The sequence below is a fragment of the Solea senegalensis genome, linkage group LG17 (assembly GCF_019176455.1).
Source record: "Solea senegalensis isolate Sse05_10M linkage group LG17, IFAPA_SoseM_1, whole genome shotgun sequence".
In the NCBI taxonomy this organism is placed as follows: domain Eukaryota; kingdom Metazoa; phylum Chordata; class Actinopteri; order Pleuronectiformes; family Soleidae; genus Solea; species Solea senegalensis.
Genome location: NC_058037.1, coordinates 16616498 through 16904855, shown reverse-complemented (window position 1 = coordinate 16904855; position 288358 = coordinate 16616498). Strand labels below are relative to the sequence as shown.

At 40.9% G+C, this 288358-nt stretch overlaps 1 protein-coding gene across 1 annotated transcript; it reads left to right on the top strand.

Moving 5' to 3' along the window:
* The first annotated feature begins 159419 nt into the window (after positions 1–159419).
* Positions 159420–284130, top strand: man1a1 (mannosidase, alpha, class 1A, member 1). Its single transcript, XM_044049770.1, is given in 12 exon segments — positions 159420–160448; positions 160450–160513; positions 199131–199227; positions 225398–225513; positions 231761–231841; positions 260302–260396; positions 274295–274418; positions 275460–275553; positions 280212–280327; positions 282101–282320; positions 283334–283506; positions 284011–284130. Coding segments are annotated over 12 exon segments (1737 nt in total). The 5' UTR covers positions 159420–160011.
* The last annotated feature ends 4228 nt before the right edge of the window (positions 284131–288358 follow it).

Below are 288358 nucleotides of genomic sequence, written 5' to 3'. Positions count from 1 at the left end.
TGTGGCAAAAAAAAAAACAAGATGGAGGAAGACAAGATGGAGTCTCTCTGTGACAGTTGACTAAAGTCCCTCGTTAAAACTCAAACAATATATGAATAATTTCAAGCCGCTAACAAATAAAATTAAATATAAAAAAAATGGTGCTAAAAAGGATTGTAAGGATTGCTTAAACCAGGGGTGTCAAACATACGGCCCGGGGGCCAGAACCGGCCCGCCAGAGAGTCCAATCCGGCCCACTGAAAGAATTTGTCTAAATTTCACACTAATCTAAACGTAATGTCAAATGCTCCAGATACCCGTGACTAAATGTGTGTGCCTTTATAGATCCAGTGTGCTGTGTAAATAGTAAATTTAGGCATGATATTGTTGAAATTGCACTTATATTTCTCAAGACATTTCATGTTTTGTAAAATTATCCTTCATTAAATGTAAAACAAAGGAGTTCTTGTTGTTCATAGGTTATTATTCTATTATTTTTGCTATTTTTACTGGTCCGGCCCCCTTGAGATCAAATTGTGCTGTATGTGGCCCCTGAACAAAAAAGAGTTTGACACCCCTGGCTTAAACATTCATGCTAACGGCTACGCTAACGACCAGTCGGTGTGTTATACAGTTGCACCAAAAATGGACTTTGTTTTGCTGCCAAAGATGAAGCAGATGAGGAAGAAATAAACACCGAGTCATTTGACTTGGCAGTAAATCCAGATTAAACATGTTCCCACTGGTCATGTTGACCCCGCCCCCTTCATTCACTGCTGGAATATAAACTGTTGTTTTCTTTTATCTTTGTGTTCTGTAATCTCAGGTGCACTCTGACCTCTGTTTGTCGCAGTTTCACTCATGACTCTGGGCGACAGCATGAAGATCATGAATTAACTGGTGGTGGTGGAGGTTAATTTTGTGGGTTTTTTTTGGACGGACCTCTCTCTCTCAATGTCTAAAAATAACACTGTCCAAAAAATAAATCACTGCAGTGAGAGAAGAGCGTTAACCCCTACGAGCCAAAGTTAATCAAAAGGCAGGGGGAAAATGTCTCTCATGTCACGTTGTGCTCATTATATCCTCTTCTCTTCCTCCATCCATCATTTTGCCCTCCTTCCTCTGTCATTATCTCCGAGTTTATTCACTGCTGCAGTCAAGTCTGTGCTCGACTAATGATGCCTTCCCTCTCGCTGACCTTTGTCGCCTCAGACTGAACGACCCGGTGACATGTTGACATATCTATCGGCCTCTGCAGTGGTCATCTGTAAGTGCTTCTTATTCCCTCTGTCCACCATCCTTATCACACACGAACGTGTTTTTATCTCTTAGCGAGGACACATCGTTGACATAATGCATTTCCTAGCCCCTTAAAACCAGGTCTAAACCCTGTCACAAGCCTTTTAAAGTCATGGGGTCCAGACAAAATGTCCCCACAATGTCAAAATGTCCTAACAAAGATAGGTTTTTACCTCGTTATCTCCCATTAAAGGTGCAGTGTGTAACATTAAGGAGGTTTTAATGGCAGAAACTGACTACACTAACCATAATGGCTTTCATAATAATAATGATAATAAAAAATTGTTTATATAGTTTTTTTTTTATAGGACGTAAATTTAAAGAAAGGCTTCACCCACATAAATGTCAAAAAGAGTGGGAAAGTTGAAGGGTGTCTTTTTTAAACCCTTTTTCTTTTTTTTTTATGTAAAGGCCACCGTAGTTCCCTGATGCCCTAATTCTTACACACTAGATGAGAGGTCTCAAAACTCAAATGACCAAACGATATTGCAATGATAGATATATAAAAGTGTCTCATTCAAATGAACAATGTGATTATGATGCAAAACTAATCTATTACGAAAAAGAAATAACTGCATTATTTGAAAGCTCTGCACTAGACCTTTAATAACAACTATTCTAACCAAGTTTTATGTCGTATGTACAAGTACACATAAATACTTGGAGTTGGCTGGCTACCTACGTACCTATCCACTCATTGTAGCTTGCCAGTTTGCTAGCAACGTAGCTGTGAAAACAGAGAATAGTCAGTAAAACAGTGAAAGTCAGGCTTATAGGGGATCAATATAATCGGCTTTAAATCACCATTGCAATGTTCAGTTAGTTTTAACACCGCAATGTGCTGAAGTTTAAGCTAACAATGCTGTATCTTGTCACTTTAGCTAGCTAGCTAAACTGGTGAGTCAGCGTTTTCTGTTCTCCGTTCCTTCTTTTGTGTCTTTTCCTTTTAAATGATCAATTCTGTCCATTGTTTGTGTGTAACTGAATACGTGTGTTGGACAGTGTGTGTGTATTGAGAGACAAAGTCAAGGGGGGAGTTGATTGTGAAACTCTTTGTGCTCCATTTTCTTCTTGTATGGAAAGTGCTTTACAAACAAAGTTTGACGCGACACACCAACAACAGGGACAACGTTCTTGTCTCAAAGTCCAAAATACAGTTGTGAGACCTGTAAAGTGACCTCAGCACCAAACCTTTGGTCTTCACTCGTGGTTTGAACCCTAAACTGCATAAATCTTTACGAATTCACCATTGATCTGCTTAAATCCTGGTATTTTCCTGTCATGTATGTAACTGAAGTCTGTGACGAGCCCCGAAACAAAGACGCCCTCTTTCAAACCTCATTAATTATGAGCTATATTGTTGTGCATAATTATTTATGACATCATTATTTCTATTTCACTGTCTTTTTCAATTTATTCAACTTTACGAGCTGCTATAAGCCGAGGATTTCTGCCACACTGATTTTATTGGGTTTTTAATATATAATGACGATAAAGGATGTAATTAAAACATCAAATTAAAAGTTATGGATGCCTGTTGACGTTATGTTTTACGTGAGTAAACCTTGTGTTGCATCACTGCATCAACTCCTCAGCTGCAGTATTTTGTCCACACATATTCTGATATTGTTGCATTAAAATGGTAATTTAATGGTTTTTCATTATTATTTTTTAGATCATTTTAGATCAGTTCAGCTCAGAATCACATTCAAAACAAATAAACATGAATGATGATGATATTTATTCCTGGAATTGGACACAGTAACAATATTGTGATGACAGAAAATATGACAAAATATACTACACTGAAAAAGATAAATAGACTAAATAAAAAAAATACAAAATAAACAGTAAAAATATCAATTGTGATGTTATCACACATATTATAACCTTTAAAGCATTTTTTTTAAAACTTAAAAACCTGATAACTCATTATTTTGTTGCATTTTGTGTCCGTTTTTTTTAAAAAGTGTTTTATTTTATAATTTATTATTATTTTACTTGTTTTAGCCAACTTTTACTGTGTTCATTATTTTATTGAATTTTGTGTCCTAATTTTATCATTCATTAATGTCATTATTTTACTTGTTTTAGCCAAATTTGACTGTGTTTTTATAGAAACATCCATATTTCCTGTAGACTTTTTATATTAGGTTAATCTACTACATTGTTTACATTTAAAAAATATATATATTTTCATATTTGATTCATGGACATTGACTTAATATCTGTTTTTTTTCTCATTTACTCAACTTGAAAAGTGCTCTTTCAGTCGAAACATCCATATTTCCTGTAGACTTTTTATATTAGGTTAATCTACTACATTGTTTACATTTAAAAAAATATATTTTCATATTTGATTCATGGACATTGACTTAATATCTGTTCTTTTTCTCATTTACTCAACTTGAAAAGTGCTCTTTCAGTCAAATTATTACATTTATTATGTGTGGAAATGTTACGACTGGCTCGAGCTGTTGACAGGGAGGGGACAGGGACTCTTTCAGTCACCGCGACGCCTCCTGGTGGTCCAGATGGTCAGTGCGACTCCTGCAGCAGAAGCATCAGATGGTTTGATTTGTGTGTTTGTTTACACGAGTGCAGTTTGTCTGCTGTGCTGCACAGAAGGAGGATCAACACCAACTTCGATCGCTCGTGTTTGGCTAAATAAGAAAGACGAGCAGATGGAGTGTTTTTTTTTTTGTTTTTGTTTTTTTTTTACAGTGTTACAAAACGAGCGTGTGAAGAGAGACGGAGAGAGAGTCTTCATGGAGACTGGTCAGATAATGTGAGGCTGTTAAATCTGGGGGATGAGAGAATGATTGCCACGCAGCCAAAAAACAAATTACCAACATTAAAGCCGCGGGCTCACTTTTATATTAATGCAGCGATGATGAGTTTCTACATTAATAGAAGGGCGATCGTTAGCCACTCAAGCGTTTTCTCGGAGCTCAACAGAGAAAACTGAGCAGAAGACATTTGAAAGCTGTTACACACACACACAGTTTATTTAAAGTTCTCTTTAAACACACTTTCATTTTTAAACTCTCACTTCTGACACCAAGTGAAAATATGTTGATAAGAGGGAGAATATCTGCCAGTGTAACACATACTTAGCTATGACAGGGTAAATATTAGACACGTTAATTAGAAAATATGATCAAGATATTTACAAAATGTACAATATAAAACCCTTATTTATGGACAGATTAGTAGTATATTTGTGACGCTTTAACGCTGCTACAAAAATACACTAAAAATGTAGAAGAAGGCGTGGAAACATGAGCATGAAGCTTGCGCACAAACTCCAAAAACAAGAAAAGCAACGACAAAGATGTTTGGAGATGTTTTAATTCTGGAACCCGTCTTACAAATATAGTGTTTTTGGTTTAATGAAATAACACTCGATAAAAGCCGACACAATTACAAATTTTTTTTGCAGATTTTTCTAAACTTGGGCCCTCAGTGTAGCAGCGTTTAGATCGAAATCCTGCGCTGCACACAGGAAGTGATTTGTTTTATGTAAGGACAGTCTGAGGCGGAGTTTGACAGAAAACAACAAAGTTCCAGGAGTGAATTCTGTGATAAACGCTTCTTGTCTCCGCCCGCCCACAAACACTCCCTCAGTCAGGTGTGATAGTTTTGCCTGACGGAGGATGTTTTCAGATAAAAGAGACAGTATGTTACATGGATTATGTTCAGGAAAACTAAACAGAGGCAGATTAATAATAACATCAAACATCAGCAGAAGTTACGTACTACAGCTTTAGGTAACAGGAAGTGCCTGTTTCACACCTTCATCAGTGATTTCCCTCAGAGACCGTGACCATGATGTGATTTCACTTGGCAGAATGTTTTGTCCTCCTCGCGCTGCAGTGTCGTACGACAAAGAGACGAGAACAAGGCTCAGGAAATTAATCTGGAAACAAACACACAAAAACAAAAAGCCTGCAGCGTCACAGCTTCACATTATAGAGCTGAAGACGAGGAGAGGAGAGGAGAGGAGAGGATGAGGAGAGGAGAGGAGAGGATGAGGTCAGAAAACACAGCAGTCTGGGTTCTTTCTGCGTTTCCCTCTGTAGGGGGCGCCACAGCAGACGATCCTTATAGAGATCGTCTGCTGTGGGGGTCTGCACTGTCTCGTCTGACCAGTAGGGGGCGGTCAGATTTTTAGGTTTTCAAGTTTTTAGGTCCTTGTTCCTGGTTTTGTTCTCCCTCTCTAAGTTTACACTTTTATTTTGAAGGTCTTCCTCATCTTATTTAACACTTCCTGTCTGCAAATCAATCTAAAAACAAAGCGATAAATGAATGAATCCACGTTCTGGGTGGAGCACAGGAGCGAGCATCCGGGCCCCTATTGGACGACACCAGCTGTCAATCACACTGGTGTCCACTCGTATCATCTATTGTCCTCGAAATGGACAAAAGAATTAAGAAAATGTACGATTGAGACCATTTACTGCCACGCAAGTAGAGTTCATTTTTCATTTCTAAGTTTCTACTTCCTATTGTCTTTGTCTTTTCTAACCCAGGAACGCTGACAATGTCCATTTGTTTATTGATTTCACGTCTAAGACACAGAATTGTCCTGACTTTAAATACTGCGCTGTTTGAATATTCAACAGCGGCTTCAAAGCAGAAAGTGTCTCATTTGTCTCTCACAGATTCGTACAACCGGTAATTTGTCAGTCGGAAATGAAAGAAACAAAGAAAACTGCGTGTGTGTGTGTGTGTGTGTGTTTGTGTGTAACAGAGAGACACACAGAGAGCAGCTGCAGTTTAGTTTGAGACACAGATTAACGGGATTAATTCATGATCTGTCGGGTCCTGGAACTGTCAGACAAAAAAATGTGCCGCAGCATCAAAAAGATGCATAAAAATCAACCTTTTTTTTTTTTAAACAAAATACTGTCTCCATGTATTCTGTCAGTCACACTGAATAATTCATGCACAATATTTATTTCAAAGGGGCTGTCACTGCTGGATGCAGATGAGAAAAAATATTATTTATTTTAACCCTTTATAGGGCAAAATGTTATTGGACGAGATAACAACACATTTCTTGATATTTAAGTAGAAAACCAAGGTACAAAGGTACAAAAAGAGTATATATAGAAGAATATAGAAGAAAAACACACATAAAGTGAAAGGAATATTATTTTTAGATCATTTTGTGTTTCCCAGTTGTTCTAGATCAGGGGCCTCAGTAGTCTGGTCAGTAAGGGGGCCGGCCAATTGAAAATGGGAGGGGCTAATATTTCCATAGAGGAGGTGCGTGACATGATCTTAAAATTATATTGCAAAAATTTTATCCCAGTTATTGTAAAAAATTATATTCAGGATAAAATTTGACATAATATAGTTTCAAAATAAAAGTCTTTGTTTTGATACAGAAGCAGCAATAACTCATTATAACTTAATATTAAGCGGATGGGGCCACATGGGATTGATTTGGGGGGCCACAGTGGCCCCCGGGCTGCGAGTTTGAGACCTCGGTTCTAGATGCTCCAACACACCTGATTGATTTCATTAACTTTCCATCATTAGTGTTTTTTTTTAGATATGACGTGGATGAAGACTGAGACGTACTTTGATCCACTGACTGGTCAAAATTCACCAAACTGCTTCCTGTCACACAGCCGTGTCTCTGCTGACTGACTGTGTGAAATCCATGTGTTTTTGTAAGTGGTTTCTGCGGACGTTACCAAATATAAATATAGTTTAATAAATAATAATAATACTAATAATAATGACAAGTGTTTTCTGGCAGCGTGTGAAGGTGCAGAAACTCCTCTGAAATAGCTGCTGCGTAGGCTTCATCACACTCGGGTCTCCACTTTTAGTTAATAGAGAATCAAAGCATCTGAGTTTCATCCTCTCACATCAGCAGCAGCAGCAGCAGCATCAGCATCAGCATCAGCATCAGCAGCAGTAACAGACTCCTCTCCTCAAACCTCTTCTGCAAAGAGAGGAGACGGGTCACAGATGACTCACTCAGTATGTCAGGGATTACACACACACACACACACACACGTCAGCTCAATCTGATTACACATTCTTCAGTGTGTGTGTGTGTGTGTGATTGGCACGAAGCGCAGTGTCAGTAATTACTGCTGCAGAGCTGAAATAGATGGAGATATCAGCCACTCGGAGGCAGAGATTCTTCTCCAATAAATAGAAATCAGTTCGTTGGGAGGAAGAGGAGCAGGTGGAAGAAGACACACGACTAAGATCTCTGCAACGTTCTCAGACACTTTACTTTTCTTTGTTTATGACTCTTTTTGTTTTAGTTTTACTTTCACTACAAAATGAAACCCATTTCAGACCCTGTTCTGACGAGGTTCGGAGCGATCCGAGCCGACCCTAAAAATGTGACGCCGACAGATTTGCCGGCCACTGATTGGTCAGAGAGTGTCGTCACTGGAAGAGTCGCGAGCGCGACGTCCGACACAAGACTCGGAGCGAACGCTGCTGAACTGCAGATCAGTTAAAAACACTTAAAAGTTAATCTTGGAGTTAATCTCCAACATTTAGCAAAGGAAACGTCTAAAATCTGAACAGAGGAGTGAGCAGCAACAAATCCTTTTTTAAATCATGGGAGTTTTACAGGATTATTCAAAAACTACTGAAGGGCAAGAGCTTTCCTACACTGTGGTTCAAGTATTGGTATCAAAATCATTCTTTCCCTGTAACAATGTCACACATGAGTGTCTGTCTGTCTCTCTTGTTTACAGAGATTTTCCACACACACACACAGATCTCAGCAGAGTATCTGCATCACAAACGTTTCTCTAAGTGACAGTAATGGAGCAGGAAGCGAGCGCAGAGCGCCACATGACCACACACTTAGGACGTTCACTTCATTCCAGGAAACACTTTTCTGTTCACTAACATTTCCCAGAATGCTTCTGCTTCTGTCAGTGTCAGAGAGAGAGAGAGAGTTGTAAACTTCCACGATTAAGAGCGACACAGGTAACAGCTGCCTCGTTGAATTCAAACACGGCGGCTTCCGATCTGTCCGTCCAACGAGACCCGGAGAGCAAAACAAAACGGGTTTGATGGAACAAACGGTCAAAAATGTAGAATGTTGACTTCGGAGATGTGGACGATCTGAAACCTGCTGGGAGTTTCACTCACAAAGCTTCTCTTGTGTTTTGCAGAGAGTTGGAGATGATGGAAATCACATCGCAACCAAGGTGTGAAGAAGACCCACAACACAGTGCAGCAGCAGCAGCAGCAGCAGCAGCAGCAGCAGCAGCAGCAGCAGCAGCAGCAGCAGCAGCAGCCCTCACCGGACCTACAACAGGTGGTGAGCAACCCGTAAGGGTTTGTGGGTAGTTTTCATGTTGGCCCACTTTAAGATTCTGTCCACTTTTGGTGCTTTTCCATGATACAGTTCTAGCTCGACTCGACTCGGTTCTGGTGTCAGTCGCCTTTGTTTTCCATTACTGCGTCACCATAGCGCGGCTGCAGGAAACTGCTGTAACACGGTTTTATGTCTGCAACACAAAAGCTGTTGTCAGTCAGTCATCATCTAACCGCTTTATCCTCCACCAGAGGGTCGCGGGGGGTGCTGTGCCAATCTCAGCTACATCGGGCGATAGGCGGGGTACACCCTGGACAGTTCGCCAGTCTATCGCAGGGCCACACACACATAGAGACAAACCATTCACTCTCACACTCACTCCTACGGTCAATTTAGAGTGTCCAATTTACCTATCCCCACATTGCATGTTTTTGGACTGTGGGAGGAAGCCGGAGAACCCGGAGAGAACCCACGCACACACGGGGAGAACATGCAAACTCCATGCAGAAAGGCCCTTGTTCCAACCGGGGCTCGAACCCGGGTCTTCTCGCTGCAAGGCGAGAGTGCTAACCACTACTACCCCCAAAAGCTGTTGTTTTCGGTGTAAATGAATCGTTAGAATCAATTGATTAAAAATGAGTCGTTCACAGAATCAGTTCAGGACTTCCTGCATGACCGACTCCTGCGACTGAACGGGTCATGATCTGACTTTCAGACACCAGACTCCTCCTTAGATATTGAGATTTTAGACATTCCCTTCCCTTCGTCGGAGATTAACGGCATGTTTTCCGAGGATTTTACTGTCGTTTCAACTTTAATCTACAGTTCAGCATTGCGCGCTCGGATTCTTGTGTCGGACGCCGCGCTTCCAGTGACGACACTCTCGGACCAATCAGTGGACGGCAAATCTGTCGACGTCACATTTTTAGTATCGGCTCAGCTCCAGCTACCAGGTACTTTCACTGATGGAAAAGCAACCAAAAGAGCCGAGTCGTGCAAGAACTATATCATGAAAAAGTGCCTTAGTTCCCTTTCCAGGCGACAAGAAAACCAGGAGGAGGAAGTTGTGATGCATCCACAACCGTGTGTGTGTGTGTGTGTGTGTTGATCTTTCCAGTAACTCAAAACTCCCATCTTTTTAACTTTAAGCCTTTAAGCAGGCTAAATCAAATTATTTGGTGCGGAGTGAAATTGCACAGATTTAAAATGGATGGTTCTCTCAGCTGAAATGAGGTCGTCCTCCTCATCATCATCATCATCATCGTCGTCGTTGTTTGAGGAGAACTGTCTGTACTCCCAGGGTCTCCAAAAGCCAAATTGGAATTCCTCACCTATTGCACTGATTCCTTAATAAAGTCCCTAAAAAACTTTGAGTGTGAGGCGTTCGGCGGCGCGTTCGTGTTCGGCAGATAAAAAAAAAAAAAAGAGATCAGCGGGAGCAAATTCAAAAACTCATTGAGGAGCCACAGCCTGAACCGAGCGCCTCATTAACACAGGAGTGAAGCAACAGGCGGAGGAAGTGATGTAAAAATGTCACTTTAATCCAAGAAAAGACGAGTGGATTGAAAAATAGTCTCAACCCTCGTGGTTTTATCCCCAGAATGAATCGTTCCTGCGTTAACGTTTTAAATAAATGATATTTTCCCTACTTAAATATCAAAGAAGTATCAGCGAGGTTACCGAGTGTTACGTCAGTTTCTCCACAGCTCTGTGATACTTCTTCACCGTGTCCTTCATAATGTCGCACACTTTCACCACATTTTCACACTTTTAACTTCACAGCTGGAGTCTGTGTTGCAGCGGCTGCTTCTGCTGATTTTTTTTTTTGCCTCGCGTCGCGTTCACTCGTCGTCTTCAGAAGCGAGCGTGACAGCCGGAGCTCGGCGAGAGCACGTCAGTGACAACCATCCGTCATCCGAAAAACCACTTAGCAAAGGTTAAGAAGAGAGCGCATTTAAATATTACAAAGGTTAATGCGTCTGTGGTCGTGACAAAATCGCAACAAACGGGTCGGTTAACGGCGATTACCTGATGGTTTATGATGAACAGTTTGATGATCAGGTTTATTATTATTTTTGTACTTTTCTGTTGCATTTCTTTGTTTCTTTGTACCTTGTTATGTGTCCGTCTACGTTTGTTTTCTGAAGGAGGAAGAGAGGAGAGGAAAAAGACAGAGAAAGAGAGACAGAGACATGGAAATCAACTCAGAGAAAGGGAAGAAATAGAGACTTGAGAAGAGAGGAAAAACAGAAAGAATGCACAGAAAAGGAGAGGGGGAATCTGAAAGAGGAACAGAGAAAGAAAGAGGAAAAAAGACAGATAAAAACATGGAATAAGAAGAGAGAGAAGATAAATGAGAAAAAGGAGAGGAAAGATAGAAACAAGACAAAAAACAGGGAGGAGCTGGGAGAAAGACAGAGAGAGATAGTAGAAAACTAGAGGGAAGGGAAAAGACAGAAAAGAAGAAGCAAAGACGGACGAGAAGAGAGGGACAATCTGAAAGGGAAGAGAGAAAGAAGAAAAAGAGAGACAAGGAGAAACACATTTGGGAGACAGAGGGACACAAAAACAGAGAGAAAGAGATAGAAAGATAGATAGATAGATAGATTTGATCAAACAGGGTGAACCGTAATCTCAGGGATTGTGTTTCTTCCCGAGCAAATAAATGGTCGACAGATTAGAGCGAGTCTGTCTGAACGAACCCGATCATCAGAGTCTGGAGAAAATGACCATAATAATCCGTCCGTTTGTGGACGAGGAGTTAACGACATAAACAAGGAGCGTTTAAAGAAGAGAGGGACACTTTAGTTCCTCGTCAGGATCATGTTCATATTTATTTATTCTTTTAAAAGACGGAGCGGTTCAGCGCGAGACAGGCTTGACTTATTTGACGGAGAGTGTAGCGTCCATTAATCAAAAACGCGGAGCCTGTTTGACACCGGGGACACTTGAGTAATATGAATGAGGAGGACGTCTAGACGGAGGTGGAGAAAATGAACGTCCTTTTTGAGGCACGTTCGTTTTGGATAAAAAGTTCGGCCGTTACTGAAATAAAACAGCCCGTGTGACACTTAACTCGCGTTAATTCTTCACATGAATTGATCTTCAGCCGTTCGTCCACGCCAGAGTTTGTCAAACTCTTTACACCAAGCTCCACCTGAGAAGATACTGAGCTCTTGAAGTTCAGCAGATCTTCTCCATCCATCTTTACGGTCAATAAAACCTCAGATCAAGGTGAAAAAATATGATTTTTGAAAAGGTTCTTTGTTGTAAATGTGTGTATTTACACAAAAATAGCGTAAAATCTGTGGCGTAGTCTACCTCAGTGGTTCTCAAACATTTTTAACATTTTTATTTTTAGGGGACGAGCACCGAAAACCTGCAGGATCGCAATTTCTGACACACTAAATGAAATGGACACAAATTGGCAAAGAAATCAGAAGTGGTGAATTGTTTTTATGTAAATACATAAAAATAGTGCAAATAGTAAAACAAAGCCGAAACTAAGTTGCACCATATTCCACAAAACTTGGTGGAAACATGTCACAGCCCAAGACAAACAAAAAAGTCAATTGGGACCATGACCTCAACTGAACAGGAAGTCAGCCATTTTGAATAATTGGCGTCCATCTTGGTGGTTTTCGCATTTCATAAAGGAACAAAATTCATCCAAATTTAAAAACTGTTTAAAAACACAATTTCTGAAGCACTAAACGTTGGTGAAAATGGACAAAAATTGGCAAACAAATCAGAACTGGTGAACACATTTATAAATGCTCGACTGGTCTTCAACTTACCAGAATCCTCCCACACTACACCCCTCCGCCGCTCCCTTCACTGGCTTCCTGTAGCTTCTCGCATCCGCTTCAAGACTCTAGTGCTTGCGTTCCATGCTACAAACGGATCCGGTCCAGCCTACATCCAGGACATGATCAAAACCTACACCCCAGCCCGCCCACTCCGCTCTGCATCGACAAACCGGCTCGCTGCCCCCTCACTGAGAGGATCTCGAGACTGTTCACTGTCCTCGCTCCCAAATGGTGGAACGATCTCCCCATCGACATCCGGACAGCTGAAAGCCTCCACATCTTCCGCCGCCGACTAAAAACACATTTCTTCCGACTCTACCTCGACTAAGACGATAAAAAAAAAAAACTTGTACATCACACTTATGACTAGCACTTCATAGTTTGTTCTACTTGAAGCTCTTACTTACTTCTAGCTCTTATTTGTACCCAAATGTTTAAATGCACTTTTGTAAGTCGCTTTGGATAAAAGCGTCTGCTAAATGACATGTAATGTAATGTAATGTAAAATAATGTGAAGTGGTGCAGAATGGTAAAACCCGGTAGGACAAAACCCCATGGCCTCAACTCAACAGGAAGTCTGCAATTTGTAAAATTTGGCGTCCATCTTGGTGGTTTGCGCGTTTTCCGTAAAAGAACAACCTTCATCTGCGCCCATTAATCACAGCAACATTCAAAGTTGCGCCAATTTGTCCTCGACAAATCAAAGATAAAAGGTTACCGAAAGGTCTCGCAGATCCAAAAAGGGTGTGGCCACCGCAACCATCGGATTTTCTGAATCGAATTTCGACCAGTACGCCACGAAACAGGATGTGGCCTGGAACTTTGCTGTACATTGACCAAGCTGCTTGAAACTCCACATGTGAGACAAGAGGCCCGGCCGAAAAACATCCGCACATAAAACAACTGAGTCAAGGGCATAGTGCCACCTGCTGGATCTGCACAATGCTGCATGCAGCATTCATTTTCTACAGAATTCCTCAGCTTCCCTCCCTGCTGTTTACAGTAAGACAGTATTTTTTTGATTTTAGTATCACTAGAGGAAGCTTGCGAACCTCAGGTGGTACATGTACCACAGTTTGAGAACCACAGTTTGAATTAAATGTGATTGGAGAAGTAGAGATTTGCTTTGAAACGCAGTGGAAAGGGAAGGGTGTACCTAATAAAGTGAAAGGTGAGTGTGTAGAGTGAGGGACTAATGAGGAGATGACGTGCAGGTGAGAGTTGGAAAGCGGAACTTTCAGTAAAAGAGCATTAAAAAACAAAACCAGAGGAAAATAAAACAGAAACTTGATGTTTAAATTGTTCAACTGTGTAAAATGAAAAACCCATCTTTTGATTTTCAAGTTATTTTTAAGTATTATCCAACATCCACTTTGGGCTGCAGTCTAAACGAAGCCTAAATGTACTGTGTTGCTGTCACGTGACTGGAAAATTGGATATTTGCTTTAAGACGCAGTTGAAAGGGAAGGGTGTACCTAATAAAATGGCAGGTGAGCATGTAGAGTGAGGGAGGGACTAACGAGGAGATGACATGCAGGTGAGAGGAAGCACGAGGAACAGCAGGTGAGAGGAACGAGTGGAGAACATCAAAAACAAAACCAGAGGAAAATAAAAACTCAAATTGTTTAAGCAGATAGAACTTTTTAAGGGATAATGGAAAAAAAAAATCAAACTAAAATGAAGACTAAATGTTTAGTGGGATTAAAAGAGGACTGAACTTTATGTAAAGAGGTAATTTCTTCTTTTGTTTGTCACTAATTCAAACTAAGTACTGAACTGAAATCACAATTCTGCACTTAAAACACATTTTCCTGAACCATTTAAGGGTCTAATATGTAAAATACAAGAAATTAAAGATAAACTTAAATGTGTACATTTATGAATGAGCCTATTTTGGATGTTTTACAGGAGCCAAAAAAAATGGACAAACTAAGCTAATCTCTTGAGTTTTGATGCAAAGTGTAGACTTTGTATTGTGTACATTTACATTTTACATCCAGGCAGTTTTTTTTTTCTGTTTTGTTTGCAGACTCAACAGTTTTTACATCAACATGTTTCCATTAAAGCTCAAACTTAACAAGACAGTCGTACATGGAAGAAAGAGAGAACAGCCAGATATGGGATATAAAGTTAATCCCTGCAGTGGGAGAACATTGGCAGTAATATCGCCGCCAGCGTTGCTGCTGCTTTTGCTGCTGCTGCTGCTGTTGTTGTTGCTGTTGCAAGGTCAGACCGAGAATGTGTTTGTAGCAGAGAGTGAGAAACACAGAAAAGTAATGAGACCACGGAGAAATATGCTCGGAGCGGGAACAGCCCTGCTGAGACAAACAGTAAAAACACAAAGAACAGTAAAGCATCCGTTTTGTTGTCAAGTCTCTCAGAATTAAGATCTTGTTCCATCTGCTGATCTTAGATCAGACGTTCAACGCTCGTCCGTACGTCCGAGGATCGAGGCAGAAGCTGGAGTCAGTCCCAGCGGACGCTGGACGAGAGGCAGGACTTCACCCTGCACCGGTGAAGAGTGAACAAAAAGACATTTTTAGAGTTTGTCTCACGTCTGTTTTAAATGCCCTCCCTCTTTAAATTACTCCTCTTGGTCGTTTTTCTGCCTATTGACTCTATACTGCCCCCTCAATTTCTGGTGGTATTGCTCCGTTTCGTCCGCCATCGTCCAAGCGCAGTGGTGGACGAAAAGCCCCGTCCATCTGGGCCTCAAGACCCACAATGAACCAAATACCGATTTTTCCTTCGTCTATGATTGTTTTTCAAATGGTGAAAATGACTCTGAGACTTTGTCTGCAGACTGAGAAACGCCAAAGTGGAGTTGAACGAGACGTCAGCGTCAGTGATTTCGCATTTTGTCGGGGGGGAATGTTTTTGCAGCTTAACCTTACAGACCTTCACGTTCACTCACGGATGTCGTGGAAATCCACTGTCTTCAAATGTGATCTCTGCAGAGATGAGCAACGTCCTGAAGAGCACAAGGAACTGGTTTCTGATCAGTGAAGGCTGACATGCCGTCTGAGTGGCCACTTTGCAATATTTTTTTTCTTACTTTGAAAAGTCTCCCCCGTGGAGATAATGGCGTAATCAGCGCTCCGTCTCTTCACCGCACTCGCCTTCCTTCTCCTCCCCACTTTTCCCTTTCTCATAAAAAATGAAATGTGAGTCCGTGATGGACCGAGTGGTATGAATTCTTATTCCCCTAATGGCAGGTGAGTGCGCGAGGATTGTGCAACATTTAAATGCAAATACATGCAAAGAGCACATCTGTCACACACTCTCGCCAACCTCCAGATTGAGCAGTTGCTAGGAGCAACAGGTGCATTAATATTTCCCCTGGAAAGGTGTGATTATGAAGTATTTGTCACGGTCTCCCACCAAAGGGGGACAGTGTCGGCAGAGAAAGAGGCGGCTGATGAGGAGCTGCTTTATTAAAATGGAAAAAAATGGCTGCACACTCAACTGTTCATCTGTGCTGCTGTGCTTCCACTCGCACACTTTATGGTTGGACGGAGTGGAAAGCTGTCAGTGCAGCACATGGACTGAACGTGAGCCTGAGTGGGTAATAATAAAAACGTGTAACTGGCCGCTAACACATGCTGCTCTGCTCTGCTAGGTTGTGGTTTCAACCCCCTTGTTTTCCCCCCAGGAGGGATCCAATCCCATCATGCAACACTCAAGAACCAAAACAAAACATTTTGACAGGAAGAAGCGCCTCAAATCCAATGATCATCAGTTAAAGGCGACATAGACCAGAAGCTCCAATTAACGCTGCGTTTGTGTGTGTATCTGCGTCATTACCTCGTTTATGAAACCCTAAAGTTTCAGAACAAACAGTTCAGCCACTGCTGAGAAAATAGTGTTGTATTGTTTTCCTGGGCTCTGCGAAGCGGATCGGCACTTCCTTAATTTGATGTCGTCATCAGAAATCCTCACCACTCCTCTCACCACCGTAGCGCCTCCTGGTGCGGGCACTAGTCCGGGCACATCCGGTTGCGTACATTCAACCGCAGAAGAAGAAGAACTACTCTCGTTGTAGCTGCTGAGATGCAGAGCATCCACCGTGCCAGAGGGGGAGCTGTGTATCTGAGAGCTGGCCTATCTATTACGTCACTTCCAGGTACCTGGCCAATCACAGGACAGTGGGAAAGCTCTCGTTGGCTGGCCAATCACAACACAGTCCACGTTCTGGGGGTGTGGTTTTGGTCTGAAACAGCGCGGCTGACGAGAGCGTCAGTGAGGAGATATTTTGATCGGCTCGTTTGCAGCGACTAGGAGGTTTTTAACCATGAAAACAAGTTAATATATGTAAGTAGACCTCCATAACTAACATATATGTGTGATACAAGCATTCTATGTCGCCTTTAAAAGTCAGATTTTAGCCAGACTAAGACAATAATTCGAGCTAGTTTTAGTCGGACTAACATACCAAGATAATGTGATTCATAGTCCGATTACTTGTATAAGATTAGTCGGACATGAGTCGGGCACCAAGTGTCCTCCCCGGTCTTTGACCCAGAAGTAGATAGATGCGACATATGGACTGCGGCGGTGGCGTTCTTCGTCTGGACAACACGGCAACTCCGAGAGCCATGCGCGCTCTGATTTGTTGTTTATTTTTCTGTGACGTAAAGGTCAAAGGAAAACGGATTAAACATGTACTAGCTTATAGAGACATACAGGGGCGGAGTCAGAAGCACACGGCCGATAAATCAATGTTCTCAAGTTGTCCGATTGCCTTAGTCTTAGTCAGACTATGGCCTTAGCGCGACTGAACTGTGCATGTGATTAATGTGAGACATGTAATCATCAGCATATGTACGAGTGTCGCTGAGCTTTTTTCTATAAAGTTTTGAAGAACATCTCTGACCACACCACACTTTGAAGCAGCAGAAGACCACACTCAGAGCTTCTCCTGGTCTTTTATCAGGTGTCCACAGGTGTTTTGATTTTACCTTCCAGCGATTGATTGTCCTTCATCTCGAGAGGATCCTGGTCGTCTTTGTCCACAACAGCAGCTGAGGGGGAGTTACCAAGATGGCTGCCTGGTGTCTAGACTTTCCTAGAAGGACTTCTCTCCTGATGACATCACCGCTACAAGAAGGCTGCACTTCACTTATTTCCTGGATATATTTTTTTTGGGGGGGGGTTGGATTTTCTTTTTGACTTTGGTATTTTCACAGTGGGAGGTTGTTGTTTCATCCCGTCTTTGGTTTTGTCTCATTCTGAACCAATATGAAGCTCGGCAGGATTCAAAGACGGCGTCTCCCTCGCAAGCTGAGCCGTGTTTCCTAAGTGCACTTGTGTCTCCGTCGAACAGAGCAGGTAAAATCATTTCTCCTCCTCTGAAGAAGCGACGGCCCGGAGCGACACTCCAACTATCAACAACAGTGGGAGGAAGAAGAAGTTTCTTGATCTTTTAGTGAACAAAGTTCTCTTTCCTTTTTCCAAAACTTCAATCCAGATCTCACCCCCACAGTCGTCTGCAATCGCCCAGGGTGATGGTGGGTGGACGAGGGCTTGAAAAGAATCAGACGGCAGCTCTGTGGAATTAATCAACGTGAGAATGACAGAGAGAGAGAGAGAGAGGAGCCGAGATCAGAGGAGGAGGACAGATGAGAAGACAAGAGGACAAACTCGGCGTCTGCTTTTTGTGGAAGATTGTGTGTGTGTGTTGTTTTTAAAGGGAACTGCATCAGTTATTGTCCAGTCACATGTAATGTGAGTTTACCTGGAAACACACGTGCTGTGAGACTCATACATATCATCACAGCGTCTCCAGAGATGACACTGCTCTTTCATTTGTGCTCCATTTTTACTGCATTTCCTCAGCTGCACAGCTTCACCTGATTGACACAGGTGTTCTGCATTGACGTGAATCAGGGGCGGTTCTTTATAAACTCCTCACAAGTGCAGACTCTTGCTGCCTCTTTTCTGCCTTGAAGGCGAGCACGAGTGATTCGCTTGTCTGTGTCGATGTTTTTTGTGACATCATTTAACGTTGATTTATTTGAAACAAATACCACACCGAATGTCCAAGAATATGCACAAACAAAAGGCTTTTGTGTTCCACGGAACTGCCCAAAGAAAACAAATGAGGGGATTTGCAGGAAAGGACAAAAGTTTTGAGCACATACGGCTCATGCTTTGTGGCTGAAACACGAACGGTTCGGAAAATGTCAAACTGTTTTATTTGCGTATGCAAAATCGCCGCCCGTGTTGCTTCCGTCTCGGCTCGCTGGCGCCGCTGCCCTGCAGGTTCTTCTTGTTCCTCGCTCCACACCTGGTAGTCGATCAAGTGTGGCTCATTAACCAACACTGAGGGGAAAAATCACATCTGGTCCAACAGTAGAGAGAAAGAGAGGAAAAAAAACATGGAAAAGTTTGACTCACTATCACTGTACGTGAGGCAGAATCCAACAGTAATGACGGCAGGACATGTGTAATGTTGTATATGTACACAGGACTTCTCATTACTTTAACTCCTAATTTTAAAAACTATGGACCCCCCCGAACTTTCGTCCAAGTTTGTGACGTCAGCTTCTCAGTACTCTGATTCCTAAATGGTTGAATAACTGTCAGATATCGAAGGAAATGTTTGCAGAACCGTGAAATAACGGCTCACGATGAACCATCCAGACCCCTAAAGATCATCTGGGTCAGGTTTTGCTCTGTGTCCCCAGAAATCAGGACAAAACATGCCTGCTTGCAGCTTTTATGGACCTAAATATCTGGAACAAACTCCCAGAAGAACACAGCTCTGCTAAATGAATGAATTCCTTTTTAAATCGAGCCTGAAACCCTACTGTACCTGTTCACCACTGCATTAGAATAAAAATGTAATTATCATCACTGCTGCTCCTCAGCCGCAACTGCAACTTTTAGTCTCTTTTAATTTCCTTTTATATCTTTAATAATGCTGCGGCTGCTTTATTTATCTCTCTTTTTTTATTGTAAAGCACCTGAAATGTTGAAATGTGCTGTATAAGTAAATTTGCCTTGCGCATAGAGAGGAATTTCCTTATAATAAATGACCAAAAATCTAAATGCAAAAATGAATCGATGTTCAGCAGGACATCTCAATCATATTTTAGTCACGATTTTTGCTTATCGCTCTCATCCAATATTAGAAAAAACATGCGGTCAATGTTTCCTTAAATAGCTGCTGCTGTTTCCTTCACCACGCAGCTCCAAGTTTCCTATATTATATATACAACTATTCACACAACAGAAGATGGCATTGCTTTTCAATTGCCTCTCTTGCTGTGACTGTGTGTGTGTGTGTGTGTGAGATAGTGGGTTGGGACGTGGGAGAGAAAACTAGGTCAACACAGCGTTGTCATAAGGACCACACTGTTTTGGTAATTACACAGAAATCCACAGGGGGCCATAGAGGGTTCCACAGTGGAGCTGTGACTCCTGCTGTGACACGGTTGGGCAACATAATTAGTTTTTTTTTTTTTATCATGATTGTTATTATCATTATTCAGTAATTTCCCAAATTATGCCTTGTTGAACTCGTAAATAATGTGTTCTTCTCAACTATCAAACAAAAACGTCCACCGTCGTCGCCATCGTCAGAAAAGGGATGACTTCAAACGGGGGTTTTTCTTTTTTTTGGTCTGGTGATGCTGAAGGCTGACGCTCATCACCATGACGATGCATCGTGATGAGCGGCACCTCCTGTCTCATAAACCATCTCTGAAAAGTACCGAAAGTAGGGCTGTGATGTGACATCTGATGATAAAATGATGATAACGTAAGATAAAATAAGTCCTTTTTAAAGTGTTTCAGCAGTGAAGGTGGTCAAAAGTAAAGGTAATAAATAATAAACTTGCCGTTTTTGTCCAACAATATACAATATAGGAAGGCTATTAAGATAAAATTTAAGATAAAAATCTTTAATTTTGAGTCTGATTATTTGCGTTACAGCAGAAAATGTAAATATTGTATCCAGTAATGACTGTATTTGAAGTATTTTTCAGGTATTTGAGTGTTTGGACTGTGTATACAGTGTAGTTTCACTGTCCTGTCACACGCACAAACCTCTAAAAAAGAAAGAAAAATCCCTCCTACGCACAGGAAACAGCCGGTCTCATAACAAAACAGTTTAATGCAGGCAAATATCATCAAATTCATTTCTGTAACGTTCAGTGAAAAATGGGCCAACGTTTAAGAGCATCCAGCTGGAAGTTTTCAACACGATGTTACTTGTCGGGAATTTAAAGAGGCGGAGACAACAAATGTGCACTCGGAGGAAAGAGCTGTGGACGAGCCGCTGAAGTGGGGACGACTGTGGGCGAGGACGGACGGGAGGGAGCTTTATAGGACGTGAAGGCCGCAGCGGCTGGTGATTTTACTTCTGCATTTTTGAGAAATGGAACTGCACACAGAATAGATATAAAAAAAAAAAGATGAAAACACACACACACAGAAAGAAAAATCAGGGAAATGAGCCGAGGCCAGAATCTGCAACACACTGGAAGACCTTTACAGAGGACACACTCTTTACTACCAAATAAAATCAGAAGAACAAGAGATGGTATTATGGTCTGTATTTGTATAGAGCTTTTCTAGTCTTGATGAGGAAATGAACCCACAACCTTCCAGTTGAAAGACAACTCACGCAACCACTGAGCTACCGTTTAAGGCTGTAATACTTTTACTGTAGGTCACATGTGGTGCCAGGTTTAACGTACATGAATGAAACTTGGCACACACCTTTATTAGGTTTGGACGGTCGAAAAAGTCAACGACGACTTTGCCGTGAATCCCACAGGAAGGCCGCCGCTTTGGATTGAATGCTGACTCGCCGAGGGTTGCACCGATGGTATTTGAACGAACTCGCCCCATGTCGTTTAAAGTTGCGTCTTCTTACGCTTCAGTGGTGACAAAGACCTTTGCTCCACCTACTGTTTCTCTTCACTTTAGTTTGTTTCTGTAAGGTTTTATTTTGGTAGTCTGCTTTTAATTCCCCACATCCTGTCAAGATTCCCGCTTATGTGCTGGCTTTTCCCGCCTAAATGACTTGGACGTCATTGTCTCTTCCCCGTCTTTTCCAGATTGTCTTGAGCGTTGCAGCCGCTCGAGTGTGTGTGTGTGTGTGTTTTTTTCTTTCTGACCTGTGACCTGTCTCAGATTATGTCCCGACGAGACTTTGATTGTGTCCGCTTGTTCTGTTTGTTTGTCTAATTTACTTTTGGCCTGTCAGCACGCTGACAAAAAAAGAATTAGCGTGCTAATTAGCGACAGCTCATGTGAAGAAGAATTAATAAGCTTTTTATCCGGACGTTCATCTGAGAGTGCATTGATCTTTGTTAATGAGAGACGCAGATAACAGATGATAGATTTGTTACAGTTACAGCCTAATGTATTTCGCTAATATGGTTATCAGACAATGATCAATCATCATTATCTATTATACACACACACACACGGACACGTTGACTAGGATTTAATGGTTAATTTATTCCCGCGATGTCTCACATGCACATCATAGTAAAACTGACGCGTTCATGCTGAATAAAAATGTAATTAATCCATCATTTAAAACCTTGATTCCCAACCTTTCTTTCATGATCCATAGTTTTACCTTATTTATTTAAGAATCTTTAAATATCATACATTTTATAGACTTGTTCACCACAGTTGTAATATTTATTGCAGCATGAAACACTTAACTGTTCAGTGAACCATAGTGAACTCAAAAGGTATTTGTCTGAGTAAAATTAACCATTCTGAATACAATTCCAAACCAATTAATGGCGAGAAATATCAGACTCGAGGAACGCGTTTCTCTCTGGGTTATCATTTACTTTTAATTTCACGGTCATACACTCAGACCATACACTTTTTCCCCTCACTGCTAACGGTTGTGCCACCCTTGTTGGAACATATAGGCTAAAATATACACTTTTCACTTGTCCTTACGGTGTTGAAAGTGACAGCACAGTGTATTAGTAACAGATAAATGTCAACACTGATCCTCTATAAGCCTTGTTTTCGTCGTGTTATTCAATGGGATGAGATTTTCACCGAAGAAAAACTCATATCACACAGGGAAGATTATGACGCCGCAGTGAGGAAAAGTAACTCTGTCCTTCATGAAGTCGTCTCTTGCTCTTCATGAAGAATTCACCTTCAACTTCCTGTAAAAAAAAAAAGAAGTTTAAATAAATGTGAAGGAATTGGTGCAGCAAACCAAATAGATCAGGGAACTATGGTGGCCTTTACAGACCAGAAAGGATGTAAACACAACTCTTGATGTTGCTGTTTCTTCTTCACTTGTTTATACACTTGGTTTTTGTGGGTGGAGTTGTTCTTCATTTGCACATTAAACCTTTGCACAGACAAATCTTTACCTTCCCCCTAGGGTTAGTTTGTGGTTCCCAGAACATTACTTTGTCACAACCTTCATACAACGTTCCCAGAATGTTCCAAGAAACCTCCACAATCAAAATATAGTAATGGCCTTGAATTACTTTTGCACAGGGGAAGGTCCTTGGAGCATGTCGTTTAAAATGGAAGCAAGACAGCTGCCATGTTGGATGTACACAAAAGCTGCTAGATGTCACTTCTGTCATCTTCCTCTGGGTTGCCAGGGGGAAAAAAACCAAACCATTTGCCCTTTTTTTTAAGGAGATTCTGAAGTTGGCCATAATTAATCCAGGCTAGTAAAGCAAGGTTCTTGCCTTAAGTACTGTACGGCTTACCTAAGGCTTCAAAATCCAATTTTTTTTATATTTTAAATCAATAATGCACTTTAACAAACAAACTTGGGGTTAGTATATTCAGTGTCGCCAGTGAAGCCTCCTAAATGCTACACACTGGACCCGTTTACAGTGATCAGTACCAGCAGAATCACACGCCGTCCCTCGTCGCGTACGAGGCGAAGGACTGTCTGCTTGTCGCTGTAGCGGTTGTTTCAGTAAAGTTGATTTCTCACATGCTGTCGACCTGAGGCTCCGTGGACACTTCAGAGACGACAAACCAGGGAAAATTAGCTGATTATCCCACAGAGGAGGAGAAGCCCAGTAATTGGAAAAACGTGCAGATTATTATCTCAGAGAGAAAGAGGTGTGTGTGTGTGTGTGTGTGTGTGTGCGTGTGTGTGTGTGTGCGTGAGCAGGAACAGTGTTCAGTGTCGAACACACACACACGCTCTCTCTCCTCCATTTAAATGTGCTCTTTTACATTCTGCTGGGCAAAACCCAGTCCCACATCGCTGATTAATTACAGCAAACATGGGCCCACACTCGCTCACTCTCTCGCATGTGCATGTGCAGTGTGTATGTGGGCATTTTGACCATTTGACAAAATATAGTGCAAGTCTGCAGCATCTCTTAGTTAATTAGTGATGGGCGCTTCCGTCGGAAACGCTGACCGCAGCAGGCAAACACTTGTTTATGAGAAGGAACTGTGGATGCTGAGTGATACTATCTGTATCTCCACACAGTGTGAAGCTTTGATGCTGATGCTACACTGCCGCGGCCTGAATGTTCCACCATGGAAAAGACAAAATCTTACATGGTTTTATGTGTAGTTTTGGTGAAAACTGACCGCTATGGCCAGTGTGTGGCGCTAGAGAGAGAGAGAGAGAGAGAGGGTGCCAACATTTGTTGTGTCAGAGTAGAGCAGGGGTGTCAAACATACGGCCATGGGGCCAGAAACGGCCCGCCAGAGGGTCCAATCCGGCCCACAGGATGATACCCGTGACTAAATGTTTGTGCCTTTATAGATCCAGTGTGCTGTGTAAATAGTAAATTTAGGCATGATATTGTTGAAATTGCACTATTTCTCAAGAAATTTCATGTTTTGTAAAATTATCCTTCAGTAAATGTAAAACAAAGGAGAAAAAACAAAAGGAGTTCTTGTTGTTCATAGGTTATTATGCTATTATTTTGCTATTTTTACTGGTCCGGCCCCCTTGAGATCAAATTGTGCTGTATGTGGCCCCTGAACAAAAATGAGTTTGACACCCCTGGAGTAGAGTGAACGTAGAACACACCATGAAAGCACTTTTTGTTGCCAGTAGGTGGCGCAATGCCCCTGTCAGAGGAAAGTAGGAGCAGTGTCTAAACCCTAAAACCTGGTCAGGTCTTAGTGTTTAGAGTTCTTGATGTTCACCCCAAGTTTGGTGAGGTTTTGTGTATCGCAAGGTCCTCAAAAGTGCCAGAGAGGAAACAATGGCCTGGGTGAACTCCGCCGAGTCTGCTAATGATTTGGTCATAATTCCCAAATGATAATGATAGTAAATTGTATTTACTGCACTTAAGTAAAAAGTGAAAAAAACATAACTTTAAGCAGCAACCATTGATCTTCATTAAAAGCCATGTTTTCCTAAATGTTACTGGTTCTTTTTTAGCCACAATAGATCCCAAAATTGGCCGTATGTACCTTGAAACTTGCTCTAATGATCACATGTTACATATTTTATGTACTTAAGTAAAACATTTTTGTAAGATTTCACTTATTGTGAGTTATTTCCTCTTTCATTTTGGAATGTCATAACCCTAACCCTAACAAACATGAGAAGAAACCCTTACCCTAACCCCCTAAAATATGTATTTCTTCTTCAAGTCTAACAACTACAATAAAATACAGGAGATTTTGTTTCAAATCCACAAAACTGCCTTAAATGTTTTTTGACAGGAACTCCACACTGACACTGTAATCCTAAATTATGCAGGATTACACAAATAACTAATAATTTTCTGGGGCTTAGGGCTAAAAATCCATATTGATCCTCCATTATATCCTTTAAAGTGTTATGTGAGTGAATTTGTCAATCACTTGGATTATAAATGATATTGAATGGTCTTAAAATTGCTTAAATTTGATTTGGACCCTGATAAAAAACACAAGGTCAAAGATTGGTCAGTCCTGTTTCTTACTCCAGCTGTAAATCCCATGTTTGACCTGAACAGTGATGCAAATGTAATGTTATCACAATGTATTGCGATCAGAAGCAGCCATTATCACACAGATTATAATTTTTTTCTTCTCTTCTACTGGAGGTACTTGAAACCGATCAGCGGGAATGATTCCTCCTACACTGCACTACAACCTCCTCATCTGACAGAGTGGGGATAATCACATTGATCACACTCTTCATCGTGTATAAAGGATTAGAGCACCAACACACTCCATTCACCATCACCATGGCTACCAAGAGGAGGGAGAGAGACGTGGACTGAAAAAGTGCACCACACTGGTGATTGTGTGTGCTTGTATTTGTTACCTCTTGAGGACCTTTTTCTGGCATAAACACTGAACCTTTCAGGACCAGTAGTCCTTGTGGAGACCAAAACCTGGTCAGAATGAGGTAAAAGTTCCTCATTTCTGAGGAACTGGTTAAGTTTAGGACGACCATTTGAATTGTGGTCGGGTTAAAGTTAGCATTAGGTATGAACGGGTTAGGGATAAGGCTAGGTTTAAACTCCAAATGAATGGATATCAACACCACATCCTTGAAAGGACCAGTTCACACCTTGTCTCAGGTGAAACCAACAACCTCAAACTGGGAGGGGTGAAGAATCTGCATTGTTCAACTTCACACCTCTCTAGACCAGTATCAGCCTCAGAGGTATGTACTTGGTCCTTCCCACTAGTTAGTCCTAACTGAAGACGCCTCTTGGATGAGAGGGTGAAACGTCTTCAACTCAACTCAAGCAAGTCCAGTCGCCCACAGCTAAGTGAAGGAGGTTATGGTCTGGATGACTGAGAACCTTCACTGACATTCAAGACCATGTCAAGGTTCTCATCAAGGTTTAAGACTTAGTTTTAGGGTTATGGTTTGACATTTAGTTGAGTTAAGATTAGGGTAAGGGGTTCCAGTTACGAATAGTACAAAACAACCAGCCCCTACCATTCCATTTTTTGGCACCCTTCTTTTGGGGTACCAGAATAAGATTATCCGGTATGGTCAGGGTTGAGCTAGACCGGCTCCATCGACAAGAGTGGACTGATTGGATGTCTATCTCTTCAAAGCCTGTAGTCTTTTCTCATACAAAGCTTGGTGTCTTGAGACAAACAACCAAAGACCGAGCAGAAAAGAGCTGCAGAATGTCCCCGTTTGTCCTCCATTGCCGGTTGTGTCGTGTTTGACGCCGTTGTTTGTTGCACTGGGTCAACGTCAAGCTATGCGGCCAACGGGAACAGCCCACGCCGCGCCTACCAAGTATAGCTACTGTTCTTAGTCGCAACACAAGCGTGACCCAGGGCTATAAATGTACCATGATGGAAACATGGTTTAAGAGTGTCCTCACTAGGGATACTGTACAAGAATATAGAGCGGCTCTGTTTTCTAATTGAATTGTGAGTCAATCCTCAAACTCACTGAGCTGAAGTATAAAGCAATTAGCCGATAGATGGTGACCAGTCTGGATGGTGTGGAGAAAAAAGAAGTGTGTGTTTGTGTGTGTGTGTGTGTGTGTGTGTTGTCGCCACATCAATCACCATCAATCATCTAATTGCGCTCACAGAGAAACTTCAGAGCTGTCCCCTAATGTGTGTTAGTGTGAAACTCCCTTGGCAGCAAATAAGTCCAAGCACAAGCAGAGAGAGACAGAATCCCGACGGTGTGAGCTGGATTATTTCTACTCCAGTCTCTCACGGCTCCTCTGAGAGATGAGACGAGCAGAGCGTCTGTCAGTCAGTCTGCCGTGTTAACCACCGTGCGACTGTGAAACACACACGGCCACATAATTATTTACACACACACACACACAGGTTTGTGCGGCTGCTCTTCATAGGACACAGCACTGACTTCCATTCATTTGGAAGCCTAAACCTGCAGACACGTGAACTTCAGAATCTCCTGAAACCTCCTGGTGTGGTGGGGGGCGGGCTTAACGCTATGACAACAGAGAAGTAGCTTAGCTATACATATAGCCGGACTCTGCGAAAGTCGTTAAACACCATCACTCCTAGAATCTGGATCATTGGTCTGATTGGTTGTAGGTCCAGTTTCATACAGAGGAATTCTGATCTACGTCCATTGGTCACGCCTCTCAGAAGTGGGAGGTGGCTACGGCCTTTCCAGACTCTGGCTTTGGCTCTGGCAGCTCTTTAAAGTGTGAGCACTCACTTTAAAATCTTTAATTTGCCTTTCTTCTTCTTCTTCTTCTTCTTCTTCTTCCTCCCCCAGTTGTTTCTCTGCCCTCGTCACATGTACGATCAGTTCACAGTATCATGCCCTGCTGCAACAGTGATTATGGTTTGTGCATTTGTATGCTGTGTATTATTCAGTGATAAGGCCGGGGCTTTGAAAAGGATCTTAATTACTCAAGTCCCTGGCGTGTTTCGGCTGCAAGCGCTGTTTCCTGAAGGATTTCTGCAGCCAAAAATCAAAACTAATGAAAGCAAAGTTTAGCGCTTTGATAATGTGCATTTATCTTCTTGTATTTCGAGAGTTGTAAAGTGCCTGAAATCATGTCACTGTAGGACATAAATGTCCCATTTTTGGGATCAATAAAGGACGTGTTTGTATTTATCTGACTATTGATCACTTTTAAGATCGTCACTGCTCTTTATGAAGCTTTCTCCTGTTGTATTTTTGGTTTCTCCTCTTCCAAAGTTGAGAAATATTTGTGATGTCAAACATGAGTCAAGGTTTTAATCCTGTTTAAGTCCTCAGATCGCTACACTGGCTTCCCCTGAGTCAAAGCATAGATGTCACAATCTTACCCTTGGTCCTCAAAGCACTGAATGGTTGTTGGGACCAAAATTTATCCTAGACTTATTAGATCCCATGAAGCATCCAGAGACCCAAGATCATCAGGGACAGGTTCACTGTGTTTTTTCCCAGAAGCGAAACCAAACAAAGTGAAGCAGCATTCAGTTCTGACAAACTTCTGACAAACTTCCTAAAAACCTGAGGTCTGCTCATTTCAATCAGGCCTAAAAAACATTATTATTGTTTGCTGCAGCTTTTTCTTAAACCCTCAAATAATCACCATAGTTATCGATTCATTCTTATCATATAATGTTTATTTAACGTCATTTTAAGTTCTTACTTTTAATCTGTGATTTTCTTCACGTATTTCTGTGCCATTGTTAAGCACTTTTGAGTTACCCTGTATATGAATGGTGCTATACTGAGCCCTGACGCCTTTTAAATACACTGATGTTTGCAGCGAAACTGCATTTGCCTCGTGTATCTCAGAACATGTCACATCCAATACAAGCTCAATAACTTCCCTTGTCACGGCGGACGTTTCCCAGGTCGTACAAATGATCTGTTATCCTGCTATCCTGGAGAAAGGGCATGCACGAGCGGCTGAATCCTCAAACTGCAGCTCTTCTAGATCTTCTAATGAATTCTCCCGCGGAAGAGTCTCTGCTGCATATTATACAAAAGGTGAATGAATGAATAAATAAATAAAAGTTAGGTTCGGGTGGAAGCCAGACACCTTCTAACCACCCCAGAGACGACGAAAGGCACAGACGATAACAAAAACAAGCGGGTCCAGAACATGAGTGGTCCATTTCAAACTGTATATTAGAGCACTGCACAAAGATGAATTAATTATGACTGATATATATATATATATATATATATATATATATATATATATATATATATATATATATATATATATATATATATATATAAATGTCCACAATGATGCTAAACAGAGAAGAGCCGGATTGAGGGCCAAGGGCAGCAGGCAGTCATTAGGATTTCTCACTCATCTCAACACCCTTTTTTTCTTCGGCTTATTTCACTCGGCGCCACAGCAGAGAGACGCCGAGGCTCAAAGGCTGCCGACTTTCAGCTCGACGAAAAAGAATGATGGAAGAGGAGAGAAGAGACGGGGGCCAATGAGAGAGAGAGACAAGATGAGTGGAAAGTTAAAAAGACAGAAAATGACAAGGATGAGAGATGGAAGGCTATGTGTGTGTGTGTGTGTGTGTGTGTGTGTGTGTGCAGTGAGAAAGAAAAGAGAACAGCTTTTAAAATTACCATCCACGTCTTAGCCAGTTGTCCTCATTAATTTAGGTCAAGCTCTTTAATGATTGTGTGAAAGTGCTTTGCTCAAATCCCGCGTGTCCCTGGCTGCAAAATGAGGTGGAAACCCACCAACCCCCCTGGAGTTTTGCGCATGAGTGCTGCATTTTGATCCATGAGGTATCTGAAGAGCTGAAAGTGCATGTGAACAGAGTCAGAACCAGTTTCGACTGGAAGGAATGACACACTGGGGGCATTGGGGTTAGAGTTGGAGTAGAAAAAGGGTGGAAATTTGCAGTAACCACAATTTGACTTGTTACAGAACACGGTTAAACAGCTGCAGTTTATTGGTCAACGCAAAAGGTCAAGTGGTTTCCAGAATGAGAATGAAGTAGTTTGTCTTCATTTAGCCTTTCCAAAAAACAACAGATGGTTTTCCCCACAATGCTCGTTACGTTTCTTGAGAAACTGATGTAAAGTGTGCGATGTTACCCATCATGATAATGAGGCCGCCTGGATTTTATGGTTGTAGAATCGTCCAAAAAATGTTCAATGACTGAGTTTTTCTGTCCCTTTTTTCCAAGATAACGTTGACTTTTCGATAACCGCCAGTTATTCAACCGTTCAGGTTTTACGGTACTGAGAAATCTCGTCTGTGAACGTCGTGAGGTTCTACCGTAATGACAAGTATATGGAGCACAAAGCTCTGATTTCTCTGGTCTCAGCTGAAAGGCGGGGGTCACACCCTGGACAGATCACCAGTCCATAGTTTTTGAATTTTCCAGAGATCACGGTCTAGGAGTTCCGGTCATGAGAAGAATGCATGGTAACAGAAGAGTTAAAGAAAGTGAATCATGCACTCCATAAACAGATTAGCTCCTAAAGTTGTTTCTTCCCTGGTCTCACATCGCGTCCTTCCACCAAGGTTCAATAATTTAATTTTAGCCGTTTTTAACAAATTGAAACAATCACAAGGAGAAGAGTGAAACCATCTTTATGTCATGCTTTTCCTCGTCTTGTTTACCAGTCTAAGAGCTCTAAGTATCATTCATACTTTTGACTGCACAAATAAATGGACATCATTTTCAAGCCTCAAGGTTTCTGCGATTTGAACGGTGCCATGTCATGTTTTTCGAAATTGGACAAATCTCTGCTGTGCTTTTATCGGGCTGTTTTTCTCCAAATGGGAACATAATTTACTAAAGTGGCGTCGTGCTGTATTGAAGAAGATCTGAAACTAGCAACCAAGATCAAAAAGTCCTCAGGAAGATGTTTACTGCTGTCATTATTCACCTATAAGTAGGGCTCATTTTCCCATTGACTTCCATTTAAACTCTGTTTTCTTGCAACCGACCCATTCAAACATTAAAGGCTGAGCCAGTTTTTTTTTTTTTTGTTATACAATTTGTGATTCACACATTGCATTTATTTCTAGCAAACATCATTCACACACTGTTAGCTCAGTCAACAGGGATGAACATTTGGAGTTTTGCCCCTGGAAACATCCACACACAAGCTGGAGGAGTTGGAGGATTGAACTGCCAACCATCTGGTTGGAAGATGACCCATTTTCTACCCACTGACCACAGCTTTATATGCAAAAATAAACAGCAGTTTGATCCTGTTCTCACAGTATATATGGATAAAAACTGCCCTGTGCTTCCATAAATCAGGTCAGAGGTCACAGAGGTGTTGGTAATACATTTTAGTAAATGTAAAACTTAATAATAAATGCTTTATAAATGTAACCCTTTTTTTGCTTATTTCAACCATTAAAGGGCCAGAAAATGTCCTGTAACCAAGTGCTTTTGCCCATTTTTCCTGAATATCTGGCAGTTATTGACAGTTCACTGCATGTTGAAATAGTGTATCAACAATTTAAAATGGAAAAAAAACTGTAGTTGTACATGAATACCAGATTTTGTGTCTCAATGTCTAAAAACAGGCCAAACAAATGGAAACTTATGTACAGGAGTTTTTCCAACTCTCTCCTCTCTGGTGACAGTTGTTATTTTAGCAGAAAAATCTCTCTGTCAGTGGCTGATTTTTAATCATCGACATGTCACTGTTATAATCAGCTGCTTACAAACGGCTCTTGGAGAAAATTGTATTTAAATATTGGCACAAAAATATCCACAGAAAAACGTGCACTGGCAATATTTAAACCGCTGTCGGGGCAAAGCTCAGTGTGAGAGCTGCTAACATTTATAGCCCGTCCTTGCCTGTTAAGCGTGTAACATCAAGATAAACTGACGTGTTTTATTGGGTGGTCGCTGCCAACCTTGAGGTTATTTATCAGCTAATTTGTGTCGCAGCCAAACACCCTGGCTGCTTTATGCCATGTTTCCTCAAGCTCAATACTCGGTGCTAACCGCTGACTCAGCAGTGGAACTCTTGTCCAAATTTGGTGGCGAGGGAAGGAGGAGGATTTGGAGAAGAGACCAGAAGGGAGTGTGGAAGGAAACTAATTACTTGTTTGTTAATGTAAGCTGACGGGTGGATAAATTCAGGCATTCGCCGTTAACACACTAGGTGTAAATACGTAAAAATGTGCGAGGAAATGCATAAACACCACAGTTTTTTGTAAACAAAAGGTCAAGCGCCAGTTATTTTCATTAGAACATGAACTAAATTAGTAAGATTCATTATGTGCTGTCTGTTTTTACTTGCACTGGCGATTAAGTTTGGCAGCCAATGCCACTGAGTGTGTGTCTCTTTTTTTAATGTTTGAACTTTACCAGCACTGTTAACGCTAATGCATCACAGTTCTAAACAGAACCAAGGTGAAATGAAATGGAAGCCAGTGACACTTTTTTGAGTGAATCTAAAGAAGAAGGAAAACAAATAAATGCTAACATTACACCCACTGCTAACCAAAAGGTTCAGATAAGTCAGCAGATTTCGCTGTAACACCTCAGGCTAAGTGTATTGAATACGTCTATATATACATATTAACATCTATTGCCACAACAGGGGAGGTTTTCTGTGTTTTTTACTGTTGTCATAACCGCTAACTCATTGTAGCTTGCTAAGTAGTCAAGCTAGCAACCTAACAAGATCACTTTTTACTATGTTTGTGGTATTTAGGTATGTTAGTATAGTATTAGCTTGCTAAGTAGTCAAGCTAGCAACCTAACAAGATCACTTTTTACTATGTTTGTGGTATTTAGGTATGTGAGTATAGTATTAGCTTGCTAAGTAGTCAAGCTAGCAACCTAACAAGATCACTTTTTACTATGTTTGTGGTATTTATGTATGTTAGTATAGTATTAGCTTGCCAGCACCCTTCTCTTTTGAGTATGTTTACATGCACAGTAACCGACTAAGACAGGCCACCAGACAACTTGCCGAGTCTGAGTATACATGTAGAGGAGAGTAGGTGTGACTCTGCCTCCGTAGGTGGCGCTGTATCTCTCTATAAGCGAGTGTGTATTGAACCAGTTCCCTGTTGACCTTTACGTCACAGAAAAACAAACGGCTAACGGCAAATGGATCGTGCTGTGGTTCTGTATGTTTTCTTAACATTTGTATGAAGGAGTAATTGGACTATGAATCGCATCATCCAGGTGTGTGTTAGTCTGACTAAGGCTAGCTCGATTTTAGTATGACTAATGTTTTTACGTGACATTAAGAAAACCAGATTATTATCTTAGGCCGACTAAAATTGGACTTTTAACATGCACGTTAACACACTGACAGTCTCCCTTTTTGTTGATAATAAAAGTGTGTGTGTGTGTGTGGTCATACATTCATCTCCCTTTGTTTATCTTCTTTCCTGCAGCTGTTGATGCAAATGTTATTTTTAAAAGCCTGGTTTCTTTTAGCCTCAGTGTTTTATGGCTTGTTTAGTTGGATGGAAATAAACGGAAAAGTCCATCATTTATTCTCCCTTAGCTGCTTATCTACGCACGCATTCTAACCTGCATCTTGCACTCTCGTACGCTTTCTTGGTGGCGTATATCTTCAGCGCATGGAGACAAATCTCCCCTGCAATTGTAATGGAGTGTATCTCATATCTCTAAGTGCTTGGACCTGGAGGATTGCATGAGGAAACTCTTCCATCAGAGTCAGAGAATGAAGCTTTATCACAGTGAAGTTCACACATGGAAAGACAGGGTTTCTCCTGAGAGTGTGTACATACACACACACACACACACAGATAGCACTGAAATATGTGTGTGATACGTCAAATAAATCACGGCGCTATCCGAGCTGTCAGTATCTGTGCCCTTAGAAGAAAACATCTCTGGCTGTTGAAGCGTCGCAGAGAAACTTGAAGGATTCTCATACTGTTGCAGCCATTTTAGACTTTTAGTCTCATGTTTTGGCAGCATTAAATGCTAAAGTGAAAGTGTGCAGCCATTTAAAGCAGCTTAAGCAGATACAGTATACAATAATTGTTCTGTTTGTTGTTGGAACTTGGAATAAACTCAGATTTCCGATTTGGAGCAACCTCACGTTCCCCAAGTTAGGATTCCATGGTCAACTGGTATTGCTAACAATAGCTAACAAAGGCTAGCCTAAGATACGAAACTTCTCAACTGGAACTCCACCATTTTGGAGTTAGCGCAGCATTGACCAGAATAGCATTGTGAACAAAGTCATGTGTTGTTGCCACATAAGCAATAATAAAAATAACAATAAAAACATTAGACATTAACATTTAGCACATTTCTAAAGAAACATAAATAAAGAATTTAATGATTTTATTGACAGGTTCCTGATTTATAAGAAAAATCGCACTTATCGATATATTTAAAAAACAAACAAACCCTAAAACTTTTTATTTCTTCAGTTTGTTTCATATTTAACAGATTTCTATTTATGTGTTACAGTCATATCTACGTCTTATTGTGTAATTTGTGTTGTATTTAATTTCTTTGACCTAACTTCTTTGACCTTTTACTGCCTTTTTTAAATGTTATTTTATTTATTTATAGTCATATTTTGTCCCTTTACTTCTGATTTCTGCTCATTCATTAGTATAGTGTTCATCTTTTTCATCTGCTCGGTGAGGAGTTTGTTTTTATCTTGAGACACAAGATACAATTTATAGTTAATTTTAGTTATAAATAACACATATCATAGTGGACAGATGAGGGAACGTAACAGTTCATTCATTTCTGTTGTTAAAATTCCACTCAAAGAAACTTCCATGACATAAAAGTGACATTTATACTGTTTGTCGATAACAAAGATTCCAGCGCCTCATTTGACACATTTGTGTCATATTTGTAGTTGTTTACGTTTGTGGCCTTCTTGTGAAGTCAGAGATGAATGTGACTTCATCCTGTCACAACAACGAAGATGATGATGATGAGTTTGTGCAGCCACAGTGAGAATTGCTCTTATTTTCGGGGTTAAAATGATGTTTAGCAGCGGGGGAATCCCTTTGGTTTGTGCCTGTGATTCTCTCCCTCTCACCCCTGCAGGTCATAGTAAAAGTATCCAGGCGCACAGACTGTGGAACATGAAAGAGTTTCTCATGTTGAGAAATCGACTCAATCCTCTCGGATCTCGCGGCAACACTGCGATCGATGAAGAGGTATCACTTAGCATCGAGAGGAAGCCCACAGTTTGTGTGTGTGTGTGTGTGTGTGTGTGTTCAGCAGGATGTTCATTTCTTCATTGGACATCTATGTCTCTGTCCGTCCTCGTCCTTTATTCTGCTCGGGCCGCCCACACAGACGTGTTTATTTCCAAACATCTAAGCCAAAGGGGTCAATACTCGTCATGGGGTTGTGTTCAAGGCTGCAAAATAAAAACACAACACCTCCCCTTTTTTTTTTTCACATTATTGATTCATCTGAGCATTTGTTCTTGTTTGTTGTCGGAAAATGAGGGAAAAAGAGACGAGTGAGTCATCAAAAGTCTTCGATTTCTCTGTCCAAAACCTACATTTATTTTGTTTTCACATAAAATGTCCAAAAAAAGGAGCAACAGAGAAACTGGAACCTGAATATATATATAGAAAGAAAAATGGCAAATTATTAAAAAATAAAGTATTTAATGTTTTTAAATATGGTGTGGCAGCTTGTAAAATATCATTTTATCAATAATAAATGTTAAAATATAGAATAAATAATACAAGAGGCAGCCGTCAACAGACATTACATCAATAAAATTTAAAAAATGATCTTTTATATGGTGATAAAAACTGATTAGAAATGGATAAACGTGCTTCAGAAACAATCTCATGTGGATTAAAGACATGCATCACACGTCCGTCACGAGAATTAATGAGCTGGCTCATCGTATAAAGGACAAGTTACCAAATGAAATGAACGTCCAAATTGTGTGGCTTGCTGCAGGAGAGTTGCTACAATTTTTTTTGTTATTATTATTTTAATCTAAACAGTGATACACAAAAAGCCTCTGGGAGAAAATACAGTGAACACACACACAAACACATGATAAGTGGCCGGCGAGAGCTTTGATTGAAAACGCAATGAGATGCAAAATCTAATTAACTTAAATCCAATGTGTGCCCATGTGAACGGTGATCTGCACCATAACATACGTATTAAAGATGCAGTACGTATGTGACGTTTGAATATAAACAAGCATCAAAACAGGCAACGGCAACATTCAACAGGTGTTATTAAAAAAACACAGATTGTATATAAAAAGTGGACATATTCACATCCTCTGCAGAATCAGAAGACTGAGGACATAATGAATATGTATATATATATGTACGTATATATATATATATATATAAAAATTATATATATATATATATATTAAAATAATATATATATATATTAAAATTATATATATATATATATATATATATATATCATATATATGTATGTTAAAATAAATCAGCCACCAGGGGGGCAACACTGCTAGTTGCAAAAAGACAGTTTGAATGAAGGTCTATGGGAAAAAATCAGCTCCTACTTCTCACTTGATATATAATGTTGGCAATTGTTTTATTTTTTGAGAAGCGAATGCTCTAAATGACTAGTTTTGAGTCTTCTTTGAAAATGATGTCAATTTTATAAATTATCTTCACATTTCGAAGAAAATGAAATATTTCCTATGTCACACCTTGCTGAAAGCATGTCCACAAAAAGTTTCAGATGTGAATCTTACCACTCCAAAAAAAATGTTCTGCCGCTGTATACACACAAACGCTCCCACAGTCAGGGTCTGATAGTATTGCTTTTATTTCAGATCATGTTTTCAGAAAATTTTATAGAATTTTTGGACACAAAGAAAAAAACATAGGTAGAATAATAATAACAACAAACGATCCACAAAAATTACGTCAGCTTTAAGCCCCCACCCTCCAGGTTCCTTTTGCCAGAGGCCCTCAGAATCCTTGGAAACGCCCCTGACGGTGGACTGTTGTTCCTGGTGCAGATAAAGAATAATATGTTTAAATATGTGAATATTACATTGAATTTCAAGACGTTCCCCGACTATAAATCCATGCTTTTTGGACATTAACTATTTACAGTTTCCCACAATTAAGGTTGTCTCCGGAGCTTCACCGACACAGTCTATACTGTGTTGGGCCCAAAATGAGATTTTATATATGCTGTTACATGCTACACAAACACACGGAGGAAAGGAAAGTAGATTTCCCCTGGTAAATAAGGCAGAATCATTCCTCTTTGTGAGGCTGCCATTTTATCTCCTTTTCCTTTTCTCTCTCTCTCTCTGTGTCAAGTGAAGAAAAGAAAGAGGGAAAAATACATTTATTTATGTCTTTTCTTGCTTAAGACATGAGCTGTAATTGTCTCGTCCGTCTCCAGAGCGTTGGCTGGTTCATGAATATGCCCGTGTGTTGTTGATCCGTCTCCCGTGGCCTCGGGGGAGCCTCAGGCTTAGTTCTGGGTTCTGTTCGGATTCTGGATCCAGGGCGATTGATTAGTTTGAAGTTTGCTCGACTGATTTGTGAAAGAAAAATGAAAACCTGAGGAACTAAAACTGCTCCAGGGATTAAACCAAGATTTCTACGTGCAATTAAAAATGGATTCTTAAGCGTAAATAACAACTTATTTGTCACTAACAAATTCAAAAATGCAATAAATAAATGTTAGAAACACACACATCTCCTGAGAGGTGAGCGAAAATATTATAATATGTGATAAGTTGATACTGTTTTGATTCTTTAAAGTTGTATCAATACATCAAAATTATTCTGGACAGTTTTGTGTTGTATTTAAGCCTCCGACCACTAGTTGGCAGCAGGCTTTTGGCCATTTGACTCACTCCCCTACTTCCATTCTTCTCAGTAGAAAAAGAAAACTGTTTATTGCTGATAAACTTTCTTGAAATTGTCTATTTTGAGGGTGAAAAAAACACAATATATGGCTTCACTTATTGTTGTTTTAAATCTATTACACAGTAAAAAAAAAAAGACCTGAAGATTGAGTTTAAAAAGTTTAAGACGCCATCACAATAGTAATATAAGTCAGAAAAATCACAAATAAATATGCCGTCCAAATGGATCAGTTGTGACTCAAATGAAATTCTGGTGACAGTTCTGCTCTCTTTCCTGTCTCAAGGAAGTGATGACTCACAATTTATCTGAGGTAAAATAACAACACATTATCAGAAAAAAACAAAACAAATTTCCTCGACTCATCTTTTTGGCAACCATTTTATAGAGGTTCGTGTGGCCGTGCGATGACTACTCCGCCCACGATGAGGAGGAGTTAGAGCCGAGTAACTGTAGAATGGAATAGTCCAGACTGCTGATGCTAACAATGACTAGCCTAGGACACTTTTGTGTCCATATTTTTTGGAACGTGGAGTTGATGTCACACGCACTTCTGACATGACACTATTCTCTATTCTTTTAAGATGATGCTCAGTTTTTAACAATGTGTGCTATTTAGTTTGCATGTTCTTCACGTATGTGCGGGGATTTTCTCCAGGTTTTCTTCCTCCCACAGTTCAAAAACATGCAGATTAAGGGATTAGGGAAACTGGACACTCTAAATTGGACCATAGGTGTGAGTGTGAGAGTGGATGGCTGTTTGTCTCTATGTGTCCCTGTGATGGACTGTAGGGCTGGACGGATCGATCCAAAATATCGATAGTATCGATACTAACGTTGGTATTGGTTATTGATTGATTCTTGTGTGATGAGATGGATTCTTAAGTACAACTCCAGGCATTTACAGAGTGACCGTACAACACCGCTCTTCTCTCACTTCACTCACGCTCAATTAGCCCCTCCCCTTTACTCCGCTGCCACACTCACTCACTCACTCACTGCGAGGCGAGCAGCGCACTGTTGTGGCTGCGTGATGGCGTGATGTTGTTAATTGCAAATGCAGATTACCAGCCCAAAAGGGAAATGTAAGTTTTAAGTTTTCTACAAACATTTCTGAGTTACTTAATAAAAGTATTTTTATTTTTCTGACAGTAATTGCAACATAACTGAGAAAGGATTTTCTCCAAGGCAGGTCAGTTAGTAAGTGAGAGAAGAAGCTCAATAAAACAGAAAAATGTAAACAATATTTCTGAGTTACTTCATAATAGTATTTTTATTTGCCTGAAAACTTTGTTAATTAAAGGAAAACTTACAAAATAATTAAGTAATCGTGAAAATTCTAGTTTTCAGTCAAATTTGCATATTGATGATGCATTCACTTAATAAATGACGATACATTGCTCTCCCCTACACAAAAGTAGATGGTAGTAGTAAAAAGTATCGGTATTGGTATCGGTATCGGCAATACTAGCCCTGTATTTACTTGGTATTGGATCGATACCAAATTTTGCAGTATCGCACGGCCCTAATGGACTGGCGACCTGTCCAGCTGGGATAGACACCAGCGTCCCCACCTGCGCGAATGTGGTGGATAAAGCAGTAGAAGATGAATGGATGGTTTCTCTTCCTGGCATTTTTTAAGATGTTACATTATGAAGCTCTTTAACGATCCAATTTCACATTAAATGCCTGACGTTCCTCTCCTCCTCCTCCTCCTCTTCATCGATGCTTCACATGACGCCTCAGAACTGCACTGGCTAGAACTTCCCTTTGTTTCCACCTCCATGAATTTCCTTTTCATTCTTTTGTCTTCCTGTTTTGTCCTTTGATGCCGTGAACGGCGCAGACGGCAGCGCTCGGTAATTAGCAGAGATAAGATGCGGGGCCTCAGACGACGAAGCGGGACGACAGCGGCAGACAAAAGCTTCTGCAGCGGTCAGCAAAATGGACAAACAAAAAAAAGAAAGAAGAGAGAGATAGAGGTGTGTTGAGGATGAAAGGAAGGCCGGAAGAAGAGTAATGTGAATACAGGCTGATGAAGGAGAGAGGGACGGAGAACGGAGTCAAAAGATTTGATTCATCAAAGAGAAGTGGAGGGAGGAGGGGACGAGGACTGAGGACGTGAGGGCAGAGGACGACAAAGAGACACTGTTTGACTCTTGTGATGAAGAGGTGGAAGTCAGGAAGACTGCGGGGACAAAATGTAACCGTGTCTCATCAATCTCACATGAAAGTCCACAGATCCCTTTATTTACCTCTCTGTGTTCTGCACATTCTACAAATCTATTATCAAAGTCTTGAAATGTGTCCACGTCGTCAGTTCAGTTCAGTCCATGAAGAGCGACTCCTGTCTCATCCATAACATAACCTACAGACGTACCCAAATCAGGAGAGAGTCGTTCAGACTTGTTCTTCTTAAAAGAGTTCCCGGGCCGCTGGTTGAATAGTCCTGGTATTGGGAAACTTCTGTGTCCATAAATGTCTTTTTTGTGATCACAAAAACTCTGTCCCTATTTTTGTCATTTCCACGTTTCGTTCTCAAACTCTTGAAAAAGACGACCCTCTCGCGGCTGAACCACGATGGACGTACAAGTGCTGTCGATGGCGGATGATGAAGAGCCACAGCTGAGACGCCCTTTGGACATCGGGTCTATTTTCTGCACATTCTGCAAATCCATTACGAAATGTATTAGACATGATTTACAGTCAATGGTCAGCTGCTCCTCCTATAAAGGGCGCATGGAACAGGAGGTGGCGCTGTGACAAACAATTCAAGCACTTTGAAGAACACATATCGATTTAGGGTTGATTTTCAAACACTTCCAACGGCCTTGAATTGAACAAACCTTTCAGGATTCAGGAAGATCGCACAGGGAAACGTCTGTTTCCGTGTGAATGAGCAGCGAGGGGGGAAAAGTAAGCGTGGTGGAGAGAGACACATGCAGATATAGACTGATAAATAATGTTGCTGTGGCGGACCCCCACTCCCCTCCCCCCCCCGCGCCCTAACACGGGAGTCACCGAAGCCTCTCGTCTCTTCACTCAACCTGTTCACAGCCTCTTGAGCAGGAAAATGAAGGTGTTAAAGCATCACGGTGGAATGCCTGGACGCTAGATTGATTCTTCTTCTTCTACTTCTCGCAGAATCACCTGCTAACACAGACACACTCTCTATAAGGTCTGGTCCTCGCTGCCATACGCGTCCATTCCCATATAACTCCTGTAATCCTGTTATCCTGTCCGTATGTCTTTATCCTCCACTTTCATCACCTCAAGTGACACAAAAAAAAAAAAAACTGTATCACCTGCTGTCTGACATTTCCATAATGAGGGCTAACGATTCTCAGAGAGACAAACTTCCAGGGCCACGTCGTACATGAAAGGGAAGTCGGGGAAGGAGAAAGGAAAGGTGCTGCTAATTATTCAACCTTTTGTACCAAAGTGTACAAACCCCTGACGGCAACCCACTGAGAGTGTGAGGAGCGGGGACATCATGTGATCTGTCTGAGGATATTAGAGATCACTCTGAGGTTATCGCTGTAGTACAAGCAGAAAAAAAAAATAAAGCCTGTAAAATTGAATCTCCATCGATGTCTCCAAAAACGAACCTAAAACCTGGACTCATGCTCAAAGTGAGCTGTGACTGTGATCAAAGGCCCCCGCAAGATTTTCCTGCATCTGCATGTTGTTTTGCATAACCCATACATCAGCGGCGTTTTAATCTCCGAAGAAGGAATTTTAATGTTTATGATGAATCGTTACGCATTGATCACGGAGTTAAGTTCAGCAATTATCCACGTGGGAGTGGATAGTGAGCATGTGGCGGAATCACGATACAGGAGTTCTACAATTATGTCAATTACAACAAATTACAATTTGGAATCTATGTATTTCTTCTTCTTTTTTTAAATTGCCAGTGAATTTAAAGGACCGCTATGCAGGATACAGTGACACCTATAGGGCTAAAATGGCGGAAGATACTTCCGGTGAAATATAAAGGGCTCCTCTGCAGTAATAAAAACAAAAGAGTATCTACTTTTCAAGTGATAATACATTTATGAAAACATAAAATCCAACACAGTGAATAAAAGAATATGTAATAATTAAAGCCCTCAAAAATGATCCATGACAAATCCACTTCTACACACTTTCAAACGTGAACTTCCAGGAATCTGCTGTGGCAGCAGTTGAAATTTAGTTCCCCTCCTCCTCCCCGATTAGATTTAACGGCTAAAAACACTGGAGTCAAACTCGTGAAGTGAAGGCTGTGGTTATCACTGAGGGCCGTGGATCATCCTGCGTTTGAAAAACGTATCCGAGTCTGAGGAGAAACGTTCAGTTACGGTGTATTTTCTTCTGTCTTTATCAGACACGACTGATGGAAACAGTGAAATAAGAGGGAGGAGCAAACTTCTGTGACGCAAACTTCTGTGACGCAAACGTGACGACGCATTGACTGACCGGTGACTGACTCCACTTTCTTTACTGTGCCCATGACAACAAGGGTCATCCAAGCGACTTATTTATGTGGGAATGAAATCATTATATCAAGCTTTCCTCTCTGTATCCACAGCAACAAAAGAGCTAGTTTCAGAGCTGGTGCAACAGTTAAAGAAAGATATTGATTATTTTTCTTTCTTTTTATTCCTATAGTGGAATAAATAACTGGCCTTCATTTTTTTTTTTAATCCACTTCAACGCAAGCTCACGATCCCTCAAACAAAACTAAAAAGTATAAATGGATGCGCTGGCCCGAATATCCTCGAAGATCTGCCTTCTTTCTTTGTGGTTAAATGGCATTTAATGATTTTTAATCTGATACCCAGAGTCAATGAGTGCACGGCGGAGCGTTTATCAATGGTTTCTTTTCATTAAATACTGAGCTAATACGTATAGATTTCCCTCTAGAGTGCATTTATATTTCTTTATTTGTTATGACTCTGTTAGCTTTGCCCTCCAGTGCAGTTAGACTTTCTGGAGTCCAACTTAAAGCAGAACTATGCAGGATATGTCTGAGTCACTGTGATGGTTAAAGTTCAAAACATGTATTAGACCAGGGGTGTCAAACATACGGCCCGGGGGCCAGAACCGGCCTGCCAGAGGGTCCAATCCGGCCCACAGGATGAATTTGTTAAAATTTCACACTAATCTAAACGTAATGTCAAATGCTCCAGATACCCGTGACTAAATGTTTGTGCCTTTATAGATCCAGTGTGATGTGTAAATTGTAAATTTAGGCACGATATTGTTGAAATTTCACTTATATTTCTTGTAAAATTATCCTTCATTAAATGTAAAACAAAGGAGAAAAAACAAAGGAGTTCTTGTTGTTCATAGGTTATTATTCTATTATTTTGCTATTTTTATTGGTCCGGCCCCCTTGAGATCAAATTGTGCTGTATGTGGCCCCTGAACAAAAATGAGTTTGACACCCCTGTATTAGACACTAGGCTAATTTAAAACCACACATACATAAAAACAGTATGTCCCCATTTCCTCTTTCACCACAACCTGTCTAGGCAGATGGGCGCACGTTTTTGGGTCTGGTTCTGAGTTTTTTCTCTTCACTGATGCCTAGAGTTTGAGTGCTTGAGATAATGTATGTTGTGGTTTGCCGCTATACAAATAAAATGAATTGAATTGAAACAAACAAAAAGACACAAAAACAGAAGAAACCTCTATTGAGAACAGTTTGTACAAATACTTTATGACCCATGTTTTTACCAGCTCACCAGCACAGACATGACCTGTTGTATGTTTTTTCTTCTTTTTTTTACTACATTTTAGTATGTTTTTATGTTACTAATTGTGTTTCTCATAACTGTAAGATGTCGATGAAGGATGCCTTAGTCTTTAAACTACAAAGGAAAAATACCTACTGGTACAAATAAAGGGACTTCACTTGAAATTGTTGCCAGTACTCTCCTTTGTCCATATAAGTTGTGTACGTCTGTTTGTAAATAAACTAAAAAATAAAACAACTAAAAACTGGACTTGTGTTTCACATTTTGCCAACTTGTACATTTAGAAGATTTAAACATCAAGAACGCTGTCCATTTTATTTGGTGTCCTGTTATTATGCGGGACACAAACTTGGCACAAAGTCACAAAGCGAATATAACTATTGAATAAAAAATAACCTAATCAGAGCGGCGGTACGCAAACAAAAGTGTCCCTACGAAGAGAACAGAGAATACGGGTTTACGTGAGTTGTTTTACTGTAGGTGTGAATTAGCTTGTTATCCATATCCTCAGTCGACACATCTTTACATCTTTTTTGATGTTATCCTTTCAGACAAGGTGATCTACAACAACTCCACCGCTCCACTACCTGCTCGCCCGTCTGCGTCCTACTCTCTTAGAGACATAATAGGACCAAACGTGAAGCTACGAGCCTGGAAATTGCACTTGACATCAAGGCAAAAACCACTCCCATTAGACTATGACTTTAAAAAAGGAGCGGGGGGAAAGAAAATGTGGTTTTTGAGTGGTGAGGTGCCGCGAAGAACATCTCAGATCTCAGCATTATAGTAATGGACTTCCTGACAGAGACACTACACCGATGAGCCTTGCATTATGTATTATTTGGAGCCATCTGCACGGCTTTCAAGTCGGTGAGATGCTCCTTATTATGCCGTGGCAGAAGAGTCCCTGCTGGACACTTACAACTCTGTGTGTGCGATGATTGTTTGCCAGCGTGACGACTGATCTAATATTTGTGAAGCAGCACATTATTATTATCCCCTGTTGAAGTTTGTCCACATACTAAATGTGGCCTCGACGCGGAGTCGGACCACAGCTGCCAAATCGACTTTAGAGACGGTAACAAGCAAAAAGTGAAGCAAAGCTCTGGAGTCTACAGAGACATTTAGATGTAGAGTATATCCAAGATTTAACAAAGGCAGAAGGTTTCAGGATATTACCTTTTGTGGTGACATTCTTCCTAAACAACAACAACCAAAAAGTCAGTTGCCTTTTCTACGGTGTAAATTGCACTCGGTGTGTTGTCTGTACAGATTAGTCTTTAATATTTAACGAGGCTTGAGTAACAAGAGCTGTTTACAGAGAAAAGATCGGGTCACTTTTTTCATCACAGACTTGGGAATTCTGTTCAAGCTACCTGAGCCAAAAACAAAACAAGAAAAAAAACAAGAAGCAGGCAATTTTGTCCAGTCCCCAGATGTACATTATACTGTATATATTGTCTCTTTTATACCAGCATCCTGCTGAGTTAACGCCAGAATGCAAATGTAAAGAATCAGAGCCAAGTCTTGAGTCACTGTTGTTTTGAGCAAACAAAAAATAGACCAAATAACAAGACAGGTGACATAATATAGTATGTATGTACATATCAGTGGCATCCTGCCTGAATGAATCCACCTCTTACTAACATCGTTATGGCTATAGAAACCATCAGTATTATGCAGAAAACCAGTATAATGAGTCGTTCTGGCTACAGGTAACTCATGTAGCCAGAATAAATGCGAATATTAAAGCAACAAACCCACGTAGCGCAATTCAACAAGTCTCGCTGCAGCCACAACTGTGACACACACACACACAACAATCAATAACCTATAAAATAGAGAAAAAGACAACAAAATCCATCCTCCTTTTCTTTCCTCAAGAAGAGTTCAATCACACTGTTGTAAAGATTAGCTGTGCATTTCATTTCCGCCCGTTTTCTTGAATGAAAAGTCTGTCTTGAAAATAGCCTTTGTCAGTAATTCTGCAACCAGAAGATCAACTTCCTCCCCTCCTTTGGCCGTTGTGCGTTGAGATTAACACCTTTAAATCGCAACAAATATGCTTAGAAAGAAATATTTTCTATGGTCCAATTAGCCGCAGATTCAGTTTAGCTAGCTCTGACTAGTACACTCCTTTGACCATGACCTTCCGCATGTATATATATATATACATGTATATATATACATACATATGTATGCCACAAACAAGAAAAACATACACCAATAACTGTTTAGGGGCAGCTATGGCATAAACCTCATATTGGTATACTGGTGGTCTAATAAATTTGTGAAACACTGAATATATATATGTTATATATTAATAAGTACATATGTGGCCCTGATTATGTATTAACACATTGAATCACAGATATACAGCAAAGTAAAGCAGCATGGATATTTCAAAAGTTTCTCCCTGATTTTCTAGTTCGTACTCTTATGTACTTGGCAGGAGAAGTGGCTAACAAAAAAACAAAATGACAGAAAAGTGATTTATCATTATCAATATGGAGGTTTGCCATAACTCCCACCCTGATGTTGCCGGTGTCCCACAGAGAAATAAAGCTGCAGGAGACGCCGCAGTCTGTACGGGAAGTCCGGTCTGATCCGGTTAAAGCGATGAAAACGGAGGAAACAGAGCCAGACTGTCTCTGTGCAAATTACCACAGATGGAGAGCACAGGGAAATCTACTCTGTATGTGTGTGTGTGTACTGAACATACCCACCATATGTAATTCTATCATATCATTTTAGCTGCAGTGCATTGTTGTTTACGTCGCATTATTGAGTTATTTCACTTGTGACAGACTTTGCTTCATAGCTGGTATAGCTTCAAGTGTTGTTGTTGTTGTTGTTGTTGTTGTTGTTGTTATCGTTCCACATCCACCTGCACATCAACGTCCACCTGTGCAATCTGAGTCATATCACAACTATAACACCATGTAGACTTGAGATAATGTATGTACAATTTAAAAGAATTATATTAAATAATATTTATCATTTATTTCAATGTTTACCTGGTTTGTCAATTATTAACCAAGGTAACTGCTCCATTTGGGAAAGGCTCCGCCCATTTTAACAAAGGTTTTATCATATTTATTGTCTGACTCTCTTTTGTTTTCCATTGTTTTTATGTTGCTTTGCAGCTCAGACATTTGTTACCAACGCAGGAATCTATTATGGGTTTGTGTAGGACCACCAACAGGAGACGCCGTCTCTCTCTAAAGTATCTTGTAATAGAGTTTAGAGAAGGAGCTCCCTCTGTTTCTTTCTGAAATTACTTTACTTACGTAATTACAAAAGGTTATTACTGGATTATTGATTAAATAATCGGACACTTACGTTGCCTAGCCCAGCTTTAACCATTACCAGCAATCTAGTTAAAGAAAAAACATTTCCAGATTGTTGAAATCGCACAGTTTCCATATGTGACAGATTCAGCTCAGTGTCTTTTTAGAAAAAGCATTGATTTTTCCGACATGTTCTACGGACTCACAGACGGTGGGTCAGGGTGATTCACAGCACACGGTCAAATCCCCCCACCACCCCGACCTCCGCGGATACAAATGAGCAGAGTAATGAATTCCATTAGGGACCAAGCAAATGTCCTCTGTCGAGGAACAGAGAGCTTGGAGTCCATATGTGAGCTCACACATGTGCACATGGGAAACATTTAATTAAAGGCAGTGAGATTAGTTTAACCAAAAAAAAACAACACATTAAAACACAGATTTGGCAATATGAGCTTCCACTCGCCGCCATTTCTGGTTTTATTTTGAAACTTTGCCGGATCAATCCACTTCCTGTCACCTTGACGAGCTGCATTACTGTCACCTGTGTTTAATTAGACGCTCACCTGCAGTATTTAAACTCCAGGCTTTTGTCAGTTTGTCTGTGTCACTCACCTGAGAGGATGTTTCTTGTTGATCTCCTGTGTTTTTAACCCTTTAGCCTCGTGTTATATGTTCCTCTTTATGAACCAAACCATTTCCACAAGTAAATAACTATTCATTTTCTTCAAGTGTCCAGTTTTAAGTCCACCTACTGCTCCACTTAATGATACATTTTATTTGTAAGCACCTTTCAAGACGTGTCCTTTACACAGCACGCAACTACAATAAAGTAGCTTGGTTAGACATTTATTTAATATAATTTTACTATTTTACTGTTTTGCTTTTATGTTTTTTTTTAACTCTGTAAAGCACTTTGGTTGACCCTGGTTGTTTTAAAATGTGCTCTAGAAAGAAAGTTGACTTTACTTGAGTTATATTAAGTACAGTAAATAATATAGTGAGGTATAAGAGATGAATTGGGAAATATAACATTTTTGGTTAACAGAACGCTCTGGGAACATTTCCTTTTGGTTGCGGGAACGTTCCCTGAAGGTTCCCCAATAGGTTCTCCTGTGTTTGACACAGAAAGTTCCCGTAACGTTAGTTTTTGATTGCACAGAATGTTCCTTTGTTACAATCTTCACACATCCTTTAGAGAACGTTCTATTTTGGTTCCCAGAATGTTCCCAGAACATGACTTGGTCAAAACCTTCATACAACCTTTGGAGAAAGTTCTCTTTTGGTTCCCTGACTGTTCCCAGAACCTTACTTTGTCATAACCTTTATACAACCTTTAGAGAACTTTCTGTAGAGGTTCCCAGAACATTTGCTACAACCTTCATACAACATTTACAAAATGTTCTTTTTTGGTTCCCAGAACGTTTCTTTGTTACAACCTTCATACAACCTTAATAGAACATTCTCTTTTGGCTTCCAGAATCTTCCCTAACGTTATTATGTATACTCGAGTCAGGTGTAAAAATGTCTATTCACTGCATTTTCTCAGAGAATAATGAATAAAATATGTGCATGCAACTGAATAAACTAATCAACAATGTTGCATTATGTAGAGTTGAAAATAGAATAAAATATTAATGTCACTGACTGAAACAATCATCAACGATGAATATGCACGCAGTGTAATCAAGCCATGTGTTTTTTTTATAGACTTAATTAGTGTTTTATTTGACATTTTTGGTGCTTTATGTACTAATAAATAAAGTTCTAGCTATATGTTGATATAAGAAACAAGCGAATGCTAGAGGATAAAAGTTAAGAATATTAGAAAATGTGAACAAATATAAACATTTTAGGGTTAACACATCTAAGATGTTGGGTTTGGGTTGAAGTGGGGATTTTATGGCACAGATCCTTATTTATGAATTTGTCAATAATTTTAATTTATTTTATACGTTAAATGGGAGCTGGGGTATATTGTTACAGAGAAATAAGATGAACTAGTCCAGTGCTTTTCAAGATCTGCTTTAAATCCAGTCACGCTCGGCTGGCAAGAGAGCGACAGAGCTCGCACAACAGAGTCATGCATTTCAATTCAGTGCACTTCGGACAGTTTAAATTGCCTACTAGCTATTCTCTCCCTCAGTCGTTCAACCACTCCTGAAAAACTGTCAGACCTTAAGAGTATTGGAGAGGACAATGGGATGGATGGTGAGACAAAAACACGGCCTTTGTTTTTTGGGGGTTTTGTAAAACAGGTACATCCTTTTGTTTTGTCACATGGAGATATGATAAGACGGAAAACAAACAAAAGAGGAGGACAACTACAGCACATGTTTTAGAAACCAGAAGAAACCACAATAACATGTTACCTATAGTACAGTAAAAAAAAAGTAAGAAATTGCCATAGAGAAGTAATATTATGGTAATAATATCATTTTTTGATTGTAACCACGTAGTAATAGCTTGTTTAAAAACGGATATAATTGTGTTAGCCGGATATAATATGTATTACTGTAATATTATTTCCTTATTGCCACACAATTACCGTTGTTAGTGCAAAGCTGGAAATTACATGATGATATGACCACCATTTTATTACCACGTTGTATTGTAAAATGTCCACATTTGAAAGTGCGAGACTGAAATTCTGTCTCGCACTATTTTTACTCTATATGGGACAATCATTTCCAAAATGGACGCCATTCTTGATTGAAAAAGACAAGAAATTATTCATCAAGAAGTCGAATCATAATTTTTTTTTGCCAACCAATAGAGTCACCCCCTGATGGCCATTCAGGAGAACTACGTTTTCAGACATTTCCACATTGGCTTCACAGTCCACAGCCACAGATTATATTGAATTTTATTTAAAGTCTATGAAATAAACCAATATTTTTTAAGTGTCGTATTTGACCAGGGATTCAATTCCATTCAATCCATTTTTTTGTGGATACTTCAAGCTCCTCTAGTTGAAAAACTCTTTCTGAAAGGACAATGCTGTCATGAATCACTGTCGGGCTCTTTCAAGGAGTCAATCAGATGTGGTTGGAGTTGTCACTTGTTCTGGTTGAGTGGGTCGACACCAAAAAAGTGGATGCAATCTTCTACTTGTAAAAGAAACTCCTGTTTTAAAGGCGACATAGACCGGAAGCTCCAATTAACAGTGCGTTTGTGTGGGTATCTGTGACATTACCTCGTTTATGAAACCCTAAAGTTTCAGAACAAACAGTTCAGCCACTGCTGAGAAAATAGTGTTGAATTGTTTTCCTGGGCTCTGCGAAGCGGATCGGCACTTCCTTAATTTGATGTCGTCATCAGAAATCCTCACCACTCCTCTCACCACCGTAGCGCCTCCTGGTGCGGCACTAGTCCGGGCACATCCGGTTGCGTACATTCAACCGCAGAAGAAGAAGAACTACTCTTGTTGTAGCTGCTGAGATGCAGAGCATCCACCGTGCCAGAGGGGAGCTGTGTATCTGAGAACTGGCCTATCTATTACGTCACTTCCAGGTACCTGGCCAATCACAGGACAGTAGGAAAGCTCTCGTTGGCTGGCCAATCACAATACAGCCCACGTTCTGGGGGTGTGGTTTTGGTCTGAAACAGCGCGGCTGATGAGAGCGTCAGTGAGGAGATATTTTGATCGACTCGTTTGCTGCGACTAGCAGGTTTTTAACCATGAAAACAAGTTAATATATGTAAGTAGACCTCCATAACTAACATATATGTGTGATACAAGCATTCAATGACACCTTTAAAGCCTTGAAATCTGAAATTACACATTTTTGTGTCATATATTTTCCTCTAAATAAGAGCATTTACAAAATTGGCATCATGTTCTATTGAACAAGGCCAGAAAATTACCTCCTTTCAAACTGAGTTCTTTCTACAACCAGTAGAGTCGCCCCCTTGTGGCTAAAAGCTACTACCATCCTCCTTCAAATGCTTCACTGCTTTTCAAAACCATAAATCTTCGTACTTTTTCCATTGACTATCTATGATCTGAAGCTGTCACTGTGACACTTGTTGTTTTCCGTGTCGTCAACACAACACAGATCCTTCTTCTGCAGATGTCACATTTGAGCGGCAGGCGATGTTCTCTGACAGCTTCTCAATCTGGAGAAAATGACGTGATTAAAAAGGAAAGCTTTTCATGGAGTATAATAGAGGAAAAACTATCTTTTTATCCTGTTCAGTAAAGCTGAAATGGAATAAAGCTTTTTGGCTTAAACTTGTCAATATTGATTTAAAACTGACTCTGCGGTGTAGTGGTGATTATAAAGACACAGATCTGCATTATCTATCTATCTCACGTCAAGCTAGCAAGCAATTTAGCTTGCTATCTGACTCATCCATGTCATGTCATTTTTGAGGGGGTTAACGTTCTTAAAAACTCTTGAAACATTGCTTGGACGTTACACCAGGGTTCTATGGCGCCCCCTAAGGCAAAACGTGGATGGAGCATGGCAAGATTAAGTTGCACTGAATTTCACGAAACTTGGCGGGAACATGTCACAGCCCAAGACAAACAAACTAGTAAATTGGGACCAACGCCTCAGCTCAACAGGAAGTCGGCCATTTTGAATTGAATGTACATTTGTAAATGTACATGCTTTATTAGACCATCTGTCTAATAAAACACAATATCACAATATAATGTCTACATATGAATAATGCTTTCACTGTGTTGTTCTTCTTAAATATGAATATCTCTGCTTCTTCTTTGTTTTGCTGCTCTCTGGCAGTAAACTGAATTTCCAACTATTTTCCAACTTAATTCATCAAGAAAAAAAACCCACAGGTTAATTATTCATAAAAATTTTTTAGCTTTATGTGGCTCTGTCATTTGTAGCCTTCCTTAATCTCATGAAGAATGTTTATAAATATATATATTTACCTTAAATGTAGGAAAGCAGCACTCTTTCATGCCCCACAAAGCCTTTCATAGCATATAATAGAGTCACTGCAGTGCAGAGGAAAATTATCTTTTATCCTGCTCAGGAAAGCTTAAATAAATTCAGGCTTTTTTTGGCTTAATCTTCTGATTATTGTTTTCAAACTAACTGTGCATTGTAATGTTGATACTAAAGACACAAATCTGCATTCTCTTGGGGTCGCCCACAATATAATGTCTACACAATGAACATCGCTTTCTTTATGTTCTCTTTTCTACGAGGGAAATGTCGACTTGATTTTAGGGCTGCGGCAATGGAATGAATCAACTTAAGCTTCTTAAATGTGAATTAAAAATGTTTTTGCTCTTCTTTGGTTGGTATTTTCCAACATTTTTCAGACCAAACAAATAAATTAATCAAGAATTAATGAACAAATTAGTGACTAAAGTTATATGTGGCCCATTTGAATCATTCAGTAATTATAAGTCATATATTATTTACTTTTATTTTGTGGGAGTTGGACATATTTCGTACTTTACATGTGTATTATTTGTTTGTGTTTATTGTTGGTAATATGGTTATTAAGGGTTCTTTAATTGTCCTGCTGTTGTTAAGTGTAATTAATTGAGGTCAAATGGGTAAATACAGCTTTCTGACCTTAATCTTAACTTTGGGTGATGAGAGCTTGTTGTCAAAAGACATCATAGTTATTTGTTATTCGTCGAATTTCTAACTCCGAACCTTACAAACCCTGAAATAGGACTCCAAGATGGCTGCCACTCGCATCACTAGTTTTCATGATAATCAGGTCGTCCATCTGGATTTATTTTGATGTTATGGCTGTGGAAAAGATGTCCAACGAGTGAGTTCTTCTGCCCCTTTTCCAAAGATAACTTTCACTTTTGGTATCTGCAGAGTCCTAGAATAGTGCTGTGTGTGTGTGTGTGTGTGTGTGTGGTTGCATGTTCCTGCCATCTCAAATTTTATTTTTCTTCAACGTCTCAATCATCGCAGTGTAATTTAAACCGTGATGGCTTTCACAACAGCCACATGCTGCTGTTTTTGAGCAACATGTTGATCTGTGTGTGTACTTGTGTGTACAGTGCACGTGTGTGTGTGTGTGTGTGTGTGTGTGTGAAGGAGAGGATGGATGCATCTTTTCTTCCCGCTTGTTGTCATGCATAAATTGCCAGACTCTGGAGGCAGCGAGGCTGTTATTTACCGTGTGTGTGTGTGTTTCTCTCTCTCTCTCTCGCGTGTTTGTTCGTGTGCACGGGTGAGCGTCTTATCTTTGTTTTCACGTGTGCGGTCTGCCTGTAAAGTGGGAAACAACTTTGAAGCATCTTTGTGTGTGATTTCACGTGTTTGTGTGTGTGAATACATTGAAGGAAATCTGGGCCTTGTTTTGTGCCCCACTACCTGCGATAGAGTCAAGTCTCAATCTGCATACATGAATGTTAACCACCGCGTTTTCCACTGAGGCAGTCTCCGGGGAGATGTGATAAACATAAGCTCTTCCTTCAGACTGAAAGGAATGAATAAAAGAATGATTTGGGCAGATCTTGAAAATCACGACAAGTAATATGAATTTTTTTCCAACCCCGTTTTCCTATGATGCTCAGGTTTTTATTGGATCTGCTTTAGCTCCGTGCAGCAGGTCATACTGTGGGGAACTTCAAAGTGTTTTTGTAAGCTCACGCTTCCCCGTGTGGGAGGTTGAATGGTTGCTGTCACTGTGATGTTTTTCTTTTCTTTCTTTTTTGAAGGAAAATAGAGAAAGTGACAAATCAAACCGCTGCATCCGCACAACGAGGACTGACACAGGAACAAGAGGGAAGAGGCAGTGGCACACAAAGCTGCGACAGAAATAAAGAGGCAGTTTTACCGTCCAAAGTCGCGGGTGTTCGGTCACTGTTGTAAAGTATGAAGGTGTTCATTTTTGACTGACTGGCATTAGCATTAGCAGGCATTAGCACCTGTGTTGTGAACGGTAAAGCCCACAGTCAGGCTTGCGTCTCGACTGAGAACAGCACCTTCACTTGATAGACGGTGAACACTGTGCCCAGTGGTCGTTTCAGCGGCATACGTCGCGTGGTGTTGTACCATTGCACGGATAACGAACAAAGACAACGGACGACAACATCGAATGCGACACAACGGACAACCTGCTCGTTTTGTGGCTGTTTCACTCAACAAGACGTCAACAACTGCCGTGCGTCTAGCTTCACCCAAACTAAAAACTGGAAGAGTCGTAGCCGGTTATTTTGGGACTATTCCTAATGGAAACACATAAAATCGCGTATCGCACCGAAGTGTTTGACTCTGTGGAAACACGCCATAAGAATCCCTGCCAAAATGACTCCATTATAGTTGAGATGTTAGAAAAAAAACAACGTTGAAGCTAGCCCCTAACGATAGCTAACCCGTGGCTATTGCTAGCAATACCAGTCAGTAACAAAACCACGTTTTATTTGTTCACCCGAACAGCTTAGTAACATTTGACACTTATGGAATGTGTACACTACTATGTGTGCGACGAAGAGAGAAGTGCAATTCTGCTTTTTGTCATGCATACTTCTCATTACTGTAAGTCCTAGACCGTTTGTGACATCTACAAAATTCAAAAACTATGGACTGGTGATCTGTCCAACTCTCATGTGGTGGATAATCTGTAGAAAATGGCTAAATGGATACCGGAAAGCAGAGAAATAGCGCCCATGTACTTCATTACAGTAGAACCTTGGGACGTCCGCGGAACGACCGCCCAATCACAGACGAGATTCACCAGCGCGTCACACTGCTCTGCATTGGTCTCAAGCACGTGATAACTGGTGATAACCTCAGCGGCCTGTGAGAAGCTCCTCAGTGTCGCAGGACTCGTCTTCAGGCCAAAGAAGAGCGAGACTGAATTCGCGCAACTTTGAAAACCGACCTCTTCTGAAAGGGAACAGACACTTCAGCTAAGAAAATGGCTCTACCAAAGTTATTTTCTGGTCAGATACTTGTACTTTTACTCAAATATCCCTTTTAGATACTTTATGCAAGACTGAATAAATCACACAAAGCTTGTTGTAACTCGATCAATTCCTTATGTGTGGGCTTGGACGTCGGGTCATTGCTAAGCACACGCGGTCCATTAGCCAGAGAACATGGCCGGACTCGCACAGTGACACACGACCACCCGTCAATCCAGCCGCCAATAAACTTCTTTGAATGAATGAAGCTGATGAAAAATGCCCCTGTTTTTTTTTTTTTTGTTCCATCAGACACTGCTCCTATTAGCGCAGTATTGAACGCAGCTGAGCCCCGGTGTGTGGACTTGGTTGGAGGTTGATGAGTTTTACAGCAAGAGTAATTAAAGTGAGTGACAGCAAGACGGAAGCAGAGCACACACACACATCCACGTCTCATCGCAGACCGCTGGGATAATTATTGAATTCTGTTAAAAGCTTAGTGTGTGCTGTCTGCCAGCCAAGGTTCACAGGAATTACTCTGTGAAGGAAACAAAGACTGAACGACTCCGCTCTCAGTGAGCTGAACTTCCTCCGGAGAGATAAAAGACGGGTGCTTAGTGCTTCCTTTTTTTTTTTTTTTTGAAAATCGTGTTTATGAAAATGAAATCCTAATATGATGCCTCCTCAACAACACATTAAATTCTGCTCCTTCAATTTTCACCCCAGTAGTACATGTATTAGTATTGCAGCTGCTGATTTTCTGTATATGTTCTATTTAGGCACTTTATATCATGTGTTGTGTCCAAAGGAAATCCTCTGTCTGACTCTTTATGACATTATGAACACAGGAGAAATTGTATTTTAAGTTGAGGAGAATCTAAAAAAAATGAGTATTGTTTCAGCTTTTTATTCACATGGAACTGACGTTTTGGGAGAAACTATATATAAACTATATAACTATATTTTTTGCTTGTAGAATTCAAAATGCCACCCTTAGCCTTTCTCCTGTTCTTCTCCTTGTGTTTGGAGTTTGTACAGCGCCTCATACAGGCCTGTCATATATATACACTACAGCGTTTAGATCTGTGTTAACGCAAACGTTTTGAAGAAGAAACATGAAAAAGATTGGATATGGGAAGTTCTGGATCAGGCCTGAGTCGGCGTCGACACGTTTATAATTCCACGAGTCCTCCCGAGCAAATTCATTGACTCCATTAATTAATCAGATATACAAAATCCATGCCGTGACACTGCAGCCAAGTGTTATTCCCCGTTGGACGTTACCAAAGTTCACTGCTTTGCTCTTTCATCTCTCAATTTTGAGAAGACTTTTGCTTTGAAGTTGAACAAAGCGAAGCCACTCACACACTTCCAAACGTGACAAAACTTAACTGCAAATAAACGCCACATACTTAACTATCTTTTAATGAGTAACTGACTCTGTGGATGGAGCTGTCTGCTCTGAGTGTGCACATCTACTGACAGAGCAATTTGATAAAAAAATGGAGCAGTACCACTGGGAACCATAGGGGGGCAGTGTAGCGAAAAAACAAACTGGGTCAAACTACAAAAACGACAACAATTTGGTAAGGAAATGTGAGGAATGCTGGGTTAAATCAGTGAAAGCATGAGGGACAGGAAGTGGGTGTGGTCAGGTAAATGGAGGGAAAACTAAGACCAGGAACAGAAAGTGGAGAACATGTGAGAAACCAAAGCAAAGAACAACACATGATTAAAGCAGAGGCGTAGGTGTTGCCAGTGTTAGTAAGTAACAATTTCCTTTTATTCAAAACATGAAAACTGTCAAAACTCCATTGTTGCATGTATGTATCTCAGTTTCAGCTCCGTTTTATCCAACAAAAAACAAGTATCTGTGAAGTAGTCGGACAACAATAACAAAACGTCTCCATTGAAACGGCCATTTGTTTGCACTTCTCTGTTAAATTGCGTTAAATTCGAATTGCAGACGAGTGAAAGGAAACCTTGTAAGTGATACAAGCTGTCACGTCTTCAAGGATCGATCGCGTTCCCGTAAAAAACAAAGACTTGTGAAGCAGCTCTGTATCAAATCAATTACAGCGTCATCTGAGAACCAGAGAATCCCATAACAAATACTCTGCGTCTCTCACACACACACACACACAAAGGCATGAACATCGACATCAAAAGCCCGACATGACCCTCAGAGATGTTTGTGTGTGCTACAACAGGGGGAAATGCTACTGAAACAACACTATAAACTACACACACACACACATTGTCAGACTCAGTGAATTCAGCAAGAGGAATGTCTTCTTCTTCTTCTTCCACTAAATGCTGCTTAGCATAATACTGCTACTGTCTTAAGGGAAATGTGCAATGGAAACAGTGTAGTGTGCAATTTCAGGTCTTATAGATTTGCATTTGATTACCTCCACCAAGAAGGTTGTGTTGTCTTCGGCGTGGGTTTATCTCTGCCTTTGTCCTACTCTTAGCAACTGTCTGTCTACATTTCTTTGACGGATCAATCTGAATTTGTTTGTGATGGGAATAAGTGATCAACCAAGTACGCACTGAATCCTGATAGGGCCGTCCCTGACTCCCCCCAATAATGACATCGCAAAGACATATGAATGAAATTTGGTACATGTATACAGGACCAGACAGACTAGGTTTTATGGATTATGGCTTTAGTTACAGTTTAACATGGTTCAGTCCCATTTAACATGTTCAGATGTGTGTATATCAGTTATGTGTGACAGTAATAGATATAAGCAGGGAAAGTTCTATACACATCCAGAAAGTCTTCATAGCTAGCTTGTTGTTCCAAAACCGGTGGCGTTTCTAACCCTAATTAATTGGTAAATTAACCAGGCTGAGACCATGGAGCTTGTGTAGACACAGTTCGAGCTCCACATCGATACGAGTCTAGGCTTATAACCAAGCTGCTTCCCTGATCCAGAACATGTCTTCTCCTTCTGAGGTGTCTGGATGCAGCGGTAGTGCGTCGTCTTATCATCATCAGATACTGTATATGGCATCGTTTTCTCGGCGTAGCCCAGTTGCTCGCTCAAATTGGAAATGGACCATCCAGAGAAGGGCAAACGGCAAGTTTGGGGTCTCGACTGCAGTGTGAAAATGAATCAAACTAATGTTAAATGCGACACTGTAACAGATTTACCTCCTGAATCAACAAAGTATGAAAGCAGCCGAAGCCTCCGTGCTCTGTGAGGTTTATGCAGACATTTATCTTTGTATTCTTGTTATATGCAAATGTTTGCAGTGAATGTGCAATGATAATAATAAATACATTGCGATTCTGGCTCTCACTTTTCTTCTCCTTCTGCTTTGCACACAAACACACATGAGCAGGCGAAGGCAAATGTAATTTACAAGCTGCTTCCTAATGGGGTTTCATCTTTCAATATAAATGTTAATAATCTATGATTACGCTGAGCTGCAACACAGGGAGCTGAGATTTTCTTTCATGTATTTATGTCTCCGTGCATCTCTCTCTCTCAGCTCATCACTTGCTTTTGGGAAATGTTTTTGAATACAGACATCAAGTGAAGATTTTCATCTTGTAGCCTTTACCCGCACAGAGGGAGACGACTGCACCTCCGTGCATCGGCAAAACCTCACTCATTCTACATTAATCATCTGTTTAGTGTAGTTGCAGGGATTTCCTGTAGTTTTGATTTCAGGCAAAATAGTGGGAATAAATGCATTTTAAAAAAATGATCAAAAGTCAAAAGTATAAAAACAAGGAAGCACAGCCGCCACCATCTCTTGAGTTTCACCAAGCCTAAACTTTTCAGATTCTCATTCAAAGGAAGGATTAATCATGTCAGGGTGTTGAGGGACTAGAATGACCGGTGTACTCACACCTGTAGACCACACCACCACTAGTTTTTTCCTAAATGATAAGGCCCTGAAAGTGCATTTTAACAATAAATAATCAAAGCGTAAACAATAGGGTCTTTGCACCAGTCGGTCTTAGGACTGTAGAGTGTGCAGTATCAGGATTGGTCACACTAAAAACTAAACAGTTTAACCCGTCGATGCTGTTTATTTCTGAAAAAAGATTACATTTTGTTTTGTTATTTATGTGTTCCAATAAAGTGATAAAGACAAATATATATATACTGTATGGTCATTACGGCTTTGCTAAAAAAAACATATCTAATGGTTTGCCCAGTACCGTAGTATAACTCAGAACAGCATAGGTTATGAAACACATACACACACACGTTTATATATATACATATATATATGTGTGTGTGTGTGTGTGTGTGTAGCATGGCCCTGTCATATCTCATTTATTTTCCATTTGTGTGTGAGTGAGGTTATAATAGCTTAGTAAAGAGCCACATTAGCAGGATGGCGCGACAAAGCTATGGATTAATGCTCTCTGATCCCTCGCTGTCAAGCCTATTAAAATGTATGCAATTTGTTTTTTTATCTCTGGTGCCACGCTTGCCTGTCGACTGCACATGGCGAGGACCGAGTTAAATAATATTCCGAATCTGCCACTGCCTCATTTGCTGCTTATGACGACTCCTCCAGTTTTTTTTTTTCCGCTCCCCTCTCTTCCCTGTTACCCTCGGTTAAAAACTAAAGATAAGGCTTGTCTATCATTCCTCCAAGCCTGTCAATCATGATTCACTGCATTTTCCCCCACATCAGAATACATGGCTCTCTGGAGGGAAAGACAACGTCTGCCTTCATGTCTCTCTATAGATACTCTACAGCTACCATCAGCATGTTTTTCTTCTCCAAGAGGGAGCAGGCAGTGTCCACCTTCTCTTTGTAAAAACTTACTGCATATGTCAGGAGATTTCCCCTGGAATGAGGTGGAATCGCCTTCATGTGGTGTCGGTGGCCTCCAGCTGACTGCATGCGGCATTTCAAGTCATGTGTGTGATAAAAAATATGAGAGAATGTGCTCAGGCCTCTGAAAATCTGCTGTTTGGCTGATGTTTGATATACCACCTTGATGTTTCTACAGCATGTACTCATCACTTTACTCAACTTTAAACACGGCAAAAGTTACTAACTCTTCTGACTTTTTCACCTCCACAGGAAAAAGTTGCTGTTGAGTTGAGACACGGGGGTGGGACTTATATACCGTTAAAGCGTTCTGAGGAGGAGTTATGCTAACTGTGGCTCCGGTGCATCATCGAGACATATTCTTAGACACGCCCAAAAAATCCTGAACATTTGAAAAATAATCTCAATTGCACGGTTGCGATTTATTTTTAGTTTTCATTTTCTGACAGATATAATGTGTGAAGAGGAGACATTCTGCATTTGCTTTACAACACTCTTCTAAGACTTCTAACACTCTGTGTTAGAAGTCTCTCTGCCCCAACACACCAGATTCAGATAAATGGGTCGTTATCAGGCTTCTGCAGTCGTGCTTGCTGATGAGCTGGACCATTTGAATCAGGTGTGTTGGAGCAGGGAAATGTGTCCTCTGGGACCAGGATTGAGAAAACTTTGACATTTGCAGCTATTTGCAGTCACTGCTACCAAACTTGGGAAGGGTTTCCACTTTGTCTTTTTATTTTCTTGGCTTTTAAGACTGAAAGACAATTGGTGTCATTGCTCTTTATATTTTTTGTATATTTTAAGACAGTTTGAAAGACAGGAGGCAAAGAGAGAGAGAAGATGTTGATATTTTGTTTGGGAGTGACCAGGATGGACAGGATTAGGTATGAGCATATTCCAGGGACAGGTCAGGTTGAATGGTTTGGAGATAAAGTAGAAGAGAGTCAAGGTTGAGATGGTTTGGTCACCACAGAGAAGGCTCATGGATATTTTAAAGGAGGACATGAGGACAGTTGGTATAACAGAAGAGGACACAAGGGTTAGGACAAGATGGACGGTGATCCCTAAAGGGAGAATCTGAAAAATGAAGAAAGAAGTTGTTTTTTTCACGTTTTACTATCCGTACAATTGCAGTATTTTTTTGAAGTTGGATATTCTTACTCTGTGAACCCCAATAACAATACATTTCCATTGCAAATCAAAGTCTAGAAAGTGCAGCCTTTAAAATCCTGCCGTCGTGCAGTAGTTTAAAAGAAATCCATCAGAGACAGAGTTGACTGCAGAGTGATCACAGTGCTGAAAATAACCCAGCTGGATGGGCAGCAGTGCGACGCGGCACACGGGGAGAGGATGTGCTGATGAAGAGCTGCCAGTTGTCACATTCTCATTCGCAGTGACGCGCGTGCACGGCTCGTACGTTTAATGCTGTCAGCGTGGTCTCAGTCTACTGAAGAGGCTTCACACACATCTTATGTTCCTGCAGGTTTCAAAAAGAATAAATGAATTTCTGCCAAAAATCCAAAAACTTATTCAATTATTGTGAGGAAGTCTTCATTTATATTCCAAAAATAGGAATCAGTGTCATGGCAACATGTCTGTATTCTTGAGAAAAGATGTGTTTGTCCATGATAATGTTTAATCACCAGAATGCGTCCAGTATAGCATGCTACAAAAATCTACAAACATCTTCACACCTGAAATTGCACATACATTGGTCAGTGAAAGTGAAAAAAGGGAGGTTGTTCTTTTCTTGGATTTTATACCATCTACAGGATAACATGACATTTCATGGTCCAGAAAGTTAAGCCATTGCAGAAGCGCCCCAAACCTGTAATCTCTTAAATGGGCATGAGAAATTACCCCAACATACAACTCTTTGGACACAAAATGCATAAAGTATGGACACTGTAGTTTTTTTTAACGCTAAATAAATAAATTAGCATGTTCAGCTAAGTCTTGTGTTCCCACCAATGCCAATCGGAGCCAAAGCTAATAAAAACCTACATGAGTCTTTTGACCTGGGAGTTAATTCACATTAATTCCCTCTGGTAGAAATCCAATTTAAACGTGGTTTTAAATTGGTTTCTTGACCAAATGGGAATCTGGTATGAATGAGGTAGAGCGTAATCACCAGCATTGGAACCGGGGTCATAAGACTCCACAAGGACAAAGACGGACCTCTGTGTCGGGCCGTACCACTTGTGCTCCGTCATGACCGAATAAAAAGTGGCCGCAAGAAAACACAAAAAAAGGTCGAGCGAAAATAGCTCCTCGTTAACTGCATCCAACGGCGTCATTAATTACGATATAATCATCATTAAAAAACATGATGACGATACAATAGGATACATAATGTGCTGAGGTCAAGCGCTCTCGCTGGCGACAGTGTAATTAATATCCAAAACTCATGATGAATTATAATAAGTGTCGTTACGTGATTATAGTGTAATCACACTAAAATAGTGTATCAGGACACCTTCGGCCCACACTAAGCACTTTAACTACAGAGCTGTTTTCCCTTTTACTGTATCTGTACACAAGTTGTCAGGATCATCTTAGAGAGGATTACCGCCATCGCCGACGAGTGGGACATAAATTGTGTTAATAATCAGCTGTCCAAGTCTATTTAGAGATAATAAGAGGATGCAGTCGAGGATGTAATAGGCGTACCTCTAATTTCACGTCTTTGTCCTTGATGTTTGAGGAGCGGCGGCGCTCATTAAGCTAAAGCAAATCCCATTGTGTTGTTATTTCTGCGGTGACGGCAAAGTCACAATCTGCAGATATAATATAATGATATTTAGCCGTAATCGGCACTTTGCAGAGATTATTATCACATCCTTGTTAAGTAAGTCCCCTCTGCTACGGTAAGTGACACTCGGAGGCACCGAGCAGTACCTACAAATGACTTCTTAACATTTCAAGACAAAATAAGATGCTCTGATTAGAAGCAGGCTCCTCCAGCTTGTGTCTGACAGCAGACGTGAAGACAGCGACACTGAAAAAAAATGGGGTTATAAATAATAATAAACACCACACGTGGAGCACAACTCCAGCAAAATGCTGTCAAAAGGATTTTAAAGTTCCAGGCACACTGCATTGAAGTGCACTTCTCTCTGTCCTCTTGTGGAAAAATGGAGGTAACTGAGAGGTAACTGTCAAAGATTATCTAGAAAACTGACAGCATGGATTTTAAATGTCTTTTAAATATGTAAGTCTTCAAGGTTTGAACCAAGAGTTCTTTGAAGGGTGAGGTAACGGCACAGAGCAGGCTTTAGTGGCCTAAAAGAGATGCAGGCGCAGAACAGACCCAAAAACTGGCTCGATAAATAGGCGGTCACACCCGATAATCTGCTTTTTTGGTCTGCACCTAACGAAAATTTGATATATTGTTTAATTTTTCAGTTGGTTTGGTTCTTGGCAAGAGGTTGGTGTAGTGGTTAGCACTCTTGCCTTTGTAGCAAGAAGACCCAAGTTAGAGACCTGGTCAGAACAAGGGGCTTTCGGTGTGGTGTGTTCTCCCCGTGTTTGTGTGGGTTTTCTCCGGATTTCTTCCCACAGTCCAAAAACATACCATACCTGGATTAGGTCAATTGGGCACTCTAAATTGGCCACATGTGTGAGAGTGAATGGTTGTTTGTCTCCTATATGTGGCCTGCGATCTTGCCCTATGTCAGTTGAGGTTGGCACTGCACCCCCGCAACTTATGTGGAGGATACAGCGGTAGAAGATGGATGGATGGATGGTTCTTGCAAAGGGCCACACAGTTGGTGCAGCAGTTTTTCCATTTGCAGCAAGAACACCCAAAGGCCTTCTTTGCATGATCTCCCCTGGATATTCTAAATTGACCATTGGTGAGAGAGGATAAAGTACCCCCCTCTGCCTGTGTCAGCTGGGATTGGCACCAGCACCCTTGGTTCTTGGCAAGTCTCAAACGCACAATAAGTTAGAAACAATAGTCGTGTGCAGAAAAAACGATCAGTTATTGGTCTGACATGTAAGTTAGAGCATCGACAGGTTAATGTTCATAAGCCTAAAGGTTGGCAGATGGCAGGTGGCAGGTGGGTGGGCATGGTGAAGTGGCTACATCCTTGTTCTAATCCACAGCCACCAAAGCTGAAAGAGAACCCTGAGGACAGAGAGGATTTCACAAGAGGATTTATGCCATTAAACAACCTCCAGACTCCGTGTCTGGAAAAGCCCCAGCTCTTCCTCCTCCCTCACAAGTAAGATTGCACATTTTTGTCCAGCTTCCATTGTCACCCCGTGGCACTGAGAAACTGCCCACTCGCTGTTGTTTCTCAGGAATCAGCAGGAGGCTCCTGAGCCCTGAACCCTCCTGCCACTGACCAGCGCAGGGTCGGTCCCTTTTCGAGCCAGCAGTTGCAAAATTACCTTGTTGGGTCATTTTTAACCCAGCGGTTTCGTAGTAATTACTCAGAGGTCCAATAGAGGCAATAGAGGTTCCACAGTGGAACTTTAACTGAGTGGAAATGCTCAAGGTTTGTAGCAAACACACACAGTAAGTGTTTAAGATACGTTTTAACTGTTGCCTCTTTCATTATTCAACTTTCAACCACACAAACAATGCATTGAGCTCTTTGAAGTGGCTTATTTCTCTCGCTCTAATGCCCTTCCAGTTTATTCTGATGACTTGGTTGATCAGTCTTCAGAGGCCACAGTTTTCCTCTCCGAGTAAGTCAAGACTCCAGTGAAGTTCAATACCGACTTTGTGATGCTTTTTTCTTCCCTGGTGGTTTCCTTCAGTGATGTTGAGTGGCTCCCCTGAGACTTGCTGAGCTTATTAAAAGACCTTTTTTTTATCTTCTTTTTATAAAACGTATCCAATCATCATCATTGTTGCTGCCCTCCAGTGCAGATATGATAAAAAAAAAAAATCAATACTCATTCTAGCAGAATAGTGTAATTTAATTCCAAGACTACCGAAGCCATGTTTTTTCCCTGCTATTATGTTATTATTTAAAAACAAAAATGTTTCAATGAAGTTATTGTTGTAGCCTCATTTGTCAAGGAAACCTAACGCCTCCTGGACCTCCTCACATAGATGACATTATCACAACTTGGGCTCAATAATATCCTGAATTTCTCCCTCTTCCACAATCTAGTTAACCTCATTTTCACCTATTTTAACCTTGATGAAGACCTTGTGTCTTTTACAACCTCTTAGAGGTTGGGTTTTTTCTTGAAGTCCCCAATTGCCCAAACGATAATTACTTTCTTTTGCCTTTTTCGCCCTCAACACCCTCCCAGGTGTCATTTATAATTCATGTTTTTTTTTTTTACTTTAGTTCTTTTAAATCAGTGGATTCAAGGTAAAGATGTTCCCTCTGATGAATATTTCTTTTGCCAATGTTGGGTCCAGTTTACCTCATTAACCTAAAAAATTGCAACAGTTTCACAAACTCCAGGATTTAAACCTGTCACTGCCTTTTCCCCCCCTTTCTAGGTTTTACATCTTCTCGTGTTTATTGGCTAGATATTAACATTCCAGAAAAACTTCACGATACAATCATGTTTAATTGTAAAGGTGCAGTGAAGGTCTTTCATTCTCGAGCTTGAACCACATTGACAACGCTGCAGCGCTGGATCAATCCAAAGTTGATTACTGTCTATGAGTGAATTCTACTGCTAAAAATAATCGCAGACATTCAGTAGGACTTCACAATCGCATTTTTAACAAGACCACAGTGTTTACCTAGTTTGAGAGGGTGAAACTGCCAAGTTTGGATTGTGTAAATTTGGTTCCAAAAGGCGGATTTCAGTTTTGTCACTGTGGAGTTTAAGGAAGTTTGAAGTGAACCAGGATTTTATTTCAGAAAGGCAGGCGGTGGGGGCAGAGGGAGGGAATTGTGGAATCCGGTTTGCTGAAGAGGTAGAGCTGGGGTTCATCCACAAAGCAGTGGAAAATGGATGTTGAAGGGGCCCCAGGACTGAGCCCTGGGGCACACCTGATGTGTTTACAACTCTGCATCTCACAGACCTTAATTTCATGTAACACAACAATAAAAAGGCAGGTGCACAACACAAACGTTACTGAAGTAGAGAAGAAGAAGAGACTTCCCACACTGGAACTTTGTGACACAAATTGTAAAGCTATATAAGAAAGATTAAAAAACACATTTATGTGAAGGAGCCTACATGCACTTAATTTGATGTTCAAAGGGAAACATATTATAGGTAGTAGAAACAGTACAATATCTTAATAATTGGGTTTAAAAGGTTGTGGATAAAGTAAAGTAGAAAGATGCTGTTGATCATTTTGATGCTGTGTTTTTGTTAAATTAAACTTTGATCGTCATCGCATGATACTGTGGAATTTGCCTGGACTTCATTTGCCGGATAATTTACAAATGCAGAGAAGAGAGAGTGTCGACCCCCTAAGGCGTCATTCGGTGGAAATCTACAATGTGAATAAAAGTGATGTCATGAACTATCAAATAAGGCAATTTTGTATGATACATTTACACACATACCACTCAATATGTGTAATGCAGCAAGTGTAGAAACTAATGAAGCAATAAATATTTTACTGGCTGGATCAGAAGTGAGCACAACAACCAATGAATGGCAAAGACTTTGGTTTATGTTTTGAAGCAGAAAGAAGAGGTGGATCGGAAGTCATTTATAGAAAGGCACACTCACACGTTCACACGCCTCCATGCCTCCACAGCTTATCACAAAATGCTCCGAGTGACGCTGTGATTTAGCCCAGTTATTTCTGAGCCTCAGTCCTAATGACTCCATTCTCAGCCTGCCGGCAGCCACAGATACTGACACCTGAAGTGAAGTGCTGAAGAGCGACGACCAGGGGAAGAACTCACTGCAGTGACTGATGATCAATTATGTGAGGTGGAGGTGGAGTTCTCCAACTTCTCTCGTATTTCTTTGCCAAAGGGCTCCGAATGGATCACAGCACCTGACAAGATTTTGGGCCATAAAATGTCCGCCTGGGAAATAATTCCTTCCAACGTGATTTTGCGTGGTACAGCCCTGAGGAGTGATTAATGCGTCGGTCATTTTGTCGACTGAGACTGTAACGTAACTGGAAATTCAACACTTGGTTTCTCGGTTCAAAGAAGTAGCAGACGGACTGTAACAACGGCAACATGTTCTTTGTCACCAACAAAAACCTCACGCACAGCTACGTCCACTCCTGTTCTCCTCGACTAATGACATGTGACATATTGCCCAACCTTACTGTCTTTCATATTGCTCTGAAGGTCCTTGTCATGTCTGTTTTGCTTTGATTTCAGGTCACTCTATCACTCCTCAGTCCTTTGGTGCGTTCCAGTTTGTCAGAATGTCCTTCTGACTAGTTCTTAGTTGGAAGTTTCAAATTAAGTTGGATTTCCAGCTCAGAAAGTCAGAGCAACCTCACAAACCCCATCATAGGAACTCCAAGATGGCCACTACTCATGTAAATCACTGCTACTTTTACCCTTAAATGCGCTTCTGTCTTATTTGTTTGTTTGGTATTACTGGTATTGGCTAGCCCAAGATACGCCATGTTTTTAACAATTTCTCAACTGGAGCACGTACCAACTCCCAATTTATGATGTAAATATAATGCACTATAATCTGGGTTCCCACCAGTGTGATCACTAATGTGCTTCACCTTTGTCTAAGTGACTTTCCCTCCCTTCTGTGTGTATATATACTATATATGCTATACATTTTATTTTCTGCCAAATTGTCTCATCTCCATGTAGCATTTTTGGACCTTTAGTACAAAGTATGTTGTTACAAGTATGCTTGTATACTTGTCCAGTGACTTTTAGAGTCTTTATGTGTGCCATTTCTGTGACTCTATCTATCCTCAAACTTCACATGATCAATGCCCTTTTGATTGACGACGCATCTGAGAATCAAAACTAAATACACAAGACTTGACACTTTTGGGTTGGTTTGATTACTTGGGGACTGTGGAGGAAAGTCCGCAGGTTTTCAGACAGTTCTCGCAACCTCTCTGAGTTGTGTTTCGCCTCATTATCCCGCTGCGAGTCTCCACAAAGAGTCAAACCAGAGGGCATAACATGTCTCAGAAGAAATATGTGATACTTCCTCTAGATCAGAGTCAAGTCAACGTGTCCAAATCCAGAGTAAAAATAACCTCACACTAGAATATTCCCATAACAAAGTGTTTCACTGTTGGTGCGAGACTCTGCTGTGTCATTCTCTCCCCTGGTTGTCTCATCTGTTATAAATCTCAGACTTCATCAGTAAAAAAAAGCACCTTTCTCCGGTCATCCACCTTTAAATACTCATATTTCTTAGCCTGCCCCTGGCATTTTGGCCTGGTTTCCCCTCTTGAGAGGTGGTTTAGAAAATTTCACTTGTCCTCTGAGACCAGTATAAGCCGGCAGTGTTTTGACAGTACGTTTGTTGATTGCATCCAAGTCTTGCATATACTTTTTCTTGGCAAATTCTTCATCTAATGAAGTTGCTGCTCTGAATCTTCCAGAGAGGTCTGGGTGTGCTGTGGATACGGCTGATCCACTTTCTGAAAAAGCGTGTTACAGTTCAATGCACTGGCCCCCTTTGAAACTTTCAGTCTAGCCATGGTTTGATGCCGGAAAAAAAGGCTCCTATGCTGAGAATAACAAGTTGATTTCTGACACTTTCACTCAGTCCTGATGCCATTTTTCTCTACCCTTCAGTCACCGCTCTACTTAGTCAGCCATGATCTGCTGGAAATGTTAAGCCCAGTCTTATTTATGTCAGTTGAACACCAGCTGCATGTTGAATTAATGATGAGCAGATCAAATCCACTTGAGTGTCGTGTGAACGTTCACCTCAGGGGAAGACAAACAACAAAAGGAAATTTAACCCTTTGTATAAATGCAATAAAGCAGTTGTTGCCCTAAATTAACCTTGAATTTGTCAGAGGTGTACTCGTTGAGTTGGGCTTGAGTCCTGACTTTGAGGATATGCAGTTTCATTTGGATTTAAGCAAGTCCTCAAAGCTTGAAAGTTCAAAATCAATTTACTGACCTTTGTGTAAATGCATTTTCAGCTGAACTCCATTTACAGACCAAACTAACTCTTAAATATAACAATTGGGTCCAAGGCTGTTGCTGTAATCATGACTTCATTAACATTTTTTCTTGCATTTCTCAACAACAGCTACTAACTGACGCCGCCGACAATCAGCCTCCATATCTGGTTATATTCTGAAATCACGTGAGATTCTGTGAGATCCCAAATACCTGGAATCTCCTCCTTGAAATCCTGCGTCTTGACTGAATCGTCTAGTCTGTGCTTTCTCAGGATTAAAACGTTGAACATCGGTCACCAGTATGTTGTGATTGGGAAATCCTCTAGTGTGTAGCCGTGTGAGTGGCTAACATTGAGGTGCTAAGCTAATGTCACATGTCACTTCCTGTTTCTTGGTTTTGTAGTGTAGTGTGTACGACTACTCTAAAACTAATTAAACTAATTTGAACTTCTGTAGCTTTTATCAATGGTAGCTAGCTTTCTGTACATGTAAATTCACATAATGATGGTTATCCTAGCCTAGCAGTTAGCTTAGCAGTGATGGCTCTCACCATTTAACCCTTGGATGCACAACCTACCAATACCTACACTCTTCCACGAGTGGGATCAAAAATGACCCCAATTAAAATCAATGCGTTTTTGCAATAAACTGGGTTTTTATTCTTCAAAATCTTTAAAACAAAGAGTTTTAAGTCAGAGTTGCTTAAAGGTTCATAGAAGATTCCATAGGAACTGCTTGGGGTCATTTTTGACCCCACTTGTGGAAGAGTGGGGTAGTGATACAAAAACTGCAATTTCTTAAAATTAATGAAAAAATAAATAAAAATGCAAATGGCCTCATGTCACAAACATGTTTTATGAGGAATACCTGGAATATGAAAATATTACAACTCTTCGTTTTTAAGATTTTGAAGAATAACAACCCATGGGGTCATTTTTGACTAATCTAAGGGTTAAGTCACCTGAAGGAGAAGATGTGTTTTAATCAGGTCTGTTCCTTTTGTTCCCTCTGTTTATTTCCTTGTGTCTTGTCAAGTTTTCCTACATTTTACTTCGGTTCTTTCCCATTTCTGGTCCAGACACACACTTTTCTGTCTTTGTACTGTTTTCCCCTCTTCACTGATTGTCTGTCCTGCCCTGATGGGTTTCACCTGTGTTCAATTACTCCAGCCACACTTGTGTATTTAGTCTCTGGGCTCACCACTCACCTCTCTTTGTTGCTTCTGCTCAGCTCTGTTCAGTTTACTGCTTTTTGTGTTCCTGAAGTTCTTATTGTAATTTGGGTCCTGCTCTATGACTTCCCCTCCCTGTTTTTAGTCATTTCACCAAAGACTCTTTTAGTTTGTAAAACCTTTTATATTCTCAACCTGGGCGAGTCAGACTTCATAATTTAGACCCAACTTGGACTTGAATGCAAACACTGTTCAGTGCCATTTGCTCCTTAATATCCTTGTTTGTTGTTGTTGCCAAATTGTCCAGTAGATTCTTGTTTCTTCTGGTTTTAATTTTGATAAATAAAGTTAGCAGAGAGGAAGTAGAGACACCTCATATTTCAGCAATGCATCATTTCACCTCTAATTGACTGTCAGAGCAATGGATCCGTCAAAACCTCACAAACATCACTTGTCTTTGTGCTCATGGATGAACAGCCCGTTTGGATTAGTTATCGCATGTACAATCTGCTATCCACACAAAACCCTCAGGCTCTCGCTTCAAAGTTTGACACTTGTCTTTCTGTCCTCCCTCTTTTTTTTTCTTTCTGAGATGTCAAGCTCCTCCTGGGTGTCGTTTCTTGGTGGTATTTATACTTCTCGTTTTTCCCTCTTTTCTGCTTTTGGGAGTTTTTCACAGATTCCCAGTCGAGCTCATTACAGAGATGCTCCAACGGAAAGCTGGGGGAAAATATAACTCCAAAGGTTGCTGCCAGTGAAAGAAAGATAACAAAGCTCGTCATAGGAGCGCAAATATACCTTTTTACGGTGTTGTTTTTCACCTTTTTGACAATCCATCTTATCTCCCATGGGGCGAACACTGTACGGGGCCCTTCGTCTGTGCAGTAATCTGTCAAATAAAACAAATTGCAAGCAAACTATTGTCAGTTTTTTTTTTTTTGTCACTCCAGCAGTAAAAACCACAGGCGATTTAGGGGAAATGAAGTGATTCAAAGAAGCACGGGGACCGTCCTGATGGCTTGTGTTTCACTTAGGAATCTCCTCCACCATCCAAAGTGTCCTAGATGAGAATCTCGACGCTCTGTTTAAATTCCACGGGGTGGACGTTAAATGCCAACATCCATCTTGAAAAGTTCAAGTTCACCTTGACTCCCGAGTCAGAGATTTGCGATGCCTTATTTTTTTGTGAATTCTGAAGAAGACGAGTGATAAAAAAGCTTCGCTCTGATGATAAAACACGTTCTCAGCTCAGGATTCTTTTTCTTTAATCTTCAGAGTGGGTTTTTGTCTGTACCATTGTTTTGATCAAACCTTTTGGATTAATTGGCTTTTTTCCCCACATGCTCGATGTGATGTTTTAATGAATAAGTAAAAATGATGGATCTTATGTCCATGTAGTTGAACATAACACTTAAAGGTCAAGTCTGTAACTTTTAGGACGGTTTTCTTGGCAGATTTTTAATAAACTACCCATATTTACAGGTTGTAGCCTTAAAATGAGCCTTTGATGTTCTTTCGGCTTACCCGGCCATGTTTCTACGATTTGAAGCTAAGGCTACCTACGTAAACAAACCACTGCAGCCATTGTTACAAACTTTGGTCACCATTAGATGTCACTAATTCTTTCACGAATTGGATTTAGGCATGAAGAATGGACTCAGGAGGACAGTTGGGGACTCAGCTCAAGATGGAACTCATACTTTAATGTATTCTTACGTCACTGAATGATGACAGACCTGTGGCGCTTACCTACCGCTAACTGTTTATGACAACCCTTTCTGTGCAGGCACAAGTTTGCACACACACAATGATTTGCAAACAGTTTGGGCCGAGGTGTTGATGATGCAACAGGCTCCCAATCTCACATAATTCTGGTTCACCCAGACAGTGGGAAGACTTGTTTTTGTATGTAGTTTGTTTTTTTATTATTATTGTTATCATTATTATTGTTAGCATTTACTTGTGCCCAGTCCCAAATTTTGTCAGGAAGGCTAAAGAGTTTCAAAGGCGTTGATCCTGGTGATGGATTTTTTAATTGGAGCCCTTCCAACGTGTGAAGGTTAATGTTGTCTCCTCATCTGATGTATTTTTTTTCTGCCGCTGGTGCAGTGACGATCCTGATCAAGGCCATATATTCTTCTATTACAGACATTAATGTGTATCAAACTAAATATTCTAGGGGAAATATTGTGCAGTCATTTTCTCCTGGAGTGTTTTTAATGATCACGTTTGTGCATATCTTTGCATTGTAATTGATGACAAGCTGACCTTTGCAATTCCGATGGACGCTGTGTGTTGAAAACTCAAATGTACATTTAAAACACCTCAAAATGCACGTGTGGACTTTACTTTATGACTTAGTTTAACCATAAAGGGCCAAAAAATGTCCTCTGAGTAAGTGTTTCTTTCCAGAATAACTCAATATCTGGCAGTTATTTATAATTTACTGCATGTTAAAATGGTGTATTAACAATTCAAAATGAAGAAAAAACACTGTAGTTGTACATGATCACCATATTTTTCGTATTAGATTTAAAATATGAACAGTATAACACATATTTAAAGTAACATTTGTTTGAGTCTTTGTCTCAATGTCAAAAAACAGGCCCAAAAATGGAAACTATGTACAGGCCTCTCTCCAACTCTCTCCTCTCTGGTGACAAAGATGCTGATTCTCTGGCTTCCTGCAACAGGGCAAGTGAATTTACCACAATAACCACACGTTGGCTTTGACTCAGCTTCTCAGCTTTTTTAAACCGCTGGAATTTTTCCGATAGCACAAACTGTTGCGTAATTAAAATCACAAGCAAGACATCCAACCCTTTATTTATTTATTTATTAACCCTAAATCTCAAATTGTATTACGGTTATGAACCCTGTGACAATTCTGTAAATACACTTAACTAAAATTAAAAAAAGAATACATGCGTCAAATAAGTTTTTTTTTCACTTATTTTCCTATTCAAACAGACTCTTAACTGTAGTTTTTCTTTCAACCAAACATTTTTAGGCACTCTGCAGTTTATGCTCGGTTACCTTCCCCTAACCTACTTTTAAATCAAAATCTGATTTGCATTAATTTTAATTGAGCTTCCCCCTCCCCACCCTCCCTTAAAATTCCTTATAAATCATCTCCCTTGTGCCTTCTCTCCATTTCAGTGGGCATAATGAGCAGGAACACAGCTAAACACTAAATCATCCTGCAAAGCAAATTAAGGTGATCTGACAGCAACCAAAACACTCGCACGGCACCCCCGTAAACCTCGTATCGCTCTGTTTTGTGCGTATACAGTGTATAATAATGTGCATGTGTTTGGATTGTCCCTGGGGAAAAGGTCAATTCCCAGAATACAGTGGGTTTCTGAGGCATTTAGCAGCCATCAGAAAGCACCTGCCTGTATCTGCTCCCATGAAAGCCTTTAAGGTGAAGCTTAATACACAAAGAAACACACAACTCCACACACACACACACACACACACACATACCCTTGCCTGTACCGCACCTTTATCGGCGGAGGGGGTTTGACCTTTATCAGATTGGAGCGCTAACACGCTAATAGCCCTGTCCACACTCCAATTAGAGCTGTTAAGAGAAGGGTTCAACAGAGCGGAGTCTGCCATGAAGAGTCTGATGGAGAAGAGGGGAAGTGCACGGGCTGTCAAATGTGGAGGGATAATGAAAATGACAAAGTCTTTAATGTTTTGTTTTTTTTTGCTTTTGGGATATTATAAGACGTTTGTAGTAAGTAAACAAAGAACTATGAACATCAAGACACAATAGAGTCTTAATGAGGCTGTAGCTACTACTCAATGAGCAAGTGAGTCCATGGACTATGCATAATTCACAGTGGGTGAGTGTTCTGTTCCCCTCTGACTTCTGCAAACTCAACACAGGTTCAGACAATCTCCACTTGTCAGATTCCAGAAACTGTCTCGTCACAACGTTCTAAATATTGCCACAGAGCCACCCAATTCCTGAGAAGATGCCTTTGAGTTCACTAATTTAAGTATAATTAAGTTTAAGTATTAGGTACAACACAGTTGAATGTCACTAACTAATGAATCCATCAAGTTCTTTACTATACCTGAAAGTGCAGGATGAAATTCAGATGAATTTACTGTAGTTGCTGCTTTGTGAGAACCAAACATTGAATAAACCATTCGGAGTGATGACATTTTGGGAAAGTAAAGGAAATTTTGGCTGGTCCTCATATTTGTAAAGGGATTTTTGGGGGGGTTAAGACCTGGTTTTAGGGTTGGAATTGGGTTTAGGTTACAGTTAGAGCAATCCAATCCCAGCTCATCAGGATCTGTCAGGTCGTTTTGGGTTCAATCACATCAGCTGAGAAAACTTAGTTCATTTGAATACATGGTGTAAACGTTTAATAAATAGATGTAGAATGAGTAAAAATATGTGACAATAAGTAGAGAGAACCAGATTTTACTATTGGGACACTGAACACAGCCTATTGAAGCATCCATGGTAGATGTTATCCTTTTCTTTTCTTCCTTCTGAACCACAAAACCTTTTCTCATTTGCCGTAACCATAAATAAAGGCCAACAACCACCGTGTCAGTCAGTGTACGAGTCAGATTACTTTTTGACTTGGTCTTGTCGGGTTCTGGTTTGGATACGTTGTAATATTCTCACAGGCTCGGTCTGGTTTGGACAGGAAAATGCAGGCTGAGCCTGGGACTCCAGTGTGTGCAGAGTAAAAATGTCAGTCTTCTCTCTCTGCAGATTGAACTGAGAACTGACGTGATATGAGACATGCCACGTTATTGAACCCTGGCTGATTGGACGATAACAGGCAATGATTGCTCCTTTTCTTTTTTGGCCCTGCAGTCTTCTCTGAAGCTTTATGGGTTTTTCACACACTAACACTCTGGACACAGAGGAACACTGAGGGATGTCAGACTGCTGGAAAAAGAAACTCATATTACATGTATTTTTTAATTCTTCACCGAGTGTCACTGCAGGACTAATTAAAATCCCTCTCACTGAATCATCAGCCTCCAGAATACATAATATACAACAAGTGTTTCCCACAGAAATACATCCCATCTGTAGCAGCAGCTGCCCTGTTCAGAGAATCATTATTATCTATAATTTATTACTTTAAATTATTGAGAGGACTAATAATTTTTCAAGGCCCTTTCTTTAAAGCAGTGCACATTTAAAAAATGTTTGCATTTTTTTTTATTATGATTTGCATTTTTATTCTGTAATATAAATATCAAATACAATAAAACTCATATGCAAATATCTGTTTCAACAAAAATATTAGTCCTTGCTCCTGCCCACCTAAGAACAAGAACACCAGAGATTGACATATATCTAACTATCATCAAGACAAAAATAAAGCAAATCAAAATAAACAAATCTTATTAAATTACATTGTTGTGCCTTATAATAATGATAATTAATTTTCTGGGATGGAACAAGAGACTGTCTCCAGGTCCAGAAGTTGAAGTCAATGTCAAAGTACTTCCTATCTATCCATGAGGGGGAGATTCCATTGGTTTATTTGTAATTTGTTGACAGCATCAGGAGACAGTTTATGGTCTCAATCACTAGTTTCAGGTATTGAGAGTTGATTGAAATCCTATTTTTCCAACAGGAAAAACAGCAGTGCGTCATAGTCAAGTGTGTTAAATCAACGTGGTAGGAGTCCCACAAGGCTCCATACTTGGGCCCATTTGGTTTTCATTGTATATCAAATAAATGAATAAATAAATTAGAAAATGCAGTTGAGAATCACTGAGTCAACAACTTCCAACAGTTATTTTCCCACAAACGTATATAAAAGGCATATGAGGTTTCATTTCCAATATAAAAAATGGCAGAACAAAGTTATTCAAAAAGTATAAATGGCATAGGGAAAAAAATATATTTGTAGAAATGTGTTGAACAAACTGAATATTTATAGGTATAAATTACAAAAAGGTAAAAGGAGATTGTGATCAAACAATGGTGGCAACAGGAAAACAATAGTTGTGAATTGCTGAGTCAGCATTGACAGCTAATAAAAACAAAAATGTTTTCTATACTGTGACTCGACCTTGGACAGAACAGTTGCCACCATATGTGATGGATTAATAGTGAGATGTGGTACATTTAGTTGATATTTTTTATGTCTGTATCAAACTCCCAAGTGTGTCACATGAATCCAGGAGAGATGGGATTATTTTGTTCATAAATATGCAGCTCATGAATGTTTCATTTCACTGTATGGAAATTAGATAATGGAAATTATATCAGTCACAAGGTATAAAAACTTCACATTTTTCCATGATTGTATTGGGTTGTAACCTGACTATCTTCCTGCTTTTTTGGTTAATGTGTTTTATTTATGATTACATGTCTACATAACTGTAAATTTGATTTGTTTTCACCCACAATGCACTGCAAGGTAATGTAAAGGGTGTGCGAACAAGGAGAGGGGAGAAGTTTTGGTCATTAATGCTCCATTATTCAGTCCCATCCAGCCCTACCTACTACTCTTTTTTACTATTCTCATTTTCCTGCTTTCATGACCATCAGACTAATGAAGACAACCTCAGCTCAGTGGTGCAGGCGGTGGATTTAAGAGAAAAGAGGCATAAAGGCAGAGCAGGTTCAGCGAGAAGAGAGAGAGAGAACGACAAAATAAAGAGGAAGAGAGAGTACGAAGAAGTGAGAAATATTTAATATTATGCTCCAGGTGGAAATGTGACACCCATCTCATCGTTGTCAGTGACCCAGGACATGATAGATGTGATAAAGGAATTGCAGAAATGAAAGAAATGGGAACAAGAGGTAGGATGGGAGCGAGATATGAAATCACCGCAGGAGGTAAATCAATTGGGATTAAGGACGTGTGGGTCTGATTCAGCGGCGTCCAAACAGACACACATGTACACAGTCGCTGATTGAAATGTACGAACCAATCCATTACAGACGCGACGCAGGGTTCCAGCTCTGTTTCGAGCAGCGGTGGAGTGATTCCTTTAATTCCCCGCTGCTTTTGCCAGCCTCCAGGTTTTGAAAATATCAAAGTGAAAAAGAAGAAGAGAAAGGAGCACAGAGAGAGCATGAGTCAAACTCCTCTCACTTTTTTTACAGCTTTGGAGGAAATGACACACAACAAGGTCATTTTATGTGACATATTACACATGTTCTGTAAAGGAACTTTTTTGCTATCAGGGTTTTGAAGAACAAGGGAGAAGGCCCCGGAGTTTATTTGAAAATACTTGGCCAAAGAGAACAAAGGTAACATCAAGGCAGACATGTCCACGGCCTGACGTCTGTCTTTCTATGACCTTTAACATATTTCATTAGAATCAGGAAGACAGGAACTGGAATAACCTGAATTTGGCTCATTCATTATCTATATTTTGATTTATACCAGGCTCTGATTGGTTTCTTATTGGCAACCTAATAGCTGTCTCTCTGAGCACAACCTTGAATCTAGCTCCCTCTGTACAATAACACGTTCTTCTCTTCAACAGCTGGACTCTCAATTATAGTAATTGCTCTACGGTTGTAATAAATGAGAGAGTTATGAATTTCCCAAGAACACCCAACAAGAGCAGAGAGTGTAAATGTTTAATGTAAAGTGTTTAAATAATGACTTAATTACAGTCTGTAGAGCCCAATATTTGAATTAGCAAATGGATTATTTCCACAAAGATGTTTTCTAGATGAACTACAACTTCTTTTATGCATGTTATTTCAAACACTTACACTTAAATCTACATAAACTAAAAGACAAATTTGTTTGGGGACCCCCCCAAAAAAGTCTCCCATGACCCAACTATGGGTCCTGATCGAGTAAAAGTGTATATAAGTCGTTTGTTTTTGTCCAATAGGAAAGACAAGTGTGTCATAGTCAACTGTGTCAAATCACCTTTCTTGGAGTGTGCTGTAGGAGTCCCACAAGGCTCCATACTTGGCCCAATTGTCTTTTGTTTGTATATCAAATAAATGAATAAATAAACTGGAAATTATGTGTTCAACTGATTTACTGTGAAACAAATTAGATAGAAATGCTACTAACTGTGAATGTTGTTGTGTTTCTTGGAATCCCATGCTGGGTTGATCTGACATTCCAAGTTGGTAATCAGAGTTCCTTACTCATGCAATGTAACACACCATCAATTCTTAATATTGTTTCATAAGAAAAAATTCTTAATGTCTATAAACTATATAATATCCACATAACACTATTTTAACTATCTGAGAAAATAACCTGTTTTTAGGTTTAGTAATAACCTGTAGTCAGGTGTAAGTATAGTAAAATCATACCTGTTAAAGGTCATAAAAAAATATATATCCTATTGTTTCTTTACAGAATCACTACGCTGTCAGAGTGTCAAAACACAGCAGAATGTCTCTGAAACACAACAATCACTTGGTCTCAAAGGTCTGCTGTTTGACAAAATGACTGGGTGGTTACCATGACTACAACTGAAACCCTTTGTTGACGTATACATTGAAAATGGAGACTCTTTAATGGAGTATAAATTAGGCCGTCGTGGACCCAATTAAAGTGTTGTCCACTTGTAAAAATGTGGATCAATAAAAGACAGATGGTGAGGACGTAACATAGGACACTGTTTCCTTTTATTTAAAGTCTGATCATGTCATGACATTTTTATGATTTTTCTTTGTAACCACACATTTATTCACATTTTTATGAAAATGAAATGAAAGACAGAGTGAAATAAATGAGTGGTGCATCCATCAACTGTCCATTTCATGATTTTGTATTTTCAGTCATTCTTATTCAGAATGACTAAATTTAATTTATTCTTTATTCTTTGCCACTTATTTTTTTGTCTAGATAGATAGATAACCAATGTTTTTTTGTGTATGATCACAAATGTTTGAGTACTTTTGCATTTTTCAGTTTAAAAAAATGTTTAATCCCAGGCTTAAATGGGCTTTTGAGCAGTGAGAATGTGTTTAATTGGTTTAATTCACTCCTGGGTCAAATGACTGTGGTGCACACACAGGTTTTTAGCAGCTTAAACTTTGATTGACACCGGTGGGAATGTACGAGCACGGTCAACACTAATTTATTCTTTGTTCCTTTGGTGCAGTGCAATGATGCATACATATCTTTTCGCTGTAAGCATGTAAAATAGCCCTAAATGTTAGCAGAAAAGTTTTATTGTACATTTTGAGATGAATGTTTAATCTTTGTATTTCATCTTACTGAACTGATTATATTTTATTAGTGACTTAAAACTATGATATCATGACTTTTAAATATGCACACAGGAAGTGATTGGTTTTACATCAAGACCAGTGGAGGCAACACCAACACTGTGCTAGTAAAGTGAGACAAAAAAGACACTCATTTTACTGGTCAAAAAAAGCCTGGTTGTTCAGCAGTTTGAAGGGATAAACACTTCTTGTCTCCACCCGCCCATGCTCTGCTGCTGTATAGACACAAACACTCCCTTCGTCAGGTCTGATAGTTTTGCTTGACAGAGCCATACTGAAGAGAAAAAAAGAATTTAATCTTTTGAAAATAAAGTCAGAATATTATGAGAATAAAGTTGGAACATTATGAGATTGTTTTTTAACATTATCTGAAGTATTATTATTAATACAAACTCAGTTTCTTTCCCAATCTTTTCAAAGTCCCCATGTACAAGATAATGTGGTGCTGATGTGCCAACAATATTAAGTACTTTATTTGTGAAGCCCCAAATCAAAATGTAAAGCCATGAAATGCTCAGCGTTCCTCATCTTGATGCATGGTTGCAGCTGACTATAGATTTAAAAATAATAATAATTTCAGTTTGGCCTTAATACTCAGTCATAGTTTTCAGATGGACGCAGCAAAGAAATTCTGTTCACGAAGCCCAAACAGAGGCAGAATAACAACATTAACCACAAAAAAAATGATGCACTGCGACTTTATAACTCTCTTTTTGAGTCTCATATTTAAATTTGCAAATAAAAGAGATAGAATGGTGACCACGAGAGACTCATATTTTCTTGCTCACACACACAATGGCCATTAGCGTAGCAGGTCATAGCTCTTCTTTCATTAATTAGAGACTCAATCCTCATGTGTCCAATTAAAAAGCTATGAATATACACCCCTTCTCATCTCTTATATACTCTGTACGTGTGCCTATATATGATTTAAATGTGCGTGTGTGTGTGTTCCCTGAGACGGTGTATTATACCTCAACATTTATGATCATGGAGTTTCAACATTATTACAACCATCCAAACGTTGCTACGGTGTCATGTTCCAGTCCTCGTCGTCTCCGTGGTGACTGGCACTCATCGACCGGGATCGTCTTGATGATGTCATTTCGCAGTAATTGGATTATAATTGGTGTTTAATGGTGTGTGTGTGTGTGTGTGTGCGTGTGTGTGTGTGCGTGTGTTTATGCCGCTGGAGCCCCGTCGTCTCTGTGGAGACACTCTCCTCAAAACGCAGACATATTACCGTCCTGCAGGACCGTTGTGGACTCCTACCATCCATTTATGATTCCGCCCAGTCTCTGTGATTGCATCGATTTTCCTCTCTCTCATCTCCGCGGGCGTGTCTCCTAATTGAATATCACATGACGTTATGATGTCGTCTCTGGAGCCGGGACAATAATTATACCCCGTGGGCTGTTTTCATTCCAGCCGATTCAGCGTTCCTCGGTCTTATCTCAACACACGCTGTCAATCACATTTTGTCAAGTCAACCTGACTTGTAATGTCATGTTCTAACAAGTTATTCCATCCCATTGTGTGTGTGTGTGTACTTGTGTGAATAGTATACCTTTGTGAGGACCAAAAAACATGTTCTTACACTATTTAAAAGCTTTTTCAGAGATAAGACACTTGTTGTTAGAGTTAGGATTAGAGTTGGTGTAAATTATAGATTGTAGATTGGGAATTTTGTTTAGATTATGGTAAAGGGCTGGGGAATTGACCATGCAAGTGTTGTCCACTTGTAAAAGTGTGGATCAATAAAAGACAGATGGTGAGGACTTCAAACAAGACACTGTTCCCTCTTATTTAATGTCTGATTTTGTAATGACATTTTTATGATTTCCTCTAAACCACAAATGTATTCACATATTTATGAAAATGAAAGATGGTCAAATAAATGAACGGTACAGCCATCATCGTACTTGTGTGTGTACAGTGTACCTTTGTGAGGACCTAAAAACATATAAGCCACAGGAAGTGTGGACAACTAGGCTGGTCCTCACAATTTTTAAAGGAGTGAAGACAATTGTATTTTGGGTTAGGATTAGGAATTTTGTTTGGATTGAGGTACATGGCTTGTAAACTGACCACTAAGAATGATGTACAAGAATGTGTGTTTGTATTTACAACTTTGTGAGGACCATGTGTTTTCACACCTGGGAAGTGAGGACATTTTGTGAAAGTGAGGACATTTTTGCTGGCCCTCACTTTTGCCCACATCTTAAAAAGGCTCTTTATGGGTTGACTCTTATACGTTTTACACTGGCTAATGGTTTAGTAATGCTTTGTTTTTTTGTTGTTCATTTTAATATCAGCTTTTGTCCACATTTTAAAATATGTATATATATTTCACGTATTTTAGGGCAGGTGTAAAAATAGTTTATCCTGTTTGTTTAGTTCTTTGTTACCTCTGTAATGCTGTGTGTTGTTCTGCAGCTGTTGCCGAGGGAGATTTGCTCTGTCTGGACAATATATTTGACTCATTTGATTTGACTTTTGAAGACCTGGTTTAGGATTAGAATTGGGTTTGGGGTTAGGCATTTAGTTGTGATTAAGGTTTTAGTTGTGATTTAGAGAGGTTAAGGTGTGTGTGTGTGTGTGTATGTTTGGTTTCTACAGCTTCAGCCTGTTTTTTTTCTGTTTTTTTTTCTGTTTTTTTCTGTTTATAGACCAGCAGATGCAGTGCAGTGGCTTCCCAAAGGCACTGAAATCCATTAAGAATTCATCAGTGGCAAGATGGTGCTTTCTTAATCAATTCTGTGTGATCTGCTGATGCTTTCAGCCTCATTGACAGAGAGCGAGAGACACGGAAGTGTGAGAAATAAGAAGTTTGAACATTTCCAAGGCCTTTTGTAGCTTATTTTGGTAATTTAATGGATAAAAACTCACAAACATAAGCAGCATTGACTCTCGAATGTAATTACATGTTACATACAGTTGATGTCAAGGTTACCTCTCATTAAGGTAATTATTTTTATTATTTTCAAGATAGAAAAAGCAGCAGCGATGGAACACAAACCAAATATGTTTATTTAAAGAGGCAACAATGCCTTGGTTCAAACCATTTTAGACAATGAGATGTACAGTACACCTTACGAAACTAGTAAAATATTCTCTAATATGCTTTATTTTTTCAAATCTTTTTACAATCTGATCATGAAGTTATGAAAGCGAACCTCACCGTGAAGCCATTTTGCCTTCTCGCCAAATAAAAATAATCCACTTCTTTTCCTGGCAGGTGACAGATGACAGATTTTACCGTTCTAAAAATGCAATTTCTACCTGCAGTGATCATACTTACGCAACATGATTGTTGTTTTCTCACTGAAGACACACTATGAATCACGAATGACTTTCTTTGTCTTATTTGCCACGGCAAATTAGCTTTATTATCCATCAAAGACAAATCTGAACCGAGTAAACAACAGTTTTACCCTTGAGGCACAATGAAGTTGACTCTTTCTGTATGATATACCATAATATGCACGTGTATGCTGTATATTCATGCAAATCATTAATTTACATTTATTTGTCGGTTTGACAGAGACGAGGCAACAAAAAAGTGCAATGTGACTCTTTGTTTTAAAGAAAATACAAAAGTTCTGACCAATCGGATCAGAAGACCACACAGCACACAGTTGTCTTCTGGTTGCTCTTTCCAGAACTCCTGCTCCCACATGTACATCAACAAGACTGTCCTCCAACCAAATGTAACTATGGGTCATATGCAGGAAGTATGAGCCATAGTTATGTTTTTACAATAGGTGCTCCTAGCAGTAGTAGAAATAACTGCAATCTGATACCTTGGGTGTGTTATTGTACTTTGGTGTGATTGACACGGGTGTGACCCCCATGTTAGGTGCTATTTTTTATGTCCTTGTCTGTAACTTTTTTAGCTCTAACCCAAACTTCATTAACACTTGTGCCTGAAAAACTTACCTATGGGGTTGACCAAAAATGACCCATAGTTACGTTTCAGTTGTAGGACAGGTTGACACCAGCAGTACCTACAGTATATAGGAGAAGGCAAAATAAACATCTGCAGCATCACATTTCACCAAGAGTAAATCTGCACTAAAAACGCCAGAATACAAATGTCTATAAAACTAAAATAAGTGGCAAAAATTACACAGAAAACAGGATAACTGTGGAGCAGCATCTTAGCAGCACTGTGAGGGAGCTACAGAAGCCCAGCAGGGATGGAAAGGTAACGGTATAGAAAAGCAAAACTAGCACAAATCTTAACATTATAACAAAAGGAGTTTGTTATAATGAAAAATCATGGTCTCCCATGTTTTTAAACTCTGTTAAGATGTGAGTGCATGAGGCGTTGGAGAGCACAGTGACCTCAGAACAAACCGAATTCTAGCTTGATCTCTCCTCAGCTGTTTTACACTTCACACATTTACACTTCACGTCTTCTGTTGTCGGGCTTTAGCCGGCGCTAAATGAGGCTGTCTGTGAAACACATTTGAGCGAGTACCTCAGGAGGAGCGCGGAGCCGTCCTAACTTTTATCTCTGGTATTACACAAACACTGCGCTCAAATGAGGAGAGAAACAAATCCTCGCCGGTGTTCATGCATGAAAGTGAGAGGCGACGCAGAAGAAGAGATCACAGAGTGTTTATTTTGGTAATGAGCTCTTGTCTTCGCAGTTTTTCCGCTCACAGCTGCGTCTTTGTGTTCCTCTGGCTGCATTTTCTATGAACACAGTGGATTTAACTGAAAAGCAGCTCTGCATCGGTTTTCTTTTTCACCACAGTTGCCAAAATATCTTCTCGGGCTCAGCTGTGTGTACGTTAGCATGGCTGCGGGGAAATACACAGGCATGTAAACTGATTACAGTCGGCCCGCGGCTGCATAAGCAACATCATATGTTTAGAACCGATTTGAGGGGAACATTAATAATTTCAGGAGATTTTCAGCCTGTCACACTCTTACTGAGCAACATCTGTCAAAATCTGACAAACTCGAGTCGTGGTTACTCAGCATTGAAATATTTCTTCTTCTTCTTACAGTTGATGATCAGGGACTCAGGGAGTGATTGTTTGCAAAATGTTTACTCTTGACTATTTCCAATGTTTTTTTGTGCTTATTTTAACTATAAAAGGACCAGAAAATGTTCTGTGAGTAAGCACTTGCCCATTTTTCCAGAATAACTTTCAATACAAAAGTTTTATTTCGAAACAAACGCTGTAGTTAGCATGTTAAATTTGAAATTTGAACAGTATAAAATATTTAAAATAACATTTCAGTTTTTGAAACAGTCCAACTCTCTCCTCTCTGGTCGCAAAGACACTAATTCGCCGGCTTCCTGCAACAGTGCGAGTGACATTACCGTATTAACCACTTCTTAGCTTTCAGAAACTGTTGGAATTTGTCTGATAGCACAAACCATCTTGTAATTACGGCAATGTAAAGTGCACTTGCGCAAATGTGTCGTCTGAATTGTCGCTATTGAAAAGTGATGTAATTATTGATAAATAACATCAAAAACAATATATTGCCGACACCAGCTTTAATCAAGCACATCAGCCTACAGCAGCTTCATCACATCTGTGGAGTCAGAGGCTCAGAATATAACACAGAGTTCCGTGTGTAAGTTTGTGTCAAATCTAATTTCCAAACCTGTGTGTATTATAAATGGGGGACCATCATACAACATACAACCTCTGGCTGGTCATTCGTTAGCCGTCGCCATGGCAGGACAATTAAAAAAAGATGGAGTTGACTAATTACAGAGCCGGAGGATCATTTCCTTTTGTATATTTGAAGGATGACGACGCTCACATACAATCTGTTCCCCCATAAAAAATATCAAAGCGAGCATTATTGGGGAATTAGCAATTAGAAAACATCAGACATCAGATTGATTTGATCCTGACATCACCTCGAACTGCACAGAAACACTTAGAAACAAAATGGATATTTTCCACTGACGTTTATTGATGTTTTTACTTGTGAAGATATTAATTACGTTAAGTTGGCAATCAGAACAGTTTGGTGAAGTGGGATACCCTGACGAGTGAGTATACCAGGGTTCATGATATGCGGAAGTATACCAGAGCCTTAAGGTGTTATCCACAGGGGAACATAACTTTCCAAGTGTGATCTTTTTCTTTTTGGTTCGTCTTTCCATAAACACAGCCATTTTTCAAGAGATGTCTTCATATAAACACGAGAGCCACCCAAAATGACTCTAAACACTGCAGAACATATGTATAATCTCCAAACACGAGAAATGTCAGGCTATCGATGACATCCCAACTTTCCCAAAGCTTATTGGTTGTAAACACAAAAATGCGACGAATGCCGCGTTAAGGGCTCCCAAAACCATACGATACAAAACTTCTCGCAAACTCTCCTGAACTTGTGTGGGTAAATACTGTTATAGCCGTCCACCTCGGTGCAGGTGGACTATATCCTATGAAAGAAAAAAAGAAAACCTTTGATTTATTGCGTTTTACATTTTTAAACAAACACATTATTAATTAAGAGCCTACATGCATTAGTTCTGAGTCATCTCCACTCTTTAAACTAGCAAAAACAGAATTTGGAATTGCCCTAAATGTACTCACTCAATGTTCTTTCTTGGCTACAATAAATCCCTTGGTGGTTTTTTTTGTACATATGCCGTCGGACGAGAACATCACGTAGCTTTTGGGTCCTCCAGCATAAAAAAAAACAAACTTCCATAGTACAGCTTGCAAAACCTGGGTAAACATTATTAGGGGCAGGACTAGAATGGGAGCTCTTCCTTGCGTCTGTAGTTCCCTTCGGTACAGTGGATACGTGCAGAGCGATGTGCAGAAGCCAGATGTTGAATCATTCATGTCCTTGTGTTTGAATCTGACGTCCACAGAGACGACGAGACGAGCTTCTGCTGTGGGAAAGTGGTGGAAGTGTTTTTTTTTTTTCCCTCCTTCCGTTTGTTTTGTTATCCTCATGTGCTAAATTTAACCTTCAATGTTAAAGGCAGTTGCTTACATGCAGGATATTTTTATTTTCAGTGCATAGCTCTAGGTGTATTTCAATATGTTGTTATTGTTTTTTTTCGTCTTTGAGCAGATACATTTTGGAAATTGGACACAAACCGAAACCACATGTGGCTTGCACTCTCGGTCACTTATTCTGGTTCTGGAAGATGTTGTTTTCTCGCTGAACACAGTTCACCTTGAGGCTGTTCTCATTTCTATTCATCTAAATCAGATGAAAATGGACCAATGAGCTTCTAGTCTGGTCAGGGGGTCCAACAGTTTGACAAAAGTTCTGTACGATTGGGCAAAATTAACTTAAAAGAAATATGTGCGATGATCATCATCATCATCATCCTCCGCTTATCCGGGGCCGGGTCGCGGGGGCAGCAGTTTCAGCAAGGGACCACAAACTTCCTTTTCCCGAGCCGCATTGACCAGCTCCGACTGAGGGATCCCGAGGCGTTCCCAGGCCAGAGTGGAGATGTAATCTCTCCACCTTGTCCTAGGTCTACCCCGAGGTCTCCTCCCAGCTGGACGTGCCTGATATACCTCCCTCGGGAGGCGCCAAGGAGGCATCCTCACCAGATGCCCGAACCACCTCAACTGGCTCCTTTTAACGTGAAGGAACAGCGGTTCTACTCCGAGCTCCCCCCGGATGACCGAGCTTCTCACCCTATCTCTAAGGGAAAAGCCAGCCACCCTCCTGAGGAATCCCATTTCGGCCGCTTGTACCCGCGATCTTGTTCTTTTGGTCATGACCCAACCTTCATGACCATAGGTGAGGATAGGAACGAAGACTGACCGGTAGATCGAGAGCTTTGCCTTCCGGCTCAGCTCCCTTTTCGTCACAACCGTGCGGTAAAGCGAATGCAGTACCGCACCAGCTGCTCCGATTCTCCGGCCCATCTCCGGCTCCCTCGTCCCCTCACTCGTGAACAAGACCCCGAGATACTTGAACTCCTTCACCTGGGGTAAGGAGTCATTCCCTACCCGGAGAAGGCAATCCACCGGTTTCCTGCTAAGAGCCATGGCCTCAGATTTCGAGGTGCTGATCCTCATCCCGACCGCTTCACACTCGGCCACGAACCGATCCAGTGAGCGCTGAAGGTCACAGGCCGACGAAGCCATGAGGACCACATCATCTGCAAAAAGCAGCGACGTGATCTTAAGCCCGCCAAACCACAACCCCTCTCCCCCACGACTACGCCTCGATATCCTGTCCATGAAAATCACAAACAGGATTGGTGATAAAGCGCAGCCCTGGCGAAGGCCAACACCCACTGGAAACAGGCCTGATTTAGTGCCAAGAACCCTGACACAGCTCATACTTTGGGCGTATAGGGATTGGATGGCCCTAAGTAGTGCTCCCCTCACCCCATACTCCCGCAGCACCTCCCACAGTATCTCCCTGGGAACCCGATCATACGCCTTCTCCAGGTCCACAAAACACATGTAGACCGGTTGGGCGTACTCCCAGGCCCCCTCCAGGATCCCTGCAAGAGTAAAGAGCTGGTCCGTTGTTCAACGACCAGGACGGAATCCGCATTGTTCCTCTTGAATCCTTTCCAGAACCTTGGAGTAAACCTTACCAGGGAGGCTGAGAAGTGTGATGCCCCAGTAATTGGCACACACTCTCAGGTCCCCCTATTTGAAAAGGGGGGCCACCACCCAGTTTGCCACTCCTTCGGCACTGACCCCGACCTCCACGCAATGTTGAAGAGACGTGTCATCCAAGACAGCCCCTCCACACCCAGAGCCTTCAGCATTTCTGGGCGGATCTCATCAACCCTTGGGGCCTTGCCACTGCGGAGTTGTTTAACCACCTCAGTGACCTCCCTCAGGGAGATTGACGATGATCCCCCATCAGCCTCCCTCTCTGCCTCCGTCACAGAGGGTGCAGATGTCAGATTCAGGAGTTCCTCAAAGTGTTCCTTCCACCGTCCGGTTACCTCCTCAGTCGAGGTCAACAGTGTCCCATCCTTACTGTACACAGCTTGGATGGTCCCCCGCTTGGTTTTCCAGAAACGCCTTGGTGCCGACCGATAGTCCTTCTCCATGTCCTCTCCGAACTTCTCCCATACCCGCTGCTTTGCGTCTGCCACAACAGAGGCTGCCGCTCTTCGGGCCTGTCGGTACCTTGCAACTGTCTCAGGAGTCCTCCGGGATATGTTATCCCGGAAACACTCCTTCTTCAGTCGGACAGCTTCCCTGACCACCGGTGTCCACCACAATGTTCGAGGGTTACCGCCCCTTGAGGCACCCAAAGCCCTGGAGCCACAGCTCTCCACTACAGCTTTCACAATAGAGTCTTTGAACACTGCCCACTCAGGTTCAATGTCCCCAGCCTCCACAGGGATACAGGAAAAGCTCCGCCGGAGGTGAGAGTTGAAGGCCTCTCGGACAGGGGCATCTTCCAGACGTTCCCAGTTCATCCGCACTACACGTTTGGGTTTACCAGGTCTATCCAGAGTCCTCCCCCATCCTCTGACCCAACTCACCACCAGATGGTGATCAGTTGACAGCTCTGCCCCTCTCTTCACCCGAGTGTCCAGAACATGCGGCCTTAGATCAGATGAAACGATCACAAAATCGATCATCGACCTTCGGCCAAGGACACTCTGGTACCAAGTACACTTATGAGCGTCCTTATGCTCGAACATGGTGTTTGTTATGGATAGTCCATGACTTGCACAGAAATCCAATAACAAACGACCACTCTGATTTAGATCAGGTAGGCCGTACTTCCCAATCACGCTTCTCCAGGTTTCCCCATCGTCGCCCATGTGCGCATTGAAATCTCCCAGCAGAACTATGGAGTCCCCCCACGGAGCCCCTTGCAGGACTCCATCTAGGGCCTCCAAGAAGGCCGGGTACTCCGAACTGCTGTTCGGTGCATAAGCACAAACAGCAGTCAGGGCTTTCCCCCCCGCAGCCCTAAGGCGCAGGGAGGCGACCCTCTCGTCCACCGGGGTAAACTCCAACACAGCGGCGCTCAGCCGGGGGCTTGTGAGTATCCCCACACCCGCCCGGCGCCTTACACCCTGGGCAACTCCAGAGAAGAATAACTTCCAACCCCTATCCAGGAGTGTGGTTCCAGAGCCAAGGCTGTGCGTGGAGGTAAGCCCCACCAGCTCTAATTGGTAGCGCTCCATCTCCCGCACAAGCTCCGGCTCTTTCCCCCACAGCGAGGTGACGTTCCATGTCCCCAGAACCAGCTTCTGCCGCCCAGGTCCAGTACGTCGAGATCCCCGACCTTCACTGCCACCCATGTGGCAGCGCACCCGATCCCAGTCAATCTCCCTGCAGGTGGTGGGTCCACAGGAGGACGATGAAGAGGCCACGGGACTTGTTCGGGCTGTGCCCGGCCGGGCCCCGTGGTAGACCCGGCCACCAGGCATTCGCTCACGGGCCCTCCGTCTGGGCCTGGCTTCAGGCGGGGGCCCCGGGCTTCCTCCGGGCAGGGTCACTCTCTTCCTCTGTTGTTTTTTCATGAGGTCTTTGAACCATTCTTCGTCAGGCCCCTCCCCTGAGACCAATTTGCCTTGGGAGACCCTACCAGGAGCACTAGGCTCCAGACAACACAGCTCTCAGAATCACAGGGGCACAGAATCACAGGGGCACTCAAACCTCTCCACCACGGTAAGGTGATGGTTCCCGGAGAGGATGTGCCAGAAACTGGATGTGCGATGATATTGCAACAAAAAAAACACACATATGATACAAAATTAATCTATAAGTAATAAAAACAGAGTGTAATTATAACACTACATTATTTTGTTTATAATTTTATTGTTGAATGTAATCATTTACTAATGTGGTAAATATAACTCAATGTATTATGTATTATTATCATTGTTTATGCCAATTACTAACACAGCAACACACATACTGACTAAATCAGGGGTGTCAAACGTTAAGTTTTTAACATGCAGTGGGGGAGGGGTGGGGAGCACTTGCAGTGATGTTACATTCCTGTGCTGTCAGACGTTTAATTCAGAGCAAAAAAAAAGGAGTTAAACATGAATATATGAATTGTTTAAAGTCAAATTACTGACCGACTTTTGTTTTTAAAGCGTCTCTTTACGTTAACAGTTTCCCTTTGCAGCTTTTACAGAGTTTTTCTCTTCACACGTTATACATGTGAGAAAATAGTGGCTGAAAATATGTGAAAGAAAATTACAAATGTGGAGTAAATTATGGAATAAAGACTGAATACTCTTTTAAGGCATTTTTAACACTGCAGGGGTGTTAAAGAAACACCGTCGTATGAATGTACTGTTTATCCTGGTATCCCAAGGGAAGGGTGCTATTTTGGTTCTATTCCTTATGGAATAAAAAACACGTACAGTACCAAACCAAGACGTTCCACTCGATGGAAACACAGCTTCAGAGCAGAGAATGTTGCTGAATTGAATGAATGAATGAATGATTTGAAACATATTTTTCAAATAATTAGTGTCTTTTATTTATTCAACTCAGGAAGAGATGGTTAGTCACACAATTATTTGTTGGGCGACAAAGTCAGACGAGATATTGTAATCACTTTGCTCTGACTTTAATTGGGACTCTCTGAAGATTACCCACTCTGTCCTCCATAGAGACACATTTGTCCTTTCATGTGTCTTCATTGCTCTCAGTGTTTTTGATTCAGCGATGGCAGAGGTCGTCGTTTTAAAGTTTCTCGGTCTTTGTCAAATAGATTGTCTTTAAGATGATGCTCGGATTAGACCGAATGACGTAAGAGCTGATGTAAATGACGTAAATGTCAGAGACATTTCAACTGTCAATCACTCTCCTGTTTCCTGTTCTTTTAAAAAGCAAAGTGCGGATGTTTTTTTCTTTTTGAGCTTTTGCTCAGAGAATCAAAGTGGTTTTGAATTTGAATTTTAAATGTCACCTTGAGGGAAATGGGGCACTTTCATCTATTTTCATCATGTCATTTTACGCACAACATGATGAGTAGATTGATATAAAAAGGATTATAAAAGATTATTAAAACGATTATGGTCCATGATCAATTATTAACTTCGACACTTTCATGACATTAATCAATAATGACATGATCACACGTGTATCCTGAGTTGACCCTGGACTGAAGAAGCTCTGAGCCTTTTAGTGAAGGTTTTGCATTTTTTATTTGTTTCCATATTGGTGGTTTGTAAAAAACATTATTCAAGTAGAAGTTCAGGGAAATTTCCCTGCGCCGACACACCTGATTCAAATGGTCAGCTCATCAACAAGCTCTGCAGAACCCTGACAACTAGCCATTCATGTCAATCAGGTGTGTTGGAGCAGGGGAAACATCTAAAACATGTTCTCTCAAAGTAGATTAAAGATGTCAATCAATGTTTGAAAACATCAGGAAATACTTCACAAGTTGTCATCTTACAGCGTTCAGAAACGTCAAACTTTAGAATTCATAAACGTCTGCTTCAAAGCTTCACATTTTAAAGCTTGGTTTAATGAACCCAGAAAAGACCATGATATTTGGATGACACGTCGGGGGCTGGGAAGAAACGCGGGTCTTCACTGTCAATCATACTATAGCCACGTCCCTAAGCACACCCTGTTGTGTGGTCTATTTGACTTAAGTTGGGACCATCATTTACAAAAATAGTCTAAAAAAAACATACCATAGATACCCAAATTTGTATAACATCCAAATCCAAGTTATTTTAGTGAAACAAAGTGAAATAAGGAGAATTCAAATTGTATTTTTTATGACTTTATTGAAAAAAACATGGTGGAAACATGTAAAATTAAGTGATAATAATACCTAGTGTATTTGTTAATGAACCCATCTAAGGTAATTAGTTATCAGCAGATACAGTTCCACAAGAGTTAACTAAGAAGAACTGGTAGTTGTTAATGCTGAGGTCAAAGTGTTGGCGCTAACTCCTCATGTGACTGTAGGACTTGTGTGTATCTGTGTGGGTGTGTTTATTTCAGCAGTTTCTCAGTTCTCTCCCCAGGCGATCAGAGTAAGAGTGGAAGCACCTGCTCAGAGCTGCTGAGGTTACCATTGGTCGCCGAGGTCTGAAGAGCACCAATCATCAGCCAGAGGATTCCATTAATGCTCTTCACCTGGAGAACACATCCCTCACTCTGTCGTTGCTCTGTTACATGGTGCATGTGTTCTTCTTCTGCTCAATGTGTGTTAAGGTTTTGTTGTTTGTGGGAGGGTTTGAACGTAGATAAGTCTGTAGTGCCCTATATACACTTTCGGTTGATGCACTTAGTAGCCTGTTGTTTTGAGGGGTATTCGGAATGGTAATATTCAGGCCTTGTTGTGTTTTGTTCCATTCTTTGATTTGGCACCAGCCTTTTGTTCCGTCCTCCCAAACATTCAATAAACTTGTTTTGTTTTTCTTTTAACGCTCATTAAAACTTGTCGGACACCTCGTTTTAACTGGAGAGGGATGTGACACAGTTCACGGGGATCGTAGTTGCTCTGTACTGGACATAATTACTTTTTGTCATTTGTTGTAAAGATAATTAAAGGCTACAACTGAGCACACTTAAGAGTACTTTAATTGACTTACAAATTCCACTAAAATAATAGCCAGCTCCTTAACTTCTGGTCAGTTTTCACTGAGGGGAAACTTGCACTTTATGAGGTAACATTAGTGATTAAAACTTATGATGTCAGTTCAAATTCTTTAGTATTTGTTTTAGTAGTTTGCCCTGAGGGATTCAACATGGCCTGAAATGTAAAAAAAAAGCTGTTTAAATGTCTGTATTACGAGGGGATAAAAGTGGAGCGAGTAGAGTCCACTAAATTTTCTAATTGACAGCTTCAGCCTGCCAACGCTAGCGGATAATTGGTCAGATTTTGGTCCCAATCTACCGATTCTAGGTTGATTTGTACAGATTATCTGGCCAAATGATTCTGTAGCAGACGTGATCTTTAACATCGCCAGACACGTCAGATTACTCGAGTATTCTCGATTTCAAATGTAACATTTTGGATATTTACGACGATATTGGGGACTAAGCAGAAGTTGACTGGGAAATGGATGTTGTATACTTTTTGTTTGGAACCAAGACAAGTTTTCTCAGTCATGACTTCATCCACAGTTTACTTTGTGTTTCTCGGCACAAAACATCGCACACACAACAGCGTCAACAGTCGACCCACATGTCTGTTTATAAGTCACGTTAAATACACAAGTGATCTGTGAGATCCCAAATCCCTGGAATCTGCTCCCTGAAATCACTTCATCCAACGCCGAGTTTGTGGTCCTGCGTCTTGACTGGATCGTCTCGTCCAGGGGTGCCAAATGTAGGGCCCGCGGGCCAGAATCGGCCCACCGGAGGGTCCAATCCGGCCCGCTGGATGAATTTGCAAAAATTGCACATGATTATAATCCAATGAAAGTGAAATACTACATTTGTATTTCAGCCCCAGATACTTGTAACGTAATGTTTTGTGCCTTTTGTAGATCTACTGTGATCTGTTAGTTGTAATGCACATGTGTAAATAGTAAATTTGTTGACAGTACTTGTAGTCCATTGTACTGTATAAAGTGTGTGTTGAGAGCACATGTTTTGTGCTGCTACTTTTTTATATAAATATTGATCTTTCATTTGAGTCGTCGTATCTTTCCCCTGTATGAAGTCTTTAACATAGACGGCACCATCTTTTTATTTATGTGTATTTGAATAGTTGACAACATGCATGTCCTAAAGGAGGAGAATAAAACCCTTTACCAGAACTCTCAGCTTCAGTAGTCAGGCCTGAGATAAATCTAATTCAGTTGTTTCCCTCAAGGTTATGTGGAGTGCATATATCTCTGGTCCAGAGCCATTACTCAGAATCTTTCCCAAGGAGCTGCGGCACTATTTTGTCACAGTGGAGCGAAGGAGGCGGTGGCCAAGAAGCAGAGCCAACATTACCAACGCGCTCTACCCCCAACAACTCTGTGTGTGTACGTGGAAGACACTGACAGTGTATTTTTAATTTATTGTAATTTATTCAAGCACTCAACAGTTTTTTTTTTTTGTTTTTTATCAGTTGCAACTAAAATGCTAATAAGCATATTCTTTAAAAAGTGACTCATGAGTACGTGAGAAGCAGAGTGGGCTGAAAGAGTGTGTGGACGAACAAGTGGGCAGACGAAAAGAAGTTCTGAGTTAAGAAAACGAGTGAGCAAATAATAAAAAAAGACAGATGAGAGGAGTGATTATGCAAATGATGGGGAAAAGAAAATTCTTATCAAGTTGAAATATCCAAACGCCGCCTTGCACCTTCGCTCTCTTTATATCCGTTCATGTCTCCAAATGACCAGAGGTTCCTGGAAAAATGTGTCCTGGAGGAGGAGGAGAACTGTGGGAAGAGAGCAACAGTGCCAGCAGTTATAAAGATGACTGATGTATGTAGCAGATGGAGAGTGCTTTACGACCTGTACCGGCACTCAATTTAAGTGTGTATAAAATTGATGGCCGTCCATAATTGACCTCCGTAGCCACTACAGTTCTGAAAGCTGTTCCTCCACTTTGAGGAAAGATGGGAGTCCTTTTTTCTGTCTCTGACACAGACGGAGGGTTTGATTTATGCAAGTCTGCGGCAGGTTGGCGTTTCAGCGTCACAGACATCTAACGGATGTGTTCTTTTTTGGGAGGGTACAGAAGAAGAAGGGCAGATTAAGCAAGATGAAGAAAGAGAAGAAGAAGAGATGAATAACTGGGTATGGAAAGAGTGGAGGGGAGATGATGGGGGACAGGAGAATGGATGTTCGGAGGAAGCGGAGAAGAAGAAGAAGCAGCAGCAGCGGTTGAGAGTGATGACAGAACAGGAGGACGAGGAGCAGGAATGGAGAAATAAAATAGATTTGCGGCTGCTGAATATCTTGTCGCCTCCTCAGGACCAGCGGATAATGCAGCAGTGTCGTCTGCACCCGACTACTGACAGCGTGCGTCATTATATCTGACATGTTTTGTGGCCTGGGTGTCAAAGAGATTCACTGTGAATATTATGGCTCTATATAGAGAGACCCTATATATTACTGTATATTAAGGTCTGGCCTGCATGACTCGCATGCAAACTTCCCCCGACAGTCAACAAAGTCTGCATTATTCTGCATTTACTGCAGTAAAGACGTCACATTACAGTGCAGTAACAATAGATAGAACAAAAGATAGGCCCTCGTGTCCCAACCATGTACCTCGGCCAGCGCAGCAGTTCCCCGACCTCACTATGTTCACTAAGTTTTGAGCAGTTCGGTCAATCTACGGCCAAATGGCAGGGCACTTCCTGTTTGGTGGTGAACTCAAAATGGCCGACTTCATGTAAGGTCAAGTTAATTGTATGTATTTGTGTTCAGTGTCGCTCTCTTGTGCTGATTGGTCAATGTATGGCAAAGTTATAAGGCACGTCCTGTTTTATGGTGAAATGGTTGAAATTTGCCAGAATTCCGATGTTTGCCATGGCCACGCCCTTTTGAATCTGCGTAAACCTTTCTGACATCTGTGTCGAGTACGAAGGAGTTGAGGTGTTGATGGACTTTTTGTTCGTCTTGGCCTGTGACATGTTTCCACCAAGTTTTGTGAAATTCAGTGCAACTTAGTTTTGGCTCGCTCCATCCACGTGCTACGGAGCCCTGGTGTAATGCATGGGTCAGAGCATCGTGCCGATATTGCATTTTCGCTGCTGCTGACCTTGCTAAGTTTCCAGAGCTTTTATGCACGTTAACCCACTCAAAAATGACCACAAAACCACAGAAAAATATAATCTCCAATAAACCAATATTTTACACATTACTTGCAGAAAGTAAACTTGGAGCTGCGTGGTCCAGGAACAGCAGACGTGTAGACTAAAAGCATGATTTATTTGTAGGGGTTCTATAATTTTTTGTCATTTCTTTAAGTTTTATTGGCTATTTTAACAAATATGTTAGGATTATTACAATTAATGTTGTGGATATTTTTAGGCACAGGTTTCTCCCTTGTATTTAGTGTCAATTCAGTTGATGAAAACTATGACGAAAACTTGAATCTGATGTCAGTCACGGTGTGGTAAAAGGTTCATGTCAAAGAATCTCAATTTACTCAAACTATTATTTACCTCAGTGTTCTTTTTCCTCCCCCAATTTAATACTTGTACTTATCACGGAATATTATGCAAATTTGATTTCATTCCTGTGACATTTTGTCTCTCTGTAATGAGAATTTTTATAACGGTGCCGGATCAAATTTCCACTGAGACACAAACGGACCAGAGGGCCTGATGTGTGACATCCATTCCTCTTTATGAACCTTCACTTTAGTCTGTTAAGTAACAATTTCAGGGATTGATTCCCACAATGCTGCACAATGACATACACTCACTGTGCAGTGATTTGGAAAAAATGAAGCGTCCATAAACTGGAGACTGCACGTTATTATTATCTTCAATAAAGCGTCTTAAAACAGTTGTTAACTTCTGTTCTTCTGCCTCGTGCAGCAGAGAAGAGTAGTTTAGGTTTCAGACACACGGCAGCAAACACATATTACCTGAGGCTAATTTATAATGAATGCTGAGTCCTCCACAGTGAGTGAGAAAACATTTATACTGCACATGTAGAAAGGAAAGTGGAACTCACTTCAGACAAAGTTAAAAGACAAACTAATAAGATATTAGTTCACCCCAAATCATTTACTATTTCCACTTTAGCATCTTTAGCAAACTGGATCTTTAAAAAAATATATTTTTCAGAACTTCAGAACTTTTGAGTCTCATCTCCAGTTAAATGTGAATTTAATGTGAATTATTAATGTCCTATTATGTGGTAAATCCTGTGATTTAGAGAAATAAACTTCTCTTTTTTGCCTTTATTTGTTTGCAGTTTGGCAAGTTGACATTAGTTTTTGTTCTGAAACAGTTTTAAAACTGCACACATACTAATGTGGCATGAAAAAGTGCATTTCTGCCAGTGTAGTGTGGTCTACTGGTACTGCCACAAAGCAGCATGGGTTGCCAGACAAGCAGCACAATAACCTACAAAAAGTGTACATAAATGATGAATTTTATTATATTCAATTACTTTATATGTATTGTGCATTTTTTTTTTTTTTTTTAGTGTTTTTTTTTTGGATACCCTGGCCGTTTTGTAGCAGGTATACGTCATATAACTGCGTTTCACGTAGACTACACAACTGACTTTGGGCCATGTTTGTGAGAAGACGCAGCTACACAATAACATTTTTAAAGAAAATCTAATTCTTTACATCTTTATTGACCGTAAAGAAACGATAATGGAGAAGATCTGCTGTGAAATTCTTGTGCAGGTCTATGATCACACACACTGAAGCCTCCATAATTAACAAATCACGTCGGGGACACATCTCCCCGCTGCAGAGGAGAAAGTGTGGCGGATCGCCACCGAGCAGCTGCGATGACACACTTTAAGTGTTCGCATGTCCTGGTTTACAGCGTGGCTCAGGAGGAGACTGCCTGTCTGTCACTCGCAGGCGTCCGACATTATTAGGAAGGAAACCCTCCTGCCATCTGTTCTGAGTATCCAACGGGAAGAAGAAGAAAAGTACAAAGGTGTGCACACCTTCCCTTCAACCCTGACAGCTCGCTGTGAACCAGAACCAGCCCTGAGAAATTTAAGTAACCTACATTTGACATTTACTGTAACAGAGCAGTGCAATTAAAACATGAATCTTCATTTTTTTTTTCAACCATATTTGGTTTATTTCTTGTTCTGATGTGCAGAGATGCTGGATTAGCATGGTGGCTCATTTTAGTTTGAATGGAAGTGCAGGCCTGTACGTGTGAGTGGAATAATTGGTATTTGGGCAGTTAGTGTCGCAGAGAGGACCGGGTGGCTGTTGAAATGGAGCCCAGTTTCAACTTTGTTCCATCCATCCATCCATCCATCCATCCTTACATCCACCAGGCTACCATTTGACGACTGTGGCCGTTTTACTGAGATTAAACCGTTTTACTTGACCAATAAAACGGCTTCTTGTTCACAGCAAATGCTTTAAAGGTCCAGTTTATCATTTAGAAGGAAGGGTTTGGGAAACTGAAATGAAAATATGTTTCTATAAGTGAAAAATCCCTTTAAAACAAACCTTTAAGCCTTAGCGGTGGCCATCTTGTGTCATGTCATTTGTAAGAGACTAAACCGTCTCAACCTCGTCCATTCCTGGTCGCTGCGAAACAAACATCTCAGCCTCTTCAGCTCTGCTTTAACTCTCGCAGCATATGCTGCAGATTCAAAAGGATTTTCAAAGTCTTCTCCCAACTTCACGTCTTCTTCGCGTGAATCCCCGCTGCTCCTTTTTTTTTTTTGTTTCTTTTATCTCCGTCTTCTGATGCTGCCTGTCGTCTTCTCTTCAGCAACAGACGGAGCGTTATCGCAGGTCGTTCCTCGCCGCAGCTGTTAGACTTCACCACAACCAAGCGTAACCACACGTTACTCTGTCATTTTACATACATATACAATGTACATTCTATTTTAACTTGTTATACTATATTGTTTCTATATTGTACTTTCACATATGTGAATGTTTATTTTTGGTCTTCATCTTTGCTGCTGCGACAATGTAAATGTTGCCACTGTGGGACCAACAAAGGACTTATCTTATCTGACATTATCTTATCTTCATGCTTGCTATGCATGTGCCCCATCTGAGTTACTGAGAGGTAATAATAATGCATTTTTATTTATAAGCACCTTTCAAACACTTTAAGGACACTTTACAGAGACAAACAATGACAACAGGATGACACCGTAAACGGTAATAAATGGAATAGTGGAGTATAGGCTGAGTAGTCAGAGTTCTGGACGTCTCGTGGGTCTGAGAGCGATAGAGGGAGGTGTGAGTGATGCCAATGAAAGATCATCTATTGAGGAGAATGGAGTGAGAACTCAGGTCAAGGAGGATTAGAATAGTGAATAATCCAGAATCGGCTGCCATGAGGAGCTCGTTCGTTGGTAGCAGTTTTCGTTTCTATGGTGGGGCGACCGGAAACCAGACTAGAATTATTAGAGAGGCTGTTTTGGGGTTGAGTGGCGACTGTGTTCAGCAGTATTTTGGAGATGAAATGTACAGTAGGTTATAAATTGAGCTGAGGATCTGACGGTTGCCGTTTTGAAGCGTGAAGGGAACAATTCCGGTGGTGAATGATGGCAGAAATGAGAAACTAATGTTTGTATGTTTACTTTTAACTGCACCTTCTAGGCAACATTAACAGAGCTGTTGTTGTTCGTATAATCATTGACTTAGATTTTTGAGACGTTCCAGATCCTGTTTTCCACCAAATTTAAACAAGTGCAGCATTTAGTTTTAACTCGAGCCAAACGACAAGAAAATCAACCAACCGCACGTGAGCAGATTCTGAATAACACATTCACGTCACATTTGAGAAGCAAAGCAAACACTTTCAGCTGGTATTTGGTGACCCTTTTTAAAAGCTGTGAGACGTTTTTTCTTTTTTTTTTCTTTTTTCCCAGCTGAGTGCCTTTTTAAAATTGCACATGTACAAAGCCTGTATGCAAACAAACGTCTTCTTTATCTCGCACATTTATTCTCCCACAGGTCTCGGCTCTTCTCAAGTGTCGTGTGGAGGTTGAAGTGTGTCTCTGTCTGTGCACTTGTCGTCCACTTAGCGGCAACCTCCGTGTGCCTCGGCATACATTTAGTTTCATATCATCGTTCAGAGCGCTCCTGAGAGTACGGAGCATAAATAAAGCAATCAGGGACCACTGTTTTTTTATGTTTAATTATTAATACTTATGCTGTTCGTTCATCCTGGAGGCTGCACCATAAAACAGTGACCTCTGACCCCTCATCAAGGGCCTTGTTCTGATGTAGCTGTGTACTGAAACTGTTCAGGAGGGAGACGCAGCAGCAGAACGACTCACCCACTGCAACTTCTAGTGCTTTGTTCTCATTTAAAGCTGCAGTCTGTAACTTTTCGGGATGGGGAAAGTTTGTGGGCGAGAAGCTTTTATCCTCTCAAACTGCTGAACGTCCAGTTTGTTTGTTTTTTGACCTCAGATTTCACTTCTGAAACTTTCTGTTGATGCTTCTTCAATGTTTTTAGTCAAACTCCAACTGATAGTTGCTGTTGCCTCCATTTTTCTTGACATTAAATGCATCATTTCCTGTGTGCAGGACAGGAATATTGCCTGGTGATATTCCTGAGCGATCTAACTTACACCAAACTGAGAAACACAGTTTTGTGGCACTGAAAGACTTAGTCAGTTATACATGAACTCAATACAACGGATATTTGAATATTTGATTAAAAATAGTTATTTATTTATAAAACTCTTGTTTTCACTCTCTGTTTTTATATTAAATAGATACACAAGTAAAATATATTATCAATGACTACATTGATCCTTTCTGCTGCAATAACTACCCAAAATATGGCAGCAGTGGCAAGGAGCACTGCTTATTTTACATAGATTTACAGGGTTTCTTGAATGCATCTTGTAGCCGCTTCTCTAAACTTAACGCAGTTTCAACCCCACAGAAGGGATTACATTTACTGGGGTCACTGAATGCATCTCATTAGCTACTCCTCATTTTTATTTTATTATCCTCTAATTTTCACTTCCAACGCTGCAGCTGGTGTCGAGGAGATGATTGACTTCACCTTCTCCAAAAAAACGTTTTGTGACAAAATACTCTACCTTTTTTTTTTTCTTTAAACTTTAAATGTCTTCAGGGAGGTTATCATGTTTGTTTGTTTGTTTGTTTGTTTGTTTTGTTTTTATATTCAGTTTGTGTTTTAGTTCAGTGAAAGCATGTTGCTGTTGTCAGCTGTGCAACATTAAAGGCGTCTCATTATAATCAGGACTCCCAGGTGCATACATCAGTATTTGCCTGGGAAATATTACGTGCTTTTTTTTATAGACGTAGCCATAACTTGCTTAATTGGCATAATTTTTAATTTAGCAGTTACCGAAGATAAATTACCAACTTGAGTCAAATACTTGCTGTAAGACTGAAAGACGTAGTAATGACTTTATTTTAATAAGTTCATCTTTTGGGTTTCTTTTTTAGTTTTAGTCGTATTGTCAAAGTTTACTCAGCTCTACTCTGATCACATACCCTGGTATATACAGTAGAAGAGTATTTCCGATTTACCTCCAAGTACCACCATAGGAAGCTGGTGTACCACTGGTACCACAGTTTGAGAACCACGGTGATATCTCGCTTTGAAGCCTCAAGATTTGTGATTTGACAAGAATGTAATGTCCTCCACCAAAACGTAACCATACGCTAGGCACATTTTTTTTAAAAAAAATAGGCACCCCTAGTGGTCATATAAATAACAGAAATCTGGTACCTTGGGTATGTCGTCATTCCACCGCCAGTTGTACGTTTGTTGTGATCGACACAGGTTTGACTTTTACATATGCTACCAATGTCATTGTCCTGTTATTTAGCCCTAAACCTAACCTCACAAACACTAATCATGCATAGTTGAGTTGCGTAGCCTATATGTCGTATTTAGCGGTTGACCAAAATCGACCCACCTTTATGTTCCAGTTGGACGACCGGTCGGATATGGCCAGTGCCATGTTAAGAGTTTGTAACTGGAAATTCAAGGAAAGACATCGCCTTTTTGGAATGTGCCCGTCTTTATCATCTACTCTCCTCTAATTGGGAAGAAAATTTACAAAACTGACTTCATATTCTGTTGAAAAAGACCGTAAACAAGTGATTGAGACCACATGGGACAAGGCCAACTGATGATATAAATCTTGAAAGTTTGAATGGAAGTTATTTGTACCACCAGTGGATTCACACACCCCCTGGTGGCTATTCATTATATTTTTAGCTCCGCGTTGGCGTCCTTGGGCCAACTGGAACACTGTGTCCATTATATATGTTCTGTAGGTTTATTGTAGGGCAGCTGCTGTGAGACCACACATACGCACTTGGTCCCAAATCAAACTAAGCACCTCCAAATAACAAAACTCTTCATGCACAGAAACAGCGGCTGCAGTTTCAAAGTTCCCCGTGTCCTCCCTGACTCTGACACAGCTTCACTGCGGTGACGTTTCAGCATGTTTGAGAGTGTTTATTTAACAGAGTCGGTGGACGAGAGTTCCAAACTTTGTTGTCGCCCCCTCCCGTCAAGGGCGTACAGCGTTTGATTTAGCTCAGCTGGCACACTCAGAATCGCACTCATCAAAGAGAAAGATGTCGTCGCTGCCAGTTTGGGATTTTAATACACAAACAAACAGGAAGCAGAAATAAAGGTCATGTGATGGATGTGTCATAAGTGTCATTAGCGGGAACATGTAGCTTTGCATAACAATAAAAATCATCATGATATTTGAAGTGATTGCAGTAAAGTCCAGAATAATACATCATTTGCATATGATTTGCATATCAAATTAGAAATTTTTGCGGCTGTAGCCGTGAGTCATCATTGAATTTGCTGTTGGCAGAATTCAGCACACTACTTTAGTACAGAAAGATATTTAATAAAGTGACCATGTGGATACATAATATGACTACATCCCTAAATCTATCCTTCTATTACAGCTTTAAAAGAATCCCAAGGTCAATTGCACTGGTCGTAACATGTAAATGAACGCTGCAGCTGTCAGGGACGGAGGCCACAGCCAACAAGGACATGGCTCTGGATGTTGTGGATGTCACTGTGTTGGCTTCGTCAAAAGAACGGACCAAAGAGTACCACCGTGGGAATGAATCAGCTTTTTTGGCATTTTCCAGAATGTCGACTTGAGACTTGAGACTTGAGACGGAGATTGTTCTGAAACTTACCAAACCTGAGTCAACCTTTCAGACATATCACATACTTTACCTTCACTATTTGACTGAGGGACATTAGAGGTGGATATCCTAACCTAAGGGACCTTAAAGTTACATACAAATGCACTCTTTTATTATAATTTTATTTTCATTATCACAGTTGTTTTTAAATCTGAAGTGAATGAATGAATGAAATGGGATGGAAGACATAGAATCGCAGATATTGGGATAGTAGCACAAAGGCTTGGGCTTCAGGACCCCCTGAGTCCTTGGGCCTACCAGACCGATTCGGTTCATGGACGTAAGGTGTCCCATTTCTTGACGTAGAAGATTGGTGTGAAGTTTAAGGACTCGCTAGCCCTTCAACAAGGAGAATTTTAACGTTGGTTAGCGTGTTCTGTAGCTACGCTAACCACAACAAAACCTGTTTGCAGTCCATAAACTGCTCCACCAGTACACTAAAGTGCGAAAGTCATTTTAAAGTGTGTCTCCACTTTGCTGCAGACAGAACTATAATGATTCCCATAGTCCACATTATCAATATAACAGCTTCTTTCTTTATTTTCGTTTGATCGACAGCAGAATCTGCTTATATAACGTTATATCAGTGGGGTTCCATTTCATAAGGCAAGATTTTAACCTCTTTTCCATGTGAGTCACTTCCTAGTTGCAAGAGATAACGTGGTGAAGTGAGAAATGGGATAGGACGTCTAGTTTTTGGTCCTGTTTGGTCCTGCAGCTCCCTTTTTTAAAGTCATTCTGAAAATATTTCCATGTGTTAAAAGTTAAAGTAAAAAGTGTTAAAAGTTAAAGTAAACAGTGAGTGGAAGCTTTTTACCTCCTAACTGTTCCCTGGCCTCTGAATGTGATAACAGATGGGATGTATTTTTCAGTTTCCATGTCATTTATTTGTTACGCAGTTCATGTCTCAACTTTTAACGTTTCACTTTCGACCTTTTCAGGGTCACAGAGAGCTCATTAAATTCCATTCCAAGTCTGGTATCTTCACCCAAATGTGATTAAATGTCTCCAGATACGATTTCATCCTCGGAGAGGGCGAGGGAAATTTTTTTGAAGAGCGAGCACCCGGAAAGCGAGCGAGGAAGAATTTAATGAAGTTCTCTGTGAGTGAGTTAAGAGGGCGCTTGTGTTGAGGGACAAACAGATCTGAGATGAGACAAGTGGAGGTGAAGAGAATACGACAGTGGAGATAACAGGACGAGCCGACGCTCCGGGGACTGTAGTCGACTCTGGCAGAGTGAGCACATTTAATGAATAGTGGTAAAGAAAATTCACTTGGCTGGTCTCCAATTTGTCAACACGATTGTTTTCTTTAAGTACAGCAAAGCCCCGAGGAAGGTGTCAGGCTTGTTTTTAAAGGGTAACTATTGGCGTATTTCCACCGGCTCGCCTGGCACGACACGGCGCAATGAGGTTGCATCTCCACTTCAAAAAAGTACCTACTTAACGTGGGCAGAGTCATCACTGTGCGGCTGAATGAAACTGCCGTGACTTCATTTTATACGCCACACACACATGAGTGACTAGTGACTTTACACCAGACTTCTGTAGTTGTTGGAAATTAACCCACGTTTTTAGGATTGTTATGTAGTTTTAACTTATCTACAGTTCGGCACTGTTCGCCTTGATTTCTGTCCACACGTCTCCAGAGTACAGCCTCCTTGTCAAGACTTTTGATATTGAAATGACTGATCATTGTTTGGGGGTCTAAATAATTTATTCAAGGTTTTGTATCTCTTCATTTTATTCTGAAAAGCTGTTAAGTCCATCTGGTTCCGGGTTTTTTCTTTATCACGGACGTGGTTCATGTTCATGTTTAGCTTATAACAACATCTGTTGTGTTAATGTTTACTCCACTGTTTGGCAGCTCAGGCAGTCATTTAGCGCTCGCAACTAGCAATCGCGGTTAGCGATGGGCTAGTATTTCCGCTAGCCCGTTAGCATTGCGGTTTTATTGATGTTATTATATGTAACATTTTGCATTTGATTTGATTGTTGTTTCAGGTTTATGACCTGTGGTCACCTGTATAAAAATAAAAAGAAGACAAAGGGTACACAAGTTATAGCATTTGTGTGCTTTCTGTTAAGCCTTTTCGGAGGGCTAAATTTAAAGAAGCCGAACACTCCTACTCCACAGACTGCAGCGGTCACTTTAAAAGACTCCTGTTAAATATAAAGGTTTCCCTGGTAGTTGTTGGAGATTAACACACGTTTTTAGGATTGTTAAGTAGTTTTAAGTGGTCTACAGTTCAGCGCTGCTTGATTTCTGTGTCTCTTCCTGTGACCGCACTCTGGTCAGTCAGTGGCCAGCAGTCTGACCAATCATCGCATAGTTACCTACTACTAGCACGCTTGGAACCTCGCCGGAGCAGGTACTAAAAATAGTACCAGGTACTATGCTAGTGGAAACGCTACTTAAACCGTGGCGAGACGAGTAGATGCGCTATAAGCCGACTCGTCTGAGGCGAACTTTGCCAAGAAGTGGGCAAAGAAGTGAGGGAGGGAGAGGAGGAGGGAGCAGTGCAGGGGGGGCGTGGTCTGGTAGTGAAGTCTGGAATAAAGGGGAGGGGTCTGGGGGACAAAAAGACTGGACTGAGAAAGCCAATGGCAAAATTTGGATGTGAGAGCTGGTGTTTGAGGGTAACACATACACCGAAGAACAGATAAACCTACATACCTGTTTAGATTCACCTCTTTTTTCCAATAAAAGAAATTTGATCTCCATGAAAAATAAAGCACGAGGACGCAATTTGATATCTTCTGTCGTCAACAAGATACTGCAATGAAAAATAGAACTTTTTTTACAACTCCAAAAAATGAAATGAGGAAAGAAAATAAAATGGGTTCATACAAACAAACAGCGTGGAATGAGTGGTCATATACGCCTTGAATACATATTTGTATAAAAAATCAAAGTCTGCTCTGGAACTTTACGTCTTGTCAAAGTTTTCCTCACATATTTATTGATTGAGTTTCATACCAGCATGATTCAATTTCCCCAAAAAAACCTGACAGCTCAGACAAAATTGAAAACTTGGAGATAGATTTCTCCAGATGAAGCGATTTAAAAACCTGCGTGTATCTTCTAACCTGACGATGGCTGTTGGTTCACAGCTGTAGAGTGAGTAAACTGCAGTGTCATTAAAGATGGACACTGATCTTTGGCCTGTGAACAAGAAACAACTGGGAAACCCCGGGAAAGTCAACCCAGGATTCAAACGGGTGACCTTCTTGCTGTGAGGCAATAGTGCTGCCCACTACTCCAACGTGTGAACCTCAATCCAAAAAAATACAAACACTGAATTTAAACATTAGCTTCCATCTTGTTCATGTACATATAGATCTATATATAGAGTGCAAGACATTCGAGTGTTACCAATAGTAGTGAATTTAGAAATTTACTACAAACAAATGTAGAAATTTAGTCAATTTAGCGCCCCCGTCTGGCAGATATATGACAAACATTCAGTGTGTTCACATGCATGTGAAAAGTGTGATTTTAGTCGGACTAAGACAATCATTGGGTTTTCTTCATGTTAAATAAACAAGGACTACAATCTAGCTAGTCTTAGTTGGACTAACAGACCCGGATAATGTGATTCATAGTCTGATTTCTCCCACATGTAAAGGCATAGTTGGACTAGAGTCGGACTTGGCATTCTGCAAATGCGCCCAAATGTCCTCCACGGTCTTTGCCCCGGAAGTAGGAGACACCGTCCATCTCGCCGTTCACTGTTTGTTTTTCTGTGATGGCCTTTCTTAGTCAGACTATGGCCTTAGCTGGATTAATATGTGTACGTAAACATACGTATTATCCAGTTCCTGTGGTAAAAATGCCTGTAAATCCCTCGAATGAATGGATGGATGGATATTGATTATAAAATGGTGTATTACCACATTATCTTCCTGAGCATAAACACTTAAAATGTTTGATCGTTTCCTCTGTCAGTGGTGTTTTTACTGCCTCTCTCTCTCCTCTCTGATCCTGCGGTTGATCGTCAGTGTCTCTCCCCATGTCTCACCACTTGTTTGCTCTCCACACATTTTGCCACTGTGCACAGCTTGTCCTCATTACTAAAACATCAACCGTGTTGCATTAATGCTCCCCGACAGCCTCGCCTCGCCTCCATTGATGTATGCTTAACTTGACATTTTTCCAGGATCCCTCACCAAACGCCGTCTCCTGGTCCCCAACCTGCAGTACTACAGGGTGTCCTTATTTGTTTTCCTGTCTGTCTTGCTACGCTACATTCTGGACTCTGCTCCTCTGTGTGGACATCAACCTCATTTCAACCCCAGCTCGACTGTCTCATCGCTCCATTCACTTTCACTCCCTCACAACGATGTGCTGCTTTGCTGACGTTTACAACACCGCGGAGGACGAGAACAAATCAGTCCCGCAGTCTTCCCTTCTTGTTTGCTGTCATACACCTTTGAATCTTGTCCAACAAGCATCAAATATTAAAGAGGACAACAGAGGACGGTGAATGTTACAGTCATTTTCTGCTGCGGGATGAAATATGTGACAGGAAATTGTCACGGACACTTAAAGCTGTAGTAGGCAGGTTTTGCTAGCAAAAAAAAAGAGCTGATTGTTGGGTTTTCGTTGATGTATGAAAATTGCTTCATAAATACCGACGGAGGGATTGATTTAAAGAGGATGTGACAACAAGCTACACACAAATATGAAGACAAATTCGACATGGAGAGATTGAACTGAAAATTTGAAGAATAATGTTGGGTGTCCAGGATTATGACATGTCCATCAGAGACATTTGTATTACTGTATTTCTTGCAAGTGCAAGAACTTGCAAGTTACTTGTGTTTCATTATTTATTTGTTATTCATATTATTGATGGGTTATTGTGTTTCAGTCTTTATTTCATTCTATATGTGACTACCTGTCAAACACTTTATATTGTGATATGATTTGAGCAGACAAAATGAGCCCCTGTCAATTGGTTTCAATGCAATACATTTATAAAACAACAGTTATATGGAGTATTGGAACAATATAAATGAACTTGTTGTCATTTAATAACGAGTGATAATCACCCGGGAAGTCAGAGACATGTTAATCCATGCGACTGTTGGAGCCTCTTCGGCGTCGTAGCATCGCTGTGATGCTGCCAGATCCCGCCCACTTGCTAATTGCCTCAGTTACAACCTGCTGTCTTTAAAACGGCTGAGCCGTTGCAAGACAACATGATGACACAGTGAGCGAAGCCTCGGGCCAAAGCCGTTTGTCTCCATCCCTCCCCGTTCTCTCCTCGCTTGTCAAAAGTGCTGTGAGCGATATGGGGTGCGTTCCGTTTCGGTGCCAGACAAAGTGGATCTCAAAGAAGTTTCAACACTGGGGTTTTTTACTTTTCTGTGTTTTTTGGAGACAATTTACATCAAATGCTTGGTTTCCTTCCTGAAAACTGGCTTTCTAAACTGTATCTTATCACCTTACATACATTTGATTATTTATTTCTCATCTCCATGCTAATGCAGTCCATAATATATACTATAATACACTGTAAGAGGCCCACAGCTGAATTAGTCATAAACAAAATATGACAAACATATAGTAAGAGAAGAATTCAGAGTTGATGCTCTGCACTGCTGCTGTTTACACACAAACACTCCCTCAGTCAAGTCTGATAGTATTGCTTGACAGAGTCAGACAGCACAAACAAATAATGTTACACAGAAGTAGAAAAATCACCAAAAGTTACAAATGATGGTGTCATCCGAGGGCAAAATTGGTAAGGAGAAAAAACGATGTTTTACAACTCAGTGGAGAACTGAGGGAGGGAAGCAAATTAAAAACAAAATACTACTGCTATTCTAGCAATACAAAGCCACATGCAAATCAGTGGAGTATCCCTTTAAATATGTCCTCCGAAACTATACAGTTAGCTCTGTAGAGAAAAGACGGATAAGTGACCAGACTTGAAAGTTCCGCTTTTAAGCCTCCAGAATCATGTTTTGGCCAGCGCTACGTTGCTAATTTGCCATCGGAAGTTCACAGACGTCTCCTGCAATCAGGTTCCTGTTGGACCTATTTTGCACTGGTGCTGTAGACTCTTGGGAGTAGCACTTGAGGGCGTTGCTGAGGCCACCATAGTCCAGGTAATGGTCACCATGGTCACTCCTGATGCTCTCCTTGATAGAGTTACCTTTGGGAAAACTGACTTTAACCACATAAACACCTGCTTAACTCTATGACGTCCGGAGGATATGTACCTCTCATACTTCCGTACTTTATCGCATTTATTTTCAAATAAATGTGAACATAATTAACAAATTTGACATCAAGCTCTATTGAAAAAGAGCTGAAACTAGTGATGGAGATGATTAAGTACTCAAGAAAATCTTCAATGACATTATAAATCAAGTGACGAGTAGAAGCACATGGACTTTTTTGCGAGCAGTGGAGTCGCCCCCTGTTGGTTATTCAGTGCATTTTCATTTTTGCTTTAGTGTTGACGTCTGTGGTAGGAACTGAAAGATTATATCTAGACCTGGTCTCTGGGATTGACTGGTTATGTAAGAATGTGGAGGGGTAATCAAACACAGGAAAGGATGAGCACAAAAAGGCGAGTAAAAAGGAACAACCGCTCGGACAGGGTGCGTGATAAACGAATAAAAGTCCTCAACGACAAATGAAAGGAAAAGAAATGGAGGAGAAATGGCAACACGTGTGAGAATCCATCCCCGGAATTCAGCGAGTTGCTGTGCTTGCGGTGGTTGTGCTGCGGGCTCAGCCGACACATGCCCAGCAGTGATGAATTGCTGTTGTCAGGATAAACCAAACAAACAGAGATCTGTATGGTGTATGACAACATTGCTCCTGGCGCTGCAATGAACAATGACATTTTCCCTCATGCCGCGTAACAATGGCCCCTGAGACGCAGCAGGACACATATGCTGCAGGTGAAGCTGTTTGTTTGTTTGTTTCCGTGGCCACGCATTTACGACGGCACATCTTAATGCAGACTTTGGAGAGAAAAATGCACATGAACAGCTAAAAATGTAGTATCACTTTTAGGTACTTGATACAAGACTGGGGAAATCTTGATGTGGTGAATCCCAAGTATCGGCACTCGTGTCTTTCTTCTTGAGCAGAAGTCTTAAACCTGAAATGACCTGGGAGCTATTTATTTTAAAATCTGGTCCAGATTATGGATTTTGCAGGAAATTTAAATGTATCAACAAGTTCAGATGTGTATATATCAGTGACATGTTGTTATATTTATAGAAGATGGTAATAGTTACGGGCAGATAAAGTTCTGAACACATCCAGGAAATCCTCTGGATCCAGTGGATCAAAATGTAAAAATTGTAGGTGCTCAACTGGATTTTGTAAATATTACAGGAATTTCTGTTCAGAAAATCAAAAACATATGAAATTTTATCAAAATTAATTCAAGAAATTTGATTATTTTATTGATATTAAAGTTATATTAAGGCAATTTTGTTTGCAGCTCATACACAAGTCCATGGAGACACACACAAGATCACGACACAACAAGCAATAAAAACACTTAAATTTAGAACAGGGGTTGCCCAAACTATGAAATTTGGTCTCAATTGCTACATATTTTAATCAAACTTAATATGTTTTAATTTTGGTATAAGTCATTTTGCAAATACAACATGAATTAAAATTGACATTTACATGTATTTAGTTTAATTACAAGTTAAATCTATGGACATGAATGATAATAACATCCAAGCGGGTCAATTAAAGTGTCTGCTTGACTGTGTTTTGTTAATAACAAGCTCTCAAATATGTGATCTAATTAAACATAATCCATCACGTAAGCCCTTTCTCACTCAGACATAATACACTGAATGGATTGAATGGATTCTACATGTAAAACTGTGTTGGGGGGTTTCTTTCTTTCCTCCGCGGCTGTGAAAACATGATCCATCGAGAATCATTTGTTTTCCTCCCCGTTGATGGATCTTTTATTATAATGGAGAAAAGCTGAGTGAAAAACAGTCTCTTCACTGATATTGATGACCCTCCTCAGTGTCTACTGGCTGCATTAAGTATGAATAGCTGCTTCACAGAGACGGTGACTTAATCAGACGTGTCCACGTTGATGTTCACACATGTCTCTGCTGTGCTGTGCTGCGTCCTCTAGGTGTTTGCAGTCGTATGATGGAAAGATAATATGTGCACATAATACACAGTGGCCTAATCTCTCAAAGCTTTATATGAACAGCTTATTTCTACTGTGAAGCTCCTTTTAAATACAGATGTCACACTCTGCTACACAACCAAGGACAAAGTGACTATGACATGAACCATTTTCACAGTTTTTGAAGCCTTAAAAAAGTTGCACTTTCAGCATAGTCTTGATTTTGTTGTTGTTGTTGAATTGAATTAAATGATGGCGCAAAAAAATAAAATTGTCAAGAAATCCCTATCTGCAATAATGGGCAAAAGTGTATAAAGCTACATAGAAGAAGTCTTGAAAAGAAATCCACTCGATAGGAACAGTGGACTGACAGAGGGTGAGAGTGCAGAAGTGGATCCAAGTGCAGAAGGAGATCATGCAGGGCTAAGGTAAGTGCTATAGGACAGAAGATGCTCTTGGAAGAGCAGGGTCTTCAAGAGCCTCTTGAAGATAGACAGGGCCGTCCCTGTTCTGGTAGCACTCGGTAGGATCCAAGTGCAGAAGGAGATCATGCAGGGGAAGTGGGTAAGGCAAGTGCTATAGGACAGAAGACGCTCTTTGAAGACCTGGGTCATGAAGATAGACAGAGACACACGCCCCTAATGTGGTAGTACTCAAGAGGTCATTCCACCAGTGTGGGGTGTTGGCACCGCGAGAGGACAATCCTTTGATGAACGGTAGTAGTCGAGGGGTAACATAAGCCTTTAGGAGAGCATCTTAGAATGAGTGACATGTGCACTTTTAAGGCTCAATTTGGTGTGTGTGTATGCATCGGACTCTGTCAGATCTGAATATGGGTTACGGATTTAGCCACAATTTAAATTGTACATGGTTCTCGGTAATGAGAGTAATTGCTATAATCAAGTAAAGAAGACTTTCTGGATCTGTATCGACCTGTATAGAACTGGATCAAACTGTAAAGATTTCAGGTGTTGGTTTGTAAAATGCAGGTGACAAAGTGTTTAAGCCTTGGAGGAGGTTATACGGAAGGTTTCAGTGTGTTGTGAATAAAGGGGAGTTGAGCCAAAAGGCAAAGCTCTCAAACTACTGGTTGATCTTCTTTCGTACCCTCAGCTATGGTCACGAGCAATGGGTCAGAAAAGAACGATATTGCTGGGTGCAAACAGCCGGGATGGGTTTTCTCAGAAGTGTGGCTGCGGGGGTTTCCCTTAGATTGGGTAACCCTGGAGGGACTCGGAGTAGAGCCGCTGTTCCTTTGTGTGGAAAGGAGCCAGTTGAGGTACTCCAGGCTCTTGGTTCGGATCCCACCAGGACGCCTCCCGAGGGAGATGTTCCTGACAGGAAGGACACCTAGCGTCAGAACCGAAGACTTGGTGGAGAGATCATGTCCTCACTGGCCTGGGAGAACCTGGGGATCCTCCAGTCAGATCCGGACAATGTGGCCAGGGAATGGAAAGTTTTGGGCCCCCCTGCTAGAGCTGCTACCCCTTTTGACCCAGTCTTGGATGGAAGGATTGATTTTCACACTACATTTATTTTCAGGATCCACATTTTTTACGTTTGTATTTTATGTTCACAACAGTCAAAACTAAATATAGACATGGGTCAGAGAAAGTAAAATAAAGATTCTTTCATTTCATGTATTTCCTATGTGGTGAAATAAAGCGTGAACTGACTGTGAGAGTCTGTTTTTCTCTGGCAGGTTGCTGCAGCTCTCTCAGTCTGAGGATCCTGGCAGGCAGCAAACACTCTGTGTCCATTAAACATCAAACAGTAGCAGTAATGGTGGAATCAGAAACTCAGTAATTGGCCTGGTTCAAGTGCAGCTGCAGTTTGTGCTCGGAATAAAAGTGAGGTGGAAGCTCACAGAGCAGCCTCTGTTAAAAGCTCAGCGTGGCTCAGACTAATGAAGTGAAGGGTTTCAGCAGCAGCAGGAAATTAGTTATAGGAGCTACTGTACGTCCATAATCAGAAACAACGAATTCAAATGCCATATCCTGCGTAAGAAAACACGCAACCGCATTCAAATTAAATGAAAATGAAAGTGCCACGCGACACGTACCTTATTAACACCATTGTAAGGTTCTTTTTTGTCCCCCTTGTGTCAACCCTGTAACCCTTTCCTGAGAATGTGACTCAATTTATCAGCCTCAAAAATGAATGTAAAGGCCTTTATTACAAAACATGCAACTGCTTGTCTTTGCTCTTCCCCAAAAACAAAAGTAAACTCAAAGCTGAAGACAGAAGTACAGAAGTTCACTGAACAATTAGCTCAGTTCATGTTCATTCAGAAGCACGTGTGCCATAGAGCCAGTGTTTAAAGCTTAAATTAAGTAGTTATTGTTTCACATCTGTGTGCCTCAAACGTGTGTTCGTAAACTGAAAAATCTGCGACGAAACTTGGGTGTTGGTCTCACTGAGTTTTGGCCCAATCTAGGGACACTTGTAAAACCATGACCCTACTTTTGGGGGCGCTACAGAATGTCCATGGGTGCAAGCACTATACCACCTGACCTCTATGAACATTTAGTACCTTAAGATTACAGGAAATCCAATAGGTCCTCGCATCACATAAGTTCACCTCAAAGCCGTTTTCACTCGCTGCTGTTTGACAGCTTTGGGAAATTAATGTTGTTTACATCCTTTTACTATAAGCCTCATTCATCAATATCTTCTTTAGTTTTGTAAAATTTGTTGGGAAGAAACTTTTCTTAGGGGTACATGGTGGTGTAGTGGTTAGCCTTGCAGCGAGAAGACCCAGGTTCGAGCCCCGGTTGGAACAAGGGCCTTTCTGCATGGAGATTGCATGTTCTCCCTGTGTATGTGTGGGTTCTCTCCGGGTTCTCCGGCTTCCTCCCACAGTCCAAAAACATGCAATGTGGGGATTAGGTAAAATTGGACACTCTAACTTGACCATAGGAGTGAGTGTGAGGGTGAATGGTTGTTTGTCCCCCCCTGCGACCCTCTGGTGGATGATAAAGCGGTAGCTGATGATGATGTATTTTAAAGAACATAGATAAAATAATATGGTTACGTGAAATGTATATTATGACACCACTGTAGAATTTACTCTATGTTGCGCCCAGAAAAGAAAACCTTAAGAATCTTTGCTGTAGAAAAAGTTGTAAGTAAATTTAAATTGAATAAATTTCACCTTAATAACTGCTGTGGAATAAAACCCCACTTCCCTCCACTGATTAAACAATATACAAAGTCCTGAGCAAATGCAGTCAGTCCCATAATTAAATTTAGCAACATCTACTTCCATTAGACCTTGACATCGTACAAGACGATAATTATTTTTGAATTAATTTGCATTTGTGTGTTGTGCAAATGCTCCACTCGACGTGTCAGCGCTCCTTCCTTCGTCAGTTTCACTGTCATAGATTATTTATAGACTCTTCAGCAGAATGTTCGAGACTCTTCACGTACTAATTAGTTTGTTTTGTTGTGTGTTTTTTTTTTGCATGAGAGATTTTATCAAAATAAAAATGAACAGGGAAATAAGCTTTAAGTTTTTGTATAGGGTTCACAAATCTGTAAACAGTTAACAAGACAATCTGTGCAGGAAAATGTGGCCGCATAATTCATAATTCATTCATAATGTTTTATTCTGCTGTAATTTACTGTACTTTGTTTTGTTGAGACAGATATTTGGTAATTACAAAAAGACAAGTGGACCTAAAACAATCTTTTCACTATTCCCCTTGAATGGGCATTAATCTTCATTTATCTCACATTAAATTTAAATGGAATTTTTTTTACCACTTGTACAGGATTTTTCCTAAACACAGTACATCTGAAAACTATATTGACTACTTGTCTATTTGAGATGTAATTGTGTGAAGTTTTAATTCATGAATTTAAGAATATTTGTTGAACAAAAATATCAAAATTGCTGGCTCCAATTGCTTTTTTTTTTAACCATTTTCTTTGTTTAATGCAGTGGTTCCCAAACTTTTTCTGTTGGGCCCCCCTTTGGAGGAAGACATTTCCCGGGGGCCCGCGACAATTTGCTTTAGCGATACAAATAACCTCAATATTTTCAAATAAAAAATATGAAATGTGCTGTTATAACTATAATAGTGTCATTTTTTAAACAATAAATACATTTGGATAACAATGAATACTTTACAAATATCAATCATTTGCTGTGCAATTCATTTTTTTTGTTTTGACAATAAATATGCCGTCCCCTGCCAATGTTTTGAGACACAACACACAGAGAGGTCTTTGGTGGCCTTTCTGGTCTTGGGTTTTGGTCGTCGTGAGTCATTGTTCCGTTCGGCTGACGTTGGCTTGTTGTGAGTTGCTTAAACGTCACTTAAATTAGTCCAGCTTAGAGCAAGACCAAAAGTGCCTGTTAACCTTTTTTTTCTTAGGACTTAAAAAGAAACAGAACTCGGGCCCCCCCTGGAGAGTCTCCACGCCCCCCAGTTTGAAAAAGGCTGGTTTAATGTATAAACAAAATATCTTCAGTTTGAACAAAATGATTTTGGTAATTACTGAACATTTCATACACAAATATATTTATAGTGGATCATAATTACATAAATAAGCTAAATAGGTAGATATAAATGACACAATTGGAATTTAATCATAAAAAAGTACAATTTTTTAAATTTATTGTCTAAACAAATAATCATAGGCAACGTCTTGTAAAATGTATTTATTTAAAATAAGAAAATCGAATCTGCAAATTTTGAGCCTAGCTGTGTATGTAGTCAAACACTTTGGTTACTTATGACAGCTCTGGTATTGTTCAGTGAATGCATCACAAAAGTCCTGAAAGTTTAAATTTTATAGACTGTATTTGAAAGATCTGCGACAGCACCGACAACACTTTCCACCTCTAAATATGCACGTATAATTTAAAGAAAAACATGAAAGTCAGCAGTGAAACTGCGGCGGTGAATATCAAATAAACATGAAAGCAAAAGATATTTATTAAGAAAAACTAGAAGGTGAGACGTGAAGAGTGGAGATCATTATTTGGATATTTTTCTCTGAGGCTCGTGGGATTCAACCAGTGATTTAAACGGATGCACAGGCAGGTTCAAATCATTTCCACACAAACAGCAACTGCCTCTATCTAATCTACACTTCTACACCATATGACCGCAAACGTCTTTGTGCAACTGTGACTCTAATCGTGAAGCTGTTGATCGTAAAAGTGTTATAATAGTAAAAAAAAAATTGTTTGTCAGCAAACAAATTTAGCTGAAAGAACTTGCATAATACATAAAAAAGTATACACTATAAAAATAAGTCTAGTTGGATTTAATAAGAAAAAGACTCAGGAAATAAGAGTTTTTTTCTTAACAGTTAAGTCGGTATGTTTGCGACTTGTCTCCAAGAATTTATATTCCTGGTAAAAAGCTAGAAAAAGAAAATGGTTAGAAAACCTTTAAAAAAAGATGACTTCAATTGAGAGCACATAAATAAAGTTAATTTGGAACTCGTGTTCTGGCAACTTGTTAAATAAAGTGAAATGATCTCAGTTTGCCCCGCTATAAAAAATATTAAGGCACAATATTCCACAATATGTTCCCATTACATGTCAGTATAGTGTAGTATAATAGTATAGAAATTAAAATTCAGTTCCATGTTTGTTCTTGTTTCTAAGAATAAATGGTAGGAAAAGCTTAAAAACATATTTCTTTAATTTTGTACAAAGGAAATGAAGTTCATTTAAAGTTAAGTTGCTAATTGAAGTGAAATGATCTTAATTGCTTTGTGTGTGACTGTTAAAACAAACCCAAAGGAGAAGGAGAAAAACCAGCAGAATTGGTCCATTAGTAGTTTCTTCCTGTCGTCGTCCTTCTGCCTCCATGGACCCTCATCAAGTAAAATAATACCACACATGAGTTTACTGTAAATGTGTTTACTGTCAATGAGTTTACTGTAAACATGAACACGGAGCTCATTAAAACAGATACACACAAAAAAAAACCTCTTTGTGGGATCAGTTTATTTATCTTTTCATTGGATTTGCTGACAAATCAAAACATGAGCAGTTCGATCCTGTTATGGATCTTTATTTTATAAAAGCACATATAAACCCAGGCTCTCTCTCTCTCTCTCTCTCTCTCTCCCTGTCCCTCATGCTGTCTCTGCGTCCCTCTGTTGCTCAGCTGTCCATGGCCGTGGTCCAGATGCAGCTGAGCCTGAGGACCAGACTGAGGCTGTTCCCACATCCACTCACAGCCTGCCAACGTTCATGTCAGCGGGGACGGATGCCAGCGTTCACCCCTGCTCTCCAACTCCACCCTCAGTTGGATACACACACAGAGAAACTTGTTCTTACATCTTAGTGAGGACACTGTCCTAAAACGTAACCTTAACCTTAAATATCACAAATAAGTGCCTTAACCTAACCCTAACCTTAACCCTAAACTAGGTCCCTGAAAGAGCCCTTTAAATTTGTGTGGACAAGACAAAATGTCCCCACAAAGATTGTTTTGTATGTGTTCTGGTCCCCACAAAGACATACATACATGCACATACACACACACACACACAGTCTGGTTTCCGTCACTTCAGCGGACATTATATTGGCTTACATTCATTTCCTAGAGACGTACTCTGGAGACAAGTCCCCGTAATGAGACTGTGTAAACAGTTCTCGGTCCCCACAACATGAGTAATAACTGAAACACACATGGATGATTTTGTTGTTATTATGTGAATGTTTGCAGGTGGAATGTGTCCAAAGAGAAACATTATCCGGCAAAGCAGAGACAGAAAGATTACAGTTTTAAATTGTTTTATAGTGTCAGTATCAGTGACAGATGCCTCAAACCCTCCTGACAGAAAGTCTGCAATCCAAAAAACTTGCCCAAAATACAGTTTTAAAGTCCATATACTGTATAAGATTATTTGCTCTAATGAAAAATCTGCAAAACCAAGATTATTTTTCATCTTGGGCACCAGACAAAAACAGTTTCCCAGAAACAAGGTCGATTTTACCTTCCTGGAGTATCAAGTAGTTTAACACGATGTTAGTATATGAGGACCCACTTTTTAAAAGATGGTAAACAATAGTGACAAGAGCAAATTTGCCATGACTATAGTACCTAAAATCATATTAAATTGGCAAATTAAATGTTTGGTTAAAGAATTAAACCAAAATCTCTATATAGGTGAAACAAATTTGTGTCTTAAATCAGTGTATAAACCATGACAAGAGTCATTAAACACTAACTGCAATTTACAATTTTGAATTGGCAAATTTCATTTTATGCACGTTATTCGAAACATTTACACACACATCTTGAATAATTCATGCCAATTTGTTTTTTGGGACCCAAAAAAATTCTCCTTTGGCATACCTGTGGGTCCCGACCCAGTGTTTGGGAACCACTGGTTTAACAAACAGGTGCATCTATCATGAAGCTGAGGTAAATATGCCGCCGCAGCAGTCACTTTCGCAGTGTTTCCCAACCTTGAGTGATTTATTTTTTTCTTGTCGGCAGGTTGAGTCACGTCTCCTCCTCCTCCTCCTCCTCCTCCTCCTCCTCTTCACCTCTGTCATCCATTCTCACTCGTTTGTCTGTTACACTGTTCACAACATCATCAATTTGCTTGTTTTCTTTCAGCCAACGCGGCGGGTCAGAGCGACAAGGACAAACACGACGACGCCGGATTCTCCGGTGGCTCGTCTGTGTGTGTGCATGTGTGTGTGTGTGTGTGTGTGTGCGCGTGTGTGTGTGTTGCACTCTCCTTGGCACAGTTCCTTTCATCCCGTCTCTTTTGATGATGTGCTCCACGTATGTTGCAGTTCACTCTGTGAGGACAAGAATAATTGCCGCTGTTCCTTCGACGTTATCGCTAATAATGAACTGTTTCAGTCGTAGGGAGAAAAGAAACTAAACAAAAAAAAAACACTTCTGTGTGTCTGCCGAACAAATTAGGATTGAGAAGTCAACCTGAACCCAGCTGAAGTCACAGTCGGTGCTAATTAACGTGGAGGTCAGGTGACCTGATATCTCTCCATGATGACACATGAAGACAGCAGGCGTCGTTATGAAGGAAATATGTATGTGATGCAGGGTTCCTCGTGTGTCCTTGGAGAAAAAATAATAATAAAACCACAACTGGTTACACTTAAATTAACCCTTAAAACACGGAGCAGCAGGAACATTGTGTTGAAACCTGAGTGCAGACCATTCCCATATGTTCTGGACATGAAGACCCAAAAATCCAAAACTTCTGGGGGTAATATACAGTATGTCTTACTATGAGAAAGATTTGGGGATATATTCTGTATTTTTGGGTTAAAGAAATGTACGAAATGTACGGAAATCCGACTTTCTGTCTGAGGTCTGAAGGAGCAAGTTTTCCCAGGAATGGATTGGACTTCCTGTGTCAAAGGGAAAGAGGACACTACCAACTAAACAGGACAATCAAAATTCACTGGACAAGATGTCTCACAATATCACAAAGAGATATTGACAGAAATAAAAGAAAAATGGTCTATTTTGTGAGTTCTGCACAATGATTACTACCTGTGTTTGTGTGTTTTTATAGATGCAATATAAAACTTTGACTCAATTTAGCAAAGGGTGCATGTACCGCGCTTAAGGTTAAATCCTAAAACAACAAGTTGTCTCCAAATAACTGGAATTGATTCTTTTAGGTGTCGCCAATTTAGGAAAAATACTTTTTTGAAGACATCATCAAAGACATTTTCAGCCCTAAATTCATAAAACAAAGGATTACAATTGGAGATGGGACGATACCACTTTTTTGTCCGATATCACAAACTCTACCGATACCGATATCGGTCCGATACCATGTCATTTTAGACCATTTATGAACGAATGAAGCTGTTAACGACAGTCATTTCAAAGACATCGTTCTCCACCTGTGGAACAAATATTGTTCTCCCAAAAAGCAGAAATGAACAGCCCAAACATGACTCAGCTAAAATGCTTTTGTTTTACATTTTCACCTGTCCGATATCCGATCCAGTGATTTTGATTTCCATGCCTAATTATAATCAACAAAATCTAGAAATACGTCTGTCGTGAGTGACAATAATTGTTTATTCATCTCAATTAAATCAAGTTTATTTGACTCGGCACGAGGAAGTAGTTGATGGTAGTAACTCATGTATTTGTCAGGATAACTTTTTACAAGTTTTATGCACCATACAATGAAATTAAAGTCATTTAAAGTGAGTTCTGTTGTGAATGTGCTGCTGCTGCTGCTGCTGTTAGGGAGAGGATGAGAAGTCTTTAGCTCGTGGCTGCAGAACACTGAACCTCTTCAGAAAACATCTGTTTCCTGTGGATTTAACACAGATTATACGACTTCAAATGTTCATCCTGTAATGCACTTTTAATTTTTCTGCTTTGCGGGAAATCCATCAGAGGCGCTGTGTGTGTGTGTGTGTGTTTGAACGCATTTGTATTTATATGTTTGTAAGGTCCAAAAAAACTTTAATACCCATCTTTGTGAGGACATTTAGTCCTTAAAGGGGCTTTCTCAGGGTTAAGACTTAGTTTTAGATTAGGGTTAAGGATTAAGGTTAAGCACTTAGATGTGATGGTTAAGGTAAGGGGACTTATATATAAATAGTATTATGCAGTCCTGTATAAAGTACCTTAAAGGGATACTTGAGTGAAAGTTGATTACTTTAAAATGTCTGATTGTAGGATGGATATTTTGAACTTGAACAGGTTTAGAGTTTGAATTATCGTCTACGAATGAACATTAAAGTACCAGGAAATGACTTTGGTAGAAGTTAAAGTGACTTTTTTACTTAAGTAAAAGTCTTAAAGTATATGACATTTACTGCACATGAGTATCAAAAGTCATTAGGCTCAGTGGTTGGGCGAGTTGTCTTTCAACTGAAAAGGTTGTAGGTTCAATTCCTGGCTCTGCTAGTCTATATGTGTCCTTGAGCAAAGACACTTGTTGCAGCGTGTGAATGGGTGAAAACTGTAGTGACAGAGAAAAGTAAAAGTTGCTCGAAATATAAATAACAAAGTACAACACTGCCTTTAAGTCTGAGTGTCCACAAAGAGTGGAAAACCAGCATGTGTGTGTGTGTGTGTGAGTGAGACAGGGAGGAAATGATGAAGTGAGGTGAGAGGATGATGAATGGAAGGTGCTGAAGTGGGTCCCAGGTGTGCGGCTGCGTGTCAGGTGAGGACAAAGGCAGAGACGGGATGATGTGTGATGATGGGAAACAGATGATGGAGCAGCGCGGGGACACAGATGACAGGCGGAGGCAAGACGACGGACCTAATCACCACTGACACCGTCCACGTCCGTGTTGTTGTTGTTGTTGTTGTTGCTCGGAGCAGATTTCTTTAATGTGGCGTCTGTGTGTTATTATCGACTCCTGAGGAAGCAAAGAAAACGTCTGCCATGTCTTTATAAAACAAGAATTGGTGCATTTTACCAGGACGTCTTCTTCACACAGGTGCTGAGACGTTAGAAATCCACTACCAGAGACACAACTGTTTCATTTAAACACTTTATAGCTTTTCATTTCTAACTCTTAATGTATTTTTGTGGGCTTAATTCTTTGTATTTTGTATATTTTATTTGCTTTTGTTGCTTGTTGCTTGTTTCTTTGCTGAATAAAGAGTTAAAGAAGTAAAAGAAGGGGGGAAAAAATGACATTTATTTGGATTAATTTGTATTCAAGTTACTGTGGCAACCATGGCAGAGACGGACAACATTGGAATTCTGTGTGTTTTTTTTGTTTTTTTTTTATTCTGGATTTGACTTTCATGAAGTGTCACAAAAGAGTTGTTTTTAAAGGGGTAGTTCCAAGTGTTATGCAGTAGGACTGACACATGGTCTGTACACAGGGGGAAAAAAAACTCAATAAAATCATCACTGACGACAGGAAAAACAGATTTTAGCCACCTAACAGAAGGCTCAAATTAGTATTCCTCCTGCACCAAAGTCCATAGAGAAAAGTAGCATTTTTAGCACACGGAGACGTGGAAGATTCTGGTCTGCTGCTGCTTCGTTTGGTCATTTTTATCAGCTCGGTCGATCCAAAATGAGGATTTAAAATGACAGAAGTGACGGAAAGTCCAGAAAATGACATATTGACGTAACTCATGGAGACAGCAGTGATTTAACACCTCCTGTGTGTGGTGTCGCAAAAATTGGTGATTTTCTCACTGGGGTTTGGTGCAGGACAAGAGAGCAGTGTAGAAAGTGACACCAAATCAGTGAGAAAAGGGCGGCATAATTATGAGATTAATTACTAAATGATACTGCACACATAAAGGGACAGTTCTAGCTTTTTGTACATTGGTGAAAATGTACAATTTTTTCTTATTATTTTCTTCCATGTGACAGAGGTGACGCAGTTTACAGACACAATGAAATGCAGGATAAATCCCCCGGCACTGACACAGGTATGATGTCATGTGGGACACAAAAGTGATTGTTTCTGCTCCACCCGGTGTCATTTTTGTTCTTTTTTTTGTTTGGTTTTTCCTTCAGCTGTGAAAGCATGAGCTTTACTGGAAAATGTGCTATGCTGTGTATAATGTAAAAATCCAGCTGTGAAAATAATAATAATAAGTCATTTCACACCAAACCACGGAGACAGAAGATGTATCTCGCTCGGAGGAGGAGGAGGAGGAGGAGGGGAAGACAGGAAGACAGAAGTGTTAGTGAGAGATATTTGTGTCTGTTATTGCATAACGTGGTTGTGATAGCGGAGGAGAAAACCAGCGACTTATCGCTCATTTGACTGGAAATAATAGACGTTTGGCTGCAAGAATTAAAAAAGCGGAAAAAACTAAAATCTCTGAACACTTTGTGAAAGTTTAATAAATGCAGCGGCATGAAGACAAGGAGGGAAAGAGGTTAAAAAAACACATCATTTTACATAAAAACAACATGTTCAGTGATTACACTTTAGAGATTTACAAGAAACAGAAGCGGTAACTTTACAGATCCTGAACATAAACGATAAATGGAAAGAAAAAAAATCTATCAAAATGAAATAAATGACTCCCTTTTCCACCAATATTTCCACAAACTTTTATCACCAGGAACTGATTTACCTGCAGAAAATAATAATCTAAATAATAAACTTACCTGGGTTTGCGTTTCCGTCGAAAAAAAAGAGTACTTCTAGCCCCGCCCCCTCTAGAGTGCCTGGCAACAGTGTTGTAATGAAACAAAGTACAAATACTTAATTACTGTTACAGTAATTACAAGTAGAAACAAAGTACAAAATTCACACATCTGTACTTTTACTGTGTTATTTATATCCGCTACATTTCCTCTAACTATCTTTGTTACTACCAAATAAAATCAAAAGAAGGAGAGTTGGTATTATGGTCTGTATTTATATAGAGTTTGTATCCATTCACATGCTGCAGCATGGGGTTAAGTATCTTTGCTCAAGGACACAGAGACAGCGCACCCTACCACTGAGCCCCCATGGCTCAATCCTCAATCCCTAGTACAGTAAATGTCATAAACTTTAAGACTTTTACTTAAGTAATCTTGTAAAAACGTGACCAAAGTATTTTTCTGCTAACATACTTGTAGTTAAGTGCACTTTAAGGTACTTTATACACCAGCCTGGTAATCTGAAAAGTCCTTAGTGGAGGGAAAGTTTTTTTCCTGAAAAATCAAAAATCCCATGTAAATGAGAAATAATATATGTGAAATACATGAGTGGAAAGTATGTTTCTTATCCCACAAAAATCCCTTGGTTCCTAAAGAGCAGTGATAGATTATGACAGATCATTTCCGTTTAATATCTTCTATACGTAGCGTCCAACAGAGTTTACGACCTTGAATCACTCCCAAGACTTTATTCTCTTTCAATTTCAGCTCCATGTGGGTCCACTTTTATTTCACACTTAACCCCTGACACCACAGGACACCATTAAGTCCTTAATCTCATTTACTCTTTATTCTTACAAAATCCTCCCCCTGAGGAAAATATGACAATGTCATCTGCAAATGTGGAAAATGTCATCCTTTACTGTTGTCAATGAAAAAGTGCGGTTAGTCATTTGATGTCCTCTTTTCCCGCCTCCCTCCTTGCTGTGGGCGGGGTCAAGTCTCCTCCCCCTTGCACCTGTCTTCAATCATCAATCTCATCACCTGCAGTATAAATACCCGGCTCTTCTCCTCTCCCACTTCCACGTCGTCAGTTTCCAAAGCGTGGTGACGGTGTTGGCAAAGCTCTCTTCAAGTTTCTGGAAGTCTTAGATTTCTTGTGTGCCTCTGGTCTTTGTACATTTTAGGTTCCTCATCTTCTGCTGGGTTTTTATGACTCAATACTTTTTGAAACTTGCACCTGGCAAATACTCCATTATACAAAAAACTAACACTGAAACTGAACTAGATTAAGACTAAGCATTTACAAACATTTTAAACACAAATACTTAACTGTTCAAAATGTGAAAACTAAACCCCATCATCTGCACTTAACTCAGTATTTGAAGAAGTGGGTGGAGCCCTGAGGGAGGGAGAAAGAGTGCAGAGTGGTTAGGGGGCGTGGTCCAATCATGAAATCTGACACTGAGTTAAAGCTGCTCACACAAACACACAACAGAGCTACAGAACCTCCATTTTTTCAAAAAAAGGGGAGGAGTCTGGGGCAGTGAGCCTTGTGCTGATTGGACAAGAGTGTTAAATAGCCACTGACAAATTGTGAGCGCAGTAGCGGGTGTTTGACCAGAGAGGCAGAAGATACGCAGATTTTTATCATATACATTCAATACTTTAAACCAAAGTGTGAGGATTCACACCCGGATCAACAGATACAACGACTAGATATACAAAAGTCATTTAGGGGTTTAGTTACTCTTCTCTTTGTAATTGTATCATCAAAACATGTGGATATAGAACATTTAACATAAAATGTAAATATGGTAAGAAACATAATTCAATATGGGGTTTTATTCTACATCATTTATTATGTATTTATATATTTTTTCTATTCAATGTTATCCTCTCACCTGCCTTGTTGTTATTATGATGAGTGTGTGTGTGTGTGTGTGGGTGTTTATAATAACCCTGGTACTCGCAGTTTCTTTGTATTTACGATGACACTGAAGGTTTCTCCTCAATCACTCAGGCAGACTTTTAATATTAATATAAATAATAATAATACAGCACTTTTCATACAAATGTGAATAAAATCAACCCACGTCTCGTCATTGATGGAGACACAGCGTCAACAAAGAATAAGGAAAAAAAAACACATCCTAATAAATGTAATATTTGTAAAGAAAACCATGTAAAACACAGAATTACATGTTTATATGATATGTTGCACATCAATTATTGTTTGTATATATAGATATATATATAAATACATACACAATACGTTTACATGTTTATATGATATGTTGCACATCAATTATTGTTTGTATATATAGATATATATATAAATACATACACAATACGTTTATATACAGTACATGTTTATGGAATATAAATTTGCAACATTTATTTAATTTTTCTTGCCTGTTTTCGTTGGTTTGTTGTGGAAAATCCATACAATTCCAGTTTAGAAAATAGGTCGAGACAGACAGACAGACAGACAGACAGGAGAGAGAGAGTGTGTCTGTAACACAGCTCAGACCGCTCATCCAGAAAATAGAAAGTGAAAAGTGTTTGAGAGAGAGACGCCGGATAAAAGGTGAAGCCGTCTCACTCTCAGTCCTCCCGACGGTCGACCGTGTCAGAATAAGAGCGGGCGGGAGCAAAGGCTGCTGGGAAATATGATGAGCAAAGAAAGTAATGTGATAAGTTTTCAGTTCAAGTGAAATTAAACACAAATTGACTATTTTCTATTTATCACTGTTTTTCCACTTTCTAAATGACATTTACATTTTTTTAAAGTCCATTAATGTGGAAAAAACACACTTTGAAGGAAAATATTAAAGGGACAGTATGTAACATTTAGGGAGGACATACTGGCAGAATTCACACATATATATATATATATACACCTGTTAGTGTATTTGTATAATCTTGCATATCAAAATCTAAAGTTTGTAAAGTCTGTGTTTTTTCAGAAATAATAATTTACAGTGACTGAAAACCTAAAAAGTCAAAAACGCATTAAAAAATTAAGTTAAGTTTTCCACATATGCAGCTACATGTGTAAATAGCTTCATTGTGAAGCATATGCTAACGATGCAAAGGTAGAAAAATGTATTTTCTGGTCTTCTGTGCTTCGTAAATAGCACAGAAGACTGGACCTTTTAATAATAATAATAGTGATTTTGCCTCCCCCAGCCACACCCCCCCACTACCAGTTTCAAGGGACATTTCAAGCAAACATGTCTTTACGTAGCACTTTAGTCGTTTCTTTCACTTGTTATTTTAATAACCTGTGGATTTTCCCCACTGTGTTTTTCCATTTTCCTCCTCCTTCAGAAGTAAACCACTGCAGCAAATTCAAATCTCTCCGCTTAAAGCGACGCGATAAACCCCGGCCGCACGTACTGACAATTCAGCAGAAGAGACGTCTTCTTTTAAAAAGATGGAGACAAATCTGCGTTCAATGTAAGACATGAAAATGCTGCAGTTTGAAAAAAACGCCGCGGCAACACGGCAACGCATACGTGGAATGAATTATTTAAAAGCCACGTTGGAGCAGCAATCACACGTGAAACGGTACGGTCGAAAATCTGCGAGTGCAGATAGGATGTATGCATTATACATGTGTGCAGACACAGAATGCTGCTGCTGCTGCTGCTGCTGCTGATTGCATGATTCCACATATGTGCGCAGAGTGTAATTGTCCCTGAAATGGCTCGTTTGACAACATAATTGTGGCTTTTCTATAAAAAAAAAGCCTCCAGTTTAAATGAAGAGATTCCCCGCGGTGTGAGGTAAACACTGGTTAATCGTCGCGACCGTCGCTCCTCGAAACGCCGGGTGTAATTGAGCGTACGGAGCAGACTTCCTGTTTGATTGTGACTCTGAACGTTTGTCAGAAACAGACGTGGATGAAGTGACGATGACACTCTGGTCGTTTCTTTCTGTGAGCTGGCAGCTCTGCAAAACTCTCCAACAAAGTTGTTTTTCCAAGCTTTTTCATGCAGAACTTACTTTTATATTTCGGCAGATGAATCATATTTCCATCTACAAGAACATTGTTTTTCCACCATCTGTGGTCGAACTATAACTTTACCCCATCTGTGCCGTCAACACCAGGACATTTTTATCCCTGTCTGTGTGCATCCATGACTGCTTTATTCTGCTTTTTGAAAAAAAAATCTATAATCCCAAATCTATTGAGTCAGAACACTTTTTTTCATATATTTATATATGTATATCAATTTGTGAACTATAAATATAACTACAATTTGACGTTGTAATCAAGAAATGCTTTACTAGTTTTTCTGTTGTTCTTTTTTCTTGTAAAACAGTAAATTAAAAATTCATGGATGACCACCTGACAGAAGTTTTTTGGGTCTGTTGTTAGCCCCTCCCACTTTTTGGGGTGTGTTTAGTCCTTCATTCATACATCATTCAAAAGAATAATAACCCCTATTATATTTTAGCATTAAAAATACAATTTTTCATTAATTCACTGGTGTATTAACCAAAATTATTTTTGATTTTATTTACATATATATATATATATATATATATACACTATATATGCAGTGCAGTATACTATATATATTTAAAGCTTTATTGTAATCACACAAGAACAAACATTATTATCAAAAAAAAAACATACAACAAGACTTATATTTAATATTACTCTTACTCACAGCGCCCTCTATGGGCCTAGAATCTAAAATGATGTTGCAGTGAGGTCTCCGACAGTGGCTTAGTGGTGGAGTGAGTCGTCTTGCAGCTGGAAAGGTTGTGGGTTTGATTCCCGTCTCTGCTCGTCTACACGCTGTCGTGTCCTTGGGCAAAACACTTAACAAAGTAAAGTAGAAATATTGATCATCACTGATTCCCCAAAATCATCAAATCGTAATTAAATCCTCGCCATTTTTCATCACTTTGGCGCCTGAAGCCTCTGCATTATTTCCCATGATCCTCCTCTCCTCTCCCTGTGTCCCCTCGTCACGTCTCCCACACAAACGTCCTTCTGAGACCGAAATCTTTATTCATGATCCTAATCCCCCGGTCACGGCTCCTGAATACGTCGGCCATTAAACACCGCGCTACAATTATCCTCTAATAAAAAGTATTCTAAGTGTTTTAGAAGATGTGGCGTGTTTCTGTTTCCATCATTTCAGTGTGCAGTGAACAGAAACGCTGACGGCGCCCATTAATCAAACACTTGAAGGATTTGTGGTGATTTTCTCGAGGACGTTCAGTTCACTTTTTATCAACGGAAACATTAATACAAGAACAACATTTTTCCCAGCGATTTAACGTCACGTCTGATTTAAAGTAACAACCGTCTTACTTTCATATTTTCTGATAAACTTAATGTAATGAAAATTATTTGATTTGACATTTTACTGCCGGGGGTTTTTTTTTGGCCTCTGTATTCAATCCTGAAGCACTGAAATAATCAATAAATGTCACAGTGCCAGTTCTGTGGAGCTCCCGATTCAGCGTAAACGTTTTTTATTGCAACTCATTTGTGTAATACAGAGGGAAGTGACTAATAAAAAGAGAAGGGAAGTATCTGCTTGATTGTGTGGCGGAGAACTATTAAAGCTGTAGTGCGTAACTTTCACAGTTTTGGACAAGAAACGGATACATAGGTTAAAGGACAGAATATACATTACATCATTTACCGGTTCACCACAAACAAATCTTTTTTTTCTTTTTTTTTTTCCGTATTTAGTTAGAACCTTGAATTTGTATCTAATTTATTCTAATAATAAATATATACATATATATATATATATATATGTGTATATAAAACAGCAAAAGCCCAACAAACAACAATGGATCATTATTTTGTCGTTTTATGATACTAAACATTATAAAATACAGTGAAGTAATAAACATGTAACATAATGTTCAGAGAGGAAAAGTAAAATAAAGTAAACTTTGCTAAGTAATGAACATCACTGTGCAATAAGAACCCTTACACATTCAAAATAAGTAGAAAAACAATGGGCATTGTGCAAACAAGTGCAACAATTTACAATTACAATGGGCTATAAACGTGCAGTTTATACAAAGGCTCTGAGAATATAGAGCGTCTTATATCACACAAAAACTGTCAACCAAAAAGAAAAGAAAACCACACCACACATTTGTGTGACTTCTGCACAATTATTGCTTTATATCACAACTAAAAATGTGACAACAAATCGTAAGTTTTACTCAACAACACAGAGGACGAAAAAATGAGCGCATTTCAGGACGTCCACATGAGGACAGAAGGAGTTTATAAACAGAAGAAAGTGCCGTTGTGATGGTGGTTCTGCCTCCTGTGGCTGTGATGTGATGAGATAGATTACAGAGCAACACACACACACACACACACACACACACACACTCGTGTTACGTGCACTTGACACGCGGCACAGATCTGCAGCTCTGGCTCGAGGCCAAGTACGACTCTCGTGATTGTGTGAGGTAAAGAAACCTCGACAGAAGAAGAAGGAAAAGAAATGACAAAAAGCCTCTTTCTCTCTCTCTCTCTCTCTCTCCCTCCCTCCCTCTCTCTCTCTCGGTGCGCTGCCATCACATTTCACTCTGTGTATAATGTAATCTGTTTAATATCCCAGTCAGTCCTTTCAACCCCAGGAATGCTTAGACCCACGTTTTTACCATAATTGCCTCATAGATCACGAGCCGCAGTATCCAGGTGCTCTTATCTGATCACCGCTGCAGATAAGAGCTCAGCCCGCCTCTCAAGGTGAGCACATGCATCAGTGGGTGGTGTGTGTGTGCGTGTGTGTGTGTCCACTTAGACTCAGCAGACACACACTTATCCATATAAAACTGCTGCAGCCTTTAATGTGAGGCTCCCTCCTCGGCTGCTTGGAAAACGATGAAAAAGTGAACTCCACCACAGTCTGTCTGTCTGTCTGTCTGTCATCTTAAAAAGTCCGTGTGCCGAGGACTCTTTAACTCTTTAACAGAAGAAAACTTTCTGTCCTGTCTGTACAACAAAGAATTCCCTTTCACAGACGTTCCCCGTGGAGTTTTCAAACTAAAAATGGAGCCGCCAGTGTTTTTCAACGCGAACGCGGCTCTCAGGAAATCTGCTAAATCGTTTTTTTTTTTTACTCGCATGTGGAGCTTTTCCAGTATACAGTTCTAACACGACTCGACTCAGTTTGAAGCGAAACTGCCGTGACGTTGTAATTTGAAGTTCAGTCCTTCCTGAATGACTGACGTCTAGGTTTATTCCTCCTGAACACTAGGGGGCGTAATGGCTGGCCAGAACATAAGTTTCATGTCACTGATCACAGGTGTTGCTGTTTTTGTGGAAGCGAGTAAATGCAATTTGGGTTTGAGTAGAAGAAGAAAGTTTCGGTATCAGTTCCTTCCGAGTTCCACCCACATCTGAACAAAGGACCAATTAGCAATCAGCATTCTGCATGACTGTGTCATTTCATGAAGAAAAGCCAACACTTTAAAATGAGATACTTTAATTAATCTCCAGGGGCGGATATTGATGCTGGCGGGGCTGTTTTTGGCCAATGGGCCACCAGTTGAGCTGCCAACTGCTGTAATGTATACTTATTTGAATAAATAATACGCTTTATTTCACTTTAAAGAGTTTGTACACAGCTTGACATGCCGTCAACATGTTCTTCTTTGGTGTTGGTATATTGTGTGTAGCAGCACTACAGCACCACGCACAGGCCTGGCATGTGTACTACGTTTAGAGCAATTTTTTGTGGATTTTCCAGAAACGCTGCCATGTTTACGGGTAAAAGAAAAGACAAAAATCATTTACTCTTAGTTCCATTTCCATGTGGATGAGTCTCCATGTCTAAAAAACAGGGTAATATGGACGTAGCTCTCTCATTTCACTCCCTCACGCATTCATGGATTAAACTTCCTCATTGTCTTCCATAATCCAGTCTTGAGGAAGGTTAATCTTGAGTTACACAAAATGTCCTACACTGATACTACACTCATTTGAAGATCATGTGCGCACACAACAGCACACACCAAAGCATGCGCTAATTCCCTTAAACCTGTTGGGATTTTTCCTTCATTTTCTCTACAAAGGCTCCAACAACACACACACACACACACACAGCCTGATTGTATCGCCCTCGCAGCAACCTTGAGAGAACCAGCTGAGATTCACAATGAGGCCCTGGACCAGGTCCCTGGACTGGAGTGTTGATCCAACAGGTTTCAGGTGGTTATTAGCCACAAGGAGGGGGGAACAAGATGGAGGAGCCCGATAGTTCAATCAAAGGACGTTGGCGCCGAGTTAAGGATCAGCGTTTGTCAAGGACTTTGCAGCTGTCAAGCCGGATCAATTTTCCGTGGGTCCACACATGTCAGTTTGTAAAGAGAAAAAAAAGAAAAGAGCCACAGATCCAGTGAAGCACTGAGGGTTTTCCTGACGGGTTTGTAAGGCGGAATTAACGAGCGGCAAACAGCCTCCAGCTTTGAGTGGTTCCCAAAGACGAGGACTGTGCGACTGTGACTCACGGCTCCTTTAAAACTCTGAAATGACCGTGTAGATGCTTCACCGTTGATGGAAGGGTGATTGTTTGTGGCCACTGATCACGATCTGAGTCCTTTAATAACACAATCTGCTCATATCCATGATGTTATTTAACCTGAGTGTGTGAAATATCCTCACACATCCTATTATTAAGAACGTCTTCATCTCGTTACTGAAGATTGTGGCTCTTTTTACTCTAAGATTCAATAAGATCCTTTATTTTCCACCCTGTGCTGTGTTTTATTTGCATTTTTAATTCATTTTTAAGTTAGAACAGGGTTTTTTACCTCTTGACTCGAGCCTATTTTCCTATTTCATTCCAGCCTGTTGTATTTTCCTAATTTATTTGCATCATTTCTTTTCTTTTAAAGTTAAAACAGGGTTTTTACCTTTTTATTGCACTTTCAGGAGTATTAGGGACACATTCAAAAAATAAAAATAAAACAGCATGAGATTCTGAGATTAAAGTCAGAATTCTGAGGTTAAAGAAAAAGTCAGAATTCTGAAAATAAACTCTGACTTTAATCTCAGAATTCATGTTGTTTTACTTATATCTCTTTCTATCTTTCTTTTACACTCTTCCATAGTAATTTTTGGTGCTATATACATTAAGTGTATTATTATTACATTATTACAAAGTCTGAAAATGACTGAACTATATCGCGTGAGTCTCTGTCGGATTTGTGGAGCTGAAGAAACATACGGTGCAGTCGTGTTAACACCTCATGACCACTGGTCCAAACACTAGTTTACTCCTGGATGGAAATGGGTTTTTTTTATGTGGGAATGTGTTTAATTACCATTCACCCTCAGTTCAAATGACTCTGCAGTGCACCCGCGTGAACACATTAATTTCTTCCTCTACATCTGCTCGATCTCCAGCACTCTGACCATTAACATATAACCATTAACGCTTCTCATGATCATTTATTATATCAATCGCATCATCATCTCACAGACAGGAGTACATTTTTAGAAAAATAATAATGTTTTACAGAAGGTGGTGGAATTTTTTTACACGTTACAGCTTTAAAAATCCACGACAATATTTGATTATATCTGTTATAACTATTTTTTTAAGGGTTTCTTTGCAGCATAAGCAGAATATTCTTGTGTATATTCTAACCCAGTTTTAATCTTTATTTATTCTATATATTCTAATCTACTTTACAAACAGTGGCAGTTTTATTTACCTTTATTTCTATCTTTATTTAACACCGAGCGTATCACAGACGAAATTTTGCATGACTGTAATTACATGACGGTTTGTGCTATCCAATTCGTATTCAAAACGTGTGGTTATTACGGTAATTTCACTCACGCTGTTGCAGGAAGCCAGCGAATCAGCGTCTTTATCACCGGAGAGGAGAGAGTTGGAAAAACGCCTGTGCATAAGTTTCCTTTTTTTTGGCCTGTTTTTGGACATTGAGACAAAAACAAACGTTACTCTAAATGTTTTATATGTTTAAAATGTCAAATGTACACCTACAGTGTTTTTCTAAATAACACTTTTTGTTTTCTTCATTTCAAATGGTTAATACAATTACTATTACAGTTGATACTATTTTAACATGCAGTAAATTGTAAATAACTGCCAGACATTAAAAGTTATTCTGGAAAAATGGGCAAGATCACTTACCCACAGGACATTTTCTGGTCATTTTATGGTAAAATAAGCAAAAAAAAGATTTAATTTAAATTTTTAATTCAAACATTTCCTCAGAAGCGACACATATTAACAGAACAGCTAACACAAGGTTCTTTCCAGGAGACTATTTACATTATCATCGATCAATTATCCCAAAAACATCCAGCTTTAAATGGACTGTAGTTCCTCCCACCACCACAATTACTTCTTTGACTTTTAACTAACTCACTCCTAATATCTCACAGCTCTGATCTGATTAGAGCGCCGATTCAGCGACTGTCAGAGTTTCCTCTCCTCTGCTCCCCAGAGGAGAGGAAACAAAGGTGTTCAAGCCACCGTGAGTCAAAGAGGGGACACGCAGGAGTATTAATCAAACGCACCACACCTGTGTCCATTTGTCTTCCTCTGAAGCATGAAGTCAAAGTGCTATTAATACTAGTTATTTACAGTGAAGTGTTTTTGCTGCAGTGTCGCTGAAAGGGTTCAAACGCTGAGCACCTCGCTAAATCACAGCGCTGTTCGCACCAAAACCGCCGTCATTTTTCACCGTCGCTATTTAAAACATTAACTGCGGGTTGTTTGTTTTTTTGCTCCGGCACACAGACCAGTCAGGTTAGCAGCTTCATAATCACAATAACGTTTGTTGGGAGTTGATTTACTATATTGAGCGGGACCAAAATTGACCCCAAAGAATTTACCTAAATTGATAGTTCCAGATCCCGGTTTTTGACCCAAGTAGACTAAAAGACACTGGTAAAAACAACCAGCAAGAAAAACCTAGTGAAATCCTGATCTGTCATTTGAGAATTTATTTACTATAAATAAAGTTAGTGGATGGTAGAAAGACTGAGAAAAACAAAATATGGTACCAACTAGATAGGTAGGTCGGTCGGTGGGTCAGTATTTGTATTTGTAAATGGTTTTCTTTGTTGGTGGAACCTTGTATCTTCTGGCTGACAGCAGTGTCTGGAAGAAGTTCTGTGATCAGAGCTTTTGTATCAATCTGTCAGGCTTCTTGAGAAGCTCGCTGTAGGCAAGGTGTGGACGTTCCTTCAGTGAAGCCGAAGCGGACTCAACACTTTATTCAGTCCAGACATGAAATGAAGAAGCTTCAGCTTCAGAACTCTTGTCCATCTGGATTCATCTTAACTCATGAAAGTCTGGTTGAAGCAGACTGAGAACATTCACAGCTTGTTCGTTTACCGACGACACTGACGTCCCAACATCATTGAATTGTTTCAAGAATAGAGGACAAAAGTATAATTGGGGTATGTGATCACCCGGAGATCTACAACACTCACTCTTACTACGACTTATGATCCAAGTAACTTCAGCCATACTGCTTCTGCTCTCTTCTCTTCTCTTCCACAATCAATACACACATCACGTCACCTGTGTTTTAGACAAGATAGATGCACAAGAAATAACCCTGTGGCACAAGTGCAAGGATTTCAACTCAGAAGATTCTCCTCCTTCTCCTCCTTCTCCTCCTCCTCCTCCTCACTGATGGAGTAAACTCATGCAAGGAGGCCTCTCAAGGTAAGGGACTGTCCGAGAGAAGAATTTCAATAAACCCCACGGCCGAAAAACAGCAATTACTGTTGTGAGTGTAGGCAGCGTAGAGTTTTCACTCCCTGCTGCTGAGGGTCACACATCAGCATTAGCCGCCATCCTATTCATTAGTGTCCATCTACTGTGTGAGGTATCGCACAACGTCCTCCTGTTGTTTAAAATGCAGAGGAAGTTGGACCCGCATGGGGTAAGATAATTGGGAGACAGTGGGCGAAAGTTTGTGGTAAGAAAGAATATTAATGTTCAAAAAGAAAGAGAGAGTCAACCAGTCACTGTGGCTACAATGCAAATACACAAGTGAACGTGACAGCTCATGCCTTACATGGTTTTGGTCTTTAAGGCTATTTAGCTGTCTACATGGTCTTGGTCTTCTAAGACTAGATGGTCTTCTACATGGGCTTGCTCTTCTAATACTAGATAGAAGACCAAGACCATGTAGATGGCTAAGACTAGATGGCCGTCTACAAGGTCTTGCTCTACTAAGACTAGATGGTGTCTACAAGGTCTTGCTCTTCTAAGACTAGATGGTGTCTACATGGTTTTGGTCTTCTAAGACTAGTTAGCCGTCTACATGGTTTTGGTCTTCTAAGACTAGTTAGCCGTCTACATGGTCTTGGTCTTCTAAGACTAGATGATCTTCTACATGTGCTTGCTCTTCTAATACTAGATAGAAGACCAAGGCCATGTAGATGGCTAAGACTAGATGGCCATCTACAAGGTATTGGTCTTCTAAGACTAGATGGTGTCGTCAAGGTCTTGGTCTTCTAAGACTAGATGATCTTCTACATGGGCTTGCTCTTCTAATACTAGATAGAAGACCAAGGCCATGTAGATGGCTAAGACTAGATGGCCGTCGACAAGGTATTGGTCTTCTAAGACAAGATGGTGTCTTCAAGGTCTTGGTCTTCTAAGACTAGATGGTCTTCTACATGGGCTTGCTCTTCTAATACTAGATAGAAGACATTACATTACATTACATGTCATTTAGCAGACGCTTTTATCCAAAGCGACTTACAAAAGTGCAGTTAAACATTTGGGTACAAATAAGAGCTAGAAGTAAGTAAGAGCTTCAAGTAGAACAAACTATGAAGTGCTAGTCATAAGTGCGATGTACAAGTTTTTTTTTTTTTTTTTTTGTCGTCTTAGTCGAGGTAGAGTCGGAATAAGTGTGTTTTTAGTCGGCGTCGGAAGATGTGGAGGCTTTCAGCTGTCCGGATGTCGATGGGGAGATCGTTCCACCATTTGGGAGCGAGGACAGTGAACAGTCTCAAGTTCTGCGAGTGCCTCTGCGATCCTCTCAGTGAGGGGGCAGCGAGCCGGTTTGTCGATGCAGAGCGGAGTGGGCGGGCTGGGGTGTAGGTTTTGATCATGTCCTGGATGTAGGCTGGACCGGATCCGTTTGTAGCATGGAACGCAAGCACTAGAGTCTTGCAGTGAAGGGAGCGGAGGAGGGGTGTAGTGTGGGAGAATTTTGGTAAGACCAAGACCATGTAGATGGCTAAGACTAGATGGCTGTCTACAAGGTCTTGCTATTTTAGGACTAGATGGTGTCTACAAGGTCTTGCTCTTCTAAGGCTAGATGGTGTCTACATGGTTTTGGTCTTCTAAGACTAGTTAGCCGTCTGCATGGACTCGGTCTTCGAAGACTAGTTAGCCGTCTGCATGGTCTTTGTCTTCTAAGACGAGATGGTCTTCTACATGGGCTTGCTCTTCTAATACCAGTTAGAAGACCAAGACCAAGTTATACACTGCAGATTTAGATCCATAGTGTTCCTCAGTGTTGGAAGTCTAGTTGTTTCTCTGACTACACTATTTACATTATGATGAAAGGTTAATGTGGAATTATTAAGCAATAACCTGTTGTCGACCTCAGCTCACGACCTGTAGCTGTTATGTGGTTCAGACAGATGGATGGACCGGTTTGTGTGTCGTGTAGTCTTCCTAAAACAACGCCTAAATAAACTGTGTGGAACAGTGACCTGAAATACGGCTCCATTTCTACACGAGCATGATGACGACATATGAACATGATGAACGACTAAACGAGTTGTCATAAAAAAAACTGAGATACGGGGGCAATAAAGTCGAGCACCTCCGACTTTATCGCGGCGCTGCATAAAATTATCCAGACGACCCATAAACACGCGCGCCACGGACGTCACCGTCATCACGAGCAGGTCGCGGGTTTCCATTCACAGCGGCGGCGGAAACGAGCACCTGGAAAGTGCAAACATTAATGTACTGCGACAGTCGTGGAAAAGTTGGCACAGTCAAAAACAACTTTATTGCTACTGTAGGCGGCACACGAGCAGACAATTCAATACAGTGTCTCTCTTGTTACTGCCTGTAAGACTCGGTGATTGTATATTTTACAGATGCGGCGCAGTATAAATTTACATAAATACACCGCAGACACGACAGCATCAGTTCAATTGATTTATTCCGGCAGACAGCAGCAAAATCTGCTCCTATTGTGTTTTTTTTTTGTCTGAAGAATAACACACTCTTACTGCCACTGGTTGTTTGTTTGTTTGTCTGTGCTGCGTTGGTGCCTCTGGTGACCTGAACCTCCATGGTGAAGGTCAGCATCACCTCTCATGGTGTCCACTGTAGGGTTCAGGAAGACTATGTTTTCACTTTCACAGTGAACATTCGACAGTTTCTTCCTTTTTCCTGCCCCTGTTTTTCCACTCCTTGAGTTCTGGAACCTCCCCGCGGCCTGATCAGCACACCTGCACATCATCATCTCATCATCAGCGTCACCTGGTCTCCACACTATAAGAAGCCCAGCTCTTCACAGAACTGGCTTTGACTGGTCGTGTTCTTCTTGCTGTTCATTTCTGATACTTGTCTCCTCACAAACTTTTCAAGTAGCACAAATGTTTTCCCTGAACTATAAAAGGGCTTGTTATCTTCCGGTCAGTTGTCGCTAAGGGAAAACTTAGAATCTTTAAGGTAACATAAGCGATTAAAACTCCCAGTGTCGTTCAAAAATGTTTACATAATCTTCTAGTGGTTGTTTTAGCCGTTAGTCCTGAGATATTCGACATGGCCTGAGGGTGTTTAAATGTCAGGGTTTTCCGGGAACGACAGCAGAAATTCGAACAGCGACTGTAGAAGCGTCTCTTCATCTTTGGCTGACAGCTTAACGGACTGGTTCATTGAAAATCCAGGAAGTGATGGTGCATAAAGTCAATTCATGCTCCGGCATTAAGGTTCAGCCGTCTCCGTAGCAACCGTAGCCTTAGACCGGATATAAAAGTGGACATAGTCTTCCAGGTCGCACAACAAACTTTCCTTTTTTAAGCCTTTGGGATTTGACTTGGAGGATCATGCATCTCCACTGCATCTCCACGATACCAGCTGTCAATCACACGCATACTTTTAACATATTTTTTCCTCTAAATGGAGACATAAAATAAAAATGTGGCATCAGGAAAATGTTTACAGACATTATGACATGTAAATGCTCATTGAGTGAGATCCATCTGACTGTATTTACTGTACAGAGTCAGACACACACACACACGTACACTGTGTGTGGAAAATTCAAGTAAAAATAGGTCACTTCCTTTCACCCACGTGTGTGAAATCTCTATTAAAATCTCGTAAAACCGTCAAACAATCAATCTCCAAACACAAGACAATGAACGACGGCACAACAAGAGAAGAGCTGGGAACAAGACGTCATCGCGTTCCTATTATTTTTGCGTATTCGCCGTCTACGTGGAAACGCAAGGCCGGCGTTTTGAGTTTGAGAAACTCCATCTCTGTTTCCGTGTGGACGGTCCCTTAGACCACGAGATGTGAAAATAAAGCTTCACATATTGCTGCGTCATCCTGTTGGTGAACTAATAAAAGCATCACTGCTCTGGAGTCTTCCATTAACATTGATTTACCGTAGTTTGTTGGTCGGCTTGTGATCACCTGACCACTTCCTTAGCGCGCCACGATGTCACATTAACGATGCTGTTTGAGCGCCGTTAGCTCACAGCTAATTATTTGCGTTAGTTATCCTCTGACTTGAAGACCACGCATGGCTCTTTTTTTTCCCTGGGATCCGTTTCATCACAGCGACTCTCGCCTCGGGCAAATCCTTTTCTCACATCTCGTGCACTCCAGCTCAAGCAAATTGTGTTTTATGCAATGGAATTTGAGCGGGGAAGTTTTTTTTTTCTTTTTCTTCTTCTTTCATGCCACGGCAGAAAACCCAAAACCACCCACCTAATATGCTTCAGTGCCACTCATCCCTGTTTTAGCCGAGCTGGGCACCAAAGTGAAATGACTCATCTTTTTCACCTACAAAAGCTGCGATGTAATAATTGTCACTCACACACCGCGGCGAAAACGCCACCGATGTCGAGGCTCGTTTATCTTCTGCCAGAAAAAAAAGAATCGTATTAGTGCTTTTCATCTGTCCTCCCCTCTCCGTCGTCTCCAGCTCCGTCATTATGTCGCAGTGATTCCCCTCTCACTCCGACTCTCTCTCTCGCTCTCTTTTGTGACAACGGTAATTCTGGTTAATTATCACCGCAGGCGTGTTCCAGCGCCGCGGATTCCCAGGTGGTAAAGCCCCAGTCAAAGCCCCTCGCTTCTGGAAAGAGGCAGGAGGCTGGAGATCTTCACCACCCATCTGAGCAGCTGGAGCTTCTCTTGTGTGGAGCAGATGACTGTGGATGCAAACGTCAGCCCTGAAGGCCAGAGAAGGAAGTGAAAAATTGACAATTTTCTCTCCCAGGTTGTTCAGAAAAATCCTCCATAGATGATGTCATTTGTTGTGTGTGTGTGTGGGTGGGTTTCGTTTCCTGACACATTTTGAGTTAAGTTTACCATTAGATGTCACTAATCAATCAGAAACGACCGGTTTTAAGCAGCAACAGCAACTTTCTACTCAAAAAAACACAGTTCAGTGAACCAGTTTGTCACAAAAGGAAGGAAAATAATGGATTTAAATCCCGCAGCAGGTGATTCCCCGGGTGAAAGCTTTCATCCAATCAGCAGCAGCCAGTGTTTTTAGTGGTTGTACAGTAGGAGGCGCCTGTCAATCATTTGATGCTTTCCTATCGCGTGGTAAACCCCTCCCTTTGGAAGAACATCCCACACAAACATGGAAATCTCCAGGTTCTTCATCACGTCACAAATACTCAAACTGCAAATACTCAAACTGCAACATCACATACGCTGGTTCAAAAGCTGCGGAGGGAACAAATGAACTGGAATAAAGGTTTAAAAGAGTGGACGAGAACCTCGAGCCTTGACTTCATCACTTTTTTCCATTACTGTATTAAAACGTACATAACGAGGCTATAAGATCGAACAAAAATGAACTGAAGATGTTTTAAATCGGATTGAATTTGTGCAATTTGGTAATATGTCAAAGTTCTCTTTGAAAAAGTATCACGACTGACAATGACCCTCTCTCTGAAGGCCAGGGATTGGTGGACATCGTCAAGATTACGTAAATAAGTGCCAATAATGACTGGTTTTTAGCGTGGTTTACCAAAGCGACCTCACCTTTTTTCAAAATCCCTCAACTTCGCAGTATTTTCTTTATTTTACGAAAGCTTATTTTCATCTATTTTGTCCAACAGTCATGACTGAAGCGGTGGCACAGTCATGTTTGAATAAACGCCTTTCGGCTCACACTTGTTTGCAGAAAACCAACAGTTTCCTGTGAGATGAATGTCTTTTTCTTCTCTCCATGTTGCCATCGATCCGCCGTAAGCCCTCCTGCACACACAGGCCCCGCTGCTGTTTTACGCCGCGTCACAACAACAGTGTCCTGCGTTCACGATCGCCCCTGTGATTGAAAGTGTAAGTATGCAGACTACAAAGCTTTTCCAGGCCCCCGACACAAAGAGCACGGATCAAAAAAAAACAACCTGTGGAGGATTAAGGAAAAGGTTAAAAGTCTCCCGGGAAAAAGAATAAAACTCTGGATAATAGAGGAATCTGATGTGAGTCGGCACAGCTCCATCCGCATCCTTCACCTCTCTGGCCCCCGTCCCGTCAGGAGGGGATATTTTTCCTCATCGCTATGACAACACAACATCCCTCAAGTACAGGATGTGCCTGAGAGGCCGTGGCGTTATATTACCAGATAATGAAAAATCTGAGAAAGGGAAAGAAGAAGAAAAAAAGCTGTATAGTTTATCGTCCTTATGCTGCAACAAATCTTTCTTACACGTGGCAGACGCCGAGGAGACCTGTCTCACCGAGGTTCATTATGGTTTGTTTCACACAGAAAACACAACTTTTCCCCTTTATTTTCTTCTTCTTTTCTCATTGTTTACGCAGAAATACGCAGGGGTTTTACCGTGATTTAACGGCACTTTTCCGACACACTTTTCCTTTGCAAAATGTCGGCGATTAACGCACGTTTTCCAGGGTTTTTATGACTTTCTAACTTTAATCTACAGACGTCGCGCTCGTGACTCTAACAGTGACGACACTCTCTGACCAATCAGTGGCCGGCAGTCTGTAGACTTCACGTCAGAGCTGGTACTTAAAAAAAGACACCTGGTACCAGGTACTGTCGCTGATGGAAAAGTGCCAAAAGACTGCGTTTGCTCAGAGTATTACGGCATAAACTGACCAGAGTGTAGGATGTAGTGCCATCTAGTGGCGACGTTGCAGATTGCAATCAACTGAACATTATAACAGTTTTTATCTGCGTGTGAAATTGCTTAAATATTTCCTATATTGACCTCTACTATCTGTTCGCCGACTTCAGGGAACGGAGGAGGGAGCGCCAGGATAAACAGGTAGATAATGGATGGATGGATATTTACAGTCATGTCCTAAAAAGACAGCCTGTAGCCAAGTGGAAAGGGAACTTGGCTTGTAACCAGAAGGTTACCGGTTCAAATCCCCACCCGGCCAAAAAACCCAACCCCCAATGCTCCCCGGGTGCTACTCAGTGTGGCAGCCCACTGCTCCTAATTCTAGGATGGGTCAAATGCAGAGGAATACTTTCCTCTAAAAGATGTACTGCGAAGAAACAGCGAGTAGAAGTTTAGCTGACCGGTTAAACCCAGTACTGGTCCAGTTAGTTTTTGCTGCATCTCAGCCTGCCAGCATGGCATATTATAGAAACCTCGTCACATGACTCTATAGGTTGTTACACAAGGGTAGTGTTCTGAGATCTTTTTACTCTAGGACCCAAAACTAGTGTTCCCAAAAGCCTGGTTCCTGGTTCCATGTGGAAAAACGAGCAGTTACTGCACAAAAACTTGCAGATTCTCCTAAACTTGACATTAGACCCAGAGTTTGTTCCAGCTGTAAATTGGAGAATGTACTTTGTTGGAGCCATATTGTATTGTGGCTAAAACCACCTTGAGGCACAGAGGGGGGGAAAGAATCATCCAACAAAATGAGATGTATAAATCTCATCTCGGCGGTTACACCTGACATGCCGCCGCAGATAATTATTCAGTTATGCATATTAAAAACTCAGGGAAAAACTCCGTGGCTCGGAGCAGACAATCTCTCTCTGTGAAACTCATCCACGCATGATGAGCAGCGGCGGACCGTCGCTACGCGGAGTGCAACAGCTGCAGAGAGTGCAACGGCGGCTCAGCAGTTTAGATGTAATTATGATATGAAGAATTGCAACAAAAAAAAAAAAGTGTCACATAATCGCAGTGGTGTGAGCCAGGCTATTTTTTTTATATTTTATTTTTTGAATGCTCAGAGTCATAGAACGCAAACGCGTGGGTGTGAAATAATGTGAAATGAGTCACTTTTACAGCGACGTGTGAAAGACACCAGCGTTAAAGTCAGCCAACACCATCAGGATTCATGACCAGAGAATCGCTCCATTCTCACTTTATTCTCGTCACATTCAACCGTGTGCGGTCGTATTGCAGAAATGTACAATCTGGGGGTCTACACAGTGGTCTGGTGGCAAACATTGTTGCCTCACAGCAAGAAGGTCACGGGTCGCGGGTTGTGTGTGGGTTCTCTCCGGGTTCTCAAATACGTGCAGCGGTTAATTGGACCCCGGGTTTATCGGCGCCACATGTGGAGGATAAAGTGGTAGAAAATGAATGAATGAAGGTGCAATCTGGGCTTTATATCAACCCTGTAATAATTGTAGATCCTCAAATTGCATGTCTTTTCCATCGCCCAAAAGTCGTCCAAAAATAAATGTGCCGTTTCCTCAGATAAGGTACAATATTGAGAAGGCAAGTGTGACACAAACATGACCGAAGTCCAAGCACAAAGAATCGCTTTTGCACGGCAGACAGTGGCTCGCATCGTTGCCTCGCAGCAAGATAGGCGCTGGTTCAAATCCAGTTTAAGGCCTTTGCACACCCAACACGTTGCGAAGGTGTGAATAATTCGGCAATTTCACATGGCGGCCAATGTGAATGCTGCATTGATTTGTCACAGTTACAAACGTGCAAAAAAAACACATCCGCCATGCAAACACCTTTAGATGGAGCTCCTTCCTGGGTGGAGTTTACATGTCCTCCACGAGTGTGTTTGGGTTCTCTCCAGGTTCTCCACGTTCCTCCAAGGGTCCAAGATCATGCAGGTTGGGGGATGAGGTAGATTGCACACTACAATTGACCGTAGGTGTGACTGTGACTGAGGGTACAACCCCCCCCGTGACAAGAACTTTACCAAAGTACAACTCAGACACCAACAACAACACAGTACTGAATGTCACCATCTAATCTGATAACGTCGCCGGACCATAAACGCCGTCATTTTCATCGCATTCCAGTGGAAACATGAAGTTTTTCATTTTCTTCTCTCAGTACATGTTCTAACGTGGCGAAATGAGAGATTGTTGGAAGTGTGTGTGTGTGTGTGTGTGTGTCTGAGCTGACATATTTGGAGCATCACAGATCTTTTTTCACTTTGGCCTCACGCGGCAGTCGCTCCATGTCCCCATTGTTCCTCCTCAAAGTCTCAAAGTCGTGTTGTGACAGTCAAACACATGAAGCAGCTGCAGCCGGTTTTTTTAAAAGCCTTTATGGTCTCGTCATGATTGCTGGCAGCGTTATCGCAGGGGGCCGTGTCACAGGGAGCCCACACCTCTGTGTCGCTGGGCGCCCTCGTTCTGCTGACTTATTGGTCCTCAGCGAGGGTCATGTCGGTCCAGCAGCAGAACCAGTCACTTTCTGTCTGGATGATCGCCGCAGCTTGTTCTCTCGCTCTGTCTCACAATAAACGGGTTTAATCATCACTGTGTGAGTGTGAGCAAGGCCACACCCACCTCGCCCTCACTGCACCACACACCAAATTAGAGGCTGAAATGATTTTTTTTTAAAAAGTGTCAAACAGCATAACAGCTGCTGAATTTGTGCAAAGAGGGACGGGATCTCCCTAAGAGATAAGGTGAGAAGCTCAGCCATCCGGGAAGGGACTCTGATAAGGGCATCTGGTCAGGATGTGTGCCTCCCTGAGGTGATCCTGGCACGTCCAACTGGAAGCAGACCTCGGGGCAGACCAAGGACTAGGTATCTCCTCACTGGCCTGGGAGAACCTAAGGATCCCCATTCAGAGTTGGACAATATAAGGGTAAGGGAAGTCTGGGGCCTCCCCAGTGATCCAATCCCACAAGTGATTGATGATGGATGGATAGTTCTGGAAAAGAACTTTCCCATTTACAATTTTATGGTATTAATCTTCAGGAGCACAAACCTTCTCATTTCTTGCAGATGCCAAACTATCATGACCCAAATCATGATATAAGTCTTGACAAGAACACATTTGCGACAAACTTACAAACATCTGTAAAAATCTATTTTATTATTGTTATTAATCATGTTTAATGAATCAATAAAACATGTTCATTTAAGCATCGTTTTTCAAAAACATTCAGTAAATGTGTTTAGGGACTCAAAACAAAAATCTCCCACGACCCAACTGTGGGTCCCGACCCAGTCTTTGGGAACCACTGAGCCTAGTGGACTTGAAGATGTTTCATCCAAGTCGCCTTTTTATGCATTCACATTCACACTCTCCAAATATGTATGCAGCTGAATGCATAATATTAAACATTTAAATGGTAAACTCAGCAAATTCATATCATTTTAGGACACTGTATTAAACGGTAGCCTCCTGTACTATTATTATTATTATTATTATCCACAACTATTCATCCTTAAAGTGACAACACTGAAGTTATACAAACCTTTATTAGCACTTTAAACGCAAACCACAACTGAGTGTGTGGGAATGTTTTCTGTCATAATACAGTCTCACTCATTCATTTCCTATGGTGGTCATTTTTGAGCGGGAACACCAAAGGTGTGACTAAATTGAATAAACCACTAGAAACCCCCCCACTCGGGGGATAACATGAATCCTGGACATGAAGAACCTGATTTTAATGGATCATTGTAAAAGTAGGTCAGATGAGACTGAACACTGGAGGACGGTTGCCTGCTTAAATCTACGACATCTTTGGAATATGTTCACCGCTCTTTCTTACTGATGGACAGCTTCACCCAGGTGGAAACTCAAGGTTTTGTCAGTCGTTCGCTCCCTCACACCAAACCCCATAGAGAAAACCAACAATTTAACGCCGTGACACACAGGAGTTGCTGATCCACTGCTGCCTCCTTCAGAAAGTTTCATATGTGCTACTTTGTGATTGTGGTGTTTGAAATCCTTACTTTGGATTTAGCTCCGTGGCACAAACCTACCACACAAGTCGGCTCTAGACCAGCGGCTGCTGTGTCCCCATCGGCTTAAAACGATGATTTTCTCTATGGAGTTTGGTGTGGGAGCGTGAGTGGTTCACAAACTCAGGCCAAAATCAGTTTTTTCTTCAACCTCATAACCTGAATTGTCCTTCATCCGGTGATTTTTTAAAAATTATTTTTCATTAGTGTTTCCATTACCATAGTGTTTGGAAGCACGTAAATAAAAAAGTCAGAGGCGAAAACAAATTCATCTACTTGCGCGTTTCGTGATGGATGTTTATTTAATGACAGATTAATGGAACAAACACATTTACAGCATTTGCTGTTTTCAAGCTTGACAATCACAATTACAGCTCTCCGTTGTTGTTGTTCCCACACATTGCCCTTGAAAACTGCGAGGCGTTGAAATAAAGCCACAAAAAATATAAAACAACAACAACAACAATAATAAAAAGGGGGTACCTGAAGTGTCAGAGCTGTGCCGCGCTCCCAGCCTGATGAAAACAGCCCCGCACTTGACTACCAATCGACCACCGTTGGGAAGGGGGTGTAGATTTTGAGTGAGCTTGATATCCAGTGAATGAGAAATAAATGCCTGGCTTAAGCACCTGTCAGAGCGGCAGCTGTGTTAAAGCTTCACTCCCGAGCTCCCCGCAAAAGCATCTCTTGGCTGAATGAGGGGGTTATTGAATGAGCTCGCGACACAAACACACGACAGATTGCATTTCTCGTTTGACATTTAGCCGACACTCTAATCTAGAGGAATTCAGCGCGGGGAGCAAGAGGGAGAATTACCGACAAATAAATCCAAACGGGATGTCATCTTAAACGTCCGCACACAGATCGCACGCATTGCGCTCGATGTCGTCGTCTTTTTTTTTTTTAATGGATGAAAGAGATTAAGAATTTACATCTGAAAACATTTGTCAAAGACTTTAAAGGCAGAGTTTTATAGGTTTTATGAGGTATTGATACTAACTTTTTATTTATTTGTTTATATGGACCCTTCAATCAAGATTGAATTGAATCAGCAACAATCACCTCGTCGAGTGCGATGACGTCACCAACAACCAAATCCAATACTACAGTAGTGTTATTTATACTAGCAGAAGCATGAATTGGAATAAATATTATACACATTTTAATCATAATGCAACAATAATGACTACTACTAACTAATAGTAATAATAACAACAGTAATAGCCTCTTAACTGGATATGGATCCTGCAACCATGGAGTCACACATACACTAAATTGACCCTTTTTGCAGCTATAACAGAGTCCACACTTTTTGGAAGACTTTCCTGAAGTGTTCCTATAGGAATTTGTGCCCACTCCCACACACTGCCACACACTTTCCGTAGAGCCATGGTTCTCAAACTGTGGCATGTGTACCACCAGTGGTACGCGAGCTGCCTCTGGTGGTACTTGGAGATCAGAAATCAGAAATACTGTTCTCCTGTATATACTAGGCTATGTGAAGCATGTCTTTATAGTGCTTGCTTTGTGCACTGGGACACAGTCGAGTTGGAATAGAAAAGGACCTTCATTAAAACTGTTGGCAAAAAGTTGGAACCGGGTTGAAAGTGCTTGAATTTTGTGCAAGAAAGAAGTTAAGTTAATACTTAGGTAAATGTCTCCCTTGCTTGGTTGATGTACGTAGACAAGCCTACGCAGGACAAAACATGGAGTCATAGTTACTAGCAGTGATGTGGACACTGTCCATTGTCTCTCTCTCTCTACCGTTGACGTCAGATTCCGTGCAGGATAATGAGCGTAGAATGTTAAGCAAGAGAGACTGAATGACGTGATGCCTGGGAAATGAGAATTCCAAGATCTCTGTCTCACACATGACAAAGACTGACTTTGAACCAAGATCCCAAGGACAATCACTTGCAGACCACATGCAGAGTGCGCTGCAAATCAATAAAAGTGGACGCCATTTGGGACGAAGCGGCTCTTACGAGTTGCCCTCCCATCGTAAACTGTGTCAGCATATTGGGTCCTTAATTTGAGGGAATTTGAACTTGTCAGCCAAGGTGTGGGAACCCTGTTGGAAGCATAACATTGTCCAAAATGTCTTGGTATGCTGAAGTGTCCTTCATTGGAGATAAGGGGGTCTGGAGCCTAAAGCCTAGGATTGAAACACCTGAATTCAATATCTGCAGAGCAAAGACAGATAATAAGAATAATATCATCAGGTCTTGATCTGGACTGTTGTTTGAATTCAGCCTCACGCAGAACCACAGACATTTTAGCAGCTCAGCTCTTGTTTACAACAAGAATGGACAAAAACTGCAACGATTCATATCTGTAAAGAGTGTAATTAAAAAGAATATATGAATGTGTTGCAGGCGTATCTATATTTGTTTGTATCTAACAAAACACCTTAAATGTGTTAAATAAAGGTTAATAAATGACACATTTTATTTTGAAAGGGTCAGTTTAACATGCATGTCAGAGTTGTGTGTGTGTGTGTGTGTGTGTGTGTGTGTTTACCTCGCTGTTTCAATTTGCTGCAAAAGTTAAAAATAGGAATGTATTTTATGTTTCATGGGAATTTAAAGGGCAATTTCAGATAATTCAAGGGCAAGATTTCTGCTCATTTCTGACCGAGTGTAGTTTCTGTCTGTGTCAGGTGTAAAATCAGAGATCTCTCCTGAGCGCTGACGCGGTGTGTGTGTGTGTGTGTGAGAGAGAGTGGTTGCTGTTTTCTCTCGCTGTCACTGGATTGAATATATCATTGTCTTATGTCCTCTGTCCTTCCCTCACTCTGCCTCTCTCACTTTCTCTTTATCTCTCAATATTTTACACAGACAAATCTCCTGACCTTCTCCTCCTCCCGCTCCTCTCTCTCATCTCCTCCTCCCCCTCCTCCTCCCTCTTCCCCTCATCAGTATTCATGACTGTGTGATCTTTCTATCCCAATGAAATGCTGTTGCATCTGGAAAACGTCGCAGTCGCTCCGACCGTCACATTCCGGGCTAATATTGGATCATCATGATGAAAAATCAGCGAGGTTTCCCTGGAGTGTGTGGAGTGTGTGTGTGTGTGTGTGTGTTTGAATCGCGATAGGCCAAGTTTCAACCACGTCGTCCAGCTGAATGCAAAAACATGTATCATCGGAACTTGTATGTTATCGTTTGAGTCACATCAGAGCTCCCGTATGTTTGACTGTCGCGATGTGGCACCAGGTGCATTATCACGCGTAAAACATCACATTATTTCATTATTGAACCCTTATACCGCGACGACGGGTGTAAATCTCGCCGAATTACCGCTCCTTTAACGACTGTTCAAGGTCCACTTGTTGTTATTGGCTCATGCTTGAAATGCAGCTCGGGGCAAAACACATGAATCACACAACACGCCATTTAAAAAACCCGGAACATGTAGAGAACCTGAATAAGAACCAGAACCAGTAACGTAGCGACAAAGCCGGACAGATGACAGCTAAGATGAAATTAAAAATGAAAAGCCCGAACAAAAAGATTGACGATTTAAAGAGAAAGAGAGACATAAACGCACACAAATTCACACACAGGTAAGAACAGCTGTTCTTAGTGTCGAACCCTAACCCTAATCTTAGCCCTAAACTGAACCAATTCTGCAGAAAAAGAGGAGCAGGTTCTGGTCTCCATGAGGACTAGTGGTCCTGACAAGGTCAGTGTTTATGACAGAAAAAGGTCCTTCACACACACACACACCTGCTGTTCACAGTGACACAGCAGACTCTCTCTCTCTCTGTTTTTGCAGCTCGACTAAAACAAATCTGCTGATCCTGCATTTTGAAGCCAAAATGAAATAACTGTAACTCTACGTTTACAACAAACACTCTGTGTGTGTGTGTGTGTGTGTATACTTTGTATTTGTTGCCTCTTTAGGACACACTTATAGAGTAGCAGAGCCAAGAATTGAACACACAACTCACCCTACCGCTGAGCCACCGAGTAACATACTTGCACTCAAGTTAAGGTACTTCATACAAGACTGTATGGCTGTAGCGTTGTCGTCTTGTGTGTTGTTGTGTTTGTTGTTGTGTAGCTGTCATCGCCGCCTGAACAGAAAGGTTTTATGCCTTGAACATCAGGTGTTATCGCTGCTCTAACGCTAACACGGCAGCCATCGCTGGCACCGGTGCCGTTAACTAAGCGCTGTGCGAAGCTGCCGCTGTCAGCCCATGATAGATGATCCGGTCCTTGAGGCTGAGAAGCCGCAGCTCTGTGTATTAACTCGTGTACAAGAGCGATGAGGACACTTGATGCATGAGGAGCAACACTGCAGGACACAGCCACAACAAGTTTTTTTGAAGGTTTTTTTTGGGGCAAATTTTGGTTTGGTTTTTGTCTGAGTGAAGAGAAATAATGGACTGATGGATTATTTGTTTGCTGCTTCCTTCATGTGAAATGTGGCAGCACAAAATGGCCGCCTCGGGAGCAAGACGCGTGTCTGAAGTACGTATGAAAGGTTTATGCTAAGTTCCTGTTGCAGTTGGGATTTGGAATTCTCAGGTCACTAAAGTTGACTAAAGCTAACATTCATATTTCGGATCATAATCTATAATCTTTACATAACTTCCAATCCAATCCAACTTTATTTATAAAACAACAGAGTTGCAGCAAGGCGCTGTACAGTCTAAAATCTGTATAGTACGTGCATAAAACAGACACAAAACAACACAAACGTGAAAACACCCACATAACTTAGCGAAACAACACAAATAAAAGATTAACTCATGTTGGTGGTAAAAGCTAATGACGTGTGTCCGTCGTGTCAGGACAGGTTTTAGCTTTGCTATCTGACTTAACTAAAATAAACTCTTCTGAACAATGGTGCCGATTTGTTTGTCAATTTTTAAAATCACGACACCCAGGCTTTGACAATGATTTTGCTTTAACTGGATAAAAATCTGACAATCATCAGCATAGCAGTGAAAAGATACCCCATGCTTCCCTTAAAACTGACCCAGAGGGAAGAAGATAGAGAGAGAAAAGAAGGGGCCCAAGAGTCGAACCTTGTGGCACACACAGTGGAGGACTTGGTCAGGCTTGATATGAAGTGGTGGGCCGCGTGTTTGATACCTCTGAGAGAAAAGCTTCCTGTCCCCGCCCACTCCTGCTCTGCTGCTGCATGCATATAAATGCTCCCTCAGTCAGACAGGGCCTGACAGTGACAGGGTGTGTTTCTGTCCACAAAGACCAAACAGATAAAGTAAAATAACATCATAAACGACAACAGGAAAACTTCCGTACTACAGCTTTAATGATGAATGGAGGTTATTTAAGAACTTGCTGACACACACACACACACACACAGTGTGTTCCTGCCTGTCACTGACATCTCTACCTCACAGACGTGATGTGTGGGGCGTTAACGCGAAGCGACGCCGCGTCGTTAGCTGTGAATGTGCGTGTCTGCTAATCGTCTAATAATTGGATGTGATGGCAGAGCGGAGGCTGATGATGAATTACCCGCAGCACCGTAGTCGTGAGCACAGCAGGTAGGTGGCAGATGCTGCACGCGCTGACGTGGTGAGAGTGTGGCGCCCCCGCTGGTGTGCACACACACACACACACACACACGGATATGCATGCATGGATAAAGACTTTGCGGACGTGCTTCGACATGACAGTCGCACAGTTTGCGCGCATGACTGACTCAAGTGAAACATAATGTTAGACGGAGGGCGATCAAGAGGAGCCATAGGACACACACACACACTGTCACATGGGGAAGCCAGTGAAACAGAGCTTGTATAGAAACTGTGCAGATGTTCTGAAGGAAACTTGAGTCACAGTTTTACACCTATCATGTTAAAAATGGCAATTTGAATTTATTGTTATCAACGTCCTGCCCCGACAGCCCTCAGTGAAGCTGTCTTTACATAACTGACAAATGTACAAAGTGGAGGCTTCGAGTGAAACGCTACCCAACAGGTCACTTTTGTGTTGTCTAACTGTAGCGGTTTTATCTTTTGTCAAAACTCTTAGTCAAGTAAAGCATCAAATTCCTGCTCTCTCCAAGTGACTCCCAGAGAAGCTGAGCTTCTGTGGAAGCTGAGCGGAGGCTGCTACGGGAATTCGAAAATCTCGTCATCCTTGATAAACAAATGATTCTAATCGCGTTGTAGCGCATGTTTAGCATTGAAATGGCTCAGATATTTCTTTCATTTTTCTCCCTCGAGGAGTTCTACGCTTCTGTAAGAAACAGAGACTAAAACTCAAAGAATATAAACACATGATATGACCACATCAGTCACCTACCCCAGCTTTAACAACACTTTACTCATTGACTGCAGCCCCTTTTTTTCCTATCACAGAATCATGAATACTGAGGCGTCCTGTGCAATTTGGGATTTAATGTCTTGCCCAAGGACACTTTAGTCCATGGTCAAGAGGATTTAGGACTTAAACCTCTGACCTTCCCGCTCTTCCACGCTGTGGCCGAGCCACTTTCCTCCCCCTGTGGCTCCGGATCAGTTCATACCATCTCATTATTTTCACCGAATGTTACGAGACTGGGCTCAGATGGAATGTATATTTGATTCACATCCCCCCAGACGCGGATAAATCTGCCCGTTAAGTGAAAGTAAATTCTCGCCGTAGCCTTTTTCCCTCACTCTGAATGTGTGTTCACTCACTGTCAGGGACCTGCAAATGCAAAATGACTCCGACGCCGCACCGCCGGCCTCGGGACAAGACTCTGGATTTCGAGCATGTTTACCAATGACAGGAAAGCGGAGCGGAGACGTCCCTAAAGCCCAGACAGAACTCCGTGTTCCACAACACTCCTGTTAGATTGTCGAGGACCTTTTCTGCTCCAACCTGCTATTCACACTCAGTGGCTTTGGAGAGCTGCAGGGTTCACTCGTCCTCCCCCAGAGAGAGAGAGAGACACCTGCTCCAAACATGCACTTCCAGCACTTGACTTTTCATCCTCTCTCGTAATCAAATGAAAACATGTCATAATATTAGCGTTTTATTATTAACAGTGTAGAAAATGAACGGTTGCGACACTGAAGGTAAAAATACACTGACACATGGACGTCTGTGTCATCTAGACGTGCTACAAACTAATCCATGATCCATGTTTTCATGCTATGAATGAATTCATAACATCAAACGCTGGTTAAAGACGTAACGTCTGATGTCGTCTTTCCTAAGAAATTATACATTTAAAAATAAATGTCTCGGAATTTGCTGTTTTATTTGGGATTTTAGGGGCGTGACACTTCATATTTATTTATTTGTTCATACATTTTGCCCCCATTTTTATTTATTGTTCCATTGTTTCGCATCGTATTGTATCATCTTGAATTGTTATGAATCGTCTCCCATTGTATTGTATTTTATTGTATCGTCTCCTATTGTATCATATCGTATCGTATCAGATCGGATTGCATTGTATCATTATTGTATCTTAATGTGTCATATACATGTCTAGATACATCATTTCCTGAGGCAGAGATGCTCACCCTTATTCATTTTATTGTTTTATAATACATGATTGTTTATTGATTTTTTTTATCTGAAAGGGGATTTAAATAATAAGTGTTATAACAAAGTGTTCCAGAAACAAAAGAGCAGAACCACAGCGGTGAAAGTTTGTAAGCTGACGCCTGCTTTTTCACTTTAAGACTTTAACAAGGGTTTCACACCAGATAAATCCATATGTCAGGGCCACGTATTAGTGCAGGTAACACGGCGTCTGCTCTGTGACGGCAAAAAAAATGTCAATCAGATATGAAACGAGCAAGAATTCAGAGCGTGTGAAAAAAAAAAAAATACAGAGACTGTATCTGCTGTAAAAAAAAAAAAAGAAAAGCTCGGGAGGATCGGGCATAAAGTGAGGATGATATGTGCTCCGTCTGTGATTTGAGGCGAGATCTCGCTGAGGCTTAGCCTGGATTAATGGAACTGGTCCGATCCTTCCTTCCTCCTCCTCCTCCTCATCCTCCTCTGACAACAACAAAGAGTGGGATGAAACATGGGGAGGTGGGATATTGAAAGGTTTAATAGACACAGATATTTCTGTTGACATGCTGCACAGACTGGATGTATTCATTCTCCTTAAAGCCACAATAAGACCTGATTATATATATTAGCAGTTCCTCACGTCGCTGCGGAGGATTGTGGATAATGTGTCGGGTATAGCGACTTATCACCTGTTTGCAGTCGCTGTCAGATTATCAGAGTTTTTTAGAATCCTTTGTTTTTCCAGAATGTCACAGTTTCACTCACGACTCACGTCAACGACGGACATTTATTTCTAATCTGTTTTGGAATTGGATCCTTAATCCTTTATTGGAGCCGCAAACAAAAAAAAAGGGAATGGAAATAGGTTCACCCGTGTCTCACACGGGGTCACAGTGGATAGCATTGTTGACTCACAACAAGAAGGTCAACGGTTCCATGGTCCATGGTCTGTACTTTTTCCTCTGACCAGGTCTCAATGAAATCCACATAAATCACAGCACTTTTGCACTTTTACTAGTTATTTTATTTTATTTGACAATTTATATTAATTCATACTTGTCTGTTGTTTGTCTTTAAAGATGATATGATATTATACAGTAATTCTTTTATATTTAATGATGTTTGTATTTGCTATAGATGTTTGCATCAGCAGCTGTAAAACGCATGAAGAATCTAAATGTCGAGAGTCTAAAAACGCAGATATTCATTATTTATTAATTATGATAAGAAACACTTATTCCACCCTATTGCATTTTTTCTAAAGGTCCAACATCTACAACCAAAAAAAATCCAGTGTCATTGGTTCATTGTCATTCTGGATATACTTTATAGCCGTTTATTCAATCACGCAAAATGTATTATAATGTCTACTATGTTTATTTTTCCAATTTGTACCTCATAAAAAGATGTTTGACAGTTGGAATGACCAGACTTTGTTTCTTCTTGTTACAGAAAATGTGTTTTCCGAACTATATGTACGTAACACGTGCATATTATTAAAAATGAGTGGGTGGTTTCAGTTAATTAAATCACAGTGCAGTGTATATATATATACATATATATATATATATATAAAGGTTAATGTCAGTTGTGCAGGATCTGTTTTCTCCATCAATCACAGCAGGGAGGATACGTGACATCATCATCATTCGTCCAATCTAGCCAGCGTTTGTACATAAAGTATATTATTGTGTTGGCGGCCACTTGTTATTTTGTTCCCCTTCCTTGTTCAGCACCAATCTATACACTGTGTAAATTAACATATTTCTCCGGCTCTTACTAAAGAAATTGAGAATAATTTGATTTCTGTCAAGGAACGAGGGGACGGGATCGCACCAGCGCTACAAGTCTCAACCCAATTAGTGACCTTGTTCGCTGAGCTCATCTCATCTTTCCTACCCCTCCTCTCTTCATCAACACTTTCTATTCACTCGCACTCCTCGTAGCCCTGCGCTCGCCGTCTAAACCCTTTATTTTCCTCTCTGCTGGACTTCCTGTTCTCCCTCTCATCCTCCTGTTTCTCACTCTCTCCTCTTTCTCTTTCTCTCCCGCCGCACAAATGAGTCCGTTTGGCTCCAGGGATGAGACCACGGTGGTTAAATCAGATTGGGGCAAGGTTATATTTGGACTATGACAAGACACAGAGAAAACAGAGCGAGGGGAAAGAGAAGGAGAAGGAGAAGCATCAAACAGCTGGGAGATGAATGCATGGCCTATTTTGCATCAGCAAATTGGCAGACAGCAGCTTCCCTGGGCATATTCAGCTGGCAATATTAGTAATATTAGCCGAGTGAAAAGCTCAAACTTATGGGAAACTTGCTTCATTAGTAACTGTTAAAGTGTAACTAAACCCTTAAAGTAGTGAATATGTGTATCGAGTTAATGTTCATTTGTTGATCCGGGTGCAAATATTGTAAAATATTGAAAATTATACTTGCTGTGATAAGAATCGGCGCCTCTACTGCCCCCGCTGGTCAAATACCAGCTACTGCACTCAGACAAACAAGGGGACTTAAATGGATGTTTGTATTTGTGCACTGCGACAATTTAGTTTGAGCAACTTGTACTGCAACTAGCCACCAGGGGGCAGCACCAGCTGAATTATTTAGACTTACAGTGAAATTATTTACCAACGATCGACAATCAATGGCAGGGGAGAATTTACAACAACAGTTTTGCCACAATAGACGGACTAGGACGCTGTTTAATAAGAGTGACACGTTGCTGCAGCATTTGAACGCCCCGTGTGTTTATCTCCTTCGAACAGCGGCATCTAAAAAGCAGCTTGTGAATATGAAATCACTAAGTACGATGCATTATGTATACAAGGAATTTTTCACTTTATTCTGAGTCGGGCTGGCGACGTTAGATTTTTGTTGAGATCCATTTGAATTAGTGGAGTATTTGAAGCCAGCATGCAAGTCACAATATGATGAAGAATAACAATAATAATATATTTATTATTATTTATAGGTCCCTTTCAAGAGGTCAAGATAGTTAAACCTATGGGTGTGTGTGGTGATATGTAAGAGATCAGAAAGAAACTGAAGTTATGAATGACTCTAGAAAAGAAGGAGTTTGTAATTAATATGAAAGTGATAGCCGAAGTCCATTTGAATCAAAGTTTGTGGAAAAATAACCCTATTTCACACATGAGTTACAACATGTTACTATGGAAGCAACCATATCGTGGAATCCTGAACTTGGTTTACATTTTTTTAAATATAATACATGCAGAGAATGTTTTGTTTTGTGTGTTGAATGTTTACACCCTCGGATATGTCAATGAGAGGAAGGGGGCTAATTGTGACAGTGACATCTAATGGAAATAGCATGTTTTTTGTTCATATGTCGAATTTGGCCCAAAAACAACCATCTGGTAGTAAAAATTATGCCCAGATTGACACCCAGATATAATAAAATACTTTGATGGAAGTGAGATCAAAACTTGCAGATTCAATGGGACATTTTTGGCGCTTAAGGATACGAGTGTCACACTTTGCTTTTTTACACAGCGTATTTCTGCCTCACTGTAGGAGCTGAGCTAGAAATAGCAAGATCAAATAAAAATAAAGAGGAATATGATGATGATGGATGGGTGGTGTGGCAGCATATGAAGGGAATTCTCTCCGCGTGGGCCCTTTAAGATAGTTTACCTTCCACTACTTCACTAGAAGTTAAACCAAACTGCACAACAAAGGCTTATTTGTTCTTCCTCAGGAGTCACGTCACCACTGGGGGGAAATGGCGTTTCCTTTGATGCATATACAGTACATAATCAACAGCTCCTCACGTTGAAAGTGCCCAAAAACACAGCAATCGCTGATGGAATAGCGCGGGACGGTACGTCAGCTGTTGTCAAAACCGCTGCCACAAGAGACTTTGAGTTCAATATTGAGGTGCCATACATTTCAGCTGAGATTAAATTTTCTGCTTGAATCGTGGCGTGAGAAAGTAATCACAGCGGCGGCGCGTCACGGCTCAGACAAGTTGTCTTCACAGAATGTGAATTTCAATATGGCAGCAAACATCTGTCAGCCACAGATTAGACTTTCCAGCTCTGTGCCGCTCGTCCAGCAGGTGACGTTCGGGGTGTAGTGTCAGCGCAAAGTCATTTATATAAGCGACTGTTTTTCTTTCTACATGTTTATTGACTTGTGTGGAAGATCTTTGTTCAGCAGCAGCACTGGACAGCGGCATGTGCTCTATAGAAATGGAAATACTCCGAGTTTGCACATTCAAATGACTCACAGCAGATGAATTATTCAGATTGAAAACGGGCGCAGGGCACACTCATCAGTATCTTTAATGACAGAGAACAAATCGAAGATTGATTTTCCTCCTTGCTCTGATAAACTCCAGCATTAGCCGACTCCAGCCGCTGTTTAAGTTAAAATTCCACCATCTTTAAAGCATCTGGTAATCACCGGCACATGCTCACAGACTGACACAGATCATGGATCTCATCAGTAAGAACATACAGTGTATATGTGCCGTCATGCATGCGTGAGGGTGATGTTTTGTTTTTTTCTTCCCCTGATTTATTGAAGCCATGAATAATAATAAGCACCGTACACAAAGTAAGAGATGAGATTTTGAAACGGTCGTCAGCTGTGCATTGTGCCGAGGGTCACTTGTTACACCTCTGCATAAGTAGTTCCTTTGTAGCTTTTGTCAGCCAATTCACAACTAATACAGCAGCAGCAGCGTCAAGGCTGGTTCCATATGATGAGATGGTTCATTAAAATAACTCCACACTAACTCAACTGACTGGGCAGTCGGTGCGCTTACGTGCACAGTTTAATCGAGCTATGGCTGCAATCTGTAATCGATCGTAATCGATTTATTGGCCGCGTACGTCTAACTCCGCCACCGTAGGTGGCGCTAGTGTGTATTGAATCAGTTTCCTGTTGACCTTTATGTCACAGAAAAACAAACAGCAAATGGTGAGACATATCGTGCCTTCACTTCACTTTTATTTAACAAAGCTTAAACCTTCTCCCGTAAATACAGAAGTTTGAAAATTCCAGGGCTACGCACAGAAACAGAACTTCCCCTTTATGATGTGATGTTTTTCTGTTTTGGTCGTCATAGTTTCAAGAAATGTCATGAAAACCCCTCAAAACAATTCTAAATGCTGAAGTATATAAATGCCAGGCTGGGGCATCATCATGACATCACTGTTTCTCCCACATTTGGTTTGGTTGTGTACATGAAAATGCAAAATTACCCCAAAAAATACAGCATTAAGGGGCTCCCAAAAATGTGGATAATTGCTTATATAATACAAAACTTTTGCAGATTCTCCTAAACCTGTTCCCATGTGTATAAGACTTTAGTCTGGATGGGCAGAAACAGTGAGCCTTAAAAACAATGACACAGTTTGCTCCAGATTGGGACTTTCACAGTCACTTTAGGGAGGTTGTCACTTTTATTTGGAGCAACTGGATAATCAGAGAAGTTGCACCAAAATAGTTGACGTTTAATTCAGTAATTGATTAATAGTTGATTACTCCTTGCAGCCCTAGTTCCCATATAGCTGTTTATTGCACTATTTTCCACAATTTTTACATTTTGTGGAACATTTATTACTATAAATGTTCCACAAAATCCTAGTATTCCACATGTGTCCTTCACCTGGCTGCAATTACATTTCCCACAGCAGGGATTATACATTTTGATGATGATGATGATGATAATGATGGGATCAACGTGGTCATGTGTTGCACCTGCCTCCTCTATAAAAACCCGCCTCGTCTTCCAGATGTTAAGCACCTGGGCATGAGATGAAAACACAGCCAAGAGACACATTTACACTGGCTGTGTGGATGCTATCTTTAGCTCTAAACGTTCTCCAGGTTTGACCGCGTGGATGCATTCCTCCCCTTTGAACGGTCCACTATCGTGATATTCCACAGACGTGGCATTTAATCCGTGGGCTGTGAGGATTGGATTAACCTCTCCCTGGACTCCCTGGTTCGCAGGATTACCTGAAAAGTGTGCAGCTTATTTACTCAAGAGTTTTGTGGAATTTCAATCCCGACACAGTCTCTTCAGCGTCTGTGGATTTGTATTAACTTGTTTGTCAAAGGGATTTCTGATATAATCCATGAAAATATTTCACTTTATTCTTCTAATACCCGCTGCGGGAGGATGAAGAGTCATCAAAACAGTGGTTGTTCCCAACTTTGCCAAACTCACTGACTGACTGAAAGTTCCTCCTCCCGTCTGTGTGCCTGCTTTGAAATGTGATCCAAACTTCTGTTCTGTCGACAGGACGTCAACTCTTTATCTCACTTGATTTATGTTATTCTCTGAACCTTTGACCTTGGGAACGTGGGCAGCCAGTACAACTGGTAAAGACGACGTTTTTGTCCAGGAAAGGACACTTGTATGTTCAACGTAACAGATATTTGTGCAAATAGAACCTGCAAGTGCCACATGTTCTTTTATTCATTGGTGTCAAAACATTGTTGAAGTGAGCAGAACTGAAAAAAAATGTGTTTATAAAACATTTTTATTATGTTTTATGGAGCAAAAACAGTGATTCGTTCAAGAATGAATTGAGAAAACAGTCAACAGATTAACTGAAAATGAAAATAATCTTAAATTATCATATCATTATTTAACATTCTACATTTTTCAGGAAATTTCGACAGTTGACCCGGAAGTGATAAAGTGAGCGGTCAATTCTTTTTTGTTTTGTTTGTTTCTGACAGTAAGAAACATAATATTTAACATACAAGCTACCAAGACACGGGGCTTGTGGGATGACATTAAAACGTTTTTTTTTTTTTTTAAATAAAAATTAACTAATACAGTGAACGTAATCGCAAAAGTTTAAAAAGACAAAGTCAGTGGCTCTTATTTTGAAAGCCAGGTTGAAAGGAAGTGGTGCTGGTTCCGGTCAGCTGGTCACTGGTTTGTCTCTTCAGTTTATAGCAGAACAAAAAAAAATTTCAGGGAATTGTAAGTTTCGCGTCTTGTAAATTTGTTTTTTTTTGTCGAAAACGTACATTTGTTTTGGGGTTTGTAAAAGTGTTTTTAAACCATGAATTCTGAATTGTACTCGTGTTTCCTATATCGCTATTGAACTCTTCAGCCTGCTGTGCTAAGTGAAAGTACCTTCAAGCTCTAAGTGCTCGTCAGTGCTGTGACTAACTTTATACTACTGGCACGCCCCCTCCTGGGGCTCCCACCAATCACAGAGGTGTAAGCGGTGAGCGTGATGACGCCGTGTCGGCCCCGCCTCTCTGGCGCTGCTTCCTGTGTGAGCAGTGGGGCTCGGTGTGCTTGCTCCGCTCCGCTCTGTCTGCGGAGAGTCTCCGATATGGACAGCCGTGTGCTCCCCAACTTTTTAACGGAGGTTTCGTTGCTCCTCTTCTTCGGCATTTGACACCGTTTTACACGTCCCGGAAATGGATTTCTGAACGGAATACGCCGAAAACAGCCTGTCGTGAGTTAACTTCGACCGCCTGTGTGTGATTCTTTTTTTTTTGTTTAGTTGTTTAGTTGTTGAAGGAAGAGGGGGAAAATGCCAGTCGCAACTCTTCTGCCTTTTACCGCGACTCCGAATAGGAAGTCTGTCAGTCCGACCTCCTTCAGGTTGACAGAGAAATTCATTTTATTATTAGTCTTTAGCGCTTTTATAACTCTGTGTTTCGGAGCCATTTTCTTCCTGCCCGACTCGTCCAAGCTGCTCAGCGGAGTTTTCTTTCATTCCTCCGCGGTGGAGACCAACACCGGTCCGGACAGCAGCGACTCGGGTTCGGCTGCGAACGACGACAGGGTCCTGGCCAAAATCAAGAAGGACCACGAAAAGGCGCTGCTCGAGGCCAAGGATACTCTACAGAAGCGGCCCGATGAGATTAAACAGGACATTATCAACGAGAAGGCGAAACTTTCAAACGGGGCTATGGGTCAAGGTGCGAAGGATGTCAATCATTTACCTTTCGTTGAGTACCCGCCCGCCCGGGGCGACTGGACACGAACCCGTGGACCCAGAAGCTAAGGAGAGACGGAGCAAAGTCAAAGAGGTAGGCATCTGTGGAGCTCACGCGTCCAACACAAAACCCCGTTATAATTATGTCATTTTTTTCTCTTTATTTGTTCTGGACACGTTGTTCATTACGCTTGTAAGTGTCTCAAATGTGAAAATGAACCACAGATACCCCGCGTGCAATTCGGCTCACGTGTAATACGAGAACGAGGACGAAAAAGGGTCTAATTTGAACTTTACAAACTGACTTGGAATCGCGCCGATGTCATTGCGTTACATAGCTGACAGATGTGGCAACACGACCACAGCACGAACCCAACTTGTGATTTGGCGATTTCTCAGACGAGCAGAGTGGATCTTTCCCGAGCCGAATTTGGCAGAACGACGTGTAGTATTCGGCCACATGTTTTAAGTCATGTTGTGAGGTCGGTGTTCAGTTACCGGTGGGGTTGACACTGATTGGACTGTTTTTTTAAACGCAGTTCGGCGTGACGTTTTTTTTTTCGTTACGCGTAATTTAACAGCAGTCAGCGCCTGGGGGCAAAGGAATGGACGCAGGATCCACCGCCCCCCGCTGGGCTGATCTACCTGTCCTGCAAGTTTCCTGTGTCGGGACAGTGCTGGAGCTGGAACACAGCCCAGCACCCACCAGTTACCATTAAATTAAACAATGCCCACTTTGCCTTTTTAGCCTTTCACACAGTTTGTGACAGTGAGGAGGGTATTGTAATGGAAACTGCAATTTCATGCTTAATTTGTCAACCCGTCTTATAGAAATGTGTCAAAATAGATCTTACTAATTGGAGTACAAGTCATCCCTGATATGTATTTACATAGAAATGGTGCTTTTGTATCAAAAACCTAAATGGAATTACTGAAAAATATGATAATAATAATGATGATTATAATAATAATAATAACACTAATAATAATACTGATAGTGTAGAACTTTCTAGCAGGTGAAGCTATTTATCGTTCATTCTATTTATGTGTTTATTGTTGTAATTGATATCAAAGCACTGTTGCCTTTATAGTGCATTTAAGGTGCATTGTCAAAGCCATGTTTTGTTATATATTAACCTTCGTATGTGCCTTTTGTAAATCTATCTATCATCAGAACCTGTACGACTTGTCGGTTTTACAACCTAACGAACTGCTGTCTAACTAACTCTAGTTAGTAGCTAACTGACTAACTTCTAACTAACTGCTAACAGACTGCTGTCTAACTAACTAACTAATCACTAACTAACAAACTGTCCAACTGCTGTTTAACTGTGTATGTGGAATAAACCTTCAGAAAGACAGTCGAGTTGTGCCCGCCGTACTGGTTACCCTTTCCAGAAGGGAGTATTGAGCTGAAAGGATCAGCCAGTGAAAATCTGGACAGGTAACAATAATAATAATAATAATAATGATAATAATAACAATAATGATTGGTACGTAAGATATTTAGTGAATTAAGGACAACTGAAGCTTCACCCAAGCTTCTTACTTGTTGGAAACAATGGAAGAAGCATTTCTGAATGGCCGCTATGTCCGTTGTTATGTTTCAGTGTTGTCCCCCCGTTGTCCTCTCACTCCACGCTGGTGTGCAGCCTGTATCCGGGGGATAAACACCGACAGGCGGCATGTCTGGTATTAATGTGTTTATTTGACTGCACTGAGTGTAAAGTCTCTGAAGAGGTTTTCCCATGCTTGGTGATGCCGCGTGTGCAGCCTGCTGCTTTATCCAAGCTGCTATGATACACCCCCCCCCCTTTTTTGGAATTAAAATAATCACCATTGTAGTTATTTTTAATCAGAACAATGATTATTATTTGAGTGCGTTTGGGCGAGTGGGAAGAGGAGCTGGTGACTCGATTAAGCACACGTGGCCTGCGTGTGGACATTCAGATGGAACGATATTGGCCTTTCATTGGAAATCGTTTGACGATCAGATATCTGTGGGTTATTGTGGCGTGGAGCTCATGAGCGGGAGGTGAGGAGGATATATGACTTCCTCCTCGGGATGATCCTGATATTGAGTCAATATTCACAAAATGAAATATCACAGTGACAGATGTGACTGAAAACCACTGTGGAGACTATGTCGCCGTTTGGGACGCATTCACATGAGAAAATACGACCTACCTCAGAGTTCTTACTGTGGGATTTAAGGAGGAACCAGATGCTTTTTATGTCTGACCTCAATTCCGAAAGTTTCATTGTTTACCACGGAGACATCGTCGCCAAATTCCCCCAAGCTCTTTTGTTTATGTTTGTCCAATTCAACTCCCAAAGTGTATGATTTTTGAAAACTGTGACAGCCGTAAGTAAGTAAGTAAGTGAGTGAGGGAGGGAGTGAGGAGTCAAGTGAACAGTGTTTTGTTAAGTGTGTTTATCAAGGACTCACAGTGAGCTGTTTTTAATAATGACCAAATGTTTAGGTTCATTTAAATGCTGCTGAATGGATGATGATTGTAGAATAATGGCTTCAGATTGGCCCTAATGTTTTTGTTTGTTTTTAAGGATTTTAGTCATGTTGACTGTATCTTTAACATTTTGAATCAGGTCATTGTTTCTTTCATTGTAACTAGTGCAGCACCCGTTTTTGGTGTGTTTGTGATTAACAGACGCCGCGTGTGTGGCTGTTTGAGCGATTTATCTGTCACATTTCGGCCGTTATCTCTTGCATTTCTTATCCAAACTATGTCAAAGTAGGCAGCGGACACACTGATGCCTTTAGTAAGTCACCTGCCAAGTTTGAAGCCTGTCAACCGTCCTGCTGGGACAGTTGAAGAGAGAGACAGACGTTCCTTGCATTAAAATGTCTTTTAATAATAGGACTTAAATCTGCTAAATTGATAGGACTTATCAATTTAGCAGAATCACCTGCTGATTTGGAGAATTCAGTGGCACTAAAACAGTCCAGATCCTTTCAGAATCTTGACCACCACCATGTAGCGGGTGGTTAGCACCGTGGTTGGCACTCGCTTGGCCGCCACAACGCTGTCACTCATCCTGTCAGCGTTCCCGCGTGGCAACTGTTCACATCGCAAGGTTACAGTTTGGCACAGCAAAGGAAAAAGCAAGATTGTCCGTCTGCGAGCTGATCCAACTCGACGTCAGCGCCAACTCACCACAGCGTTGTCGGAAGCTTTTGCCAACCGACTACTTAATGAACCTTGCGGTTTTATGGGCTGCGTCTAACGATTGAAAAATGTTGATCAATGCCCACCCCCACCACACCCTCCAAACGATGATGTTCTCAAATGTCTTGTTTGGTCCACAGACCAAAATAATTCAGTTTTTATTATCCATTTGTTATATGGGGCAAAGGAACTGCAGATTATTCACAGTAAGAAGTAATTAATAAAAAACCCTCTCAAACCGATTAATTGTGGCCCCATAAAAGAAGAAGATGGCCTCTTAACTTGTCTTAACTCATGTTGTACGTGTAAATCGTACTTAATTACATGCTAATTTTTTTGTTTAAAGTGATGATTAAGGTTGGGCCGGGTACTGGTTCCAATCCGATCCGAAGCCATTTGTTTTGGTACAGTATGGTACACATTTTTTGCCTTTTACATAGTAGAATAGTAAACGTCTTGTTGACGTCTTGTTGAGACCAACGGCCACAAACCGAGCAGGGGAAAAAGCTGCTGCATGTCCTCCTTTGGTGAAGGTGTGACCGAATACTTTACCATGACACGCAGATGGAATGTACCAGACTGGTGATGGAACACTTAATAAAATTATACACCATCCTCAAATAAGCTACAACATCTTGGCAATGGCCCCCTGCCACTGTGAGGTGTCGAGGTGATTACTGTTCGCCCGTGGCTTCATGCGGCAGCAGATATTCATCATACTTAAACATTCAATACTTAGTCTGTTCTTCAGAGATGTCATTAGAGGAGGAAGAAGAAAAACTCAAGGCTACGAAAGTAGGTCGTAGCCTTGCTGATGAATCCTACGGCTCCGCTTACAATTGAGATAAATATTGATCCAAGAATGTTGTTTTATGCGTCATATGACTCAACTCCGTCAACTCAAGTCGGCACAGGTGACTGTCCAGTTGCTCGGATTCATTTTAACCTGCTCACAGCCATTGATTTGGACCCCGTGAGTCATAATGTGAGCTGGCGTGCATGGCACCTGCTGATGTGTTCTGATGTGTTTGGAGATTTGAGGCTGCGGGCATATGAAAAGAACAATTTGGTTGATGCTTCTGCGATTAGATTACCTGCAAAATATGCTGCCGCTCCTTGTTTTTATTGATGAGTTTCAACATGTTTGACTCGAAGAGAAAAATGCTATTAGTTCCCCCACAAACAGAACAGCACACAATGTTATCTTAGCAAACGTTTCCCCCCCCCACACACACATTTAATGTTTTTTGGCTTCAGTACGGTCTTGCAACATCTTTAATGAATCCCTTATGAAGTGCATTAGTCATAGTGCCTGTTCTTCCTGGTGTAGTTGTAGTAAAAAGGTACTTTTTTTGCAGTTGTGCAGATGAGTTAAAGGAGTTTTAACTGTGAGCAACAGTAGCACGAGTAAAAACATTGGGAGCAGTAATGGCTAATGATTACTTTGCTGATTTTATTTATTAAAATGTTTTTGTTCCTTAGTGGGATTTACTTCCTGGAGGCCTTGCTCTGTCCAGATTAGGATTAGGGAGAAAAAAAACACGTTTGAATGTAGAAATTATGTCTTTAAATACAAATACTAAATACAAATATCCCTGCAAGTCTGTTGTGAACGTGATGGGGGTAAAAAAGGGAAAACTTGCACCTTCAGTCAATATATGATTTAGACAAGTGTTTTGTTTTCATGTGGCTCTTTTCATTGCTGTTTTAATCACTTTTATTGTATTATATTATTGCTTTTAAAGCTTTAACGCATATATATTGTTTCATTGATGGGTTGTATGACTAATTTAGCGTTTTGTTTGGCTAACAGTGCCAAAATGACAAAGATATACTTATAAATTCATGGATGGTTGTTATAAAGTAAGCATCAAATCTGTGAGAATGTGAAATATTTGACTTGAGAAGCTGGACATAATGGCAATGGACATTTTTTTAGTTAAATACTGTCAATAATATACTTGCTGTTTTGCAAGGAACTTGGTTTTCCTGGACCACAATAACCTTTGTTGTTGTTAACTTGAGGTTCTTACAACTTCTACTCCACTCTTTCATAGATCTTATGTCTTTTCAGCCAAAATACTCAACTCAGCTCAGCTCAAACGCAACATCTCATGACCTTTGCCGACCTGGTCTTGCGTCCTTGGCTGCTTCTTAAATCATTTGACCATAAAGTCAGCAGATGTGTGCTTCTTCCTCAAGTGATCCGGGGCTGTGCTCTGCGGCGTGTCAGCGGGTGAGTGTTGTGTTTGTGATGGGCCGAGGACAGGCCGCCGGGGGCGACTCGGCACCGGATAAACGGCTTGTTGTGAGTGACCGCCACAGCTCCACAATCAGCTAAAATGTGTTTGTCTGCTACAAATCAAAGGGTCTGTGGAGAAAGCCCTCTGTAGCTCTTCTCCTCCCCGCTGCTCGCGCCGATGAGGCGGGTGGTAATAATGAAAACCGCGGCCGACAAACACAGGCAAAATCAAGCGAGATTGGGCAGACGCGGGATTCTGCAGCGGCCGTGTTATCTGACACAGTCAACTACTTTTCTGCGGAGCAGCCTGTGGGGGGGAAAACCTCACATTTCAGGATTTTCGTAGTAACTGCTTAAGAGTTTATTGGAATGAATGTGTCTTTGATTTGAAGTGATTTGGAAATTTGATTTGAAAATAGCAGAAAACAGTAATAGGACAATATGTACTTAATTTTTCCCACGGCGAAAACTAGAAAAAACCATCCTTACTCTCTTATTTGAGAGCCTAGTTTGCTAGTTCCCCTCATCATCCACAGAAACTGCACTGAAAAAGGAACTGGTGATCAACCTTGTAGCGCGTGCGTTAGGTGTCAGCCAGATGCCACATCTCCATTTCAAAAGTTCTGCATAAATAGCACTTGTTTGCATTTGTTCTGCCGTATCTTACCTTTCAGAGCCACTGAAATCCCTGCCCTCGGGTTACCTGAGATAAAATGATCTCAGTGGGTGTCACTCAGATGGGCGTACAGGGTTTAAGTTTGCAGAAAACCATGGCATTGACACCAGCGGGTCGCCCTAAGCCCTGAGATACTGGAAATGTTATTGGAAGAGAAGAAGATGGACCACAGCGCCGAGCGTGCGCTCAGTCGATAAGGACAGCCTGCGGGAGATGATATCTTTATCCGTGTCAAATGCACTGCTCAGTTCTTAATCTTTACTGGCAACAATAGTGTTTTTGAAACCCTAAAATAACACAGGTAATCAATATCACCTTTATACCGGAGACTCCCTGGATCTCCTGGAGATGGAGAGTACACAGCTGAAGCTCAGGATTCGTGGCAGAAAGCTCACCTGTGCTGCTGTGTCCTGCTCCTGGTTGTCGCGGTGGTTTGTTGTTGTTGTTGTTTCTGAAATATGCAGATGAGATTTTAAAGGAGCAGCTGAGCAGCCATACGGACAGTTGGTGTGCAGTTCACACTCCCTTCAGCTCACTGTCACGAAAGGACAGTCGTTTCATATCAGCGGTGGGGCTCGCTACCCCGTGTTGACACCACCTTCCCTTTTGAAATGCAGAATATGCACACAGAGTAAAAAAAAAGCAACTCCTATTACATTTATACACTCACACACAAATAAGTGAAACAAATAAGTGCGATAAACTATAAAAGTAGTGTCATGGAAGGTTGAGGGTTGGTCAGGCTGTTTTTGAGTTAGGAAATCTGAGCTCGAGACCCCTGACATTCCGACTAGAAATGGAACATAAATTGGCTAAATAAAGTGGAAATGCACTTGCATCTTGTGTAAAATGTTGCGTGAAAGCAGGTCCAACACAAATACAACGACTTTTTTAAAACATGAACACTGTTGTGAGTTGGGTGGTTTCCAAATTTTGATACCCTTTAAACCTTCCCCACATTTTCTCGGGGTATACCCTGCACAGTTGTAGAGCAAGTTCGGCTCTGCGCGGTTTGGGCTGTATTGCTGTGCGTTTATTGAATACGTTTGTGAATCTTTTCGTAAACATAGTTATAGAAGACTCTGCCCTCTAGTGGGTGGGGTAAGAAGCACACTCAAATCTCTACATTCAGATTATGGAGTATCATTTGTCAGTTTGTTAATCAAAGTATTTCCTATAAAATTGGCTTTTTACCCCATTCAAAGATGACTATTGAGGGAAAGATGAAATATCATGGAGTTTAATCTTCCTTCCCTCTCTCCTTACGCGTCTACACGGCTGTTATGTCCTTCCTTACTCATCTCCTCGTGTCCCCTTCATCCTGTCTTTGTTGTTACTCATCTCTTTGCTTCTCATTTTTTTCCCCTCCCTCCCTCTCTTCTGCCTGTGCTGTCTTCAGGTTTCAGCTCAGTCGTTTTTTTTTTTTGCCCACTCACAACACTCTATTTTTTTTTTCTTTTCCACTGTGCTTTTGTGTGTGTGTGTGTGTACTTCTGCTTTGCCAACCTCAAGAGCCTGAAATAAAATCCTCTGTTTCTGTCTCTTTCTCTGAGCTGACTTGGCGGTGTATAAGTCCTATTTCTGTATCGACCGTTTGAACTAATTGCCTCTGGTTCCCTGGTCCTGCTTCTTTTCATGGAGTGAAGACTGCACGTGTGTGTGTGTGTGCACGTGTGTGTGTGTCAGATAAAGTTTCTGATACCCCCACAGGTGCTCGGTGTAATAATTGTCTCGTCGTTGTAACCGTATAACCAGCGGCCCTGCTTCCTCTATACGTACTTGTGTGTATATACATTAAAGCACTTGTCAGCAGCGGCGCAGACAAAGACCTCCTTTCAGGTGACCTGACAATAGAAGCTCTGTTCGTTTCCAAAGCTTGTTTTGGCAAATGCTGCATTTACGTGAAAGTAAGAGCCCAGTGCAGTTGGGGGTGGAAAATCCCTCCACAAATTTCAAAGACATTTGAGCAGAATAAAGCTTTTCATCGTTTCAGTTGCAACTAAATAGTTCACCTTAATGCTTCAGTCCCAGGTTGAACCCAACCTGAGCCAGATGAAGTCACATTTACTGAATGTTTAACTGCCCCAGAATGTCTCAAATGGCTCAAGTGTCCAGGCATTGAGCTCCAAACAGGAAGTAGACAGCATGCAACTGATGAACTAGGGATCGTTCAGATACCACTTTTTGTGTCTGATACCGATGTCAAACACTGGATTATCTACCGATACTGATAGTAGTCTGATACAGTCATTTTAGACCCATTTGCTGTTAACAACACATTTGTGCTGAGTCATTCTCCAACTGTGTAGCAAATATTGTTCTTCCAAAAAAAGAAGAAATGAACAGACTCAGCTGAAACTGTTTTGCTGATTTTTTTATTTACATGTTTACAGCCGACATCCACTTATTTTGACCAATATCGGTACCGATACCAATACTGACCGATACCGATACTCATCCCGATGGTAAACCACCCGTTTGATGTCTTATGTCATGAAAGCACCACATTCAGTTCAGTCAGTGTGACAGAACTCAAATATAAATTCAATAACATGAAACTGTAACATCTGATGTCCCGATATATCAGACGTGCTTCCGCCAAAAACCTATACCGATACCAATATTTTGGTATCGGTATTAAAACCAATATCGGCCTCTTCTGTCGTGAAATTAAAATAATATTTTGCGCGCTCGTGTCGCAGCAGATGGAGATTTAAATGTTCTTCCTTGTGCAAAATACAAAAATCCCCCAAACAAATAACAGTTCGAGAACGTTTGCTAGCATAAACGTCTAGAAGGAAGTAGTATTCAGCCCGCTGTTTTAGTCATTCGTCATATGGGAGCGACATTGGCTTGTCTGCTGTTTTCCAATAATATGTTTTGAATCCAATATTGGCCAATACCAAAATCATAATATAGCCGATAATATAGTGTAGTTTTGTGTAGGCTGAGTAAACATTCATTAAAGATGTCTAAATGACATGTTCTTTTGTGACCAAAAATAATGAAATCTAACTAACTGAAGAGGTTGGATACTTTTTTTGAGATGATGATGTTGACGGGGAGGAGATTCCCTACAAAACCCCTGTCATTTGAACTTGATTCATGAGCACCGAGATTGAAGAAAACCTCCATGATGAACGTTCACTTGACGCGGCGGATGTAAATTCACAGAGTTATGAAATGGAAATCGCCCAGGCTTTCGCGTCACGTGTGATACTGTAATCTATCAGCAAGGCCACCAACACCACCTTCTACCCGGTGAAGACAAATCATCCCGTACCTCTAGCCCAAGGCCAGAAACACTGGCCAGGTCTATACAGTAAGATCCAAGTAATGAATATTGTAATGGTGTAATAAACTCACTGTAAATATATACTCCTGGTGAACAGCCCTGGAGGCTTCAGATGTTTTAAATCCATATATTCATATGGATTGTTACAGCGCGGCTCCTTTTTTTTGGAAGTCGGCATGGATCGATCGCTCCAGTGTTTGGCTTTCGGGGGTTTTAGCGCTGGCGAGGAGGATGAGGATGGATGTTCTCGACTCTCGCCCTCCTCTGATGTCGCTCGAGCCAGGAATATAGACTCCAGAGTGACTGATGGTGCCGTTTTCGCATCTATAGAGGCTCACACACTGTCGGTACACAAACCGTGTGTGTGTGTGTGTGAGTCCTGCTGTAGGTAGCCGGGGGCAGAGCCCCAGCACATCCCACACATCCACAAGCCTGCACGGAGCCATGATCATATATTAAGCTTCACTGCCTATAGAGCGTATCCATCATCAGAGGGAGTTTATGGACATCCCGCAGCCTGTTACTGTATCTCCCCTCCACGCAGCTCCATTCCTGCTCATGCATAGTCATTAAGAGTTAATTTAGGGAAGCTCTGAGCAAAATAAATTAAACGGGCCGTTACAGGCTAGAGGTCGAGGCATGAGCGAGCCGTGGAGCGTGGATGGGGGAACTGTAACGTATACAGTAAACCAACGGAATTACTCACATGGCCCTTGGCATCGCAGTTGTGATTATATCAGACGCAGGAAGTCATGGAAAGTTGAACGTGTTCTTGACAGCGCTGGTTTCCTGCCTTATCAGCAGCCACTGTGGGCCCAAGCAGCAGCAGTGCCAGTGGCGGCGGTGGCGGCGGCCTGGTAAAATGGAGGAGGAAGTTGTTTAGCATCAAAGTCAAATGAAACCAGGTTTTGGTGTGACTGTGTTCTCTCTAAATCACCACAGAAGTGACTCCGACACTGTGATAAAAAGATAATGCAGCCTGTGAAAGCAGAGACTGTACTGTATATATAAGATCATCCTGGAGCCAACCCAAGAATATGGTCATTTTTACATTTAATACTTAAAACAGGTCACCCAAAAACTAAAAAACGTCAACATTTTGATGGAAAAAAACAAGGATTTCTCTGGACAAAAATGCTGCATTTGGCAAATATGTCAAAAAAAGACCATACTGTCCTCCATCATTGTTGCAGGCCAGTGACACTTGGCACACGCGTGTGAACAGAAACTGCACGCATCCTGATTCGACCGCTCTGATTCAATTTTGGACTGACCACCCCTCGTAGGTGACACAAATCTGATTTGAAAATTGGAATCGGCAGTGGCATTCCTGTGTCCACACAGCCCTGAAATCAAAACACATTTGAGTCACATCAACCGAAAAATTGGATCTGTGTCTCTTCAGCCCTGGTAATCTGAATGCAGAATGGCATCATTCAGATTCCTGGGAAAACTGGCTGTTACAGCACCTTTCCAGTCTGTTTGTGCTTCGGCTGAGTTAAATGCATTTTCTGCCGTGGGCTTAATTTTGGGTGTTGTGATGCATGATAGTGTTAACAAGTTAATGAGATTTTCCAACTTTTTTTTTTTTTTCCAGATTTTCTGTTTTTTTTTTTGAAATGATCACATAGTATTTAGTGCTGTTGGACCTCATCGTGTGTCTCGAGAGGTTTCACTAATTTCATGGAAACACTGCAGTGGATGGAAGGATATCAGTGCCCGGAAAATAATCTGTGATTCTGTCTAGTTATCTGGACTTTTTTAAAACCACCGACCAGCGTCAAACATAAACTGGTGTTTTCTGACTGAATGAAACCTGAACAGGTTTGGTGAGAAGGACAGTCTCTGGTCTTTCATTTGTACTTATGTGTGTGTGTATATATATATATATGTTATACCGCTAAGACCTGCCTGTATGTACTAGGTGACATTTTCAGCTAAAGGTGAAGCGTTGGAGGTTTTGCTTTTCTTTGCTGAATCCTATCAATACACCACAGGCTTCTGCCTGCAGATGGAAATGGACCTGGTTTTCAAGTGTTTGCGGTTGTATGTGAGTGTGTGTGTGTGTGTTTGTACCCTCTTTCTTGCTGTGGGCAGCTGCAAATTGACAGATTTCAATTCCTTTTTTTCTTACCGTTTCACTCACCCACACACACACACACACACATATTTACAATAGATGTCTCTTGCTGTGGCTCATTAGAGATTAGTCATCTTAAAGTGATTGTACAGGTTTTTAAAGGTGTGGCTGGATGGTGTTTTGACCTCATGGAATCTGTAATAGCTTGAAGTCTCTGATAATCTGCTTTATTTTGCTATGACCCAGCTTTTTCCCCCTGACTGTGAACTGAACTTTGTGTTGTTTGGTAAACGGTGTGTTCACTCTCTGCACCAAAGTCCATGGAGAAAATCAGCGATTCTTACATCACAGCGCGCAGGAGTTGTTGTTCCACCGCTGCCTCCATCAGTAGGTTCAAATGTTACTTTTGTGACTCGACTGTTTGAAATCCTTTTGTTTGGGTTTACATCAGTGACGTACACTGACAACAATGCAGCCGAGGAGCAGCAGCTCCTGTGTTCCAGTGTGTTTTAAAAATGCTTGTTTTCTCTATGGACTTTGGTGTGTGAGGAGTTGGTTGTTTGGAAACCTACATTTTAAGTCAGAAACGGCTGCTTAACAGTGAAGGAAAGTAATTATCATATTCTTAACATACCAAAGACTTAAACAGACATACATTTTATTTTTTAAGTGGCTTTAATTTGTTTTTTTGAGTCGCGTTGTTGTGGGACTTCCCATGCCCCAAAAAAAAGGACGCCTGAAAGTCGTTCGGTGAAAAAGCATAGACAATTGGAAGTGGGTGGGGCTAACGAACATTGTAAATTTTGTCATGTTTCACATACTGGAACGAAAGTTGGTACATGGGTTAATCATGTCAGGACGGTCAAAAAAGTCAACGAGGACTACAGGAAGGACACCATCTTGGGTTGAAGTGCCATTTTTTGTTGGCGATTTTGCACCAACGAACTTGTCCTGGAGCTTTAGTGCGATCATCTTCAAACTTGGTGACGTCACTGTGGACAAGTTCAGGATCAGGAGTTTTCTTGTCTAATCAAGCATCCATGTCCCTAACTGGTTTTCCCTTAAACAGGAGCCTCATACTACCACACTTCAAGAAACACAAAATCTAATTTCAGTGTGGCTATTTCTGTTATTTGATATGCTATGAATTGGCAAATTCTTTCAGCGAGAAGGTTCCCTCGTTTCCTCACACCCCTTCCCCGTCTGCTGTGTTAATTTGCTCTTGCTGCTGTTTGCTGTCACAGAAAACTCCCCTCTCTCCATCTGTCTCGCATTCAAACACTCGCAGCCTTTCAGGAGACACCGTTTCTTGCCTTTTTCGCCACAAGGTATTTCTGGTGAAACACCTGCAAGAAGTGTTTCTCATTAACTGCAAGCAAACACTAACAAAAAAAGAAGTCCATTAAAAGTAGAATCAACTGAAGTCAATTAATAAGTGAGAGGAGTATATTTCAGCAGAAAGTTTGTTCAATTCTTCGCCACTATTAAAACTACTGTTTTCAAGCTGAATGCAAGAGTGTGAAAGAAAAACACGTCAGATTATGCCACGCACGACCCGAGCCCAGCCGTAGTACGCTTTGTTCTTATGGTCATTAGCAGTCGATGGTAGCTTTTGCAGCATATTAGCATTCGTTTTGCTGTAGACAGTGATGTATGCGGAGCAGAGCACCCTCTCGGCCTCGTGGGGCTTTGGGCGACACACACACACACACACACACACACGTGTAAAATCTATGTGTTCCTGCTGCCGTTAATGACTGTGCCTTGTGCGATTGTCACTACAGTTGGATTAGCGGGGCCAGGAGGGGCAATTTGTCTTGTTTGTAGCATACCGCAAGCTTATTAGCATTCAGGGGGTTATTGATCATGTGTACAATAAGTGCAGTAATGTCGCAATGCGTGAGGGATGATCGTATTTTCAGCGTTGCTTTGGTGTAAGATGAAATATCGGGGCAAACAGTGTAATTACTGTCATTCAGCGAGGCTTTAGAGAGGTTTCAGGTTTACGCAAAGAGTTATTGAAATAATGTGTTGTATCAGTTTTTACATAAATTTCACTGTGTTTTGATGAGAAAAAGCCGTTTTTGGCTGGTGATACGTTCATATGTTTACACGAGAGCTGCAACTAATGATGATTGTCATAATCGATTCAGCTGTTGATTGTTTTCTCCATTCAGCGAGTACTTGTTTGGTCCAGAAAATGTTTGCAAATTAAAACCTGTTTTAATGATTTCTTTGTTATATGGAGGAAAAAAAAACAGGAACTATTCACATTTAATTGGCTAAAAACTTGAATGATTTAAAAAAAGCATTCATGAGGTCAAAAGCGGTCACAACGTCATCCACAGAAATCTAAACTCCCATTTTGGCGCCTTGAGGTTCGTCACAGTGACGTTTTACAAGCGGAAATTCACAGACATCACCTAAAATGAGGCACCTATCGGATGATACCAATGGTCAGTCATGCTGGTGTCATGTTTTATTGTCTATTTTCTTGGAAACAGGAACATATTTTACAAAACTGACTCAATAATCTGTTGAGGAGATGTAACACTAGCGTTTACCATAGACTTCCCATTCAATAGAAGCCAATGCAGTCGCCCCCTTGTGGCTATTCAGTATTTTTTTTTCACTTCCTGGTCGACTTCATGATGAAAGTCGATTTTATGCCTAACACAAGAACCATGGTGACCTCTGTGCAATTACTGTGTTCACACCTTACCGAACTTTTCCAAAGGCACAAATTGAACCAGTTTTTTTTTTTTTACCAAAAAATTGAAGGTGTGAAAACATCCTTTTTTTTTGCCTGGGCCTGACAGGCGGGAAGGAGGAAAGCGATCCCTCGTTGTGAAATATATTCTGCCCTTCTTCATACCAGTGGCAACAAGTTGCAGCATGAGCACTTTCATACTCTGCCAGCCATTTTTTTACCTTGAAGGAATTTGTTATTGTCTGTTCTCAGTCAAGAGTTAGATGCTTCACAGGACTCAGGAGAGCAGTGTGAGGAGGAGGAGGAGGAGGAGGATGACATTTTTCCTTTTTATTTCAGGAGCTTGTCTTAAATGTTAAATCTATTGTACTGTATTTTTAAGTTCAATACATTTTTCATGTAAGGGATTTACTAAAAATCAATAATGTATTTTTTTTAGGGGAGCGTGAAGCACAGAGCCTCTCTTTGCAGATTACTGAACTCTGCTGTCTGGCAGCTGGAACTGGCTTGTAAATGCAAACAGCACTGAAAATCGATAGTTGGCCACAGAATAACACCGAAATTTACAGAAGGAATATTTACTGTCCGTGAATGCGGCTCTTATTGTGCAGCATTAACATAGACATTTGAATGTAAAATAATAAACAAATGTAAAAATGTAAATGACACTCGTCACCACTGAGCCCACATCACAAAGTCTTTTCCAGTGCTTGGTCTGAAAGTGTCACGGTCAAAGATGAGACAGAGCCCGCGATGTCCGAAAGGTCAAAAACGTGCCTTTTTTCCGCCCCGTCAGGATGAGCACACAGGCGGGAAACTGTCAAAACGCTCGCGCTGGTTTTGATTCCAAAATCCTCTCCAGGTTGTTAGTGTCAAGAGGGGGATTTGGTATTTTGTGGCCAAGCCTTGTAGTGAAGAGATGGAGACTGAGGGGGGGAAAAAAGCTCTTGGATATTCAATATTAATGTGTTCCAAGCACTGCAGGGGTCACGGCCGACTGGTTCGTTCTCCCTAATCCAATTCATTCTGATACCCAGAATCATACGCTGTCAATCACATACTCCATTTATTTTTCAATCTCCCCTTCCCCTCGCTCGCTCCTCTTTCTTTCTTTTTTCTTTTTTTTTTATCCTTTCCATTCGAGGGCTTGCATTTTAACACTGCTAGCTCTGCCACCTTGAATATTGTATTAGCTCAGGGCCTGAAAACGTATTGGTTGGATATCAAATTTGAGAACCTCACTTTTTTTTTTGGAGTGTCCTGACGTCACAACACCAGCAAATCAAGATTAAATTACATTTTAAATCAAATTGAATTGGAAATATCTGCAGATTTCTCATCACAGTTTGGTTTCTCATCATGATCAAAGCTGGACGTTATCTTTTGACTCACTGTTGGCTAACCTGTTGTCCATTAACAGTCACTCAGTAAACCACTCCAAAGTCCGTTGAGAATATAAGTGATTTTTCATCACAGCACACAGGGGGCTGCTGATCCACTGACGCCTCTGAGCGTGCATTCACACCGGCTCCTACTTAATCGAACACAAGTTTGTTTGCTCGGAAAGTCCGGTTCGTTTGGGAAGGTGTGAATGGTGTGAACAACCGAACCCTGACTCTGGTTCGCCTAAAAAATGTAGGTCTTGGTTCGCTCCAAGTTGGTTCCCAAATGCAGGAGGTGGACTGCAATGCAGGGTATTGTGGGTAAACACAACCCAAACATGCCCACGTGTAGGACGATAGCCTGGGAGAAATGATTGAACCCGAGACCGATAGGATTTGATTCCACCCCGTGTTTTGCTCTTATGTGGCCAAAACAGAAGATGTCCTGCATTAACCAACAGATGAGCCGGTTTTCTTGTTCATTGTTGGTCTTGTCTTCTCCTTCAGTAATTCTTGATGCAGCGCCGCCTCAGGCGAGGAGGGGAATATGTTCAAAAGTTTCGGTTCATTTTATCGTACCGAGTCATTCCTTCAAGGTTCCGCTGAAATGTATTTTGGTATTTTTGTTTAAAACTAAAATGAAACATTCTCCAGAGATTTAGAATGTTTTTATTTTATTTTATTGTACATGAACCACAGAGATTCTGAAATCACAGTTTATTAAGTGTGAAAACGACCAAGTTCAAATATATGATTATTTTCTAACTGATGTTTTGAAACCCTTTTATTTGGGTTTAACAAAGTCACACAAACTAGCCACAAGAGTAGAAGACCAGCGGCTCCTTTGTTCCCGCAGCTTAGAAACACTGATTTTCAGCAGATTTCAGCAAATGCTGTCTTATGGTCAAACAAAGCAGCCAACAATAGTCTATTGCAGACTTAAGTTGACATAGACTTTACTTGTTAGTCCTTTTAAGTGAAACACACATGTCGCATGATGATTCTCTGTCGGCTGCATTTACTAAAGGTGCAGGGAATTAATTACACCCATCGGCAAATGGGACCGGCCTCTGGGCTTGCGGTGCAAACTGTAGAGAGCTGACAAAGTTGCACTTCATTGGCGGGAATTGTGTAAGATCAGCAAGCTCAGGAACCAAATCAAAATGTAGTTGTGCTGCTGAAATATTCATACTCATAAATCATGTAATGACATTCAGTAACATTTACTGGAGGACAGTGTTCGACTCCAGCTGAGAAATGGAAAAAAAAAAAGAGAAAAACCCCCTCTAAAATACAACGTGACCTCAGTATAAATGTCTCGCAAAGAGATTGCATAGTGCCAGAGTGCATAATAATCTCAATGAATGTCAAGTTTAATCACCAGATGGCCATAACTCCCTGTTTGCTCTTTGTTTTTGGCATTATAAAATTGTTCACGTGGCACCCGGGAAGATTCATGTTGCTGCAGAACTTCACTGTGGCTTCTACGCTTTGCTGCTTTTCAAAATATGCTCACACAGAAACTAATAAATGCCTCAGGAAAGACCTTTTATGTTCTATGTGGGCTGATGTTATGTCACACTGGAAAACACACTCTTTGCTCTGCTGTTGGCTGTTTTTTTGGATGAAAAATGGAGTATTATGACCCTGATATCCTGAAAATAAGCAGATAAACCTAACCCATTAGTGTTTTGCACTATCACCTACATTTTCAGTTGAAATAGTAATAATATTTAGTATTTTGCATTGTAACATTGGTCAAAGTTGACGCTATTATTATTAACCAATTACTCTGCTAATTTGACTAGTCTAGTCTCTACTTAATGAAAGTAACATGAATGGCTGAAGAGGGAGTTGACGGTGAAATAATGGTAGACAGCGATGAGGGAAAGATGAATGCATGACAAATTAAAACAATCATTTATCAGTCTACCCTGTGGTGCGTTCCAGTTGTAGGCCGAAGTCGGGATTTCCAAATTTGCGTTAAAAGTTGAAGCAACCTCGGCAACCCTGACATGGGATGCACTTCTGTCGTATTTGCTTCAAAGTAAATCAGTCGTACTTGTAGTACTGTTCAATTTTTATCTGCGGAATTGTGGCTACGTGGATTGTGTGGGTAGAATCCCACATTCACTACAATCCCAGTGTTGTTACAAAGAATTATGACATTATTTGTGACGTTTTGTATTCTTGTTGTTTTCAAAAAACAAAAGTAACACAGACTTTCCAAACATGAGGACGATGAGGAAGATGGTCTTTGAAAAGCCTTAATGGCTTCAAACAGCCAAAATGTTTTTGACCATAAAGGAATAAAGGTCTTTGTCAGGGCTTAACAAAAGGAAAACAAAGGTATTTAGGTAGCTAAATAACAATATGCTAGCCAATCACAAAAGGTCACATGACCCAGGGACTCATGTACAGCTGTGACAAATAATGAAACAATTGGGAATTTAATAAGTATATATACTTTAAATTGTATTTCCCAAACTTTGTGTATGGGGACTGATACCAAACTATCCTGAACCAAATCACGGCTAATGTAGCAGCTAATTTTTGAATCAGTAAACAATTAATTCAAAGAGAGGTTACTTAATTAAAACTGCATTTTTATTTCAAACACCTACACAAAAATCTTAATTTCTTCATCTTCACACAAGTTTGGGAAAATTCAGCAAATCCGACCCGAAAACAATCTCCGGTGACCCCTCTGGGGATCCCCGACCCAGTGATTGGGAACCACTGGATTGATATATTGATGGAAAGTTAAGGAAAAATGTTTCCAAATCTATCTCATTGTAACATATTGTGACGCATCTTTATGTATTTGTCTTGCAACAGTTGTTGCCTAATGGCGTTGTTGTGATATTATCGTTATCGTGGACTGTGTAGCGTAAACGAAGCAGCAGTTCATCACGGAGTGTCCTCATAATTGATGAAACTCAAGCTCTGCTGCATTAAATCACTCATACATCCATCATATCAAGGCTGTGGTGCCACAATACTTTCAATAAATGATGTTGTCAGCTAACTGTACTCCTCAACGAGGCAATATCCATCCACACATTACATGCTTTAGAGAAAGTTTATTTCAACAGAATGTCACAGTGCCAAGGCCGGTGCATTATGTCCCAATACATATGTAACTGTAACCATTAAGTAACCATTGAGTAAAACCACTGCTCTCATGTTACCCTTCGTGATTACGGCTGTTTTTACTTTAATAGTCATAAAGGTAAACACATGAGAATCTTTATGATCCACTGGAAACTAGTGGAAAAAGGCTTGAGTAACCTCTCATCTGTTTTTTTTGCACAAGCTCGGGGAAAACTGTCGAGGACTTGCAGATATCTTTTCAGAATTGATATCACAGAGGAATTTGTGGTTAAATGAACCTGCAGGAAACAGATTAGCAACAGGATTTGGACTAAAATTGACAAATTGCTCCTCCGAACCCCAAATTTACATCAAATCGTAAAGCTGACTGGCTGATAAGTGAAATCCACCCCTGGGCGTTGCTGGTTTCTTTTTTCCACAAAGCTGCTTCTGCACTTGTGTTGAAGTGGAGATTAGGACTTAGTGCAGCAGTGGGAGAGGACCAGCCCAAATCTCTTTCTCCTTTTTGTGCAGCAGATGATTTCCTAACAGTTACAAATGGAACGAGCTTTCTCAACTCTTTTTACTGGTTAACGTAATTGGTTGTCGCCCCGCGGATGAAACAGAGCGGCTTCCAGCTGGGGAAAATTTCACTCGCAGTTTATCTTAATGACACAGACAGAAATGTGTGTAGTTTTAAGCAGAAGAAAACTTTTTATTTATTCCTTTTTGACTCAAAGTTGCAGGAGATGGGGTCGCTATACTACTGTTGGTTATTGAGCGTGACGTTTTAAGCTGTGGAATTCCTCCAGCACTGCAAAAATTCATCAAAATTGTGCTTTATCATAGATTTTATCGCTTCATCCAAAGGTACCGCTCGTTTGGGCAGTTGTACAAAAGGTAGAGCTGCCAAAATTCATTAAATAGTTGCAATTTGGACTATTGCACTTGGTGGGATTGCTATTTTGAGGTTAATTGTGAAGCTTGTCCTCATCCACGGGATGTTTAGTGGTTATTTTCATAACGATTAATCTGTCTATTATTTTCTTAATTAAATGGGTAATCGTTTGGTCCATAAAATGTCAAACAATGTTGAAAAATGTTTATCAGTGTTGTTCAAACTTGGAAATGATTAGTAAAGAAAGTAATCAAATCTTTTTTGCACTTTTCCTGCTTCTTTGCAGCTTAGGCAGTTGTTTCCCATGCTGGAGTGTTTTTACTCAGCCAATAGGAGGCGCCTGTTCTTTCTGATGCCATGTTGCGTTCTTCGCCTTTTAAATGTCAAAACTTGCTTGATTTTCAGAGAGTAACTTTTTTTCCGAGTCGATATATCTGACACTGAAAAATAAAATGAAAATGATGATAAGCTGCATGTTTTTAAATGGTTAATCAACTAAATGCCTGATCCTCTCAACGCTTAGTCGAGTTGATAAGACGTAATTTTCTCAGGTTTTTAATGTGATGGGTTGTTTTTTTTGTGTTTTTTTATATTCTCTCAATTTGAGGAAATTACACTGTGGCAATTATCGTGGAAATGTTGTCGTAATTATGGCGGAGAACATGTTCAGTTAATAAATCTGTCTGAAAATGAGAAAATATCACTGGTTCTTGAGTTATTCTTGTGGTTGTTTTAATTTGCAGTAGAAATTCGGTGGATATCGTCGACTGGCATTTTGACAAACGCCGATGATTTTTGATATTTAGGTCAATTCCTTTTTCCATACTAACCACAAATACTCGACAGATTTCCTCTCTCTCGTTGCGCAGTTGATGTCTGGAAGCGTACAGCGCGTAGAAGAAAGCCGTATGACATCCATATTCAGTTCATATTCTCCATTTCCGCCCGTGTCATTTGAATGGAGCAGAGCGTGTTATTCTCTGGCATTCTCTGCCGTTTTGGGCCTCATCTCTGCCAACCTGTTAAATAACTGAATGATGAACTTAAGCTCCGCTGCTGCTGCTGCTGCTGCTGCTGTATTGAAGCTAGCGATGGATGTAATGGAGGGAGAGAAAAAAATCAATCTGCTTTTCACAAAGTCTTCATTAGTTTGCCTTTTGTCAAGCAGTCCCGGTCAAACCCAATTGGGCAGCTTCCTTCAAGCGAGAGAAAGGTCATGTCAATAAATGTGTGTGGTCTGATAGAGCTGTGCATCGACTGTGGAAGTAGCAGAGGGTGGAGGCTTGGATGGTGCTCTTTCTTTCCCTGTATGTGAGAGTGGATCAGCTGATGCTGTGACTGGAAGTTTCCATCCAGATCATGTGACGTGGCACTTGTTCACGTCAAGTGTCGCGTCTGTCGACTGCAACACGTTCACACACAAACACACACTCTCCCTGAATCTACCCCGCGTCAACAAAACTCACAACTGGGATATTGTGAAAAATGCAAGGAACATTCGTCTGTCGTTTAATCCCATAACTGTCCAACGGTTCACTTGACGGACGTCAAACTTGGCAAGTAAATCACTTGGGACACCAACCTGCGCTGCACCAACTTTGGTAGTGTTTGGATATGAAATACAAGAGATCTCGGTAGAAATGCGACAGACATATTGCCAAAGCGGCCACTTTCACCCCCTTACAACACAAGGCAAGGGTATTTAGACGGCCTGGATTTGTTTTGATTTTATGGCTGTAGAATTGTCAAAAATAAATGTTCAATGAGTGAATTCTTCTGCCCCTTTTTCCAAGATAACTCACTTTTGATGTATGGCAGTTATTCAACCGTTTAGGAATTACGGTACTGAGAAGCTAACGTCACAAACATGTGACACACATGGTAAAAAACAATCCTCATGTTAGTGTATATTCTTTTATTGTATATTGATGTTTCTTAGCATCACAGATAAAATATTTATATTTGGTAAACATTCCAAAGTGAAAATAGACATTTTAGCAAAGATGATTATAAATCATGAGGTCCTGGAATGACTGTAAATTTCTATTTTGATTAACACTTCATTGGTTAATAAAAACACATTCTGTGATTTCAGCATCTTCGCTCCTCTATGACAGTAAACTGATAATATTGTCTTGAGGATGTCATGACAATATGACCAAAAACCAATCGATTCATGGGAAAACAACTCGTCAGTCATTATTATCAGTTGCATCCCTTAAAATTCACCACAATCCCCTCATTGCGGTTGCTTTTCCTCATGACGCAAGGTAATAACCCATCCCTGTACCCAGCAGTCACCATGGAATTGAATAAAATGGCTTTAAAGTGGGTTGGCACATGAAGGCTCATTTAGCAGAATTTAATTGAAAAAAGAAAGCGTGGCGCATCACTCGCCCATGCTCCCAAATACTCTGTGATTTCATTTTTGGCTCCACAGTGAAATTAATCACATCACCGGGACGTGTGTGTTTATATTTTATAGTGATATCGCTGCTGTCAATACTTTTGCTCCCAACGGAGTCTTATTTTACTGCCAGAATCAGGATTTTAACTAAACAGTCGCAGATATTGATTTTTTTCTCCCACCCCTTCTCTCTCTCTTTCTTCAATATCATCATTCTCACCTCCCCACACAGCCATCAGCTGATATTGATTAACATGCACTGTTGCTTTGCAGGTAGACCTGGTCTGTTTGGCTGTATTAACAACACCCAGCGCTGTCAGGCTCTAGTCGGGGCCGTCGGGAATGACATGTTTTATGACACATTAGGTCGCAGAGTCTTGGCTCCGGCTCTTGCTTGTTAGAAGTGCAGGGACCAATAAAGCGTAGTCGAGGCCTGGAGGGAAATATCTTTGTTTATTGGCCTGAATTTATTGACTTAAATTTCACTCGGTGGATGATCATTGATTAGTCAGTTGTGGATTGTCGAGTTTCCTTTGTAACGGTAATGGATTTTTTTTTTGAATGAATGGAGTGGTTTACTCTTCTCCGGGGAGTCAGAGTGATGTGGTGATGTCGGTATATTCTCAGACACACTGTAGCCACCAGCATTTGCAATTTTTCTTTCCCGGTATCATTTGCGGTAAATAAACTGAGATGTAGTACGGCTCCAGATACCAGACCACTTTACTGTAGACTCCAAAAAGTTTAGGAGCCAAGTTCAAGATGTTGATATTAAAAAAGTTTTGCCTTATTTTAATAGAAAGTGCCAAACAAACCTGTACTGTTGGGCATTTCCACTTGTGAATGGTACCCAACTCTACTGGCCTGTAGCAGAACAGCTAAAGTAAGCTGAAAATGTGATTTCCGCTACTATAACGTTAGCATGTTGTGGGTAAAACCAAATTATATTACTCCCATTTATGGTAGTAATTGAGCCAATTTCGATATTCAAACATTTTAATGGTTGGAACTAATTCAATATGTAGTCTTGTGTTTTTATCAACTCCCTGTGGAAATGGAGCCCCTTTTTTCCGCGTAGATTCTTCTGAATGTACGATAATTGTCCCCTTTGCCAAAAACTAGATGTCTAAGGGTCTAAGGGTACATCCATATAGCAAGTTTTCAATTAAAAGTGTTTGAATTCCGCTCCAAAAAACGCCTGCAGTCCATGTTCTCTCTGAATTTTTGCGCCCCGGATACGGATACGTTTAATGATTTAATGAGTCCAGGGTTGCATTTTTGTCTGGACGTGCAGGAACTGAGACCTTTGGAAACAATGCAGTTACGGTAAAAAGCTCTGTCCAATTTCAGTTTCACCCAGTTCTCAGTCTCATTGTTTACTTGTGTACTTTTCGAAAATAAGCAAACGACTACAGAGGAGACGGTCAGCTTCCTGTTTACGCTGCCCAGTGTACCTGAATGGTCATGTACGCATGGATTCGGGTTCCTGTTTTGATACTGAGCTGAAACTAAAGTGTAGTTCGAACAGATGCAGCCTTAGTTGATTTTTGGGCCCAGGATAAAAAGAATAAAGGGCTGTAATGACCAAACGGATAACTCCTGCTTCTGCTGTACTGATTTCCTGTTTCCCTTGTACAGCTTTTCTTTAATTGCGGCCATTAACTGTTGTACATCGTGTGTTTTTAATTACCGAGCTTCCCATTAAAGTTTCTTGTACCTTTTAACTTTTATACAATGTTGTGTTTGGTCCACTTGGACCTTGTATTTGTCCTGGAAAAGCTTTGTCAAGATGACATTTTCATCTCGAGCAGATGAGTCCGGCGACGACAGAGTAAAGAAGCAGCATCTTTCTTTCCCCTCCACTGTACATACTGACCCATATATTGTTGTTGGAAAAACTAAACCACTTAGGAAATCCCTCACTGATCCCTGAAGAACTGGTCCCCGGGGCGGAGAGAGAGAGAGAGAGGGAGAGGGGATATCGTTCCCGTGGCTCTGAGCAGTAAGAACATGTGAGGAGACGAGGTGGAAAAACGCTTCAGTGGCGAGTTTCCCTCGGAAACAGCATGGGTCAGGAAGCAGGGTTTTGTAAGCACAAATGTCAGTGGCTGTGTGGGCTGTGTCTTTTAAAGACTACAACAACCCAGAGGAACTGTTGCAATAAAAAAAAAAAAAAACCCAAACAGGTTTTCTGCTTTCCAGACTCAGTGCACAGGGAAATGGCACTGGGAATAACGGTTTGATTGAAGTGCACAGCTCACTTGTTCTGAGAGCTAATTGCATATGCATTAGTGTTGAGTATTATTATGATTATGGCGTCTTTCACATCCTATTTTCTTTCCCCCATATTCGCCTTTTGACAGACGTTAATGTGTTTCCCCAGATTCGTATTTATGCTATTATTCATTTTCACTTCATTGAATAATTTTTCTTTCTATAGCTTCCTAATCATGTCGTATTTCAAGGCACTTCACACATTTATTATTTCCGAGAAACCGAGCAGTTACCACCGGAAGCAAATATATCAAGCAAAACAGCCAATAACTACACTAACAGTCCCAGTGTGTGACCGCTTTCAGATGTTGATTAAAAAGGCAATGCAAAGGCAAAAATTTACCAAACCAGTCGCTTCACTCACTCATGTCGAAATATTTAAATTTGAGCCAAAGAAAGTCACAAAAGCCAATTATTGTTGAGATTAGAGCGGGAACAATTACTCAATTAATTGATTACTAAATGAATCGTCAACTATTTCGAAAATCAATTCAGCGGTTTGAAGCTTTTTTCGTTATTTAAACAAGATTTCCGATTGTTTCAGCTTCTTAAATGTGAATATTTTCTTCATTCCTTGGCTCCATATAACAAAGAAATCATTAAAAGTGAATCATTTTGGTTAAACGATCACTCGAATAATTGTGAAAATAATCGACAGGTTAATCGATGATGAAAATAATCGAAAATAAGCTCTATTTGAGATACGGACAGAAATGGCGGAAAGAAAAAGGCCGTCCTCTTTTGCAGAGGAGAATGACCAAATATTTACGGTACAAATTAAAGGGGTTTGTTGTACCACGTGTGACATACTCTTGATCTGGCTGATCATTTGAAATATGCAAACTCCTTAGAGAAAGTATTTCAGTATTGCTCTAATGCACAGTGCTAGCCACTACTCCACCGTGTAGCCTGCGTTCATCAGCCACTGATTTCAAAACAGTGTCTGTATAATAGATAACTGTATACAGTAGATTCTGCTTTTATGCTGTGTGGTTATTGAATGATACTCCCCCTACAGGCCTGTCAGATCAATCTGACAATTGATTTTTTTTTTTTCTGTTGCAAAGAGGGGGCAAATGGCACCCGGGGAGGCAGGAAGATGCATCGAACAAATGTCCAAGTCTCTGCAACGTGTTTGACAAATAGTCACCAGTAATATGGAATATACATATCCTACAATATACAAGGAAAACAATAGACCTGAATGATCCGTCACAGCGACACCCTCCTCCTCCCCACTTATCAAACCATCTCTACAAACACAGATGCATTTGTTCTGCGACACCTCTCCCCGGTTTGTACGAGGACAGATTACGTACGTGGTTATTAACTCGTCGTTTGTTTGGAAAGCTCGGATTTTGTTTCCCCTCTCGTGGCACACACAGACACACAGGTTTCCACTTCTGCAGGAATGTTTTGGCGCCACCATCTAACAGCAGGTACAGAGAACGCCGATGTTCCCCCACCTCATTGAGCTGCAGCTCACTGAGGACATTGTTCCACCTGGATTTACTGGCTAATATATTTGAAATTGTAATTATTTGTACCTCGACTCATTTGCATGCCGCACTTGTGCATACGAGGGGAACAGAATGCACCTGCTGTTGCTTTTGTGCCTGTGTCTGAAAGACTTATTCTAACGATGGACATTTTGAGTTGTAGTAATTATGGTGATAATAGTGTTGTTGCTGGCATTTTGGGGCCGAAACATTTGCACTCCTGTTTTGTGCTCCCTGCATGCTTGTTATGGTATAACCATAGACTGTTTAGCAGGTTTGGCAAGTTGAGCCAATACAGACGTGCCTGCACGGTGGCCCCTTTTGTGTGTCTAAGTCTGTGAGAAAACCATATGACCATACTTCTCAAGTTTCTAAATTGTGGTCCCATTAAGAGTCAAAGGGACAATAAAGCAAAGTATGTATTGGGGCGTGGACACATTGTGATTGGCAGCTAGGGTCGTCCAATAGAGCTCCAATAGCTGGCGTCACACAACCATGGTAACACCCTCTGGCAGGGATCGACGCCGTTCACCTCTGGAGATGAATATACTGTACTAGAGCCATGGTTCTGTGGTATGGTGGTATGGGAGCTTCCTCTGGTGGTACACGAGCTTCCTCCGGTGGTGCGCAAGCTTCCTCCGGTGGTACGCAAGCTTCCTCTGGTAGTACTTGGAGGTTAATCGGAAATACAGGTGGTACCTGGTATAAAACGTTTGAGAACCATGGTTCTAGATGTTGTTGCCAGAACAGTTGAAGACAGGATAGCGTAAAAGGGAGAACATTCTACCAGATCCTGAGAGACGGTGGCCATGAAACGCGTTTCCAGTGAGCAGAAGAAGACGGAAGCATTGGGAACCCGCAAGCGTTCATAGTTCGCTCCGGTTAAATCATGTTCTCAGACGGAGACTTTTTGCCAAGAGCCACTCTGCATAGCAATGTTAATTGTAGCACAGCAATTATTAACAACACACCGCTCATTGCTAATAATATAATAACGTCATGCTATGTAACACAACACTTATAATCCGTCCAGTGACAACAACACTGTCTTTAGCCGGTAGACTCCAGAGTTGAATGTTCGCCACGGAGCCAGATCTCGACCATTTGTTCCCCTCCAGGCTCTTGTAAACTTTCAGTGACTCTCTGGAGTAAAATGAAGGGAAGTTAATTAGGAAGTTGAAGATGTTGGGACACTGCCGGTCTGGAATGATGTCCTCTCTGGCTGTTACTAAACTCGTAAAAAACAAGCCATGGGGGCATCATAAGGATCAGATACATACACTGTGTCATGTCATGTGATATCACGGGACAATCTCCGTGGATCTAAAGTGTGCAGTGATTGATTGATTGTTGCTGCTCTTTTGCCTGCCAACATGGCGGTTCATAGAAAACGAGACACCAATGAAAAGATATCAGGCAGGCTGCATCCCTGCTCTTCCAAATATGGGCACTTCTGATTTCATAAAAAGAAGATGGTCTTAAAATACTTCACTCAAGGCTATAACAGTGGCCGACGTCACTTGAGCACTTTTGAAGGAAGATTGAAGTTAGTGAATGAAGCCATCATTCACTGTATGTAACCCCCAAACCTAATTTGTTTAGCTTTATTAGCCCTCTTATCTCATTTCCTCATGTGTTTTTTTCCCACATAAACTCCCAAGCCTTTGAGCAGTTTTCCCGTGGTAGAGTTGGTATAATGCGGTGCAGAGACTCTCGCAGCCTCCTCGCCAATATAAATGCAGCCTCGGGGCCGGGCACGTTTCTAAAAGTGTCGTTTCTATTTCATGATGTTTAATGTGTTAAACCTTGTGACATGTCCCTCCATCCATCCTTGAGGTTTCCAGTTTATTTTCCCCGTCTCTGTGTGAGAAATACATTAGGGCTGTGTAATTCACATGAGTCCTCGAAGCTTCATTCTTTTGATGCTTGTTTCTGCCAACTTGATCATAGTGAATGTTTAATGCAATCTCATTTATTCCCATAAAGGATCTCTGTGTGTGTGTGTATCTGCATCCATCCATTTGTCTATGTGAAGTAGCAGCACTGGCTCTCTGCACTCACAGATAGGGATGAAAGTGATGAAGTAATATTTCTAAGAGAGGTGCACACGGATTCTTTCATTCCCACAGAGAAGGTTGATGTACAGGCAGAGATTAAGACATGCCTGGTAAACAACTCTGCTGCGACCGAATAAACAAACCCAAGCACTGTGTAAAAAACTGTGCATGTTTCTGTCGCGTCTTCACACGTATTGAGTCAATTAAAACTTCTATTGAAATCAAAGGACTCATCAGTTCCCTTAACTTCTTTTGTCTCACCTTTCTCATATTGTTCCAGCAAAGATTACTTCCCTAAAACTAGTAGAGATTGTGTGTGTATGTGTGTATATATATGTATATATGTATGTATATATATATATGTGTGTATATATATATATATGTGTGTATATATGTATGTATATATATATATGTGTGTATATATGTATGTATGTATATATATATGTATGTATGTATATACAGTATATGTATATATGTGTGTATATATATATATATGTGTGTGTATATGTATATATGTATGTATATGTATGTATATATACAGTATATGTATATATGTATGTATATATGTATGTATATATATATGTATATGTATGTATGTATATATGTATATGTATATATGTATGTATGTATGTATGTATGTATGTATATCTATATATACATATATATATATATATATATATATATATATATATATATATATATATATATGTATATATATATATATATATATATATATATATATATATATATATATATATATATATATATATATATATAAAAAAGTGTACTACATATCAATAAAATTCTCATGCAACGCTGCAATAAAATTACTTTTGGTGGCTAGAGCCTAGATACGCATCAGACTGTTTGAAGTACTTACTCAGAGGGCACTGTGCGCGCATCCATGCCCTCTTTGCTCATGAGAAGAACACAACTGTTATTTTTGCTTCAAAATGGAGCACCCAAATAAGCTAAAATGCAAAAGTTATGACACCAAAGCAACAGGAAATCCGTGTTTCTGGTTCCACAACATGGATGACAAAAGTAACAAAACAAATCTGCGAACTTAGCTGCTCTTGTGGCGCTAACAGCTGACTGGAGTTAGTGGAGTAGCAAGCATCTGTTGTCACGTTTGTCATTCTCAGCAGGGATTGGAATAGCGAAAGCGAGATTATGAAGATATTGGCTCTTGCCAGTTTTTAAAAACGTCAGGTTTGATTCTTGTGTCAGACGTTGCACTCATGACTCTTCCAATGATGACACTCTCTGACCAATCAGTGGCCGGCAGTCTGTAGACGTCACATTGTAGTATCGGCTAATCTCGCTTAGAACCTCACCAGAGCAGGCACTAAAAAAGTACCAGGTACTATCACTGATGGAAAAGAAAAAAAACACGAATGAGTCGAGTCCAGGTGAGCCGTGCTAGAACTCTTTCATGTAAAAGTACCAAAATAGACAACTTTGTTCAGCTCCACAGTTTAAATAAAGAGTCTCATTGACATTGCTAATAATTATCGACCATTGAAATGATTTTGTCATTGATTTCTCTTTGACAATGTCAACATTTAGTACAACACCTGTTATCGCTGTTGTGAAAGGTTTCCCTTTTCCTAAACGCATTGGAGCAAAAATCTTCAGTTGATATTTATCACACTTATTGATATTGACTCTTTTTGTGTTGAACTTGTTGGCCCCATTACTGCGCGACAGTTTAAAGTTTAGTTATATATCTAATATCTGCTTTCCTCTCTCCTTAAGGTTTATTGTTGTTGGAGTACTAAAACAGTCCTAATACTGATACCATAGCGTTCAGTAACTAATTATTATCTCGATTAATCAAGTACTTGTTCGCTTCGTAAAAATGTTGATCAGTGTTCACCGAACCTGGAAATTCTGACTCTCAGATTCAGTTTGAATGATTTCTTTGTGATGTGGAGCAAAGAAACCAGAAAACATTCACATTTAAGAAGCTGAAAAATCAGAAAAACACACATCCAGTATGTGTTTACTGCTTTCAAATTAAAATGCATCTACTCATTAAATATCAAAGCAAAACAATACTTGTCAGCAATAGCTGCTTTCTTCTCTTTATAACTTTGTTTTTTTTCTCCCCAACATGATGGAGAGCTAACACTCGCACACTTCAAAGTCAAATCAATAAATCCGATTAGACTTCTTTTTTTCTTTCATTGACTTCCCTTTTCATGTTCGTGCAACTGATTCAACTTCAAAGGGGAAAAACTATTTCGTTCGCTCAGACTCAAGCGTCCTCTTCGGTCTTTTCCATCAACATCACAGGCCACGTAAACATGTCTCTTATCTGTTGTGGTTTGTTTGCCGTTGAACTTTTTCCCTATTAATTATTCCGTGTTTACTTTATAAACAGACTTTATGGACTTTTATTTAGTCTGTTCGTCCTGATTTTTGTCAGTTTCTCTGTGACCTTCAGTGAAATGGCAGCGAGAGACGCGGCGAAGCATCTGCTCTTCACCACATGCTCACCGGGGAGGACGCTTCTTTCTTTCTTTCTTTCTTTCTTTCTTTCTTTCTCTCTCTCTCTCTCTCTCTCTCTCTGGCAGACACATGTGTTGATTGTGTGTGTGTGTGTGTGTGTGTGTGTGGGAGATCCACATGTCAGCTAACTCACTGATGTCCTTATCAGCCCGGGAGCCATGTTGTCACCTCACCAACCTCATCCTTTCTCCTCTCTCCTTTCACACACAAAGGTGTAACACACATATGTTTCTCCACAGACGATCGTGGCATTCAGTTTGCTCCTGTGGGAAAACACACACACACACACACACACACACACACACACACACACATTTTTCCTGCTGCTTTACACACATTCCCCTCAATTACAGATTACTTGAGACACCCTGGAGCAAACGGGGTCATTAACCCCGCGATCTTTGAACAGCAGTTAATGATTAGCCATCATCGCTCGGCGTGTTAGCGGCAGTAAAGTAAAGCGCGCGCACGCGCACACACACACACACGCACGCTGGTGGATCAATGCCACCTTTTCATTTTGGGGGACGTTTAAAACGGAGGAGCCCCTCGGTGGACCGTCGCTAACGTCTGTGCTCATCGGCTGTCGCTTACATCTCACTCGCACCTTATTGTTGTACTGCCAGCACACACACACACACACACACACGCTGCATTTAACCTAATGCCACCAGTGTAATGCTATTTATCATGCTGCCCAGTTAGCGCCTGCTAAACTTGGAAAGGGCTCCACTCCATCATGCAGCTCCCCCTGAAGTCATAAAACAAAAGTTTTTGCTGTAGCGCTCCTTCAGTACTGTATGTAAGCAGATACAATATATGTGTTTGACGTTAACGAATTTGCTAATTGACACTTCATATCTGTGCTACAGCACAATTACATACAGTATTTTTTTTAATAAAAATGTAAAAAAATAAATGTTAAATAGCCCTGTTGTAGCCCTTTTCTGGATTTGTCGAATAATCGTTTGGGCCACCCTAAAACCCTAAACCTAGAAATGATGATGTCCTCAAATGTCTTATTTGGTCCACAAACCAAAGTCATTCAGTTTTAATACCAAATAACTAGAAAAAAAACACATTGAAGAAGCAGAAAAATCATAAAACTTGTTTAAATTAAGTGATTGATTAATAACCCATTGATCAAAAGTAATAGCTCTAGAAACAGATCATCTAAAAAGGGTCAAGAAAATTTTACTTAAATGAAGTTTTATCAATGCCAAATTATCAAAAGATCGCAAATATGCAATATCTGATATTTTTAGCAAGATGACCAAATCAAAAAGGACTGATAACTAATGCCGCAAGAAATCTGTCACGTGTTTTCTTGATTAATCGATAAGTTGTTTGGTCCATAAAATGTCGGAAAATGTTGATAAACCGTTTCCCCAAACCTTGAAATTTGTCCACAAACCAGAATGATTCACTTTCAATGACTTCCTTTTATTCAGTGGCACAAAGAAACCAGAAAATATTCAAGCTGAAAAGCAGACTCTGCACTGGATTCACCCAGGCAAGGTGAATCCCCCCCCCTCCCCGTAGGTTCTGGACGCCCTCACACCTGTACATCTGCAGACAAGCACAGTAGGGATGCACCGATATGACTATTTCCGCCGATACCGATATCCGATATTAATATTACTGCTATGGCCGATAACCGATATCTACCGATATTGATCTATGTTTTAAAAAAAAGGTTTCTGAGATGATAAAAGTTTGTACAGAATGAAAATCACGCAAGCTGAATTTTTGAATGTCTTCCTTTATTTTCAAAACATGTTTTACCTCCAAATAACAAGGTCACATAAGACACAAGTAACCAACTACAAGTAAAGGTTTTTAGAAACCTTTACCACTTGTAGCAAGTGTGTAACTAAATTAAAGTACAGTTTAACTCCCTCAACTCACTAAACTCCTGTGAGAAAGTTTGGATCATAAATTAGAAACATGAACATAAATAAAAATAATACCCTGCCAAAGTTACTGTAACCGAGATAAGGGCGTCTATACTGGGTACGTAAATAAACAACAACCCTTCCTTTCGGCAACAACAACCGCGCCACTTCCCTTCACAATAAAACTACACAACAAATATGACAAACAATACCTGACAAGCTCTACTAAGAGCTGCCATAATAAAAAAAACATGTTAAAATACTTTATCAAACTTGCCAGTATTCATGGCAACCAGATATTTATTCAATTGCAAAACATCGGAAAAGTAGCGCCGACTTGGGAGGTTGTTGCGGGGTTCAATATGCGCTATCAACCGTCGGAACCCTCGGCTGGTCGTCAAGAGCAATCATTTCCATTACCTTGATCGTTATTGCCCTGTCCACTGTCTTCCTTTGGTCGAGTCCCAGCTGCGCTGCTTTCTTTTTTGTCTGCTGCCTAATGTTACTAGCGTTAGCTTCCTGCCGTTGTTTGTGTACTTCTGGGTGGCGGTTTTTCAAATGACATAATCAAATTTGTGGTATTGAATGACTTGACGCGGAACCCTCCGCGCATTACCTGGACTTTGCAGGTGTTGCATGATGCTTTTCGCGTATCTTCTATCGACACCCTGAAAAAACGCCCACACCGCTGACATTCTCTCTCCTCAACACACACACACACCTTGTGCTGCGCTTGCGTCACTGACGCTGTCATATGCCCGAACATATGCCGCATGGCCTCCCCTTCCCGACACACATACAAAAACAGCAATTAGACGGGTATAAACATCGGTTGTTAAAATCGGCGCAGTTTTACTCCTTGGACCGATGCCGATGTTTAAAAAATGACGAACATCGGCCGATAACAATATTAATGCCGATATATCGTGCATCCCTAAAGCACAGTTATTAGTTCATGTCTGAGGTCGATCAATAGGTGCAGAGGTGGCGTATAGGCGGGTGATAGAAGAGGTGAAGGAGGTGACGCTAACACCTCACACGCAGCCGCTCTGTCTGCGTCAGCGCGTGTGTTTGTGTGTGTACTCGAGATCAGATCAACGTGCCCTAGAAAACCACAGCGTCTTAGACACGGAGCCAATTAGCACCGAGCTATTGTGTGTCTGAAATAGCTCGTAGTCATCGGCTCCTAATAACAGTGGTCAACCTACAAAATCCCCAGCAGGTAATCCAATTAGATACAACACACGGGGATCATGAGCATTAACACACAGGCATGTTTGGGGCTTTTTTTGCGAGCCACACTTTTATTTACGTGGGGATTAGGTAAATTGGACACTCTAAATTGACCGTAGGAGTGAGTGTGAGAGTGAATGGTTGTTTGTCTCTAGCTGTGTGTGGCCCTGCGATGGACTGGCGAACTGTCGAGGGTGTATCCCGCCTATCGCCCGATGTAGCTGAGATTGGCACAGCACCCCCCGCGACCCTCTGGTGGAGGATAAAGCGGTTAGACGATGACTGACTGACTGACTTTTATTTACACGCCGGATTATAGAACGCCTGGAACTGTTGACTGTTGTTTCTAATAACAGTCTCAGGAAGTGTTTGCCCGGTGCCATAACTGCAGTCGCTGTGGTTACATGATGACAGGAGGGAGAGACTTTTCTATGTAATTACAAAATCAAATTTGAATAGCCTTTATTGCTCCTGACGCCAGCCAACGTTCAGGTTGGCGCACCAGCACAGAACGTAGACGCACGTGATTATGCAAACAGGAATAAGGTACAGGTCACAGTTTGTGTACACACACACACTTTTAATGGTGACATTGTTTCCCTGGTTAGATCAACAGGAAATAATCCTGACTAATGTGTAGTTCATTGGCGTGTACAGAGTGACATGCAAACACATCACAAACTCTATGGAAAATATGAAAGTACTGTACTTTACAGTGAATAATACTGTGCTATAGAGTTTACAGGTGGCGGCGTGCTGCACTGTGGAGTTTACATTATTCAACATTTAAATAATCGGATTTTGGACTTTTGTGAATCGATTCAGGATCGTCAACCTGATCCAGGTTTCCCTCCGCACTCACACACTGAAAACAATAACAACTGAAACAATAACCTCACCAGCTAGCATATTTGTTTCAATTTTAAATCACTCATTACTAAGTATTTTTAGCTCGGCGTCCTTGGACATATCTGGGATCAGCGTAGGAATTGTCGCGCAGCACCTGCGGCAGAACGCGACTAATTTGAGTGGCTGTCTTCCTGCGACGTCCATACAGGGGCAGTAATTAGCAGCCTCGCTGGCTTTAATTAGTGGTTTTAAGTGGAGGGGAGCTATCGCTAGCTGTCTCTTTGATGTGCGGCCTATGTTATGCAAATGAAGCGGCTTTTTTATCGCCCCGTGTTTGTGGGGCATGAACGCGCCGTGTTCAGAGGGCCCGTGTGTGCGGGGAGGTTAACGCCACACTGGAGTGATCAGAGTTTGAAATGAGTGATGTGCAGTGTACGTTTGGAATGAGTGTGTGTGTGTGTGTGTGCGACAGTGAGAGATGCAGATGGTGACTGAGAGGTGAGTGAGCTCATTAAGCCTCCCCTCGCTGTCCCTCTGCACTATTGTCTGCCATATTCCCCGACGTAATGGAATCTATTAGTGTCTGTTCTGTGGGAAAAGCATGAAATATGAGGTAATTCATGCACATTTCCTCCTCATTGTTCCTCCTTTTTTCGAGTGTTTTCATTAGCATCTGTGCACCTGCTCTGCACATGTGCCCTTTTTAAGAAAAAAAAATAAAATAAAAATTCATCATCCAGTGTAGAGTTTCAGTCAGAAATCTTCCGTTAAGTGAGCCAAAAATAGGGAACCAGGATGACGGTATCAGCTCGTTTGCAGCTGCCTCCTAGGGGTTGGTGGTGTAACTGCAAGTCATTAGAGTTGAAATGTGATTAATCTTAAAGCCCTTCATTGGTTTTTCGACGTGTTGAAGCCAGAATGTACAGATTATTGCCTGGAATTTGTCATTTACATGAATATTGATCCCACATTATGTTATGTAATCCTTTGCGAAACAAAGGATTATTCTGTACTGTAAGAACTCTGTTTATTATGATTGAATACGTATGATATAAATACTTGTATCTGTGTAATACGAGTGTTTGTATCTTCACTGCAGTGACCAAAACAGAAACTAGGGCTAAGTGATCTGGATAAAATATGTAATTGCGATGAGATTTGCCAAAGTTAAGCCTCAGGTAAATATTTACAAGATGGAGAATAATCACATGACACTGGCAAAAAGTGAACTGCTATTTAATCCTACTTTCTTAAACTTATACTTCTGTTTCTATTCAATACGCAAATGGAAATATCAGAAAGTTGATTTTTCTCCCAACCCTGTGAACCAACCACCACTCACATGAAGATTTTCTTGGCTTTTGTGTTTTGTTCTTGGAACTTTATGTGGAGAAAATCGAGTCACTTCACTGACTGCTTGTGTGAGAGGTGTTTAAGCTTTGTCTCCGTACGAGGGTGGGCTGACAAAATTCAAAGGCTGACCGTGATGCAATGGTGACATTTGGCCAAACGTGGTTTATTTTTCAACACAGTCTCCGCTGCAGTCTGCTTGGATGGCCTTGGTATAGAAGTGGTCATCCTGATGGTCATAAAAGCAGATATTTCCACTGCCTATTTGTCTCTGGCTTGAAGTGGTGGCCCAAACACTCATCCTGGGTTAAAAAAACCTGCTGGATCTGCTTCAAAATGTCAAGTTCTCCTTGGACATGACCAGCCTGGTGTGGTTTTGATCAGGGGTCAAAAATCATGGCATCCACAGTGCGGAAACCTTCGACACGCTAAGTTCCTTGTGCTGAATGTTCTCTAGTCCTTTACAGGAGATGATTATAGCATTGAGTGTCTGATGAACCATCAAACATCTGCCATCCATCACTGTGTAGTCAACACTGCAGGATGTCCGGACCTTGGGTCATCTTCAAGACTCTCCCTACCCCTCTTGAATTCACCCGCCCACTATTGCACAGTTGATAATAGCTGGAGCATCATAGCATGAATGCTATTGGGGGCTAAAACCCCATTTGTCGCCAGATGTTTTGACACCGTAGTAGCACATTGGTGCTTTTCCGCTACCCAGTTCCAGCGCGACTGTTTCTTTTCTTTTTTTAGTACCTGCTCTGACGAGGTTCCAAGTGAGCTTAGCCGATACTAAAATGTGACGTCGACAGACTGCCGGCCACTGGGTGTCGTCACTGAAGAGTCACAAGGATCAAAGGGATCAATGCTGAACTGTAGATCAGTTAAAAAAGACTTAAACATCTTCCCAACATTTAGCAAAGGAAATATCTAAAATCTCAATACTTAACGGAGGAGTCTGGTGTATTTAGCAACAGCACATCGCGAGGCCAATCACATCCCGTTCAGCTGTATTTCAGTTCAGGGACAGGAAGTACTGAGAGATTCTGTGAACTAAATCCTTTTGAATCGACTGATTCTACGGATTCAGTTCCGTTGAAAACAACTGCTTTACAAGTCGCTAGTCACCGGTTTTTGTGTGTTGCCTTGCTATGATGACTCCGCCCACACTCACGAGGTACTATAGTAAACTGGTCTTCAGCCAATGCCAGATTAAAATGAGATGAACCCCCCCCTCCTCCCCTTCCCCCGGGCGATCGCAGTGTGTCCGTTCACCGGCAGGTTTTGTTTTGATCAGCCGAGACGAGGTGATCGATCATCATCATAATTGTCTGACAGACATTTTGCAAAGGTCATTTGGCACCTGATGTACGGAATAACATCGCGAAGACAACACTGCCGGTCATGGCGAACACATTTGTATCTGCAACTGTCTATAATACTATAATAATGAGACGGATGTGTTTATTTTATTTCTTCTCTCTTTTAGTAATACATTTGTGCCAGAGACAGATGTGGCCGTAGGCTGCAAATCTTATTAATGAAGTCCATGTTTTGTCTCCAACCTGAAATGTTCGGTTTTGCCTTCAAACCAAAATCATTTCGTTCACAGACGTGAGGATATTCCGATGTCTTTGCATTCGGTGACAAAACAAACCAGAAAGTCTTCACATGTAAGAAGCTGATGGATTATCAGAATAGTTGGCGAATCAATAAATGAGTCGCAGTGTGTTTGCCACACTTTTTATGTAGCAACACACTTTCAGCCGTTATTTTGAATTGATAAACCACACGTTTGTTTGGGAATCACTGTGTTTATGTTAATATCTCAAAAACATCTTAAGGGAAAACTTTGGAATTCCATACAAACGTTCACCAGAACTTCTTTTTGATGACGTCATAGCCTCGTCATAATTGTTGTCTTCTTTTTCTTGTGTTTGGACTTTGCACACAGCGCGCAAACTATGCACCACATCTTCTTCTTCTACAGTTATTGGTGTAGTTACGGCGCCACTTACAGGTCTGGAATATATTCTACAGCATTTTGTGTTGGGTTGTGTGTATTTACAGAAAACCTTTGAAGGATGAAAAAGACTATTGTTGGGGAAATTCTGGGGTGTTGTGGCTGGCATTGTTGCCTCGCACCAAGAAAGTCACCAGTTTGAATCCCGATTAGACTGAGGGCCTTTTTGTGTGGCGTTCTCTGCTTCCTCCCACAGTAACGGGGCAGGGAGCAGCAAGTAAATGCGGTTGAGGGCCAATTTTCTTTTAAAGCAATTGAATATTTGGGCCAAAACATGGCCACAAAAAGTGTCTCACAACGTCTTCAGCCGCAAACAGAAACCCACGTTAGCTGTCTGAAGCTAACAGTAATGTGCACGTTGTCTTTAACCAGCAGGTTGTTATGAAGACAAATATGTGTGAGACACATGACGCTGTTAATATTTACTGTGCGTCTTTTCAGTATTAAGAATTACTGCTGCTTCTTCTTCTTTGAGTCCAACATATGCGATATGTTGATTTAAGGTTTACTCCCCAAACCTGGCTGTTAAACCAAGCATTTAGTTTAGGTTAACTGTCAATTCTACCAACAGAATCTATTTGGATAACTTCTATTTTTTTTTTTTCAGAATAAAAGCTCTGAACTTGATAAGAAAATCTACTTTTTTGTGAACATAAGGCTTGTCATCTTCTGGGACCAGATGCTGATGCCGGAAGGGCCAGTTTTGGCCCACGAGCCACCAATTGCTGACCACTGGTATAGGGGTTAGGTTAATTGGACACACTAAATTGATCGTGAGCGTCTCTGTCCATGTTGTCCCTCGCCTTTCGCCCTATATCAGCTGGGATTGACTCTAGCTTCCTCCCCGATGACCCTAATGTGGAGAATAAAGCAGTAGGAATTCTGTTTCGTGCCCTTTTCTATCATATGAGATTCAAAATGACTCACAACTGCTGTGCTGCGGCGGCGAAAATAAAAGATTGTCATCTTTAACTCTCTTTATTTTTTCTTTCCCTCTCTCATCTCATCCCCTCCCTCCCCCCTACTCTCTTCTTCCCTGTCAGATGATGAAGCATGCGTGGGACAGCTACCGGCACTACGCCTGGGGTTCCAATGAGCTCCGGCCCGTCTCCAAGCAAGGCCACTCCAGCAATCTATTTGGTGAGTGAGAGAGAGAGCGAGAACACACACACACACACACACACACACACACACTCACTCACTCACTCTCACACACAAGGGGATTGATCTCTTGTCCCTGCCACCAGCAGCCTTGGCCTTTAGATTAGCAGCCAAATTGGCTGTCACTTAGTCATCCATCTATGGCTGCCTCTAAATGTCAGCTTTATCATATATTTCTATTCCGTTTGCGAGGCTCACTGGTCCTTGCTGTGTCCGCGGCGCTGATGAGTGCTGTGATGTACGGGCGTCTTATTCTTTCTGTCGCCGCCGTCTCCGTTTCTCACATTCGTTTCCTGAAAAAAAAACCTACGTCTCTCACGCACACTTTCGTTCACACCAGTCGCCCCACACGGCAGCGGCTCCTGCTCTTTCAATCCCAGAGATACTGCGAATACTGTGGGAACTGTTTGATGCTTTCGTTGGCCGAGGCTTTGTCGGTTTAAAAGCCGGACACGGAGCTAAAGCGGGCGACCACGCGGCTCTGCCACGACGGCACATTTGCCAGCAGCAGAGGATCAATACAAGTCAGTAAGCCCTGTAAAACACCACGGTCATATTTAATCTTAATTGTGTGAAAGGATGAAGAGAGCGACTGCAGTTAATATTTAAAAAACAAACACATTTCTGTCACAACCTCAGATTAATTAACGTTATGCGTGTTTTCCTCTGCAGGTGCTATTATGTGTTTGTACCAATAATTAATACTTATTTATTCTGACTGACTGGATTAATAAGATAGGGAATTGGATTTTTAATTTGTTCAGATCTCTTTCCTTCTCTTCTTGACCTAATTAAATCCGTATGGTGAGATTATTTGTTTTCCCGCCCCTGGTGTGTGTGTGTTTGTGTGTAGTAGGTGGTTGGTGTATATGTGACGGTGTAAATGCTGTGCTGTTGCGAGCTCTTGAATAAGACAAGCCGGCCCTCATGTGTGAGAGAGTCGCCCTGTGTCTGGACTGTTAATAAGACCGCTCTCTCGACACCAAGGTGAAAGTCACGTACGCTGTACCTGTGGTTTTTATCTAATCTAAGTTGTTGTAGTTGTTGTTGTCTTCCTGCCACCTGGTTGAACTCAGCTGAGTCTGCCCGAAGTTGGCAAGGATGGCGTCTTTGCCAACATCTGAATCGCTCCATAGCGGTCACCATAACAGGTACTTTTATTTTGAAATTCTGAGAAATATCTCTAATCATAATATTTTTATTGCCATGTCATGTAATGTTGTGATATACAGTAATTTTAAGCTCATATTGCCCACCCCTTCCAAAACAAGTTGGACTTTTTTTTTTTCACTCGACTGGCGCCCTAGTGGACAGATTGGGACATTTGCGTGTGACACCCCTGGACAGTTTATAATGTTGTAATTTGGTTTTATTCATCATGTTCATATGTGATTTTATTTCTACTCCATCTGATACAATGTAATACAAACGATACAAAAAAATTGCTTAACCTCAGGAACCAGTTATTGAACAACACAAATAGTCTGTCTCTCCAATCTACATTTTATATACAGTACACATTCAATAAATGAATGTATAAACCAAATATTGAATTAGGGCAGTTGAGTGTTCCTGTTGCTCCATAAATCAACAAATCAAAACTGAATCGTTTTTGATTTGTAGATAAAACAAGACATTTGAGAACAGCATCATGTCCGGGTTTGTTAAACACTGATCAACTTAACCACAGACCAAATAAGTGCTTCAAAAAAATGTATTATGAAAATAATTATCAGTCACAGCTCTTTATGATATATATTTGAAATAGGTCTTCAAAACACTAAAGCGATTAACTCACAAATAAGGCTAATTTATAGTAACTGGCCGTTAAATAAACAAACATGACAGAATGGATGTATTTGACACGTTTTAAAAGCATCAGTTCCATATCAAAGCCTCCAAATGTTTTTCATTCCTCATCAGAAGAGAAACATATTAATAATATTATTTTTCCCCTACTACTTTCTATTAACAGTAACACACATGTTCAATATGAAGTAAATTCAAATTCATTAAGAAAGGAGAGGAAATGAAACGGGAAATATCCTGTCTATTTTTTTTTTTAATTCTTGTTTTATGAGCAATAAAAAAAATGCTGTCAACACAACACTGACCTATAAAGGCATCCAATAACAGTCAGTTACAGCTGACGCGTCGGCAAACGCGTCCAGCCAACATGTGTTTGGCAAATCGACAAACCCCTGTCTCTTCCTTTATCTCTGCTCTTCTGGACTCTTGAGGGGAAAACAAATCTGCCTCTGTAGCAGCGAAATGCTAATGGCAAAGTGTGTACTTTCATCATCGGTGGAGCAGAGGCTTATTTATGCGGTTAGCTTGACATTGACTTGTTGACATTTTTATCACATGCTGGCCACATTCACATATTTATGCTTTCATGTTGAAGTTTGAAGCCACAATCTTGATTTTTTTATCTGTTTTTTTTATATATATACGTATATAGTATATAGAAATAAAATATGATTTCTGCTGCTGACAGTCAGCTGCTTTAATGTGAATCAATATACTTTAACTTACCTTGTTAAAAAAAATCGATTTCTAGGACACTCTGGTATATTAAACAGGTTACTCCCCCCCGTTTATGTTGGAGATTAAAATCGACAGCGAATCCAAACTGTGTATCAAAATAACAATAATATGTGTAATGAAGGGATGGGCTTTAGTATTCAATTATTCACTTGATAATAAAAGTCAATCAGTTGCTGTGACTATTCACATTATATTCGATACAAAGCAAACGTTGTATCAATGATTGCGTTTAGTAAAACAAATCTCTCTACACCAATGACTACATAATTTGAATTGCATCTATTACTGTAAGGTGGCAGCAGCAGCAACAGCAGCAGCAAGTGTTTAGTTTGTGTACTTCGTGTGTTTAGAGATGATGAAATTTAACACGGCCATTGAATGCATCTCGTTAGCCGCTCCCCTTCGCTCAACACAATGTGAACCCTGCATTACTTTGACTAGCTCTTTTGCACTGAATATTCAAATATTTGATGGATAATACTGAATATTTGAATAGTGTATTTGCCAGAATTGCCCATCCCGAGTGTAACATTCACAAAGACCTTGATGGCTTTGAGATGTCCTATTCAAAGCAAATGTGCAACTAATGATTATTTTCGTTTGAATCTGTCAATTATTTTGTCAATTGATCGATTAATTGCGCCATAAAATGTCAAAGAAATATACAACACATGTTGATCAGCATCAGCAAACCTCAAAATGATGACATTCCCAAAAACAAAGTTATGTATTTTTAACGAAAATCATTTATTTTTATCAAATCAAATTTTATTTGTATAGCCCCAAATCAAATCTCAAGGCTCTTTACATGGTAAGGCAGAGACCTTACAGTATTATAGAGATAAGAGAAAACCCAGTTCACACAGTGAACACACAGTTCACACAATGAACCTTTTAACAGGAAGATAACTTTCAACAGAACCAGAGCTCGGGAATCTGCCTAGGCTGGTTGTGGTGAAAGGAAAATTGGGTGATAGAGGGTAGAGAAAAAGAGAGTAGGGGTGAAGTAGAGGTGGTAATATTTTTTATTATTATACTACTACTATACTATATAATACTCAGATTTAAGAATCTGAACAATCTGAGAATTCAAAGTAATGACGCTTTTCCATTATACACTTCTAGCACTACTCAATGCCACTTACTAATTTTTTTCTGCTTTTCTATTAGTGATAGTACCTGGTGCGTGGTACTTTTTTAGTACTTGCTCCAGTGAGGTTCCAATCGAGCTGAGCCGATACTAAAATGTGACGTCAACAGACTGCCGGCCACTGATTGGTCAGAGTGTCTTCACTGGAAGAGTAATGAACACGACACAAGAATCAAAGCAAACAGTGTCGAACTTTAGATCGGTTAAAAAGACTTCATCTCCAACATTTAGAAAAGGAAATGTCTAAAATTTCAATATTTAACAGAGTCTGGTGTATTTAGCGACAGCACTGCTGAAAGACGGCAATTGTGAGCCAAATCACAACCCGCGCAGTGGTATTTCAGTTCAGTGACTGTGTCACACGGAGTCTGTGCTCCGGTCATGCAGGAAGTACTGAACGATTCTGTGAACAAATCTTTTTGATCAACCGATTCTAATGATCCAGTTACACCGAAAACAACTGCTTTACAAGTCACTAGCCTGATAACAAGTAGTGCTAGAACTGTATAAGGGAAAAGCGTCATTAGTAATCGATTCATTCAGCTCCAATTCCCTTCTTCCTTGATTCGAAAGCACACACAACTTTTGACTCGAGGTTGGAAACCTTGTGAAGGGGGTGAAAAAACTGTGTATCTTTTATTATACATTGTAGAAGATTTACTGGCTCATTCTAATGACCACCATCCTATATTTAATGAGGGGATTCAATCAACTTTGTGCAAATTCAATTTCTCCTCCGCTGTTTCATCACGAGTATTTATCGTACATAAATGTACGGAGACGGAGAAACTCGGCAGAGTGAATACTAATCATGAGATTAGCCTGTTAAACTCCCCCTCCATGTTAGTTTTTCTCTCTCTCTCTCTGTTTCTCTCACTCTATCCATCCCTCGTGTCTGTGCCACAGACGGGTAAATAGGTTTTAGATGACTGCTCCTCCAGCAGACCCATTTCCATGACTAAATAAGACAGCTTGGCCCCGGGGCCTTGTCACGGCCCCTTTCCAACTCCTATGAAACATGATGTATGATGATAATATCAGCCTGACTCGGATTATTATGTAATGAAGCCAGTTTCCGTTGCTAATATGTTTCCCCCGGTGCACGGCAACTTCACAGAGTAGTTAGAAGTTTTCAGAATTAAACATCGCTGAGTATTTTATAGAAAGACATTTTCATATATTAGACATACTATTAATGATTTTGTGCATTGAGAGACCGTAGCATGTGCTGAAATGCTTGCGCTCGTTGACGATAAAGCTAAATTCTGGTTTCCCTGGGTGAGACTTTACAAGTGGCCACGGATCGTTCTCAAACGTTTGGCAGCCAACAATGTTTATCTCCTCAGCCAACAACTCTGGCAGAGAATCAACCACAATTTGGATATGCTTTGTCAAACAGTATCACAAAATTAGTTTTCTTAACCCAAACACTTGAAGAGAAAGGGGCCAGAGAAAATGATTACACGAGCGCAGTCTGCTCCAAATCTTGTTTTGACACTGACGAAGCACAATTGGTGTCCAACTGAACAGCTCTCGCCTTGGTTTTTTTTCATTAGTGTAAGCAGCTGAGTCTGAACACGGTGGGTTTTGTTTTAGCACAGTTGCCAGAGGGAAGTGGGCTATAACACGCTGTCTGGGTGGTAGACATGTGACAAATAGGAACGTTTTCTGTCAAAATAATCCTGATTAAATGAATTGTTATGCAAGTTTTTTGTACACAATTACATAATTGACTTTGATTTGTGAATTTACGTTATCAAAAAATGTCACAAATTTGTTACTTACATCTGTTATCATTGCATAGCGTAACATAACATAACGGTTTTTGCTAAATATTGCTAAAGTTATGAAAAATACAACTTCCAATGTTTTTTATTATCCAGGTAATCGAAATTCGAAAATCGAAAGGATTTGGGATTGAGAATCTGTTTTATGATATTTTTAATTACCAAAGCATCGTGTCTGGACAAAATGATGTAGAGCTGAGACGATTACTCAATTAATTTATTATTAATCGATTACTAAGTTAATCGTTAACTATTTTGATAATGGATTCATCGCTTTGACAGTTTCTTCGTAATTAAAGATTAAAGAAGAAGAAGATTTACGATTGTTTCAGCTTCTTAAATGTGAATTTTTTCTTCATTGGTTTGCTCCATATAACAAAGAATATTTATGTTGGGTCAGTTCTAACTTCGGTTTACGATGCTGTGTTGGTAACTCTTTAGTTTTGAAATTAGAAAAAAACCCTTTTTGGGGGCCTGGAAATGATTTGAAATGAATAGAACATTTTGGGAGTTTTAAATTTGTGATATAAGACTTCAAGCTGCATGAAAACTCATGTTATGCTAGCACATCAAAGTAAGAGCAATAATATATAGTTTTAAACATTGAAATTGGGTGAAATATTGTGGAAACGTTTTGAAAATGAGTTGGTAAAAATTTCTGGCAACTCCAGCAAAGCTAACATGTAGCACAGCTGAAGAGTGAGTGACTTAATAAGCTAACAGCTCTCATCCACACCTCAGTGTCAACACATCCCAAGCATCGAGTATCTATCAGTATTGGTATCTCTAAGCTGTATCGATACAATCATTGCGAGACCCATCCCTGAGTGTTTTTCATCGCTATGTGCAGTGATTTCTTAAAACATATTTTACAAATTGCTGACAAAATCAAGATGGAAACTTCAACAACAATGTACAAGAGTTCATTGTTTGGTGACTTTATTGTGCCTTTGTTCCAAGGGAAGAGATAATCCCATGTAGAGCCTGGACAAAAGGGTGGATCCAGGAATTTGGGCGTTGAGTTGGCCTCGCCTTGCTTGCTCTTGGATTTCAGTGGGCGGGGCTCGTTTTTGGAAAAAACGTGGTATTGCCATTGCCAAACACACACGACAGATAATTTACGTGATGACACTCATTGGCTTGTTCGCTTGTGTTGTCAAACCGTTTTAAATCAAGTCTTTGAGAAACTGATTTCTTTCAAAAATGAAATTTGGAGCCGGGAAAAGACTCATTCAGAGAAACAGAATCTTATATTGTGTAACGTGTTTGTTTGTTTGTTTTTAATTCAAACATGCCCTTAACTATTTAGTGAACCAGTTCCCTAGATGAATGGACAGAATAACCAGTGTGAGTGTAAATAAGTGGACGTTCAGTGACTACATAAAGAGGCTCTTTTGGAATGCCTGTAAACTTTGAGTAGGTAACTGAAGGGCAGACTCTGCGGTAACAGCTTTCCATTGTGGTGCAACAACCTCGAGTCACAAGTGATATTTCACTGAGGAAGCTCCACATTCTCCCCGCTGTCGGCTCAGCTCCATAAATACAGTCTGTGCTCCTCACGCGTAATTTGTCTCTTTATGCAGAAGCTGAGTGATTGTGATACAGTGTCAGAGCTGATTGATTCATTTAATAAACCTATGCATTGCCCACGTTCTCGTAAATGACATTAAACCACCAACGTTTATAACCGGAATTGATTATGCAATGCTCATATTTCATTTCGAGTTTCCGTACCTGAAATGCTTTTTTTTTTCTCCTCTTGGTTTCAATTAAAATGTTTTGTGAGGCAAAACTTTATCAGGGATCATAAAAAGCTTCCTGTCCCCGGAGATGCGGCGGATTCGCCCCGTTTGCTAAAATTAAATTTGCTTCCATTTGCACATCCCAGTATATCAGTCCATGTATTTACACTCGGCTCTATAAAACAAGCATATGGCTATCGATGCTCCGGCCCAGATTTGGATGCCTATTGTTTGAATTTTTTTATCAATACTAATGCTGCCTTTCAGTAATACTACTGTAATTTACACTTTAGCTTTGACATTTAATGCAACTTGTATTAGTCTAATGTCAGCATAATTAAGGGACAACTGGGAACTGGAAAATTAGCAGTTCCTGATTCCAAACTGCCCTGAAACAAAGTTTTCTATGGAGGATGCTCAGTTTTAAAAGATCAGAAATGAACTATTATTATTGAATATAATATGTAATGTATAACAATGTCAGTCTACAGTCTGCACTACAGCGCAATTAAATATTTTATTTTCAATAAAGAAACAATGTGCAAACTCAATATTAAATATATATAACGGGTCATCAAGAAGAAAGTTTTAGTTATTTAGCCATATTTATCAAGTTAATTGGCTCAACCAATCAAACATCTAATAACTATTAATTGATTATTGATACATTTGGGAAGATTTTCTCCACTTTTTTTGTCTCTTTTGAAGACACATTTGTTGTCAATAGCTTTTACCACAATGAGTTTAACTTTTATTTGTGTTGTCGTTGTCATGTTTGTGTTTTATTGTATGTTTTGCGTCTACAGTATTTTATGTGCGTACAGATGTTAGACTGTAGAACACTTTTGTGCAACCCTGTTGTGCTGTAATAAATAAAATTGGATTGGATAAGATACCGAGTATCTGTATTTGTCCGATAGTCGTCGAAAATCACTGGATTGATATCCGAAAGAGAACAATTTTTAAATTTGACACCACCCAAAATCCTATGCATGTATATCACATCTTCACAAGCCAAACAACTCATGTGTATGGCTCTTTATTTCTTCTTAACCAGAGCAGGAATGTGTGACAGTTGGAGAATTCATGTCTTTGAAGTAGCTTGAAATGAAAATCAGTTGGTACTGATAGATACTCAAGGTTGTGACATCGATATCAGTATCACAACGTGATATCGTGCCATCCCTAACTGATATTGACCAATGAGGGCCTAGTATCATCTTTTACTGTCTTCTGTGATACCTGTTCCGACTCAAATCCTCCTGTGACACAGCTTGTGGTATTTATTGCTTCAAGGAGAAGCCATAACTTGTTCAATAAAGAAGTAAGACAAACATTTTCCAAAACTTCTCAGACCTAATTATATATTTCAAGTTTTCTGAATAGATGAAAAAGAATCAGACCTCCTCCTCCTAAAATAGCAGCTTTGTAACCGTCACGGACTCCTCCACGGTACAAGCCCTTGTGGCTTTTCTTACCAGATCACAATGACCACGGCTGAATATGTGCTTTGTCCCCCGCATGATGAATTATTACCTTGTTAAATTTCTCCACATCATCTGGATCTCATTTTTGGAGCTCGGTGCCAGTGAGTTGTCAGGCCGGCCTTAAGCTGTTCCCCAGCTCCTGTTCGACATTATGTAGTTTAATTTAATCTCCGCCCCCATTATTAACCAATGAGCCAGAGGTGAAGTTTGTGCTAAGGAATTATCTTGGAGTACAGTGTGGGTGGAAGGGGTTCCAAAAGGACACAATTGCAAGAAGAGAAAAGTTTTATAAAACTTTGAAACAAAGCTGGAGCAATTTTGGGTATTTACTCATGCGAGCAATACAAGGAAACAACTATACTCCTTGAGATAATGGAACTTTAACAAAGTGACGCATATTTTCAGATGTTACTAGAACTCTGAACCATCATCTGCTCTCCCTCGCCCTTTTATTTGCTCGAGACACACACGTTCAGCAACTGACCTTTTGTTTCTGACACAACATCCGGAGATGGGAGGACGCTCAACGCAGGCCTTTGTGAAATTCATAACCCCTTTAGTCTTTAGCGTTATTAAATGGCATTTATTCTAATTGGAAGTTCAATTCCAGAGCCTGGTGTAAAACCTAAACATTGATAATTATCCCAGAGAGAGAGAGATAGAGAGTTTGTGTCTTCCTGGTTCTAATGAAATGCTCTCTGTTAAAGGTCATGAGACGTAAGGTTATGTGTCATCTTGGACGACTGATCTTCAGAATTGGAGTTGCCTCTGTATATTCAAATAAATGTCATCACAGACTCCAGGACCTTCTTCTATGTTCTCCAAAATCTTGATTGCAAAAACTCACACATTTTTACGTATTTTTTCAGGGTTTATGTTACAAGAATACTTAAGTCACATTAAGATTAAAATCTCTATTAAAAGTAAGACGAGGTTGGTCCTTCACTAGCGTGATACGGTGCATGAACAGACTTTTCTTAGGTCACAAATAAAAGAAAAGCGAATTTAAAATACAGGCCGTCGCCGCTGCAGCAGAATCACACTCTGCAGTTTTCTGTTGTGTGTTTTTGATTTCCTTTGCTCGCCGTCTTCCTAATTGACACCGTCAACAACAGTCCACTGACTTCTCTCCACAACAGCCAAACGAGCTGAAGTCTGAAGCGCAGGCTCTCCTTGCCTCCGCTTGTCTCTCAGAGCAGCTAAGGGTAAAGCATGGGAGAAGACACTTGTGTGTTCAACCAACCGGAGGCAGAAAAAAAACCTCCACATGGGCTGTCTTTATTCTGTCTGAAATAAACACACTTGACTGGGCCACAGTGTGCTAAAGGTCACGACTGATGTCTCGTGTTGCAGGCAAAGAGAAAATAGCAGATTCTGTGTTTATTGGGTTGCGTGGATACATTTGGGTTGAAAACTATTGATTTTTGGGAGCTTAAGAATAAGGTTAATGTTACAGGGATTTAGTTATGATGGGTAGAGTTTGCGTCGTGAAATAACCAATCAATATTTGCCTCTTTTTTGAGGTGGAAGTGGCACTTTCAGTGATATATCTGGCACATTAATTATCGCTTACATTTCATACACACAATGTCAAAGTTGGCACTGCACGCACTGATGTCCTTCATAAGTCATCTCTTCAGTTTGACGCCTTGGACAGACATGTGAGTAACAGATGGACAGACACATGTAACCTGCTTTTAGAGATAGATGAACTGTGGAAAAGGTCTGGAAAATTGTGTCTGAATGTTTTTTCCATTGCTTTCACAACTGCGGGAAAGATTTCTGGAACACCCTGGTGAGCGGTAGTGATTTGGTCTTGGGACACCCAAGTTTGCATTTGTTTGCTGTGAAGTGTCTGAATAATTTCCTGCTGTGTTTTCACATGGGCTAAATTAAACTTTTTCTGGAAATTTGACCTGAAGGCCGGCAGTTAGGAACATTTCCAGAAAACGTTTTGTGGACACTTGCGTTCTCACATACGATTCCTCGTATGGACTTTGGTAGCCTGGGTCAACCACATCTGATGAGGATGCTATTTTAGCCAACTTGAGAATCTCTCAAACAACAGAACCAATCGCAAACCCCTGGAGTGCTAGAGGATAGCTTACCACAATGACCACAATGAGGCAACATCTAGCAGCGGACACGGCGGGAAGTGAAGAGCAGCTGTCTTAATTTGGCTATTTCCATTTTAATTGACTTCCACCATGGCGCTCCCCCAGGAGAGAAGTTGTAAGACGCCATTACTAGATAGCCCCCCTTCTAGAAAACTTCTACAAAAAAGTATGTTTGTTGACGCGTTTTCCGTAGATGTGCATATGTCATCCAGATCATTGGTGTGATTGGTTGAAGGACTATCCGTTTGCGTACAGATGCATTTCGACCTTTGTCCGTTGGTCACTTCTCTTGAAAGTGGTTGGTGAAGACACCTTTTCTAGACTCATACTCAACCGCAGAAGAGATTGGGATGTTGTCTTGAATTGGGGCTAGCACAGGCCTGTATGTTGTTTTTGTGACACCTCCGCTATCCAGTGTGCATTAGTTTGGATACCTACATTTGCTGTGGCGTGCTCCTGCTCCAAGTTGATTTTTCCTCTCATCTAAATCGCGTTAAAAGAAGTTCATGTTGTGATTTATTTGGTGGTTCAATTAGACGAGATGATGAAACCATGTGGCATTCAATATTTCTTCATTTTCTTTTTGGCAGTGTGTCCCGCTCTGCTGCTTGGGGTTAGCTCATTCACATTGTTTTTTGACAGCCTGTTAAGACTTTGGTTTTTAGTCCGACAGTTGGACGGATCCATAGCTACAGGCAGTGTGAAGAAATGAAAGGCCTGTGTATCTCCTGAGACGCGGTGGAGGCTTTGCAGCAGAGGTTATCTGCCTGGCCCTGCCTGCAGTGCTTTAAAAGGCCGTTGGATGAATGGCAGTCTTTGCCAAAGAAGATGCTGCCAGGGGTTTTTGTGTTGGTTTCCTTTTCTTTATGTTGTTTTCCTTTCTTCCTGTCCTCCATCTCAGCCCTCTTGATGGTTTTTCTGCTCCTCGCCCCCTGGAGTGATCCTGCAGCTCCTCGTATCACTGTATAGCGACACAAGAAAAAAACACAGATGGAATAAAAGCACAACTGAAGCACCTTCTTTCTTTTTTCCTCCTCATTTGACCTTCAACTGTGTCTCAAATGATATTGTTAAATGCTTTATATCCTCTGGTTATACCTTCTACATCTGCCAAGATGATATATGGCTAATTTTCTCATTCATGTAATACATAATTACATTATTACTGATAATGTATAGCTATGACTAAGTTATTTTCATAATATTTGAATCTAATGCCTTTTTTCTTCAATCTAGTTAGATCAGTGTTTCCCAAACATTGAAATTATGTCTTTTTTTGACCGCAAACCAAACATTATTCAGTTTTCATGATTTATTTGTTATATGGACTGAAGAAACCAGAGAATATTCACATTCAAGAAGCTGAAAAATCAGAAAAACTTAATCAATTAACAATCAATAAATCGTTGCAGCTCTAGTTACCAAGTCTTCAGCCACAGACTGATTTGGTTTATTGGTTCAAATCCAGCACAGATGTCTGTGTTTATCTTCAATTATATTTTGACTTTGTCCTTGATTTCTTTGATTTCTTTCCTTGATTTTGTCTGCAATTGGAATGAGTTTCATTGAGGACAATTTGTGTGCTTAGGTGTGTTAGTGTGAGTTTTTTAGTTATTTTTATTTACAATAAAGACTAAAATAAAATAAAAAAATGCACAACTTTTTAACAATATGCATGAAACAAAAAGATAAAATGAAAAGCCAAAACAACAGGTTGATCTCTCATCTGTGTTGGCTTTGTATTGCTTTGTTTTGGTATTGTACGGAGGAAGTGGCTACGTTGGGCTTGTCTTCTGCACCAGTCAAGGTTAGACAGAAAAGTTTGGCCCGGGTAGATCCAAACTAGATACAAACAGGGAGCTTTTAGAGTTTAAAGGCTATCACATGTAAGAAAAGGTGAGTTTGCAGAATGCCTGGGAAAGGGAGGATTTTTCTAAATTGATTCAAATGTGTGCAGGAGGCCAACAATGAAAGGTCTCCGATGAAGTTACAGGAATAAAAAAAAAAAAAGAGAGTATAAAAGTTGGCCTTGGTAAAAACAGTTGCCAAACCTAAAGAAACCCCTTAGATATCTGCTACTGATTCAGAAACATTTGGGTTGCACCAAATTCAAGCTACGGTTTAACAAGTTTTATTGGATTGTTCTCATTTAAGCTGTAGACTCTACTTCGACTGAACAAGGTGTTAAAAGTCCAGGAATCACAGAGTATTGAGGACAAATAATCCGGTGTAGAATTGAGAGAAAGGAAGAGTATGAAACTAGTTAGTTATAGTGATCAGAGGTCATATCTTACCTGACACAGGATGTTGAAGAACCATCAAAGACAAACAGCGGGGGCCTCGTCTCGGGCACGACACCGCTGTGACTCTGTTTACCTGTTTCCTCTTCTTCTCAGAGCCGAGCTAAAAATATCGTGATCTGCCGCCGCCGCCAGTGAAGAAGCCGTTTGTGTTTTCCAGACGAGTCATTTAGTTTGTTATATAATTTGACACCGAGTCGTCCCGGGCTGCAGCCTCAGCTCCTGCACTGCATCACACACACACATGACTCTGAATCACACTCTCACTCCCTGTAATTGAAATGGATGCAGTGATTCCGCCTAGGCCTTCCCTCAGGTGTGTGTGTGTGTCTTCTTGTATGTGTGTATTTGTGAGGACTAAAAAAAAAGAGAGTATAAACCATTTTGGCTGGTCCTCACACAAATGTAAAGGGCTTTTTGAGGGTTAAGACCTGGTTTTAGGGTTAGGGTAAGGGGGTCCTCACTTTGAATGTTGCGCAAACATGTGTGTGTGTTCTTGTATTTGTAGCTTTGTGAGGACCAAAGATTGAATAAACCATGCAGACTGAGGACATTTTGTCTGGTCCTTACAACTTTAAAGCACTTTCTTGGGGGGTTAAGACCTGTTTTTAGGGTTAGAATATGGCTGAGGTTATGGTAAGGGTTTAGGGAATGCATTATGTCTATGAGGGTCCTCACTAAGAAAGCTGTGCAAACGTGTGTGTGTGTGTGGTAGTGGGGGGGGATTGAGTTGTGTCTGAAATGATGTAAATCACAGGCTGCACAGCTGAAATGGGAGTATCCATCTCACACACACACCTCGACACACACACCTCATAGCAGTGCTGTGTTGTAAAAGCTCATCCCCTGAGCTTGTGTTACAGCCTGCATCAACATTAATTAATCATCTACATACACACACACACACACACTGAAATACAAGCCGGTGCTGTCATCTCCAAGTCCTGAAATCTCACAGTTTGTTTACACCAAACTTGTTGGTTAATAATTTTATGTCAAAGCTTAATTCAAAGATGCACAAAGTTTGTGTCAGTCACGTCAGATGAAGGGAAATTATGTGAATCCTGCGGGGATGGAAAAATGTATCCAAACTAAATGAAACTGTGTGATGCAATATCACCAGTCTATATTCAAAAACAGAGGTAGCAGACGGAGCAAAGCCGAAGATCTAACCCTCAACGATTTGGGGGAAATCTGTAATTACAATTGTGAATTTATCAGCTATATAATTGACACATGTCAAGGTTCTGTTCAGTAATCACAGTTTGGGGCTGCTTGGTTAAACATTTGGTCCAGAAAATATTGGATCAATGTTTTCCCCCAAACTTCAAAATGAAGATTTTCTCAAATGTCTTGCTTTGTCCACAAACCAATATAATTGAGTTTTAATGCTTTATTTTTTTGTATGGAGCAAAGAAACCAGAACATATTTGCATGTAAGACGCTGAAGTATCAGAGAAACTAAAGAAAAACACTCAAACCGATTATACTTGACACTTAATTGATTAATAATTGCGTAATTGACCTTTCATTGTGGTCCTTAGTTCTATGAAATAGGTTTTAAGTGTAATTGAGCCATACCACATTAATTACTCTTAATCCTATTATGAGAACGATAACTGTGTCAACTGTGGTTGCACTTAACTAACACTTATCTAACGATGTTTACTCTGCGTAGCATTAGCCTCCAAAGTGATGCTGCGAGCGTGGAGATGTTGAACTTCAGACACCGCCCGTCTTTCCCCCGTCCCTGTCTGTGAATGAACACCCACTTTTCACCTGTGTTCTCACAGAGAACACACTCACACACACACTCACAAACACACACACACACACGTCAAAATCTACTGATAATATGACAGCTAAACTTTCAACCTCAGGGCTTCGTAAGACTGTGTATAAAAACAGTCGGTTGAAAAAGGGAAACCAGGGAAGAAGGATGGAAGTGGTAAGAACACCATTATTTGAAATGGAGTCGATTTCCAGAGGAATTATTTATCTCAATTAGAGCTGGAACTAATGATTATTTCCTTAATGGAATAGATTTGGTCCATGTGGGGGGGAAAAATTGATAGATGTGTATAGGTTGTACACTTCTTTTATTTTAGGTATCTAAGGGTTTTGCTCCAACAGCATTCGGTTGTACATGTACAATGACAAAGATATCTTATCGCTTATCTTGGGGCTTGTTTTGCAGCTGTGATACTGCGTCCATTTTTATCTCCGGTCTAAGGGAACGTCGTGTATATTTGGTTAATTATCACATCTTTGCCTTGAAGCCTCCTTCATGTATCACTTTCACACTGAAGCAGTGTGTGTGTGTGTGTATATATATATAAATCGCCTTTCACTGTAACCTTGACAAAAAGTGTTGACGCTTGAATATCTGCCAGCAGGAGCCCGAAAGGTTAATACACTCTGAGTGTGTGTGTATGTGTGTGTGTGTGTGCTTTCTGCTCACTGTAACATGATTAGCCAAAGCCTTAGCCATCACTTTTCCTCGCTGCTCCTCTGCGACCTCGCTGCAAACGCCGTGCGGGCTCCACGTCGAGGCAGTCGTCGGGGCTAAATGGGATCACCGCTGGTGCTGAGGGCGTCCAGATCTGGATCAAACTGTAGGATTAAGGATTAGACCTGCAGTTTGCTTTGAGTTAACGGCACAATATATGGGCCACATAGGGGCTCAGAGACGCAGTGAGCTGAGGAGAAGGATTGGGCCAACGGGACTGAAGTCTCATTAAACGAGAGCTGTGCTCAATTTTTATTTTTTTTTGAATATCGGTGACAACGCTGTCTTTCTTGTGACGGCTGAGGGTCTTGACTCAGATTGTGGTGCCGTTACTAAACTGGAAAACTGCAAAGGGAGGTTATGTTTACAGACATATTTCTGTTGCATTAAATGTGACAAGTTTAACATTTCATACGCCCAGTTTGACTTACTACTTTGACTTCATTCCGCAGTTAAAGGAGTGTCATGTTTTTTGTCACAATCATCATACCGTTACAGGATAGCCAAATCTAGAGTACAGGTACCCGCAGGGCTGGACTGGTAATCTGGCATACCGGGGACATACTTTTTCAAAATGGAAAACTGCGTTAATTTTCTTTATTTACACTTGGTTTCTCATAGTTTGGAACAGACGTAGGGAAAGTGCTTGTAAAAAGAAAATAAATCAATAAAAAAAGAGAAAATGCAGGATTTACAGTTACAGGTGGTTGCCAAATAGTGCTCCAAAATAACGACATGAGGAGGAGGAGGAACATGACAGCAAGGAAGAACAGGGACAGTCAGACTGTGACAGGGACAGAGTGAAGACAAGGTGGAGGAGAGTGGAGTTGACGACATGGTGGTCAGGAGTGATGTTAGCAAATTGACAGGGACCCTCGAGGATCGAGGCAAGCTGTGTGTGTGTGTTTACCTGTTATTCCTTATGTTGTGGGGACCTAAATCTGTTCACACAGTCATGTTATGGGGACAAAAATCAAGTACCGGCGGTAAGATCAAGGCAGTGTAACGTGAGGTGTCCTCCATCGTGGGTAATTGGCTGGGAAGTAGTTCTGGGGAGGGTTTTCTTGTAGGCGGTCTGTTCGCGGAGGGACACGCCTATGGTTAGGAAGAGGAGTTCAGCTTGTGACGAGCGGAACAATACACAGTAGCTCCTGGTTTAGAGACCCTGTTTTTGTACAACCTCAGGGTGAGCTGTTGCTGTGGCATGGAAATAAGTCTGGTCTCAGTTGAGCTACAAAACACATTTCTGCTCCTCCATGTTGTTGAGTAAACAAGGGAGTGGCTTTTTATGAATGTGGAGAGTTTAAAAAAAAAAGCACAGAAGCATGTGAAACGGAGTCACTTTGAATGTGACCTGTCGATACACAGAGCTGAGTTGAATGAGCTTTGCTTCACAAGGCTGCCGTGACATAATCCACGTTTCAGTATTCCGGTTGCATTGTTGGGCCCTGGAGCTGTGGAGTCGCAGCGAAAAGGAAAAGGAAAAGGAAAGAAACGAAAGCCTCGGTGTGACCCAGAGCTGGAGGCCACAGCTGAACATGAGTCTAGGTGAATCTGGGTTTATCATCACAGAAGGAGTGTCTGTGGGAAACACTATTTCTTGGTTCTTCGAGTGTGAAAATCTCAAAACGCCTACCTTATGAAAACGATGGTGTCACTTATCTCCGTTGTCGTCTTCTTATATTTGTTATATTATATTGCTTTTTGCTTTCATTTTCTGCCTGAGGACCTCATCATTCTTGTATTTATTGTAATACATTCTTATTTGTATAAAACCTTCTGTCGCATGTACTACAGCATTTAAAGTACATACAAGGAAAAACCTTTACAAACATTTAAAAAAGTTTACACTCTCCGAGACATTTTCATAGAATTATACAAAAATTTGGATTTTTTAACCTCTTACTTCATAAAAAATTAAAATATTTACGTAAAAGATCCAAAAAAAAAGAGCTGTTTAACCTATACAGCCTAGAAGTGCTTTGGACAGTTGGAAGTAATAACCAAGTTGTCCAGCAGATGGCGCTGTGAGCACATCTTGGCCTACATCTGAAACCCTCTGTGCTCATCAGAAGAAGACAACAGTGATGTTTTGTTTTGCAGCGACAAAGAGAGACACAAACAAACCATAAATCGTCCTCTGGAGCAAACGATTGCGACACCAACGCATCCGAAAAACATCGCGTGGGCGCATTTGTAGTTCTTCCCTATAGACGGCAAAATAACAAACAAATGTGTGGACTCAGTATGTTGGAAGCTTAGCTCGCCGTCACTCGTCGAATTAATCTACGATATTTTATGAGGTGTTATATTACCTTATTCACTTGGTTAAATCTTGGGATAATTGATGTGGTGATTTGATAAAATGTCAGAAGCTTTTCATAAGCCTTTTGAGTGCATACTAATTCTCAGGGATTAAGCTTTTTATTTTCTGTTGGCGTTCACAGTTCTCAGAGCTTTCAGCATCGTTTCCGTGGAACTGATCTGAGACGTGCATTTAAAGATGTCAAGTAACTTGATTTATTCATCAATGAAAGAAAAAGGCAAATGGAAAATACAGTATTAATGTGCAAGGGTAGGGAATTACATGAAGGGGGGACCAACATAACAAACATTAATACTAAAAAGATATTCAAGCATCGCAAGAGCTAACGGTGTTCCTCCAAAATAAGATGCAGAGAGATTCGTAGGGATCACTAGAGGCTTTCTGCTTAATCCCTGTTTTCTTCACAATAACGCTTTAACTCACACACACACACAGATTTACATTGTTATTCCAGCGTCTGTTTATAGATTCATAACGCGACGTCTACCCTTCAGCGAGGCCTGAAGACTAAATGGGAACAGATCATATTTGCATTTTGACCTCTGTCCACACCGGTCTCTGGTGTGTTTGCTTGTGTGTGTGGAAGGAAGAGAAAGATGGATAACAACATCGCATTGTCAATCAAGCATGCAAACACACACACACAGACGCTGATTGTGTGAAGTGAAGGTTATTGTGTTGTGAGGAACCAGTGTGTGTCATTCTGCTGCCTGATGCTCAACCTGTCAATCAAATGAGACACAGATGTAGGGCTGCAACTAAATGAATCATCAATTATATTGATTTTTTAGCCCTCTGCTTTTTTTCAGCATCTTAAATGTGAATATTTTTTACTCCATGTCACAAAGAAATCATTAAATCGGGATCATTTTGAGAACATCGTCACACATTTTCTGACATTTTATGGACCAAACAATTACTTGATAAATCGAGAAAAGAATCGACCGATTAATCGATCGTGAATATATTAGTTAGTTGCAACATGTTGAAAGAAGTTTCATTTCCCTCGCGTGCTGTCCCTCCAGACCACACATGCCGATTTGTTGAGTTATTTATCAGTCGAGGGCGTGCACACAGCTGTAGAATGATCGTAATTAGCAGAAGAAGAAGAAGTCCGTGCAGGAAAACAAATCTTGTTGATGGAGTTGTATTTTATACGGCTGATATTTAGAAATCAGTGGAGCCGACGACGGCCCCACCAATACGCTTGGATCATTTTAAAAAAAAGTACACAATATTGACGTAAATCAGCATTTATTTTATATAACAGCTGTGTTTGAACTATAGTGTAAATATTAAAAACCTGAAACAGGTCATCAAAAATACCCTTTTCACTAGGGCTGCAATGGTTAAGCTGATCTAAATTAATTGTAAACTAAAGAAAGAAAATAAAAGTATTTGGTCAATTGGGAAGAGTTTCTTTTAATAATTAATATAAATTCTGCTTTTTTAAAGCTTATTAAATGTGAATATTTGCTCCATTTAACAAAGAAATTGTTAAATGGAGCTCAATCATTTTGGTTTGTGGACTTTCGAGAACATCATCATTTCAAGGTTTGGGAAACACCAAACAATGTTTTTTGTAAAAATTTCTGGACCAAACAACTTATCGATTAACGGTTGCAGCCCTTTTTTAATATAAGTACGTACGTATGAATAAGTAACTGTCAGCCAATCAATGAAGTCAAAACTATTTCATTTGTTATGTCAACATCACCTCAGTTTAAAATGAAACCAAACTTTACTCCCCTCTTCACATGTTTTGTCAGAGGATGAAAGTGTTGAAAAGAGAATGAACTCTCTGAAGAAGTGGCTCAGGAGGTTGCGAAGCAAGAAAACCAGGGCGACACTCACACAGATGTGACGGAAAACGATGGAAGGAGGAGAAATTGGACGGCTGCAGCGAATTAGAGGCCAAGTGGTTGTAGACAGAAGAGCCAACTGGATGGATTTAGTTTTACGTCACACACACACACACACACACACACAGAGAAAGACACTTTTATTGTTAATGGCTTTTGGAGTTTCAGTCTCCCCATTTTTTCTCTACTGCCCTGCTGCCATCACTCCTCTTCCTGTGTCTAGAAACAGGAAAGCTAATGATTCCTGTCAACTCAGAACAGCAGCTCTTTTCATTTTTCATCCGCCTCTTCTTCTTGTTCTTCTTCTTCTCCTCTGTCTTTCTCTCCCGTGCTCTGCTGTGTTGGTTATTTCACAAAACGGGGAGCATCATTATTCTATTCTACTCTTTTAGTAACGGCTCTGTTGAGAGAAGTGAGATGCAGCTCTATTTTTTTTAGGTCGGGTTCATACCTAAAGGTTAGTTTTCTGATGCACTTTTGCAATTTTTCTTTAAAAATTTTAAACAAAGGTCATGTGGTCGCAACATAGACGGCACTCCTACCTCCTACTCCACCTCCGTGTTCTTGTACACCAGTAATTCAGTAATTGTGAGATGTTTTGGTCAGGCCATTATGTCGAGAAGGCATCTCACTTCTTCATAACTCCAGGTTTGTCCCCCGCCGGTCATTTTGTGACCTGCAACTAGCTAAACTAACAAAACAGGAAATGACATGTAAAGAGGTGGCGCTACGAGGCGGACCAGAGGGCCTTCGTTTGGTCCACACCAGGGGTCGAGGCCAGTGCTTGCACAAACCCTAAACGAACCGCACCAAGGGGGTGAACCCTCAAGGGTTTGGTTCAACTGGACTACATCAGGCTGGTGTGAACGCAACCTTGGATCCATAAGTATTTTTAAAGGTCCCTTTACGGACGGAACCAACGCGTGGATGACACGTTGTTGCAGGTTTTCCAGCTGGTCCGGTTTGCGTTCACAAATGCCAAACTTGACAGTCCAAAAATTGGAAACAAAACTCATGTGGACATAATGTCCGTCTGTCATACAGTTTAGAGAGGTTTGTCCCCTTCCGGTCATTTTGTTACCGCAACTAGCTAACTTTACCACTAACAAAACAGGAAATGGTGCGTAAAGAGGTGGCGCTACGAGGTGACACTGCGAGGCGTTGCGAGGCGACGCGACAAGGTGGCACACCTAAAGTTCCGTATTTAGCAAACCTTTATTCAATATTTTGAATAACTTGGTGTTCTTGTGCACCTTCTCTAGTAATTTGCGAGATGTTTTGGTCAGGCCATTATGTCGAGAAGGCATCTCACCTCTTCATAACTTCCTGTGAGAAGTGAACTGCTCCAGATCTAAACAAACCGCACCAATGGGGTAAACGCTCCAGGGTTTGGTTCAACCGGACTAAATAAGGCTGCCTTAGATTCATAATCCATTGTGACATGTATCATGTCTTCTTGTTTATGCTTTTGAATTCATGACTAGAAAAAGTCACCTCGGGCAGTATTTAACTTTTTATTTTGCAACCACAAGTTGTTCTTGTTCTTGTTCTTGTTTGCACAGAGAAGACGACCTGCGAGTTTATTGACGACCTATATCACAATCATCTATTGTCTACCTCGGCGTTAATCTCCGAGTCTCGCCTCTGACATGCGGAGCTGTGTTTGACAATAAGATCAAGACACAAAAGATTACAATTACAAAATTAAATAGTAGCAGCTCCGAAAGGTCGGATGCATTCAACGCACTCACTGTGAAGTGATATCAGACTGCAGGAGAGTAAACCGAGCCAGTCTTTCCCTTCAAATATAATCCCAGAGTCGAGGACGCGACGCAGAGCGAGGCGGGTTCACTCTGCGGAGCCCGTGCCAGGATTACTGTCACTTTTCCCCCCACAGGCCAGGAAATCATCTTTGTTGGTGGGTGGCATGCTGTCGTGTCATTTAAAGACTGAGAATAAACTCTGTGTGTGTGTGTGTAATTTACATGGAGCATGTCCTCCAAACAGAATTGTGGAATTTAGAAGCAGAAAATGCAGCTGATGCTCATCAAAGTTCTGCCTCCAGAGCTCAGGAAGTCCCCGTCTGTAGTGGAAATCGGAACTTTAGTCATAAATTCTCGGCTGTTTTTTTCTTTTTTACTTGTTCGCTAACTTCTGGGTGTCATGTCTTCTTCTCTGGCTTGTCGTGTGCGAGAAGAAAGAAAGTTGGGGTTGTGACTGACGGGTACAGCACACAATCCTTCTCCCATGTTGTCTAAATTTAATGACTGCACATGTTTATTTGAGTGTGCAAAGGTTTAAGTCTTTATTTTTTTGATGGCTACACGTGTCAATAAATGTCTTGTTAAAAGCTAAGTTTTTAAAAAAAACTAGGTGAAAGGTCAATATTGTTTGGAGGAGAATGTATCAGAAGATGTTTTGAGTCTTGTGTTTATTAGGTAGGGTTGCCAAATTTTGGGACTTTTCAAAATTGGGAATTCCATGGGAATTCATGTTTTAACTGGAAATTTTCAGAATTGAAGGTCGGGAACTTGATTGTAGTTGGTAAATAATAAGTTGTAGAATATTCTTGGCTAAAACAAGCAGATCTGATGCAAATACAGTTAGTATATATCAATGCGATTCCTCAATCACAGGAATATTTTTGCTCAACTTTCACATTTTTGTTGTCGCATAAAGATTATTGATTTTTAAGTGATGAAGTTTTATTAAGTATTAAGTATTATATTTGTGTATGACACAGTTTCTTTAAATTAACCAACATTTCCAGTTGTCATGAATTCCCACCCAAACTAAAAATACCATGGAATTTACCGGGAATTTGTTGCCCCTTTGCCCAACAGTATTGCGTGGTCTCCAGATTTTTCTAATTGTATGCTAACTATTGGGATGTAGAGAGTCAGATTTTTAAATTTTTTTATATATATGTATATATATATATGTATGTGTATGTATATGTACACATGTGTATGTATATGTATGTATATATATATTTTTTTCAAGTAAAATAAAATGATTGCATCAAGCTTTGATCGATTTTGCTCATCTCAAAATTAAGGATACAGTCTGAAACGGCTTGAATATTTGACCAAGAATAAAATAAAATCTCTTAGCAATCAAAAACCCTAAATATGACAAAAAAACTTAACAAAACACGCGTTAACACATACAAAGAGTTGTTTTAAAACAGGTTAAAGACTTTACCGCACTGAAGGACAACTTGGGAAAGATACTGGTAGTCGAAAGACATTTTAAAAAAAAAGTGGTTTGAGTCATCCTTAGTGTTTCTTACTTTATTGTGAGGACATTATCTATTGATGTTATCAGGATATGGTTGGGTTTTCAACAAAAGTCTGTAATCTTAGCCCTGATAGATTTTTCTAGGTCTCAAAATCAGACAACATTTCTCAGAGCCCAAGACCAAGGTGAGTATTTTTAGAAAGTAAGTCAGTGGGCACGAACACGTTAAAAGCCTCCAACTGGCACTCTGAAACGAGACAGGATTTAAGGACAGTGAACACCTCGTTTGTCATTGTCGCTGAGTCTCTTCTTTTTCTTTTTTTTTTTGGCCGTTTGACTCGTCAGCAAGAAATGTTTGAGATGCTCCGGGGCCCCAGACCTGTTGGGTCTCTGGTCCTGAGCCAGGGAGGCTCAGTCAGTAATCGATTCCTGCCAAGGTGGCTCTGTCCACACACACATACACACAGGTGTGCCATTTTCAGAAAGTTTTCAAGGCAGCCTTGCAGTGCAAAGCAAGAGCGTATACTGAAGACGCAATTGGAGGTCGAGAGTCTTGCTCAAGGACAGGAACCAGGCACCTTCTGATCAGAAATCTCTAATGGCGCTTTTCCACTGTACAGTTCCAGCACGACTCATCATTATCGACTTCCATTACTTCATCGTACCTCCGCAATGAGGTACCGTGTGGCCCTCATTAGAATCAGTTGATTTAAAAAAAAATTTGCTCACTGAATCGTGCATGACCACTGAACTGAAATACGACTGAACGTGTTGTGATTCAGGCGCACGATCGCCCGCTTTCAGCAGTGCTGTCCCTAAATACACAACTCCCCTTTGCTAAATGTTGGAGATTAACGTTCATGTTTTCAGGGGATTTCAGGGGAAGTCTTTTAAACTGATCTACAGTTTGGCATTGTTTCGCTTTGATTCTTGTGTCGGACGCCGCGCTCATGACTCTTCCATTGACGACACTCTCTGACCAATCAGTAGCCAACAGTCTGTTGACGTCACATTTTAGTATCGGCTCAGCTCCCTAGGAACCTCATCAGAGCAGGTACTAAAAAAAGTCACCAAGCACCATCACTGATGGAAAAGCAATAAAAATGAGTGGTGCTAGAACTGTATGATGGAAAGGCCCCATAAGATCAGTGTATTCACCGAGTTTCTCTACCAAAGAAGAAATGTAGTAAAACTTGTGTGAACCATTTCCTCCTCAACGTCTTTTTTTTATATCCATATATAGCATTAATATTCTGATCACATTTTGATCATGTGTATCCTGAACAACACACACACACACACACACACACACACACACACACACTTACATCAGTGAGGGGGAAGGAAGTGCAGTGACAAGACAATGGACGAGAGTAAAGTGTCTCGTCCTCTCTTTGTTGCTCTGGAGGCTCCAGTGGAGCAAAAATGTGAGCGAAATGAAAAACAGGAAGGACAAGTGACTGTATCTGCTGACACCTCCACTTACATGCTCCCCATTTCTGTAGCACGGCTTCTGCAAACCAAGTCAACAATCGCAGATGACGAATAAATGCAGTTTGTTGACTGACATTGGTTTTTATTTGATCGATGTGATATCTAATGGCACATAAAAGGTGCGTTCCATTAATAGCCAGAACCTGGAATTTCCCACTTGGAAATCTGGAGCTAACTCACCAAACCCGACATGGGATTCTGCAACTTTTTTCCATTAGCAACACTTCTGTCATATTTGTTTCACATTAAATAAGTCGTACACATATGACTGTTTGTATGCCATTGTTTTCAACGGAATGCTAACAATGGCTAGCCCAAGAGACTTAAATCTTGAGACTTCCGAACACCAGTTCAGATTTAAGGGGTCGCTTCTTGGGTGAGCAGGAGTTGTGGTTTTGTTGCAATCTGCTCTCTCGCCATTAGATGTCACTAATTTTTGTTGTCTTATACAATTGCCTTGTAATATACTGGTTATTGCAGAAGTGGTGTATCATGATATTATCGTGGACCATGTAAAATCAATAGCCTGCGATTCCCACCTCTAATCTTGACGCTAAGCTAGGCTAATGGCCCGCAGATTCTCACACCACTGAAAATCTCCTTCACAAGTAGAGTTTTGCAGGAGTGGATTTATAAATAAAATACATAAAAAAAACACACACTCACCTACAGTGATAACAGCACTGGCTGTGATGGACAGCAGTAGTTCAGAGCTCTGTCTGTGGATGATGAGTCAGCATTTTCGTTTTAATGGAAAGCTTTTAGCTGCCTTTGATTCCTCCCACCACCTACAGAGGAATATTCACACAGTCCACATGTCCACGGCTTCGCTCTCACCTTGTCAAACACTTTCTCGTCTCTCCTGGACTCCTTCAGTCTTTTCAGTCTCTGTGTGTGTGTGTTTGTCAGTTTTTGTTACTGTTCTTTCTTCACCTCCTCATCCTCCCTTTTCATATTTCCACATTGTCTTTCTCATGTTGTCTCAAGCTCAGACCGACGAGGTCGTGTCTGCGGATGTATAAAATGTGAGGACTAAAAGCTCGAGGAGAGCGATCTGTGCTGCGTGCTTCACGATTTACTCAGCTTCTCGGACATGTACACACAGACGACGGGGTTTGAATTCTCGGGGGGGTTGTATTCTGTATTCTGCTAATGACACAGCTGAAACTATGCTTTGTGTGTCTTCCCTGCTGCTGTGAGGCCAATCAGTAGAGACGAGCAGCTCTCCCGACGTTCCATCGGCGCTGATAATCGCTGCTTCTCACCATCTGCTGAGCAAAAATAAATTAGCCTCCAAACTCAACTCTTCTTCACGTCTGCTGCTTTTTTCTTTCTTTTTTTTTTTTATGTGAAACTGCTGCCAGCATCTGTTGTCATTCATAGCTGTAAAATAAACATTTTCGGTGATCATCACTGGCGTTTTCTTGCTCATAGAGGAGAGCCAAAAACGTATTGTTTTATTGTTGTTATACAGTTACCTTCCCAGAATTAGTTGTGTTTAGCAAGACAGTGTGAAGCAAGTTCTTGGAAACACAACATCCAGCCAATCTAACGCGCCGTTTCCCTAACTCTTCTGTGTCTCATGCAGGAAGTATCAAAGGAGCGACGATCGTGGATGCTCTGGATACGCTCTACATCATGGAAATGTTTGAGGAATTTGACGTTGCCACCGACTGGGTCGAGAAGAACCTCGACTTTAACGTGGTAAGTCATTGCACGCGTTACAGGACACAGGTTTGACAATGCGGTATGTTGAGAATCTAGGAGCAAGGGTGATATTTTGCGATGTTTCCCTCAAAATATTAGCCAACAATATTTAACCACTAGCCAAGCGGAAAGGGAACTTGGCTTGTGTTCCAGTCCCCGCCAGGTCAAGGGCTCGGGTCCCCCTGAGCAAGGTACCCAATCCCCATTGGTCCTTGTTGATTGGACACTCGAAAATGACCCCAGCCATGGGTGGGGGGCCACATCAGTACTCCTTGTGCCGGTTCTAAGCCTGGATATATGGGAGGCTTGCGTCAGGAAGGGTTTCTGGCGTGAAAATCTCTTCCAAATCAAAGATGTTGTGGATCACCCTCTGTGGCGCCCCCTAGAAATGGTCCATTTGATCCCCAGTATAATTAATTTAATAAAGTATTGAATTCGGAGGCAACCAATCATTGGCCTGGCCGAATATTGGGGGTCGATGTTCGGCATTTTGACAATTGCCTTTATCAAACTTTTAGGGGCCACTGATATTGTTTTACTGTAGACTCTGTTACCAAATGTTCATATGAATGACAAGTAAGACTGGACACTTTATACATAAATTTTTTTATTTAAAGTTTGTGTTAATATCGGTAAAAAAAAGTTCTGTTGCAGTTTGTGTTTTATACTGTAAATGCGTATCCGTTCCAAAAGTCATTGTACATTTAGGTGTTGGTGCACCAAATACACAGTTGTGATATATTAAAGGTTTGTGAAAAACAGGGAAGAACATCACAAGAGCCATGTTACATCCAGAAGAACGTGTTCTATACCAGTTGATTATAATAATTATCCTTCTTTCATTTAGAGGATCAAACTGTGCCCATGAGACAAATAAAAACTTAATTAAGGGAGAAAAACCAAAGTGTATTACAATAAACATCATAAACCAACAATTTCTAGGCGCTCATTTTGAAAAAAAATTTAATACTGTATTTGTGATGCAGTTGAAAGAGCTGAAAACGTGTCGAGTAAAAAAACGCTGCTTTATTGATTAAAAAAAGTAAGAAATCAAACTCACTCTTCCTTCTTTCATTTTCATGTTCTCATCTTTTTTACTTTAATGTTTATTATTGCTCTTTCCTGTCACAGCTCTGCTCCAATCACTTTGCATAGTCTACAGTAATCTGTTCTATTTCTGTGTGAACACAGTTAAACTTCAGTTAATTGAAAGTGGCATGTTTGTATTTTCATTACAGAAACTTGATTCTTCATTTTTAAACAGTGATTAAAAAAATGGTCTGAGTTTGGATTGCCACTCGCGAAGTGGCTTGTAATTAAAAAAAAAAAAGAAGATGATATTGATCTCACAAGTTACAAAATCTACAGCAGAGATGGAGAATCTCATCTTTGTGATGAGCAAACATTAATAAAAAGGTCATCGAGTATCGTAGGCGGGAAATTTCTGTGCTAATTTCTGAAGGACTGCTGTGTTCTGGCTGATTAGTTTAACGACGCGGGAACACGTAAGACACATCTGCGGGAAAACACACACTACACCACACCACACACTTTTCTTTTGAAGTTTGCCTTGATTGTAGAGTCCTCCTCATTACAAAGAGCCTCCTAATTAAGTAAGAACAGAAGAAGGGCTTTCTGTGTTATGTATCTGTAGTTGTAACTGTTGTTTTTATGTGCCTGAGTTCTGATTACAACACCAAATCAAGAATTTGATTATGATATGAGGGTTTGGTCCATTCACAGGGTTCCCATGTGTTCTTGAAATCCTTTTTGAGTCAGTCAGATGCGACCAAAGTGCTATTGACGTTAAAGGTAGTAGTTTTTGTATGGTGGCTCCCATCTTGGTATCATAACTTGGGGGAAAACCCAGAGGTTTCTGAGTTTCTACTATATTGGAATACAGCATATGCACAGACTTTTCAGCTGGTGGTCAAACGAGACTACGACTACCGTAGTCACGCGAGACCACCAACTATCTACCGACTATCCTGGTCATGTGAGACTACCGACTATCATCACGTGAGACCACCGACTATCTACCAACTATCCTGGTCATGTGAGGCTACCGACTTGAACATCTGCCGACTATCGTGATCATGCGACACTGCCGAATGTCTACCGGCTATCGTGGTCACGTGGGACTACCGACTATCTTCCAACTATAGTGGTCATGCGAGACTACCGACTATCGTGGTCATGCAAGACTACCGACTCTCTAACAACTATCCTGTTCATGCGAGACTACCGACTATCTTCCGACTATCGTGGTCACGCGAGACTACCGAATCTATCTACTATATCTTCCGACTATCGTGGTCACGCGAGACTACCGACTATCTTCCGACTATCGTGGTCACGCGAGACTACCGACTATCTTCCGACTATCGTGGTCACGCGAGACTACCGACTATCTACTGACTATCCTGGTCATGCAAGACTACCGACTCTCTACAACTACAACTGGTCATGCGAGGCTACATGCGAGGTCATGCGAGGCTACCGACTGTCGCGGTCACGCAAGACCGCCGAATGTCTACCGGTTATCGTGGTCACACGAGACTCCCGACTATCTACCGACTGTCTGTCGACTGTTTACCACACGAAAAAGTGACACCTAACCAAACCTATTAGTGATTCTCCTGGAAACTCTGATCTCTTCTGTGTTCATGTTCATTAAAGACAAGGTTATTAAAACAAAACAGAAATTTAATGACCAACTGCAGCATGAATTTGGCAACGTGAACCCTAAATTAGAAAGCAGTGAAGCCAGACCTCAGTAACATGACATACAGTAAGTGCTACCCTGAACACAGGCAGGTCATATGTATCAGCAGAAATCAGCAGTTATGAACTGCTTTGTTGTTTAAAACGGGTAAATTTGTGATATCTGTAACAGTATCGGACACAACAAGGTGATAAATTGCCATCTTTGTTCATAATACCAGCAAAAACAATGACATTAAAGAATAAATAGCTCTCTTATGGTATTGGCAGATATCCACAACCAGCAGAATCTAATCTTTAGATATAAATGTCATGTGCCGTATGTGCCTTCAGTTTAGCTTTAATCTTACTTAATGCTCTGTAACTAAATTAAAAGTGTCACTGTTGCACAGATGTGGAGGTTCAGTGTCGCAGTGTTTATCAGCCGTCATTCTGCCACTCAAACTCCACCATCACAGCAGGAGGCCCATTTAGTTTTCTGAATTTCCCTTTTCTGCAGTTTCATAAAGCTTTGTTTCCCACTTTGCTCCAGCGCCTTTACAATAAGCCCATTTTAATGAGACGAGTCTGGTCGGCTTTTGTTTCGACGCGAAGTTTCTTCCAAACAATCCAGCAAAGTAGGTCTTTAAATATACATGCGTCCTCTGAGGACGTCTGAAACTTGAAAACACAGTTGTTGAGCTTGTAGGACACTTGAAAGCCCAGGTAGTCACCTTGAGTTTTTTGAGATGCATCTTATTTATAAGTGTGCTAGCTTTGGAGACACAGAAATCAGAGAATATAAAGTGGGAGAGACTGAGACTTGGGATGGTTTTAGACTAGTGATGACAGAAGTGGTGACAGCATTCAGACGTCTTCTCAGGGACGTCGATGAAATCTCCAAATATCCTCTGGCATTGGTTAGTCGTCTTTGGAGGTCTGCCCAGGTAAAGTCGTTATGTACAAAACACTGTCTCAGTCATTCCGGCTGCGGATCACGGCTGATTTCCTGAATCAATTTGATTCCAATTCACAGGGTCTTGATTGGATTCAATTTTCAATTTGAGTAAATATCAATAAATGTAGAGATATTTCAGTTTCCATAACCATTTTGCTTTGTTATTATGAAAGCAATTTTCCCAGAGCTAATCCTGCGTACAAAGTAGTGACATTAATGCACTTTTATTTAATGTGACCACACTATAGTACAGTCACAGGCTCAATTCCAACCTAAAAAAAACTGTTTAAGTTCTAAATATCCAGCCATGGTATTCTGACAAGGATAAACAAAGTCATCCTATTGAGCGAAAAATCTCGGTGGCGGTTAAATCTGCTGACTCAGATGTTAGCTTAGCTGTTAGCTTTACCGGAGTCTACCGAGTATTGTGGTCACGCGACACTACCGAGTTACCGTGGTCCACCGGGACAAGACGTGACTACCGACGAGACAAGACTACGACTACCTAACAATCAACAATCAGTGAAATACAAGCAAAACCACCACTGTCTGTGGTCATCGTACAGTAGGTCGTGTTCTTTGTTGTGTGGTTGTGTTCTTCATTCCTATCCTTTATAACCACATGTACATGTGCAGTAGTCATTGGCCCGAGTAGATGGTAAGTGCTCTGGAACATTATCTCAGTGGCTCAACCTGCGACAACTGTTATTTAGTTCTCAGCGAGGAAAAGGCCAGGCTTAGATGCTTAGTCAGTTTCCTGTGAGCTCCGTAATGGCTTTAATGTTGCACCATCAGGAGACACGACTTCTCGCCTGCCAGCTTTGTCAGGCCCTCGTGCAGGAATGAGATAACGTTGCACAACTGCTGACTTGGAGAGTCATTGTTCGGCGGGTTTAAAGCACTTGCGGCTGCCGAAGGCAGACACACACGCACACACACAAGACGCAGCGGTATGAATATTTAAAAGTGACACATTTCGTGACTCCATTCTTTATATAAAACAATGTTTCACTCTTAGTTTATTAAAACTGCAGCAGCAGGAAGAAATAATGGCCGTGTGCGTCGCGGCTGCCTGTCTGTGGCAGAGGCAAAAAAAATAATTAGGACGAATTAACGGCACCATCTAACTCCTCAGTCTGTCACTCAGACTCAGGGGCAGAAATGACAGAACATATTTTGTCTGACATATTTGTTTTTTTTCTATAGGACAGAGTCTATTGTCCTGCGTCTGGTCGACAGCAGTGACTTATGAGAGCTGTCAGTCAAACACAGAGAGACTTCTCGAGAGAAAGGGAAGGAGGTGGAGGGGGATAGAGAGGAAACAAACAAAGCGTCATTGTTGTTCTGCTCAAACAAATGCTCCAGCAATCCTGTATTTCTGTCTAATTATTTGTCTGTCTAGAAATGGAGGCACTTTACATTTGGATGCAGTCTTTCTCGTCATTTAAAGCAGAATTTAAGGGGGTTAAAGTAAAGAAAAATGCATTTGCATCTTAAAAAAAGTGCTTTATTTTCAACCCATTTATAGACGGCCAATGAAAGCAACGTGGCCACAATGACTTTTAGCTTTTAAAAAGTGAATATTTTCTGGTTTCTTTGCTCCACATAAGAAAACTGAGGATTTTCAGACTTTTGTTTAGTAAACTTGTTGATCAAGAAGATGAATCAATTATCAAAAATAACCATCAGATAAACTGAAAAAAAATTGATTTCTTTGCAATCGACAATGAAATAAACACAGATTCTGACAAATCTGTGACTCGCCGTTATCACCTGCCAATCAATGTATCATAAGAAGGTTAATCCTCATAATATGTCACAATGTTTACCTCTTTACGGTTACAATATTTATGAGACAACCCTATTCCAAAATGAAGATGGAAATACAGGGGGGAAAAAAACAAGTTGACTAATCGCTAAAGTATAATTTCATCAATATGTCTGAAATGTGGACGACATGGTGGGTCAGTGGTGTTTTTGGTTAATATCCCGGGACTGTGGTGGCCCTGTGATAGACCAGTGACCTCAGACTGAATCCACATTCCCCTGCCATCCCTAAAATGGGTGACATTTCGCACGTAGTTTGCATTCTCTAAACGTTGAGATAATTTAGTGAGGAGAGGACGCCGCCGTCCGTCCCTGGAGTCTTTCTGCCAGTCTGGCTAAAAACGGTTGAGATGTCTGAGATGGTTTTTTTTGTGTGTGTGTGTGTGTGTGTGTCTTGTGATAATTACTGAAGCACCTGCGGTTCAGACTAAAAATAGGTAACAGATAAAAATCGACTCATGCAGGCAGCTCTCTTGTTTCCTCTCACAGAGAGTACAGTAGTACCCCGTACTCTCCAAAAACAGAGATTTATTCATAAAGGCTATTTCTCACCATTTCTACAGGTCATTTATTTGTCTTGCCCTGTCCATTACTCTTACTTATTCACTGCAGGACTGAATTTGTTTAAAATGAACTGTTGGAGCCCTCAAAGGCCCGGAAACCTTCATCCCCTAATTCATCATACCTAGAGGAGGTAGCGAATGTTCTCTATAGTTTTATTTCATTTTCCTTGTTTGTGCTTTGTCTCTGCTGCAGAATGCAGAGGTGTCCGTGTTCGAGGTCAACATCCGCTTTGTCGGAGGTCTGCTGTCTGCCTACTACCTGTCCGGAAAAGAGGTAAGACACTTCCTGTGGCCGTCTCTCCACCTTCACTACACCTTTGCGGCAAGTTAGGCGATTTCGTCTGATTGATCGAAACAGATGGTACAGAACAGGGGACTGACAACACCAGAGACTAAGTGAGATAATGAGTGTTTTTAGATGCTCTAAATCGTTACTAATATCCCTTTTAATTGCTGGTGGTACAGATAAATGTGTTCCATTAGTGGTTGCCAAGGTAAGTTCTTGGGCTGCTCTTTTACACAGTTAGATTAGTTTGCTTCCAGCCACACTCCACGCTCTTGGTTCCACAAAGTATTGATTACTTGAACACTTGCAGAAAACCCTAAATGTTTTTTGTTCTCTCGGTGGTATTGATGTTGCGAACGTGCTGCGCCCGACTGGATTTATTCAGAAAAATGAGTGCGGGGGAGATCCTATAGGGCCTTCCTGCCAGTTCTTCTGAGTCTGCGTGCACGGGCGAGTGTAAATCTGCTCGGTGACAAGAGGCTGTGAAAATGTCATGGGCAGGTATTACACTCAGGGCTTGTTCCCTCTACTCTGCAGGGATTTGTGTTAATCTCACTTCTCTTCAATATCTCCTCTTCTTTATCTCTTTTAATTACGAGTCTCGGTCTCTTAATGAATAATTCGACTCCACTTAAGAAGTGATAACGCTGCAGAGAAGTTCTCAGAGCCCTGAAAACCTGCTGCGAACAAAGGTATTAGCTATTAAAATATGAGTTCATATGTGTTTTTCAAACCTACAGTATGTTACTAAATAAGATTTAAATCTGGAGTGCCTTGGCCTTTGACCTTTGTTCATTTGACATTAGCAGGTGTAAGCAGCCTTGTATATACAGTATATAGCTCTCTATATATAAAGATATCTATATACTGTATATAGATATATATATACGCACATGTAATCTACAAAATCATCCCAACAGAGGGAGAGAGAACGTTTTGAGGCCAAGTGCTTCCTAATTAGCAGAGAGATAGATTGCAGGTTGTAGAGCTTTGTTAGCAAAACCCATTTACAAAAATCAATGAACGTTCCAGCACTTCAGCACACACACACACACACACACACACACACACACACACGAAAGAAATCCTGACAACCAGTATTTCTTATTTGCCAAGTTTAAGGACCGTGGCCCCAAACCTAGCAAAGATTGGCACTCTGTCGAGCAGTGTTTTTATATGAGGAGCCATAAATTTGCACATAATGCAGCAGCTAATTTACTGTAGCTATTATGTGTAAAACTTTCCAAGAAATGTGTGGTAAAAATTAAATCTTAATTATATGCCGTTCTTTTTGCACATAAATCTTAATTATAAAGTGTTGCTTATGGACCCCAAAAAATAGCCCCCACGACCCATCTGTGGGTCCTGACCCAGACTTTGGGAAGCACTGCAGAAGAGTGTGTACCTTTGCTTAGATCCATAACCTCCTTGGTGAGGCTAATGACACAACATTTAAATTTAGCCTGTTAAATTAGAATAAGTGCACCTTTTTTTGCTTTACAGTGTGGCTAACATTAGCGGTGCTAGCACTAGCATCCCTCATCGACTAATACAAAAATATTAAATACGGTAAAACTGGGCTGGTGTGTGTGACCATGTAATATCACGTAATACGTGCAGCAAATAGTGTAGTTTAATCTACAGAACAGAGCCGCAACTAACGATTATTTTCATCGTCGATTAATCTGTCGATTACTTTCCCGAGTAATCGATCAGCACTTGTCAAACCTGGAAATGATGACGTTCTCGAACGCCTTGTTTTTGTCCACAAACCGAAATGATTCACCTGAATGATGTCTTTGTTATCTGGAGCTAAGAAATCTGGTTTTGAAGTAAATATTGAATGTACTAATGTAAGTTCTCATTCAGCACTCCAGTTTTGCTCTTCTAACACGCTGAACTCTCACCTGTAAACTCGATAAAAGCTCACGCAGATGAAGCAGAGCTGTGCACTTAGGCCGGGCGGGTTTTTTCCCAGTAAAAATGGATTCATTCCGTTCAACAATGGTCCGTCATTATGCGACTCGCTCTCTCGCATGAATGCGTGACGGAAATGCGAAGGATCGGCGCGAGCGTGACCTGTGCTCATGCTGCGCCGTGTTGTGTTGCCCGTAGAAACGGGAAGTCAGAATATAATAAAAAAATAAAAAAATAAAACTGATACCTTTCAGTTAAACTTCAAAGTTCCTCGGGTCTGCTTTGTCCGGGTGTTTTTTTTTTTGAATGTAGCGTGTGAGTGAAGTGTAGCAGCAGGATGATGGATGATGAAAGGTGTTGAAGACGGACAGAAGGAGCAGGTAAAGGCAGCGGAGGAGTCACTCTGTCTCGCTCCTTGTCTGGCCCCGACTCAAAGGGACCCGAGCCTTTGATGAAAATTTGATCAGTAAATGTACAGCTGGTACCGACGGCGTGCACCCTACTGGCAGGCTTTTAGCGTCGCCGGCTGCATACAGATCACAGCGTGTAACCTCATCTGCCAGAGAGAGAGCACAGGAGGAGGAGGAGGAGGAGGAGGGAAAGTCTGCAGGAAGCCAGGGAGTAATGTATGGAGAGATGGACGAAATATAAAGGACTCCAGACCTTCTGCTAATCTAGGCTAAGTGCTTCATGCAGGGAAGGACGTAGGAAGGACTGCCAGCAGTGTTGTAAAGACAGAGAGGGACAATGTGAGGATGGATTCATGAAAGGAGCCAAAAATGGACAAGTAGGCAATAATTCACCTGTTTTTTGTTTTTTTTTACTAAAGGGACGATAATTTTAATATTGACATAAAATCAAGAAAGTACAATTTTACTTGAGCGAATGATAAAGACTCATCAGGAGCAATTTGGGGGATTGAGTGTTTTTCCTCGAGATTACACTAGAAGATGTTTTTGACGGTCAATGTGGCCGTTTCTATTTCAAAATCCCAGCCATGCGTGTTTAATGCTGGACATGCAGTATTCTTAAACCGATGGTAAAAAAAAAAACACATTTTCATTGAATTCTGGAAAACAAACCTTCCACAAAGTGTAAACTGCGCAGGCAAAAATCGAATTATAATAAACTACATGAGAAATAAACAATAAAATTAACCAGAAATACTTCATTTTGCAGAGTCCGACTCCTTTAAATTACTTTACACGCGTATCTCTTTTGCGTTAACTTATATATAAAAAATGGGGATATGTGCGGTATGAAAACACGACAAATTCACGTGACAATGGCCAAAAGCCGGGCACACACCGCCTAATGTAAACCCTGCGGGGACACATTAGCGAATAGAATAGCGGAACCAGGAATCGAACCTTGACCTTCCAGTTAAAAGACTAATCGCTTTTTTGTGATATTTTGCTCAACATCTACATGAACAGCATGCAAAAGAAAGACAAAATATGTCCCATAAAGCCTGTAAAGTAGCCAAATTGAACACAGTAAAGTTGTTGTGTATATTTACATTTACGTAATAGTCCAATAGCCCAAGAAAATCAAAGTAAAAAAGGGGTTAACAAATAATGTGATTGAGGAAAAGAAAGATGTAAGTAAGTCAGAAAAAGAGAGCTCATCATCTATGATGGAAATATTAGGAAAGTAAAAGAGGGGCAATGAGTGAATGAATCGCAACTCAAGGAAACTTGAAATTCAAGACAAGTGGTTTGTTTTTAGTAAAAAGTTAATTTAAATACCAAATCATCAAATACTTTGGTAATTTGGTGAAGTGATGTTCGTATCACGGGAACTGAGCAGTGACTCATTTTAATTTAGTCATTTTTTTAGAAATTCAGTTAATGCCATCCAGCAATCAAGAACACTCCCACTGTGAAGATCTGTTCTATGTTTTAATATTTAAAATTTAAACTTGATGTTGATGGAAACTAATCCCAGTCTCCTTCCACGGTCGTGTCTGACACGGTAATCTGATCTGCTGCCTCCTTCATCCCCGCAGGACAACCACAGATTAGTGTAAAAAATCCCAGTTATGCCAACAAATACAGTGTTTATGCTAATATTTGCACGTAGAGGCAAAAGCAGGTCCCAAATCAAAGTCACAATTCACAAATAAGTTGTTTCTATCCTTAATTTAGAGCAGAGTCATTATATTTTGGTGGTATATCTTCTGGTAGTCCTCCAATCTATAAAATAGCATACGCTGAACTGAAGCTGGACTTTGGATGGATATGTCCCCTAAATCATTCAGTTCTACTATAGAAAGCATCGCCTTAATTACTTAATGTATGTACAAGCAAGGAGGCAGGACCTTAACACAACTCTCCTCAGATGTTTTGGAAGTTTTATTGGAACTCTTTATGGCTGAAATCACTTTGTAGGAACTCGCGATGCAATAAAAAAATATTTCTGAAGTCAGCACTTTCAGAGAACCTTAAAGTCCGAGGATGTGAACAAGCACAACAAACAAGACTTTATGTGTACTTTACATAAAACACGACCCTGTTTGACTTCTTTTAGTGAGAAATTAAATAAAATGTGTGAATATGTGGCGATAATTTCTAATTGCATACTCCACTTTTGTCTGTGTTGAAAGCATATTGAAGAAAACTGCCATCTACCATCTATAATTTCAAACTTGGTGACTGAATAAGGCATTTTGGGATGTTTTACTTCCATCTTATGATGAACTAATACTAACATGCCATATATAAACCATTGTAAATTGGCATTCTGGCAGTGAATAGATGTCTTAGTGTTAAAAACTGACAAAAACCTTGAAATGTCATTCAGAGTTCAGCCAAATCAAAAATGCAGGCTCCAGCTGTACAAATCACTCTATTCAGATTCTTTTATTGTATTTCGTTGTCGGTGCAACAATTCCTTCCTCGGAGGTTGTTTCCTGTGGGCTGTGGAATGATACGTGCTGATTTTTTTCTCTCATGTAAAAAAACAATCACTGACTGGTGAATGACGCATGCGAACAAAATACAAATGAGTGATTTAATATGTGTCGCAGTTGGCGTCCAACTCCAGGGAACGCCGCTCGTCTTTCTGCCTTACCTCATTGATTGCCCTGTGTTTGACTGATTTGGTCTGGCCCAGTGCAACCGCTTGATGGATTTCCGTGGCAACGGAGCGACGGCCATTAGCCGAACTCGAGGTTCCTCTCGCCGCGCCTTGATGGATCCGCTCAAAGGTTTTTATTGTCAGTGAGTGATTGGAGGGGAACGCGAGGCAGTGCAGCTTGGCTCGGACGAGCACACCTTCGCCGGTTTCCCTCCGCTAATCAATTGGTCTCCATTAAATCTTGGGCTTGTATTAAATCCCACAAAATCTATTTTTTGGATTAAATCGTCTCCAGTGTTGTTTCAGCTGGACTACAATGGACAGCAGTCGTGGTCCTTGAAGCTTTCAAAACTAATTCAGATCCAGTGCCGACTGGGAACTGCTCTAATTTTGACTCATGTGATTAGAGTTCACCATAAACTGGACCCTTTAACTCACCATCAACCCCAAACAGGTCGTCATAAGACACAAGATTCTGCATCAGTCACTGCGATGGAACGTCGTTATAAATCTGCTCATTATTGTCAGTATCTCTGGCAGCTTCCCATGTTTTGTTTCCCCTCGTCCTGAAAACAAAAAACCAGCACATTTCGCTGCATGAGTTCGGACACTTTCCATCTGCGTTTGCTGAAGCTGACAGCCGAGCGTACAAAGATCATGACAGGGAAGCAAAAGGTGACTGGAAACGAGCCGAGTTAGGAAGCAGCAGGCATTCTGGAGGTACACAATCCTTTTTTTGATGGTTGTTCTGCCATAATTGCTGACAGGGTGGTAACTTGAAGGGTAAAAAAAAAAAAAAATCGGATTATTTGGCTTATTGTTTTGTGCTGGTGGCGGCTTTGTGAAAACGTCCAAAAACTAAAATAGTAACGAGAAACAAGGGAAGCTTTGTCACGTTGTCACGCTAACAACAGCAGGAAGGAAGTACATGTGATGTTCTCATGAAAAAGTCATTTCATGTTATTATTCATGTTGGCGTTGAGTCAGGCTGACTGAACCACCCAAAAACACAAGTATTTACACGTTTTTTTTGTACAACCACAGCTGCATGAAGCCAGAACTTGTACACACATGCACGTAGTGTACAAAGTTTAGAAAGTTTCCAGGCAGCGACACACAAGTGCCAGCCAGTCAAAGCATGTTTTGCCAATATTCAATCACAGGTGCAAGCCAGTCACAACACGAGTAAGCTCAAACAGAACTCCATCCTCTCATAAAAGGCCGTTCTTCAACATCACATTGCCATCTGTTTACTTGCAGTAGTTGCCTCGAGCACCGACGTCAATCCAGAGCCAAGAGTTAGTTAAAGTCTGTGTGAGTCCCTTTTGAAGAAGATGTGAAACCTTTGACCCTTACATTCAAAACTGTTGTGTTTCCCAAACCTTCTACTTGAGCCCAATTTTTAAAGACGGCAAACTAACTTGACCCATATCTCAATTTAATTTGCACATAGAGACATATCCACGACACCTGCGATCATTTTGAATTGGTACACAAACAATTTCCAAGAGATATTTGGTAAATGAATTATGACTTTTTTGCTTGTTATTTAAAACATATAACCAGTCAAACTTGTCTCGATTGGTTATCAGTGGTCTTAATGGGTTTCAGCTCCTCCCCGCAAGCCAAAAAACCTGTCTAACATATTCTTAAACTAGCGTGCATTTGGGCTTCGTGACACCTTTGATTTAGGTTACCTAGATTATTTTGACTTTAAGTGAGATGTGGTGTGAGAACTCCCACTATACCATCTTTTTAAAGTTTTTTGTAAGCCTCAGACACACAAAAACCCTTCAAAAACAACTCTAAACTCTGTAGTACACGTGCCAGGCCTGTGTGTGGCACTGAAACGCTGCCGCAGAAATAAATTTCCCCCAAAAATACCATTTTAATGGCTGTTAAAATGCTTTTTTGTTAAAATGGACAAAAAGCCCAAACTTTTGTGGATTCTCTGAAACTTCTCGTGTGTACGAACCCTAAATTTAACCCCCAATTAATTTCCATTGTTTGTTCACTGGCTCTATGTGGAGGTGTTAAAAACACACATAGCCAGTCGCCCTCTGGTGCTGCATAACAATGGTGTTGTTGAGAGAGAGAATGACTAAAAAATAACTCAAATGTATGCACGGTAAAGTGTCTTTAATTAAAGCGGGGAATATGGTGTCTGACATGCTCAAATGCTTTCAGTCTGTTGCCTCTTTTTTTCTCTCTCTCTCTCTTCTCCTCTCCCATGTGCCCTCAATTAACATTCATCACAGTGTGATTAGACAGACGCGATCCAGATGCACACAGTGACGGCGGACGGACGGCAGCACAGGGACAACGCTCTTGTGTTCAGAAGCGAGATGAGTGAGGGCTTTGTGAAAGAGGAACAGAGTGGAATCAGCTGAGAGAGATGAGAGCCCTGTGTGACAGTGGGTCAGTGTTTGGCCTGAGAAAATGACTTTACATTGAGCAGAGACAGGAAACGGCAGTAGCAGCAGCAGCAGCCTTCAGTAAACACATTCACCGCTGAAGCATTTTCCTGCTAATTCATGTTTACTTATTTGCTTCTCACGGTTCGTTACACCCGGCTTATTTTGGATAAGAAAATAGAACATATGAAACCCAGATGGTTTTGGTTTGAACTAATTGAACTATTTATTTACAGTGTAATTCAATAGTGTACAAAAAGAAAGCGAAAGGAGGTTAGGAAAACAGAAAGAGAACCCTGCAAAAACAGAGCTATCTAACTTGTTGGAAAATAAACCAGAAATAAAGCCCTCACAAACACTACTACTAAAAACCGTAGACATTCTTTCACATAAATTCTCTGATGTGTGCAGGTTTAACAAAATCAATATTGAACCCTCAAACCCCAAAGTATTGTCTTCCAGAACCAACAAAAACCCACAAACACTAACAAAATCTGATCTGTGAAGGGTCACCACCATCACAGTAAGGATCTGAGCTCCCATAGACCTTATTTTTGACAGAAACAGAAAACTGGATGTCTGCCATTGTTTTTTTTGGGGTATTCAAGACTTCTGATTTGGCATTTCCAGTCAGTCTTCATGACAACAACTTTAAAAGATAACATGACTTCTCAAAAAACAAGTACCGTATGTGCAGTCAGGAGGTCTGTATAACGCTTGGTTTAAGCGAACGGCTTTAATGGAATTTTGATCATCGGCCTGCACACAAGACGGGAATATGGACACGTGACATGTTTTTAAAATGTTCCTCCAAAATTGGAAGAAGCCACTAAAACCACTATACTATGTTCGTTTTAGAAGAGTCTATGCTATGAAGTAAAACTTTCAACGTGACGTCAGCAGCCACAGGAAAACCACCCTAATTATTTCTAAGTTAAGTATTGTTAGCAGGGTGTTTTTTTTCCTGTTAGAATATCAAATGAATGCCAGTAAACAATGTTCCTGTTTGTTAGAGATTCCAGAATCACAGAAAAATAGCTGTAAATTGACCACTTAAACATCTTTGAATTCATGTAAACTCTGCTATCCCGGTGGGGGGTCTAAGGGATTAACGTGTTGTTGCAAAATATTGCACAGCACATTAATCCCTTAGACCCCCCCACCTCTTGGTCGCTCTGCTCCTGCTCTTTTTTTTTTTTTTGGTATAGAAAAAGCCCTGGTTAGTGTCTGAGTTGGTGTCCAAAGTAACAGTTGTGTAGTTAAAACTAGAGGGTATATTACAGACTTGTGTTATTTAACCATCATTCATTAACCCATCCACACTGAGCGACCGCACAAAATAATCAGAAATACCCTCCTATGTTATATAAATCCACTTCCTACTCTCTGATATTACATTTCCATTTGTAATCGATAGTTTCACTACATTTTTAAGAAAGCGAACTCGCCCTATTCACAAATCCATGAAGGAAACAAATACAGGAAGTGCTGCACAAAAATAGGAGGCCCGGAGGTACTTCCACACACCAAAAAAAAAAAGACAAGCCTGAGGCACCTGTGAAACCGTTGAATTTCCACAAAAATATTCTGTGATCTGCAAAAAAAAACCACCAAACCCACACGTCCACAAATGGAACAATCATCAGAGAAACAGTCAAACGCTGTGATCAAACATGGACGGACACCAAAACAAACAGCGTTGATGTGTTTTCAAGGCGATGCCAGTACAAGTTTTCTCTTGATTTAGTTTTTTTCCATCCTCTGGTGAGTCATGTTTGACATCACAAACATGACAAGAAACAATCTTTGGAAGTGACAAAAGAAAAAGGAGCTGCACAGAGACCAGTGTCGCAGTTGTTTGTTACACTCGTAAACACTTCGTTCAAACTCCCCGGTGACTGATCAATCTCAGCTCGCTGTATGAACACTAGTGCACATCGGGAGCTGCCAAAATAAGGTACGGGAAGAAATTAGCTCCGTTTTTATTGCTAATGAACGAGGACACCGGAGATAAAAAGCTGCCTTTCATTGCAGAGACATTTGACCTGAACTGGGAAAACGCGTTTTTTTCCACTGCAGACACGAGCCAGATGCTAGTGTTTGCTGGTAATGAAGATGAGATTCTTCAAGGCTAAATCACACAAACCATGAACAACACACAGGTTCACACAACTTCTTAACTCTAGATTATAGTGTCTTTATTTTTATTTATTTATTTATTTTGACATTTGTCCACTCCTTGGCAAAATTAATAACCAATAAAGGAAAAGGAAAACCAGGCCGCTTCAAAAACCTTGTCTCGGATGTTTTATTGCTATGCAGTTCAATTAATGACCACTAGGCAAATACAGTGCTATACCTCTAATGCAAAAACTCTTTTAACACCAGCAAAACCATGTTGAAGAAAATAATTTTCAATACTACAGTACATATATATATATGTATATATATATATACATATATACAGTATATATATGTATGTATGTATGTATATATATATATGTATGTATGTATGTATTTATATATATATATATGTGTATGTATATATGTATGTATATATATGTGTATGTATATATGTATGTCTATATATATGTATATGTATATATATATATATATATATATAGAGTGCAAATCGCTTGCTCCATTTTCATCTAACGTCACTATAACCAGTGTGTGAAGTATACGTGAGGAAGAGGAGGATGATGAGAGAGCCAATGATCTTATTGGGAATAAATAAATCCGCCTCCTGTGAAAAGTCTATGGCTGACTTATTTACAACCATCGTATTTTAACATCAGGTGCTACAAAAAGTTTGAGAACCTTAATCGTAGCAAACCACCAACCGAGACTAGGATTCCTAAACTAGGGAATCACTCTATGAACTAATGATTCCTAGCAGGGCCTTCCTCGTGTAAGTGTTTATCGATAAATGTCCAAAACAATCACAACGATGCTGGCGTCCACTACTGACTGTGTGTCTTCGGGCTTATTTATTCATTCTTTATGGAAATGATCGGACCACTCATGTCCTCATCTGTCTCTTCACACTGAAGTAAATAAACTCAAATGTTGGGTTTTTTTTGTCGATACTTGGCTGTGATGCCAAACTCGCAGCCACCCGCAATGTAAACCCATCTGTGACCTCACGCTGCGCAGGTCAACGCAATGACCTGCGCTTCTGTCCACTGACGCCTCAGCCGCTCACACACACACACACACACACACACAGGGTGGTGGTCGACAGCTTCTATCTTCTATCCTCGGGAAATCTCATTCACTCAGTGAGGAAATTGGCTTTACTCTAGGAATGGGGAGAGAAAAACAACCAACCCCCCTCATCCTTTTTCTCCCCTTCTTAACCGTCTCTGTTGTCCTCCTGCTGTGCCCAAGCAAATCTCCTCATATATATATATATCCACACACACACACACACACACTAGTGGAGTTATCCTCCAACAGAAGAGACAAAATTTCCTGGATATCTATCTTAATCTCCTTTTAAAGCGGTCTAATCTGCTCTGAGGAGGGCTCCAGATGGAGGCAGGGGGATTGAGGACAGAGGAGAGTCTGAGCGATAGGACGCACACACACGCACACACGCACACACACACACTTCAACCGTGTTCATTGTACCTCAAGAGTCATGAAAAGTGCACACAATAGCACTTTTTCCTGTGAAGAGCGATCAGTCAGCTCAAGTCCACACAACTGTACGTTAACGTTCCGGTCAGAAATAAAACAGATTTAATAAGAAACATATAAGAGTAATTCAAGTGTGGGTTTCCTTGCATTGATATGAACCCATGCTGGTGGACAAAACGACATCATTTCAAAGTTTGGGTCAAACAACTAATTGGAGCTAATTGTTTGGTCCATAAAATGTCAGAAAATGATAAATAAAAGTTGATCGAACCTGGAAATGATGATGTCCTCAAATGTCTTGTTTTGTCCACAGACCAAAAATGATTCAATGAAAGCAATGAAATGAAGAAAATATTCACGTTTAAGAAGTTAAACAAGAAAAGGAAAGATTCAAACCGAAAATGAATAATGGAGTAATTGTTTCAGCTCTACAACTAACCGATGAATTGAGCAAGTAATGGATAGATCAATCCATCGTGAAAAGAACTGTTGTGTTGAATTCTCCTCTGCAGCAATTTCCAAATCACCACCGTCGCCACAGTGGAATCAAGCCATTGTCAAAGTGTCAATTTTCTCTAAATAACAAAAAGCAGTAACACAGCGATGAGTTCAGAGTCCAGTCTCCACCGAGGCTCGGATGTTTGATGACTGTCATAACAGCTGTCTCTCTCTCTCTCTCGATCTCTCTTGTTAACGGTCTGAAAAACAACAGACTGGTGTTTGGAGTCGCTCTGACGGCACGTCGCTGTCATCACACCGACTTCAAAGTCTTAAAATTGAGCCTTTTTCTTGATTCTTTCTGAAGAGGCCAACATGAACAAGTGGCCGTCGGGGTTTGTTCTGTGTTGCCGGTAGAACGCGGCTGGACGTCAATAATGTATGAGCGAACAATGAAAGGCAGTCGAGGTTTCGGCCAGGAGATGAATTAAGATTATGAAGATCTGAATAAAAATACAGTGAAGTCATCTGTGAATCCCAACAATTAAAGGGAACTTTTCAGCGTCTTATTTTCTTGCTTCTTTGCCCCGTATAACAAAGAAATAATTAAAACTTAAAATATTGGGTTTTTGTGACCAAACGATTCATAAATTACTCAAGAAAGTAATCAGCACTTCCTGTTTTGTCGCAAAATGCTGGCTAACTTTAAAATGGCTGACTTCCTGTTGGTTGAGTTCAGGCTCGTCGAGAAGCTTATGAAGTTTTGAGCAGATTGGTCAAATTGGTGAAGTTACAGGCCACTTCCTGTTTAGTGGTAAAAATTCGCCAAAATGCCGATGTTTGGAGTGGCCACGTCCCTTTTGAATCTGCAAGACCTTTCAATAACTCCTCATCTTTGATATGTCTAGTCCAAAATTTTTTTGGACATTTTTTTGACGTTGGTATGATTAACGTTCTCAAGCGAGTTTGTTTGTTTACCGAACGTGCAAAATCGCCAAAAATTGATGCTGATATTCGAAATGGCTGACTTCCTGTTGTGTTGATGTCATGGTCCCAATAGACTTTTTTGTTCGTCTTGGGCTCTGGCATCTTTCTACCAAGTTTCGTGAAATTTGGTGCAACTTAGATTCAGCATTGTCCTGTGGGATTTCAACTTTTTGAGCCATTTTGCTCGACTTTTACATATTCTCCTTATTTTTATAGAATTTTTCACCAGTTGTGATTTGCGTGCCAATATTTGTTAGTTTTAGTTACACCACTGTGTGAGAACTGAGGCCTTCATAAATAAATGACCCTGTATTATAATCTGTCTGGACCAGTCGATAGCACTGGGTCTTTACATGACCTACCCCTCACACACACACACATGCACAGAGCAACTCATACACACAACAATTGACTGCTTGACAAGAGGGAAATTGGTTTGGTCAACAGGGTCACACATGGGCTGAGTCTTCACACTTTTCACTGGCTTACCAAAGCATTTATCACACTGTCTGTGTGTGTGTGTGTGTGTGTGTACTTGCAAACAGGCATGTCATTCTGCACGTTGAAAGATCTCAACGATTTTTCAGCCACCAAACAAACACACAAACACACTCACGACCCCTTCCTCCCGCCGCGCTTTGACAGACTGTGTAATTGCGACACCACACTTTGCTTTATTTCCCCCCCTCTCTTCCCTTTTGTCCCACGTCTTCTCTCTCACACACACACACAGAGGCCACAGTGGTCTCTGTAAGCCACTTATGCTGTGTAACATTTGACTCTGACGCTTTAACAGAAAGGAAGCTATAGTTAGCACGGGAAAAAGAAAATGAGAGGATTTGCTTTCAAGTCCTGCACCAGAGTCTCCTTTAACCTCCTTCTGGGACGCTGTGCGCGGCAAACAGACTGTTCTGTATTGACTCCTGCTATCATAACACATTACAGCATGTATCTGAATATATTTCCTGGATAAGGAGGAGGGGGGGAAAAAAACTAAACGTCAATATTTATTACCAGAATGATGGAAACCTGCCTCTGGGATTGGAAGTGGAAATCTGGAGGGGATCAGCTGCACGGAAAGATGATTTGTTGTAGCAATCCAATGGTTAGTCCAGTGTCATCTGGTGTGAAATAACAGCCACTTGTATTTGTATTAATTTATTCAAAAAATAAGAATAAGAATACACACAAAACAATATCCAGGCACTTGAAAAGCATCTTTCTGCAGGGAGCTCATAACAGCTCATGATACTTTTTACTTAATGAGATTTAAAACCGCCATCCTAATTGTGTGTTTATTACCAGACGTATCGTTAATGACTCTTAAAATGTTATTTTTGAGTTATTTGACAAGAGTACATTTCCGACGTCTCAGGATTATGATTCTACAGTTCTCCGGTTTATTTTCCTTTTCCATACCTGGATTAAAAGATTAATTTGCATCACCGGCTTTTCTAATTTCAAGCATCCACAGATACATATCACCTTTTCAAACAGCAGCAGCAGCAGCAGCAGCAGAGGACAAACTGCTGCAGTGCACTGTGTGGTGCAGCATAATAACAGCAGTGCACAGCCCTGTTTGTTTCAGGGACAGTGTTTTTTGCTTTGACTTGAGAGGGTCAGGTCAGCACTAGCTTCCAGTGGCGGTGCTGAAGTAGACAGCGGGGAGTCTCGAGTGTGGAGGATATTTTATTTGTTGTTTGTGAAAGCGCGAGTGTGATCTCTGGCAGCGGTGGCACAGGTCACGAAAACAACCAGAAAAAAACTGTATTATGATATCAGTAGAAGGCCAAAGTTTTCCCAAAAGCAGAAGAAGAGATATTTTATTACACGATAACATTTGTTTTTGTTGCTATTAAACCTTTAATAGAAGCCAAAAAAAAAAAAAAACTGCCGTGGTATTTTTTTCTGTCGTCGTCTTCTTGTATTTATTTAAAAAATAATTCTGAGGAAACACTTTGGCGAGGCAGAACAAATAAAAATACACAAAATAACCTAACACTAATGCTGAGGTTAGAATGAAGGCAGGACTCGGGTGTGAACATGATCCACTCTGCATCAACAGTGCGAGATAAGATGTAAATTTGGTATTTAAATGGCGCTGAGGCAAAGTTCAGTGTGAAAGCTGAGAGTGGTTTGGCCTGTTCTTGTTTGATTGACAAGGTGAGTGATAAAATCTATTTATGCGTGACTATGTGTTTTCCTCTTTTCTTTAAGCAGCAGTAACTCACACATTTTTGTCATTATTGATCAATAATTCAAAAATTACTTCTGCTCCTCCTCTAAAGTATTTCCAGTCATCTGGATCTGAAATGATGGGAGACTTTATGTGCTGAATATTACTTCATATTGGTCCCAACGAGCAGAATTTGATACATTGTTTAATTTTTCATCTGGGTCAGTTCACGTTCACAAAGGCAAATCTAAAACCGTACTAGAAGTTGGACACAAAAGTCACATGGTCGGAAATACTGCTACTCATATCCAACAAATCTATTTGGAGTTTCTACATGATGGCGCATCGGCAGGTTCATCTTCCCTGCTGCTTTGGTGCTGGCCTTCAGGGGGCGCTGACAGTGAAGCAGCTACAGCTTGGTGTTCTCATCCACATTTCCCAGCGAGAAGTTGAGAGTCGGAAACAGATGTAAAGGACTTGTGCCGTTAAACGGTGTCCATTCTCCTGGTCTGGGATGTCCAAACTCTTTCTCCTCTGCCAGTAAAATAGCGAATTTAACCCAGCTAGCATTAGTCAAACTGCCGACATGCCACTGTTTCTAAGCCACGGGACAGAGGGTCCTGAGCCGGAGGTGTTGTCCTCATCATATTGCCCACAGCCAAGAACTGGTGGCGAACTTTGGTGGAACTTTGGTTGGCGACTTTGGTGGAACTTTGAACTTTGAAAACTTTGGTGGCGACTTTGGTGGAACTGTTGGCGACTTTAGTTGAACTTTGTTGGCGACTTTGGTTGGAACTTTGGTGAACTTTTGGAACTTTGGCGACTTTGGTTGAACTTTGTTGGCGACTTTGGTGGCTTTGTGGCGCTGTGGGGTGACCATGCTCTGCTAAATGTGCTATATCACCCGCAGAGGAGGAACACGGACTTCTCATTTCAGTTGATCAGCAGCTCTTCTGCTGGTTCTCCCTTCTCCTCACGTCCAGAAGTAGATGAGATCACTGAGGATGTAGCTGTTCCTCGTAAGCTGCGGACAGAGTTCGCACCGATGACGAACTGCTCCAAAATTTTCTTGCAAGTGGTCCTAGACCACCTCTTTCAAGTGGTCTAGAGTCCCGTCCCCCTGTCTAAGTTCACGCTGACCAAAACAAACCGTACTAAACAAAGCTGGTGTGAACTCACCTTTGGACCAGTACACACAGTAGTTCAGAGAGAGAGGGCGCCTCCTGATGGCTGTTTAGCAACGGTAACAACTTCTCCCCTGAAAAGAATCACTTTTAGTATCGTCATATTCTTCAAATACAACGTGACCCTGCCTGGACTAGATCCATATTAATATAAGCCTGCACTATAAATAAGCTTAGCCTTAAACTATATGTCATATTATTAAACCTGTGTATGTCCAACAACAGAGCTGCAATGTCCAGGGACTCAGACGCCGGCAGTTCTGCAGCAGGTTATTGTTAGAAACCCTGAAATGCCCTCCGAGTTTATGTGTTCCTTTGTTTCTGGTTCCTGTCGCGAGGCCCAAAGGGAGCTAATCTGCTTCCGATACCCGCACTCATTGGACCTTATCTCGTTCTCTGCGAGGACGATAAGGCAGAGAGAAGCTATTTGCCTTGTTAATGTACTCAATCGCATGCATCTTTCAGTGACACATGAGGCAGAATGAGGGTCTCTCTCTCACATTTGAGTGTTATCAAACCCAAGGCGCTATCTAATCACAGATTATCCGCCGACTCTGACATGCCCATTGTTCTGGCGCTCTCTCTCCAATGTGTCCATCTGTCACTCATTCTCACGTCGTTCTTTGTCTTGTCCTCCCGCCGCTTCTGTCTGTTGTCTTTCTCCAATCAGTCGTTTGTGTTAAAGAGTGAATACAGGGCTTACATTTTAGACGTGATTTAGTAGAAAACCAACTGTCTGATTTGCAGAATTGGACTTTGCTGAGTCAGTGATCTTTAAAATTGTAATACAGAAAGATTACCGGAAAGAAACTGTGGCTCTGCCGAGCAGCAGCCTCGCTTTGCAGCTGCACAACCGCTTTGAAAGCGTCGTATTTAACACACTCGTGTTGCTATAGTGCCGACCCGTTGGCCCTAAAGCTTCTGCACTTAGATCAGAACAGTTCCAGGAAAATGCTCTGATTAAAAACCTATTGACCCAAAGAGTTTTCCCAGCACAGCATGTGAAATACCAACCACTGCAGCTCAGCATCGTGTACTTGTGTGTTTATTTATTCATTTTAAATTGCAGCTGCGGCGGCCTTTTGTGCTGTAAATGTGGCGTTTGGAAATCTACAGATTCACAAACTTTGATGTTAGTTCGACTAAAACGGAACTTTGTACTAAACTCGGACTAACACACCCAGATAATGTCATTTGGGAGTCCGATTTTTGCTGCGTCCGTATGTTCAGACGGACTAGACTGAGATTTATAACCTGAAATAGCTGTTACACACGGGCTGGTAAGGAGTCTTTTGGACTGACGAGTCGCAACTCACAGAAATTTATATTGTAAAGTTCAAGGATGGCGGGAAGACATTCATTCAATATGCTAACTAGTAACCACCAGCTAAACTGGAAACAACTTAATCCTGACAAGCTGAAATAGGGGATATCGCCCCCTAGCTTAGTGGAGGTGTTTTTGTTTGGTTTTGTTTGCTCACACTTAAGTTGATTGTAGTCAATTCCAGATTTATTTTTTTTTTAAAAAAGCAGCGTCGTCTGTAAATATGCATGTAAATGGACTAAAAATAGTCATTCATTAATTCAACCCAAAACTCTTGTACTTGTTTCAGACCGAACCTTCACCTCATCTTGAGAACTCTGAAGTGATGGGAATAGAAATAGAAATGAAATATGAACTACTGTGTTTTTACAGAATGATGACACAAATTTATTCCAGTTTTTTTTTAATTAAAGTGTAACTAAACCCCTAAAGCATTGTTTTCACACATAAACAAGTGTAGACGTGTCTCTAGTTGATGTTATTTGCTGATCCAGGTGTAAAGTATTGAAATTATACATTAAAATCAGTGTATCTACTGCCCTCTGTGGTCAAACACCAGCAACTACATTCAGATTCTACCATTGGCTTTCTCAGTCCACCCTTGCATTTATAGTTTCTTCACCCTCTTGTCCAACCAGCGTGAGGCTCGTTATCCCAGACCCCTCCCCTCTTTTATAAACCCGGAGCCGTCACCGCCCACTTCTTTGCCTTTTTTAAAATCAGGCAGAGAAGAGGGGATTTAGTTACCCTTTTAAAAAAATGTTTAAAGTTGGAATTCACGCAGCAGCTGAAGAGAAAACAACTCAAAAGTCACCCTGCGTTTGTCTCTCTGACCCGAGTCGCTGCTCCAGGTCTTGACTCTGAGTCCCGACTGTGTCCATATGGTGTCATCTCTGCTGGAAGATCCCACACACTCACACAATATCAATGCCCAGCGCGGGGAGCGTGCCTCCTAACCTCCTTCACCAGGCGACTCTCGCTGTTCCGTGGGACTTTCAGTCCAATTACATCAGATCCCTGTCTGGCTTTGTTTCCAGGCCTGTGAGCCTCTGAGCCTCTGAGGCCGCGTGTTCATCCTCAGACGTGTGTTTGTGCGGCGGCTGAAGTCACGTCTCGTGTCTGTTTGATGTTTGACTGCTGCTTTTAAGAACTAACACAGCAAGTCAGTCCGTCTGTCATGTCTAACCAGGCCCCGAGTGTGTGTCTTCTTCTATTTCTTACCTCGTTAGGACCTTTTCTGGGATAAACACTGATTTTGTCAGGACCAGTAGTCCTCACGGAGAGCAAAAACCTGGTCTTCATGAGGCAGAACCTCATTTCTGTCCGTGTTCTTGTATTTGTTACCCTTTCTAGCATAAACGCTAAGCTTGTAAGGACCAGAAGTCCTCATGAAGACCAAAACCTGGTCTTAATGAGGCAGAACCTCATTTCTATGTGTATTCTTGTATGTGTTAGCTCTTTGGGACCTTCTCTACGGAGATCAAAACCTGGTCCTAATGAGAGGGAACCTCATTTCTTTGCATGTTCTTGTATTTGTTACCTCTTCAGGACATTTTTCTGTCTCTCTATATATATAGTTTCTGTATTAAAGAACAAAGTCTGAGCTTCAGGGCTTTTTTCGCCTGTGACATTTACTTCCAAAGAAATTACACCACATCGGAGTCGTCCCGGTCACCGCGTCGTCCCTTGGATCCGGTCCTTGACGTGTTTAACACACCGTAAATTGTAAAACGGTTAATGATGACGCTGTGGTACGAGTTTGCTCTCTTACACCTTTTGTCCTCGTCGAACTGTCTTGAGTGAATATTTGACACTTTAGTGCAGCTGGAAGCTCCTCCTGAAAGAGGAATATTCCTTTTCAAACAGTCATCGTTATCGTTTCATTTGTTTCTCGACGGCACAACTTTCCGAAACACTCAGCTCACCGCACTCGTCCTGATAAACTCTCCCTAAGTGTCTGCAGCGTTGCATGAGCAGACGTACTGTAAGTGGACGATCTGCCAGTAAATTACCTCGTCGCGTCTTAGCCCGCTGTTTTCCAGCAAGCTGAGATGCATATTTTTTTCAATTAAAGCAAAAATAATGCGTGTCATTAGCGTAGTAATTAAGCCGGCGTTGTCACTTATTGTTTTAGGGATAAGTGGGTTAAATGAGGTGTTGAATGAGTAGAAAAAAAGCCATTATCAGGGGTTTCTTTGTTGATGAATGTATCAAATTCCGTCCCCTTCTTTTTTTTCTTTTTTAAGTGTGCTTGTGTTTCCATGGCAACTGAAGTGGCTCTCAGCTGGATCCAGACAAAAATCTGGATATGAAAAATTCAGTTTTTGGTGTAACACGTGGGTATTTTCTGCTAGATTAGCAGGTGTGTTGACATGTTTTTGGACTAAATTGACACGGTGAAATGGAGCGTGACGCTTGTTGCTCACCTCTTTTTCCCTTCATCAGCTCCATCCAAACACATCAGCCCCTCTCTCTCTCTCTCTCTCTCTCTCTCTCTGTCTCTCTGTCTGCAACTTACCAGCTGTGACGAAGTGAATCTTCGATGCGAGTTCACGTCTCCTCCGTCAGCTTCATTTCCATAGTGGCGCGGTGAAAAGAGCCGACTGTGGAAAGTCTGCCGAGTCAGCATTAAGCGCGTCATGCCGTGAGAGAGGAGAGCAAATATTAGGAGGAGCTGATTCTCACTCTGTGTTTGTATTGATATGAAAACCCTCCAGCAAGTCTTCGCTTTCTTTTTCCATGTCGGCACTTTCCTTTCCTTGTTTCATTTTCTTTTCCCCACCTCTTCCTTTTCTTTCCTTTTTATATCCCCTCTATCTTCTCCCTTTAGGGGCCGCCACAGCAGATTGATTTTGACCGCTCATTCAGATTTAGTTTTAGTTGTTGGTCTAAGGACTAAAATACCATTTATTTTTAGTCATATTTTAGTCGTCTCAGATGATTAAGTCTCGGGATGCGTGCCGGTATCGGTCCGATATCGTGTAATCCGAGATATCGCATGTTTTTGGCGACTAAGATCTAATTGGTTTGTTTGTATTATTTAACTGTTTCTTTATCATCCCATCTATAACATAGTATTATTTTAGTTTATTAATGCGGTATTATTAGTTTGAATTTACAACACAGATAAAGTGCTTTACCAAACCGTTTCATGGATTTCTGCATGACTTGCCTCCAAATGTCCGTCTCGTTGTGTTTCTTTTAAAGTTTGTCTCCGCGTGGTTTACAAAGGGTTTTGTCTTCAGTAACATCGTACGTGAAATTCGACGCCGTCATTTCTTCCGATCAACCTCACCTCCGTACCTCGCAGCAGACGTCTGTTCTGATTGGTTCTCTTCCAGTTTACATCTAGGTTGTATTTGTTGGCAAAAGTGTTGTCGTCGTCGTCGTCGTCGTCGTCAACTTTATTTTTATTGACTTAACGTCTCGTTTTCGCCATTTCACGTCATAGTTTGCGGCGGCAACCAAACGAACCCTGTGTCCTCCTTCACGACGGCCATGAACCTTCTCCTCTTTGTCGTCTTCCTCTCTACCTCCATCTTCAACCCATCTTCTACTGCTCAACCCAATGAACATCTCAGCATCTCCAGGTCTTCCCGCTCCAGCGCCTCCTGTCTTTTGAGACACTGCCACTGTCTCCAGGCCAGACCTCTCCGACTCCCTCCCTTCCCTGTCCCTCTCATTTGCTCTCCAGTTACACAAGTTTTTTTATGACTAATTTGTCTCCACAAGTGTGATGTTTACCTTTCATCCTGTGCTTTCCCTTCCCTGGAGGAAACTATTAAACAGACAGAGTGAGAGAGTGAGTGGAGAGGCGGACAAGAGCGACCATTCACAAAAACTGTCTCCTCCTCAGTGTGTGTCGTCTCTGCAGTCCAGCTGTCGGGGCTTCGGCGTCCGAACACCAAACTGAGTGTGGCGGTGAATCCGTCCATTTCAATACGAAGCGGAGAGAAACGGTTAAAAGAACCTGTGAACAGAGCCAAGAACTTAACTCGCACAACTGTGTTTGTCAGTTGTTAGCAGTTAGCAGTGTTTGTCTTGTGTCTCGCCCGGGGACATTTACACTGCAACAGAGGGCGACGCCTTCTTCTTTTATTCTTTTGCTCCCGTCTTTGGATCAGCGTTCCTGAAGTGACCTGAGGGAAACAGAGAATGTTCAATTTTTAGAAAATCATCCCATTTTGACCTGATCTTTATTATTGATTTGAACTCTTTGGAGTATGAGGAACAAACTGAAGAGAGAAAACAAAATTATCTTTCAAGAATATTATGAGATTATTAAATGGCAGCAGAACGCAGATGTAACCAGCGGTCGACCATTAGCAGCCATTTCCTCCTCGACACAAGAGATGATTTCCTCTGGGTCTGTGTGATTCTTTCTTCCGAACACTCAGTTTCTTTCACGATCTTTTCAAAGTTCTGATGCTGATGTTCAAAAAAACATGTGTAAACATGTAGTATTTCTTTATTTGTGAAATCAAAACGAAGTGCTCCTTGTTCTTCATGTTGACTCAGGTCGCAGCTGATCGTCAGAGATTTTGAGTAATAATTTAGGGTCCGAGCCACAAACAACGTTTCGTGCCAGGAATCATTGTCCTTCAGATTATTATTATGTCAGCGACTTTCCAGTCATTTCTGAGGTGACGCAAACTCCTGAAACTTGGCATGGAGGGCAGGTTTGGCGAAAATGCGATATTGGCATAGTTCCTGAACCCATGCGTTGCTGAAGGGCTCTATAGCGCCCCCTAAGGTGAAACATGGATGGAGCGTGGCAGCATCAAGTTGCGCCGAGGTTCACAAAACTTGGTGGGAAGATGTTATAGCCCCAGACGAACAAAAAAGTCAATTGGGGCCACCGCTACAACTCAACAGGCCATTTTGAATTTGGCGTCCATCTTGACGATTTGCACTTTCGTAAATGAATGATTGATGTTTATCGTACCGACAAAAAAAATGTGTCGATTTGTACTGGACACATCAAAGGCAAAATGTTATGCGGATTCAAAAGGGCGTGGCCACGGCAAGCATCGGAAGTTTGGCAAATTTTGACTATTCACTACGAAACAGGAAGTGCTCTATAACTTCGTCATACATTGACCGATCGCCTCAAAACTTCAGAGAGACCGACCCCAAACTTCACCCAACGCGATGTCGGCCATTTTGAATTGAGTTGTACTCCCCAAAAAACAATTAAAGAAACATTTGTATCTTTTTTTTTTACCTGACTTTGCATTAGTCACCTCTTCTGGTTTTGCTGGTCACAAATCCACTGCTGTGGCTCCGTCAAACTACAGCAGGTCCTGCGGGGCTTATATTTACTCATTCTGTCTGTTGTGGGCACACCACGTTGTTCCTCTGCCCATGGAACACAAACTAAGCACCGACAACAGACGAGACAGAATGAGCAAATACCCAGAAAGTGAGAAGGGAATTTTTCAGACTTTTAAATCTGCGCATCCAGATGAACTGAGGTACGATTATTGTGGCCAAAGCACTTCATGTGCAAACAAATTAGATGACTTAAACTAGACGCTGAAAATGGGGAATAAAGTGGCGATAGTATAATTATCATTGAAGACAAATGAGAGATAAATGAACAGAAAATCACCTTTTATATGACAGAGCTACATAAAAAAGGGAGGGGGATGAGATGAAGGGCAGACGGGAGGATGGAGGTCGAAGGTGGTGCGGTGGCGTTCGGCCCACGTGGCTCACGCTGTGTCCCAACAGACGCTGTGGTAATCTGGACCACATGTCTCACCAGAACTGCTGGTCACCCAGAGGCCAGGCCGGGTGATTCATCTTAGTTAGGAAGCTGTCCAAGAGGCTCTCCACGGACCTCAACACCTTATCATGTACACAAACACACACACAACATATACTCCCAGCATTTTGTACTGTATATATAAATGTTATATAAAAATCTTGTGACAACCTTCAAATATCAGCATTTAACTCTATCAACACAATCAGAACCTGTCTGGACTTTAATCCTTGATGAAAAGGCCTTTAAACGTCAAAACAGGCAGAAATAAATGACACAAAATTGTGAATAATTAACTTTTCACATTCAGGCTGATATTCGAGGCATAGCGCGCATAATTGCTTCCACTTTGTTAAATGTTTCACGGTTTAGCAGGTGTTTGTTGTTGTTTTAACCTCCGACCTGGACGTTTAGTGTTTGGCCGAGTGTGATTATGGTCAGAGAGGCACAAAATGGACTCTCCTGGCCAACACAGGACATGACACAGATGTTGGAGGTGAATTTCAGTGTGTCCTCACTATTCACTTTAGGGATAATGCAATTATAAGCAAATTAAAAATACATCTATACCAGAATTCTTAGAAAAAATACAGTGTCACCATCTGGGAATAATGAGCGTGGGCTTGTTTTATTTATTGGAAAGAAAAAGACATAACCCGGCTTATATCTAAATGTAATGTAGTCTTCAGTAAGTGTATTAAATTCACACAGGGGGAGTTAATTGTCTTTTTCAATACAATGATGATAATTTTGTAAAGTCGGTTTCTATTTTTGAAGAAAATAGCAATAAAGTACGGCACATATGAGTGGACAACTGTAATTTTGGTGTCACGACCAGTTTTTACTTGTTTGGGACGGAGTTTAGGACGTCTGTCAAACAGGTCCAAAGGTGCATTTCTTTAAAAACAGTCCAACTTTGCTGTGAGAAGCACACATTTGGTCCGAAATACTGCTCAACTCTGCAGAGGTCTTTGAATCAGTAGCACCTGGACTCTGGTCTTCATGCTGCACTTTTCCAATGTACAGTTTCAGGCACGGCTCGACTCTAACGCTGTTCATCATCGTTTTCCATCACTGAAGTACCTTCCCAACGTGGGCGGAGTCAACTGCTGTGTCGCGGTTTTCTACGCGACACAAACACACAAGCTATTGACTTGTAAAGCAGTTGTTTTCGGTGTAACTCAATCATAAGAATCAGTTGATTGGAAAAAGATTTGCTCACAGAATCAGTTCAGTACCTTCCTGCATGTCACTGAACTGAAAGACCTCTGATTCGGGCTCATGATCGGCTTTCAGCAGTGCTGTCGCTAAATACACCAGACTCCTCACGTGTTCTTAAGTCTTTTTAACTGATCTACAGCTCGGCATTGTTGGCTTTGATTCTTGTGACGGACGTCGCGCTCGTGACTCTTCCAGTGACGACACTCTCTGACCAATCAGTGGCCGGCAGTCTGACGACGTCACATTTTTAGTATTGGCTCAGCTCGCTTGGAACGTCGCCAGAGGCTAGATAAAGGTTCATAAAATATTCTTCTCCTTCTTCTTCTTAAAGGCCTTTTGCGTCAGCCTTTCAAGGAGCTTATTGAGTTTATGGACTCACGAAACGTATACGACTGACTGGAGATGTTAGATTTAAGGACATGCCATCATCTCCTGCCAAATGTCCAGTCTTCTCCACAACCTTGGCCTTATTACGGCACATTTCCTCTCAGATGTAGTGACATTTCACTCTGCTGCTGCCGCTGCCTGGAGTCCAGTGGGGGTAACAACAGAAGCTTAGAACATTGAGGCTGACAGCTCATTTTCAACCACGACACCAGCGGCGCACAGAACAGTAAAGGGCCGCGACAAACAATGACTCTCATTAATCCATTAATGCGCCGATAAATTCCTCCACAAACTGAGTAGTTGTTGTGTTTAAGAGTGAGAAAATGTCGCCTTGCGTGTCCAAGGTGACGGCTTTGAAAGTCCTCCTCTGTTTAATTAACGGTAAACATCCTAATTTACTTCTGTAGATGATGAAGAAAAGCAGTGAATATTAACATTTATGACCCCTCTTGTTCTCCTCCTCCTCCTCCTACTCCTACTAAAAATACTTTCAACATTAAATCAGTTATTAATGTGCAGTGAGCTCCAGTGTTCTTTCATCAATGGGACGTCTCTGCTCTATAACCAACCACTTGTACCAACATTGACTTCATACAGTGTCAGACTTAGCATCGTTGGAACGAACACGTAGGAATGTTCCAATCAAGATTTTTTTGTTTATTCAATGGTTTCAATTTCATTTTAATTTGTCTTGATTATTTAGAATCACCAGGATGATTATTAGTCGGCTTGTGTCGCCTGCTTCCATTGATGCTGCTCTGTTTCTACGTTTCTACGTCCAACTAATTCATTAATCTGGTGAGAGCTACAGAATATTTTCTTCTCAGGTTCCAGCTTTGTTATCTTCTATTAATTCCACGTCATTTCTTTTTGCAAAATCAACTTGTATAATTCTGTAGAATCTGCTGTAGAGGTGTGAATAACAATGTGAATTTCCAACTCACATAGTACTCTTTCATTTTTATCTGCAGACATGTTGCTACGCTGTTTGTCTGCCCAAAATGCGATGTGCTGAATTCAGTGGTGATGTTAGTTCCGACCTCCGAGTTCGGATGTAAATGGAACGTAGCATAAAAAACCATCTTTCCCTACATGATCTTTTTCTCCTTCTTTTTTGTTCCTTATAAGTTTTCCATGAAGAAACCCCCCTCATAACAAGTCTAATATCTATGCTAGGAACACAGAAATAGAGGATTCTTGAGATTTTGAGATAGTGCTGGTTATACGTGGACACGAAACCTTTTGTTCCCATGTGCCATTGTTGTCGACACCTCCGTGCTTTCACGCCTCAGTGACATTTGGTCTAATCATAGACTTTGGTGGGAACCAGTCCTCGCCCTGTGGAAAGATTGTATTTGAATTGGTGTCAAATGTTTGTGTCAAAGTTGTACTGACTTATCTGATTAGTTTTCCCTTCACCCTTTGCTTCAGAAAACCTTACAGAGAGGATGTATCAGGACTCTAGAGTGTTATAACAATTGGTATATAAGGACACAACAATAAATCAGGTTCATTACCTGCAACATTCAGCCGGTAACTCCAGAAATGATCCTAAGATAGATACTGAGATCTGATTTACACAAATATACAGTAAAAAAATAAAAGGTTTAGTACATGTCCCGTGTGTGTGTGTGTTTGTGTGTGTTCCTCAGTTACCGTATAATTCAGTTGCCTATTAAAGCTTGTTGACAGTTTGCGTGATGGCCCCGGACAGTGGGTGTGTTTAATTTGTTCTTCTTCGTGCCCCTGTGAGTGTTCTTACTCTTCCCCTCTGTGTCCTCCTGGCATTATTAAAGGCATTAATCATGGCGATCTGACACCTTGTTACGACGTCGTCACACACACACACACACACACACACACACCCCGATACTTACAGTGAGGTAATTTGATGTCAACAATGCACCAAGTTTCTTTGTTTGAAAATGCTCCATCTTCTGAGGACAGTAAAGATCTGCCCGGGTCTCCACACATGGTAATTCTGTCAACGGAAAAAATGCTGTATTACCATCCTATAACATGAGCAAAGCTAGCTTATTTTACACATGTTGGCAAGTGTGCAACAAGATTTTTGAATTATTTCTTGGTTACTGATGAATTTAAGCCCTAAAATGTGTCTTTTACGCTCCATGTTTGGGCTCCACCACCCTCTTAGGGACACGTCCGTCTCTTTGGCTTTTAATTTTTCCACAAACTGTACCAAAAAAAACATTCTCTTTGTACACTGGACTGTTGCAGAGTGTATATTATTGTCTATTCAAGCAGTGTTTCCCAAACTTCATGTGCAGACCCACTTTTTAAGGATGACTAACTACTGTATCATGAGCCAGCAAAGGCAATTATGCAGCTACTATTTTACAGCCATATCTGCAACAACCTCATATTGTTTGGAATTAACAAATGAATCATTTCCGGGAGAGTTTATTAAATCAATTACAACTTAATGAAAAGGTTGGGGAATTTTTATTTACAAATTTGTCTTGGGACCAATTTTCGGGTCCTGACCCAGTTTTTTGGCGTCACTGTATTAAAGCCATCTTTCACGGCGACCCACTTTTAAAAGATGGCAAAGTATGATGACCTAATTCACTCATTTTTGGTTAATTATGGTTTCAGACTTCTTTTTTTTCTACCACCATTTCTGTGACATCTAGTGTTATTTTGAAGAGGAAAACCAGGTATTTTCAATAGATATGTTTGATCCAATTTTAAACCTATAGCACCACTGTGAATGCATTTTGAAAACTAACAACAACATATTTGTGCTGGTTTGTGAACATATTATGGAAATGTATGATTTCGCAAATGCTCAGCATTTTGCAATACCGCGATGATATCGTAGCCCTTAATAACCCCTAACACAAAGTGTCGTATCGTCTCATCCCTAAAAATAACATAAAAGTAACATTATGTTAGTATTGGTTTCAGTGATTCCCTTCCTGACGCAGCCCCTCCTCATTGATCCAGGTTTGGGACTATCACTGGGATTACTCTTGATGTGGCCCCCTAGTGGCTGGATTAACAGGAAGTAGCCAACATAGACTGAAGCCTAGCAAATCTGTGACTAAACTCCCTCTCTTCTCTTTTGGTGACTTCTTGTCAAGATCTTGGATGACATTTTTGTAATTGAGAGGTTTTCTTTTTCCCTTCCTAACCTGTGGTTGTGCCACTGTTTTATTCCCGTCACACACTTCTCTCAGCGCTCTTCCTCTTGTCATCTCGCAGTAACCTCCTCGTGCCCTTTTACTTTTGAAGGCAACGCTTGTAGAGTTTTCCATCCTCATCGTTCGTGACAAGTAGCCTCCCGAGCTTTTTCTCTCCAGCTCACATCTTTTTCTTCTCCGCCCCGCCTCCGTCTCACTTGCATCCCGCTGAGTGCTCGATCCCCGGAGAACAGAACTGGCACTTTGTTGACACTGTGTTCATCACTGAGTGTGTGTGTGTGTGTGCGCGCGTGTAAATCACACGTATTCCCCGACTTGAGCCACGAACAGCCACAAATCCACTTTTTCCGAAAAACCTCAACACCTGGTAATCCACTTGTAGTTTGTTTGCTGACTCACTGTTGAATTTGTCTCAGTTATAGTAAGAAAAATGTTGTTTTGTTGTGTTAAGTATGTCCATGTATGTGTGTGTGTGGTTGGACAGAATGTGGCTGCGACTAGCAACAACAAAGCGGGCGTGTGAGTGAAAGGTTTACAAGGACAAAATGAAAAGACGTTCCGGAAGGACGCAGTGAATGGGCGATGAATGAGCTGAACTTGAGCATTGAATTAGTTATGTATGGAAGAATGGAACATGCTGAGAAAATGTGTTTTTATTTTTCCTTTCAATTCTTTTGTCAAGGGAATGTTAAGTCTTTTTCAAACAAAGAGAGAATTTTAATGATATATGTTCTTCTCTTGTTCCTCAGGTTTTCCGTAAAAAGGCAGTGGAGCTGGGTGAAAAGTTACTGCCAGCCTTCAAAACGCCGACTGGTGTCCCGTGGGCTCTGCTCAACCTCAAGAGGTAAACACACACACACACACACACCTTTTTAGGTCACCGCATTAACATCCATTCATTTGGACATAACTCTAACCTTAACCTAACTGCAATTCAAATCTTAGCCTTAAACTTAACCAGTTCTTCAGATAATGAGGTTCTGCCTCATTAGGACCAGGTTTTGGTCTCCATGACAAGGAGAGAAAATGTCCTAAATAGGTCACACTTGAAGGAGCTTAGATTAGATTTAAATAAGAAAATTTTGAGACACGACAGTAAATGTTGTGATATTTAAGTGGTGAACATCTGTCTTTACGGCATTTTTTGTCAATTTACGTCATATTTACAATCCAGTTATTTTGGCCAGTAAAATGTATAACATGTTTAAGTATAGAATTGAACTCTTTATTTTAAAATGGCCTTTTCACATGCAAACCATAACCCCCTAAAAAGCCCTCCTAACAGGAAGTAGCTGCACTTTTGCACACGTGTAACAGAAATTCTGGTCTCTGGTACACGCCATGTCGCCACCATCTTGTGTTGCCATGTTTTGTTTTGTTTTTATCGTTACCAACTCCAGCATGAATTTCAGGGTTGTTTCCATCCACAGTTTCACACAGCCGATGTTTTTAATTAAAAGTGTATTAACAGAGCGATAAACATCACAGACACATATGTTGTCCTGTGTCTCTGATGCATTGGATTCATACATGTACATTATATACATTGTTCCTCCGGCTTATAGTCTCTCTCTCGTCTCTCCAGAGACAGACACAGCACTCTGCTGGTTTGTCCGGTGTTAATGAATTAAAAAACAGGTTGTCATGACGATAAATATGTTGTAACAAATTAATTTTCCCTCTGACTCTGTGGGTGAACAGACTCCGCAACCGCCTCTCTTTCTTCTCCCCGGAGTGTGACGCACCTCAGGGGATGGAGAGAGAGAGAGAGAGAGAGAGGGGTGTGTGTGTGTGTGTGTGTGTGTGTGTGTGTGTGTGTGTGTGTAAAGTGTAAAATCCCTTAGGAGGCCTAAGCAGATTGGTGCTGATGATGACTTTACCTGCATGACTGAGCTATGATGGACTGAAAGCACACACTCACACAAACTTGTTTACACTCCACCATCATAATATGCCTTTGACATTTAGCAACGCTGTGTATTTTAATTTGTTTCATCATTCAATCTGTTTTAAATAGGACAAATATGAGACACATGTTTGCCACTTCATATTTTAGATTATTCGTTATGTCCTAACTTGAATCTTTAGTCATCAGACCTTTAAGTTTTATTAAAAGACTGAATTGACTTCATGCACGGTCACTTCCTGACCTGGTCAGCGCGAGTATTTCCGCTACGCTGTCGGCCAAAGATGCAGAGATGAGATGTTACAGAGAGGGTTTGAGAGGAATTTAGATTTTAGTGTAGGCTGTACACACAGAGACACAGCTCTCTACTGTTGTTGTCCCATCACAACTTTGAGACTTAAACACCTTGAATCCCTCAGGGTGAAGCTCCTATGACCTAAAGTCCTAAAAGACAATGTAAACGTTTTTGATTGATGTGAGAAAGTTTTCCTCTTACAAAGTTTTCCCTTAGCGGCAACTGGCTGGTCGTAAGTTGTAAGGCCTTGTTTTGACTGACTCTTTGTACACATTGTATGCTAGCTTTTTTTTGGACTGCTAAAAAACACATGAGATACGACGAGATGCTTCAAACCACATACGGAGACGGTTTCGAATGTGATTTCGATCGGATTTTGACAGATCTGTTTCAATCTGAACATTTCAGTCGCTCAGATAGGATTTCAAAGTGTCTTCGTCAGTCCAAAAGTAGGTCTTCTCCGTGGCTTTAGCTCTCGCCGACGCCATCGCGTTGTTTGTTTCATTTCCAACAACGGTACTGCAGTTCTTCACATCATCTTCTACTTCTGTGTCAAAGACCGAGGAGTGGAGTCGTACTCCAGTCTGACTAAGCGTACACATGTAGGAGTAATCGGACTATGAATCACATTATCCAGGCATGTTAGTCCGACTAAGACCAGCTCAATTGTCAGACTAACCAGTTTACATGACAGACTAAAGTCTGACTAAAGACTTTTAACATACATGTAAACGCACTGACCGATGGCAACACGTAAGGCGTTGGGATTCGTAACAGGAACAGATTTCTGTCGTCCATTTTATTGATTTTTTTCCAGAGTACTTGTTTTTCCAGGGGCGTGGCCTGTAACCATAGAAACCCCTATGGAAAACGAGACTTGACTAGACTTTGAATGTGCCCATCCCTGCTAATCACAACGTGTGACAAGATAAAACACTTTCCACAAAGAACAGAGTCTTAATGACACGTATTTTCTGTCGCTCGACACATTTTAAAAGTGTTGAGCGACTGAGAGGAAATCAGGCTTCAGTCGGCATCGCGGGAGGAGACGCGCTCACACAGATCAGAGGTTTTCATATAAGTGGGTAATTGAGAGGAAGCACTTTTGAAAGCAATATATTTAGGAGCTGTTAGGCTGCCTACATAACCTTGACCCACATTGGAGCAGAATAAATCGGTTAAAAACACAGACACTCATGCAAACGAGGCCCAATTTTCTTCTTTTCCTTCAGCCCCGTTTCTCCCTTCATTACTGTATTCCCCAATTCCTTCTTCTCTTTTTTCCTGTCCTTTCTCCCTCCATCCGTCTTACCTTGATTGACCCAGTATCTCCGTCTGATCGGGGACATCATTCTGCAGGTCCACATCATGGCCTTGTTCCCTTTATTCCCTCTCTGCAGCTCTTCGTCAGTCGAGCCCGAGGCCAATCCACCGAGCCCGAGAAGCGGCCGCGAGAAAATGAGGGCACACTTTTTTTTTTTTTTTTTTTTTTTTTTTAAACGTGTCACCTCTCTTCCACACCCACTGAACCTTGTTTGCTCCGCTTTTTAATTTTGGAGAACAAGATAAATGTCATTTCCAGGGCCGGAGTTTGTCTTGACACATTAACGAGTCCCGAGTTAAACAAATAGTGTCTACTTTTTATTAAATGTCTAAGGTGAAGGACTTGATCTGCTTGTAAATGTAGAGACTGCTGCCAAAGAGCTTTTTGATTTATTGCTACTGCTGCTACTCCTGCTACTCCTGCTACTGCCACTGTTTACTCTGTCTGATTAAATTAAAACCATCAAACCTGTTTCACCTTTAACATGGTAAACACACCAGGAATCACAGAAGCAGCGCTTTATGACGCCATCACTGTAGCAATGTGACAAGTTTAACCACCGGAGAAAAGTTTTACTCTTTTACAGTAGTCGGTGATTCCCAAAATGGGGCCCATGGCCCCATGGTGGGCCATGAGGGCACTGCAGGTGGGCCGCAAGAGATAGGAATATAGAAAATGCTAATAAAAGAAAGGGATTAAAAACCTTTAGTTTTGTCATTAAGTTTCAAGTAAACATCAACTCATTATTAAAGGATTAATTATTAATTAATCTGGCTATTTGATCTATTTGTAAATAACAGTTCCACTATATCTTGAATAACCTCAACACGTAGAGCTTAAGTAAACAACGTTTTCCTAGATTTTCTGAAGTACTTACTTTACTTTCTTTCCTCATTTTAAGCAAATACATGAGTTTTAAGCTGTGCTACGTTATGTGTGAAAAGCTAAAATGCTAACTTCTGGTTATTGTGGCTCTCTGGCTTTGGTTTGCCATGACAACGCTCAGGATATGAAGAGGATTTCAAAACTTCAAAACAAAACTTGTTTTAACAATAAATGAAAGAAAAAGTGGCGTTTATTTGGGGTTAGGGAGATCAGCCCTGAATGTAAAAAAAGAAGCGAAGGGAAATGAGTTGCCAGGATTTAATCAAAGCCTGACTCATCGTCCATCAAAGAACTCTTAACAAACCCAACACAGAGGAACTAGGTCTTTGGTTGTGGAGGCATTGTGAATTAGTCATGGCAGAAATTCTGAAGGAAAAAACATCACAGACTTGTTTATTACAGCGTGATGTTTGTATTGACGTCCAGGTCGGTCATGTTCATTCATTCAGACACGGAAACAGCCTCAATTTGGCCGCTTCTAATGATGCCTCGGATAAATCAGTGGCACAGTCACACAGAGAAGATCAGAGGACACCGGGAGAATCTCTCGGACGTCTCTCCGTCTCCTCATCTCCTCCTCCTCTTCCATCTCCTCCTCCTCTTCCTCCTCTCTTTCTCTTTGTAAATAAAATGATATTGATTGCCACTAACTGAGCGGGAAAATGCAGCAAAAGATCGGATTTGTCCCATTGATCGGCCACAGACTTTGGCCTTACCACTAGTAGTTCGAGTGGAGAGCAGAGAACATTTGTCCCCTGATTATTAGAGTAATAAAATCACAAAAGTGCAGAACTGCATCTGAGAGACGGGTGAAGTGATGCTGCTTCCAGTGAAATGTTCAATAAATAAACTTTTCGTTTTAACCGTCATATGACCATCAAGATGATGAGGCCTCCCGGGTGTATTTTGATTTTATGGTTGTAGAATTGTTCAGAAAATGTTCAGTGAGTGAGTTCTTCTGCCCCTTTTTTCCAAGATAACTTTCACTTATGATATCTGGCAGTTATTCAGTTATTCAATTGAATGGTCGTTCCACGCAAGTATTTGGGCGCAAAAGCTCTATTACTCTGCTTTCCGGTATCCATCCACCCACCCATCCATCCATCCCTCACGCACGGAGGTCCTGTGCCAATCTCAGCTGACATAGGACTGGCTAAAGGCGGGGTCACACCCTGGACAGAAAGGCTGTCCATAGTTTTAGATTTTTCTAGATATCGCCAACGGTCTTGGAGTTACGATAACGAGAAGTATGCATGGCGAATGGTAACAGAAGGGTGCATCCTCAGAAGGGTGCATCCTCAGCAATGCTAGCTTAGCACAAATGCCTCAGAACTGCTCTCTGCGGGCGATGAATTATGTCATTTGAGCTTTAGTCTTGTGATAATGATGACAAATGATACAAGAAACCCTTGCGGAGAGCAAACAAGTGAGGCACAGTCCCACATTTCTAGCGTAGGATGCGATGGAAATCAAACAATTAACGTTTAAGTGTAATTAAAACAATATTGTTCCGTCATGAATGTGCAAGAAAAATGAAAGAAAAAGCTCATTCCATTACAGATGGGAAATCGCCAGAAGCAGAATCAGGTACAGACACATGCTTCGGAAATTTAATGAACTTATAATTAATAATTCAATCTACAGAACAGTAATGGATGAAGTCACACGTGCAGTAAACGCTAAAATCCTCATACTTTATGAATATGCTGTAGTCGTAGCAGCACGGCTAACCAATGTTGTCCTCACTTTCTTACACACACATAGAGAGAGAGACAGACAGAGAGAGAGAGACACACCAGTTGTTATCTGCTCAGGCCAGTATGTCCCACAGCTCTGCCATTAACATTCACGCTGATAAAGCGCCTGCAAATTGCTGCACTGCACTGCGCTGCATACTGACTGACTGAGCCAGGCCATAATGGGATGTGAGTGTGTGCATTGTTTTGTAATGTTTTTGCTCCACCCCAAATTTCTCTCATCACACACGACGACACGCTCACCTGCATGAAAGATTGAAACACTTTGCAAATACTTAAATACGACATTTTCTTGCTTTAAAGAAATGCTTTAAATTCAGTCCGGCGCGTGCGTCTTATCCAGATATGTCTCTGTTTGCTGGTAATATTGTGGCCAACTGTGGGGGGGGAACTGACTTTGATTTAATCTCCCTTTTTCCTTTCGTCTTGTAATGGCTTTGCTTTCTCTGAGAATTTAGGAGCGTTGTATTTATCTCGCGGACTTTTCTATAAAGTAACCCCCAAAACCAACAGATTCCATTACAGAATGTACAAACTCCAGCGAAACTACTGCAAAAAGAAAAATGATTATCCTAAAAGTGCTGCAAAGTCAGGGCCAGCTTCTTCTTTTTTTCCTTTTGCCCCTGCTTCCATTTCCCTTATCTGCCATAAAAGAAATGTCACCTTAAGGCAGTTTTGCTCCTTCAGCTACAAACCCTGAGGCCAAAACAGTCAATTTTGAAGTCTTTGCATCGAGGAGTTTGATTTATAAGCCTGAGTGGAGGCTGGCTCCGTGAGGATGTCACACTTAGGTGACCCTGCAAAAGTGCCTCTTTCGCCCGTGCAACCACTTTCCTCTGGATGCGATAAGAGTGAGAAACTTGTTAATCCACTGGAGGAAATCTTAGTGAAAGCTTAGTACAATTTAAGGAAGCGCGCTCGTATTTTTCATTAAGAGCGACTCATGAAAGAAATACTGGAGTCAGGTCTGGGGTGCAACAGAAGGGCATTCACCTGAACTTCTTTATCGGAGAACAGAGTGTCGTCGGCGTAGCGTGGCACATTATTTGGATGTTATATAGTTTCTGCTTCGTCTCAGAGGCAGTTCCTTCAACGCTATAGAAAGTAAACAGAAAAAGCTGATTTTGATGGACATAAATGATGCAGTTGGATACAGAAAGGATGTTTTAACATCCCACACTAGAGGGTTTTCAAAACGGATTTGATTTGAATATAAACAGACATGGAGGCGGACTGTTGGCGCCAATAGCTAGTTAATAGCTGTTGTGTGCGCGATGTTTTGTGCCGAGAAATGCAAAACAACTGTGGATGAAGTCATGGCTGAGAAGACGGAATCAACTTGGCTTGTTCAAGTTACGGTGTAAAACATCTGTTTCCCTGTCAACTCACTGATTTGAAATCGGGAAAACTCTGACGTGTCCGACGACATTTAAATTGCACCTGTTAATCCCACACACTACAGGATCATTTGGCCAGGTAATCTGTTCGAATCAGCCTCAAATCGGAGGACACCCACTATAGTGAAATCTCGCCAATTATCCTCTTGTGTGGCTTTAGTGCTGTTGTAAAAGACAACAGTGGCGTCCTTGACTGTCCACGTTTTGTTTTTACGTGTAAGTCAAGAACTTTTCGTTCAAACCGGCCTAAAATCGGGAGGATTGTCGGAAATCTGGCCAATTATCCTCTAGTGTGGGGCGGGGCTTGACCCGGTTCATCATGTTTAAATAAAAAAGCCAGACGTTCATGTTAAAAAAATAGCTTGAAATTTGATAGAAAGATGGTGTGGGAGGCCAGGACCAAGAAAGGTATTTTTCGCCTTTTAAGAACTTTATTAAATAAATGTTTAATTTCACTCATGGTGTAAATGTGATCAAGGTCGACCACAAGCGTTCCAGGTAATAAAATCGTGGTCTGTGCAGCTCATCACATTAGCCTTTAATAACTCGTAGATCGATGTATTTTCACCGTTAAAACCACCTCCCATTGAACCAGGAAGACTGATTTTAAACTGCTACTCCAATTGCAAAGTGTCTGAACACACCGTTTTTTAATCTCCACGATCAATTCCAACACAACAGATCAAACTGTCTTGACCTGCCCATGTTATTAGTTCGCACATGTACATGAGGGACATGCACAGACACCACCTCCCCGCCCTGAGGCACTCAAAGAAAAGCCTGACTCTTAGAGAATCCAAAAGGTTTTTATTTATTTATTCTTTCCTTTCTTTTCTTTAAAAAGTACACACACACACACTCTCATAAGTGAACACACTCATTCGCCGCGCCGCTCTCGTCGGCGCTGACCCGAGGCGGTGGAAGGCGCTCCATGATTTAAGGCCTCTAATTAAGTTGCTAACTGTGAATCTATTGCAATTCACATTTTCTCTGCGCCTCGAGGTAGAAGCGGGATAGATTTTCAGACAGGGGAGGAAGAGATATGGAGGCTAGAAGAAACCAGGGAGGGGAAGTGAGGTCACGGCTCGGACAACTGCAAGAGAGGAGAAGAGAAGAAAGAGAATTGAACGGGAATTATTGGCTTTATACGAGCGGCGCGTAATGAATTGGACGAGTGCGTCCTAACACAACACTGCGCTGGACGAGCGTGAGAGGGCACATTCTGCTGTGACTTGCTCATTTATGGAGCTCGCTCTGCTCTTTTGTGTTTTTTTCCCAGGTTACAGCTCAGCTACCATAGAATTAAAATCTGGCCCCGGCAGTTTGGAGCAGCTGGTTTTTAAACTACATCCAGCTACAATTTGTCATCTCAGACTCTGCCAGCAGAACACTATGGCCGAGAGAATAATTATAATAATAATAATGGTGATAAAAAGCAGCGATTTGACACCTCTAAAAGGACTGGATTATGTCCACTAATGTAAACAGTTTATAGTCGTAGCTTCCAGTCTGTAGGGGCGACCCACTTCTGTTTCTAGGTCAGAGTTGTAGATCACTATTTGTGCCACGGACTTGTTGAGTTTTTCAGTTTCCTGGTTTAAAAAGGAGGACACGGTGATGTGGAGCAGGTGTCCGGTCGTCTCGCTCAGTATTTCTACTGTTAACGTGCGGTTGTTTGTCATGGAGATGATGGCGCAGTTTAGTCTCACGGGGTTCGATATTCGACATTTGCAAAGACTGAACGTTTCTAACCAGACTAGCATCTTAGAAGTCCTTGATGTTTTAAATTATTCTCTGTTTATTGGTTTTAATTTGTCCTCGTTCGTTTCTAATAGGACCCATTGTCTCAGCACTTTTTAAAAATAGAGGGAAATGGCCTGATTTCATATCTTTAATTTAAGCAACTTGCTCTCAACTGTCTCGCATCTGATTACTGATTTTCAGCTTAGTCTTGGAACAAAATTGGCACCTTTAGAAGTCCTCTACATTTTAATGTTTTCTCTTTTAACTGGTCTTCATTTGTCCTTGTCCATTTCTAATTGGACCAATTGTCCCAGCACTGTTTTAAAACAGAGGAAACTCAACTGGCTCGCATCTGATTTCTGATTTTAAGCTTAGTCTTGGAAGCTTTTACAGCCTGTATCAGGTTAGATATTCAACATTTGCAAAGACTGAACATGTTTAACCAGACTGGCATCTTAGAAGTCCTTGACATTTTAAATTGTTCTCTATTTATTGGTCTTAATTTGTCCTTGTTCATTTCTAATTGGACCAAATGTCTCTGTTAAAAACAGAGGAAACTACAGAACGGTCAGATTTCTTATCTTTAATTTGAGTTCAACTAGCTCAACTGTCTCACAAATTTGCCATTTTAGAATATAGCAAATGTACCCATTTGTCTGAGTAACGTGTATATATAACCTGTGAAGTTCAACATAAACTAAGGCTGATCATTTTGAGTGTTTTTATTATTATTATCATTATTATTATTGTTGGTATTATTATTATTAATATTGTTAATAAAACTTACTTGTTGAGTTTTCTGCCTCTTAATTATGAATAATTTCTCATTTCTTTGCTCCACATATCAAATAAATCATGGGAAACGATTTTGGTTTGTGGGCAAAACAACACGTTTGACAGCTTCATCACTTCTGAGGCTTGGGGAAACATTTCCTGACGTTTTAAGGACCAAACAAGTAAATTGATTCATCGAGATCACAGATTACTCAGCCATGACAATAAGTAAGTTAGTCGCGGCCCTGAAATAAAGTGACCTCGTGACAGAATGACCTGATTTCATATCTTTTTTGGAGCAGAGTTATGAAACTCTGTACTGTATGAGCTGCAGGGATGAACAAATTAATCAAAAATCCGTTGGCCATGAACTCCCATTAGTCAAACAAACTGCATCATATCATTTCCATCAGAGGTGGACGCTGATGTCTAATCTCCTAATTCATCATGAAAGTCCAATATAATCTTTGAAACACTGGGGTAAATCTGATATAATCTCAAAAACGTCCTCCAGTTCTAGGTCAGCCTAACATTTAATTAACATTTCCAATCTATTTGTAAATGGAGGCGAGTACTTGTCCTTAAATGATGTCTGTGTTTGCCGTAAAGCATTTCCCCAACAGCAGAATATAGTCGTTGAAATAAAAAGGAGAGCGTGATGATGCCGACCTCGCGTAACGTCGTGTAAATGAAGCCAAGCGGTGTCACGAGGAGACAAATGCTCGCAGAAATCCATCGTCCAGTCTCACAATAGATAATATGCAAATTGAGATGAAAGCCGCTTCGGGCTTCTGTTGGAAATCATTCTCCACGTTGTACAGTGTGTGTGTAGAGCAAGAGGATGTCGTAAATTACAGTGAGTCTTTTACAGCTTACAGCCCATAATAAGTCTCATTACGTCCCACACGAGAGGACGCGTGTAGACGTGTAGTCGTCCGGGGTTGTTGTGTGGAAGTCCTGCATCAGCGGTGGACATGTGATGGACCGCTACAGCTGTGCGGTGCCCCGACGCCAGTTTCCTCTCAGCTGCAACGACGGCATTAATGGTTTAGCTCGGTGTGGAGCAGGAGCAGCTGTGTGACCCGGGGTTCACCAGCGTCAGTGCATCATCAAAGACAAAGACGGAGCCAGAGTGAGTGCTTGGTTTTAGTTGTCAACACATGAGGAAACGGTGGTTTAACCGTGGGATAGGAAAAAGTCACACACTCGTACTGTATTATATTTGGCTCAGTGCCGACTGTATAAGCCTGTGTGGGCAGTGTTATGATCTGCAGTTGTTTCAGTTCATCATTGTTAGGTTTAGCAATATTCTGTGTCCACAAAAAAAAAACAGGTTTTTCGGGCATATTCCGGCGTGATTCTATGGATTGAAATGTCTCAATGAAGCTTCAGGCGCTCCCAACGAAATGTTTGAGTGTTTTTGGCCAAGCAGTGTTTATCTTCATCCAAACAATGTGGTGGAGAGCTACTCAGTGGCTGCCCAGTACTCCGAATTCTATGAAGTTCCTAGTGGTGGATTGGTTATATGCAGAGGACACCATTTTATCAATACTGGTAAAAAGGTCAAATATTAGGCTAAGAAAAACAGGGCAAAAATGCCAACCTAAAAAAATGCGTAAAACCTAGCAGCAGCTAGCCACGTCTTAGTTTGCCAAAGTTAATGGGTTTTGACTGTTTTTTTGGTACATAGCATACGTTTTTTCTTCGGTTTTTCATGGACTTTTACCATGAAAACCAGAATAATATTTACAGATTAAGTTTTCTTCTTAGATACTTTGGTTTGACATGTGTACCCTCAACTGCTGTTGCGTAGTGAACCATCCAAACCTGCGTACTGCGCCCAGCGTCATTGAAAAGTCAAATTAAAACTTTATGCTCCTTCACCAACTTCCAAAGACACAACCTTCTCACAAATTATTATTATTATTTTGACTGTTAAATCATGATACGCACTGCTGAGTAACCTCTGTTCACTGGACTATAAATGCTGGATTTAGCACATGAATACCAAGGTCATTTACATATGTGTGTATATATATATATATATATATATATATATATATATATATATATATATATATATATATATATATATATATATATATGTATATATATATGTCTATATATATATATATTTTGACTTTCAAATTTGAGGCTCCAGCTTTATAAATAAACAGTAGATGCAGTTTTACGGGCAGTTGCTAAAGTCAGATCCATCCACCACCACCGTTTGCTTCAGAAGCACAATCCCTGCCTGTATTGACTCAGTCGCGTCTGCTAGTAATGTCTATCCATCATTTTAAAATAATGATTTATTTATTCCTCTCTTCTTCTTCTTCTGAATCATTGTGTGGTGTGACTTCCACTCTCTCTTGTCTCTTTGAAATTCCGGGCCTGAATTTCACGGCTCAGACGCTGTCTCTGTCTGAAGCTCTCAGACCTGCTGGCCACATCGATGATAAGAATAATAATTCAAACGCTCCCCCTCACCCACCTGTCTCCGGTAATATACTGTGTTTGGACACTTCATTGGATTGTGTCTGCTTGGTTTATGCAGCAGCTTTTCGCCCCTGCTGTCTTTTGCTTCTGTTCTCCTTAACAGGGATTTAGTGTTTCTCTTTGGGATGCATTGAGATGGACAGGGGTGGAGGTTGGGGGGGGGGGTGGTGTTGTCTCCGCTCCACACGTCCCCTTTCTACCAAGAGTGGAGATTTATTGTTCATCACATGTGCGGTGGTGGGAGGTTGTAAAGGGATTGAATGGGCAGGTGTGAGTGGAGGGGCGGTGGGCGGATGATGTTACTCCATGTCCGCGTCCTGTCGACCACATGTCAGTGCTGGTGATTGTGAGCTGCGATGTCCTTTTTTATATTAATGTCCACATCAGTCTGAAGCTCACCGTGGCACGGCTGAATGTAATCAAGGGTCCGTGAGCGACTGTCCGTCCTCCTCGTGTTTGGTTGACTTGATTAAATCTGTGGTGTAATGAGAAACAAATTATGGCTTGTGCAGCTTGATGAGTTGAATGGGGGTGGGTAATTAGTATGTTCATCCACCTCTTTGCAGAAATGTGTGCATGTGTGGATGATAGCCCATCTCCGTACTCACACTCCCACCTCTTTGTCCCCCGTGCTTCTGCTTTGTCCGTACACGAGTGTGTGATATTTGGCGTGTGCAGTCCATGTTTACGTATTTTATTTGTTGCCGTGCAGAATTCCTGCTGTGTGTTTTTGCACTGTAATGTAACGTTTACACCAAGTGGTACAGTTTGATCCGTCACACAGGAAGACGACAAAATAACCGATCCGTACCACATTGATCCCGCTCATGCTGAAGTCCACTGACTGGTTAACAGAGAATCATCCCTTATGTGCGATAGTTGGGAACATTTGTGGTGTTAAAGCTTGACTTGTTGTGATAAATGGCAAGAAGAACAAACGCAGACTACTGAATATCGTCCATTGTTGATCTTTGTCTGGTTCCTCTACGTTTTGGGATTCATTGGTGAGCTACGCTGGTACGATGTTATGCTATTTACATAGCTGACGCATGTTACTACGCATTTTAGGTGTCCGTCCCACACACCTTGCGGTGTAAGTCAGATTAGGACAAACCGTGCCAAACTGTGCCGTGGTGAACTGAACAGGACTTTTTCATGAGTAGTTATTTGATGGATCATCACCATGTTCCAAATCCAGCAGAACTTGTTGGGTACCATTTTCAGAGATAATAATGGATTCACAAGCCCCTAACCGTATTCTCAACCAGCTTAAGTAAAAACCTAACCCTTATCTGTACTCCAGCCTTATTCTAACCCTAAAACCTATTCTTAACTCTCAAAAAGCCCTTTACATTTTTGAGGGCAAAGGCTCAATTCACCTTAAAACGAAGGCTTTAAGGTGAATTGGTTCTCACAACAAGGGCTGAGATTTGAAAGGTATCAAATCATTTGTGATAAAATGGCAGGTTTGGCAAATTGGCAGCCTATCGGCTTCTCAACGGAGGGTTGCCAGATCAAATCCTAACATGTTAAGTGCTGGGGTTGCCTATGAGCAAGGCACCCAACTCCTGTCACTCCACGAAGTGACCACTGCTCCAAATTCAAGTAAGGGTCCTAGTAAAGGAACGTTAAAGCAACCTGTTAATTCTGATTTTAAAATTCTGAATATATTAAACCTTTGTTATATATTATATCAAAGCTCCTCTCACAACCATAGAAAGGCACACACAAACATATCAACACAACATCTGCATTATTGCAGCTTCATAGTCAGGGTAGAGAGTAGAGTCCATGCCAGATGAGCTGTGCTGTTAAAGTCAAGTGTGAGGGAAAACCATCAACAACAAAAAAAAACTCGTAAAAATGGCAGATGGAGTGTGATAAATTTGGGTTTTAGCATCATGGACTTACCTCAGTGGAAATCCATGTGAAGAAGAATGACCGAGTACGACTGCTGAGTCACGGAGGTGTTTTGTTCTTTCATGAACAGGTTTAACGACCTGACTCGTTCTTTTGTTGCCCACAATGCGCTTCTTCATTGTGGAGTGGGTAAATGAAAATGTACCCCTCCATGTGGCTTTAAAGAAGATGGTCAGACAGTTTACTGAAATCCTTATTAACAAATAACCCCTGTCTCCTTCTCTTTTGGTTTCTTCGTACAGTGGTATAGGTAGAAATTGGCCGTGGGCCTCTGGTGGGAGCAGCATCCTGGCAGAGTACGGCACCCTTCACCTGGAGTTCATGCACCTCAGCAAACTCTCTGGAAATCCTGAGTTTGCTCAGAAGGTAACAAAAGGGCAGAACATGTACTCTTAATTAGCTCTTAACTCAATTCCAACCCCTTCAGTGTTTCTGGGACTTTATTTTCTTAAATAAAAAATGAGTCCACTAGAACTCTGTACTCTTCTCACCTTTACTCTGTACATAGACAACATCATCCACAACAGAGAAACCCAACAATTCACACAATGAGCAAACACTAGGCATCAGTGGAGAGAGAGAAAAACCCTTTTAACAGAAGACGAAATCTCTGACAGATCCAAACTTAAAGTTGTGCAGCCATCTGCCTAGACGGGTTGGGGTGAAAGGACATTTCAAAAATTGCATTCAGTTTGGGCTTCTTACGATAAAATGAAGGTCTAATATTGTAAATGTAAACAAAAAAAAAAAAAAAAGCTCCCCCGGAACTCAAGCGTGTCACTACTTCTGTAAACGCTACATTAAAAGACGGATACACAACTTATCCAAAAACGTAAAAACTAAACTGTCATTTAGTAAGATGGACAGCAGAAAGCGGTCATGAAGAGACACTAGCAGTGTTTTTGGTAATTTCCTCAGAATTACTCTAGTGGTTGCTGGGGTTGATTATACACATGGGGCAACATAAGGCCCCGGGGCCACACCCGGCTTGCAAACCAGTCTTATCTGGCCCCCGCAACGTCCTCAAAGGAGGAAATTAGTAGTTGTGGTGACAGAATCGGAGCTTACATGAGAAACAGATTTATGTCGGAATTTAGATTTTTTTTTAACCAAAGTTTGACAAAAGTGATCAGTTCTAGGTCTGATATGGTGAGACATATGAAGGGACAATACGCAGAATATGTGGAGCGACCAAACACCTCAGTTCCACACCTTCACATTGATAAGCCAGACTTTTATTTTGAAATAGTCATATGGAGATGTATCAGTGAGGTTACGTATCACATTTTGTATTATTTTTATTTTTAAAATCTAAGCGCTATGCGTGTTAAATAGAAAGTTGGGTTTAATGATTTGAAAGTTGGGTTTAATCCTCACCTGTGTCCCCCTCCTTTTTTGAATTATTAGGTAATGAACATCCGGAAAGTCCTCAACCGCCTGGACAAACCTCAGGGCCTGTACCCCAACTACCTGAACCCCAACAGCGGCCAGTGGGGCCAACGTAAGTGCACGTGGTTGTCTTTATTTCGTCTCTTACTTTAAAAAACAGTATTTCCTGAAGGAAAAATAAGAACAGTTATTGAAAAACCTCAGAATCGACAGTAACCAGGACTTTGAGTCAAATATCAGAAAGCGGTGATAAAAAAATAAGCCGATGACACATCACCAGTGTCAGACCTTTTTTTTTTTCCCATCTCCAAAGATGACAGGAAAATTGCTACTTGTCGTCCGTCCCTTCAGTGCGGATCTGATCTTTCGACATAAAGCGACACCTGTAATTTTGTTCGCCGTGAAAAACCAGCGGAGTGCAAACACATTTTCTCCCGTAATCATCGTAAATCATCCAGACGCTGTCTCCAGATCTGTTAATGAGTCCATTCATCGATTTATTCAGACTACAGGAGACCTGGTTTCTCTGGGCATCCATGATAATATACTTTTTTTTTTTTTTTTAAACAACAACAATAATGAACACAATAATCAACAAGGTGAGATTTAAAAAAAATTAATAATTATGTTATTTTTGCCTCAAGTACAAACCATGAGTTAAACAAGAAGAAAAACAAACAGGACGAATATTTGTTTAAGTTATAGTCTTGTTTTCCAGCGGTCCATTCAATGCTGGAAAAAAATAAAGTACGTCTATATTTGCATTCATTTTCACTTTGCACATTTTCAAAGACACACGCCCCGCCTTAAATTATACTTTTCCTTCCATTAAAACTTTAAATAAATGCTGCCAGTAAGAACCTGCTGAATAATGAACACTAAAAGAATGTAAATGACAACGTTCCGAAGCTTCTGAATCATATCTGTTGTTTTGTATTAGCAGTCGTGTTGCGATGATACGTCACTGATGTGTTGTCATCTGTTGTTTCAGCCGCTTTGATGTGGATTATGTGTTTTTGTAGTTGTAGCATCAGCCCCCGCTCTACTTCTTCTTCTTCTTCTTCTTTACTTTCCCAAAACCCCCATTTACTCAAATCACTGTCAAGTGTTTCCCCCGCTCTCTCCACGCCCACCCCGCTATCTTTAACACGGGAGTGCACACACACACACGCTGTCAGGTGTGTGACAGGCAGGGTGTAATCTGGAATCCCTCGTCCGAGTCCTCCTCTTTAGACGCCGCAGTCCAACAGGTCGCAATGATAATGATAGAGAGCGGCGAGAGAGAAGATGAAAGAACATATGGAGGCGCTGCGGAAACAGCAGTGCATATATAATAGAACAGAGAAGTCGCGATGTAGTGTAGCAGTAAGAGTCTGCGCCTGTCAGCCGTCAGCCGTGTGTCACGTTCCTGGGGAAACTTTGACACCTGAAGGAGACGGAAAATGACACCGACGCTGACAGGAAGCAAGAAGTTTGGCTTGATATCTCAATCCGTTTGAAACGCCATCTTAAACGCTGCTTTGAGTTATTCCCTCAGCCGCCGGAGAGCAGCGAGGCGCCGGACTCCTGCAGCACAGACTCTCGCTGAGATTCAAGAGCGACACTGTCAATCTGTCAAGTTGTGGAAGGAAGAGTCGGTGACTCACTCTTGTGTGGAATAAGTGGGTTTTTTTGTCCACCTATGAGCTGTCAGTCATCTCATCTAAGTGACAGTTAGACAAGGTAGCAGGAGGTCAGTGTTTGACCAATAAGTAACCTATGTTCCCAACATGGGTGAATTTGACCCTTTATGGCGCTTTTCCATATCAACCACAGGACAAACTAGTGGGGAACCTTCAGGGAACGTTCCCACATCGAAAAGTATGTTGTTCCCAGAATGTTCTGGGAACCAGAAATTGTTTGCTGGGTAGCACTCGACTCTTTTCCTTTGTTAGTACCTGCTCTGACGAGGTTCCAAGCAAGCTGAGCCAATACCACTGATTGGTCAGAGAGTGTCGTCACAAAGCGTATAATGGCGAACTGTAGATCAGTTTAAAAGACTTAAAAAATCCCTGAAAACAGTCCGTTAATCTCTGACATTTAGCAAAGGAAATGTCTAAAATCTGAATATTTAACAGCAGAGCGACAGCACTGCTGAGAGCCTGCCGATCACGAGCCCGAATCACGACCCGCTCAGTGGTAGGAAGCACGTAGGAAGTACTGAACGATTCTGTGAACAAATCTTTTTTTATTTTTAATGAACTGATTCTAATGATTCACCGAAAACAACTGCTTCGCAACTCACTAGCTTGTGTGTTTGTGTCGCGTATGAAACCACGTCACGGCAGTTTCGCGCAGCCATGATATGACGACCCCGCCCACTTTGAGGAGGGACTAAAGAAAAAGAAAGAATCTTTATTGAGAATCTTTGTTGTGAGGTCAGAGGTTGATCACAGGCGTCACAATGGACCAACTTGACCGAAACTCACAGAGTTCCTCACAAACATGCAAACTCCACACAGAAGAGGTTCCAGAGCTGGAGTCAAACCAACCACCTTCTTATGTGAGGCAACAGTGCTAACCACTAAGCCACCATGCCGCCTTTTTCCCATGTTCTAACTACAAATGGAACGCACCATGAAGGCAATTCCCTACTCTGCAGTCAACACACCTTAATAATCAGTTCAATTCAAATCAATATTTATTTGTAAAGCGTCAAATCACAACATACATTATTTCAAGGCTCTGTACACACACAGTTAGACAGAAACCTTTATAATATTATAGAGTACAGAGAAACCCAACTACTCCCTCTTATCAGGAAGAAATCTCTGACAGAACCAGACTCAAAAATGTGCCTAGACAGGTTGGGGTGAAAGGAAAAGAATGGGGCACAGAAAGTGAGGTAAAGACAGAAGCAGTTATATAACACTTGTATCAATTTAAAGGCTCAGACAGGTCACGTCTTCCAATAAATATAACGTACAAGCGTGAAAAAGTGACAGTTTCTGGACAGAACAATAGCTTCTTTGTTGAATAGCCGCTGATATTCCTGTGTTTGTAATAGACCTGTCAAATACCAGTCTTTTTTAATTTGAAAGCTGTTTATTTATCCGCCTCTGAAGGTCAAACATGCACCTGCGCTCCCACTCGACTTCATACCACTCGTCGGCTGCGGAGACTTTGAATATGAATGGCTGAAAAAGAACATCCGCGCGCATGCAAGTCGGCGTTTATGTGACACTTAACCACAGCCGCCGCCCGCGTTTTCATCCACGTAATCTATGCAAATGATGACATGCGGCGTTGAATAGAAAACGACAAGTTTCAACAACAGAAGAGAGAGTAAAACAAAAATCTTCTCACACACACACACACACACACGGTGCTTTTATGTTTGTCTTAGCCACAGAGTTTTTTTTTTCGTCTTGAAAGAAATTATGCAATAGCGAGGGGAATGCAAGTGCTGAATAAATGATGTCCTCGGGATGTTTTCAGCCCGATGTTGTCTGAAAAATATCTTTCAACCGCAGCTGCTCCACAAAGCTTTGCTCTATATCTGCCATAAGTGAACATGTAAGACCTGGGATTATGTTGTAATTAAAGGTGCCGTGTCACTGACTGTGAAAAACCTTCTAACGAATGTATGTGTGGATGTGTGCATACCAAGTTCACATTCAGGCTAATAAATAAATAGGTTGTTAGCACTTTATAAATCTTTAATAAGACGCCCCGGAACGTGTTTTGATTAAAAAGACAACAGTGATTTGTTGCTTGCCAAATAATGAGCCTCTGTGATTGGTCATCACCAATTCCGTTGATATTCCGTACAGGCTGCAACGATTATTCCATTATTAATCAATTTTACTAAGTTCCATTTTTTTCTCAGCTTCTTCAATGAGTATATTTTCTGGTTTCTTTGCTCGTGTAACAAAGAAATCCTTACAATTGAAAATAAATTGTAGACGTTTGAGAACATCAACAATTCCGGGTTTGGTAAACACATCTTCTGGCAAAAGAAGTACTCTTTTGCAGCTCTTAAACGGCAACATTCACGTGCTGTGGTCCCCACTAAAGCGAGTGTGTGTCCAGCTTGGTTTTAAACCTAACTGTGACTATTTTTAATCATTCAAATTTGGCAAATTTGGTCAGCAACACATTTTCTTATGGGGAAAAAGGTCAGAGGAGATATTTTCATTGCTTTTACACGCACTTTAAAATATCTGTACAGATAAAAGTATCATTGACACTTTGCCGTCATGTTTGTGTTGCATGATGTGAGTGGCGTTTCATCCTCCGCTGTCTTCATTCCTCCCCCTCTCTCTCTCTCTCTCTCTCTCTCTCTCTCTCCCTCCCTCTCTCTCTGCACGTCTGCTGCTCTCGTTCCTGGCTCGATCTCGAACCTCCGCGCACTTATCGGCTCTCGACCCAATCTGCCGCCGTCGCCGCCGCCGCCGCTCGTCCTCCTCCTCCTCTTTCACTTGACTTCACAGGATGATTGCGGCTGACATTTAATCTCTGCACTCCACAAACAGGGCCGGACTCTGTTAATGACACATGCATATGGATGAGCCTGTGCTCACAGACGGCAGGACAAACACACATCAGCGGGACGGATGGACGCACAATAACACACACACACACACACACTTTTATTTCACAGTAAATTATCAGCTGTGTGTGCGTTTTCTTTTTTCTTTATTATACTTAACGCTGCGAGAACAGTGCAGCAACGTGTGTGTGTGTGTGTGTGTGTGTGTTATAATCTGTTTGTTAATCTGTGTGTCACAGATCACGTGTCCGTCGGGGGCCTGGGTGACAGTTTCTATGAGTATCTGCTCAAGGCCTGGCTCATGTCTGACAAGACGGACGAGGAAGGAAAGAAGATGTACTATGACGCTCTGCAGGTGACACACACACACACACACACACACACACACACCATGAGAGGCTGGGATTCAGTCACAGATTTCACAAGCCAAAAATAAAAGAATCTTCAGGTGTTTAAAGGCTTAAACCTAACCCTTAACCTTAACTGTCAGAACTAACCTTAACCCTTAACATAAACCTAATTCTAACCCCTAAAATAGTCTGAGGGCAGATTAATTCAACAAACGTGTGTGGGTTTTTTTGTGAAACTTGAGTTATATTAACACAATTAATCAGATTATTCTGATTAATTGTTGTTATTTCAGTCCAGAAATCAGTTGCTGATCGATATTAAAGCTGAAATTGACTCAGACTTGACTTTATGAAGCTAAAACTATAATTGTGACAAAGACCAATGTTTGGTGTTAAGAAATCCATGTAATTCTATGTCTAAAGCAGAGTAAATGATGTTATCTTTGTTTATATTGTGTTTCTAATGCGACCTCACACAGCGACAGCTACAAACACAGACGTATGTCGTTCTATTGCTTTTTAAGTCAAGAAAATTACCGAAGAGGAAGAAAGGGGAAATGATAATAAGGGAGGAAATGTAGAAATAAAGAAAGGGAAAGTCAAGAAGAATGACGGGGAAATGAAAGTTGTAGAAAATGAAAATCAAGAAGAAAACAGTACCGGAGGAAAAAGAGAAGAAAGAAATCAAAGTAGGAAATGAAGTAAAATTGGAGGAAAACACACGAGAAAGAAAATGGTAGAAGAAGTTTTAAATGAAAATCGAGATGAAACTGTGAAGGACAAGGAAAATAAAGTAGAAAAAGGAGAGGCGAGAATTTAAAATAATAAGAAGAAAATGAAAAACAACAAGACGCTCGAGGACAATTTTATTTACAAAGGTTTTTCAGGGAAGTCTAAAAAAAAAAAAACACTTTACGAAACCCAGTGAGACGGGAAATTCAGGCTCAAAACAAAGAAGGAACACAAACAATTTTATGTTTCGTAATAAAAAGCTTTTTCTGAAGTTTTATGAGTCATAGATAGACTTCATCTGTTAGGAAACCCCAGTTTGTGACCACTTCCTGTTTGCACTTGTGTATTAAAACAGATGTAGAATGACTGCTGAAGATTAAAAAGTAATCCAGTTCAATTTTATTCATAAAGCACAGTGAACCAAAGTGAAGTGTTGTACAGATGATAATATACGTCGAAAAGTAACTCAAATATATGAAAAAATGTGGAAATAGACCACAATAAAAACACATCAAATCAAATTAAATAACCTGAAAACATGTTTGTTTTTAAATAGAATCATTTCATTGTCAAGCATTATGGCAAAAGGTAGTGAAGTTAGGGCTCTTATTTTGAAAGCCAGGTTGAAAGGAAGTGGTGCTCATGGAAGAATCCTCCAAAAAGTCTCTTTAGTTTTTAGCTGCACAGTAAAGGTGCACGAAGACGGCTCGCTTACACTATTAAAATTAAAGATAACATTAAAAAAAAATATATATATATATTTTATTTTGTAGGAATAACAACGTGATATAACGTGATTTTATTGAAAATCCCCTGAAACAGTTTTCCTGTGACTGTTCCTCTCACCAGATCTGCAAATATTCTGTATAACGATGATAAAAACACAGATTCTTTACCCATAATTCCTCCTACTCTTCAAGGACCATGAAGTGTTTGTGCAGCAGCAGATTGGTAAAAAAAAAGAAAACAGTCGTGTGTTAAAGGAACAGTTTCACCTAAAAACAGATATTCTAACACACTGTGACCCTCGCCTTGTTTTTCCCCAGGCCATAGAAACCAACCTGATGAGGAAGTCGAGCGGCGGCCTGACCTACATCGCCGAGTGGAAGGGCGGTCTGCTGGAGCACAAGATGGGTCACCTGACCTGCTTCGCCGGCGGCATGATCGCTCTGGGCGCTGACGGAGCGCCCAACGACAAGACGGGCCACCAGATGGAGCAGGCGGCCGAGATCGCGCGCACCTGTCACGAGTCTTACGTCAGGACCGGTCAGTACTGTCTTTATATCTTAGTGAACCCCTTACCCTTACCTTAACCTTAACCCTTAAAAACCTCAGCCTCAAAATGTCCCTTTTTTGCTTATTTTAAGCATAAAAAGGGCAGAGAATTCAATTTTTACAGAATAACTTTCAACATCTGGCAGTTATTTACTATGTTACTGAATGTTAAAATGAAGAAACATTGTACAAAACATTTAAAATAATTTCATTTGTTTAAGTCTTTTTCTCAGTGTCCAAAAACAGGCAGTTTTTCCCACGAGTGAAATTATCATAATAACCACACGAAGGCGCTGACGTGCGAATCCACAGCTTTCAGAAACCGTCGCCTAATTACGGTTTATAATAAATGTGTCGTCTGCGGTATGATCGCTGTTAAAGGGTTCTAACCATCACAACTTAATTTAATCCTTAACTTAAATCTAACCTTAACCCTAAAAAGTGGTCTTGTCCCCACAAAGAGGTTTTTAAGTTTCTTTGGACCTCACAAAGGTGATTCTTTCATCAAAAAAAAATCAGATTATTAAAAAATATTCTGTAAATTCTGGTCAATTAATTTGTTATTTCAGTTCATAAGTTTAAAAAAAATAAAAGATAAAAGGATATTAAAGTTTCATTGGCTAAGAACTAAGACTTCTCTGTTCACGCCTCCCGTTCCCAAGTGCGATAGGGAACTACGGTGGCCTCACAGGATGTCGTTCTCCTTCATATTAAACTTAGTTCTGGATGGTTTATACATCTGGGCTCCCAACGCTGCTAAATGTGCTGCAGCCTGTTTTACCCTCTTATTAAAGATATTTTTAATTTTAATGATGTTTTTCTCGTTAAATGAAGGTTGTAATGATAATTACGGACAAATGCTAGCTCACTTATTCACTATGTTATGTTTCCTTTAAATTGAAGCGGTAACATCTCTGTTACACCTTTAAATTCCCAGTGTTTGGACGTTTATCTTCTCTCTCTCTCCCTCCCCCTCTCCCTCTCTCCCTCTCTGGTGTGTGTAGCTCTGAAACTGGGTCCAGAGGCGTTCCGCTTCGACGGCGGGGTCGAGGCCATCGCCACTCGCCAGAACGAGAAGTACTTCATCCTGCGTCCCGAGGTCATCGAGACGTACATGTACATGTGGAGATTCACCCATGACCCCAAGTACAGGGAGTGGGGCTGGGAGGCTGTGCAGGTAAACAAGAAACATCTGTCAGAGAGGAAAAGAGATGTGAAATATTATCTTCTGATTCTCTATTGTGTTTTTTTATTCCATTTTTAACATTATTTTTAGTTAGGAATCATGTCAGAGGCAAGGTTTTTAATGATGTACACGTGAAAACAAAATGTGGCACCAAATTAACAATATTATGAAGATAATTGGCCAGATTTTGGCCCTAATCTGGTTGATGTTAGGCTGATTTGATAACAGGTTATCTGGCCAAATTATCCAGTCGTGCAAGGGATTAACAGACGTGATTTCAAGGTTGCGTACTTTCGTTTGAAGTCAAAAGTAGTCTGTTTATGTTCTGAAGTCACGTTAAATCACGCGGGTTTCTGTGAGTTTCCCAAATCCTTGGAAATCGTTTGATTGAACGCCTAGAAACTAAATCTTAATGCCTTTGACGATTGCTCATCAAAAACGTGCTTAAAGTACGTAGATAAAGTAAAATCATTAAAGAAACGTCTCGTCGCTCAGGCCCTGGAGCAGCACTGCAGAGTGGGAGGCGGCTACAGCGGCGTGCGGGACGTTTACGCCTCGACCCCCAACCACGACGACGTGCAGCAGAGCTTCTACTTGGCCGAGACGCTCAAGTAAGACACACACACACACACACACACACACATTAAATATGGTGTTTTCATTGGTTGAGTGGAGGCTCCAGAGAGTGGTGGAGGTCACCGTCAAGGTTCTGTCACTTCATTCAAACACTGGTTTTTTTTATTGAGTGTTTCTCTGCGACACTCGGCGCCAGATGTGACACAAAACTGTGCGAACAGACCGAAGAAATATAAGGATTTATTTTCAACGCGTGAATGGGTGAAACCTGTAGTGTAAACTTCAACACTAGAAAAGCTCTATATAAATACAGACCATAATACCAACTCTTCCTCTTCTTCAGATTTTATTTGGGAGTAGCAAAGAAGGAGGAAATGTGGTGGAGTTAAAGTAAAAGCTGCCAGAAATATCAATAACTATGTAAAGTACATACATGTGAGTTTAAGTGAGTGAGTGGGTGAGTTGTCTTTCAACTGGAAGGTTGTGGGTTCAATTCCTGGCTGTGCTAGTCTATATGTGTGTCCTCGAGCAAAGACACTTGACCCCATGTTGCAGCGTGTGAATGGGTGAATTAACAAAGATAGTCAGAGGAAATGTAATGGAGTAAAAATTGGCAGTAAAGTACAGTAACAGAGTATTTGTACTGAGTATAAATTCACAAAAACACGAGAAAATGACAACACACACGTGAAGAGAAGTCAACAGGGAACGTTCGGTCGATCATCGACTCATCACAACAAATTCAGATTAATCCAACAACAACAACAACAACAGCTGCAGACAGGAAGTTGCTACAACTCACAGATAAAGCCACATGGATAAAAAACATAATGTCCTCGGTGGAGATGATAATCCACGTTAGGCTGCGAGGATTCACAGTGTGTCCAATTATTTCAAAAAGACAATGTTTGTTTTCAACAGCAGCTTAACTCCACAGACTTTATTAACTCCTGGACAATTTCAGAGGAAGATTCTCCCACTGTTCACCTTCAGTGGTTCCTTCTTTTCAGACATAATATGAGAATTATGAAACCGTGTTTTTTTTTGCTGGAGAGATTCACTCTGAATGTATTTCCACTGAAGACCTCTTATCATGAATGTTGTGAATGTATTTATACACTTCTTCAATTCTTTTATGCGGCTTGATAAAAGACGCTCTTGTTTCCTCACTCAGCGTTCGTCTTGTGTTTTTGCTTAACTGCCCTTTGGTGCATTTCTGTGTGTGTGTGTGTAAGTGTATGTGTGTTTTGGGTGTGAGTGTGTCGCCACAAATGTCTCCTTGCATGTGTTCTCAGTCACTCAGTGTGGTTGGTGTCTAGCAGCAAACAGGGTTTTCCTCCTCACATGGTTCTCCATCTGTGTTCAGGACTGTTTCAAACAGCACTAACAACAGTTTAACCAGTGTGTGTGTGTGTGTGTGTGTGTGCGCGAGTGTGTCTCTACACATGACCTACACGATGACCTCATCTGTTTACTTTGGTTTATTGTTAGATTTTACTATATGGTAAAAATACATGATTTCTAGCACATGATGGTGTTAGCGCTGTTAGCAGGTGCAGTGTTGTTAATGTTGGTGTCTGTGTTGGTGTTGTTAGGTGCATTACCAGTGGTGGTGTTAATAGTATTTTTAGCGGTGTTAGCATTTTGTTAGCGGTGGTGGTGGTTGTAGTGTCGGTGGTGTTAGCACTGTTAGCAGTGTTGGTGGTGTTCCCAGTGGTGGAGGTAGTATTGTTAGCGGTGTTAGCAGTTACAGTGGGGTTAGTGTTGTTAGCGGTGGTGTTCTTGTTGGGGTTGGGGTTGTTATTGGGGTAGAGGTGATAGTATTGTGAGTGGTCTTATCATTGGAGTTAGTATTATTAGGGTTCGAGCAACTTGGTTGCGCAAGAACCCTATTATAATCGCTAAGATTATTCTTTTTTTTATTATTCCTCCAAATGAATCGCGTTTTTGAGGCCTTTCCCATGCCCCAAAACTCACCAAATTTTGCAACCCCATCAGACCTGGTGTAAAATTACGTATATCAATGTTTCAAGGAATGTGCGTCAAAAAATGGAAGAGGGCGGGGCTAAAAACTGACGCAAAAAACTTCTATTAGGTCATCTGCTCTCTGGTTTAACGCACATGAACGAAACTTGGCACACATGTTCATGAGGTGGGGACGGTCAAAAAAGTCGATGACAACTTCCCTGTGAATCCTACAGGAAGGACGCCATCTTGGATTGCACGCCAAAACAGAGGCGATTTTGGCCATTTCGCACCATCGGTATTTGAACGAACTTGTCCCAGAGCTTACATGGAATCACGTTCAAACTTGGTGAGGTCACTGTGGACAAGTTGAGGATCTAAAGTTCCTGAAAACTTTTTAATAAGTATCATGGCGTACGAGAAAGGGGGCGTCAAAGTTGGTGAAAATTTAAGATTTTCGCCACACGCAACAAAACTCTTATAACTTTGCGATAGAAGGTCCGATCTTAACCAAACTTGTGGCGATTGATGATGGGCCCTTGCTGAAGAGGCCTATGCAAAAACTGTCAAGTTTGTAAACATCGCCTCCTGGTGGTGGCAGAAAATTAAAAAAAAAAGTTACTTTTACAATTTCGGGAATAACTTTTACAGAGATTATCGTATCAAACTCAAAATTGGTAAAAATCACCCAAAACACAAGGTAGATGATGCATGCTCAATATGATGGCGTAGAGTTACATGATGTTGCCATGGTAATGATGCAAAGTCGGATTTTTGCGACAAAAAAACAAACTGCTACAACTTTGCGAATCCTAGTCCAATCTGAACCAAACTTGCTAGGATTGATGATAGTCCAGCCCTGAAGACGTCTATATGAAAATATTCACTTTCAAAAACAGCACCCCCTGGTGACGGAGACAATATGACCTCTGGTATTTGAAGGAATTAATCCTAGAGTTCTTGTGCGATCACCTTTAAACTCGGTGAGGTCACTGTGAACCAGTTGAGGAGCTTAAGTTATCAAAAGTTTTTTAAAATGTCTCATGGTGTACGAGATAGGGGGCGCCAAAGTGGGTGTAAATTCCTATTTTTCACAACAAAAAGCAAAACTCTTATAACTTTGCGATGGAAGATCCAATCCCAACCAAACTTCCTATGATTGATAATGGGTAGTTGCTGAAGGCGACTATATTGCCGAAAACAATACATTTTGAAAACAGCGCCTCCTGGTGGTGGTAGAAAATACTACAAAAAAAAAACTGTTACAACTTTGCCAATCCTGGTCCAATCTGAACCAAACTTGCTAGGATTGTTGATAGTCTGGCCCTGAACAAACCTATGTGAAAATATTTCAAGTCAAAATCAGCGCCCCCTGGTGAAAGTGGACGGGCCAAAAAACTGCTCCACCCCCTAAAACCTGTGGTCCTGAGGAGCACGTTTAATGTACATGCACAAAACTTGGTACACGCGTTCCTTAGGTCACGCCGGTCAAAAAAGTCAGCGTAGCCTATGCTCTAAAACGAACAGGAAAGCCGCCATCTTGGATTGAAAGTAAATGCTTTGCTGATTTTGGCCATTTTGCACCAATGATATTTGAACAGATTTGTCCTAGAACTTTCATGGGATCACCTTCAAACTTGGTGAGGTCACTTTGGACAAGTTGAGGATCCAAAGGTATCAAAATCTTTTCAATAGGTATTATGGCGTAAGAGTAAGGGGCCGGCAAAGTTGGTGAAAATTTTAATGTTTCGCCACAGGCAACAAAACTCTTATAACTTTGCGATAGAAGGTCACATCCCAACCAAATTACCTAGGGTTGATGATGGACCATTGCTGAAGAAGTCTGTGGAAAAACTGTACATTTTTAGCACAGCGCCTCCTTGTGGTAACAGAAAATCCAAAAATAAACATTTCGGTAATAACTTTTACAGAGTTAATCGTATCAAACTCAAAAATTGGGAAAACATTCAAAACACATGGTCGATTATGCGTGCTTTATATGATAACAAATCGTTCAACGGTGTTGCCACAGCAACACTGCAAAGTCAGATATTTGTGACAAAAAACAAACTATTACAACTTTACGAATCCGAGTCCGATCTGAACCAAACTTGCTCTGATTGATGATAATCTGGCCCTGAAGACGCCTATATGAAAATATTCTCTTTCAAAAACAGCGCCCCCTGGTGACAGCAGACACTATGACACCTGATATTTGAATGAACTAATCCTAGAGTTTTTATGTGATCACCTTGAAAGTTGGTGAGGTCACTGTGAACAAGTTGCCGAGCATAAGTTCCTG